This window comes from Megascapheus bottae, chromosome 5 (assembly GCF_031878675.1).
Source record: "Megascapheus bottae isolate mThoBot1 chromosome 5, mThoBot2.hap1, whole genome shotgun sequence".
Lineage (NCBI taxonomy): Eukaryota > Metazoa > Chordata > Mammalia > Rodentia > Geomyidae > Megascapheus > Megascapheus bottae.
The window spans coordinates 36,009,497-36,297,854 of record NC_143513.1 but is presented as its reverse complement, the minus strand read 5'-3'; the positions used below and the strand labels follow the sequence as shown (position 1 = coordinate 36,297,854).

The window sequence follows — 288,358 nt, the reverse complement described above, 5'->3', positions numbered from 1 at the left end:
TTTTTATCTTGCTAGCTATGCTGTTTGCCATATAGAAGCTCTGCAGTTTAATGCAAGCCCACTAATCCAGCCTTTCTTTATTTGTTCTGATTTTGGATCTTTATTTAGGAAGTTGCAACCTCTGCCAAGGAGCCCTAGTGTATCCTCTATCCTTTCCTGTAGTATTTTCAGGGTATCTCCTCTTACTTCGAGATCTTGACCCATTTGGAGTTGATTCTGGTGCAGAGTGGTACATAAGGATCTAACTTCAGTTTTCTACATGTGTACAACCAGTTCTGCCAGCACCATTTGTGAAGAGGCTGACTTTCTCCCATCTGATCATTTGGCTCCCTTAATAAGATTAAGTGGCCAAACGTCTATTAGTTTATTTCTGGATCTTCAATTCGAATCTATTGGTTCTCAGGTCTGTTCATGGTATTCCTCCACCACTGTCACTTTATAATAAAATAAAATAAAATTTACAAAAAAAAAATCCCAAATAAATATTGGGACATGTACAAAAAGGGGGAAATGTGGGTGGTTGGTTGCTTATTTGTTTTCCTTAAAGACTACAGTGTTTGTCACCACTTTCTTACAAACAAAATGGAGTCTTTTGGAATGTGGAGCACAGTGAATCTTGGAGAAGCAGAAGGGACCTCAGGAGATATTTTCATGTGATGTGTCAGTTTAGTATCCTGAATAAGATTTCATGCAAAATGGTTTTCCCAATCACAAGCACCAAACTATTCAACAGGCAGATGTAATAGTCTAAAGCTGTAGGCAGGGACACAGGGAGTATAAACATGATATAGTAAATAATTGTTTTTACTTGGGTTGTGTGTAGAAATACAAAAAACGGTTAAGTTACTAAAAACTTAAAACAAAATTTTATTATTATGCCATGAGTTCCACATAAGATTTCCAGTTAGTCTTTGGGAAGAGAGATAAGATAGATTTTCTGTGCCTTCTGACACATGAATCGATGTGGAGAAAAAATGACAATTATAGTTAGCTGCTTGATGGTACCTTAATAAATAGTTAGAGATTATTTCAATAGACCCAGAAACCTTTGTGATACATCATAGTGAAAGAAAATTATCCTGTATTATGGAGAAGACAGAGACATATTGGTGCATCCATCAAGGACTTCAGAGTATACTAAGCTGGGAAAGGATTGTTTACCTCTCAGTGCTCCAAAGTTACAGAGAGAATGAACAAGTTCTTAAGATTGTTGTCCGGGCCAGGAGTTTGGCCTAGTGGTAGAGTGCCTGCCTAGCATGCACAAAGGCCCTGGGTTCGAGTCCTTGGTACCAATGCATAGAAAAAAATCTGGAAGTGATGCTGTGGCTCAAGTGGTAGAGCTCTAGCTTTGAGAAAAGTCCAAGGGCAGTGCTCAGGCCCTGAGATCAAACCCCACAACTAGTTAAAAAAAAAAAAAGATTATTGTCATTATTACTTTCACTTCTTACTTGGTGTTTCTTCTCAGCAAGTTTTCCAAATTTTACACTTCTTCTGTTGTTTTAGAAATCCAGAAGAGCAGTATTCCAGGTATTGTGTTTCACATCTGTAACCCCAGTCTGAGATTAGTCTGTGTGATCAGGTTTTACATAGCAATTGCTTGTCTAGAAACAAACAAACAAAGCAGTGTTTTGAGACATCATTTAACTAAGAACATCTCAATCTGTTTAATGTTTACTTGGAAGATTGGTACGTGCTCTTCTGAAACTTCATGATTACTCTATTTGAAATGTGGCAGATGCCCTTGTGTACATTACTCTGGGAAGTTTAGAAACAAAGCCATAAAACCTAGTTTATTTATGACAGTGGTTTCATTGCATAGAACCCTGAGTATAGTTTCATTGTAGAGCAGATACAAATTGCTCAGAGGCATAGTATCTTTTACAACTAGATGCTAAAACATTAATATATGGTCTAGTTGCTGTCTTTCAGACTCATATGTTTATTGACATACTACTCAAATATTTAATTGGCAACTATTCTGTGTCACTGGTGTAGGCTACAGAGAACATTGTTAGCAACCAATGGCATGCCAAATATTTTTAAGGACTCATTATCTTTTAAAAAGGTGTCCTTGGTATTGTTCATGTACCACAAAGGCTTTTAATAAAAGCAGAAACGTAAAAAAGCAAAGTAGTGATGAAAACTCAGGTCAAATTTTTTGACAGTTCCTCAATATCCCTCCAGAAGAAACCCTAGAGTGAGTTACAATCTTCTAAAAAAGAAAAAAAAAATAATCCAGACAAGTAATAGTGACAATTGCAGTAACGAAAAGGATGTTGGGCAGACAGTTCTCCCTGTTCTGCTCCAAGCTTCCTTCACTGACTTCATTAAATGCACGATATCCTCTTAAAGTGTCAAATAACGCCTTAAATCACATATAAAGTTTTTATGATAAAATAATGTGTGGACCCCGCATTTTAGGTTTCATTACTTCCTAATTTACTTTTTGTTAAACTATTTGGCTGAAATGGGAAACAAGCACAAAATTTTAACTTGATTTGAGAATGTCCCTAATTTATGTTATTCTAACTTTCAAGAGCATCTTGTACAATGTTGTGAGTAGGCATGAAGATTGGCAATTACAATGTAATAAGCTACAAGCTTGATTTGAATGCCAGTGAATACTATGTGCTGTATATAGAACAGCACACAGATCTACACGGTGCTTGCAATTGGAGATTCTGACTGAAATTTTTCTCTACCAGCTCTGTCCCAGGCCCTGACACAGAAGCATCCAGTAGATACATTTTAGTCATGTGTTTAAAAACAATACATCAAAAATTTCCCAATCCCATATGTTCACGTTCAACAATTTGAAGAAAAAGGGATTTTTTGTTTGTTTATTTGTTTTTTGTTTTTGTGGGTCACGGGGCTTGAACTTGGCCTGGGCTCTGTCCCTGTGCTCTTCAGCTCAAAGCTACTGCCCTACCCTTGAGTCAAGCCCCACTTCCCCTTTCTAAAGGTTAATTGGAGATAAGAGTCTCAGGCCCTTTGTGCCCTTGAACTTTGATCCTCAGATCTCAGCCTCCTGAGTAGCTAGGATTACAGGCGTGAGCCACCACACCCAGCTTGAAGAAAAAGTTTTAATCATTAAGCAATTTAAAAATCTATCATGCCCATGTCTTTATTATTATTATTATCATCATATTATTGTCATTATTGCTATTTTTATTATGCCAGTCCTTGTTCTTGAACTCAGAGCATGCTCAAGGTTAGTGTTCTACAATTTGAGCTACAGAATCATTTCCAGCTCTTACTGAGTAGTTTATTGGAGATAAACCATCTCATGAACTTTTCTGCCCAGGCTGGCTTTGAACCTTGATCCATAATGCTTAAGCCTCTTGAATAGTTAGGATTACAAGCATAAGATATCAATGCCTATTATACTTTTAATACCCAGATGGCAATGACCTCTACCATAAAATATATAGATCCATGAATTTTTTTGGTGTAGAAAATTCTGAGACAGAGTGTTATGGAGTGTATAGCATGTTGTCATCCCTGTTTTTCCCAACAGGCTTTTGTTTCACATGTTTGGTATTTTTATTTTGCTGTTTCATGATACAGTAGAAATTATCTGATTGCAGTGCTAGTTAAAAAATATTTTCAAAGATATATTTGACCATTTACTTGATTCTAATTATGAATCCTCAGAAACTGAGAATTTTTTAGCATCTCATTCCCTGAAACTTACTTCCTTCACCCAAGATCTCACTGGTAGTTTAGTCCTTTTCCCAGCAACATGCAAAACTCTGATGTTCTCTCTTTGGTATCTATTTTGCTAGATTTCTTGAATGCATATTCTCTGCTCTGAATAAAATCAGAGAGAAATGTTAAGTCAGTTCCACTCTTGGTCTATTGTTCCTATTGGAGATTGGCTACTTCTCCTCCAGAGATGGGTTGTGGCTTATCTGCTTTTTACCTTACGAGCCTCTACAGTGTAAATACTAGCTGTCATGCTCCAGACTACTCACATTCTTCTCTACAATCCTTTTCTGGGAGTGGAAGGTGGCAGCCAGCTGGTGGTATAGGTACAACCATCATCTATCTTTCTTTCTCTACCTCTTTGTTCCTTGTGATCTCATTGAGAAACCTAGGAAAGTTTTTTCTCCATTTCTCTGAAGCATCTCTATGTTGCAATCATTCTACCACATATAATTCCAAAATCTATTTCTAACAGATATAGCCACAAAAGTCAGGAGTAAGCAAGGGGCCGAGTAAATCCTTATATTAAGAAGCAAACAGAAAGAAGATTACTGTAATCATTCCCATGATCTTCTGTGTCCATTAACATTCCTCTTGAGTAGCCAAGATTCCATTTTCTTTCTCTTTACCTCCCATGCAGGACTTCTGTACATAGTAACAGGGATTGCATTCCTGAAACTGAAATCCTGTAAGAATAAATAAAAGCAAGCAATTGAAACTATCTGAATGGGCTTTTGTGGAAAAAGAAAATTGCTTAATAATTGTTTACCATGGCAAAGCAACAGCTATGAAGCTGGACTCCTTTCCTGAGGTTTAGAGATGGTAATCTTTCAGCTCCACACATACATCTGCATTCTCTTTTACAGTAAAATCTACAAGCAGTAGAAGTAATAATTTTATCATAGTAAAATTGAAGTCCCTGGACTTTTATAAAGAAAGGACTCTGGGGCTCATAGAAGTTATGCGAGTTTATATTCCCTTGCCTGAATGAGATTGTCATCCTTCACTTTCCATTCCTGAAGTTTTACTAGGTGTCTCTTTTATCTATTTAGGGATCTCTTCCATCTTTATGCTTTAAGCTATAATATGAATGCTAAAGGAATTCAAATCGTCATTTCATGTCTCCCATATATATTATATACTATATAATATATAGTATACAATAGGCCTACTGTTCAAGTTCTAAAAGTTGACACTATATCTTGAGTTGAATATATCCAAAGCTTCTCAACACATGCCTTTTATGATGTTATTTTTTGATGCACATATCATTCTCAGATAGAGGACATGTACACCATTTATTTGGCTCTATGTTTAATATCAGTTCTATTACTTTACTGGAACTTTAATCCTAATTAAAACCTCTAAATAATGACATTTAGAAAATTATTTTCTTTCCGTGTAAGGTTTATACAAATAAATAAATAAAAATAAGTAGCTGCCAATGTCACTAGGGAAATAAAAGAAGAAAGAAGTGAAAAAAATAATATTAATGATTAAAATTATGGTAAGAAATGAACTTCAAAGGAAATCAAATTTGAAATTTCAGTTTTAGCAAAGAGAAAAAGGTTTTAAGGGAAGTAATAGTACTAGAAACAGAACATAAATATCAGAGCAAACATATTTGAAGTAGAATTTGTGTGCTAGTGTTAATCTCTCAGTGAAAGGAGACAGATGAGAATGTGGCTCAGGTTTCTGATGTGCCCAGATGGTACTTGCTATGTAGGCAAAGGGTTGAGGTCAATTAGATTAGAGAAGAGCATATGCCGTGAGGGGAGATCAAAGCTCAGAGTTGAATTAAGTTTTAGAAGTTTCCTTCTCTTGGGAAAAAAAAAAGGACTGACTGGCAAGGAAATTGTGGAAATTATATCAAGGATATTATCTCAAAGCACACAGCTCACTGTAGCAGCTGATTAAATAAGTCTAGCCCTAGCATAGAAGTACTCAAAAAGTACTGGTGAATATAAAAAAAAAATTCAGATGCCATACACACTGTCCACTCTTGTCACCTGGATATAAGCATCACACGCTATTACAATTCCAGAAATAAATCTGCCCTCCTATTTATTTTGTGAGCTACTTTTGCTTCAGTGAGTCTCATATCCCACCTTAAATTGCAGAATAAAAGTAGTTGAGATCTTTATTACTATTTTCTTTTTTTTTTTTTTTTGCCAGTCCTGGGCTTGAGCTCAGGGCCTGAGCACTGTCCTTGGACTTTCTCAAGGCTAGAGCTCTACCACTTGAGCCTCAGCACCACTTCCGGCTTTTTTCTATGTATGTGCTACTGAGGAATCGAACCCGGGTCTTCATGCATGCTAGGCAAGCACTTTAACCACTAGGCCAAACTCCCGGCCCCTTTATTACTATTTTCAATGCCTATAAATGAAAGCAAAATAAAAAGCATTTGTAAATGTCCCTGGGTAAATAAAAGCACAAATAAATGAAAACATTCATTATTTGTGCTATTATAGGATCCTATTTAATCTACAAGTTCTTTCCATTTAAATGGGTAAAGCAGGCCCAATTAGTGTAGTAATTGCGTACCTGCAAAACTGTCTGATAATAGTCAGGAAAAGTGATTAGTATTTAGTGAGAAGCATTATTAATGTTTCAGAATTTCCACTTTTAAGAAAGTCATCAATGTTTATGCTCCCCTATCACCCAGCAATTCTACTACTTGGCATTTATCTACTCGTCCAGAAACAAGGACATACTAAATACACTGGCACAATGATGTTCATTGCAGCACTATTTACCTTAGCAAAGATATGGAACCAACCTAGATGCCCCTCAGTTGATGAGTGGATCAACAAGATGTGGTATTTGTACACAATGGAATTCTATAAGAACGACATCGACCTATTTGTAAGGAAATGGAAAGACGTAGAAAAAAATCATATTAAGTGAAGTAAGCCAGACTCAAAGGAACATAGGCCCAATAGTCTCCCTCATTTGTCATAATCAGTAGAAACCTTGGGCTCTCCTAGCAGAGATTTGCAATAGAACAAAACCTAGATACATAAGGCCATATAGAATGATGCTAAATGAAAGGTTCTCCAGGATGTAGAAACAAAACCCATATAACGAGTGATTGTTGTCCTTAATGTACTATATTATCTCTCATCTCTTTGCTGTCCCTTGGTTATCTCATATTGTTACAGTATTTCACCTTATTATCTGACATATTGGATATATGCATATTTGGTTATTTGAAATCAGGTAGGGAAGGGAGAAAACAAGATGAGGGATGGGAGTGGGGGGAGGGAAATGGGGACCAAGACATGAGAAAGAGTATCAATGTATGTGAAATAATGCACCCTCAATCTGGTAAATATAATGTAACCCTTCTATTAATCATAATAAAAATATATGGAAAGAAAGAAAGAAAGGAAGAAAGAAAGAAAAAAGAAAGAGAGAAAGTCATCAATGTTTGTGAAGTAATGCACCTTCTATCTGGTGAATATAATGTAACCCTTCTATTACAATAAAAAAGAAAGTTATTATTGCTGTATCATTGTATTTATTGTCATTACATTCACTCTTTTATTCTTTTTCTACCTGTTGCTTCTTATCCCAAGGGCACAATCAGTGGTAAGGATAAAAACATTTTGATTTCCCGAATATATGTTTACTTTCCATGTCTTTTTGTAGATATAGGATAGAGGAATAGCTTTTTAATATAGTAACAGAAACTTCTTGCTTTAGATAGTGTTTGATGATACAGTCTCAAAACTCCTTCATGCCTTTCTTAAAAACAGATCTTTAACCTTCTGTTGGGTGCTTCGTGGCCATTCAGCCAATGACACTTTCCCCTGATGTGCCTTACCTTTCTTCATCTCAGCCTCTTCTTTTCCTCCATACTGATATAGATATTTTTTGGAAAGTCTTTATCCAATGTTATTTTGCTATTTCAAACAAACCTTTTTCATCACCACATTAGATGCTTTGAACATCTATCCAGTGATTTTGAAAATTAGCTTATGCCACAAATATGTCAAAGCTTCCTGACAACACCGGCATTCAGTCTGTCATTTGAAGGATTTTGTTAATGTCAATGGCTTTTAATCAATGACTTCCAGGAACATTATTACGGGATTTGTTATTGCTAAAGAGGGTAAGTGTACCTTCAGGACCTGAGGGTGACACAATTACAAGATGTATCAACACTTCGTCTCCGTGACAAAAATACATGAGTAAATCAACATAAAGGAGGGAATAGTTCATCTAATTCATAGTTTTTCAGGTTTTAGCTCATGGTCACTTGGTTCAATTGGTTCTGGGCCTAGGATGAGGTGAAGCATCATGGCAGAGAGTACATTGCAAAACAAAGCTGCTGGAGTTATAGTAGCCAGGAAAAATGAAGAGAGACAGAAAGGCACACAGACACTTAGACAAAACAACTCCTGTTGAATGGCTGGGCCCCCAAATGTCTGGCTAGGCCAGACTGAGGGTAACACTGTCACTGATAAAGAAGCAATCATGCTCCATGGGGAAAATGTATATTTTTATACCTCAAACAACCTTCATATCTGTGTCCATCTGTTATCTACTCTATGACTTGTTATCCTTTGCATCACATTCACCTCTTCAGAGATGGGTAACGAAAGTAACTCTTTTCACTTTTTAGGATTTTGCACATACCCAGTACTGTTTTAGTTCTTATCCAGGTCTCATCAACTCTCTTCCATTTTGCCCAGCTGATATCCCAAGGGACCTAGGAAAGCATGTTTCCCTGACTCATGGTGATGATACTCACAATTTGCTTTTGGTTTTATAGGCCTCTGTGCAATGACTGTAAACTGCACGCACATTCCTCTGCAATCCAACTTTGTTTAGAAAGGGACCAACTGTTCTTCTTTAGGTGAATGCACATTTTAGTGCATTCAGTATTTTGTGTTACAGTGGATCTGCAGCTGGACCTATTGTTCCAATATGACAATTCAGAGAGGCAAGCTCTTATCCTGCTAATTTTCCTTACTTAGAATTATTTCCAATTTATACAGGAAAAAAAAGAAAAGTTCAAGCACTTTAAAATACTATGCAAGGGCAAGAAAGTTTGGTCTTCACTTGTATTTTAATTTTTTTTCATGTTTTAACTTTTAAATTCAGGTTTTTACACATATTGCATTTATCCTGCTTTGAATTTCTGCTTGCTGTGTTTTCTGTTCCTACTCTCCCTGTTCTTTTGTGTGATAGTAAAATGTACAAAATGTACTCTCATCCATCATCCATTCACACAAACTCTAGTTATTTTATCATCTGTTCCTACTCTCCCTGTTCTTTTGTGTGATAGTAAAATGTACAAAATGTACTCTCATCCATCATCCATTCACACAAACTCTAGTTATTTTATCATCTATATCTTCTCAACAAAAGTACCATTATTTTAAGGTTGTGTTTTATTTATTTGTGTGTACAGTGTCATGCTCAGGTAGTGAGTGACAGAATGGTTTCTTAATACCCTCCCTCCTTTCTAACCTAAAGATTCACATTGTCATTTTCTCTTTATAATATCTAAAAATGTTTTTCGTGGGACTGTTTCATCAAAACTCTTGGGGACTGAGGCGGAGTCAGGGCTGGCTCAGGACTCCTCATCCTCCTGGATCCGGCCTGGCTCTGCGCCCCGCAGCCGCCGCCCCGCAGCAGACCATGGCCTCAGGCGCCACCGCCGCTGCGCCCGTGAAGATTGGAATAATTGGTGGAACAGGCCTAGATGACCCAGAAATTTTAGAAGGAAGAACTGAGAAATATGTGGATACTCCATTTGGCAAGCCATCTGATGCCTTGATTTTGGGGAAGATTAAAAATGTTGATTGTGTCCTTCTTGCAAGACATGGAAGGCAGCACACCATCATGCCTTCAAAAGTCAACTACCAGGCAAACATCTGGGCTTTGAAGGAGGAAGGCTGCACTCATATCATAGTGACCACTGCTTGTGGCTCTTTGAGAGAGGAGATTCAGCCTGGTGATATCGTCATTATTGATCAGTTCATCGACAGGACCTTGATAAGACCTCAGACCTTCTATGATGGGAGTCATTCCTGTGCAAGAGGAGTGTGTCATATTCCAATGGCTGAGCCATTTTGCCCCAAATCAAGAGAGGTCCTTATAGAGACTGCTAAGAAGCTAGGACTTCGATGCCACCCAAAGGGGACAATGATCACAATCGAGGGGCCTCGTTTTAGCTCTCCAGCAGAAAGCTTCATGTTCTGCACCTGGGGGGCAGATGTCATCCATATGACCACTGTTCCAGAGGTGGTGCTTGCTAAGGAGGCTGGGATTTGCTATGCAAGCATCGCCATGGCAACAGATTATGATTGCTGGAAGGAACATGAAGAAGCAGTTTCAGTAGACCGTGTTTTAAAGATCCTGAAAGAAAATGCCAATAAAGCTAAAAGTTTGCTGCTTACTACCATACCTCAGATAGGGTCCATGGAATGGTCAGAAAAGCTGCATAACCTGAAGAACATGGCCCAGTTTTCTGTTTTATACCAAGACATTAAAAGAAAACATGACTGCCCCCAGATAAAAAGGCTTTCTACTGCTAGTCATTTTGAGAATTTTCTTAACTTGAAGTCCCAGGAAAAGACATGCCCTTTCCAGCACAAGAGTTGGAGACAATATCCAGTGTTCTTTGTTGCTGGGGAATCTGAGAAAGAAAATAGGGTGTGGGCTGCTTGTTTCCATATGATTGTGAGTTGGTTCAGTCTTAGAATAGGTCAGTTTATCAAAATGCATCAGGTGCTTTACAGTACATAAGCACTTTGTTGGGTATTTCTGCAAACTTATTTTTGAAAATTATCAGACACATGCAAAAAACTTTGTATAAAGAAGGACGTTAAATAGTGTTGCTTCTAATAGCAGATACTTAAAACAATCTCAATGTCCATCTGTTTTAGGTAAGTTGAGGTTTAGTTATAATTACATTATGAAACAACTTAAGATCATATTTTCACATAATAATGTCCTAAGGAAATTAACAAAAATTTTATAGTACTAGTTTTATCTTCAAATGCTGTATCAATGTACAAAACCTTGAATGGAAAATATATAATTTTTCATTATATTTGGAGACCATGTACTGGATATTTTTTCTTTTATTTCTAATTGTATTTTTCTATGGTGAGTAAAATAAAGTAATGAAGTTATAAAATTAAAATGGAAACTTGGCACTAGTGGCTGAGACCTGGAATAATAGCTACTCAGAAGGCTGAGATCTAAGGATTGTGCTTGAAAGCCATTCGAGGTGGGAAAATCCATGAGATTCATATGTCTAGTTAACCAACAAAAAGCCAAGAGTGGAATATGGCTCAAGTGTTAGAGGACCAGCCTTAATTGAAAAAGCCAACGACAGTGCCCATGTCCTAAGTTTAAGCTCCAGTACCGACACAGGGGGAAAAAAATAGATGGATTCAGACAAACTAAATTCTTGAAAACAGTTTTTGTTATTGAAGCCAGAGTCAAATGACAATCCAAACAAAAGTGTTGAAGGGATTTACGTGATTCACTTGATCACTGTTGACCATTCAGTCAGATCAGTACTTGGGTTTGCATCTGTTTCCTGAGAAAAGCTAGTTGAAAGTCAAGCGTGTCAAATGTTTTTAAAACTAATACTTGTTTCTACTCCATTTATGAGTTGAGAAGTTATTTCACATGAGTTGGTGATTTGTGTTTTCTAATAAAAGGCTTTTTTCCTTAATATTTTTATCATTTTTCTAAAAATGCCTATTTTCTTAAATTTACAGCATAGGAATATCTTTTTCCCCTCCTCAGAGTTAGCTTCTTAGCATGATCTGTCACAGAATTCATGATCTTCTGTTAAAGAGACTGTACAATCAAAGGTGTTTGTGTTTACGAGATTGTCCTCAAGATAATTAAGCTGCTGATTATAAATAAAACAATTATTTAAAAAAAAACTCTTGGGGACAGAGTATATACTGAGTGGCTATTCTCAAATTTAAAAGTTACAGGGTCTGTGAAATGAGTTGTTTTTGAGTTCAAGTGCTATCTCTGCTTTAAACTTCTTTTGTTTCTTTTAATACATTATGTAACTTCTCAGAACTTTACTATTTTTCCAACTTCAGACATAGGTGACATAAACTTGGTTCCTATTTATTTACTATCTTTCAATGATTCCTTTTGAACTTATTGTTTTTCAAGTATGCTGTGTGGTTATTTTTCACTTCATTTTGTGATTAAGGAAACTTAATTTTCTAGTGTATAGAAAAGATTTACCATGAGTTGTGTTATTTCAGAAAATTAATTATTTGGAATGAGATTTAGACAGATGCTATCAAGGAATTTTGAACATAATATTTACAAAGAGGCTACAACAGTGAAAGTAAAGTTTGCTTGATGAAGTTCGGAGCTCCTGGATTAGGTGTATAGATATTTAGGATGGTTATGTCCTCCTGAAGGAAAGATCCCTTTAATAGTATGTAGTAACCTTCTTTGTCTTTTCTCACTAATTTTAGTTTGAAGTCTATTTTATCTGATATGAGGATGGCAATTCCAGCCTGTTTATGGGGGCCTTTAGCTTGATAAACTTTTTTCCAAGTCTATCCATTTCCTTACAAATGGGGCAATGTGGCTCTTTCTGATGGTATCATAGAATACCCTTGTGTATAAATACCATTGTTCATCCAATCATCTACTGAGGGGCATCTGGGTTGGTTCCATATCTTTGCTATGGTAAATAGTGCTGCAATGAACATCGTTGTGCTAGTGGATTTAGTCTGACCTTGTTTTTGGACAATTGGAGATCTTCACCAACCACACAACCACACAACCTCTCACTTTCAAAAAATGTTTATTTCTTTGGGTAAGATGTGTCTCTTGAAGACAGCAGAACGATGGATCTTGCTTTTTGATCCAACTAGATAGTCTATGTCATTTAATTGGAGAGTTAAGTCCATTGATATTGAGAGTCAGGATTGAGACATATATATTAGTTCCTGCCATTTTTACAAGCTTTCATTAGGGCCTGTGTCTTGATAGTTCTTGTGGTACTTAGATGTTATGAGTTTTAGGTGCATTTCTTAGGGGCTTGATCTCAGGGCTTAGGTGTTTGATCTCTGCTCAAAACTAGTGCCCTATCATTTGAGCCACAGCACCATTTCCAGTTTTTGAGTGGCTTATTAGAAAACGACGTATTACCTCAGCCATTTTGTAATTCTTGTTTCACTTGTAAATTCTTGGCAATGCTTTGAAAGCATATGAAACATTTCTTGGTATATGACATTAATCTTCAGTCCACCAGTCTTTTGTGATTTTACTTATTTTGCTTTTTTTTCTTCAATTTTCTTTTTTCCCCTCTCTTTCCTTCTTCTCTCTTTTCCCTCTCTAGCCTTTTCCTTTCCTCTACTCTCTTCCCCTCCACCCTTTCCTCTTTTGTGATCTCTTCCCTCTCTTCTCCTCCACTCCCTTTTCCTACTATTATTTTCCTTCCTTCCTTCCTTCCTTCCTTCCTTCCTTCCTTCCTTCCTTCCTTCCTTCCTTTCTTCCTTCCTTCCTTCCTTCCTTCCTTCCTTCCTTTCTTTTCATATCCTTTCTTCTTTCCTACATTTCTTCCTTCCTTTCTTCCTTTTTACATTCCTTTCTTCTTTCCTACATTTATTCCTTCCTTCTTTCCTACATTTCCCCTTTCCCTCCTTCCTTGGTTCATTTTGATTTTTTTCTAACCACACCTACTCTTGCTATGCAGCTTCCTGACTGCTGGGATTACAACATGGCTTACTTCTGCTTATTTGTTAGCTCCTACAATGTTCTGAGGATGCCAATTAAACTATGGTGTATGGCCTTTAATTCTTTGAGTAATACATATCTTTTTGTACTCTAGCAACTTATATCTCTTATTTCTAGAAAATTTTATACATTGTACCCTTATTTCTTCATTGTAATTCTTTTCCTTTTCTATGAAAATCCCTTTGTTTCTCTCTCTTTAAACACACACACACATACACACACATACACACACATATGCTATAGACACTCTCTTTCTCTCTATATATAAACGTATACATATATATATGTATAAGTTGCTCTACCCCTCTGTTACTACTGTAATATTACAACTCACTTCTAGATCATTTCTACAGTCATTGTTTAATTTTTTGTATTGTCACCTTTTCACTTTGGTTATTATGGCATCATGGTTTTCTATTGGGATGATAATTGTATTATAATTTGAAGTCATTAATCATAAAAATATTAGTTTCCTTTTCATTATTTAAAGTAGTTGTACAAAGGGGTTTCAATTCAATGCTTCAGTCAAGGAGTACAGAGTATTGTGATTAGTGCCACCTCTTCCACCATGCTTCTCCCTCTCTCCCAGTCCTACCCATGCATTCCAGCTTCCTAATTCCATCTTCACATATATGAATTGAATATTACACATTCAATTTCTCACCATTCCTCACTTCATTTGTCTACCAAAGCATATGCTCAGATTTATGAGCTCAAGGTGGACTTGTGATCTCACCCCTACCCCCTCACCCCTGCCTTACACTCCTCATTAATTATCAGTGTGGGTTACTACATGCAATGGAAATAATAGTTTATATATTAGCTTTCAAAATACTGTTTTTCTACTCCATTTACTAATTGCTTGTTTGAGTTTTAAACAAGTCTTGAAATGACTGATGGTTTTTCTTTTACATTTAAAATTGTAGACAGTACATGCAGATTTATACAAGTGTAAAAATACATTGTATCATCAATAGAGTAGGCAGCCAAATTTAGAATGCAGCTAGTCATATGCAGTAGAGGAACAGAATGCCATATTTCCAAAACTTTTATCAAAATTGCAAATTATTTTTTATATTCACCATATTTTAAAACTATACTGGCCAGGAGTTTGGCCTAGTGGTAGAGTGCTTGCCTAGCATGCACAAAGACCTGGGTTCAATTTCTTGGTACCACAAACATAGAAAAAAAGCAGAAATTGTGCTGAGGCTCAAGTGGTAGAGCTCTAGCCTTGAGAAAATCCAAGGACAGTGCTCAGGCCCTGAGCTCAAGTCCAGTACTGGCAAAAAACAAAACAAAACAAAAAATGAGGTTGGCTAATATTATACCATTATTTATTTTCATTTCTTAAATAATTTTAAACATTCAAGAATGTTTACATACAAGGCATACATTTTCTTCCTACTGGGTTGTGCTTCTGTGAAGGGAGCCATGTCTAGGTCATCACTCTGTTTCACCATTTACTTCTATTGAAAAATGCTATGAATCAAAGTTTTCTCTTACCCTCTATCTTTGACCACAAATAGGTTCTATAATTACTTTCTGGTTAGAATTCTGGAAATGAAATGGAGAAGCATATAATACATACAGTTGAATTTGTTTCAACAAATATTTCTTCATGCACCTAGCTGAAGCTCTTATTATTTTCAATCTTTGTCTTGAAACTCAGTGCCTCCAAAATCAAATGCTCAAACTTTAGATAGTATATAGAGGAGACTTGGAAGGACTAAATGTGCTGGTAGAAGGAAGTCTAGAGCTTAGATCTTTTCTTTAAGATAAAAATCAAGTTAAACTTTGATTTCCATGGCTCCATAATCATAATTAAGATTTTAAACCAGATCCTTTTTTAGGTCTTGTACAAGGCTTCATGTTCGAGGCTAAAATATTTATAACCTGTTTTCCATCTGCTTTCTAAAATTAACTTGTTTCTGATCTGTATTATCTGAATCTTTGAGCCAAAAGTGTATTCATTTTTGTAAATTCTGTTAATTTCATCTTAATATGATTTTGAGTGAATACTCCTGGGTTCTGCCATGCTCACCAGAAATCTTGGTCATGATTTAAACACTAGAATAACCTTATCAACCTCTTGTTTAGTACTTTGTGCCTGCTGGCTTTAAGCATTTAAGTGTCCCATTACAGGATCTTAATATGTTCCCTTCTATCTATAGACATGAAATTTCATGTCTGGGCTTGGGAGACTAATCTGTTCCTTTTCATACAATACTTCTGCAATACTAATGTGATCACCTAAGTGTTTTATATAATTCTTTCATTTTATTTGCTTAGAATTTCACTTCCTTCTACTTAAATTCAACTAATCTTCTCTAGAAGATTAAGGATATAAAAGTTTGTGCACATACTCTTAGGACTTCAATCTCCACATTCTCTTTTCCAGCTGAAAGTTTGCCACATGTTTGTTTCCTATAGTGTAATATAAGATGAAGTACTGAAGCACAGAGCTTTGTTAGCTACCATTCTCTTCAGTCTCTTTTTGGTCTAAGTGATATAAATCCAGAAGTTGAAGAAATACTTTTGGTGGGGCCACAAAACTGTTCTCATGCTGCAATCTTTGTTTAATCAACATTTGAAAGATAGGTAAAACTCTCCCAATAGCATGTTCTTTCTTCCCTATCACTCAACAGGTCAATGAGAGGCTGTTAGATCAGAAGTGTTTCTCACAACAAATCTAAAAAATACACCAGGTCAGCCATGAAACCAAACCCTTGAGTATCATTGGCTATCTGTAGAGATCATATTAAGTGAAGTAACCCAGACTCAAAGAAACATAGTCTCAATAGTTTCCCTCATTTGCATAATCAGTAGAAACCTTAGGCTCTCCGAGCAGAGATTTACAATAGAACAAAACCTAGATACATAAGGCCATATAGAATGACACTAAATCAAAGGACCTCTAGGATATAGAAACAAAAGCCATATAATGAGTGATTGTTGTCCTTAATGTATTATGTTATCTCTTACCTCTTTTGCTGTTCCTCGGTTATCTAATATTGTTACAGTATTTTCCTTGTTATCTGACATATTTTATATAAGCTTATTGGGTTATTTGAAATCAGATAGGGAAGGGGGAAAACAAGATGAAGGGTGGGAGTGGGGGAAGGGAAGTGGGGACCAAGACATGAGAAAGGGTATCAATGTACGTGAAGTAATTCACCTTCTGTCTGGTGAATATAATGTAACCCTTCTATTAATTACAATAAAAATATATGAAAAAAGAACATCTGGAAAATCATTTATGATTATTTGAAAAGTCAAGACTTTGCTATCTACTTCAAATTTGGAGTGTGGAGATAAGTGCACTGACACTTTAAATACCCATTAATCATAAATGAGGTTCCAAAGAGGAAATGCTGTAAGATACCACTAAGGTGAAATTTGTAATTTGGTGTAAATATGCATTTCCCCAGTTGTCTTATGTTAGGAGATTACTCTTACAACTGCACCTTTCTCCATTTGCTTAAACAGAACTTCAATTAGTGGGAAATGGCATCCAGTTCGTGTCTTGGGCTGACATGACTTTGAAACAGTTATTTGATGCATTGAGCAAGATTTTGGTTCTTATTACCCAATCCAATTGAGCAACAGAAGGAGAGACTCCAGGAAAAACTGGGACATAGGCCAGGGAGTGAGTTACACGTGGATGAAGGAAGCTGTCCTCAAACTGATCTTTGGTTCTGGGAAGGTCAGAAGAGCTTTAAAATAGGAAAGCTCTTTGTGTGAGAACTACAGACTAGATTTTAAAATAGTGACCTCCAAATGCTCATACCACTTTTAAAGGGAAAAGAATAAATATTAAAAAGGGTTGTCAGTACTTTTCAAAAATTAACCCATGACATGAGATACTATAGGCAATCTCCCCATGTTAGAAATAGTTTGGTGTGCACAAGAGGAGGAGGAGGAGGAGGAGGAGGAGGAGGAGGAGGAGGAGGAGGAGGAGGAGGAGGAGGAGAAGAAGAAGAAGAAGAAGAAGAAGAAGAAGAAGAAGAAGAAGAAGAAGAAGAAGAAGAAGAAGAAGAGGAAGAGGAGGAGGAGGAGGAGGAGGACGACGACGAGGAGGAGGAGGGGGGGGAGGGGGGAGGGGGAGGGGGAGGAAGAAGAAAAAACAGACCTTTATTTAAAAATACTTTTCCAATTGTACTTGCAAATGCAAATTTTCCCTTATTCATATTTAATTTCTTTAAGTCAGAGCAAATCTCCTACCTTTAACTTACCATGAATAATTATTTACATATCCAGGTTTCTTGTTTCCTTTGGCCTGAATAGAATTATCTGTTTTTTTTTTCCACTCCTAACATTCATAGTAAAATGATATGCTGTCATTTATAGTAAGAGACATAGAAATATAGATATTTTTGAACTTTGTTATATTTAATTAACAAAGTAGAGAAATCTGAAACTGCCATAATCTTTCAACTCTTCATATTTAGCCTATATAATTTTAGGTTGAAAAAGCATTACAGTGCTTCCAAAATTATATATAGATCTTTAAAATCCTTTAAGCTCCATTTGGTGTTTCTGTAAAAAGCCAAACTTACTTACCTTCATTTCTAAATTTAAGTGGATTTTTCTTTAGATCAAAAGCTACCAAATAGCAATCAAAATGCTTATAAAAAGCAATCTGTTTCTATGATGGGCTATATACTCTATAGACATAATGTATTATATATATATTAATATGTATCTATGACATAACACCTTCAGCTATTTAATTTTAATTATAATCTAAAATCCAGTGATTGTATATAGAGATTCCCTTCTTGAATACTTGTTTATTAAACATGACATTTGAAATATGATGTAAGCATCAATGTTAATAAATAAATTCTTTAATAAATATGCAATCCATTTTTCTCTACTCAGCAATAATTATAATTTTTGAAAGAAAAATCTTATTTTCTACATATGCGTATTTCTGCTAGTAAGATTTATACATCTAGCATATTTAAAGATGAATTGATTTCAAGTCAATTAAATTCTAAAGTCAAACTGTATTTTTTTCTAATAGTGTTTGAATTAGAAGTTTGAGTGACTTTAAATGACTAACTTATTTTAAGGTTACTACAAATACATTTTAGATTTTCCCCCTAACAGATTTTGACTTGGAGTAGAGATTGCTACATTTTTCTAGGGATGGGGAAATGACCTCTGCCTTTCTTCCTCCTCTGCACTGGCCAATAAGGCCTAGTAGTTTATCTCTGACTCATATGTGAGAAAAGAGCTGGCAAGTCATTTTCTCTGTGGAGCTTGCCATTTATCTTTCCAGAGTTTCCCCATTGGAAATTTCCTCACTTTCCACACAGTTCTATAAATCTTCAGCTTTGTACTATTTGGTAATGATTTTCCTATATGCTTGCCTGACCTGGTTGGCATTAGATATAGATCTATTTTATTTTCTGTATATTTGTGTGTTTATACGTATGTGTTTGTGTATTGTTACTGCAGCTTGAACTCAAGGCTGTGCACTTTTGCTTGGCTTCTTTATTTAAGGCTAGTATTCCATCGCTGGAGCCATAAATCTACTTCCAGGTTTTTGCTGGTTAACTGAAGTTCAGAATCTCATGGATTTTCCCGCTTAGGCTGGTTTCAAACCATGACACTCAGATCTCTGTCTCTTCAGTAGTCAGAATTGGATATATGTACTAAAAGAACCTAGACATATCTTTTAAATTCTTGGAACCCAGAATTACTTATCAACAAGCTAGATTTACATATAATAATGAAAAGATTGTGTGTTTAAATTAGCTATTTTAGGAAATCCGCATAAAAAAAGTTCTAAAACATTATCGTAGCATAGAAAATTATCTTTGTTGAGAGGTTTATTCTGACAAAAAAAAAGGACTTAAATATGAGCAAGAAGAGGTTCACTTACACTTTACCAAGTATTCTTAAACTAAAAGTTTAATTTTAAACATTGTCAGCTAGTTGCATAAATTAAAAGTTAAGTGTTTTATGCTAATTTGGAAATGTTTGCATTTATGAAACTTTTTCTTAAGTTAGTTATTTCCTCTATAAAACTGTGGCTGAGAATATTTGATTTCTATTTTTTTCTGGATTCATATTCATCAAGACATCTGACCTAGGGGAAGATGTAAACAATTACTGGTCGCTTTCCTATCCTCCTCTTCCTCCTCCTCCTCCTCCTCCTCCTCCTCCTCCTCTTCCTCCTCCTCTTCTTCTTCTTCTCTTTCTTTCTTTCTTTCTTTCTTTCTTTCTTTCTTTCTTTCTTTCTTTCTTTCTTTCTTTCCTCCTCCTAGTCCTCCTCCTCCTGCTCTTCCTCCTCCTCTTCCTCCTCTTCTTCTTCTTTTTCTTTCTTTCCTCCTCCTCCTCCTCCTCCTGCTCCTCCTCCTCCTCCTCCTCTTCTTCTTCTTCTTTTTCTTTCTTTCTTTCTTTCTTTCCTCCTCCTCCTCCTCCTCCTCCTCCTCCTCCTCCTCCTCCTCCTCCTCCTCCTCCTCCTCCTCCTCGAGGATGCCTGAACCACAATTCTATTTTTGGCTTACATTGTTGCTTACCACAACTTCTCACTTCCCTCTGGGATAACTATTCTTATGACTTTTTCTGCTGAGGCTGGCCAACCAACATGGTCTTCCTGATCTCATCCTTCCACATACTTAGGATGACAAATGGAAGCAGCTGTACCCAGCTATTGATTAAAAAGGGTCTTGTAAATTTTTCTGCCTGGGTTGGCTTTAAGCCATGATCTTCTCTGTCTCTACTTTCCAATTTAGCCAGAATGACAAGATATGATTCCTAGAATTTAGTAAGTCGTCTCACATAGGAGGAAGAAACAGGATATAGGAACCAAATATGGAAGTTTTATCCTATTCAATCACTGAAATTAAAAATAAAAATTTTAAATGAAATTCAATTTAGATCAATCAAAAGTGCAACCTGAAAGTTTTTTAAATTTTAGCTTCATGTGTGTAATATAGGACAACTAATATTCTGTATACAAATCACAAGGTATACGTCACTAAACTTAACCAGAAAGCTACTATTAAGTTGAGTAGCATCACTGAAGAATATAATAATGATGGCCGGGAGTTTGGCCTAGTGGTAGAGTGCTTGCCTAGTATGCAGGAAGACCCGAATTCGATTCCTCAGTACCAAATACACAGAAAAAAAAGATGGAAGTGGTGCTGTGGCTCAAGTGGTAGAGCTCTAGCCTTGAGAAAATCCAGGGACAGTGGTCAGGCCCTGAGCCCAAGCCAAGGACTGGCAAAAAAATGAATATAGTAATGACAAACGTTAAAAAATATTACAATGGGGGGCCAGGAGTTTGGCCTAGTGATAGAGTGCTTGCCTAGCATGCACAAAGACCTGGGTTCGATTCCTCGGTATTACATATAACATAGAAAAAAGCCAGAAGTGGTGCTGAGGCTCAAGTGGTAGAGCTCTAGCTTTGAAAAAAGTCCAAGGACAGTGCTTGGGCCCTGAGCTCAAGCCCAGGACTGGCACCAAAAAAATATTATAATGGTTCCTTATATCAGGATAGAATCCAGTGTAAAAGAAGTTTAAGAGTGCAGGGAACATAATCATAGTGAGAACAAGTAAGCAATATTTTGCTTGAGGTTTTTAATATAATCATTAGGATAATTAGGATCAAGTGCTTCTAACTTCTTGGGGTTCTAAAGCCACTTTTGTGAAAATAATCAGAGTTAGCTAATTCCTGAGATGTGCTAATAAATATGAAATGTATTGCATACAGAGAAGAAATTGCATAACAAACTGAAGTGGGTAAGAAAAGGCCTTGGTTTATAAATCAGTATTATTTATATCTGTGACTTCCCTCTGAGTCAAGAAGCATTGTGGTCTTCTCTTCAGGAAGCTTTATTGGGATTTTCATCTGTGTGTACACTGTGTCTCTAGGAAAGAAGCACCTCCAAACTCTTTCTAAACAAAGACAATTTCAAAAGATACAACTGTGGGTTGGTTTATTTGTATAAATAGCTCCAATAAATGCCAGTACATCTGAGATATGTACTTCATTTGCTAACTGCAGTTAACCCATTCTGGAACTACTGTAAACCCTAGAGGTGGACAAAAAACCATCTCTAAACTTGGCTTTGGAAAAATGCACTTGGTATTTTTGTTTCTTTTTTATGAAAGTATTTCTGCCCAATTCACACTGCTTTGAAATTGTGAATTTTATGACATTTGAAAGATTCATCCTCATTGTGACAATCTCTAGAGGAGATAAAGATAACTTCATTGTAGTCTTTTGTTAAATGCTTAGATAAATAGCTTTAAAATGAAGAAATTTTCCAGACTAGGATCATTGCCTTTCAAGAAATTATTTTAAAGCACCTACCTTTTATACAAAAACATAGTTTTTGTTGAGGTAACAGGAACATTATAAAAAATGTTGCACTACTAATCGTTTTCTTCTTTTTTGTGGCAGTGTTGTGCATAGAGTAACTGCAGGACAAATATACACTTAATATATTGTTTGAAAATGTGAGAATGCATACTATTGATATTCACCCTGGAGAGATATTGCCTTAAAATATTTGGAAAGGAAATCCTCCTTTAGCATCTTCAGTGACCTTATTTTTCTAGAGTATATTTCCTTTGTTTTATGTGTTTATTAGATGTAAGATACATGGCACTATAATAGTAAGACTATTATTGCTAGCCAACAGGACAGTTTTTAATGTTTTCATCTTTGGCTTTTCCCAAACCATAATATCCATCAGTGTCATCATGTATCATTTCTCATCAGAAAGAAAAATGCATTAATGAGACTAGAATTCAGGCATAGAATGAAAACAGCCAAGGGAATTGTGATGAAAAAGCAAGCAGGGATGTCCCCAGAGAGAGATGCTGCTGTGTTCTTTTAAATGTCACAGAGTAATTGTTTTTCTTTCTTTCTTTCTTTCTTTCTTTCTTTCTTTCTTTCTTTCTTTCTTTCTTTCTTTCTTTCTTTCTTTCTTTCTTTCTTTCGGGAAAGAAGTAGGGTAAAGAGCAGCTTATTTTCAAACTGGACAGGTTAGCAAACGAGTTGAGGTTTAGCAGTTCATTGCCACATTGGACTGTCATTCAAAATTCCATGACCATTCTAGAACACTTGGAGGTGGAGCTGTGGGTACAGAGCAGCGATTTGACCTAGCATTTAGAGCAAACAACTGGAGTCATTAGTGCTGCTCTGTGGTTTTCCAAACAGCTTTTTCATCAGACATCAAACTGGTAATTATATCTGTGTCTTATCTGAAAGTTATCTAACCTAAACATGTAGCAGACAAGTCTATGGCCTTAATATTAAAAGTTCTGTTATCTAAAGTTTGCTTTATTCTTGCAGAGTTGAGGGTTTACTTGCATTTCTTAATTTTTTCAAAAAGTAAAATAGGTGAGGTTTTGGAGGCATTCAGGCATTCATTCTGTCTCTACTTGGAAATAAGTGTTTGATAGAACAAAAAAAAAATCATGGTCAGGTGGAACGATTTTACTGTGGTCCTGCCAGCAACGTTTATATTATTGTGATAAGAAGAAAAAACATTGAAAAATTGAAATTACTTAAATTTCCCAACATCCTGATGTACATGCAACAATCAAGGGATAAATTAATAGGGGAAAACCCATGAAAAGGGGAATATCTAAGTATAGAAAAGTTTTATTTTTAAGGATATGCATGTCCTAGAAAGAATGTTAAATGACAGGCCTGTTCTACCATTATGGACTCACTGGTATTAAGATTCCTAGGCAGGGTGCTTATCTCACCAATGTTGCAGAGAAAATTTGTCCTTTCCTGTTTATGATCCACAACATTAACAAATAGAGGTCACAGAGGCAATCTCCATTGCTGGCATTCCTGGCACAGTGCTGGTCATCAGGTGATTTCTGTGGCTTGTTTAAGAAAGGGTTTTTGCAATTTAAATCTTGAGTCAGAAAATTTTACCATACTACAATGCTGACCCGTGCTCTGGGAACTTTGATGTAACCACCAATAAGGTATGTAAATTAACACTAAACATAAGTCATTAAGTAAATTCCAGTTTTCAATTTGTAAATTGTCTCTGAAGTATTTTCCATGGTAATAACATTTTTTAATAGAAGGCACTCACTGAAACTAGATCAACTTCTACAGATTATAAGAACAATTGTTTTCAATAAAGTAATAGAACCATAGACATGTGTGCATATATATTGAACTATATATATCATATAAAATTCTTTTTACTGGTCTTTTATTTGACATTTGCATTATGATAACATCTTCTGTAGGAACAAATAATATCCCTTAACTTTATCATGATTATTGTAAAAAATTGGAAAATATAGCCTAGGGAATTAAAAAGAAGCACACAAAATGGAGTTGTTTGCTTCATTAGATACAGTGAAGGAAAATGGGTGCTGAAAAATATGCTCAACACCTTCAAAAAATTATAGCTTCGGGTTTTGTACAAAGATATATGCAGTTCTACTTGTGACTTGAATGATTAATGTTTACTCAGTATTCTAGAGACTATGTAATCATAATCATGGCATTTAATCAAATATTCCCGCACAAGATATCAAGCAACTACTACTATTTTACTGTAGATTACCATATACCTATATATTTAAATGACATGTAGATAGCAATGTTATATTAAAGTATACTTTATTTATTTTAAAGAGGTTTATTAATTCTAGCATTATGCGAAGAATCATCTCTGGATAGTTACACTGTATATTGCATCTTGCCTATTCATTCAACAAATATCTGCTTGCACAACATAAATACTGACCCTTTTCTGTACCCAGCTTAATTCACTTGGAATTGTGAGTTTTCACAGGATTTCTCAGTACCAGTATTAGCATCATTTAATAAAAGGAGTGGATATCTGTACAAGGCCATTGCTCTTCTGCATAGTAAGAAAATCCTCCATTAAGTTTGGTAGCATCGTTTATGTTTCTTCTTTAGAGATGATGAAAGATCAGTGGAGTCCTAAGTATCTCCCATCTGTGGAGTCTTTGGGTTGCTTAGAAACCAGTGACTATAGGCTTGCTATAGCAACCCAATTTATCAGTGAATGCCAAGCTCTTAGCTGGCCTGTGCTTATCTTCTATAGTTTGCTGGTAAGAATATTCAGATAATCCTTTTATCAATATTTTATTCTTTATGCAATCAAGCTGGGTAACATTATAATAATACAATTTAGCCACATTAGAGAATGATAATTTCTAATAGATTTTTAACTACCTGAAAGCTCAATTTCTGCATGAAGCATTTGTTTTTGAGATTTTATCACATACATATGTGATAAAACATTTTCTGAATTTATAAGTTAACTATCATGCACATTATAAAATAGTAGTTTACTTCAAATTATGATTTGGGCTACCTTCTGCCATATGTATACTTACATGTGTGAATTATAGATGTAAATATGTTTTGAGTTAGATAAAAATCACCAAAAGCAAAACTAGTACAGGGTAATTTTAGTAGTAAATGTATGCTAAATAAAAGTTTTGTAAATGTGGCTTTTATTAATAGTTCTATGTAACTAATTTATACATCTCTGTACTATAATGATATTTTATTTTATTACTAGCTCCTTATGTGTAGATCATTTAAATATTATTTCCTATAATCTTATGTTTAAACTAATATGCTATGCAATATGAAAATTAATATAGTAAAATCAGATTTGGTCTAGAAATCATATTTTGAAGTCATTAAAGAGATATCAGAGGATTTGCTCTTCTCTTAAGTTTTAGTAGCTTCTAGTCTCTATTCATTTATAATGATTTTGCTCAGTCTGGTGTTAGGTTTGCTTTTAGATTAAAAAAAAAACACTTTCTGGGGCCGGGAGTTTGGCCTAGTGGTGAAAGTGCTTGCCTAGCATGCATGAAGACCCGGGTTCGATTCCTCGGTACCACATACATAGAAAAATGCCGGAAGTGGTGCTGAGGCTCAAGTGGTAGAGCTCTAGCCTTGAGAAAGTCCAAGGACAGTGCTCAGGCCCTGAGCTCAAGCCCAGGACTGGCAAAAAAAAAAACACTTTCAATGATTTACATCTTTATGATGTGTGTGAGCTACAATCTTCCCTGTACTCTGCATATGTCAGAGCTGCATTTATCTTATATCCTTATTAACTCCAACTTGGTGTTTATCACAGTTAGCAGAGGTAGAATTTGCAGCCTCTCCTGAGACAAGATTAACACCAGTATCTATTTACTGTCCTTCTCTCCAGGGTTTTGGCACTTATGCATTTTGTTTTGATATTTAAGTCTTTACCATATTCAAGATTCTCTTGAGAGTCAATGAAGCAGTTTAGCTCTATTTTTCACGGGACATTATTAATGTGTGTGCGCACGCATGTGTGTGTGTGTGTGTGTGTGTGTGTGTGTGTGTGTGTGTTCCTCTGAGATAATAGGTAACTGGTTTGTAGAGGATAAAAATTCAGAGGTTGGAGATGTAGCAAAAGTGACGTATTGAGTTCGATTTGGGTTTTTTTTACATTAGCAAAAAAGAATAAATATTCATTAGAATAGTAATTATAATACTAATTATAATGGGCCAATGGAAATAACAAGGTCCAGCTACTTATTAATGATCTATGTCTGTTGATTGCTCATAATTTGAGGTGTGAGTCCTTTTTTTTGATGTTGTTGGACATAAGACTTGAACTCTGAGTCTGGGGGCTGTCTCTGAGCTCTTCAACTTAAGTCTACCACTCTATAACTTGAGACACAGCATCACTTCTGATTGAATCCTTTGAATATTTTTTTTAAATCAAGATGTCTATATCTTAGCAATAATGTATACATGACCCAACTGGTGCTTTGGATCACTGACAAATATTGTGAAAAGCTTCTTGAATACGAACATGCCACTTGTAGACTGCAATAAGATAAATACTAAAGTCCTTCCTAAGAATATTTTCTAGTGTAGAATAATTGAATGATATATCAGTTTAATACATTTCATTTTTTTTCAGAGCCATTCCATCTGTTCTTTTTTGAAATACATTTGTCATGCCTGGAAAACCACCAGCCCTTTAAACTTGATACCAAGTAATGTGAAAAGGCCAAGATTCCTCTGTATCTCTTTTCAATCTGTCATGTGTTTCTTATACTTGAGTTTACCTTACATTACTCCAAAACATATTTAAGCAACACCTGTATGTTAGGTTCTTTTATAAATATAGAATGTATAGGTAAAACTTAACAATATACTTTCAGGTGAATACACTATAGAGAACTGTAGTATGATATAATCTCCTTTGTCACTAGGAAAACAACAAATAATGTGTAAATTGAAATTTTGAAGATCATCTTCTGTGGGCAGGATGCTAAGGTATACTAGAGATATACAAAGAAATATGATAGAATTATGTGGTATCTTATGTGAATTGTATTAATTTTAATATTTTCTGTAAATACTCATCACCGATTTTTATTTTAAATTTTATTTGTATACAGTTGGAATACTATTACCAGTCTTCAATGATAGTTTTTATAGAATGGAAGTCTTCAATTATGGTAGTGACAGAATGAAAAGAAAATGGTATTCTAAGTGATGGCTTTGCACCAAAATTCCTCAAAGAAATAATCAACACAGGATTTTTCTCCAGTCCCAAAGAATATGGAAAACAAGCCAGAGAATGCTCAGTAAATAATCAAATTCATTTTTCATTATCTGTCTGAATTTTAATCAATTCAAGAATTTCAGTATTTCCTCCAAGTGTAGTCAACTACAACTTTAAGAGAATAAGTGGTAAAAAGAAAGGTTCTATTTTGCGTAAATTATCTTGTATAGTCTGTAGAAATTCATTATTGTGTATTGAACTACCAGCAGAGGCAGTGTTACCTGAAGTAAGTATAACACAATTAATGATCTCTTGGTTTCTTCTAATTCAGGCAAAAATTTGTACTTTTGTATGCAGGATGAAATTATGCTAATTTTATGCAATTCCAAATCACATATATCTAAATATATTTGACTATATAACATAAACTATAAATAATAAATAACATATAAATACATATAACTAAAATAAAAATAAGAAATCAAATGGTAAAAAAATCAAGAACCAATTAATATAGTAAAACTAAAGAAGAAAACAAAAGAAACTAAGAATGCTATAAAAATGATGCTATTTCTCCATATCTCATGAAATGGAAATATTAAATGGCTAAAGATGGTTTGCATGTTTTATAAGTTTGTTTCACCTCAAACTTTTATTTCCTTTCCTCATCTTTTCTCTAGCCTAGTGTGATTAACCAGTTTTCCCCTAGGAGTTATTGAAAATGAGAGAAAAAACAAACCTCGCAGTAATAATCTTGGGTCATAGCCAGAAGATATTTTTAGTTCTTAGAATATGTAAAGGATGCTGCTTCAAGTCTTTGAAACACAGCTTGAGAGATTAATTATGTACTTACACAGTCACTGAACATTAGAGTGTTATTGTTAACAAGAGGGGAGCACAGTTTATGATAAAACATATTCAGGTAGTGTCAGCATCTTGCTTCACATTTGCACCTCTACCCAGTAACAGGGGACATCATAGAGTAGGGTAGTTTGCTATCCATAATAGTTAGCCACAAGCAGAGAGAGAACTTGTGTCTTAGAAGACCCTGAGGACTTACGTACTAATCAAGTAGTATAAAAAGTAGAAGACAAGTAGAATCATCCGAGGATGTCATTCCATAGGAGTAAGGACTCCCTAAGCAGAACAAAGGAGAAAAATTATATTCATGAATATCAAAGAAAACAGTCACAATAACTGCGGAGTCCTCTATTGCTTTACGGAGAACAAGGAGGTTGACAGACACTGGCATAAAAAAAAGATTTCAAGACACTTCAAACTAGAGTTCTTTCTATGTAGGTCATAAAATAAAGTACTTTAACCATTATCATGCTTCCCTGTTGAGAAGCAGACTTTAATACCACTCCTGAAAATATCAGGGCTAAAATAAAATTTAATAGGTGAGTTAAATTTCTCTATTTTTTAAAACATCGTGTAGAGATTCCAAAGTGAATGCTGTACTCTGTCTCTGTCTCTGTGTCTCTGTGTCTGTGTCTGTCTGTCTCCCCACCCCCCTCTCTCTTTCTCTCTTTGTCTCTTTCTGTCTCTATCTCCTCTTCCCAATTCTTATAAGTTTGTGACTTCCTTTTTTTCCCCCAAGCAAGTAATTAGTTTTCAAAAAGACACACCTAGGACAATGGTTACAGTAATTTTGAATTTTTTGAATTTTATCATATATAGCTATAATACACATTTTCTATATGTCTACTTACAGTGTACATAAAATACATATTTACTTATTTATATATGATGCCTTATTAAAACCTAGAAACACATTTAATGAAAAATGCTCTCAATTTAAATGTTATGGATTCTTTAAAAATATTGAGTATGGGGCCCAGACTTTGGCCTAGTGGTAGAGTACTTGTGAACCATGCATGAAGACTCAGGTTCGATTCCTTGATTTCATATACATAGAAAAGCTGGAAGTGGTGCTGTGACTCAAGGGGTAGAACACTAGCCTTGAGAAAAGCTCAAGGACAGCACTGAGGCCCTGAGTTCAGTCACCAGGACAATGTATATGTATATATTACATATATAGAGAGAATATATATTTCTAAGTATCCTTAGAGTTTGTTTTATGAAGCACTGCAAGCCACATTACTTCTCTCTTGGAAGACAGATACTCAGGCTTCACCGAGAAGAGTTTCTTTCCTTATGGCTACTAACAAACCAATTGGAAAATGAGGCTTTGATTTCACTGTGGAGTTTGACATGTCATTTTATAACCACTAGCAAGATCTGCTGTGTCACGCCACTGTGGGGTTTCTGCCAAATGTTTCTTTGAACTGTCAAACTACCAGGAAAGTGGATCATACTGACCCATTCCAAAAACAAGCAGAAAAAGAAAGGAAGAAAGGAAGGAAGGAAGGAAGGAAGGAAGGAAGGAAGGAAGGAAGGAAGGAAGGAAGGAAAGAAAGAAAGAAGGAAAGAAAAAGAAAGAAAGACAGAAAAAGAAAGAAAGAAAGAGAGAGAAGGGGGCATATTATTTTCTGTGGGTAGTGCTTTTTGAAATAAGCTTCTGTTATACTGCAAACTTCTTAGAAACAATCTTCCTAGTTTACAAATAAATCTGATTAAATGTGGTTTTCCTCCCTGGAAATGCTCTGGGGGGGGGGCAGATTTTTTGAGCTCTTTTAGGAAGTTAAGTCTCCTGTTACATGTCTTTAAACAATAGATTTCATATGGTGCAGATGTCAGCACAGATTTAAAAGAACTATTTAAGATATTTATTCATTAAATGAAATAAAATCATTAAGTCATATGCTCATAAGAATTATAAGCCCTTGTTTGAATGCTTTCATTTCACACACCTGTCAACTGTGTTACTGTTTAAACAGAAAAAAAGTACTGCTTATGATAGGACATTTTGTCTAAGCTAAGAGTCATTGTAAGTAAACTAATTTTTCAAACCAATTATTTTACCTTTATTCTAGCCTGGGTCTGTTATATTTTTCAGCATTCAAATCTGTCCTACCTACAGTTACAACAAAGTACGTCTTTCTGCCTGACAAATATTCAAATTAATTAGAATAGTTTTTTTGTAATCTTCTGTTTTGAATTTACTTTTATTATCAAGGTGATGAACAGTGGGGTTACAGTTACATATCTAAGGTAACGAGTACATTTCTTGTTGAACTTGTAATCCTTTTTTAAGTTAAGTATTTTATGAGTGCCTGCCAGATTGAATGAATAATTATTGACTTTTCCTCCTCTTTCAACATATACTTTGGTACCTAGTTATTTAATTTCCTGGATATTTTTATTCTTTCTCCTAATATTTTTTCATCTTCTATATGAAGACAATTTCTTTGACAAATTAGGCTGATGGTATCATTTCCTTGAGATTCATCTCATAACTTCAACATTGAATTTATTTTTTTTCTTTTAGAAACTTGTCCTGTTAGCAAACTGTTGACATAAGAATTTGGATTCCCTGCTTTTTTCTTGGGGAGGGTGCTTTATGAGATCTAAATATTGACCTCACATGCCCATATAAAATCTGTCTATAAACACCTAGAGTTCCCTGCTTAATATTTTCTTTGCACACCAGTCCTCCCAGGGCTTCTTTAAACATATGGGTAAGATATTCTTCACTTTTAAGTCAATATTTTTCTGTCTCTTGATTCACTGTACTGGGTGGTTTATGCCTAACTTATTGTAATCATTTCTACCTTAAGAATGTCCCTGGAGCATTCCTTTAAAATGTTAGGAATCTCTATTTTTACCTTTCAATATTTTGTTGATATTCCATTATACTAATATTTAATATTTCCTTTTAAAAGTTGCATGTACATATTTATGTTTATTCTCAAGTGTAGCATCCTTCCTTACTATATAAAGAAAATAGAGCATCTCATTAGGTGAATGCTTCTAAAAAGAAATAATAACCTAGGTCTGTGTTCTTATCTGACACATGCACATGGACATATATGTGAAAGAATAGGTATACATAAATCTCCATCTTTATTTATCAAGAATTAAATGAATATTTTTTCTTAGTTTTACACTGGCAATTGCTTTGAGAAAATTTCTGGCTCAGTAGAATGGAATCTGAAATTGTGTGTATATGTGTGTGTGTACTGAGGCTTGATCTCAGGCCTCCTGCTCTGACTTCACATTTTGCTTAATAATGTCTACAATTGGAATTATACTTCAACTTCCAGATTATTATTGGATAAATGGAGATAAGACTCAGAGTCTTCTTTTCAAAAAAAACTATTGAAAAGTTCTCTTACACACTTAATCCTCTTCTTGCTGTGAAAGGTTTTTGTTTGCCCTTTGGCTATGAATGTGAGCCTAGATAGGTACATTATTCTTTCCTGGTAGTTATTTGTCTTTAGGACATGACAAATGCAGGCACTTCAAATTTTCATAGTCTCTACTGACAAATCTGTATTTATTTAGGTTTGTTTTCCTTTGGAGGTGATTGCTCTCTTCTCCCCAATGTTTTTGTTTTTGTTTTTTTCCCAGTGCTGGGTCTTGAGTTCAGGGCCAGAGCACTATCCTTGGGATTTCTCAAGGATAAAACACTGCTATTTGAGCCACAGCATCACTTCTGGCTTTTTTTCTATGTATTTGGTACTGAGGAATCCAACCCCCATCTTCACACACGGTAGGCAAGCACTCTACCACTAGGCCAAACTCCCTGTCTCTTCCAGATGGTTTTAATGATCATTACCTTGCTCTCCATTGATCCTGTATGCATTATCATGTGGCAGTGAGATGTCCTGTTCAGGTCTTGTCTGTTTTGGGTTCTAAAAGCTTCATGTATATAGATGAGCCATTTCTTTTGGCTATTTGGGAAGTTCTTTGTGAAGATGCTGTTCAATATATTCCCTATTCTATTAACTTTCTCCTCTAGGCCTTCTTCAATACCAATTCTTCAAATGGTTTTGAATAATTTTCTAATCTTTCTCTATAAAGTATAAGCCTTCTTCAGTTCCAGAGATTCAATCTTCTTCACCATCTAACCTGGTATTAAGACTTTCCTTTTTTTTTTTTTTTTAAATCTTCCTTCCACCTAGCTGGTCATTTTTGATGGCTTCCAACCCCAGTTTTAGACCTTTAATGAACTTCTTGCTGCCTTGATTTATTTTTGTGCTCTCTCTCAAATCCTTTAGCTGCGTGGCTATGCTTCCATTGGACTCCTTTTCCGTTTATTGGAATTAATTCAACTTTGATTTTGTGGATTCCGTAATGTTCTTTATTAATCTTTGATTAGTTTCATTATGCTCACCTATAGCCTTATTCAAGCTCTCAAACTTTTCATTCATCATGTTTACCAGTAGTGTTGATAGACTTTTCTGTTGCCTGTTTATTTTGAGTGAGAGATGTGTTTCCTTGACTTGCCTTTTTTTTCTTGAGTTTATATGGCTTGTCTGCCCACTACAAAATGAAAGCAAATCCAATACTGCACAAGAATATAATTTTAAGACAAGAACCAACCCAGAGCTCTATAGTGGTGCAGACTGTAGAGGTTCACAATCATAGATAGATATAGATATTTCCACTCTGCCTCTCCTTTTGTGTATTTAAAAACAAGTGAAATACCACCACTGAAGAACACAGTTTTAAGACAAAAACCACCCCTGAGCACTGTGAGGTACCAATTTTGGAGGTTCAAAATCATAGTTACTTATTTCTATCTCTATTTCTGCTTTTCATTGTTAAGGCAAGGGTGTTGTAAGGCAAGAGTGGGAATCATGTGTAGTAACCAGAGAACAAATCTTTCTTGTGGTTTAAATCCATCTGCACTAAATGGATGGCTCAATGATTATAGATACAGTCTAGTTCAATGACAAACAATGGGGATCAACAAACAGAAAAATCGACAAAGGAGGGGAGGACCAAATATTAAGAGGTGCAAGGAAAGGCAAGAGGAGACAAGAAGAGTAGAGGAATGGAGGGAAAGAAAGGAAGAGAGGAAAGGTATTAACACCTAAATTCAAAGAAAGAACAAAAATGAAAAAAGAAAAATATATTTTAAAAAGAATGAAAAACTTAATTTATAGTATAAAGATAATAAGATTGGGAAATGGGAAACTGAGTAGTCAAAATATAGTCTGAATTAAGTATGTACAAAATAAAGGAGAAAGCCTATGAACCAACTGTCTGCTGTATGTAGGAATAAACAGAACCAAAAATTTTACCCATTATATTTCAGAAAGAAAGAAAATGTGAGTGGTTATTTCATTTCAATAAAACCAGTACTCAGCAACTTCAGATTTCAAAAACAGGTCTCTGTGACTAGTAAGATGATGTGTTGCCTCATTAAAAAATAAATAAATAAAAAAGAGAGATATTCCAAAGAACTGTGGCCAACCTGATTTTAATATATTGAAGCTTTAATTTTTTTATTTTAATAAGTATCTAGTACTGAGATGCATTTACAAAATGCAAGGCATACCCATGCGTAAAACATATCCCTTAACAATACATTTAAAAATGCAAATACATTTTAAAATGTAAATCCAATGTTAGTTACTCTAAAGTGGCATAGCACTTTGCAGCCTTTTTTTCCAAGGCACATATATTCATCAAAATCCATGGCTGTATACACTTGATTGGACTGTTTCCTTTTTTGAGTCTTGTATGTGAAGTTATTCAGCTGCCGTTGTCTATGGGGTTGAACACTTGACAGTTGCTTCTGGGAAAGTAAATTTGATTCTCTGGACTGTGTAAGGGAATGTGTGACATTTTCCTTTTCAGAGACATAACAGTTGGATGGCATTAAGCTGCTGATTAAATAATGATCCAAGTAAGGTCAGTATCCATTTCAAAACCTATTTTTTTCCTAAAATACATCTCTCTAATTGTATTTATATTGTCATTAGATTAAATGTTATATGACTTGCTTAAAATATGTTTTTTAAAGTAGGTTTTACCTGCACTTGAATTGCTGATCTATTTCTAAATTGTCATTTTGGTGTGTGTGTGTGTGTGTGTGTGTGTGTGTGTGTGTGTGTGTGTGTATTTATGAAAATTAATCTGGCAAAGAACATATCAAAGGAACTTCAATACTCAGATATATCTACAAAAGATATATTCTTAAAATATATATTAAATTAAATATCTTCTTAATATCACACAGACAAAAACAAAAGGTCACAGTCAAAAGGAAATTGCCACAAGTTTATTGAAATGTGTAGTTGTTTAAAGGATAAAGAACAGATCATTTTGAGATGGTAATGATTGCTTCCACTTTACCCTCAGTAAACTGAAAATTTTAAATAAAATTCTAATATCTTAATGTATCTATTCTTATGACTTCCTTTCAATTTTTAAATAAGTGTGTCCTTAAACTCATCCTAGGAAAACAGTAATGATTGAGGAGAAAGGATATTTGTTATTTTTTTCCATTTATAAATGGGTCTAACATCCCCAGAAGAGAGAGAGGAGCAGTATAGTGACAAGAACTGCTTCAAAGATGATTTCCTGAGTTAAATAGGTTCTTTCCATTGTTGCTTTATTTCACATGTGACCTGGAGGCATTTCTACAGTGAAACTATTAGGTGCAAGCCCATGTAGTCTTCTGAAGATTTTTGTCTGTCTGATTCTGAGAAGTTCTTTGTGAGAGCAGAGTCTGAACACTGAGGATCTTGCTTACTCCCAAGCAAAAGCCCTCTAAATACAATTACTTCTAGAAAATGATTAGGGTATCCATTTTTCACTATATACCTTCAATCCCAATTCAATTTGAATGCTATTTTACAAGCATATTTTGACAGAAGCAGTTTAAGGTGATTACTTTTTTGGTAGAGTGATTTCTATGCGCTCATGAAACTTTTTGTCAGAAACAAAGAGTAAATGAGAAATGGTTAAGAATTCTTATCTAGAACAATAGGCTTTTTTTCTTTGTGCATATGTTTGTCATTCTTGTTGCTTGATACAGTCTCCAATAGTTTACAAAGTATCAGATTTTAGATTGATGTTGTGTAGTGTGTAGCACACTTTAACACTTTTTGAGATGGCTTTGGAACTCCTCCTGTTCGTGAGAGTGTATGGCTACATCCCCCAAATTTACCCAGTCTTTTCCACTTTCAGTTCAACATCTGGAATAATTATTGTGTTCTAAACAGCATATATTAGGAGTGGCTCAGTAATCAGTACTTTTGTTTCTCTGGCCTCTGACTTACTTGGATGGGCAAAGAGCCAAAAGGAAAAAAAAAAACACTGCTGAGTATCTCAGATATAGGGAATGGGTCATCAACAAAAATAGACCATTAGGACTCATAGCAGAAGTTAGATGTGTGTGGGTTTCTTCTATTTCCTGGTTGTTGTTTTTTTTTTTTTGCTTCATTTGGCAGCAAATCACACTTTAGGATCTGACGTATTTTTTTAAGTGTATTTAAACTCTCACACACATGTGTAATGAAGTAAAGATTTCAGGACAAGATTTTTCTGCCAAATAGCATTTGGTCCTGTTAAGAATTTTGTGTTCAGAAGCCTGGAGCATATAGTTGAAAATTTCTTTCAAGGTAAGTCCTTTAAAAAATAATAATAAGATCAGGAAATTTTCCGTCTCCAAATGGATAGGAGATGAATTTTTTAAATTAAATTAAATTTATTTTTTTATTATTGAGGTAATGTATAGAGGGGTTACAGTTACATTTGCCAGATAGTAGGTGCATTACTTCTCACACATTGAAACCCCTTCTTATGGATTTTGTCCCCATTTCTCTTCCCCACCCCTCCCAATTATCTTGTTTTCCCCCCTTCCCTTTCCTATTTCAAATAAAAAAACAAACATATATACAATATATCAGGTAACAAAGTCAAATACAGTAATAATATGATATTTATAAATACTATTAAATTTATCAAATTACAAATGACATTTTACTTTTTGATGCTTAATATACATGCTTATCTATAAATATATTGACTAAAGTTGAAAATGATTTGTTATCTAATTTGGTACATAATAGAATTTCCCTTTTACACATAAACTATTCAAATAGATTTACATTAGGAGAAAAAGCTTTGTAAGTAAGGACCAATTTAATGAGCATAGATTTTATAAATGATTTATAATGCTTATGTAAATATTCTATTCAATATGCAATTGTTGAATACTTACTATTTCATACTTATTAGTTATTTTTTTAATTTTCTATTCCTAATTGCAATTTTTTTGACAAACTCAATGTTGCCTCCATGATTAGATGCATTGTATGTTTTAAATATCTACTCAACTAAGCATTCATATCTATTGTAATTGAAATTTTCTTATCATTGTCTATGAAATATGTCACAAAACTAAAATGTAAAATGTAGGGTTTTAAAGCAATAATTTAAATTGCAATTAGCATAGATTGTATAAAAAATAAAAAATAAGGAAAAATTAATCTCCCTGGCAATTCAGTAGACCTAATACAGAATTAGTGAATTTTCTGTTGAAGTGGTAGGAGTTTTTCTCTCCATTCATCCAGGAGAGCCAAACTACAAGGTTCAATTAATTTTACTGAGTAACTATAAGCAACATAAATGGCCTAAATAGTCTACAATAAGTGGAAGTGCTTTCTGGAAGTGTCAAATGTTAAAAATTAAAAGACTTTTCAGTCTTTTCTTGTATGGCTTTATATTTGTGAAGTATTTTGGAGTTCAAAAGGAACATTACTTTAATACCAATTTGCATGGAAATTAAAATGTAGTCTTCAAAATTTTCTTATATAGAAAATATAATGGGTTCTTTGATGATTATGGGAGGAATGGTGTACAAATCTGTTAGTCTATCAAAATTATTAATAAATCTTAACAATAAATAAAAGACAAAACTTAGTCAATAGATTAAACAGCCTGTGGTAAATAAACATATTATAATGGGAGAAGTAATTATATAGAATGGATTAAAATTTATAACTTTTCCTTGGAAATCATATTTGCTGATTTTTTTTTTGATCAGTTGTGGGGCTTGCACTGTGGCCATGAGCCTTGTCCCTGAGCTCTTCAGCTCAAGACTTCCGACCTACCCCTTCAGCCACAGCACCACTGGCAGTTAATTGGAGATAACAGTCTTGTAGACTTTAGTGCCTGGGATGGGTTTGAACCTCAATCCTCAGATCTCAGCCTCCTGGGTGTCTAGGATTACAGGCATGAGTCACCTTGTCTGGCTTCATAGTTGCTGATTGTATTGTTAATGAAAATTTTAGCCATATTCTCTCACATTTATTTGTGTTATTTTCTGTTTCCCAAAGAAATTAATTGTGTATTGATTTTTTGATTTAATCACATTTTTTAGTTCACTAACATAAAATGGTATCATTTCAAGTAGTGTTATTACATTTGCATAGTGTTTTATTATTTTACAAATAATCATTTCTATTTTTGTTTGAAGTACACATTTGTTAGATGTTTTAAAACATAATATTGTGTACTAGTGGATCAAGTCTGTAATCAACTAATCACAGGCCTGAATTCTGAGGATCATAATTCAAAGCCAGTACAGGCAGGAAAGTCCATGAGACACTTATTCCAATTCACCATCAGAAAACCAGAAGTAACACTCTTGCTCAAAGTGACAAAGCATTGTCCTTGAATGAAAAGGCTCAAGTATAGCACCTAGTTCCTGAGTTCAAGTCTTACTAAAAAATAAAATGCAAAATAATAATAGTAGTAGTATTTTACTCAGGCAACATGAAAATACAGCTTACTGTTATGTCATAAATACATTTATTTAATATTATCACCAAAATGTTTTATATGGTAATATTTGACAAAGTATATCTTTGTGATGCTACAATACAGATACCTATACATTATCTACTAAATATTTTACTTGACTACATTTTGCTAAGTGGACATATAAGTAAGTCAGAGGAAAAGAGTTGTTCTACTCTACCTCAGTTAAACAAAATTAATTTATTTTTTATTATTTAGCAAAAGGATAAATTTTGATTATAGATGCAACTTTCTTTCAAACACAGTGTCCAGCCACTGGATGATACTAAATGAACCCAAATAATGCAGAGTCTTCTTCCCTTTTCTTGTGGAAGAGGCTGGGGCACTAGAAATATACCAATGTAAATACTACATCAGCTGAAACTTAGACAAAAATCTATCTCCTTTCTACTCCAATTGCATATGGTTGAAGTAATTAGATCAATATGTGTATCTTTGCTGCTGTATCAATACACACCAATAGTAAACTTTTTTTTTTGATCATGGAGCTTGAACTCAGGACCTGGGCACTGTACCTGAGCTCCATTTACTCAATGCTAACACTCTGCCATTTTGGGCCACTATGCCCAATTTCGTGGTGGTTAATTAAGAATCTCAGGGACTTTCTATGTGGGCTGGCTTTGAGCCACAATCCTCAAATCTCAGGCTCCTGAGTAGCTAGGATTACAGGAATGAGCCACCAACACCCAGCTAATAATAAACAATTTTAAACCATATGCTTCAACAGAAATATATTATGTAATACTTCTGCTTTCTAGAGAACTTGACTAAATATCAGTGGGACTGTGTATAGTATCTTACTTCAGTTTTCTTTTCCCAGTCCTGGGACTTGAACTCAGGGGCTAAGCACTATTTGGGGGCTTTCTCAAGGCTAGAGCTCTTCCACTTGAGCCACAGCACCACTTCCAGCTTTGCCTCTACATGTGGTACTGAGGAATCAAACCTGAGCCTTTGTGCATGCTAGGCAAGCACTCTACCATTAGGCCAAATTCTTGGCCCTAAGGATTTCTTTTTTTTCTTTCTTCCTTGCTTGCTTGCTTTCTTGCTCTCTCTCTCTCTCTCTCTCTCTCTCTCTCTCTCTCTCTCTCTCTCTCTCTCTCTCTCTCTCTCTCTCTCTCTCTCTTCCTCCCTTCCTTCCTTCCTTTCTTCCTTCCTTCCTTCCTTCTTCCTTCCTTCCTGCCTTCATTCTTTCCTTCCTTCCTTCCTTATGGTTTTTGGGCTTGAATTCTGGGCCTGAGCTTCTTGTCCTCAAGGCTTCTTCCTTGAGCTTCTTTTCCTCTACCATAAGAGACAAAGCTCCACTTCTGGGCCTTTCTGTGATTAATTGGAGATAAGGACTTTCCTGCCTGAGATGGCTTTGAACCACAATCCTAAAGATCTAAGACTTCTGGGTAGGTAGAATTATAGACCTGAGCTAGCAGCCCCACCTCACCTCAATTTTAAAGTAAAAGCAAAGAATATCCAGTCTTATCTTTAGCTCAAATGTATCTGGTCTCAGAGTCCACAGGAGTCCTAAGGGAAAACAGGATCCTGTGGTAGGTATTCTGGGAATTCACTTTTTGCAAATACTCTAGGAATTTTTTGCCTCTTGAACTTATTCAGGGACAGTATATGAGGATAGGAACTTAGATAAAGAAAAATGATGTTGATGGTCACATAGAAACTGAAAAAACCCTAGAGCCTCCAAAGTTCTTCTAAAACTCCCTAAGTGAGAAAGAAGAGTGTCAGGCAAGAGTGGAGACAAAGTAACGGGTGAGAGTTTCTAGGTGATCATCACCACATGTGATCTATTATTGTGTGTGTTCCTGGGCTTCCATGTAAACATGAAGTGAAAATCTGGTTTAGATACTTACACTAAAAACTGTCTATCTCACCTTACAACTCCTTTTATATAGAAACAAATTGGAATATAGAGACATAAAGTGTTTTGCTCATTGTTGCTTGCCGGGAGTGATAACTGAGCTCTTATTCAGTCCCTAATCTACTAATCTCAGTTGTGCCAGACTGGATCATAACAATAGCTTGCAGACATGATTATTGTTTCATACCATGTACAACATCAGTGTGTTCTATTCAACAATTACTGTGGTTGTTTAAAAGACTATGTTTTAAGATAAATTCTAGATTCTTTTATATTTTTGCCAATTCTGGGCTTGAACTCAGGGCCTGAGCACTGTCCTTGGGCTTTCTGGTGGCTAGCACTCTACCATATAAGGCACAGCACCACTTTTGGCTTTTTCTGTGTATGTGGTACCAAGGAATTGGAACCCAGAGCTTTGTGCATGGTAAGCAAGCATCTTACCACTAGGCCACAGTCTTGGCCTAAGTTCAAGATTTTTATCATTATACTTTGATAACATCAGTCTTCATTCATCTTAAATAACTGACTCCTCTCTGTTATGAGAGTTCAGATTAAAGGTAGTCATGGTAGCACAAGGCATGGATTCAAAGGGCAAGAAATGGTATCTTCTTATCTCATCCCCAAACAATTAGTAAAAGTTAGCTCCCCTTGTTTTATAATAAGTAAAATTCCTAAATAAAAATAAATCACTTGCTTTGGTTTGTGGGGGAACGCAAACTTCAGTTGCTAGGGACCTAATCAGGATGCTGCTCTGAAAGAATATTTTTGTTCCTGTGATTGGGGAGGGTGCTACCTTAGGAGGATATTGGTAAAAGAAATCCCAAGAAATGGGAAAATTCAAATAATGGTTACCCCCCAAAAGTGTGTCATTTTAGGGGACACTTTCTAATCTTTTTTTTCATTTTATTTTTTATTATCAAGGTAATGTATAGAGGGTTACAGTTGCATTTGCCAGATAGAGGTGCATTACTTCTCACACACTGATACCCCTTCTCATATTTTGTCCCCATTTCCCTCCCCCACTCCCTCTCAATCATCTTGTTTCCCCCCCCTTCCCTTTCCTATTTCAAATAAACAAATAAACATATATACAATATACCAGGTAACAAAGTCAGATACAGTAACAATATGAGATTAACCAAAGGGCAACACAGACTTTTTAATCTTCTTACAGTTCTTTTCTTACTTATATAAGCAATATTTTTATAGAAAATTATTTAGATAGAGAGAAGCAGTAATCAATTCAGAAGAGTAATACATCTGCTAAAACTATGGAGAGAGAAAACCCAAGACTGTGGCTAAACATAACTTTTATTTCTATATGTAGAATGTTGACAGAAAAATTCTTATGTGTCATATTTTTGTTATGTAGTATATGTTAGCACGTATGCCTTTTTTGCCCATATGAATTTTGAAGAGGAGAATATGTTTGTTCCTGTGATTGGGGAGGGTGCTATCTTAGAAGGATAATGGTAAAAGAAATCCCAAGAAATGGGAAAGATGAAATAATGGTTACCCCCAAAAGTGTGTCATTTTAGGGGACAATTTTTAATCTTTTTTTCATTTTATTTTTTATTATCGAGATAATGTATAGCGGGTTGTTCAAAGCTTGTTCTTGAGTGTCTCCCTGTGATAGACCAACCTCGTTCCAAATGAATGTCCTTATAATCAAAATACTCAAAACCTGTTTTCAAATTTTGCTCAGTAATGATGTATTTTATTGACCTTATTTCAATAATATTCAATATTTCCCTAAACCATTTCTCTCCAATTCTCATGTAATTACCACTAAGCATGTCATGATTCCGCAAATAATAAAAGTGGTTGATTTTTGGAAGAGATAGAATAAATCAGTACATAGGGAAATAAAGAATCTTGTAGGTAGATTGATTTAAAAAAATAGGACCTGTGAAAGGCAATACCTATCATTAAAATAAGAACCTTCCTACATTATAGATTTTCTGAAATTCCTAACATTTAAAGTCATTACTAACAATGAAATTTTTTAATGATACTCTTCTTTAAATATTTGTAACATGAGCTCCCAACTCATGAAAACCGGCTTTGCTTTTATAATTATGATGTTCAAGTATATCTTAGAATTATTTGGGGAATTATTGTCATTGTTACAATTATTATGGGGTTGTACATGGGGTTTTCAGTTCCATAACTCAGGTTATGAGTATAATGCATCTTGATCAATGTAAACTCTTCCACCATTCTCCCCAATTCCCCCAACTCATTCCTAACTTTGAGTTACATTGTTCATATTTGATATAATGTACCCCAAATATAATGATTGCATTTGCTCACCCTTCTTCCTTCTATTCATATTTTCAATAATATGTTTACTTGGAATTTTTTATCTTAACAGGTAGCTGACAAATGATTGGAAGAATTGATTCTCTCTGAGATTCATCATCTTCATTTCTATAAAACCTTTATCTTGCTGTATGCTTGTGAATAAGGTACAGTGAGAACCCTATCTGTTGCCATAATATTTGAGCATTTAGTGATAGCATCAGACCACACATTCAGAAATTCTGATCTGGAAGGATATAAGTGGTAGTGATTGGCGAAGGTAGATAGCAAATGAGAGACTACAAGGAAGCCTTCTAGGCTGAAGGAAAAAGGAGGTTGATAGTGTGTAAACATGATTTCCCCTAGATAAGGTTTCAGTACGTTAATCATCCACAGGAAGAAAATTACAAACAACAACTTGACCCAACAGCCTTTGACATTATTTCTGCTTCTGTGAGACACTTAGGAGCAAGAGAAAAAGAAAAGCTTCTAAAAAGCCAAGGGTTGGTAAAACAAACAACAAAAGAGAACACGTCCGATTTGTAACTGTCATTAATGCCAGCAGTATCAGTGGTGTATTTTCTTTGTACTTTGATCCTTTTGCACTGATATTTAAGCTTCGGTTTTATTATCTATTTCAAATGGTAGAACCAGAATACACAGAACATACCTGCACCATATCTGGGAGTTTGAAGAAAGCAGTTTGATTTATCTCCTGTACAAGAATAATGGGCTGTGATCGGAATTGTGGCCTCATAGCTGGGGCTGTCATTGGGGCAGTGTTGGCGGTATTTGGAGGCATTCTAATGCCAGTCGGAGACATGCTTATTCAGAAGACAATTAAAAAGGTACCAGATCTCAAAAAAAAAAAATCTGACCACTTGATTTATTCTATCTTCTCTATTTTTCCTTTGAATACCTGTTTTAGGTAGATTGATGATAGATAGATAGATAATGTAATAACTGGTAATTCTGTGTCTTTAACGTGAACTTGATTATGAATCACTAAACTCCATGTTTGAAATGCTGCGATTATTATATGTATTTAACAGGAGTAATATTAAATATCATATTCTAATAAAACTATAGGTATTTGCATAAATACCCTGAGAATATGGTGACCTCAGGACCGGGAGTTTGGCCTAGCAATAGAGTGCTTGCCCAGCACGCACAAAGATCCAAGTTTGAGTCCTAGGTGCCAAATACATACAAAAAGCCAGAAGTGGTGCTGCTGCTCAACTGGAGAGCTCTAGCCTTGAGAAAGCCCAAGGACAGTGCTCAGGCCCTGAGTTCAAGCCCCAGGACTGGCAAAAAAAAATTAAAAAAATTAAAAATGAGTAGATTGACCTGCTTTTGAATGAGAAATAGAAGATATTTGAGATCATATGGCAAAAAATAATTGTATTTTGATTAATGCTGAGAAAAATAGAATATATGTATATATGTATAAGTACATATGTATTTTTATATTTTCTAGTAAATATATGCATATATATATTCTTTTTTATGTACTTATAGTCTAGTATGTATATACAGAATATATTATATATGAGTTATTTATAAATATATATTATATAATGGTACATATATAGTATATATTCGATGTATGCATATATCCTACTAGACTATATGTATAAACATATATGTATATGTTCATTGTGTTTTCTACAAAGAACTTTTGGTTGGACTTTTTCTAATATGTGTATTAGTATAATTATCTCACAAGTATTTCATAAGTATTAAAAATGTTTATACTTGGCTCCTAAAAATCCCTCAGGGAAGGAGTCCAGGAATGTGTTATGTAAGTTATGTATTATTGTGTGTCAATAAATGGACTGTAGTTTAATTTAAATTAGAGTAATTTGATCAGAAAGATTTGCACAAAAGTTATCTCTCAATCTATTTCATTCTAATTAGCTTCATAATCACTAGAAGTATTACCAGCTTGAAGACAGGGTGAGGAGAAGGAAAACACTGATGCCCTAAATTAACAAGGTGGGCAAACTCCAATGGCTTCTGGAGTTTGGTGGTTTGACTTGAAAAAGAAAGGGTATCAATGTATGTGAATTAATGCACCTTCTATCTGGCAAATATCATGTAACCCTTTTACTAATTACAATAAAAAATAAATAAATAAAAGAAATTATGTTGTGTGGACAAAGTGAAATGAGGAATAAGGGCTATATTGATATATTGCTTTCATCCTGGCCAAAGGAATATTTGACTATTTTTGTTGTTGTTGTTGGTTTACTTGTTTTATTTTTGCTTTAACAAGAATATAATCACTAGCTAAATAAAATATACTTGAACATGAATGGGTTACAATAATCTAAACAGAGTGTAAGCATGGTGTGTTGTGGGAGAGAACAAGATAATTGATTTAGAAATGTCAATTCATTCTGGGACTTCCAGGATTTCCAAGGCCTTTATCTCACTCATCTATTCATTTTTGTTTGCCACCCTAGTCTTCTAAGATGTGAAAGAAAATGCTATCTTATTTCACTGAAAGTAGTGACTTAATTGAACAATCAATAGGAAGAACAAATTTGAAAACTTATTAGTAATACGATATTGCTACTTTCTGCTTTTCCTTCTTGAGTTCAAGATGGTAATGTTTTAAAAGGAAGGAAAATAGTTATTGCTAATAAACAGTATAGTCAACCTCATATTCCCTTAGGGGACAATGTACATAATAACCATTAGTTGGGTGCTGGTGGCTCAACACCTGTAATCCTAGCTAACCAGGAGGCTGAGATCTGAAAATCGCAGTTAAAAACCAGATCAGGCAGGAAAGCCTGTGAGGTTCTTCTCTCTAATTAATCACAACAAAAGCCAGAAATGGTGCTGTGGCTCATGTGGTAGAGCATTAGCTTTGAAGAAAAAGAAGCTATGGGACGGTGCCTAGGCCCACAATTCAAGTCCCAGGACAGGCAAAAAATTGTAAGACAATACAAATGGTGGATAACAATGATATAAACCTTGTCAAAAAGTGTAAGATGGGGGGCTGGGAATTTGGCCTAGTGGTAGAGTGCTTGCCTAGCATGCATGAAGACCCGGGTTCGATTCCTCAGTACCATATACATAGCAAAAAGCCAGAAATGGTGCTGAGGCTCAAGTGGTAAAGCTCTAGCCTTGAGAAAAGTCCAAGGACAGTGCTCAGGCCCTGAGCTCAAGCCCAGGACTGGCAAAAAAAAAAAAAGTAAAACTAAGAAGTGTAAGATGAATATCATATCATTCATCCACAAACTTAAGTTTATTATCTGTGACACCACTCTGGGTAGTCTGAAGAAAGCAGACAAAAGTACTGTTATTTCTAACACTGAGATTATAATTTATCCTTTGGAAAAATTGTCTCAATTACTTAGGAAAAGAAATTGACAATATTTCTCTGGGCACAATGTTTAATAAAAGCTTTCTGTATGTTATCAATGATTATTAAACAAGTATTGGCACTTTACTTTTCCTCTCTATATAATAAAATTAATACATATGGAATACCTTGAGTGCCATGTGAATACCAGTAATTTTTTTTTTTTTGTTGGTCATGGGACTTGAATTCTGGACCTGGGTGCTATCCCGAGTGAGCTCTTCAGCTCAAGGCTAGTGCTCTAGTCCTTGAGCCATAGCACCACTTCTGGTTTTTCTAGTGGTTATATGGAGATAAGAACCTCACAGACTTTAGCATCTGGGCTGGTTTTGAACCCAGCTCCTCAGAGCTCAGCCTCCTAAGTAGCTAGGATTTTAGGTGTGAGCCACTGGCACCTGGCTACCAGTAACTATATTAAGTTAATTTTAATATGTATTTCTAAGCATGTAATGAGAATAAGAAGATAGATCTTAGTCAACAAAATGTGTGTGTGTGTGAGTGTGTGTGTGTGTGTGTGTGTGTGTGTGTGTGTAATGATTAAGACAGAGTAAAATGAATTTTTAGCTCAACAACTGAAAGACATAATTTGGGAAAATATATATCTTATATAGAATAAAACAATACTTAGGTATATTTATTACTCTGTAATACTTCTACAACTGAATTATGCCTAATGTGGGAAAATGTATTAAGAAAGAAAAATACTCAGAACATTTATGAAACTTAAGAAGAAAGTGAGAGTTAGAGTTAGATTTTTAACTCTGAAAACTCTAAAAATGGTCACATAAAAGGGCCAAAGAATTAATGTACACTATGGGCAATACAACTAAACACAATGAACAAGAAAGAAGTAAAGAAATGCGAGAAAAAACATTGTCTTAACAAGAGATAACCACTGAGTATCAACTGATGGTTAAATGTAGAGTTAGTTTCTGCCTTTCAGTAAAATTAGAGAAGACCTGAATTTAGAGGTTAGTATCCTCAAATAGCTAATATATTCTCTATACTGTTTCCTGTAGGAAAATTCATTACATCTTCCCAAATTATGAGACTGTAAGAGGTTTTCTTAATTTTTTATCATAAAGGTTCATATCAACTTACCACTTCAAAAATTCCCTAGAGAAGGAGTCAGTCCACCTGACGGGAGACAATAAAACATATACTTTTATACTGTGTCCTACAATAGAAGGGATATAAAAATGAGAACATAAAACAGGAAGACAGGATAGAACTGGGTTTGATGCAACCAGTTTCTGGGAGAATTTGAAAATTTCCAATCAGAAAGATCTTTATATGTTGGAACAATACAACAGAAGACACTGTGGTCTAAATGTATTGAGGTATATAAGAGAAAAAAAAGTAAATAATGAGATGCAATGTAATCTTGGGTAGAGGGAATAAATGAAGCAAAAGTAAAGTAAATACAATGCCACAGGGTGTCCAGTTGATTTGCTGATAGAAGTATATGTCTGAGAAAATGGAAGAAGAGTTTCATAGCTGACTTGACAAGAACTTTAGATTTTATTTCAAAGTTCAGACCTCAGACAGATTGGAATGTTGTAAGAGATTACAATGAAATGAAACAGCATTTCTGGTTTCTGCAGAGTTTGAACATATAGAGAAATCAATAGAAGGATTATTATAAGGATTTGGATATAATCAGAGACAAGAAGACAAAGGCAGAAAAAGAAATAAATAATTTTATATGGAAATATTTTATGTGAAGAAAGAGACAAGTATAATTTCTACAGGTTAACAGAAAAGAATAAAAAAACTTCTTTGGTGATGAAAATTAAGAATGTAGTGGTTAGAACATTATCAGCAGTGAGTTGAAAATAATGAGAAAAAATATACAATTTTTCCTTCATATTATGGACACATGTAATATCTGTGTAATCTTTTATTAAAGAATTATCAACATTGACTTTTACATCATATTTCAAATATCACATTTTTTTCATATATTTTTATTGTAATTAATAGAATGGTTACATGATATTTGCCAGATAGATGGTGCATTAATTCACATACATTGATACCCTTTCACATGTCTTGGTCCCCATTTCCCTACCCCCCACCCCACCCCTCATCTTGTTTTCCCCCCTTCCCTATCCAATTTCAAATAACCAAATACAAATACATCTGATATATCAGGTAACAAAGTGAGATACTGTAACAATATGAGATAACCAAGGGACAGCAAAAGAGATGAGAGATAACATAGTACCTTAACAACAACAACCATTCATTATATGGCTTATGTTTCTATATCCTAGAGATCCTTTCATTTACCTTCCTAGTATATGGCCTTTTGTATCAAGGTTTTGCTCTATGGCAGATCTCTGCTAGGAGAGCCCAAGGTTTCTACTGATTATGACAAATGAGGGAAACCATTGAGTCTGGCTTACTTCACTTAATATGATCTTTTCTAAGTCTTTCCATTTCCTAACAAATGGGGCAATGTCATTCTTTCTGACAGCAGCATAGAATTCCATTGTGTATAAATACCACATCTTGTTGATCCACTCATCAACTGAGGGACATCTAGGTTGGTTCCATATCTTTACTATGGTAAATAGTGCTGCAATGAACATTGTTGTGCTGGTGGATTTAGTTCTGGATGATTGGGTAAATGCCAAGTAGTGGAATTGCTGGGTCATAGGGGAGTTCTATGTTTAGTCTTTTGAGGAACTGCCATACTGCTTTCCATACTGGTTGAACGAGTTTGCACTCCCACCAACAGTGTAGTAGTGATCCCTCCTGGCCACATCCCCTCAAGCATCTGTTGTTATTAGTTTTCTTGCTCCTGGCCATTCTAATTGGAGTGGGGTGGAATTTTAGAGTTGTTTTGATTTACATTTCTTTTATGACCAGAGATGTTGAGCATTTCTTTATGTGTCTATAGGCCATTTTTTTGTTTTGTTTTTTTCATTTCTTTATTTCTTTATTTATTTTTTTATTGTAATTGGTAAAAGGGTTACATGATATTTGCCAGATAGAAGGTGCATTAATTCACATACATTGATACCCTTTCACATGTCTTGGTACCCATTACCCTCCCCCCCACACCCCCCACCCGTCTTGGTTTTCCCCCCTTCCCTATCAAATTTCAAATAACCAAATACAAATAAATTCAATATGTCAGATAACAAAATGAGATACTATAACAATATGAGATAACCAAGGGACAGCAAAGGAGATGAGAGACAACATAGTACATTAAGGACAACAATCATTTGTTATATGGCTTTTGTTTCAATATCCTGGAGGTCCTTTCAATTAGCTTCATACTATATGGCCTTATGTATCAAGATTTTGCTCTATTGCAGATCTCTGCTAGTAGAGCCCAAGGTTTCTACTGATTATGACGAATGAGGGAAACCATTGAGCCTAAGTTCCTTTGACTCTGGCTTACTTCACTTAATATGATTTTTTCTAAGTCTTTCCATTTCCTAACAAATGGGACGATGTCATTCTTTCTGACAGCAGCATAGAATTCCATTGTGTACAAATACTACAACTTGTTGATCCACTCATCAACTGAGGGACATCTGGGTTGGTTCCATATCTTTGCTATGGTGAATAGTGCTGCAATGAACATTGTTGTGCTAGTGGATTTAGTATGCCCTTGTTTCTGGATGGTTGGGTAAATGCCAAGTAGTGGAATTGCTGGGTCATAGGGGAGTTCTATGTTTAGCCTTTTGAGGCACTACCACACTGCTTTCCATAGTGGTTGAACGAGTTTTCACTCCCACCAACAGTGTAGTAGTGATCCCTCCTGGCTACATCCCCTCCAGCATCTGTTATTATTCGTTTTCCTGATCCTGGCCATTCTAACTGGAGTGAGGTGGAATATTAGAGTTGTTTTGATTTGTATTTCTTCATGTGTCTATAGGCCATTTTTGTTTCTTCTTCAGAGAAGACTCTCTTTAACTCGTTGGCCCATTTTTTAATGGGATGGTTGTTACTTTGGAGATTAGTTTTGGATTGATTCAATTTTTTGACCTGTTGCTATATTTTAGAAATGAGGCCTTTGTCTGTTGTATGTTTGGTGAAGATCTTCTCCCACTCTGTGTGCTTCCTAATTAGTTTACTAGCTATGTCCCTTGCCATACAAAAGCTCTGCAATTTAATGAAGTCCCACTTATCCAGCCTTTCTCTGATTTGTTGTGATTCTTGGACCTTATTAAGGAAGTTTCGACCTGTACCAAGGAGGTCTAGTGTATCTCCTATTCCTTCTTGTAAAATTTTCGGAGTGTCGGTTTTGACCTTCAGGTCTTTGATCCATTTGGAGTTAATTCTAGTACAGGTGACAAAGAAGGATCCAATTTTAGTTTTCTGCAGGTGATTAGTGAGAAAAATATACAATTTTTCCTTCATATTATGGATACATGTAATATCTGTGTAATATTTTTTATTAAAGAATTATCAACATTGACTTTTACATATTTCAAATATCACGTTTAACAAACAAGTATTCAAGAAGGGAATCTATACAATCACTGGCCCATAGATTATAGAACATAATTAAAAGTAAGCTTGAGTATACATAGATACATATTAATATATGTAATAAAACATTATGTCTACAGACTATATAACCCATCATAGATTTTTATGTCTATGTAGGTATGTTTATAACAAGACCATGTCCATAACCTTGGATATCCAAATATTGAGTCATAGCTTGTGCACTGTTTAGAACTAATATCCACATATTAAGAATACCATGGCTCCTTTTGTTCCTTTGGTCTTGACATCTCACTCAACATGATTTGCTCTAATTTCATCCACTTCCCAGAGAATGCCATTATTTTATCTTGTCTGTTGGCTATGTAGAATTCCATTTTGTGTGTGTGTGTGTGTGTGTGTGTGTGTGTGTGTGTGTGTATCACATTTTTTGTATCCATTCATCTGCTGTAGGGCATCTGGGTTGTTTCCATCACTTGGCTATTGTGAAGAGTACAGAAACAAGGGGCACAGTGGGGAACTTGACTCTTTCAAGAGGACTCATGGGGTACAGCTTAATAGTAGAGTACATGCTAGTCAAGCTTCAGGCTCTAAGTTGTACCCATAGTCTACCTTCTTTCAAAAAAAAAGTCCTATTCCCTGTGTTTAACTAAAACACTAAAAGTCAGTAGCATGAGCTCTCATAAATGTACAATGATTTTAAAAATTCAAAGTTTCAACACCTCTTGTAAAATATGATTTAAACCTTGATATTATTAATATCATTAGATGAAATTTCAATGAAAGTTCTATGACAGATTAAATAAATTTTAATATAAATTCTCTATAAAAATAAATAAAAGTAGAATTTAAGGTTTCTTTTTGCCCCTGAAAAGATTAATGTTCAAATTTCCATAATACTAATCAGTTAGTAGTACTATTATTTCTATCAACAGTCATGGTTTTTTGTTTTGCTAGTCCTGGTTCTTGAACTCAGGGCCGGAGTATTGTCCTTGGGCTTTTTCAAGGCTAGAGCTCTAGCTCTACCACTTGAGCCTCAGCACAACTTCCATTTTTTTCTATGTATGTGGTACTGAAGAATTTAACTTGAGCTCTTTTGCATGGTAGGCAAACACTCTACCACTAGGCCAAACTCGCAGCCCTATCTTCAGTCTTTAAAATGAGTGATCTTTTAAAGTATCTTCAGATGAAACAAATTGAAATAAAATTATTTATGAAAATGGTCTATTATACATCAATATTACTTTTAAAATATATTATTTGAGCATTTCTAAACTTGTTAAGAACAACTGGTACTTTTTGCATAGTATCTACAATATGTCTGCCAAGAAATATCTGAAATATTACCTGATAAACATAATATTTTTATATTTAAATTCATAAGATAATAGAAAAAATATCCTTAAATTTAAATAACAATAGAATTATGTTTGCCCTTGTAATTCTAGCATTGGGAGGCTGAGCCTGTAGGTACTCTAATTCAAGACCAACCTGGGATACATAGTGAAACTATGTCTCAAAACAAAACAAACAATTAGCTTCATTCAAAAAATAGGTTAGGCATTACACATAGATTAGAGTTCAGATTGTAAATTCAGCCTGGGCATAAAAACTCAGGACATGACATTTCCATAACCCCTTGCTATAAGTAAAGCCCAAGGGCATTTGGTTGTCTTCCCCACTGACATGTGATAAGCAAGGAGGTGAAAGTTCTGCAGCTAAGACTAGCCAGGGCATAAAACAACAAAGGCACAGCGGACCTGGAGCATGACTCAGCCCAGAGTGTTTGTTTTGCAGATGCCATGTCCTGAGTTCAAACTGCAGTACCATCAACAAAGAACAAAAGGAAACAAACAGCACTGCATATTATTACATGCTTCTATATAATGACAATAAAAATGTCACTTGAAAATAGTGTTTAGGAGTGTGAACTCTACCACCATTTACTTCCTACATTGTTTCATTGTATGCTTAAGACATATGTAAAGCATGTGCAATTTTCTTCCTCTAGCTCAATCTACTGTCAACATACCTTGCTTTTCAAGCCATATACAAAATCTCCCCTTTCAGATTTCTACTGACATTCTGAACATCTGGGCAATCCTGGACATTTCTTGGCATTTGAACAATAGTTAAACTTTTCAAAATCTTTAAATCTTACTACATTATATGTCATCAAAAATATTTGTTGGATTAATTGATGCTAATCTAAAACTGAAAAAATTTTCAATTCTCAACATAACTGTCAGCAAAGTTCTAACTTCCTTTCTGCCAGTGTACAAACATAGTATTTTTTCATATATTTTTATTGTAATTAATAGAAGGATTACATTATATTCACCAGATGGAAGGTGCATTACTTCACATACATTGATACCCTTTCTCATGTCTTGGTCCACATTTTCCTCCCCCCACCCCCAACCCTCATCTTGTTTTCCTCCCTTCCTCATCCAATTTCAAACAACCAATTAAGCATATATAAAATATATCAGACAACCAGGTGAAATATTGTAACAATATGAGCTAACCAAGGGACAGCAAAAGAAATGAGAGATAAGAAAGTACATTAAGGACAATAATCACTCCTTCTATGGCTTTTGTCTGTATATCCTAGAGGTCCTTTCATTTAGCATCATTCTATGTGGCCTTATGCATCTAGGTTTTGTTCTATTGTAAATCTCTTCTAGGAGAGCCCAAGGTTTCTACTGATTATGACAAATGAGGGAAACCATTGAGCCTATGTTCCTTTGAGTCTGGCTTACTTCACTTAATATCTTTTTTTTCTAAGTGTTTCCATTTCCTTACAAAAGGGGCGATGTCATTCTTTCTAATGGCAGCATAGAATTTCATTGTGTATAAATGCCACATCTTGTTGATCCACTTATCAACTGAAGGCCACCTGGGTTGGTTCCATATCTTTGCTCTGGTAAATAGTGCTGCAATGAACATCATTGTGCTAGTGGATTTAGTATGTCCTTGTTTCTGGATGATCAAACATAGTATTTTTAAACATGGAAAATTTGTTCTGCTTTAGGATAAGTTGAGTAAATCACAATAGAAGACAGAGGATATGGTCCATAATCATCTGATTTAAAAGGAAGTACTTATTTGAATGGTGATAAAACAAATTACAAAAATAAGTAAGCAGCAGAAAGCAACGACATGAGACATTACACAAGTTATTGGTACATAGCAGGGTTAGGTAGAAAATGCAAGGAAACATACAATGAAACAATGCGGGAAAGTAAATGATGTTAGAGTTCACGTTCTCAGCAATAGGACGTTCTTGAATGTTGCTATGGGTAAAGTTATTCTAGGACATTTTTTTCAGTTGTCCTAATATGTTCTCACATATTTAAACCATATGCTTATGTAATCAAATTGTTTTGACTCAAAAATACAAAACTCACATGTTTCAAAATATTATCACTTTTACTACTATTATTATTTTGTAGATAAGGAAACAGAGGTCCTACGTGACTGAAAACTTGCCCAAATTTTATGTTGATTAAGTGACCAAACCGCTTGAACACAGTTTTAGTGTTGAATGCTTCACTCATTCTGTGCTTCACAGACAAACTATTCCACTATTTCCTTAGGGTAAAGACCAAGAGAACCTCGTATATTTCAATCTGCTAGATGTGACTCTGTTCTTTTTTTTTATTATTTACTTTTTTTGAACTCAGGGCCTCAGTGCTGTCCTTGGGCTTTCCCAAGACCATTTCCAGCTTTTTCTATGTATGTGGTACCAAGGATTCAAACCCAAGTCTTTGTGCATGCCAGACAAGCACTCTACCACTAGGCCAAACTCCCAGCCCGTGACTCTGTTCTTACTACTCTATAAAGTCCTTGAAAAATGAGATAAGATGTTTTCTACATTTGCATTCTGTCTACTGCACACAGGAAGGGTATTTTGATAGTTATATTAAATATGGCAGGTGCATATATATCAGTTTCATAGTAAGAGCAATAAACCAGTATGTGACTAAATGGAAGGTACAATTGAACGAAGCATCTGTTTTCAATCAAGTTAAGATAGAAGAATAGGAATTTCAAGGTTCCATCCATTCTAGTAGGAGGTTATGCTGAAGGATGTAAGAGTCTCCAGGAGGAATCCAGCTATTCCTGGGTCTAGATAGTCTGCATGCTTTATGTCTTGATTGACTATTCTCTTACATATTAGCAATACGAAAGAATCTTAAATTGTATTTGTTTTTCTGCGCACATAATTTATTTCAAATTCAATGGATGATTTTCAAAATAAGCTAGATAGTACAACTAATTTAATTTAAAATTCAGGTCTTTAAATTTTTACAAAGGCATATAATTTTGTCCAATCTTACCATTCAAGAAGGAGTTCTCTAATACGGAAGCATTTGCATGAGAGAAATAACATTTGTATTCTGCCTACTTTAGCAATTTTATCTTTTAAAAATATTTATTTTTATTATCTTTAAGTAGCTGTGCAAAGGAGTTGGAATATAACAAGGTAGTTTTTATGATTACAATACATCTTAATCAATCTCAGCCTTTTCAGCATCTTTGCCTATCCCATTCCTTTCCCCACCCACCCCGACTTTTCTTAATTTAAAGACAGTATATGGAATTATATCAGACAAACAAGACTGAAATGAAAAATTCACCACTTTCCCTATGTGTTACAAATCGTTATATGATTATGTGACATTTTCCATTTGAAAGGTTAAATATGGCAACCAATAAGGCAATATTATTTCTAGTCTTAAGAACAAAGACAATACTTTCACAATGTCTTTTGGGAGTCAGGTGTACATTCATGAGAGTCATTTTGTTCTCTTGGGTACCACCCGTTCTCAATTCTTTCAGAATTTAATGAACCTTTTCATTAAGGACTGAAACAAAATATGTACCTTGAGACACACACAAAACATATTAGGTATTGTATTAGGTGGACCGTAGCATTCTTTCAGTGTGTAGAAACTGGACAATCCCTTGTGGTAGGGTAGATTAGCACAGGCTACAGCTTCAGCCTTCACAAACATATCTACCCTTAGAGCAATCATAATTTGCACAATTTTGTTTTCATCTTGGTCTTTTTACTTTAGCCAACAGCCTTTTGGAGAGCAAATTAGAGTGGACAGAAGTTTGGCTTAGTGGTAGAGTGCTTGCCTAGCATTCACAAAGACTTGGGTTCAATTCCTTGGTACCACATACATAGAAAAAGCGGTGCTGTGGATCAAGTGATAGAGCTTTAGCCTTAAGAAAACCCAAGAACAATGCTCAGACCCTGAGCCCAAGCCCCAGGACGGGCAAAAAAAAATAAATGACTGGAGAGCAAATTAGAGAGCATTCAAAGACAATTTGTCATAAAAAAAAGCCACTTTATAGGCTCTTGTTCCCATTGTAAGTGGATTGCAACATCCAGGGTTTTATAATTGCATTTTCACCAAATGCCCTGTTCTTCTCTAAGGAATGTTTAACTGCATTAAGCAATAATACACCCTGAAGATATGAAACTTAATTTACCATCTACCAACTAAGTGCAGAGGGTGACGTTAAGAAAATAATTTCTAGTAGCGTGGCATAAAAGAGGGCTAGAATAAGGGTCAGAGAAGAACTATGCTATTTGCCTAAGTGACCATTGTGGGGGCCAGTGCCTTGGTTTCTTAGAGCCTCGGTGTGCTCTAGTGGAAATGTGATGATGAGGGTCATTGCCTCTACTTGAACCATCATGAACTGCTGTTTCTTGGTAGAGGAAACAAAAATAGGTCAGATTGTTCCCGGATCCATGGGTCTCTTTAGGCTCATTGTCTTTGAAAGGGTTTTTCTTCCTCTTTCTCTTGATTACTAGGGTAAGTACAAGCTCTTGAACCCAGCCCTTCATTTGATCTGCTTACTTCAGCTTCCTAGAATTCCTTCCTTCATAGACTTCCTGTTCAGAGGAAGGAAACTGGGAGGGCACCAATGGCCATTTCTGAATTTAGTAGATCACACATTGACCCTTAAGGGATGGTGATGGGACTAATGGCTTGTCCCTATAATCCTTGATGACGAACTATATTTCTAATTTCTGATAATTAAATTCCAGCATTGGTTTTCCACATGAATATTTCCATTACAAAAAGCATTCCTGATTTAGTCATGGATATCACAAACACACACACACACACACACACACACACACACACACACACACACACAGAAAAATGAGCAATTGCCTTATCTACTCCTTTTTTCTTTTTAATATAAAGTAGGGACCCCAAAATTCATCATTTCTGGAGATATGGAATTTCTGCAAATGCATTAACAATTAGTAAGACTGTGATAGTGAGAGATATTCTGAAGAAGAAATGTCATATTTGTGTTTTCATCCACAAAAATTTGTTTTCTTCATTGAAGAAGTGCTAAGTCATCTCCTGGTAGATTGGGCAATTTGAAAGAAAAGGGAAAAGCTTCTAATACTATTTGATTTTTCTCTTGGTTCTTCTCTTTTGCTTCCTCATTACTGCTCCTTACAGGCAGCAAGTTAGCCTAGGATGGAATGTTTGGAGGAGTTTGAATTAAATTTTCTTCATCAGTTGTGTTACTGGTTGTTGTGATAAAGCCAGAGAGTCATCCCTACAGCTTGTTTTATAGTCAGCAGACATGGTTTCCCTATAACGCACCAATTCTCTTAGGGAAACATTTATTAAGAGAGGCTGTGGGACTGGGTTGAATCTTCCTTCCTTCAAGTGTCTGACACAGATGCCAAGGTGTCATGAACAAGATACTTTGGCATGGTTCTTTAACTCTGGCTTACCAAATGTCAGAAACTCTTTGAAGTGCCTGTATTTACTACAAAGAAACCACCACATTCGTGTTCTTTTCCACAGGAAGTCGTTCTTGAAGAAGGTACCACTGCTTTTAAAAACTGGGTTAAAACAGGCACAGAAGTATACAGACAGTTTTGGATTTTTGATGTGCAAAATCCCGAGGACGTGATAGTAAACAGCAGCAATATTAAAGTTAAACAAAGAGGTCCTTATACGTACAGGTGAGTGCATTTTCACAAGGAGGGGCACTCCTTCCCCAAACATGGATGTTTCTCAGGCTTCCACCTGACAAATGATGGTATATTAGTTTCTATTTATTTTCTTGCCAATAATGCAACATGAAATATTTCTTTCCTAATTGTATGGAATCTAGAATTCCTTAATCTAAAGACTAAATAACTATATCTATTTTAAGTACATAAAATTTATTTAAAAATTACGTATGTATAATACATGCTATATATTTACACATCCATATTCATATTACTGTATACTTTATAGATTATTACAAAACTTTCTTTCCTGTAAGTAATTTGACTGCAGTGAGTTTGGAATGCCCTGTCCCTTTCAACACTCAGATTCCTTTATCAAATTTTTTCCAACTTAAATTATAGTCTGTATCTTTTATTTCCAACTATCAAGTAAAAGAAGATTAATATGCTAAAACTACTACCCTAGCCAAAGACTGGAATAGATAGATAGATACATAGAAAGAAAAAGATGAAAGGATCATAGCGAGGTTTTAAATATCATTTCTTTCACAAAATGTGACTTTCTCTGAAGGGTAATTTGACTCCATGACTAAGATATTATCAATGTATTTCATATTTATAATCATTTTTATGACTCAAAAATTGTAGTTTTTGTTCTTTTATTTTTTCTTCTTCAAATGATGCATGAAATCATTATTTTTGTTTCTTATTTATTTTTTTATTTTAATGTATGGAGGGGTTACAATTATATTTGCCAGATAGTAGGTGCATTATTTCTCACATATTGATACCCCTTCTAATGTTTTTGTCCCCATTTCCTTCCCCCACCCCTGCTAATCATCTTGTTTCCCCCTTCCCTATTTAAATAAACAAATATATATATATATATATAATATACCAGATATAAAGTCAGATACATAACAATATGAGATTAACCAAAGGGCAACAAAAGACAAGAGGAATAGCATAGTAGATTAAGAACAACAATCACACAAAACAAAGCTCTTGTTTCCATATCCTTGAAATCTTTTCATTGAGCTTCATCCTACATGGCTTTATATATCTAGGTTTTGAGCTATTGTAATCCTCTCTAGGAGAGTCCTCCGTGTGTACTAATTATTAAAAATGAGTGGCCCTATGGCTCAGGAGGAAGGACGTTAGCCTTGAGCTGAAGAGTTAAGGGATAGTGCCTGAGGCCAGAGTTCAAGCCCCACTACCATCCCCCCCCCCAAAAAAAAAGAACCAAGGATAAATTTCATCTTTCTAAAAGCAGAGAGTTTTAAGGATTTTCTCTTAATGAGTGCCATCTACTGGTATTGTACTGTAAGTAGTACAATGTCAGTAAATTCCTTATGAATTACTTTGCTATTTGTGGAATTGTCGTCTCTATACAAATTTTCCTAAACATCACAGTGGCTTGATTTTTAAATATCAATGAGATGTAATCCAATTTTATTAATTATTTTGTAGAAAAGACATTGTTAGTAGTTTTCTGTCTTGAGTGCTATTCTACACTTTCATAGTCTCTGTAATATAAGAAGAGACAATAAAGCTGTGGTATGTGAAGAATATAGTATCTTTTTAGATCATTGTAAATCCTCTCAAAATAATGTGCATCATGGTTTTAGAAACATCATTATGTCTTAGGTTTTGTGTTTGGCAACTCATAATCTCTACTCAAGAAAAATTTATGTGCTTATGATAGCATAAAAATATTTCTCTAACCTAAATTTTAGTCTCCTTTTTATCATCAGGAGTCATACTCATTGGGGTAGACTCCACAGTTCTATTATGCTTGAGATCTTGTTAAGTTCATTGAGCTCCCCCACTCTTTTTAGTGTCACTGTTCAATCAAACTACCTAGGTTTTGCCTTTCTCCAAATATGTAAAGCGCTAGCTTCTTATTTCATACATGCAACTTCCTACCCTACTTTACCTAAGTTAACTTGGGTTTGTTTGGCCTCTAGATGACTTACATAGATTTGTTACCCAAATGGTCTTGACTCTCGTCCCATAAAACCTAGCTTTCTATTTGTTTTGTGGTTTGGCAGGGATTGGGGGGAGGGGCATGGATTCAGCATACAAACCCCACTGTAACACATTGCTCCCTTCCTGGTCTCATACCTCAGTTGGCTGTTTTAAATGCCTTACAGCAAGTAAATTTCCTAGAAACTGGCACTGACTACTTTGTCACTTTAACTCCTCTTACATTATTTCTGATATATTTTATGTTGTCAAATATTTTTTAATGAGGGAATGACATTTAGTACCTAATGTTTATATAAGACACACTGGTTTTTAAAATATCCATTGCTTCTGGCTTTATTTCTTTCAGAGTTCGTTATCTAGCCAAGGAGAATATAACTCAGGACCCTGAGGATCACACAGTCTCTTTTGTGCAGCCCAATGGTGCTATCTTTGAGCCTTCACTCTCAGTTGGAACAGAAAATGATACTTTCACAGTTCTCAATCTGGCTGTAGCAGTGAGTGGAAGTTCTCCTTTCATATAGCTAACTTCCTCAGAATTATGATTAGATCTTAGTTCCTTTGGAAATTCTATGAAAATATAACCCTACGTTATTTACTCCTTTGGAAAGATGACAAAATCATAATGACTGAATTAGGAGAGCAAAGTACATTGTTCAAAATGGTTAATAACTCAGATTGTCTTCTTGTGTTTTAAAATAAGTAGACAAATGTGATTGACTTGAGATCAGACCAATTATACTTCTCATCAAGGCAGGATTTGGCAGCAGTTTTCAAAGGATCAAAATTTCTTATTAAACTCCATTCTTGTATTTAATCCATTTATTTGTTAAAATAAGATTATGTACTCACAAATTTATGGTGATTTGTTTTATAGGCTGCACCTCATATCTATCAAAATGCATTTGTTCAAGTGGTGCTCAATTCACTCATCAAGAAGTCAAAATCTTCTATGTTCCAAGTCCGAACTCTGAAGGAATTATTGTGGGGCTATAAGGATCCATTCTTAAGTTTGGTTCCATACCCTATTTCTACCACAGTTGGTGTATTTTATCCAGTAAGTACCAAACATGAAGCCTTTTAACCATGTATGTACAATATCCTTGGCAAGTCTAAGTCTGCAATCTGCTGTATTAGCTTATTACTGACCTGGGAATGACTATATACCTATGTACATAAGAATATCTATGGGCCAGGAGTTTGGCTTAGTGTAGAGTGCTTGCCTAGTTTGCACGAAGACCCGGTTTTGATTCCTCGGTACCACATACATAGAAAAAAAAAAGCCAGAAGTGGTGCTGTGGCTCAAGTGGTAGAGCTCTATCCTTGAGAAAACCCAATGACAAAGCTCTGGCCCTGAGCCCAAGCCCAGGACTGGCAAAAAAAAGAATATCTATGTATATATGTATGTATATATGTATGTATGTATAATATGGCTGAAGATATAGGAGAATTATTACTATCATGTATAATCGCTTTTCCATTGTAGTACATGCTTAATCATATACACATACTCTACATATATGCTTATACACACATATACACATATATACATGTATATATAGTATGTGAAATGAGTCTTTAAAAGTAGTATATGTGTATGTGTGTGTATATATATGTGTATAAATGTATATATGTATACTTATGTTACTTTTTTCCATATATTTTTATTGTAATTAGTAGAAGGGTTACATTATATTCACCAGATAGAAGGGGCATTACTTCACATGTCTCGGTCCCCATTTCCCTCACCCCGCACCTCAAACGTTACTTTTAAAGACTCCATTTCATATGGTTTTAGCTTTTTAATAGGACATTTTATTTTAAAATTATTTTTTAAATTTTAAATTAAAAATGTAAGATTTTACTCATGACTAAATATACAATTTGTCTAAAATTAGCTTGCAAGTCTGTACATCTCGAAATGATATTTTTGATGATTTTTCTCTTCCCTCAAAGGCAAGTTCAGTGCTGTATCTTCTGTCTAAAATGTCTTCATGTTACTATCCTTCTTTCTCTAGTTCTCATAAATTTGTTTTACTTTCCATTAGGAAGTTAGCCTGAATTTACACATGAAATTGTCAGTGAGGTTTATTTTAATGAGGTTTATAGTTAATAGTTCAACATAAATGCCCCACATATATTATGCTTTGGCAATGGAGATAGAGAGGTTATATACTTCAGGATCTACTTAGTTGTAGTTTACTGTTTTAATGAGCTGACTTTACTAGAGTGCCACCTTATGCTTTCTCCGGACACTGTATGTGGAATATTATTTCACTTTCCTGATCTTGGTTTTACTTTTGGTTTTGTTTAGGATTGGAAGTCTACTTGGCAATTAAATGTTACCATAGAAATCATTAAGCGAACTGAAATTCAATTCTTATTTGAGATACATTACAGCTGTTTCCTTGGCTCATTCATGTTTTAATTTTGTATGGGTTGGTTTTTGTCATTGCAATGAGAAACTCTTAAAAATCATAATGTTTAGAACGCTCCTTGAAACACAATGTAGTTCTTACAGGTTTCATGCATTGTCCTTGCCTGGGCCTGAATGGTGACCCGTATGTCTTTCCTATATTGCCTCAGCATCAAGACAGATTTTATATCTGACCTTTAATAAGTTTAAACATTGTAACTAAAAATCTTATTACACTGTACACTGAGCTGTAGAAAAGAATCTTGAGTAGCTATTATCATTGATTGTATGTCAAAATTTAGAATTATGATCTGTTCAATCAATAGTTTCTTCTTGTACATCTCTTTTAGTACAACAATACTGTCGATGGAGTTTATAAAGTTTTCAATGGGAAGGATAACATAAACAAAGTTGCTATCATTGACACGTACAAAGGGAAAAGGTAAGTATCTTAGTAGAGTGTGTTTGTGTGTGCTGTGTATGCTTCATTAACTGTAGGACAGGAGTGATATTGTTTTTAAACTGACACTGGTATCAATCCTTACAATATATCTGGCTAAGGTATCATCCCTGGGGATAATTTACCTGACAAGATCTCCCCCTTGTTTATTTTCACCAGTGCAAAATTCATGCTGCTGTATTTCAGTACTGCTCAGGGCTTGGCTGCCTTTCATGCACGATCTCTTAACATTTTTAAAGAAATAGGAAGAGACTCTTCTTCTGTATAGCCTGTCCAGAATTATAGTGCACTTATATAGTGGAATAATCACAAATAAATTAAATGAAAAATCAATATACCTAATAGGTAGAAACACTTTATTTAGTGCCATTTCTAAGTGACCATTTCTAAGTTCATCAATAAAAGCAGGGGCTTAATGTGTTACCCCTGCAAACAGTCTTCAAATAGTCTCCATATTGATAAATTCAAGTTTGTAACCTTTGTAAATGCAAAAAATGGAATTAGTATTCAAGTGCAGTTCTAGAATTTACATATTAAAAGCAAAATAGGTCACTTTTGAAAAAGAAAAAGGACAAAGCAGCGTCATGAAGACATTTCACTTCTCCTAGCTTCTGACAGCCTGTCTCAAAGATTAATAGTTTTTCTTATTTTAAAAAATGAAAGAACCACCATACGTATCAGGGAGAAAGTGTTCTTTCCTTCTCTTGAAGCAAAAATAAAGTCAATAAAACAGGAAGAAATTAAATGAATTCTTGAGAGTTTTTATCTAGTAATAACAGCCAGAGTTAAACATTTACTAGCATAGAATTCGAACTCATGGGGAAGTTAAGTAGAGGAAAACAAATATTTTTAAGTGTTTATTGAAATCAACCTCAAAGTTCCATGCTAAATAACACATATTTGGCTTATTTCAGTATTATAATATAGAGAGGTGTAGAAAAGTGTTAAGTACTTCCAGAGCAAGAATTATACATTACTTTGAAGTTAGTATAACTTTTGTCTTTTTTGTCTTCTTGACAAAACAAAGCATGATTAATGGCCTATTATTTCAAAAAGCAAGCAACAGATCGCGTTTATGTTTTACTGCATAATATGTCAGGAGTAGAAAAATCTAGCATTTCCATTACCAAAAAATGGCTGAGGATGCAGGCAAGTTATTATTGCCATCATATTTTAATCACTCTTTGATATATGTAAATATTTAAACTTATACAAGTATAAAAGCAAAAGCTAACAAACTTCATCTAACTTTAAAAATCATCCAATACAATAGTTAAAATGGGGAAATTAAATAGACTATTTACATGTTTCAAATTGTAGAGATTTGAAAATTCGCTTCTGTTTTTTTCTATTTTTCTAGCATATATTGAATTTACACCAATAATCCACTGAATAATTTTCTACTGTTCCTTGTGTACACTTAACATTCTCCCAAATAATTGTTTCACTCATTGAACAAAAACAATCTCGAGGTAGAAGTCTGTGTTTTTAATAAATATATTGCAATATTCTCTGAAAATTCTGTCTTTTTCATGCTTTTTCAGGCTAACTTACAAATTTGGCAGACATTATTCAGTGATCTGTCCATATAAATACCACCATATACTTAAATTATTTCTATAAGATTAAAGTTTCAAACAAATGAACATTAGAATATTTTCTTAAACAGCATTTGCCACATGAAATCTTTGTTAGCAGAAGTATACTGAATCAAAATAACAAAAGCAATGTAAAGTATTCCTGAAATTAGAATATTTACACATCTGTCTTTTATTCCTAAGGAATCTCTCCTATTGGCCAAGTTATTGTGACATGATTAATGGCACAGGTAAGAAGATTTTAAGTATTCCTCACAACCATACCTTACCTTCTCCCATTACATTCTGAAGGCTCAATATGTGTTTGCCTGTCTTTGTAGCCCCACACAATAATTCAATTTCTGTTCTCCTACACGCTTAGTAAGTAGGTTCTCAAGATGTGTGGATTAAGGGAAAAAGGGTAGATGACTGAAACAAAGAGCAGGAGAATTCAGTCAGGAGTCCAATATATATTGTCCAAAATTAAGAAGATAAGGAAAGTGATACATAGGGGAGGGAGGACAGGTGAAAATGTTGGAAGGAGTGGCATTGATCCAGGTGCACTGTATCATAAACTGCTTTGCTAACTTGCTACTCCTTTGTACAGTTGCTTAAAGATACAGATAAAAAGAATAAGAGGTCCACAAGTTTTAAAATGAAATAGATACCATGAAAGAGTTCACAAAAAATAACAAGCTTACATGGTTAAGTTTCTACTAACCTCATATGCTATGTGTGGGTGTGAGAATTCTGCATAAGAACTGAAGAAAAAAAGAACCAAAGCTCTAATTTAATGTGTTGTTTAACCTGACCTATAGTTGTCCTTGAAGAAAAATACGCATTTATTAACAAAAGAACTAAGATTTTGGAGAGCAATGGCAATCAAATAATATAAAATAATTAAAATTCAAGTGTAAGCATTCAAGGACTAGGATACACAAACATAACATTTATAATGTAAGAGAGAAAATATCTTACAGGAAAATATTACAATAAAAATACAAAAAGTTAAATGGAAATGAAACTGGGGTGTTTACTTTTCCACAATTTTGACTGAGTCTCTAATTATTATTTAATTGAATCACTTTTTCTTTTTTGGAATTTGAGCAAGGTTTTCATGTGTTTTGTTTTTTAAGTTAATTTACTTTATTGTTATTATAAAGGTTATATAAAGAGGGATTACAATTATGTGAGTCAGGTAATGAGTACATTTCCTTTCATAGAGTCTTCTGTTCTCTCACTGTCTCCTAGCCCCCGCATCCTGTATTGCTTTTTTTTTTTTCTTTTTTTGGTCATGGAGCTTGAACTCTAGGCCTGGGCTCTGTCCCTGAGCACATCAGCTCAAAGCTACTGCCCTACTCCTGGGCCTGGATGTTGTCCCTGAACTCTTCAGCTCAAGGCTACCGCTCTACCCCCTGAGCCGCAGTGCCAGTTCTGGTTTACTAGTGGTTAATTGGAGATAAGACTCTCACGGACTTTTGTGCCCCGGCTGGCTTTGAACCTCGATCATCGGATCTCAGCCTCTTGAGAAGCTAGAATTGCAGGCATGAGCCACCGCACCTGGCTCCTGTATTTCTTTTTTTTTGGGGGGGGGATTTGTTATAACCTTTTTTTTTTCTTTTTTGTTTTTTATTGTAGTTAGTAAAAGGGTTACATGATATTTGCCAGATCCTGTATTTCTTTTTAAGGAAAAAATGACTGGATTGGCCTTGTAAGATTTTGAGCAACAGGAATAATGCATTTCTGCCTATAATTTTTCAAGTATCTCATACTTCTCTTAGTATTTACTTAAGCATTATACTTAATTCTTACAGACAGCAGTACAATCTGCTGTTCCCAAGTATGAAAGAATCAATTGTGTATTTAAGAGAAAAATGGTTATACAATCTAAATTTAGCCAAAGGACCCACAGGCTGGGGGATGCATTAGTAAATAGATAGATAGATAGATAGATAGATAGATAGATAGATAGATAGATAGATAGATAGATAGAGATAGATAGATAGATAGATAGAGATAGATATGTAAACACTGGGCATGAATTTGTAAAGGTGAATGTATTATTAATACTGTGTCAAAATTGAACTACATAACTGGAGGGTAGAAATGGGGAGAGTGAAATCAGGAGGCAGAGCAATGAAAAGGGTGACATTGATGAAAATGCACTGTTCTCACAGCCTGACTTGTGGAATTGGAACTCTGTACTACTACATTGCAATCATTGTTTTTTAAAAAATCTTTATGTAGTTTTACAATGGGGTTATCATTTAACTGAGAAGTTTTTAATAATCATTTTTTGGTATAAACATACAAGTAAAAAGAAAGAAGAGCAAAAGTGTGTTGAATTGGGCAGGACAAGACTCTGAGAAACACTCTTGGTTTTAGGACTAGACAGATAATTGGAGAAGACATCAAAAGGAAATACTAGTATAATTTAGAATCATTTTTCTGAGGGAAAAGCATCTCTGATAATATTACTTCTTTTTGTCTTTGCCCATATAAATTTCTGAGTATAATTCTGACATACATTAATTGATGGTTCAGATAATGGTTGTTAAAGACTAAATCTTTTATTTGAGTTGGTAAGATTCTGGAAAGGCATTTGTAGGCAATTTCCAAACAGGACCCAATATGGTAGATAGAAAATAAATTTTAATATTCAGTCATCCAAGCAGTGAGTAAAAGATTACTATATGTTTATTAAACTTGTCATTTAAAATATGATGTAAAAATCAACATTAATAAATTCTTAAAAAAGGGGCTGTGAGTTTTGCCTAGTGGTTGAGTGCTTGCCTAGCATGCACAAAGACCCAGGTTCAATTCTTTGGAACCACATACATAGAAAAAAGCCGGAAGTGGCGCTGAGGCTCAAGTGGTAGAGCTCTAGCCTTGAGAAAGTCCAAGGACAGTGCTCAGGCCCTGAGCTCAAGCCCAGGGCTGGCAAAAAAAAAAAAAGATTACTATAATTTTGTTATAACTATGTACCATGATAGAGTCAATGAGAGAAACAGTACCATGAATGTACACTTGCCAGAATATATACTGATCTATATAACTGAAGGATGAGTCTTACTGTTTTAAACAAATATTTATAGGAGAAGTTCATTTTGGTTATATTTATTTGAAAAGCAAATGGAAGAATATGTAATAATTTCTTCATTTATTTAATGTATGCTCTGGAGCATAGCTATATTAGAAATCCAATCAGCTCAATAAATGCCTTTTTAAATTGATTAGATATGTTTCCAAAGCATTGGGAGGAAATTCTATTTTCTCTCTCTCTCTCTCTCTCTCTCTCTCTCTCTCTCTCTCTCTCTCTCTCTCTCTCTCTCTCTCTCTCTCTCTCTTCTTTCTTCCTTCCTCTCTTCCTTTGCCAAATAGAAGGTACATTACTTCTCTCACATTGATACCCCTTCTCATATTTTTGTCCCTATTTCCCTCCCTCACCCCTTTCCTCGTCTTGTTTTCCCCCTTCCCTTTCCTATTTCAAATAAACACATACAATATACCAGATAACAAGGTCAGATACTGTGACAGTATGAGATTAACCAAGGGGCAACAAAAAAAAAAGAGAAATAACATAGTACATTAAGAATAACAATCACACAGTATAATGCTCATATTTCCATATCCTTTCATTTAGCTTCATCCTATATGGCCTTATGTATCTAGGTTTTGAGCTATTATAATCTTCTGCTAGGAGAGTCTAAGGTTTGTACTGTTACAAATGAGGGAAACAATTGAGCCTATGTGAGTAAATTCTATTTAGTAGGAGATTTAACAAGTGGCTTTGAAAAAATTTATCATAGCCAGGCTCTCGTGGTTTACGCCTGTAATCCTAGCTACTCTGGAGGCTGAGATTTGAGAATTGTAGTTCAAAGCCAGCCCCGGGCATGGCTGTGAGACTCTTATCTCCAACCACCAGAAAACTGAAAGTAGTAGCCTTGAGCTGAGGAGCTCAGGGATAGTGCCCAAGCCTAGAGTTCAAGCCCCATGATGACAGAAAAAAAACAAAAAACAAAAAACAGAAAAAGTCACTATTAAGAACAAAGTTGATATAATCCATATTCTGAAATGAAACTTCCTATGGTAAGAGATAATCCCCTCTGTTGCTAGAGCAAGTCATGTAAAAAACATACAATGACAGCTTTCACAGAATCTGATTTTATCATTTACTTGTTAGCATGAGATCCTAGTAACCAAATACAGTCATTAGGTTCTCTAAGTGTGTCTGGGGTGACAGATATATGTTGTAGACAAAGAATGCATACTGGACTTCAACAAGGTAAAATTCATTATTTTTACTGAGTCTGCATTGAAAAAGCTTATAATATATTAGGCTGAATAAAATAAAATTGCTAGATACTTTTAAAAATAGGTAAGTAAAAAAAATAGATAAGTCATTTGCATTATAATTCTATTAGCTATGCTTGAAAGAGATTTCTAGATTTCTTTTTAGAGAATGCATATCACAGCTAATCACTTGCCACTGCCTTGATATTTGAATAGATGCAGCCTCATTTCCACCTTTTGTTGAGAAGTCTCGAATATTGCAATTCTTTTCCTCTGATATTTGCAGGTAAGACAAACTACTGATCTATCCTTAAGTCACACTTTCTGTCCCTCAAGAAATAAAGCGAAGTTCAAGAGTTCATGACCCTAATAAATATATTATTGAATAAAATAAATATATACTTAGGGATTTTTTTTGGTTGTAGGCCTGAACTTAGGCCTGGGCACGGTCTCTCAGCCTCTTTGTGCTCAAGGCTAGCAATCTACCACTTGAGCCACAGTGCCACTTCCACTTAGGATTTTTTTTGTGTTTGTATGTAAGAATAAATTCAATCATGTACTTATTAAATATTAGCAAAGTAGCCGTCTGTATATTTTAATACGTTACAGTGTAAAACATTTTCTGTACTTTTACTAATAATTTTTATGCATTTTAATAAATTATTCATGCTTTCAGTACATAAAATCTAAAAGAAATTGCCCAGTCTTTCTAAAGGTATGCATAGATGACTCACAAATATGCTCCTTAATCAATATGGAATTATATGCTTATTAACTCTTTGCAATGTAGCATTCTGTATGTTTCACCTTTCAATAATGCAAATCCTTTTCTTTGCTCTTTTGAACACCTTTTGTGCATTATGATGAACTATTTAATAAGTTATATCTTTATTATAATAAGGAAACTATGATATATTATTATTATCAATAAACTATTAATAGACTATTCATTGGTGATATGCCACTAGTGAAGCCTAGAAGATATTGCCCAGTTGTTCTAAATACATGCAAAGATGACCCAGAATTATATCCATTATTGTTTCTGACAGTATCTGTTCAAACTGATGGGATTCAGGAAGTACTGCACAAGTCCTAGAGCTGTAACCAATCTTGTTGCATCAGGCTTTGTAGACAAGCATTGTGTATATATGAACCTTTTCTTACCTATAAATTTAATGAGTAACAAGTTTGTTCCCATAGTATTTCTGAGAATTAGCAGGATATATACTGAAGTCTAGCCAGTTGGCTATGTCATGGTAAATACTATGAAAATGATGTTTTATGGGGTCACAATCCAACAACTGAATAGAATTTATTTTTCTAAGATTATGTTTGAACTATAGAGATTTTGAACTTGGTGCAAATAAATATTTATTTAAACTGTTCAAGATATAAGGGAAATTAATTTTTTTTGTGGGTCCTGGGCTTGGGCTCAGGATCTGAGCACTGTCTTTGGGTTTTCCTCAAGGCAAGGGAGCTCTACCACTTGAGCCACAGCACCACTTCCGACTTTTTTCTATGTATGTGATACCAAGGAATCGGACCCTGGTCTTTGTGCATGCTAGGTAAGCACTCTACCACCAGGCCAATCTCCTGGCCCAAGACATAGGGAAACTAAAGAAATGCTATCAAGGGCTGGGAGTTTGGCCTGGTGGTAGAGTGCTTGCCTAGCATGGACTAAGACTCAGGTTCAATTACTGAGTACCACATACATAGAAAAAGGTGGAAGTGGTGCTGAGGCTCAAGTGGTAGAGCTCTAGCCTTGAAAAAGTCCAAGGACAGTGCCCAGGCCCTGAGCAAAAGCCAGGACTGGCAAAAAAAAGAAAAAAAAAAAAGAAAAAAGAAAGAAATGCTATCGAAATTATACCTTCCATGGTAGTTTACAATCAAAATTTGTAACCAAGTATTTTTTATAGAATACATGTAGATATATTTCACACTCAGGTATTGAGTCCCGGCATATCTTTATATCTTTCTTTCATGGAATTAAACAAATCTAAATTTCTATCAAGAGTATCTGATATTTCTAAATTAAAGCAAACATATAAACTAAAAATGTAAAAGACAATGGATCTCCAGAGTGTGGTTCTGTTTCCTGGAATTAAGCTTGTTTTTATCCCTGTGTAGGTCAATCTATGCTGTATTTGGGTCTGAGGTTGACCTGAAAGGAATCCCTGTGTATAGATTTGTCCTTCCATCCAAGGCCTTTGCATCTCCAGTTCAAAACCCAGATAATCATTGCTTCTGCACGGAAACAATTGTCTCCAAAAATTGTACCTCATATGGTGTGTTAGACATTGGCAAATGCAAAGAAGGTACATATATATGTGTTCTCAGCATCATGATCCAGTATATCATGTGTATTAGTCTTCTAAAATGTAATCCTTATCCAGAATCATTTTCTACTAAACATTATAAATTAAAGCCAGGCGCGGTGGCCCACGCAGGTAATGCTAGCTTCTTGGAAGGCTGAGGACTGAGGATCTCCGCTCAAAGCCAACCCGGGCACAAAAGGACCCCAGACTCTTATCTCCAGTCAATTATTAGAAAATGGGAAGTGGGACTTGGCTCAAGGGTAGGGCGATAGCCTTGAGCTGAAGAGCTCAGGGACAGCACCCACGCCCAGGGGTAGCGTGGTATCCTTGAACTGAAGAGCAGAATAGCTCAGGGTCAGAGCCCAGGCCCAGGGTTCAAGCCCCACAACCCACAAAAAACAAACAAACAAACAAAAAAAACTATAAAGGTATTATTAGGATAAAGTTAATAAGAGTTGATGGTAGGAACTTCAAGGTTGCTTCTTTTAGCCTCTGAGTTCTCAATTATGAAATTCATGTTGCATTATTAAAAAAGATAATACCAACATTATGTTTATTTATGATTATTCTCTGTGCTTCTTGAGATATCTATGAGTTCTGTGACTTTTCCTACTTCCCTCCCCCTAAGAAATGGTAAATTAAATATATTTTTAGCATATCTCTAAGCCGAGAATGAGCACACAATATTTGGACTCTTTCTTGTTTTTATTCTTCACTGTGTTGTGGATGTGAATAAAAGGAAGGAAGGAAAAAAAATTGTTCATTAATGGATTTTCAATCCATAGACATAATATGGTTAATGCATGAATAAACATAGTCGAAACTGTTTAGCAGCTGATTTTTGCAAACAGAAAACTAACAGACCAACTCACTGCTTATGAGGGAAATGCAGAATTTTACAATTTATCTCTATGCAATAGTAACCTGATAAAATTATTTCCTATTCTAAGATCTAATCAGTGCTCCAAGACATCTATTTTCCTTAATCTTACAAAAAATACCTTTTCTTATAAGAAAGTAGTTTCTAAGAATTAAGTTCAACAAGAAAAGTGACTATTTGCAATTGACTCTGCTTTTCTGTTTTCAGGAAAACCTGTGTACATTTCACTTCCTCATTTCCTGCATGCAAGTCCTGATGTTTCAGAACCTATTGAAGGCTTACATCCAAATGAAGAAGAACACAAGACATACTTGGATGTTGAGCCTGTAAGAAAATAGATTATTTAGTTGACTTGTTTAATACTGTCCTTTAGAAGCCCAAGAAAATTTGCCAGTCACAGTTTTGAATTACTTTCTTAATAAATCACTGAAATTGAAAATAACACCGATTTCTTCCTTTAGTGAAATATAAATGGCAACAAAATCTAATTTTCCTTTTATCATAGGGAACTTAACAAGAATTTTAATGGTCTGTAAATGAGGAATACACATGATGAAATGAATAATTAGCTAGCTTACTTGTTGCTATTTTATGCTGAAATTACACTTATCTGTAGGTATTACTTCCATGAGATGTCACCACCATGCCATCAAGAATTAAAAGAGTTTATGAAATTATATGTTTCAGGCAAAATCTACTATATTAACTCTCAAAAGGACTCCAAAACACTAACAGTTTTTTAACATTTTATTTAGTTGCATAATGTCCTTTCCAAATATTAAGGGAAAGTGGGGAAGGACTTGAACTGCAGAGTTGATGGCCCAGAAAGTCTAAAACCCTGGTTAGATTCTCTTTATCACATACATAAACACAAATTAAATCCTATAGTCTTAATAGTTAGATTTCTGTAAAAAAAAAAAACAGTGAAAGGTATAGGTATAATTGCACTAGCACACAGAATTTGAATGCATGCATATTTGGTCACTCAGTTTGGGAATTAAATGTATGTTCATATTTTGTTACTGCTGCTGTTAATTTCAGGTATATTATCAAAAATTGAAATAAAGCCTGATGGTCTGTTCTGTTTGGCAAAGCAATTACATGTATATACTCACAAGTATGAATATAAGCATATATACATAGAATCTGATTTACATTCTTTTATAGGTAATAGTTAACTGGTCCAATTAAGTTTTATAATCCTTAAGTATTCCTTGTTTTTGTTTAAGTTCTAAAAACTTCCTTGTTATCACAGCAAAAGTAAATTTTGCATATTACAAAATTTCTTTTAAAATAATTTGGTAGATAATTTATTTTCCTTTCAGATAACTGGATTCACCTTACAATTTGCAAAACGACTGCAGGTGAACATATTAGTCAAACCAGCCAGAAAAATTGAGTGAGTGACTTCATGTTTTTAAAATTTTTACTGTAAAGTTGATATACAGAGGTTTTAGTTACATAAGTCAGGTAATGAGTACATTTCTTTTTGAACAGTATCACCACAGAAACAGTGGGACAAAGGGTAAACCAATTCAGCAGTGATACTCACAAGACACTACATTGAAAATAAAGTATACAATTTAGAGGGAGAGGGTCAGGAAGAGACAAACTATGAGTGAGTCACTTTAAATAATATTATCTTTATTCATATTCTTGTAAGAATGTGACTAAGCTAATGAAAGAGTATCAAATGTCAATTTCTCATAACTTAGTGATTTTCTCACTTAGAAAAATTATTGCATACAGTTTAAAATCATATCCATCGTTTATTGAAATGTATTAACCTATTTTATTTTCCTAAACATAATTTGTTGGAAAAATGTGCTTGAAAAAAGCTCATCTAATTTTCACATGAGTGAAAAGTGTGAGAAACAGCTGCATTAAAATTTGAGTAGTTTGTTGCAGAGAACAAAAATCTAGAAACTTAAATAAGCAAGAGCAATTGATTTCTGAACATCTACAATTGTATTACAAAAATGTTTATTAAATATACCCTTAAATAAACATTTTGGGGGCTGAGAGTTTGGTCTAGTGGGAAGAGTGCTTGCCTACAATGAACAAAGACCCAGATTTGAATCCTTGCTACCAAATACATAGAAAAAGCCAGAAGTGTGCTGTGGCTCAAGTTGCAGAGCACTAGGCCTTGTTAAAACCGAAGGACAGTGCTCAGGCCCTGAGCTCAAGCCCTAGGACTGGTGGAAAAAAACAAAACAAAAACAAAAACATTTTCAAATTTATTTTCATTATCTATTACAGAGCATTAAAGGGCCTGAAGAAGAATTATATTGTTCCTATACTTTGGCTTAATGAGGTTAGTATTTTAATTTATTAATACAAGTCAACAAAATAAACTTTGATGTGTCCAAATTATATGTGCACAAAATACTGGGAGTTGTATATATTTTCATTTTTCTTATGGATAATACAGCTGCAAAGTATTGGTTGTGTCTACTTGTAGACACAAATTGCATTCAAATGTTAGTTTAGTGTGTTTTTTTCCTTCTAGAAAGACAATACACTTTAACTGTTTAAAGTGTATCTATTGGATATTGTCTTGGTCATTATATGATTTCCTTGGGAAATTATGACTCACTTAAAATACTGATACTTTAAAATATTGCTTTAAATATATTTAAAATATTATTTAAAGTCAACTGTGCTTATAAGGGCCAGATTAGACTAGGTTTGGGTCAAAATCCTACTGCCTGAAAATATATTTAATGTAAATGACAGAATTTTGTATCAGAGCTAGAAAACGAGTTGTATAAACTTTCAGGAATGGAACTGTGGAATTTTGTAAATTTTTTCTGTCACTGGGTAATAACTTTAAAAAATGGTCAACTATATCAGAGATAATTTTGAAGAGCAAATGAGTCCTGTACACTGAAACGTGATATTATATTAAAGAAAATGGGTTATTACTGTATGTATTATATTCTTTCACATGAAAAGGAACTCCTATGGACTCATCTCTTAGATGCTAATGTTTGCATCAAGAATGTTCAGAGAAAAAGATAGTACTTCGTGTATTTTGTTTCATGTTTGTATCCTAATAATATTAATTATTAATTTGATTACAGACTGGTACCATTGGTGATGAGAAAGCACAAATGTTCAAAGAGCAAGTGATTGGAAAAATAAACCTACTTAGCACAGTTGAGAAGGTCTTGATGGCTATTGGACTGGTGATGTTTGTTGCTTTTATGATTTCATACTGTGTATGTAGAACACAGAAAGTTAAATAAGTAAGTACATACCAAGTATATGTATTACTCAGGATTTTACGCAATTCATTTCGTCTTATCCTTTTCAGAATTCCTTGAGATTTTAGCAGTCAGCCTTCATCATATCTATTGTGAAAGTACAGTCAACTATAAACTATAATCGGTGCAAAATCATATTTTATCAAAGTATAAATCAATCATATTAATGATTCAAAAATTAGAATAGAATTTAAGGACTTTTCACATTTATTGTCTTTAAGTAGATGTACAAAGAGGTTTCAAAATCTACCAATCGGTTTGTAAGTAAAAAGGGTCTGCACATTGACCAATGTCATCAGACCATCAGTCTCCCTAACTTTCCCAACTCCACTCATACCCCAATATTTCTTTTCTTGAGAAAGTAAGAGTTTAGTTTTGAGAAGACAGCTCAAAATTTTGTTCTGAATTATTCCTAAAATTTTTTACTAAAAAAGAAAGAAAAAAACTGAACAAGCTTCTTTAAAATATATTTGGAGAGAATGCATTTCAAATTCCGTCTTAGCATATTAATTTTATATTAAACATTTCATTACTTTACTATATTCAGTGTTCCCAATATGATGTTATGGAGGATCCAGAATATTCATATGACTACTTAAATGTTAGATTGCAAATATCATCTGCCGAACAACCAAATGCTTAGCTTAATAGTAAAGTATGACTCAGCTCCTCTCCCAGCTTTTTGATACTTAATTGGAGAAAAGAGTCTCATTGACATTGCTGCCAGTGCTGGTTTTCAACTGCAGTCCTCAGATCTTAAAGTCTTGAATACCTAGGCTTTTATCCAGATATATTAGTTTTGTTTATAGCTATAACTCTTTTTATTCTTACCCATTGTTTTTTTTTTCTTTGTCATCAGTTTCTTGATATACCAGAGATAGAAAAGGGACAGGAAATGGAGATTTCCTAAAACAATCCTATTTTTAATATTCTAAAACTTGTTTTCCCAGGAAACATTTTAAACTGAAAAAAAAGGAAATAAATATTCAGGATGGAATAAAGTATAAGAAAGTACTTTTACTGCCAGGCATAGTGGCTCAGGCCTGTAACCATAGCTACTCAGGAGGCTGAGATCTGAGGATCATGGTTCAAAGCCACTGGGCACTAAAGAACCTGAGCCTCTTATCTCCACTTAATCACTAGAAAATGGGAAATGGTGCTGTGGCTAAGTGGTAGGGTGGTAGCCTTGAACTGAAGAGCTCAGGGATAATGCCCAGGCTCAGAGTTCAAGCTCCACAATTAACAAAAAAAAAATTAAGTGTTTTTACTCATGGATCATGAAGTCTTTTTGAAAGCAGTAATACATGAACTACTGAATGAAGAGTGGAATTGGGGAGTACAGAAATGTCTTCCAGGGCAGAGTTAATTAGTTATCTTTCCTAACCTGGCTATTTACTGCTCTAGAGAGCTAGAACATGCAAATGCCCTTATATGAGATATTAGACCGCAAAAATAAAGGATTTTAGATTTACATAAATTATCTTCTTATTATTCTACTGCTTTATACTAAGTAGTATAATAAAATTCCTTCTACTTTACAGGTAGTAAATGAGTCTACACACACACATCAGCTATATCAAGACCTTCCATAATATCAAACTACAAAATGGGGATTTTATTATGCTATATTTTTATTAAAAAAACTTATCTTTTAGTTGAAGTAATGGTGGCAGTCTCTATATTTTGGTCACTAAATTAAGATGGCATTAAGATTTACACTTTCAAAAAACAACAACAAGCCAGCATATTAAAACAACAACAACAAGATTCATGCAATTTCATTGGTTTTAGTTTCTACAGTTTGACCAGGAACCAGCGGTTCCTGCTTGACTTTGGTTCCTGGATTGGTTTTCAGATAGAAACTTCAGCAGAAGAGTGGACATCAGAATAATCTTGTCCAGCTCATCAAAGGAAAAAAAAAAGACTGTCTAGTTCATCTGCATCAGGGAAACCTCCAGACTGTCATTAAGATGTATTACCTCCAAAGATTATGAAATGAAAGAATGAGAGTTCAAAGTTGAATGAGCTCACTAACCCTTACTTAATTTTTCTTTTTGTCTACAATCCTTTGTACAGCCAAAGCAGCTGTTGTAACCATTTTTTACTTCCTAACAATAGCTTATAATTTTGTCACTGATCATGTGAATAATCTGTTACACACTTTAGTTCTTCTGTTTAAAGAATTTTGTTGTTTTTGATGTGTAGCTCTTCATGGAATTCTTAGTAGAATTCAGTGTTTTCTTTTTTTTTCTTTCCTTCTCAGTTGCAACTTAAACCTGGCAACCTCAGAATGCTGTTCTAGTATTAAGAGATGTACAGGATAATAAAGAAATTATTATATGGAATATTATAAAGAGTACAATGTGTATTAAAAGTTATTGGTTATTAAAATTCTTGTCTTCACAGTCACTTCAGAAGGACTGGTGGCAACCATTAAAAGATGCTCTTCATTAAATTCCAGTCCTTTTGTCTACTTCCTATTTTGTTATGAAATATCTACCTATTTTCTGTAGCTGTATTCTTATTGTATTTTATTGTTGGGTTTATGTTACATTTGTAAGGTAATGGGTACATAACTTTTTGAACATTGATACCCCTTCCCACTCTGTTTATTTCCTACTCTATGGCTGTATTTTTGAAGCCATATTTCTTTCTCAATTCAATTTTCATTTAAGTCATCATCTCTGAGTTATACCTGAGTCTGGAGGGTCCATGCATGAATACAAGAACCCAGTTGAATTCCCTCCTTCCAACACACTTATCTCCCCTCTTTTTCTTTTTCTCTTTTTCTTTTTTTTGGGGGGGGGGTGTTATGGGATTTGAACTCTGGCCTGGGTGCTGTTCTTAAGCTCTTCAGCTCAAGGCTATCACCCTACCTTTGAGCCACAGCTCCACTTCCTGCTTTGTAGTGATTCATTGGAGGTAAGAGTCTCAAGTTCCTTAGTGCCTGGCTGGCTTTGAACCTTGATCCTCAGATCTCAGCTTCCTGAATAGCTAGGATTACAGGCGTGAGCCACTGCGCCCAGCTTCCCCTCTTTTTCTATCCCCTGTCTTAATCATTTACTTATATTTTAAGTTGATTTGGGAAACAAAAAAGACTGATTTTATCATTTATAACACTGTTAGAAGACATATTAATAGCTGATTCTGCTTTCTTTAGCAGGAGGCTCACCTATTGTAGACTGCACTAGTCCTGAAATGTTCTCACACAGAAAGGGAAGATGAGAAAATTTCTACTCTGTGTTTTACATATTTAGGGATACAGAACAAATGAGCAGTGATAACTCAACTACTTAGATATTATAATTAGTGATGACTTTAATCCTTTTATGCTAACTTTTTGTAATTTTTTGAATTGTATACATTTGGTGTATATATATATATATTCTGAGAAAAGATAAAAATTTAAGTATAAGTATTTTAGTTAAATATATATGTATATATACATATAGATGTATATATGTATATATCTGTTTAAGAATAAATACACACACATTTGTGCAGAGGAAGTTGTATTAAAATAGCCAGGAGGAACAATAATAATTCAAAGTTTTTTTTTTTTTGCCAGTCCTAGGCTTGAGCTTAGGGCCTGAGCACTGTCCTTAGGCTTTCTCAAGGCTAGAGTTCTACCACTTGAACCTCAGCACCACTTACGGCTTTTTTTCTATGTTTGTAGTACCACGTAAGGTCCTCAGTTCAAACCCCAGTGTCACAAAACCAAACCAAAACAACAGAGATGAACAGATCAAACCAACCAACCAACAAACACCATCCCCTCCCCCCCCCAAAAAAAACAAAAAACAAAAAAAAGATTACTGCTCTGTCTAGGACCAGGAAGAAATCCAATGCTCTTACAGAGGACCTACTCAGCAGCTTGTACCATGACCAACAGACTACAGCAATCTTGTGATCTTGAGTTCAGATAAAGCTTACTGGCCAGCGAGCTTCAGTATCAGGAAGAATCAGTCATATGCCATTGCTGAACCTGCCTCAGTAGATTCAAGGATCTACTATGTGCATGGGCAGTCTTCTAATTAGTCTGGCCATATTCTTAGGACAGGCTGATATTTGTAGAGCATTCCTAGAACAAGTCAGTCTATGAAGGCTGGTGTACATAGCTATTTCTTCCAGTGGGCAAATGTTCATGAATGTTCACAATGAGGAAAAATTATTAACATGGCAGTTACTAAGAAGTGTCAGACATAATTAAACTTCCTGACAATTCAGAAATAACTATTTTAGGGCAACTTGTTGAAAAATTTCGAGACAATAATTCCAGTAAATGAAGAAAACAACAGGAAACAAGAATGAGAAATTTAAGATAATAATGTAAATCATTTTTTTAAAATCTTGGAGCTGAAAAAATTCAATTAGCAAAGAAAAACACCATTGGAGAGCATTCAGAGACTTGGCAAAGCAGAAGAAAAACAATGTCATAAATGAACTTTACAACTTGAAGGGAAGAGATAGCAGGAGAAAAATGAGGGAGAGGGTGACAGAAATTGTATTTTTCTTGACTTATGTAACTGTAACCCCTGTGTATATCAGCTTTTCAATAAAAGAAGATAAACACAGAATTTAATGACAGCCCCATTTGAAAATATAAAGTTCCCTATGAATCTATTAGTTCTACTTCCATGGATTCATCCAGTTTTAGAAGCATACTTGAGGAAAAAATAAATCTTTACTGAATACATACAGATATATTTATTCCTTAAATAATTTGATAGAACAACTATGTCTACATTATGTGTATGATATTAGGTATGATTAAGATATAAGGACAATGGGCAAAGGCCATACATATTTGCTTTACCATGTTCAGACTTGGACATGAGCCTCTGCAGATTTTGTTGTCTATGATGTAGTCCTGAAGCCAAACCTCCAAACATATCTATGTCAACACTATCCAATCATAGAAGAAAAGAAAGAATGAGAGAGAGGAAAGGAAGCATTTCAGATTTATGTGACAGCAGCAAAAGTACAAAAGTTCACTCAAATAAATTAAAGAAGGAAAGATGAAGAAGTAAAGCAGTTTCTTAGAAGTTATGCCAGAAAAACCTTCCATATCTCCAGAAAAATGTAAATATCCAAGTACAGAAAGTCCAAAAACTCCAATCAGATTTAATCAGATAAACTAAACCACCCAACATGTTGTAATAAATCTGTCAAGAACAAAGAATCCTGAAAGCAACAAGAGGAAAGAAGGAAGTCGAAAGTAATGTTATTCCAGATTTCTCAGCAGAAACCTTGTAAGAAAGTAGTGAGTAGGTTGCTAGATCCAAAGTGCTGAAGGAAACGAACTTTGTTTAGGAATGCTATGTATATGAATGTCCAGGAAAGCTGTCTGTGTAAATGACTTTCCTTAGCAATGAGAAGCTGAAGGAATTATCCCCAAATACATTTTTACAACAAATGCGCAATAGAATGCTACACTAAAAAAAAAAAAAAAACAGGAAAAAATTGCTAGCAGCAATATACACAAAATCATATAAAAGTTATAAAACACCAGATCTGGTAAGAATGCATAGTCAATAACAACAGTAATGGTGATGTATTGATGTATAAATTAATTCTATTTGTGATATTAATGATGTTAATAATGATATAGTATTTATGACATTAAACTATAGGTTTTAATAAAGCTTTATCAAAGTATAGTTTAAAGGAATATACAATATGAAATAATGTGAAGAGCATCATAAAAACAACATTTATAAAGAAGTTAAAAATGTCATGTGCAATTAAATTTCAGATTTAAATAATCTGTTAAGAGTATTCAATAACCTATGGGAAATATAAAAAAAAATACGAAGAAGAAGAAGCAAGTAATGAAAATGCAACACTTGTAACAAACAAAAAAGCCAGGAAGAGAGTGAAATAGTAAGCTAGTGACACCTACTCATGCCTCGCATCTCATCAAAGGAGAGCTGGACAAGGCTGAAAGCAGCCATCTTTTGAGGTGGGTGACTGAAAGAAAGCACTGAAGCTCCATAAGTGAACAGATGCAGACTTATAAAAATAGAGAGAAGCTGGAAGTAGTTGGAGAAGTGGAAAAGAAAGACTACTGCAGCACCCAGAGAACACAATGACAAAATCATGCACAGTAGTTTTGTAGTGAACTGAGAGAATCTCAAAAATACCACTATATCCCTAAAAGTGTAAGAGTAAAATGAAGGGGGAGAAGACTGGAGGTTTCTGAGCAACTAGAAGCAGCAAAGCAGTTTAGGAACTGAGATGAAAGAAAGGAGAGCACAGAAAATAGAGGGATTCTGAAATCTGTTTGATACATTGGCACTGAGAACAATCTCTTTTATTTCCAGATTTAGATATGGAGAAGTCCTTAGCATCATTTTTCTCCTGAGTCTGGGTTTTTAGTTACCCAGATCTTCCTGTTGGATATATATATATATATATATATATATACATATATATATATCCAACAAATATATATATGTATATATTTGTTGCTGCAGTGATGCTGTTTCTAACTGCTGGTATGGGGATCTAAACTCTAAAATGTACTCCATTTCAAACTTAACTGGAGTTTTACAAACCATATGATACCATTCTTAACAATATCTGTGCAGTCAATCATGTTACCTGTTCAGGTGGCTAGTGCTGTAGTGAAGTACCCTAGAAAGCTAGAAGGAAGGGCATTGAGGAGGAGGTTTTAGAGTTAGATATTTCCCTTCCTTATTTCAAATACACAAATAAACATGTATCAATCTACCAGATAACAAAGTCAGATACAGTAACCTCATGAGATTAACCATTAGGGGAAAAAAAAGAGAAAAGAAATAACATAGTACATTAAGAACAACATTCACAAGATGATTGGGAGCAGATGGAAGGAGGGAAATGGGGACAAAAAACATGAGAAGGGTATCAATGTGGGGAATTAATGAACCCACTACCTGACAAATTTAACTGTAATCCCTCCTATGCATTACCCAGAGAATAAAAAGAAAAAAGGTAGCTAATAAGAGTATGGTGGATGAGCAGGGCTCACAGGCTCATGGCTGTAATCCTACTCAGGAGGCTGAAATCTGAGGATCAAGGTTCAAAGCCAGCCGGGGCACCAAAGGATCTGAGACTCTTATCTCCAGTTAACCTCTAGAAAACGGGAAGTGAGGCTTGGCTCAAAGGTAGGGTGGTAGCAGAGTTGAGCTGAAGATCTCAAGGACAACGTCCAGGCCCAGGGGTAGGGTGGTAGCCTTGAGGTGAAGAGCTCAGCAACAGCGCCCAGGCTGGGTTCAAGGCCCAAGACCACCAAAAAAAAAAAAAAAAAAAAGAGTATGGAGGATGAGGAGATAAAGAAAAAGGACATATGAATTTAAAGACATAGTGTGCTCTCTCGTGCTCTCTTACTCACTCTCACTGTGATACTTATGTTAAATCAGATCTCTGAGTGGAAACAGACTGCAAGAGTTAATCCATTTGGTTGATTAGATGCCAGTTGGTAGTCATAAAATGAAAAGGAGAGAGAGAGAGAGAGAGACAGAGAGAGACAGAGAGAGACAGAGACAGAGAGAGACAGAGAGATACAGAGACAGAGACAGAGAGACAGAGACAGAGAGACAGAGACAGAGATTTGTAGACCAATTTCTTCAATTAACATAAAATACAGTCTTGAAATTCGTATGGAAACACATAAGTCCCTGAATAGCCAAAGTAATTATGAATAACAACAATGATGCTGGGGATATCACAACTATGACTTCAAATTATACTGTGGTGTTGTGGCTCAAGTGGTAGAGCGTTAGCCTTGAGAAAGCCCAAGGACAGTGCTCAGGCCCTGAGTTCAAGCCTCAGGACTCCCACCCCCAGGAAAAAGAATATGTCTGATAAGGATATTTTTATATTTGTATGTGCTTTGGGATTAATTTGTATGGTTTATTAAATAGAATAAGATATACTATTAGATGAAGATGGTACTTTTATTCCAAACTAAGCTCTTTTTATTAACTTATGTTTGAAAATTCAGTTTTTGTAAATGGGCTAGCAAACACCTGAATATAGGAAATTATAAATTGCTGGTTACAAGTACATGAAGGAACAGAATAATCTCTTTAGATTTGTTTTAATAAGAGAAGATAGGCTTTTCACATATTGTCTGCAAACATGCAGAAATATGCTGATTATGTAGATTAAGATATATGTTTGTATAAAAAGTAGTCAGTCTTCTAACTTGTTATCAGTGTCTGAACAGCACAATAATTATATTTATGGCGGGGGTTTATTTTAGCTGTATTGAGAAAGAGTTCAATTTTCTGTTTGAAGCCAGTGTATTCACTGTAGATATTTCCCTGCCATCTGTCTCTTGGCCTATCTACCCTTTTGAATGGACTTTGAAATCAAATAGGCAATAAGGATGTTTTTGTATACCAATGGAATGGCTAATATACGTTTTTTTCTAGTGTATTTTCAGTGAGCTGAACTTATAACCTAAAAATAAAATTTGTTCCCATGTTTATCAAATGCATGCAATAAAGGTTTTTTATTCCTTTTGTGGCTCAATGGATGCTGCATTTAAAAACATTTGTAAAACTAAATGCTCCTTTTATAAAAATCATTTTGCTTCTAATTTTATTTTTGAATATATTTGACTTCATAGTGTTTGATAGTAGCACTATAATTTTATATTAATTTTATTGTGTACTTGTGAGTTATTTATATTTCTCTTTTCCCATTTTCTCTTTTCTATTATGCTGAGATTTTAGGATCTTTTATGTCCATATTTCATAAATTCTCTCTTTCACATATTTGAGAGGAAGTCATATAGATGGAGATCAATTATTTTAAACCTTGCTGCATTAATCATGTAAATTATCAGACGGATGCCTCAATATTATCTGAGAATTTGTGCACAGTGCAGACTATCAGATAATACTTAGGTATACTGAGTCAGAAACTTTGTTTAACAAATGCATGGGTGATTCACACATGAGAATCCCCGACAGGCCATTACTGAAGCTGGACTAGCTTTAAGAACTTTATTTGACTTGTTGGTATTAGCTTGATTTATTGTTCGGAAGGATATTGAGATCAAAGCTGTATAAGTATAGTAAGTTGAAAGGAAATCAGACGAGAATATTGCTATAAATGTTTCTCTGTTTTGTTGTTTGCCCACTAATATTATAAAATGTCTTTTTTCAGACTGCAATAAAGTTAATCCACATGACAGAGTAAAGAGTAAAATGGTACTAACTTTATGTTCCCTGAATTTGCCCAAACATGCGACTTGATATGTTTGACAATAGTCAGGACAGATATTCATATTTACTGCATGTAAAAGAGGGGCCAAGTCAGGGCTGTTAAGAGATACTGATGATTGAGATAGTCTTTAGAATTCGTGGGAAATGGAAATCATTCCCTTGATAAGATGTCAGAATCTAGTAGTTCTATAGTATTTTTGCCCAAACCTGCACTATCCTGCACTCATCCTGGCTATCTCGAATAGGGTAGGGAGAAGGGTCCAGGAGAACATGAAGAGAAGGAAAATTCAAAGAAGATGTTTGATCTGCAAAACTATGTCACAATGAATGTCACAAGGCAAAGGAGAAAGCCGTGTTGGGATTTGTTCAGGAAATTTTATATCAGTTTTTGTGCCCTCAACAGTCTACACATTTGAGGACTAATGGAAGATGGCCTATTCACCTGGTTGGTGAGTGGAACGTACATGGTAGGTGGTTTCCTATAGTCTATACTTCCAATAAATCTAAGAAAATGTCAGTTATTGGTGATTTGGGGGAAAACTACCTTACAATGAAGTTACATGCTTTACAAAGTCAGAAATATTTGTATTCTACTATAGACTATAATGTGTGTTAATTGCACAGATTTCCTCATAGATATTTGGAAATAATTTAGAATATGAATGCCAGGAGCCTGTGAAATTACCTCTATCATTTAGGATGTTCTTTTTCTCCTACTCTAGCCATGCAGCCAGCTTGCATGCTATGTGTTTAGGGTGGTATAACAGACTACTGAGGTCACAAAGTAGCAGCAAATAAATGGATTAAAACTTTCATCTGTGAAAAAAATAAACTCTTGCTAGAAGTGTGGTTTCATGTCACTGGACTAGTTACATTTTTGTTTTATTCTTGGTCACTTAACACTCTTGATAAAGTGGGGAAAAAGGACAGTAGAAATAAGTATGAAAAGAAGTAACTAGTATAAAATGATACACAAGTATTTGTTGAAAATAAGAAGGGACTGATTACCAAATGTGCTGGATTCATTAAATATATCTATATGCTACATCCATATATGTATTCACACTCACATTTATTAATATTTTCATATATGTGTTCAAATAATACTGTACTGAAAATCATATATATTCAGCTGAATTTGATTCATAGGACACAGTTTGTTGATACCTGTACCAAAAGGTGTTTATACTTGACTTATACAATGTATAATTGTTGGAGTTGGTGTCCCACCAACATAACAGTAGATTTTTGTCTGGCACCTTGTATACTTGAACTCTTTTGCTCAAACCACAACTGTGATGTTACCAACTTTATCATTTAATAAGTACATCAATGTAACACAAAGAGGATATTTGAGTTATTATTACATCAGGATTCAGTATTTCCATTCTATATGTTAGTTTGCAAACCTTCTCTTTGTCCCAGCTTCTCACTATGTATTTTAAGTTGATTCATAAATTATTAGTTGATAAACTGCAATTGTTCTTTGATACATTCTGGTCCTCAGAGGTAGTGCTGGTTGGTATACTTGGGAGACAACATCCCACCAAGGTAATTTCCTTTATGATACTTTGAGGTATGCGTACACTGATATAACTCAATATGCAAAACAAATTATAATCATTCAATTGGCTGCTAAACAAAGTATAAATGTCACATGTGGGCTCAGGTCTGAGTGGCAAATTATTTTCATTCCACAGCTTTTGGAGAATTTTTACCTTAAATGACTTTTTGGAGTGGCAATTCAGTTGGTTGAGACAGACATGTTGATGGGTCTGAGATCTGTGTGGAACAAAGGCCATGAAGAGTTAGCCTAGTCTATTGTGGGGAACAAAGAGAAAACTCCCAGGTCCTAAGGGAAAGGAAAGATCTCCAAAGCTTACTATGAAATGGGAAAGTTGATGTGTGAGATCCATTGGCACCCCATGAAGTAAAATAAACTCATGATTCTTCACTTTAAACTATTGCCATAAGGTAGAAACATTTACAAGCAAAACTCAAATTTCAATGTATATTATAGTAAGAGTCACCTTGAAGTATTAAGGCAACATTTAACTTGGGGCTTTTACATAAGTTGAACAAGATCTTTATCATTTCTGATAATGTGTGTAGGCTACAAAAGCATGAATTGGAAAATTGTTATAAAGGATTGAATAGAACATCTTTTAGGCTTTATAATGCATTCAGAATCTTCCTAACTACCAACAACTCAGCTCTGTCACGGGAGCTCATCTTCACCCAGAGACAAAACACAACCAAGGCTGGAGGCTGTGTGTTCCAATAGAACCATACTGAAAAAGAAAATACATACTAGGCTGGATTTAATTCATAGGACACAGTTTGTGTCCTTATGGTACAGTTTGTACCCAAAGTTATTTATATTTGATTTACATAATTATTGGAGTTATTATTTGCATAATTATTGGAGTTAGTAAATTTAAAAGTTTCTCATATCACAAAAATTGCACTGCCTAATCATAGCTGTATAAATTATATAATTCTCATAATTGAGGTCATAGTCAGTTTTAGTTTTTTAGCTAATTGAATTATCCTGCTGTGTTAAGAATGTCACATGAATTTTGAGGTAGGAAGCCTGACCTGATCTCTGAATAAGGCTATTCTGCTTAGTGTTCTCCCAGTGAAGGTTTAAGCTACTTAAACCTTCAATTAGAGAGCCACATGTAGTTTAAAAATCATTTACTTTCCTCTTCAAATATTTCCTTTTTTTCCTTTCAGTGTTAGGGATGGAATCATGCTAAGTAAGTATTGTACTACTAAGCTGTACTTAGAGCTTTCAAATATCTTTACAATTATTAGACAATAACAGCTTTGTATAGAAAGTTTTATATTTGCACATTAATATAGTTGTGAAAATATGATAAATTTCAAAAATATAATTGGGTCTTTCACTAATACTTTAGTTAGAAATGTTCTAGTTTCTTCAGTAACTAACTCTAAATTTCTTGTTATATCGCTTCCTCTTAGTGGATGAGATTTGATGTGATGGTTCTTCTTTCTGAATTTGAACTCCAGACCTACTTACTCCAGTGTGGCATTAGGAAAATTAAGTAACCCCTCTGGGTCTTACTCTCATCTCAAATGAATACATTAGTACTTCCATCATCAAGTGCTTAGAGGATTAGTAAACTCATAAGTACAAAATTCATCTACCAATGACCTACAGAGTTGAGATAATGGTAGCCATTCCAATATTATATAAAGATTTGTGACTTGGTCAATCATAGCAACTGTGAGTTAATTACCACATAACTCAGGTTTCTCCTTCATCAAAACTTAGCAATCCTGAGACTATTTCTTCAAAATTAACCTTAGAAAAAAAATTTTCCAACCACACTGTCCTGTTATGCTGATTTGAATTGCCCCTAGTTAAGATCTAATGAGTCAGCTTGGATTGTGTCAGGGATGTTGTCAGAAGATATTTGCTACCCCTACAACAGAGACAAAAGCTCTGTTACGGGCCGGGAGTTTTGCCTAGTGGTTAAAGTGCTTGCCTAGCATGCATGAAGACCCGGGTTCGATTCCTCGGTACCACATACATAGAAAAAAGCCAGAAGTGGTGCTGAGGCTCAAGTGGTAGAGCTCTAGCTTTGAGAAAGTCCAAGGACAGTGCTCAGGCCCTGAGCTCAAGCCCAGAACTGGCAAAAAAAAAAAAAAAAAAAGCTGTGTTACTTCCAACAGCATAAACACATGTCAACATATTTACATCAGTGCCCATAACCCCAAAATTCAGGAGGAACATGCACACAGTGGACAACCTAGTTTGTATCATAACTCTAGAGAACCCAGTTGTAAGGGCAGGGAAGAAGCACACCTCCTTTCTTTTGGAAACAGAGTTGGGGCATTTGGCATTAGCCACTGCAAACATACAACTGAAAAATGTCCCAAGTAAGGAGGCTGAGGGTCAAAACTCTCTTCCAATCCTATTCTACCTTAGAGAATTCATTTCATATTGTTTCTCTGTACCTTTTCTTGCTCTATGACAAAATTTGATGAATTTTATAAACAAAATAGAATGTATTGATTCCTTGAGGTTCTCTGAAGCCTTCGATGTGCTATAAATTTAAGAGGCAAACAGTGCTGCTTGTTAGTTAAAGTTTATGACCACAGATTCCTTCCCTGGATTTAAGAATAAATTACTCAGGAATGCATAGCATTTTTTAAAAAGCAAGACACTGTTGACTAGATGTTTTGCTTGTTTCTCATAACTTATTTCCTGACATTTCAATCACAGTAACAGAGTGAGTCATTTAATTTATGCATGATTGTATAAAATCAGCATTTTAAATGTCCGTTGTGTTTCCTATTCTTTTGCTTTCAGTTCCATGCTAATCATCAGGCTGTGGGTGTGACTTCATTGTTTTAATTATGTGTACACCACAGAACATTCCTGGGCTCAAAGCTGCCATTTGCAAACAGAATGTAAATGTTCTCTTCACTGTCTTCCCTATCTTCCAGAAATTCTTCCACATCTCAGCTTGCTTTATAACCATTAAATTAAAGTCAAGACTTCATTTTGTGGCTAACTTTACTTTCTATATTACAGTACTTAGAATACCCTACCATCCCATTCAAGAACAGTGGATTTGCTAATGTTATAGACATTGTTCATAAAGAGATATAAAAAAGCATAGTGGGCCAGGAGTTTGGCCTAGTGGTAGAGTGCTTGCCTAGCATGCACGAGGACCCGGGTTCGATTCCTCAGTACCACATACATAGAAAAGACCAGAACTGGTTCTGTGGCTCAAGTGGTAGGACACTAACCTTGAAGAAAGCCCAAGGACAATGATCAGGCCCTGAGTTCAGTCCCCAGGAGTGGCAAAAAAAAAAAAAAAAAAAAAAAAGCATAGCAAACTGTCGCAGAGACAGTGGATCTGATAGTTTCTTGACCACACAGCATCATCCAGACCCCTACAATTAAGAGGAATAATGCAATAAATGGTGGCTGTATCATTTGGGGGAAGGATGGATGTGTCAGATACTCCTGGGAAACATCAAATAGCTTTTGGGTCCCTGTCAGCTGCTACATCTACATAACAGATGGGAAGCTGCATCAGTCAGGTTCCCTGAGAGACAGGGTGAATTTAACCTAGCTCATACACTTTAGGATTGTGACAGGAGAAAGGATTTTTTTTCCCACACACGGTGACGGAGATGTTGTTAAGTTACAATGAAGTAAAAAGTGGAGATTTTACCCAATTTTAAATAGAAGCTGAAAGCTTTTCATGCCATCTTTAAAACTACCAGCTACCTAAGTAAAAATGTGTGTTAATAAACCTTGAAACCTTGACAAAAATCTTATTTGTGAATTAAAATATTATCATGAGATAAACAAAATTCCAGTCTTACCAGACCCTTGCTTTTTAGTTTTTGTTGCTTTTATATATTGTACTAAGTGAAATAAATACAAGAAGAAATGCACGAAGAATTATTCTACACAGATGTAATAAACTAGCCAAGTAATCTCCTTACAGTAAGTGGTCAGAGAAGAAGGTAGAGAGCTTGGATATTGGGGTAAAGCAGAATGGCCATCAACGTATCTATTCACTAGCATGAATGAGTGATAGCACCACTCATTCTAGGAATTTCTAGAAATTCCTTGCACCCCCATGTACACAAATGGTCATCTTGACCAAAATAACCAAAGGAGAAATGGCAAGAACATAACAGAAATTCCAGAGAGCATAGAAATCACAAAGTTGGGAAGGCAACACCTTCACTGCCACATAAATGAGAACTCAATTTTTCTTTTAAGCCATCATGTGTCAGAATACCTGAGCATCTTCATTCCTGCCAAAATCACTCCGCTGGAGACTGCTGCAGTCTTGTGGGTTCTCAGCCCTGCTGAACTTTAAGAGTCCCCATACCAAGCTTTCCTAGGGAAAGAATTGAGTGTCCCATCTGCCCCAGCCCATATTGCTTCTGCATTGGTCTAGTTTGGTATCGCTGCTAGGGTGAGATCTATCCAAGGAATAAGAAGCCATTTCAACTCTTTATTCCAGAGGCTTGGCTACTACTGTGCCATGTCCACTTGATACAGTACTACTGCTAGAAAGATTCTTCTATGATCCTACCCCTAAAGCAATTAATATTTCATTGTATATGCATATGTTTCTTTATTCATTTGTTCATTGATGAGTGCTTAGGTTATTTATAGCTCTCATTATTTGGGTACTGGTTCAGTGAAAGTGGGAGTGAAGACAACTTTTATATAGGGGGTAATTTAAATTCCTGTGCCTGAGAACTCAGAAAAGTTGTTTTGGGAATATTTTTATATTTAATTTGTCTACAGATCTTCAAGTTGTTTCCCATAATGACTGCATTTCTGCCACAACTGTACTAGATTTCCTCTTTTATCTAGTCTCAAAAGCATGTCTTTATGGTACAAACTGTAGGAACAACATTTTACAGAGCAACTTTGGTAATTTGCTATCCAATCATTATTAACTCTACTTGTAAAAGGCGAAGATCATTGATGAAGAGCTTTATCCAACAGATGGGTGCTCCAAGTTTAAACCTAAGTAGCATTGACTTTTTGAGTGAATTTCCTTTGCTTCTTAATTTGGAGAAAATAAACTAAATTAGTTGCTTGTATGTTGCTGATTCTAGACATATAATTTCCCTAAATGAGAAAACTAATATTGTTGCTTTGAAAATAAACATTGAAAAAATAATCCTGTGAGAGTTGGAGGAGTGGCTCAAAATGTCAGAATGCCGGTTATGAATGGGAAAGCTAAACAAGAACATGGGTCCCTGGAATCAAAACCAAAAATGTGTATGAAAAATAATAGTCTCCATAAAATTAGTCAAGTATTGAATATTGTAAATGTATGATGATTTTTATTACTTTGAATTTTTCTGTTCACTTAAGGTAATAATTTTGCATGTTTAAGTCTTTTTTCAGATGGGAGCTGATTTAAACCCTCTTAGACAACCATGGGGCTGAATTTGTTACCCCCAAAAGGCATCCAGTTTCCTAAGTGGTGCATGGACTAGTTCTGTGCTTCTTAAATGTTCATAGACACTGAATTCCTTGAGGGTCTTGTCAGAATACAAATTCTGGTTACCTAGCTGGAGGCTGAAGCCTGAGATCTTGACCTTTCAAACTCTAGGGCAATCTCACTTGATCTGAGTCTCTATTCATTTTGTGCAATTTTTTTTCCTTTTGTGAAAATGACTTATTCACTTAATACTGCTTGTTCTCTATTTTCTTTTTTATTTTCCTTTTTCTTTTTGCCAGTCCTTGGCTTGAGCTCAGGGCCTGAGCACTGTCCTTGGACTTTCTCAAGGCTAGAGCTCTACCACTTAAGCCACAACACCACTTCCAGCTTTTTTCTATGTATGTGATACTGAGGACTTGAACCTTGGTCTTTGTGCATGCTAGGCAAGCACTCTACCACTAGGCCAAACTCCCGGCCCTCATTCTCTATTTTCTTAATGGAAATAGTAGTACAGACTTGTTCCAGTGACCTCACAGAGCCATTCAGAAGATCAATTCAGATTTTGTGATGACTCACTATGGTTTGTAGATCTCTGTGATTTTATTCATAGATTTGATGATGCTCAAGAATAATTCAAACTCTTTTCTTTTTAACCTTTCCTATGATGTGACTTATTATATGTTGGGATATATCTGGCCTTATAGCTCATTTATTCATAGGAATATTCCAAATAAGAGCAGAAAAAACTAAATATTAGGAATGAAGATAAAGTAAAAATTTTAAAAGCAGTAAATTTACTACTACTACATAAAGTGATAGTAGCTTCACAAACTATGAAGCTGAAAGAGACTTTTACCTCATTTTATGAACAGATATTTTAGTAAAAAGACAAAATATCCTATTTATATCACATATTAGTCAAGAATTAGTTGTATTGAAATTTAGGATGATAGGACAACAATTACATTTTAAATAGTAAAAAAAATGTGCATTAGTATTTAAAACTGGTGAAATTTAAGACTGATTATATGTCAGAATAAAATGGAAAAAACTAACACAGGGCCTTTTCAGAACATGTAATTTATCCAAATTCCAGTAGATGGCAGACAAAATCCAACATTAAATAGAATAACTATAAAGGAAGAGGGAAAATGGAATAACGCCAATTATACTTAAAACTCTGGGCTTTTGAATCTTATATGTTGGTTCATTTTTTTGTCATACAACTTCTAGCAGTAATTTAATAGATGAAAATATACTCCATATAAAAACTTCCTAAATACTTTTCATTGAATTTACTCTACATCTCTATTTAAAACTGGGCACTGATCTGGTAAAGTAGAAAAAAAACCCACACACACACACAAAAAGAGACATGAGATCCTAGTCATGGTTTGAACATTAAATAGTCATCTTAATTAAGTTATTGAGGCTCATCCTATTACACAGCCAATGTGCATAGTATATAACCACACACATTACCAACTGATGAATTGTTGGTGTTAGAAATTTAATTTGTAAGGACGAAGCACAAGTGTTGATTTTACTACACTTTTCTGAGAGGGTATGAGTAAAGCCGCTTTCAGGTAAGTTTCCTACACCACCCCTACCAAGGTGAACTATTCAGTGCCATGAAGCTTGAGGAATCAACTGGGTTCAATATCTTCCTGGCCTCTCTTTATTAGAATCCCAGATTTCTTTGGATAGCAGATCATTTCTTCACTGATTTCTTTGCCATGTGTTGTAAGAATATGTGTTCCTTCTGTGGGTTATCATCCTCACTTGGCCATTATGAGAGGAAACTTTCAGATTCAGAGTGCTGCAGTCAATGTTTAAATTCCTGTGTCAGAAGCCAGTTAGTGTCAGACTTGTCTCTGTCCTTCTAGGATTCTTTCTATGGAACCCATTCCTCTCTCCCTCTCTCCTGTTACTGTCTAGACAACAGTGTCTTCAGACTCAGTAATAATCCAAACTTTCACTTCATATCCCACCAAATCACAGGATGTGAATCACAATTGTGTTTGTTACTCCCATATGAAGTGGGAAGTGGTTTTCTTTTACACTATAAGAAGACAGGTATTTTTGTTTATGTGACGATACAATCACCAGCCTCTACAATGAATATTTAGGTACCCAGGATAGACATGTTGAATTGCTAAAAAATAAAAAAGAAAGAAAAGGAAAAGATGATAGTTGCATGAGTTAAGGGTTAGAACTAGGAATATAGGGGAAGCAGACTGAATACTATGTGAGAGGCAAATGTCATGATTTGATAATTTTTTTGGATGAAGAATGAAAGATTTTGATACTACAGTAGGTAATATCAAAACAAGGTAATGAAAACACAAATCACATTTCTAGATAGATGGCCTGAAGAACATTTGATATAATTCACCAAGTGCTCTACAAATCACTCCTGCTCTGTGATTCTTACTAAACCAGCCTCCTTTTATCTCCTTGTTCCAATCAGCTCCATTTTCATGCACACAGATAATGCTTTTCAGGGTGTAGTGGCTTCAAAATAGATGCTCAAACTTTTTGATCTTTCATTAATCAGGAAGCAGAGTCAAAGTCTGCTCCTTTATAACATATAAACTAGCTCCGGTGACCCACTTTTAAAAACAGTATTCTGTGATGGCTGCCTAGGGTAGGTGATCAAAGGTGATCAAAGGTGATGAAGCTTCTCACTGGATTTGTCTTTATCAAAAAGGAAGCATTTTAAGCCGAAATCCATACAACATACCTAGCAGAGTTGTAGTAGAGAAGATAAGAGCTTTTACTTTTTATCTTCAATGGTCTGTGTGTGTGTGTGTGTGTGTGTGTGTGTGTGTGTGTGTGTGTGTGTGTACATGTGTGAGGAAAGAAAAATGCTTTGTTCACAAGTTTGACCTTCAAATTGGGATTGACTTTGAGGAATCACTGAGTTGAAGTGGATAATCATTGGAAGCAGCATCCTTGGTTTTAATATAAATATGTTAAAAAAAAAGTTAGAGGGCTGGGAGCATAGCCTAGTGGTAAAGTGTTCACCTCACATGCACAAAGCCCTGGGTTTGATTCCTTGGTACCACGTATACAGAAAAAGCTGGAGGTGGCACTCTGGCTCAAGTGGCAGAACACACTAACTTTGAGCAAAAAGTCTCCAAAGACAGTGCCCCAGTGAGTTCAAGCTCCAGGACTGGCAAAAAAGAAAAAAATTTTTTTTAAAAAGTCAATGGAATTATACTTGGTGATTATACTGCAGACACAAAACAAAGAAAAGATCCAAAATAACCTAATTCATTGAATTAATGCAAGCATATTTATTGGTGATCTGCTGTGCATTTCCATCCATCTTACTTGCCGTAGGAGAAATGACATAAGTTTCAGGAAGTCTTCAAGGAAATAATTTTCTACTTAGTGAGATAAGAATAACCTAAAGGAAACTTAATGCAGAAGATAAATGACATGTGTATATTAAGATAACCCATAAGGAAATGATCACTGTAAATAGTATCCAATGCCAATTTTGAAAATACCTGTTTCAATTGTGGTTGTAAATGAAGGGGAAGAGGTTAGGATAGATGTAGTCAAAGGATCCAAAGTAGCAGAAAAAAAGAATAAGACCAGAGACACATTCACAATATTAGGACTATTGTTAATAGCTTAGTACATTGTAGTTTAGATACTTTGTCATTAACAAGGAGAAGCTATGTCAAGCGATGAACATTTGAATTTGCTTTATTATTGTAACTATATTGTTACTATATGTATATTTTCCATATTGACATGTGTATATCTTAACTATACAGAAGATATATTAGCAGATTTTTTCATATATGTGTCATTGTGAATTAGTAATATGAACTGTATTGAACTGAAATGCCAATAATATTTCTTTTTATATCTTATATTAATATAATAATTATAAAAAATAAAATATTCCCCCAAAACTCTTTTGATATTTCTAATTAAGTAAAAATACATTGTTCTCCAGTTGGGTTTGGCATCCAAACTTTTGGTTATTCTCCCAAACTTTTGGTTATTCTCCCAAGTTTATATTTAATGAATAATTGTAGATGATTTACCCCTTAGTGTCTTAAGGTCTCAACAATTTCAAGAATTTTTATGTGATCTAGGGAAAAGTATTACATTAAATTCCAATACAATATGAACAAAAATTATGTCTATTTTTCACTTTACCTTGAGGCACAACTTAATAATTTTCCTCAATAAAATTTCCACTGTTTTAAGTTTCTTCTAATGAAAAGATAATATAACCAGAGAAGTTAAAATGTACCCTGAAATCATAATCCATAAGATATAAATATGGTGAAGTGATTGTCTTCTGTTATTCTATTTGTCCCCTTTATTCTCGGTAATTATGAATGGATTTTTAGTTATTTCTCTGAAGAAGCAAACCAGTTAATTCCAAACATATAAACACAATCAATTTGTATACAAACAAGTTAACAAAATATTGTAATATATTATTTCCTTTAATAAAGGAAGATCAGTTCCCCCTACAGGGAAAATCAGAACTCAAGAATAGGACAATCTAGGAAGGATAGGAAAATTTGTCATCAAAGGAATCGAAGTAGTGTGAGTTCTGAGTAGGTTTAATATTATATAAAAATATTTACTAGAGGAAGAGTTATTGAACAAGCAAAATATATGACTACATATGACTACAGTGACAGAGATTTGCAGAATCAAGATGAATGAGAAACAAGTGGGAAAGCAGTCTCTCCAGTGATCTAACTGAGCAATTGAGGGTTACATGGAGACACTGGAGAATTTAGACAGACACATTTAAAAAAATCATTCTATATACATTGCGGTTGGAATGTGAGATATTAGTGATTTGAATTGAGATATTGAAAACTGAAGCGAGAATGATGATGCTCAAGAAATTTTGAGGGACTGAAATGGACAAGATTTCTTGATAAACTCACGAAGCATACAAGATGTTTATATAGAACGTTGTGTAAATGGTTGGATGGATCCACCAATCAGTGTCACAACCAATTTGATAGGAATTAACTTGCACAAAGGAAAAGTAATTTATTGTAGAATTGTTTATATTTTTCATAGGCATATAGAATTTCCTATAAAGTGACACTGAGAAAGAAAAAGAAAGGAAGGAAGGAAGGTAGGAAGGAAGGAAGGAAGGAAGGAAGGAAGGAAGGAAGGAAGGAAGGAAGGAAGGAAGGAATGTAGGAAGGAAGGAAGGAAAGGCAAGTTGAAAGGGAGAGTCATGGAACTGAAGACAGTCCCTCAAGGGGAAGTATAAAGTAGTCTCTCCATAAACTTGATGGTCACTTACTTTAAAGATGGGTAGGAAAATGAAGTGTTTCTGAAGGAGGTTAGCAGGAATTCTAATAATAGACAGAGAACTATCCCAGAAGCCAAGGGAATATCATGTATTAGGAAGGAGGCAATAATGATGAGCAGCTGCCACCATTATTGTGCACCTGGGAGAGAAGCAGTCACAATGAAGTAGTAGAAACCAGGATACAAAAGAGTGAACGAAGTGCTAAATGTAAATGTAATATTGATAAAACATTGAAGAGGTGTGGCTGAGAAATGGAGGCCATATCCTTATCATATATATTATATATAGTACATACAATATATGGAGACAAACAAGTATGTATGCAGAATATTAAATAACTATGCATATTTTAAAACTAAAAGGAGAAAACCAGGATGTAACACAGAAAACATCTCCTGTTTGTCATTAACTGCAAGCAGATTGAGTGTACTATTTTATAGACTGTATCTTCTAACTCTCTTAATTCTCAATCTCTGTATTTTCCAATACAGCACTAATACACAAGTGCATATTCTTTTGCTGTGACAATCACTCTTATTCAATGGAAATACAGTATGAAAAAAACTTTCTGTATTCGAAATAATCAGACTGCCAAATTTAATATCCCAAGAAAAGAGAGAATGAATCTTTTTTTGAGATTGAATTAGTCTCATTTTTTTCAAACCATTTTGTTTTTTTGTAGATGGAATAGTTAATTTGATATTCAGTTATGTTTTTAAGTAAGAATGTCCTATGGCCACTTAAAAAGGCATGTGGCTTGGTCTAAATAGAACTGACATACATTTTATATCTGGTTCTGTGGATATTAGAATATTATTTTAGAAAGCATATAATCTTGAACCAAAGACACAGAATACCACCTCATATCAATATGTGACACTGGGAAAATTTGCTCAACTTTCCATTTGTTTGTTTGTGTCTAATCTGCAGATGATAATTGATTCTTTCTTATTGGGTGGTTGTAAAGTTTAACAAGATAACATGTTGAAGAACTTCAAATGTTAAATTGTGCATAAATGCACGCATCTGCCTATGACATAGTAAATATTGGCTATAAAATAGAAGGAATCTTACTAAACTCACGTTATAAAGCCAGAATTAGCCTAGTATAGAAGTCAAAGCCATAGCAAGGAAACTGTAAGCTACTTTCTTTGATGGACATAAATGAAAAAAATTCTCAGTGAAAGTATCAGTAAGCAGAAACCAAGAGCAGTACTGAAAGATTATTTACTACAAGCAAACGAGATCTGTCCCCAAGATACAAATTTACTTAAATAAATGAAAATCAATATGATGTATGTTTTCAACTAACTGATGGGCAAAAATCATATAACCATATCAACAAGAGCAGAAAAACATGCGACACAATTCAATATCCTATCTTAATAAATAATTCAATAGGTAGTCAGAAGTTTCCTTAAAACAAGAAAAGCTGCTTTCAGCTGACACACTGAAAACTTTACAGGAAGGAATAGGAGATATACTAGGCCTCCTTCGCACAGGTCGAAACTTTCTTAATAAGGACCAAGAATCACAACAAATCAGAGAAAGGCTGGATAAGTGGGACTGCATTAAACTGCAGAGCTTTTGCATGGCAAAGGACATAGTTAGTAAATTAATTAGGAAGCCTACAGAGTGGGAGAAGATCTTCACCAACCAAACAACGGACAAAGGCCTCATATGTAAAATATATCAACAGCTCCAAAAATTGAATCACTCCAAAACTAATCTCCAAAGTAACAACCATCCCATTAAAAAATGGGCCAAAGACTTAAAGAGAGTGTTCTCTGAAGAAGAAACAAAAATGGCCTACAGACACATGAAGAAATGCTCTCTGGTCATAAAAGAAATGCAAATCAAAACAACTCTAAGATTCCACCTCACTCCAGTTAGAATGGCCAGGATCAGGAAAACGAATAATAACAGATGCTGGAGAGGATGTGGCCAGGAGGGATCACTACTACACTGTTGGTGGGAGTGCAAACTCGTTCAGCCGTTATGGAAAGCAGTGTGGCAGTGCCTCAAAAGGCTAAACATAGAACTCCCCTATGACCCAGAAATTCCACTACTTGGCATTTACCCAACCATCCAGAAACAAGGGCATACTAAATCCACTAGCACAACAATGTTCATTGCAGCACTATTCACCATAGCAAAGATATGGAACCAACCCAGATGTCCCTCAGTTGGTGAGTGGATCAACAAGTTGTGGTATTTGTACACAATGGAATTCTATGCTGCTGTCAGAAAGAATGACATCGCCCCATTTGTTAGGAAATGGAAAGACTTAGAAAAAATCATATTAAGTGAAGTAAGCCAGACTCAAAGGAACTTAGGCTCAATGGTTTCCCTCATTCGTCATAATCAGTAGAAACCTTGGGCTCTACTAGCAGAGATCTGCAATAGAGCAAAATCTTGATACATAAGGCCATATAGTATGAAGCTAATTGAAAGGACCTCCAGGATAGTGAAACAAAAGCCATATAACGAATGATTGTTGTCCTTAATGTACTATGTTGTCTCTCATCTCCTTTGCTGTCCCTTGGTTATCTTATATTGGTATAGTACCTCACTTTGTTATCTGATATATTGAATTTATTTGTATTTGGTTATTTGAAATTTGATAGGGAAGGGGGGAAAACCAAGACGGGTGGGGGGTGGGGGGGGAGGGAAATGGGTACCAAGACATGTGAAAGGGTATCAATGTACGTGAATTAATGCACCTTCTATCTGGCAAATATCATGTAACCCTTTTACTAATTACAATAAAAAAATGCAAAAAAAAAAAAAAGAAAAGCTGCTTTCAAATTTGTACCACAGATAACATAGCTAAATGGTGAAAAGCTGGAATAGATTCTGCTAAGTCCAATACAAAGTCAACTCTATTCAATATGACAATGAAAACATTGATTGGATTCAAATAAGGCATGAGAATAGAGCTATCCCAATTTGCTTTAACTACAGTAATTACTTTATTCCATATCAATACAGCCTGTCATTCACCCTAAGCAGAACTTTGATTTTTAAAAGTGCAATAATAAAAAATAAATAAAAGTGTAATAATTTAACATTTTTTAACAAAGTGAGTTTCCTTTAAAATCTCAGTTAACTTACATTACATTTAAACAGCAATTTGACAAGGGCAATCTCCTTGAGGACAAAACTTTTGCCACATTGTTATTTCTCATGTCATCTGACATGTATGCTTGTGTGCAATATTTCTCAGTGAGGGTTTATTTGTTGATTTTGATTCATTTCATAAGAGCAAAGGCTGTAAAAAATAGGAAAAATTAGAATGATGGAGATTTTTGTTTGTTTGTTTTGTTTTGGGATATTGGAGCTTGAACTTGGCCTGGGTACTATCCCTTCAGCTGAAAGCTACCACCCTACCCCTGTGCCTGGGTGTTATCTTTGAGCTCTTCAGCTCAAGGCTACCACACTACCCTTGAGTCAAGCCCCACTTCCAGTTTTCTAGAGGTTAATTGGGAGATAAGAGTCTCAGGTCCTTTCATGCCCCGGCTGGCTTTGAACCTTGATCCTCAAACCTCGGCTTCCTGAGTAGCTAGGAGTACAGGCATGAGCCACTGCTCCAAGCTCGAATGATGGAGTTTTCAAATTGTTTGCCTAATCAATTAGGCAATGAATGATATGGGAAGTATTGTGAGAAATATACCAGCCACCTGATGCTAACAGTGATGATTCCTGTACAGAGCTATAGTTTTCATGCTAATCACAAGCTTTTCCAAATACTGAAAGTGTGATAGATGCTGCTGTCATGTATATTATAAACATATTTATTATTACATAGCAGTTCTTTTTTACAATTGAATTTTCCCTGACCTAACTGTCCTCTCCTTGTGTGCATAATTGACTCAGCCTGGAGGCTCAGAGTCCCTGGGGCATTCTTTGGCTCTCTGTTCAGTTCCCCTGTTGCATCTTCAGCACTCATACACCTCTCTATCAGGCACACCCAACTTAAACCTCCTCTCCCTCAACTCACACATGATCCTGCCAACCTCTTCAGCATTGTGAGTCACCAGTCCTCAGTGGTTTTGCATTTGGCTGAGGAACCTGGAGAATTAGGAGTCATTCCCAAAATTCCTGGACATCTCTTATTGCCAGTGGGGATTAACATCTGTATTGGACTAAGAAGGCTTTCAGTTTCTCTGCACTGAGCAATACAGTGGGTATGAGAGTATCCAGCATGACATTTGACCAAATCCTAAATCCCAAGGCTTCTGCACACAGCCAGGATTTAATTCCTCATGTATATATCTCATTATGTTGCTATGAAACACTCCATTTCCTTTATTTAAAATATCACTCAATGAGAGTACTACTAGTAAATGGAACTCAAAAAGTTTTATCTTCTTATGAGATTAAAAAGTGAAGCAAAAAGAATTTTAAAGCAATGAAAGTTTCTAACTTGGCAAGGCCTATTTTACTTTGGACGTAACTGAAGTTTACATTATCAAATAGCAACATTCTCCTACACTTGCCCTTGAAATATTATATTGAAGGCAGTTAATGGTATTTACTCGAAGCAGGAATTTTTTTTAAAGAGAGCATTGGGTCATGAGTTTAATTCTCAGCAAGGCAGGATAGAGTACACAAAATTAAACAGGTTGGTTTATTGTAGGATTCTTTAGCCATTAGTAAAGAACTCCAGTCTGTTGGCTTCATTTCCTGCTGGAGCTTGATGTGTGTGTGTGTGTGTGTGTGTGTGTGTGTGTGTGTGTGTGTGTGTGTGTGTGTGTGTGTGTGTTGGGGGGGTGGGGGATTTTTAGGGGGGTAAGTATGCGGTTAGAAAGAATTGAACTGTGAAGAGATCACTATGGATAGTCTCAAAGGAGTTATGCCTATCACGAAGTATGAAATTGCTAACCATTTTGATGTGCTCTAGCTCCAGTCGACAGGAGACCTAGCCCCTGCATTGGCCACGGGAGCTCTTTTGCACTCAATGAAAAAACCGGAACTTGATTGGCTGAACTAGACTAGTGTTTCTTTAGCATATACACTAACATCAGATCCTTTCTTATAATAATATTATTATCTTAAGTAGGTGAACAGAGGCTATCTAATTCAATGTGTCTGTTTATGCATGTCATCCCTTTAATTATTCTTCCCTGTCTCACCCAACCCCACTCATAACCCTCAAGTTACTTCACTCCATTTTCACACAGATACATTGGCTGCATTCACTCTACAATTACAACTTTCATTTTGTTCTATCCAGACTGAAAATAAAGTTTATAATCTTCACCCTATTTTGTACTTCAGCTGGTTAACATGATACATATACGAGCCTGTATAAATCACACTTAAAACAAACAAGTTAATAGTGAGACCAAAGGACGATAATCTTGGGAGAGGATCACAAGGGCTCAATACTTATGTGCATATGATCTTATAAAACGATTCTTATCGAAATGAACTCCAAGAAATGGAAGCAAGAAGCCTTTCTATTGCACAATTTGAAGTTCTTTTCTTCTTTTTTATTTTCTCTTTTGTCATCGTTTTTGACTTTTTGTACCTCTTCGCTTGTGTGCAAGGTTTTCTGATTATGGGACAGAAAGGGGAAACATGGAAACTGTGGGACAAAATGTAAGCTAATTCAGTAGTGATACTCACTAGACACTATGTTGGAAATGTAGCACACAACTTTGGGGGAAGGGAAGTCAGGAGTGAAAAAAAAGAGTAATTTCCTTTACAAAATTAAAAAAATAAAAGCCAATTTTGCTCACCTAGTAGCCAGAATTTCTGTTTTTGTGGAATTAACTGAAACCTCAAGGTATGTTGAAAGCACAGAGGAGATCATGGAGAACTCTGTCTTTCCAGTAACATAATCAAGAATAATTCATCTTTTAAGCCATAAAAGATCCCTTTGGTTATTTTTTTTAATAAGGGAAAGATCCCGTTGTTCTTTCTGTGTTAGGAGAGTGAAAGCTGGGATACAAAAAAAAAATGAGCAAATCATCTGGGACCATGTCTGAGTACTCTATTGTGTCTTGTAAGAAAGTATTGACTTCTCTTATCTATATGAGGAATGGCTTTGAATTCTTAGAAATAAGGATGTCGCATCATTCTTATGGCTATCATATTAACATCCCAGATTAGTGTGACAACATTCTGCTTAGCTCATTTTCTAGGTTTCAGGGTCAGTTTTCTTTCTGGACATGTAGAGTTACTGATTCACGATCTGGAATCTGAGTAATGACATGACTCAGTCTGAGCAGTAGTGGTATTTAAGAGCATGCCCTTTGACATCATCTATTGTTTCAAGCTGACAAGGGCACTGACAATTCCTTGAAGCCCTGTAGTCTTTGCTTTCCAAATTAAAAAAACTCTCAGGTAAAGCAATCACTGAGCATGCATGCTTCACTGTTCAGAAAGCTGACTGATAGGAAGGTAAGAACTATAAGCTACATTAAAATAATAATTAAAAAGCAATATAATATTTAATGTAATGATGAAAGTAATATAATGATTAAATCATTAAAATGTAATAATGATTTTGTCAGATATAGGACAGATTTATAACTGCATCAAATACTTATTCATATTTTTATATGCAAAGTATTTATGTAATTGATAAAATATATAACTGATAAAAATAATTTCAACCAGAGTGCTGGTGGTTCATGCTTGTAATCCTACATACTCAGGAGGCTGAAGTCTTAGTTATCGTGATTTGAAGGACATCCTGAAATCATATTGAGTGAAGTAAGCCAGACTCAAAGGAACATAAGCTCAATGGTTTCCCTCATTTGTCATAATCAGTAGAAACCTTGGGCTCTCCTAGCAGAGATTTACAACAGAACAAAATCAAATACATAAGGCCATATAGAATGAGCTAAATGAAAGGACCTCTAGATATAGAAACAAAAGCCATATAATGAGTGATTGTTTTCCTTAATGTACTATGTTATCTCTCATCTCTTTTGCTATCCCTTGGTTATCTCATATTGTTACAGTATTTTATCTTGTTATCTGATATATTGGAAATATGCTTATTTGGTTATTTGAAATCGGATAGGGAAGGGGAGAATACAAGAGGGGTGGGAGTGGGGGAAGGGAAATGTGGACCAAGACATGAGAAAGGGTATCAATGTATGTGAAGTAATGCACCTTCTATCTGGTGAATATCATATAACCCTTCTATTAATTACAATAAAAAATGTATGAAAAAAGGAAAGACATCCTGAGCAGAAAAGTCCATAAAGGCCTTAATTACACACTAAAAGGCCAAAATGATAGACAACATGGTCCACAAGGTACAGTGCTAGTCTACAGCACACAAATGCAGGGACAACATCTAGGCTCTGAGTTCAAGCTGCAAAAACAGCACCCAAAAATATAAATAGATTACTAATAATTTCAAACATTCTTAGGAAATACAATTTGCTGAGTTAACATGACATGAACTTGTAATGAGTTTTAAGTACAAAATCCTAACGAGATTGAGCACATTCAGGGTGGCATGACAATAATTTACAAATTAAGAACAGTGAGAGAAGGGGTAGGTTGGGAGAGGTGGATGAGAAGGTTGAATAGGATGATATCCATCAAGATGCACTGTAGTCATCAACTGATTTGGTGACTGGCAACTCCTTTATAAAGGTATTTATTACCTTAAAGGTAATAAATAAGAATGTTCAAAAAATGAAATTGTTTCAAATTATTGTAAGGAAATGTAGTCTATACATATATATATATATATATATACATAATTCATAATAACTAAAGACCAACGATCCACAAATATCCACCAATTGATATACTATAGTTGAAAAACACCCTATGTGAATGAAATATATGTATTGCTACATAGATGAACATTAAAAGATCATCATTATACTAAGTAAAAGAAACAAGTCACAAATCATCATCTAATGTGTCATCCCATTTATGAGAAATGTTCACACTGGGAAATCAAGAGAGACAATATATATTAGTAACAGCCTGGTGATGAAAGAGGTGGACTATTTATGGTGTGATAGATCTGAATGCAAGGTTTCTCTTGAGGGGTTGCATGACAAAAATGAATTAGATTTTTTAGTGATTGTTATATAACTGAATGTACTATAAACTTAAAATTAAATTAATTACTATGTAATTGTTTTATTTGAATTTATTATTACATTATTGAATTTATTAAAATTTGTATCTTGCTTATTGCAGTACAAATTTATGCTACACGAGTGTGTAATTTATAATCCAACAAAGGCATGTATACGTAGCAGTATGCTCTCAAATTTAAAGGTGGTTTTAAATAATTTTACACACTTATGGAAATCTCTTCTTTAATACCTTCCATCAGTTGAAAGAAGACTGTTGAGATATCTTTAACTACAAGATTTTCTCTTTTAACTTCAAGTAACTCCAAGTTTCCTTTGACAACTTTGGGGAGCACCGTAATTTTAAAAAGCTAGGACTGAAAAATAATGTTTCAGACTGCTACACTTTGTTTGAAAGTAAACTTTCCAGACTGTCAACATTGTTGTTTTTACAGGACTCCTTAGTACAGTTTGTTTTGTTGAAATTCTGCTGGTTTGTAAAGTCTGAAGTCTAAATTAGAAGACATTTTTCATCTTGTTATCTTGGAAATTACTCATTTACTATGTACCAGGATTTCAGACAGAGCAGATCTGTCAAGGACTGCAGGCCCTGAATTAGAATCAGGTAAGAAGTTAGTCTCTAATTCGGAAATAATGGAGTAAGAGATTGAAGGCTGTTGACTCAAAGTGTAAGAGTCATAGACCTGAATTTCAACCTATCTTGATATTGCAACAATAACATTATCTACCTTAAAAATACGTTCAGCAACAATTTTGAGGATGCTAGACTATCCTTCCTCATCCAGGTGTCTGTGGAACAATCAGAGCACTAACTAGGTAGGGTCTCAAGTAATGGTATCCTTTTCCAAGCCTGGATGACTCTCAAAAGAAGCATTTTCTTATTGCATCCCAGGTCTCTGACTGTCTAAAACTTCTATCATCAGTTTCTAGATATGGATCATCCCTTCAGAAGGGATTAGATAAATGCTTCTCTTTCTACTGTTTCTAAACAAAGTTTCCCTTCTCTTACTACAATCCATCACTTTTTTTCTTCTGATACAACTTCAGGATTCTCTCACAGAGTTCAGGCACCAGAAATTGAAATGTCAAGGCCAACTGATCCAAGGCAATATAATTTGTAATCAAACTATCCAAATCTTTTCAGGGGCTAAGGTACACCATGATCTGAAGGAAGGAGAAAACACCCTGAGCACAAAATAAATTGCCTCTAATTTTTCTTGCCATAGTTGGATTCATTTTCTCTACAACAGTTTTACTTCTCGATTTTTCAGTAGTTGCATAAAATATACTGTGTCATGCAATTCGCTATGGTTGACCTTTCACATTCTCATGAGCCATATTAGTCAGTAGCGGTGATTGTTTATTTGTGTTCATTTTGCTCCCTTTTTATGTTATTCCATCACAGGAACTTATAGATCTTATGGCAATGTACCCTGTACCCCCTTCCCACTGATCTACTGGTCTCATTTTGGCCACCAGGACTTCTGTCAAATTTGCATTTTTGTGTCACATATTTTCCCATCTGTGTTTTACTGTGGGTGTTTTTGCTACTCTCTCGTGAGGTCTTTTTTTTCTCTTGGTCTAATCTCATTTTCTTAATTTATGGACTCTGTTACTGTCAATAAATTAAAATTAAAGTACATGGAGGCCAACATCGTATCTTCAGCTTTCATTTGATTGTGACCACCACAATGTTTTGATACATTAAACTTAAGATTAAGCAAATAATCATTTGAGATTTAAATATGCATCTTATTTCTTTTATATATTTTACTTCAGTTGTGTGTGTGCCTTGTATGTGAGCCTCTGTCCATAGATATACACATCTATGTGTGCACAACTGTGGTTGAGGCAAAATACGAACATGACCCTTGAATCAAGTGTTCATTGAAAGGGAAAATTAAATCCTCACAATTAACAGCTTTTGAAAACCAGTTAAATAACTGCCATAGTTGATGTCACTATATTATGAGGAATTAAAATGCTGTTTCTTTCAGGGTACATAGGTCAGTCTGTGTTTTCCAAGTGGTTTTAGTTTTTAATTTTATCTCCTAATTAAGTATAATCAGCATCTCTCAGTTAGCTACACGCACTGCTGTACAAGACAAATAGACAGGTTTGTAGTTCAGATTACCATGTGCAGGCCCTGAGTTAAGAGAGATTCAAAGACACACATACAAACAGAGACACAGAGAAACAGAGTAAAGGAAGGAAAATAGGAGAGAGGGGAGAAAGAAAAGAAAGAAAATGAGAGAGAACAAAAGAGAGGGAAAGGGTCTGGGAGTTTGGCCTAGTGGTAGAGTGCTTGCCTAGCATGCATGAAGAGTGGGTTTGATTCCTCGGTACCATATACATAGAAAAAAAGCTGGAAGTGATGCCATGGCTCAAGTCATAGAGCTCTAGCCTTAAGAAAGTTAAGGATAGTGCTCAGGCCATGAGCTCAAGCCAGGACTGGCAAAAAAAAAAGATAGGGAAAGAAGAAAAGAAAGAGAGGGAGGGAGGAAAAAGAAGTAACAGAAAGAGAATGAGTAAAGAAATCTCAGATACTCTAACATCACACTAGATGGTATAAACATTTCTAAGTACTTGGATGTCACCAATTGCGCATAAATATATAGAAATAAAGAATTATCAATAAAACCTAAAACACTAGAAGATAATATATTTCTTATCAGTTAAGTTGTACAGACAAGAAACCATTTCAATTGAAACTTACAGAGATACCATGTAAAACCATTTTCCTCCAACCAGGCTATCCTTTTGGGCACTGCAATTAAGTCTTAGAATTAGAGGATGGTTAGGGGGGAAAAAAGCAAAGCAAACAAAAATGTAAAAGAGCCAGAAGAAATTTTGGGAGAAAAAAGAAAATGAAATAGACAAGAGAGAAGATAAGCTAGTACAAAAGCAACACAAAGAACAGGAGATGAGTATCGGACATTACTGTTCAAGCCCATCGATGCTGGATGCTCTGTGGAGAGGGAGAGACTGTAAAACTCTGGAAACTCAAGTTCATGTGAGAGCGTGGCTTTACTTAGTGCCATTTTTTCTTTCGGCTAAGGTGCCAATCTCATCTCAGTGTTCTCTAAGAGCTCCAATTCAGTGAAAATTCTAAGACAGATCATCCTGTAAGCCAGGTGGCAAGCTGGGCAACTAAAGGATGTTTACATTCCAGGAACATTTCGAAAGCACCCTGCAGAGTTTGAACAGGCCTCTGAATGTATTTCTCAGAAACTAATGCGGCCCCATCACCCTCTCTCCACCTCCCCTCAAAGAAAATCTTAAGAGTGAGCTGCTCTTTGGAATGTGTTACAAAGTCCTCTTTTCTTCTTTTGTAAAAGACCTTTGTGTGAAAATGGCATCTGGGAAATATTCACCTAAGTTTTTCTTGTTGGGTAGAAACACTTTGGGAGGTTAACTGCCTAGAAGTACAAGTGCACCTCGTGGTCACTTCCTGACACTGAAGCCCTAAATCATTTTGAGCTTCAGGAAGACATATGTGTTGGGATGGGTCCCATTCAACTTGTCTGTTTTAGTTGAACTCTAGAGTAAAATGAGAGTTTAAGCCAAACTCTTAACAAATACACCAGATTTTAGCATCTGGATGGAAGATGATCCAAAACAAATTATATGATCCAAAGAGAATGTAACTGTGGCGTGGTCATCTGATTCCTGAGCAATGATCATATACTGGATGTGTAGAACGAACTTTTAACCCAACAAATGACACTTACACAAACAACAGCTGCATAGCCTTTCACCAATGAAACCATAAAAATTCAAATAAAACAATTTATGTTTATAGTGGTGATAGCACTTCAAAAATGATGAGTTCTCTTAGCCTGAAGAAAATAAGAGAGCTTGCAACAATTCTAGAATTCCACCTCTCTTTCGAAGATAAATTATGCCTTAGAAAGTCAGGTATGATGAATATATTTCCTTATCCTACACAGAAGCGATTTGCTTTCATCTCTTGTTCAATCTCAATCCATTTTCAAGGGAAGGAAGACAATCTTCTATCAAAATGACTTAGCAATGTGGCTTATGCTATGTTTTTTCTCTTCTTTTTGTTGTTGATATTTTCTTTCTATTTGAACTAAGGGCATAGGCTCTGAGCCTTAGTTTTTCATTCTAGGCCAATGCTCTACCATTTAAACTACACTTCCACTTTTCACATTTTGGTAGTTACTTGGAGAATAATAGCCTCACAGACTTTCTTGCACAGTCTGGCTTTGAACTGATATCCTTAAATCTCAGCCTCTTAAGTAGCTAGGATTATTGGCATGAGCCACAGGTGTGTAGCTGAGTTTTGTTTTGTTTCATGACTAATTAAAATGGAATTGAAAATTGTATGATTTTGTGATAAATGAACATTCTCTTGTTTCTACCAATTTATCTATTGACTCAGCAGGTTGTGTCCTAATCCTGCATTTTCAGGTGGATATTGATTGAGCTACAGATTTAGTTATAGTAAATGATAATATGTAGTCAGTCTCCTAATTACTTAATGCAATCTCTTCAGATCATGAGAGTATACGCATTAAGATAGGGGGTGTCAATATAGCTGAATGAGATTGGATGAAGTAATTTCTATAAAAGCTGCTCTACTCATGTGGAAAGTATCTCAAATTCAGTTAGGTAAAGTGTTTCAGTGAAAGTCATGCATTATACTAAAAGCCATTTGGATAATGCTATCCATTGAGGATTCAAATAAAGCAAATGGAAAAATCAAATCAGACATGTCTGCATGTCAGTGTATGGATGGATGGGGGGTAATTTGCTTTGCAGACATTCCCATTTTCTATAGAAAAAAAATAGAAGAGAATTTTATATTTAGTTACTAAGCACCGGTTAAGTGGTTCTTATTAAAATCTTTAGTCTTTTTCTAATTCTCAATGAGACACATCTAAATGCTAAATATGGAAAATAATGCTCAGCAAACCGAGAAATCAAGTTATCTTTCAATTTCAAGTACTTTTAGAAGGCAACAAAACATTGCTTGTTATTTCATTGGTGAATTTTTTAAGAACAGATTTATTTCTTTCTTTCCTCTTTCTCTCATTTTCCTTTTATCTTTTCCTCCACTTTGTCCTTTTCCTCCTTTTTGTTTACTCCTCTATTCAGTATAAAAACACTGCAAAGAAGCTAAAGATAATTATTTAGGAGAGCTTCTGAGTTTAGCCAGTCAAAAAAAAAGTAGAGGTTATTATGTGAGCAGATGAGCATTATGTGTGTTTTAAAACTGATTAATCATTTCACACATACACAACTACTAGACCCTATACACCTTTCATTAGATCCTTAGTCAATTAATGCCACTTATTTTTGTTAAATTACTGAAACTCAATTCCTAGAATTAAATCACTGTTCGAGGCATGGTGCTACAAGTATGTGATCCCAGATACTCTGAGGCCAGAAAAAAGAAAGGAGAATTACATAGTTCTAAACCATCCTAGGCAAAAATGAACAATACTTTTCCTCAAAAACAAGCCAGGAGTAATTGTGTACACCAGTGGTGCTAGCTATTTGGGAAGCAGAGGTAAGGAGATTCTGGTATGAAGCCAATTCAGAAAAATGCACAAGACACTATTAGAAAACTAAAAGCAGAAGGATTTTCAACATGGCTCATCCAGTAAAACATTTGCTACAATAGGAATTGCCCATCCATCTCTATTTTCTTTTCTTTGCCAGTCCTGGGGCTTGAACTTAGTACCTGAGCAGTTGGGCTTTCTCAAGGCTAGAGCTCTGCTACTTGAACCACAGCACCACTTCTGGCCTTTTTTTTAATGTCTATGATACCAAGGAATTGAACCCGGGTCTGCCTGCATGCTAGGCAAGCACTGTGACCAGTAGGTCATGTTCCCGGCCACTCTATTTTCATATAAAAAACTATTTCTGAAATTGCAAGAGAGAATCCAGGTTAATTATTATCAGAAGGAGATAACTGTTTTATATTCCTAGTAAGTACAGCTTCAAAAGTCTTCACTCCACTGACTTTGTGTTAGGTGAGAGGAGTTACAGGGATATTATGATGAGAAAGAAGGTGACCATCCCATTAGAGTATTGAGCCAGTTGGTTAAGAATGAACAAAAGTTCCAGAGAAATAAGTTTTTGATCAGGAACTTAACCCAGACCCTACTTAGGCATTTTTTTTGCAGACATTGATTCTCATGATATCTTTTCTGTAGCCAAACTTCAAAACTATATTCATTTTCCATATATTCATGAGTTTCTCATACTAGAAGGTCACAGACTATAATATTTCTTCAAAAATAAATGATTCTCTTAAGGATTCTTTTGTGACACATCCAAACCACAGCCCCAGTGCCATTTGAATTATACTGTTGAGTAGTTTTGTCTTCAATAGCAGTGATAGACAAGTTTCTCTTTGCTGACCCAGCACCATCTGTCAGGCGGAATTCTACCTACAGTGCCTTGGATGAGTTACACTGAACAGGTTTCACCCTGCTCAAGGTCGCTACCCAACCAATCAGAATGGATGGGGTCACTGCAAATATCCAAATTACTTCCAAATGGAGGTGCTGACAGACACTGTTAATGAGCAGTTTTGTCAGACTTGTTGATGACCTTTGACAACATCTTTCTTCCAGACTGCTAGAATTAGCTTAATTTTTCTCCTTCTGACATTTAGGTGGTATCTGATACTTAAATGCATGTTGGAAGGTAATCTGAATACAATGTCTGAAGATGAATTTGCAGAAGCGATTCAACTTAAGATATGGTTATCTATTCACTAGCTAAGACAATATTTGCTTATCATAGTAAAGAAATGTGCGTGCATCCCTATGTAATTGGTATTGGAGAAGCAAAACAAGCTTCATGGATCCATGACTTTGTAAGTACTTACAAATGATGACAGAGAATGAACAATCTTGTTTTTAAGCAGTCTCGTGTTCTCCATTTTCCTAGTGTGTCCTGCTTATGCTGCCCAACGAATGAAGCACATGGGCCTTTGCAGATCATTCAAAGCTTAAGTTTATTCTAAAATAATCATGTATTCCCAAGATGATGCGTTCATGTTCTTGCAAAACCATCAGCTATTCTATTAAATCAATTCTTTGGATCAGAGGGCTTGACCTTTTAATATTTCTGGTTATCTGCTATAATAAATGAGACAATATCTAACCCCTTAAGCCATGTTGAAATGCAAGGTTTTACAGTGTATGATACAATGCAAATAGAAAATGTGTATACAGGTTGATTTCTGAAAGGTCTACAGTTAAATAAAAGATAAAAAAGTGTAAATCTCATTTTGATTTTTTCATTTTAAAATTGTACCATTCTGGGCTTTCCTTTTGAAGTTGTCTGTATTCACATGCAAATGTTGGGGAGTATTACAGTTAAATATTACTTTTGTTCAATATTCCTAGTTTTCAGCCACTTGATTTCTTTTTTTGCTCTAGAGACTGTATTGTGAATCATCAAATGCTATTTCTTTTATTATTATTGTAATGTATAGAGGGGTTACAATTATATTCACCAAGCAGTAGTTGCATTCCTGCTCATACATTAATAACCCCTCTCATGGTTTTGAACCCATTTCCCTCCCTCACCCCTCCCAGTCATCTTGTTTGATTTTTTTTAACTGTTCACACTTTGCCTTACAATATCCTCATTCCTCTATTTGTCCATAAGTGAAGTTTTAAGACATAAAAAAACTTTAACCTTCATTTCCTACTGTGTACAGCCTAAAGAGTAGGAAAAGGTGAGAATTAAGGCCTAGTACAAAATTTTCTTGAGGAGGCATGAGCTTGTTGTGTGTGTACACATGCATGTGTACATGGAAACACACTTATTCACACACATGCATGTACCGCCCCCCCCCACACAAGTACAGGCGTTTGCATACTGCCCATGCATAAGCTTTACTTTCTGTGTTTCCATGGAAAATGTTGGAGTTTTTCAAAGACTTTCTGGAGCTTCTCATTCCACAGGTTTTTATTTTGAGATATGATTCTTGATCTTTCTTCCAAATGGAATGAGTCACAATGATTGCACAGTTTTGTATATATCAGTTACCAATGCACACATCAACTCTCAGTTTTCTCATTTTCAAATGAAAAGGCATACATGTTTTATTTTTGCTCAAAAACACTTTGGATGGAGTCAATATTTATATTCCACTTGTAATTCAACATCTATTCTTTATTTTGTTGTTGGGATAATATAGAGAGGAGTTACAGTTACATTCATCAGGTAGTAGGTGCATTACTTCTCACTCCTTAAACATCTATTTTTAAAAGTAATTTGCTACAAATATAAAGGAGAGAATACATTATTTTCAATCAGGCTTATGATCTAATGTTTAGGGAAAAATATAAATTAATCTAGGAGATAAAAATAAATGAAATAGAAGCCTTAATATAGATACAAAGTTATAGAAGATTTTTTTTCAGGAAAAAAATGTTTTATTTGTAAGTTTCACCTATGTTGCTGAACCTTTTTTCCCCATATATTTTTTATTGTAATTAATAGAAGGGTTACATTATATTCACCAGATAGAAGGTGCATTACTTCACAAACATTGATACTCTTTCTCATGTCTTGGTCCCCATTTCCCATCCCCATCCCTCATCTTGTTTTCCCCCTTCCCTCTTGGATTTCAAATAACCAAATACGCATATATACAATATATCAGATAACAAGGTGAAATACTGTAACAATATGAGGTAACCAAGGGACAGCAAAAGAAATGAGAATAACAAAGTACATTAAGGGCAACAATCACTCATTCTATGGCTTTTGTTTCTGTATACTGGAGGTCCTTTCATTTAGCATCATACTATATGGCCTTATGTATCTAGGTTTTGTTCTATTGTAAATCTCTTCTAGGAGAGCCCAAGATTCCTGCTGATTGATTATGACAAATGAGAAACCATTGAGCCTATGTTTCTTTGAGTTTAGCTTACTTTACTTAATATGATTTTTTCTAAGTCCTTCCATTTCTTTACAAATGGGGCAGTGTTGTTCTTTCTAACAGCAGCATAGAATTCCATTGTGTATAAATACCACATCTTGTTGATCCACTCATCAACTGAGGGGCATCTGGGTTGGTTCCATATCTTTGCTATGATAAATAGTGCTGCAATGAACATTATTGTGCTAGTGGATTTAGTATGTCCTTTTTTCTAGAATTTCAATTCCAAACTTTAGACTCTATTACAGAGCTATAATTCTCAAAACAGCTTGGTACTGGCACAAGAACAGGCCTGAAGGCCAATGGAATAGAACTGAGGACCCAAATACTAAACCACAGACCTATGGCCACCTAATCTTTGACAAGGGAGCCAAAACAATAGAATGAAAGAAAGACAGCCTCTTCAACAAGTTGTGCTGGCAGAACTGGTTAAGCACCTGCAGAAAACTAAAGTTGGATCCTTCTTTGTCACCTTGCACTAGAATTAACTCCAAATGGATCAAAGACCTGGAGGTAAAAGCTGACACACTGAAAACTTTACAAGAAGGAATAGGAGATACACTAGGCCTCCTTGGCACAGGTCGAAACTTTCTTAATAAGGACCAAGAATCACAACAAATCAGAGAAAGGCTGGATAAGTGGGACTGCATTAAACTGCGGAGCTTTTGTTTGGCAAAGGACATAGCTAGTAAATTAATTAGGAAGCCTATAGAGTGGGAGAAGATCTTCACCAACCAAACAATGGACAAAGGCTTCATATCTAAAATATATCAACAACTCAAAAAATTGAATCACTCCAAAACTAATCTCCAAAGTAACAACCATCCCATTAAAAAATGGGCCAACGAGTTAAAGAGAGTCTTCTCTGAAGAAGAAACAAAAATGGCCTATAGACACATGAAGAAATGCTCAACATCTCTGGTCATAAAAGAAATGCAAATCAAAACAATTCTAAGATTCCACCTCACTCCAGTTAGAATGGCCAGGATCAGGAAAATGAATAATAACAGATGCTGGAGGGGATGTGGCCAGGAGGGATCACTACTACACTGTTGGTGGGAGTGCAAACTCATTCAACCACTATGGAAAGCAGTGTGGCAGTGCCTCAAAAGGCTAAACATAGAACTCCCCTATGACCCAGAAATTCCACTACTTGGCATTTACCCAACCATCCAGAAACAAGGACATACTAAATCCACTAGCACAACAATATTCATTGCAGCACATTTACCATAGCAAAGATATGGAACCAACCTGGTTGTCTCTCAGTTGATGAGTGGATCAACAAGTTGTGGTATTTGTACACAATGGAATTCTATGCTGCTGTCAGAAAGAATGACATCGCCCCATTTGTTAGGAAATGGAAAGACTTAGAAAAAATCATATTAAGTGAAGTAAGCCAGACTCAAATGAACTTAGGCTCAATGGTTTCCCTCATTCATCATAATCAGTAGAAACCTTGGGCTCTACTAGCAGAGATCTGCAATAGAGCAAAATTTTGATACATAAGGCCATATAGTATGAAGCTAATTGAAAGGACCTCCAGGATATTGAAACAAAAGCCATATAATGAATGATTGTTGTCCTTAATGTACTATGTTGTCTCTCATCTCCTTTGCTATCCCTTGGTTATCTCATATTGTTATAGTACCTCACTTTGTTATCTGATATATTGAATTTATTTGTATTTGGTTATTTGAAATTTGATAGGGAAGGGGGGAAAACCACGACGGGTTGGGGGTAATGGGTACCAAGACATGTGAAAGGGTATCAATGTATGTGAATTAATGCACCTTCTATCTGGCAAATATCATGTAACCCTTTTACTAATTACAATAAAAAAATAAAAATAAAGGTGGAAAAAAATAAAATGGGAATGCCAAAACAATCATATTAATCAAGTGAAAATAATTACTATAAAATGAATCTCCAAATATTACTCCAAGACATAGGCAATTTTAGGCAAAGTGAACCATATATTCTTAACAATCTGCCCAAACAATCCCATTGAAAGACTGTAATCATTTTAGAGAAAAAGTACTCTAGTTACGTTGTGAAGGGTGGGGAGAATAGTAAAATGAAATAAATTCTGTTTCTCCTCCTCTACAATTGGTCTTTATCTTTTCAGTCATCAAATACATACGGAAAGGAAAGCTTTCCCATGCAGTTTGCCCTGCAGAACCACCACCTGATCATCTCCTCTTGGGAACTGTTTAGAAATACAGAACCTCTAGACTTATCAAATACGAATCTACCTTTTAAAAATGCTCAGGGATCACAGTGCAAGGAGCGCTGGGAGGGAGATGACATACAGGGAAGGATAGAAAGGGAGGAGACAGCAAAGAGAATAAGAGGGTGCTGGTTTGGGTTTCAGGTAATCCGAATGCTTTCTCTATGAAGAAGAGCCAGGAACAACTTGGACTTTTTCAGAACATTTTGCTACCCTCAACACCTGAGATTACTTGTCTCACTCCCAGCACCTATTTAAAAAGAAATTGGCAATGATAATTTCCAGCTACTGCTGAGGCATCTCAAGAGCATTGTCCTGATGATCTTCCAGGGGTGAAGCAAGGTACACTGGGAGAAAATAGATTCTCCTTTCAAGCTGGCCCAGTCTTACACCAAGGCCATGTGTAGCTAAGCAAAGACAAATGAAAGTAAACCCCCCCCCCAAAAAAAAAAGAAAATCTGGCCTAGTTACACAGCGAAATTGAACAAATGCCAGACGATGTACTGGAATTCCAGAATTTCCACTTTTCTTCCTTATGTGGTGATGATGTTCAAAAACAATAAGCTGTAGGCTTTGTGGGTATTTTTCTCTACTATGCACATGTATCTCTCGGTCTCTTACATCTACGGAAAAGGAACTCCATGGAGATATAGAGCATGTGGCTTTGTGAGAAAACTCTGTGACCTCTTCATGCCCCTTAACTCAATCATCTGGAGAACAGTTGTTTTGACAGTTCTTGACACCACCTTGTCCTTCCCACCTGTGCCAATGCTTCTCATCGTTGACTGTTCTGATCTGTAAGATGGACTTAATTCACCACAACTTATTTCCCAACCCCAGCTGTTTTGGTGTGTCTTAACACGTAATCCACCAATCTGGGGATTTTTTTATTTTGAGTTCCTAAATCTTATATTAATCTATTATCTGAAAGATTTTTCACAACTAAATGTGTTCAGAGAGTCTGTAAGCTTTTATATATGGACAATAATTTTTAACATATCTTCATCATTGACTTTCTCATGATAAGAGGTATTATCTTTGGGCCAGGAGTTTACCCTAGTGATAGAGTGCTTGCCTGACATGCACGAAGACTCGGGTTCGATTCCTGGGTACCACATACATAGAAAAAGCCTGAAATGGTGCGGTGGATCAAGTGGTAGATCACTAGACTTGAAAAAGCCCAAGAATAGAGCTTAGGCCCTGAGTTCAAGCCCCAGGACTGGCAATAATAATAATAATAATAATAATAATAATAATAATACTTTCATTTAGCAGGGCGCACTGGCTGTAATCCTAGCTTCTTAGGATGCTGAGATCTGCAGATCGCAGTTCAAAGCCAGCCCGGGTACAAAAGATAGATTCTTATCTCCAATTAACCACAAGAAAACCGGAAGTGGTGCTATGGCTCAGAGTAAGGTGGTAGCCTTGAGCTGAAACCCAGGCCCAGGACAGAGTCCCGGCCCCACGACTGACCAAAAAAAGAAAAGAAACAAAAAGAGTAGTATCCCATTCAACCTTGATGGTTAATGTTTGTGATCTCAGCTCTCGGAAAACAGGGTGATGGATTTTTAAGATCAAGCCATCCTGAGCTAAATAGTCAGTGCCAGTGTAGCCTAGGTTACAAAAATGAGATGCTTTTTTTAGAGAGAAGAAAGAGAGAGAGAGAAGAGAGAGAGAGAGAGAGAGAGAGAGAGAGAGAGAGAGAGAGAGAGAGAGAGAGAGAGAGAGAGAGAGAGAGAGAGGAGCAGCAGCAGAATGGGCTATCCTGAAAATTTTCAATTATTGTTGTACTATGCTGACATCATATAATGAAATCATATTATCTACAGAGGAAAAGATAAAGCTAGAAGCTAATCATTATATATATTACATTAATATTACGTTTCCTACTCCACATTATCACCAGTATTAATGACCATCTGCCGCTCATAGTACTTTATAATATAACAGTGCCATGGTTAAGCTTATTCTACATAATTATCAACATCAAATTTCTTATCAAATTTCTAATTTTTTAAGATTCATTGTAAAAACAACAAGTATAGAGCCAAGTATGGTGGCTAGCTACTCAGGAGACTCAGATCTGAGGATCAAGGTTCAAAGTCAGCCCGGTCACTAAAGAACATGGGACACTTATCTCCTATTAATCACTAGAAAAGAGGAAGTGGTACTGTTGCTCAAGGGGTAGGTCCATAGCCTTGAGCTGAAGAGTTCAAGGACAGTACCCAAGTCCAGAGTTCAAGCCCATTGACCCACAAAAAACAACAACAAGAACAACAACAATAAAAACTATAGTACCTACTTCCTACACTTGAGCCTGAAAATTAAACAAGGCAATGCAACTAAAACCTTTAACAATTGGAATAACTAAGATTAGTTTTGTTGTCGGTATTTTTTTAAATTTAGACTACATTTTTAAGAATTAATTGTATTCTAAGTGTGATGCACAGAGGGCTTACAGTTACATATATCAGGAAGTAAGTACATTTCTTCTCAAATATTGTTAACCCTCTCATGTTTTTTTTTCTTAATTTCTCATTGCCTCAATTGGCCAGAAGATTTATTCAAGAGTTGACCTCCCATACAATCATATTCATGTACTGTTTATTTCCACCACCGCTATTTTCCTAAGTATGTCCATGGTAGCTGATAGATCTTTTTTGAGCCTAAATTAAATCTCTGCAATCCCATTCAAGATTCCCATTCTTCAGGGAATATACATGAAAGGTAGGAAACTTGGGTATGTTATGCAGCCTGGGAATCCTTCCTTAGATTTATGTAGGTAATCTCCAAGCTCAATTCTTTTCATTGCTGTTCTTTATTTTTAAATTTTATTTTTGGGTGAATATAGAGGGGTAGCAGTTACAGTCATCAGGTACATTACTTCTTGAATACTGTTACCCCTTTCCATGTTTGGTAATTTTTTTTTATTACTTTAAATTTTTTTTTTAATTTTTGCCAGTCCTGGGCTTGAACTCAGAGGCTCAGCACTGTTCCTGAGCTTCTTTTGCTCAATGATAATCCTCTGCCACTTGAACCACAGCACCACTTCCTGCTTTATCTGTTTATCATGGTACTTAAGGAATCGAACCCAGGGCTTCATGCATGCGAGGCAAGCACTCTACCTAAGCCACATTCCCACCCCTATTATTACATATTTTTGTTTTTACAAAAAACATTCTCACCTATAACACTAGAAGTATTTAAATATATTAAAAATCTATCAGGCTTGCCTGACTAATCAGTTAATCAAAAATTAATCAGTTAAATAGGTTTCAGCATTTACATATTTTGGCAAATTTATGTATTAAAATCCTAGTACTCATGTGCCCACTAAATGACTGGGAAAATGCCTCATTTGGGCTATGCTGTCTATTGTCTGGTTTCTTTTTAATTTTGTAAATGTCTCTATCTAGAGAATGGCCATAAAGTCTAGATAAGGGTATCTAGTTAGAAACATTGCACTTAGGAGAGCCATAAACATTAAAATATTAGAGTTCAGTTTAGAATGTGTTCGTCAAACGACATGCAAATAGAAAAGTGCAACCCAAATAAATAACTTATAAGAAACTTAGTCCTTTTCGGTTTGGTTTCAGACCAGTTGAGGTGGCACAGATGAGAAGTCTGAATGTGCTATCATGTTGCTCAACCAATTAGGATTGAGAAAACCATGTTTTTATTGAGGTCCATGGCAATCAGTCAACAGTCATGCTCTCCTGAGGGCATGTGTGTTGGCTAGATTAAAGGCAAGAAGTACACAGCAAAGACCTTATTTACATGACTCTTGTGTTGACCATTAGGCTTTATTGTAGTGAAGACAAACAAGTGGGCTGTACTACAAACAATCAGGCAAGGAGGGCATATTTGTAGTAGGACAAAGGGGACAATGTTTCAAACAGTTGTCAGACCTTAAATTGAACACCATGACAACTGTATTAAACAAACTTATGATAAGTAAATCTTCTACTCTTTTACCCCTATTGAGTCTTAATTGTGTATCTCATCTCAGATAAGTTTGCAAAGCAACCAAGGCCATGTAATCAATCAATCATTAGAAATGTTTGTTTCTCATACTTACTTTCTTAAATAAATCTGACCCTCTGTCTTTCTCACATTGACCAACCTTTCTCAAAAATCAATCGCAGGACCATGTTTATTTCATTATCTATTCTCTTCAGAGGCACATGTCTAACTAAAGCTAGGATTCAGTGTACTCTTTTTCTTATCTTTGCTTTATGTTCTCCTTCTGTGAGGCTATAGAAAAATCCCTCATCTTCCGTATTTAATTCTTTGTTTTAAAGCTAGTATTCTACCACTTTGAGCCATGCCACTTCTTAAGGTAGGGAGTACATTCCTTCTTGTACATTGTTACCCCTTCCCATGTTTTTCTCTCACTTTCCTCCCTGACCCCTTCCTATATTGTAACATATTGTCCTGTGAATATCACTGTTATACTGGTTCATCCTTTATCTCATTAAGATGAAGGGGAAAACATATTTAAATTCTAAGTAATATTGTCTATATCATCTTCTTTATGGCATAAAAACTTTCCAAATTACTGAGTGAAAGCCCATTGGCTTAACTGTTAATGTGGGTAAACTAGAACAACCAAGTAGATTCAGTCTTAGTACTTCAGTCTTAGTACAACTACTTGCTACTTCTTGTAATGTTCAGCTTATTTTTTTTTACTCACAAGTTTCATGGAATAACCTTTACCAGATTTGTATCACTGTGAGCAATGGATAAAATAAAGAAGACTTAAATATCACAGTAATAACACAACAGACTTTTAAACAGATTATTTTGCTGTCTTTGTGGTATGGAATAAATATGTGTTTTAATGTCATTTTCTATTATTAAGTGTTTCATATTTGTTTAAGTTTCTTCTTGAAGATTTGAGATGGCAAATTTTCTTTTCTTTTCTTTCTTTTTGACCAGTCCTGGGACATGAACTCAGATCCTGGGCAATGTCATTGAGCTTCTTTTGATCAAGGCAAGCACTCTACAACTTGAGCTGGTGTCACTTCTGGCTTTTTCTAATATACAGAAGGTTTACAGTTGCATGATTCAGGTAATGAGTTCATACTTTTTGGACAGTGTCACACCTTCCCTCATTCTCTCCTAGTTTTTCCCCACATGACTTCTTCCCTCCCTCTAAAATTGTGTAGTTCATTTCCAGCATAGTGTCTAGTGAGTTTCACTCCTGAATTGTCTGTACTTCCCCTTCTGCTTCCCAATCAGATAGACTTACATACAGGAGATAGAAAATTGAAATCAGAAACAGTGACAGAAGGAAATAAACAAAGAAAAAAGACAGAAGATAAAAGAAAAGAAAAGAAAAGGAGGAAGAATCCCAACATACTAATACTAATCCTAATAACTTCTTACTTCCACTTCTTGGAATTCATTTTGATAAACATCATTTTATATGATCATATGCACTTGTCTGTTGAGACCTTGCAATCCTCTCCTAAGAATATCCTCCTTTGTTCTCACTGTGTGAATGTTTAGAATGCTGGTTAATTAATCATGCCCAGATGTAATTATTTTGAGTAGCAAATAACTCCTGACAATTTCTGTATATTATAGTTCCAGTAACCTCTGAAGTTTTCTTCTTGACCTCACCAGTACTTCCCCTCCTTACCCTTAGGGATTAAATAATACCTCATTCCTCCCTATTTCAAAAGGGCAGTCTAGGTGAGATTTTACAATCCTCTATATAGTCAGATGAATGAGAGTCAACACTTAAATCTAGAATCTGTTTAGATTCCTAGGTGATTGTTATTTTCTTTGTTCTGCTTTTTTCCCCCCGTGGAACCCTTCTACATTTGAGGAGAAACAAATGTAATGCTCAAATGAAATGGCCCAAAGAAATAGCTTTGCTCCCCTGACTGAAAAGTAATAAGCTGTGATATAAGATCTTCACATCTTAATCTGATTCTCACAACACAATTATTCTATGAAACTATTTCATATAATGTAATAGTCCATTGGAGAGATGAAGAAAACCATTTTCAGGTTATACTATTATAAGTGGAACAGAGATTGGAAGCAGAAAATTGAGATTTACATGGAATATAAGTACATTAAACAGGGCTGGCTTCTGAATTTATGGGTATACAAATCTTGAATACACACATCATATACATGTATATAAAGCTATACCAGGATTTCATTAAGATTCCCAGACTTGTGCAGCTTGAATGTCAGTTTTCTTGTGGGCCCAGTTTTCCTAATATGAGGGAAAAAAATGACTGTGGATAATAAAAAGGAGTAAATAACTAGCAACTCATATCATCTCAGGGACTTTCAAGATCTGAAATTGTTTTGTGAGTACTCACAATATAGACTAAATGTAATGATTATTAATTACCGTCAAAGGAAACAAAAAGAAAAACTTAACTGGGAGCAGGCAGCTCATATCTGCAACCCTAGTTACTCGGGACACTGAGAGCTAGGGATCATGGTTCAAAGAAAGGTCCGTGATATTCCTATCTCTAATAAACTACTCAGAAGAATCCAGAAATGGTATATGTGTATACTGAAAAGAGTCAAGATCAACAATAGTGCTGACTTCCATTTTCATAGCAATGCCATCATATATCCACTTTTCCTTATATAACTTGTGCTGTGGGATATCATAAAGTCTTTGGATAGGCTCTGTAGAGGTCAGAACAAACAAAATACTTATGCAATAAAAATCTATACTCTTTTTTTTCTTGGGGAATGCCAGGTAATCTTACATAGAATAAACAGTTTTAATGTGTTTGTTATAATGTCATTCTTTAATAGCACTTTATGTAAGTAACACTCAAGCTCAGCAACATAATAGCCCTGAGAAATACACAATTCTAACTATCTGGAAAGTAGGATTTTATGAGGTGAATAGACAAATATATTAGAATCATTAAAATAAGATTTTTTTGTCTTGAAAGTTGTTCTTCACTAGTTACCTGAACATTAATACGGTAACATAGCCATAAAAATTTATAGTATATATCAGAACTCCTAACAACTTAATAGCAATGAAGTATACCAGTTGCTATGTGTACAGGAGTTGTTGTGAGTTGTTTTGGTTTTGAAGAAGGATTCAATTCTTGTGTGAAATGTTGTCAATTAAAAGGTTCATAGGATAAACTCTAAATTAATTTTTTTCCACCATGATTTGCTACAGCTTTGTTTCTATGCAAAGAATTCAATAAAACTTTTCATTTCTGATTAAATATTTTTTCTTAAGTGTACTTATTTCTTTGTCTTGATTGAAGGTCTTAAATAGTCTTAACCAGCTGTTAAAAAATCCTTAATTTCCTCTTTTCTTTATCCACTAATATAGATATAAGAGACTCTCATCTTTTTCTTTAAAAACTTAACTTTGGAAAGTCACACATGATGTCACAATGACAGTACAATTATAAACACATTAAAATAAATTTTAAGATGAGTTAGGTTAAAATAGAAGCAAGGGAGAGTGTGAAAAACATGGAAGAATTCACAGGTCATACAAAATCATCGGGCTGCAAGGCTGCTATGATAATTTTTTTTTTTTCAGTCCTGGTGCTTGAACTCTGGGCCTGGGCTCTGTCCCTGAGCATATGATCTTAAGGGTGCTGCCTTACCACTGGAGCCACAGCCCCACTTCTGAGAATTCTGAATTTTATTGCCCTTTGCTTTTCTTTACATGAATATAAATTGATAACTTAGTGGTGAATGATAAAAGCATTGTGATTTAACTGACAAAACCAGGAGTTAAGAAGTTGCTCCTTTTCCCCTTAGTTTATCAAAGGCTCATTTCACCTGCTAGAGTGTTAGATATCTGTACACTCTCATTACACTCCTGGGTAGTTAGAATCTAACTTGACATAGAACTCAACTGAAAGTTGGAAATTTAACATTCATTAAATACTTACTATAGTAAGTTTTTTTTATTACTTTCCAGGTATGACTTTCTTTCATTTAATTTTTATTGTAATTCATAGAAGGGTTACATTATATTCACCAGATAGAAGGTGCATTACTTCACAAACATTGATACCCTTTCTTATTTTTTGGTCCCCATTTGCCTTTCCCAATCCTGTTCCTAGGTATGACTTTTATAGAGTATGCAGAGAGAAATTTAAAGACTTGACTCAAACAGTATGTCTGGATGAAGTCTAGGTAGTCTCACCCTAAGGCCTGTGAACATTTTAACAAAAGTAACGTTGATAATGTGAAGCTAATTGAAAGGACCTCCAGGATATTGAAACAAAAGCCATATAATGAATGATTGTTGTCCTTAATGTACTATGTTGTCTCTCATCTCCTCTCCTTTTGGTTATCTCATATTGGTATAGTATCTCACTTTGTTATCTGATATATTGAATTTATTTGTATTTGGATATTTGAAATTTGATAGGGAAGGGGGGAAAACCAAGACGGGTGGGGGGTGTGTGTGGGGGGAGGGAAATGGGTACCAAGACATGTGAAAGGGTATCAATGTATGTGAATTAATGCACCTTCTATCTGGCAAATATCATGTAACCCTTTTACTAATTACAATAAAAAAAATATGGGAAAAAAAACAAAAGTAACGTTGACTAAAGATTGTATAAAGATATGGATGTATGTGCAATACTAGGAATAGACATATACATTTGCATATATATGTATATGATACTTTGGAAATAAACAAAAAGCCTGATGGCATGGAAGGACTTCAAGCTTTGGCATGAATTAGAGTTGATGGTAAAGAATTGCTGGACACATGTATCTCTTTGGGATTCCTAAATGTTTCAATAATTAGGTGTATTCTTCCCATGAAAATGGAAAGTTAGATAAATCAGGATTTTCCATCCTATTAACAAACTCTATATTAACAAAGGAACAAAAAACATCCATGGGAGAATTCAATAGGTTTTATTTTGCCAGGCAAATGATTTATTTCCCAACTCAAGGTTAGTGTGATCACTACACTTAGTGTGATTTCTTACAGAGTGAATATTCACTATAATGACAGCTTCATCATGCTAAAATCTATTCACAAACCCACACTTTGAACAAAAGTGCATTTCTAGGAAATTTTATACACAATACAAATGGAAATATGTTAAACTGTTAATTTGTCAAACAATCCCAAAGAACAGTCACCAATAATCAGTGCACATTAACAATATTTTCGAGACAGAAAACCTTTACATTTGGCAATTGGTTCTAGAACTGTTTTTAAAGAAACAGTAATAAAGTATATGTAGTTTAGTAATGGTCAAGATAAAAGTAATTAAATAGCATGGATAACGTAAGGAAACTAACCATTATGTTGGTTAGTTTGTAACTATATGAAATGAGAGGATGATTCTATAACAATTTAACTTCTGATTTTGGACACAGAATAGGTTGATTATGAACACAGAGGATAGTTTTGGCTTCATATCAGCACATTGCTTTATTTTATTTTATGTATTGGTACTAGAGCTTGAATTCAGAGCCTTGAACTCAACTTATCTTTGATTCTGTTCATAGCTGGTATTCTTGAACCACTTGAACTACTCCTCCAATTTTATTTATTGATTTATTTGGGTGGTGAATGGGAGATAAAAGTCTCATAGACTTTTCTGCCCAGGTTGGCTTTGAACCATAATCTTCAGATCTCAGCTTCCTGAGTACCCAGGCATACAGTCATGACCCACTGACCCCAAATATCACATTGCTTTGTGTATACATAGAGGCAAAATTTAAGCATCTTTTTTTAAACAGGTAAGACATTTGTAGAATAAACTGCTTTCAAAATTGTTTTTAGAATAGCATACATTTTGAATGACAGCTTTTTTAAAAATCTAAGTGTTCTTTATGTTTTTCATTGATCAATGATTTTTTGACACGCAGAGGTCCTCCTCTTAGATTATTAAATTTTACCATTTTAAACTCTGGTCAATGAGCCCATTAATTTTTGCAACTTTTTATTTTATTTGATTTGCTTTTTTGCTCAGAGCCTGAGCACTGTGCTCAGACTTTCCTCAATGCTAGCACTTTACCATTTGAGCAACAGCACCATTTCTGGCTTTTCTATGTACATGTCTTCATGCATGCTAGGCAAGAACTGTACCACTAGACCAAACTTCTGGCCCCAATTTTTGCAGCAATCTTAATTCTTTCCCTATGGTTTGGTAATGGGGTTTGAAGTCAAAGACTATTTCATGCTAAACCTGTGCTGTGCAATGAAACCATACCTCTAGTTCTAATTTTGCATCTTGAAATTTTATGGTGATATTTTTAGAAAAGGGTTATGTCACCTGTGATTATCTTGCATTGCCAATATTTTAATTAGGTTTAAATAAATTATTTTGGTACAGCTTCTAATTTTTACCTAGAAGCCCAAACTAAGTAAAAGTAAAATAAAAATGCAGATTTTTTAAAAGTAGGAGAATCTGAGGAAAATCTGACTCTTCTCTCATCTAAGTTTTTAAATTGGAGAAAATAATTTTAGCATTAAATTATTCTAATAGAACTATTCAAATATTATTATTATTATTATTTTATTATCACAAAATTTGCCACATTTACATTTAAAGATCACTGAATAGGTGCCAATATTCTTTCAAACAAATGTGCGAATGGGAATAAACAATACCTTATAAATAAAATAAACATCTTATAGGATGTCTATTGTACTGTAAAACTTAAAGATGTCTCTCATTTTGTTTATATATATGTATATATTACATTTTTCTTTCTTGACCTAATAGACATCTCTCCAAAACAAATGACTATAATGAAGGAAATGTTGATGGGAAAAAATTAACATCTTAATTTGTTTTTTTATAAAAAAAGGGAATTTATCACAGAACTTGATTGTTGAAGTTGAATATGAACCACATTTGGTATAAATTCTTCCTGATAACAAATTTTCTACATTTATTCTTTTTCATTTTGATGGTTTCACACCTCATATAGATGTTTGCTATTTTAAAATGTTTTCTTTTTTAATAACCCATACAGACTAGAAAGATAAAAATCTAAACAACATGCCATTAAATACTGTCAGATTAAACTTAAGTCCATAATAACTTAAAAAAGACTTCCAAAAAAAGAAAAGTGCTTTTGTTTGGAAGATAATAACATAACAATATAAACCTAAATGTTCACTGACATATCTCCCATCAAAGATTTGTGTTTATTCTTCTAGAAACATGAGAATAAAGATCAATGGCATTTATTAGCAACCAACCATAAATTTACATTCTTAAAAGACAATAATATAGTTCACTGAAAACACACCAACTAATCATTTCCTTTTTTTATGAAAGATTCATATTTTTATCCAACACAAAATATTTAGATGCCCTCTTCCCTGTCATTTAGCTACTCTACATTTCTTTTGACATTAATTCTATCACATGCATTTGTGTAACTTTTACTATGTGAAGATTGTGATCTGGGATTGGTTACCATATATAAAAATCATTGTCAATGAAAAATCAAAACCCTTAGTGCCCAAAGTTATGTCCCTTGCTCAATGGAGGGATGCACAGTTCTACTTTTGTAGTCATCACATTGATTTTGAGGAAAAGGTGGGTAAAGATATAAATAAATTCTGGGTTAAGTTAAATACTTATATGCACCATGAGGAACCATGACATGTCTAGTGCTCGTCAACAACATACAAGAAAAAGCATGCTCATTTTCAGTTCATGTTAAACTCACTTTAGGAGTGAGTAGTTGCCTTTTAGTAGGAATTTTTTGTGGGTAACACAAGATTCTTTGTAAAATCTGATCATTGCAGACAGAGCATTTGTTGCAGGAAACAGAAGGTTCATGAAGACCTTCTTAGGATTCTGGGAGCTGATTCCTCCTATTTCTACTTTTCCTGCTGTTGATGAGAGCCTTCAGCTTTCCATAGTCCCCCCGCATCTTCTGCAGTTCCTCTCCTTGCTGCTGCTGCTGCTGCTGCCGGGTGTCTTTGCAATATTGATTGATCATCTGCATTTCTGAGTGGCTGAACGCCCCCAGGATGTCCTTAGGGTGAAAGGGTAGCGCCCTTACGGAGCTGGCCCAGGTCCAAGGGGACCATTTATCTGTCACAACAGCCACCATTTCGGAATCTAAAACTTTGAAGTTGATCTTGGCTATGGTCTGCTTGAAAGTGTTCTCGGTTGCAATGCAGTGGTACAGCCCTTGGTCAGCATCTTGAACAGCACGAATCAGGAGTCCTTGGGAAGTGGCTATAATTCTCTCATTCAGCTTAACCTAAGGAGAAAAACACATTGAAGTTCCGTAAACTGAGACTGTACTGTCTTAAATGATAGGACCCATGAGTACCAGGTATTGTGGACTTAAAACAAAAATTAGCAAAGCACTGAGTACATTAGCATCCTTCCCACTAGATACAGATTCATCACACTTGTTTTTTGTTTGTTTGTTTTTGTCACAGGGCTTGAACTCGATCTGGACTCTGGTCCTAAGCTCTTCAACTCAAGGCTACCATCTTACCCCTTGAGCCAAGTCCCACTTCCTGTTTCTAGAGGTTAATTGGAAATAGAGTCTCAGGTCTTTTTGTGCCCTGGCTGGCTTTGAACCTTGATCCTCGAATCTCAGCTCCCTGAGTAGCTAGGATTGCAGGCATGAGCCACCACGCCTGGCTTTGTCATTCCTTTAAAAAAAATTCCATAAAAGTTATTATTAAGAGTCATGGATAAATGAAAGAGAGGATGAGGGTGTCATCCAAATTGGAAAAAAAGAAAGTACTCTTCCTTCCAAGTAGTTTCATCACACACAAGTGTAGAATTTCAGTTGCTTTTGGAAAGGGAATCACAGCCAACATACATAAATGAAATTCGTAGATAATATTAAGTATCTATTTCATCCATGACTCCTTTCAGTTTTACAAAGAATCCCTCATGAATACATAAAAGATTAAAAGATTAGCATTATTAAAAGATTAGCATTTTGCTCTGTTTAATAAATGAGTATTCTAAATGAAAATATACAAACAGAAACCTACCCTCTAGAATGTATGTCTATAAGTAAGATGGAAGGGAATTATCTTATGTCCTAAGGACACTCAAAATGAAAAGTCACAAAAGTAAATGAGTTGATGTTAAATTATTTCACAGCATAAGCCCATGGCTATCAGAAAATGCCTAAAATCCATTTTCCTTATACAGTAGTTCTGTCCAGAGGAGTGTTCTCAAAGAATAGATAAAAACTGAAGTAGTAACAGTTACATGATAACATGCTCTATAAAGCTTCTTCTCCTAGGAAAAAAGAAACCCTACCAAAACCATATAAAGTAAGTACATGTGAAATGTTTTCTAAATAACAACATTCTGTGCAGATAGATAATTTATTATTAATGAAATATGATTGAAAGATGCATTCACATAAAAAACAACCTACACAGAAAAGTAAAAAAAAAAACAGATAAAGCAAGTACAATATTGGAAGTTGGTCAGAATAGAATTAGAACAGTGGCAATAATCAAGAAGAATTAGGGAGATAAAGATTATTATTAAGTAATCTATGACTAGTATTGGTTTATTTATTTATTTACTTATTTATTGTGGTGGTACTGGGTCTTATACTCAGGACCTGAGTGTTGTCCCTTAGATTTTTCTTCACAGCTTTCCTTCCTTGCTTCCTTCCTTCCTTCCTTCCTTCCTTCCTTCCTTCCTTCCTTCCTTCCTTCCTTCCTTCCTTCCTTTCTTCTCTCCCTCCTTCCCTCCCTCCTGTCCTTCCATTCTTTTCTTTCTTTTTGATGGTTACTTGGTAGTAACTTTCAGAGACTTTCTTGCTTAGGCTGGCTTTAATGTGTAATCATCAGATCTCAACTTCCTGAGTAGCTATGGTGACAGGTCTGAAACATTGGTGCCCAATTTATTTGGGATTTTTTGCTGATGCTCTATTACTTGAGCACACCTTCACTTTCAGGAAACAAGATTCAGTGTAAAAAATTACATAATGAAGAAATGTATTTAGAAGTTAAAAAAGTTTCCTATTATATACTATATTTTTTCATATATATACATATATTTAATGGCACTGTGGTTTGAACTCTGAATCTTATACATACTGGACAAACATTTAACCATGTGAACCATATCTACAGCTTACTTTTCTTTGGATTTTTTAAAATGTTTCATCTACTTTTTTGTTGCAGCTTCTATTGACGTATGATTCTCCTATCTATGACTGTCACATACCTGGAATTACAGGTATATACCAGCATACTTAGCCTCATAACCTCATGTGTTGTCTTTTTTTTCCTTTATTTTTTTAAGAATCACAGTTTTCTGGGGAAGAAAATAGATTCTGAACTATATTCTGAAATCCCTCTCTTTTCCAGAGAATTCTGTGTATAGTTTTAGCCTGTGGTTAAATATTCTAGCAACATAGGGAAAAGAACTCATTGAATAGTTCATAACACATTTGGATTGTCAACTCTGAGAACAGGAAAGTTACTTTCTCCTATGGTCCCACGATTTCAGCAACTTCAATTCAATATCTATCGGCTGTGATGATATGTCTTCTGCAAGTTGATACAAAATGAAGAAACCAAATTTCCCAAAACAGAACATCCACAAATATAAAGGGCCCCATTTTCCCCCTGGCTCTTCAGAATTTATGATGCACGAATAGCCACGCATTTTAGACTAACTCAGGACTTTATTATATATATGCCTACGTGTTTTTCTTTTCATCATTTGTCTGGAAAGTGCAACAGCAAGATTTTGGAATTCATTACTTACAGTATATTACCATTTTACAATGTCTCCTTTAAAATAGTCCTTTCTAATCACTGAAAGCTTACAGTGTCTTTTCACTTAGAAATATTTTTTCTATATCAATAAGTAAAGGTAATAGCTCCATAAACAAGGATTCCAAATTACCTCAGAGAAACCTGAGAGTTATGAATAATATAGCAATGTAAACACACTGGGAAAATGTTTTGTTGTCATAAAGGTTATAGTTCAGAGTAATTCCTTGCTGCAGAGAACTGTACTTTGTTAAAAGACCCCTTTTATCTTGTGAATCACACAAAGGTCTCTTGTGTGAGAACTTGGCCTGTGGACTTGCACACATCTTGTTTCTTTTTACAAATGCTTCCTTACATCAATAACACCGTCTTAGTGCCCAAACTCTTGTTTCAATTACTATGTTACAGAGTTGGGCAGAAAGACAGAGAGGACGTCTAATTAATCCATCAATCTAAGCACAAAGGATTTTTAAAGAAGGTAAGACTTGTCCGGCCAGAGACATAAAAGGATGTTCATATGTCTCTCCTTTTGTCTTTGATCTGCGCTTCACTTTGGGATGGTGATTTAATGTTTGTTCCAAAGCCCTGATTGATCACAGGGGAACTGTGTTACTCACCTCTTTCCTCCGGTCTTTGTCTTTTTGTAGCAACCACTTGATCGATGCTTGAGGAGATTTAGGGGCACACTCCAGGAATGTAGTGTTATTCTTGACTCCATACTGTACAATTTCAGCTGCATTTCTATACGCTGAGGAGCAAAACAAGAAGGAAAAAGAAAGATAGTGGCATTTAGAGCATACTCTTTTGTATGTTTGTCTCTTTATATAAAACAAATACGTCAGCCACAAGAGGACAGTGGCATTCATTTAATGAGCAAACAGTTATACAGTGTTTTCTAGTGTTATTTTATGTAAAGAAAGGGACAGAAAGACTATGAAGCCAACGGAGAGGCTAAATTAATAAGGCAGTTACATTTATCCAAGAATTCCGGGGTACAAATTGCACTTCAGATCAATTTGAACATTTAATTGCAACATGCTTAAGAGTGACATTTTCTCAGATGAACAAATAAGTGTTGTGAATTATAAGGAAATAGAGTGTAAAGCTACTCAATGTCAGAGAATTCTGAAAGCAGTTTTATTTCACCCCAAGTTGGATATTTAAGTGTAGCATGGAGAAAATTAAGAATTGCAAAAGCAGAGATTACTGTGCCCACAGAGGATTTTCAGTGGTGAGGAACCCAGTGTTTAGAAATGTGAGGAAATCCTGACTTCAGCTGTGGTTGTGTTGGCTTAAAGAAGTTACTTCATCTTTCTGTGCTTTCATTGTACTCATTTCTGTAACATGAGCGGCTACAATATTCCCAACTTTTGTACATATTTGGGTAAACAGTATTATTATGCAGTACATAATATGGGTTATAATAATAGATTCATTTAGGATCGTTGTTAGCCCATTAACTGAGATAGTCATCAAAAAGAACCTGAGAATTCAAATTCCTAACCAAAATCAGCAGTGCATTTGCAGTGGCCTCTGCTGCCACTATTGTTACCACTGGTGACACCTGCCTGATTAATGGAAACTGACATGCTTTCTATCAAAAAGCTCTGTGAATAGAGAAGCAGCAATCCGGATTTATGCAGTTTGGAACAATGAAACCAAATCTGTCTTGATTAGCTCATTGCAGCTTGGGAAGAGAGTTGGTAAACAGGGATGACATTCTTTATTAAAGGAGCGGCTGGTCTCAGGTCCTCTGTAAACAGGAGGCTTCTTGTTGATGTTTAAAAGCTGAACCACATTAACAGCCCCTTGGTAAGCCAGAAGAGATCTGTTTGGAATTATTGGTCGATGACGTTGGGGTAGAGACCTAGGATTAGTGGAGAAAGTGGAATAACAACGCACCTCCCTATCAGGACAGGAGAGAAGGGTCAGATTAATTGTACGATCCAGGGTGGTACTATGTCCAGAACCCAGGCCCTGGCTTGGTACTATTCACTAGGGTCAAGATATGGGGCAACCCACACATCCAGAAACGCATGTAAGAATAATCATTTTTAAAGAAGGTGTAACATACATACAATTGAATGTTGTTCAGACTTAAACAAAAAGAAAACTCTGATATACTACAATGTAAATGAATCTGGACAATATTTTACAATGGACAGTAGCCTGTCATTAAGGGGTAAACTATATATATGGTCCTTCCTGTATGAAATATCTAGAAAAGTCAAATTCATAAGAAGTTCAGAAGGGTACTGGCAACATCAGGAGCCACGATGGCTGCTGTATTATTGTACAACAATATGAATATGCTTAATGATAATACAGTCAAATGTTTCTAATGTAGATTCTATGAGGAATTTCTATAATCAAATAGTGTTCTTCTTTGCGTTATTGCTCTTCTTGCACAATACTTCATTGAAGCTTACATTTTCTTTTTGTTAGTACTAGTGTTTGAACTTAGGAACTCATGTTCACTGAGCTTGCTTTGCTGACTCTGCCATTTGAGCCACACCCCAAGCCTGGATTTTCCCTAAATATTTTGGAGATAAAAAAATTATAAGAGGGTTTTTTTTTGTCTAAGCTGGACTCAAATTTTGATCCTCTAAATCTCAACAACCCTAATAGCTTGAATTATCATATATGTGAAATACAAGTACCAGGCATTCCACAGAATTGTTTTAAAGAATTTTTTTTCTTTATGTAAGATAGTAGCTATGAAAATGTGCTACAATATATGTGAAATACCTACAAACTAACACATCTATGGAGTATATATATATATATATGATATATATGCCATATATGTTAGTTTGTAGGTATGCATATACCATATGTATGGATGTTTCTTTCCCCAGTTCTCAGGGTTCAAACAAATAGCAATTACAAAATACTTATGTTTCTATGACATTAGAGTTTGAACTCATGGCTTTGTATTTACTAGACAGGCACTCTACCAGGGTGGCAGGCATCTATGACACCAAATCCAGCTACTGGTTCAGGTGGGATCTCATGAACATTTTCCCAGGCTGTCCCCAAACAATTATCTTTACAAACCCAATAAATAAAACACAAAAACAAACAACAACAACAAAAAAAACTATCTTCCCAAATGTCTAGGATCACAGGTTCCTGGCCACATGCCAGTTTTAATTATCATACATAGTAAGTTTACTGAAAATAACCACTGTCCATTTCCATACCTTTTAAATTAAAGCCTCTACACTGAGTGAGTGGATTTCCATGTCTCACATCTTGTCTTCGGCTCCTCCTACAGGCACAGAAACATAGAAATGGGATTGGGATTATTCTTGAATAATACTTAAAAGACTTCATTTATAAAGTCAAAACTTTTCATTGCCTAGGCTTTGTGGTAGGGAAGGCTTTTTTATTTTGTATAGCTATATGACCTTTCTCATTTACAATAGAGTGTATGCTTCTATTTATGGAAATAGAGGTATTACAAGTTCATATTATGCATTTATTTTCCTAAAGAAAAGCCATGTGATCTCTATTCTATTCTATATCTTTTAAACACCACACACCAATAGTGAAAATGTTAGTATCTCTTCTGTGGCAAATTATGAATTGTATTAATATTTTAGACTCGTACCCATATTCATTTTTACTGCAATGAATTTGCTGTATATGTGAGTCACATTATTATTTACCATCAGCTGACTTAAGAACCTTAATTAGATGACTGTGTGAGGGCTTTTATGGGTGAACTGGTCAGTTCTCTGCACATACAACATCATTCACACAGGTTACATTTATTGTCCTGAGATCAGCACTATGTAATGGTTACTCATTGAGAGCATATAAATCCTCAAGCTGGGCAATCTGAATTTACAGTATCAGCTGCCAGACATTAAAACACAGAAACCATTATTACAGCTTGGCTTAAATGAGACCAGCAAGAGTCTTTTGTATGTGTCTACTGCCTTGGAGTCATTCTTGTAGCTCCACAAAAGCACCCTTCCAGGAAGGGTAATCTATATTGTACATAGAATTGTGGGGTTGGCTCTGCTTTCTAAAGATTTACTCATTATGGTCAATGCCTTGGATAAACAATGAAATCATTTTCTTCTTAAATAGAAAGATATTTACTTGAAGATTGAGTTGATTATCTTGTCTTAAATTTCTAACTACATGTCTTAATGTAGACAAAATAACACTAAAAATTATGTTTACATTATTTGATACAAATGCACATTTAAAATACTAGAGAGTGGTGAGGAAAAAATACACTTGCTAACTATACTTGTCTATTTCTATACAAAAGAGAATATTTTTAATTAATATAAAATCCTTAAAGTGATAGTTATATTCCAGGCAGATGCAACCAGGTTATAATAGCACTCTTAAAGATGTAAATGTGAGGAATTTTCCAAACTACCATTTCTATCATTGTTTTGTAAGAGGTTAAAAAAACCCTCTGCATACAATAATTGGAAGATACTTAATTCAGCAAAATGATTCACATTTTTCCATAAGTAAGTTTTCATTGAGTTTGGAAATAATTTGGAGAATTTATAGAGTATAGACCTTCTTAGTGAAAATTCCAGTGTTCTAGTCATTACATTTGGGAGTAGAAAACAACTATGACAAAAATCTGTCAGGACCCACAAAAAGCATTTTTTAAATTTGAATTTGCATCTTTCACACTTTTATCAAGGTTCTAAGATATCTCCACCAACAAAAACACAAAACTTCCAGAAATGGAAAGTCTTAGAAAAAATCATATTAAGTAAGCCAGACTCAAAGGAACATAGGCTCAATGGTTTTCCTCATTTGTCATAATCAGTAGAAACCCTGGGCTCTCCTAGCAGAGGTTTACAATAGAGCAAAACCTAGATACATAAGGCCATACAGGATGGCACTAAATGAAAGGACCTCCAGGATATTGAAACAAAAGCCATATAATGAGTGATTGTTGTTCTTAATGTTCTATATTATCTCTCATCTCTTTTGTTGTCTCTTGGTTATCTCATATTGTTACAGTATTTCACCTTATCTGATGTATTGCATATATGCTTATTTGGTTATTTGAAATAGGATAGGAGGGGAAAACAAGATGGGGGGCGGGGAATGGGGACCAAAACATGAGAAAGGGTATTAAGGTTTGTGAAGTAATCCACCTTCTATCTGGTGAATGTAATGTAACCCTTCTATTAATTACAATAAAAATATATGGAAAAATGAAAACCTTACATGATAGAGTTCCCAAAATTAGATATTAGAAGAAATTAGAAGGCATAAGCCTCCTAATTCTTAGAATCACATGGGATAACACAGAATCTTTGAACATAGATTCCAGACCCTAAGTGATATATTATTTTTTTGACCCTTTCAGTCTCACACATTCTCAGATTCTGTGAGTTCTACAAAAACCAGACCACATCTTGCCTCCTCTTTTTCCATCATCCTGGGCAAGCCATTATTTTATCTCAAATAAGTTATTGCAGTAGCCTCCTGGCATGTAGCTTCTTCATACCTCACTCCAGCCTCTTCCTACTTTTCAGATTCTTTGCAACAATCAATGATCTTTGTAAAGCAAAATATCAAAAGTATCTCTCACTAATTGTCTTTCAAAACCCACAATCATATTTACCCTAAATATTAGCTTTCTGATTACTTACAAAGACCTGCATTATCTAGCACTAAGGCCTCATTTTTATTCCTATTCTATTTCCTCAGTTCATTCTATTTCCTATTTCATTTTGGTGCTGTTATTCCAGTGTTCTTGGCTACACTCCTGGAATGATATTTTTCCATTAATATAGTAACATTCTGAACACCTTCAAGTTCTTGTTCACCCCGTCAATACTGCAAACCTCTGCTTTCAAGAATTCTATTGACCTCTGCTTTTTAAAAATTCATAGGCCTATCTTTTTTGGTATATTAGTGCTTGTCTTTATTTGTTATCTGTTCCTTTAAGAATATTTTGTACTTGAAGGTACAGATTTTTGTCTTTTGTTATTATTTCTTATTACATGTCATATTCTGAAACAGTGGCTAGAAAATATCCAACTTTAAGCAAAATGCACTGTATTTATAAACTGTTTTGTTAAATGACAATTCCTTTGTACACCTATGTAAAAATAATTTTTAAAAAATTGTTAAATAACTGAAAAGATCAAGATCTTGATTTAAGAAAGAGCTAGAACAGGGTTATTTGAATTTATCCAAAAAGAAATTCTCTGAAAGAGAATAAAAGCTGTGCCAGGAGAGTGGCCCAGTAGTACAGTGATGACCTAGCACACACAAAGTCCTGGGTTTGATTCCTCAGTACCACATACACAGATAAAAGCTGATACTGATGCTATGTCTCAAGTTGTAGAGTGCAGGCATTGAGAAAGACCAGGAACAGGCCCTGAGTTTTAGCTGCAGGGCTTAAACTGCAATCTAATATGTTTATTTATTTATTTTTATTGTAAAAGTGATGTACAGAGGGGTTATAGTTATGTAAGTCAGGTAATGAGTACATTTCTTTTTGAACAGTATCACCCTCTCCATCACTGTCTCAGTTTATTTTTTATCTCCCAACCCTCTTCCCCCCCAAATTGTATAGTTCATTTACAGTGAGTATCACTATGAATTCGTTCACCCTTTGTCCTTGGTTTAATTGTTGCGATGGTTTAGAGCATTTATTCTTTTTTTCCACAAAATTTTTTTTTCTAGTCCTGGGCTTAGGCTCAGGGCCTGAGCACTGTCCTTTGACTTTCTCAAGGCTAGAGCTCTAACACTTGAGCCTCAGCATCACTTCCAGCTTTTTTCTATGTATGTGGTACCGAGGAATCGAACCTGGGTATTCGTGCATGCTAGGCAAGCACTCTACCACTAGGCCAAACTCCTGGCCAACATTTTTTTTTTTTTTTTAAATATATTCAACAACTCTAGAGGTGCCCTTCCCAACTTCATGCAGACTGATGTACCATTTCCTTTCTCTATTCTTTTACCTTCCACATCTGAAATCAATCATCATCCATTTTACACCAACACCTGTATATAAGCTGCTTGGGAAAGGAACAAAGAAAAACAAAACAAAAATAACAACAAAAAAAAACAGTCTTCCTCAGATTAGGGTTTTTCTCCCACCCAAACCAGTGCTCCTTACCCTAGTTAAGAAGGGCAGAAGGATGTGTTCATCAGTGCTAAACAGCAAAAAGAACATCTTTCCACTGACAAAACTTCAGTCATCACAATGACAGGGCCAGTTCCATTCTAGAAAATACTTCCACTTACCAATTGATTGACTTTTCGAGCAGGCATTTACTTACTTACAAGACAATGAAGCAGTATATGGAAAGCCTAAAAATGTGAGATTTAAAATATACTGGAACCTCAAGGGTAAGGGAAATCAGAGTTAGGTAGTGTGAAGATAAGGCTATCTGCTCTCTGAAATATTTGAGGGGTGTTGGAGGGATACAATTTGCAGCAAAGGAAAGTATGTGGAGTCATAAATCATGGTATTTTCTTCACTCAAAGACTCTGTGACCTTAGTCAAAGCTACTGCTTTACATTTGCCGATGACACCATAGCGCTGATCCCAATGGTAGATGGTTTTTCTATATCATCTAGTCGATTGACTGCCTTCTTCCCTTTGAATGTTTGGTACTCACCGCTTTCCAGTGGGATAGAACCTAGAACATGAATGGCCATCCCAGGCACAATAGGGGTCCCTGGCCAGGCAGCAGTCAGCACAGGCGGTGCCATACATATGACAGCGGTGTAGAGAGACTTGGGCAACTCCTTCAATGGAGCTCACATACAACTGTTGCTGTGGGAGAAATCGCGGACATTTATTTCAGATGTGGAAGGTAAAAGAAGACTTTCAGCAGGAACATATTATAATATGGACCCACAAATCCTTGAATTCATTCTGAAACAGCCTAAAAATGAGAAGTAATACATAGGAGGATATAATGCCAAAACAAATAGAACTCTCAATAGTACTTCCTGTTAATATGCCTATAACGTTACCACTTTCCTGCTTAGGAAAAAAAAACTCCGAGCACCATGTAGAATGTGTTTTAGACAGTGGGATTCAGTGTTCTCTCAGATTTGAATTCATATGTTGCAGATTTAAATTATAATGCTTTCTGTTTCCCTTGAATGCTGTCACTAGGCAGAGTAAAAGGAAGCTATTTTTTACTTTTCCAAGGCTGGAAGCATATTACTTTGTAAGTTTGAAAAGAAAGTCAGATTTAAACTAAAATTTAAAAATAAAATATTAAATTTAAAAGAAAACATTATTTAACAAGTATTAGATGAAACTTTAAAACCATTTCAGAACATGACTTTGGATGTGGCATATGAGTTACTGAGACTCTAAAGATTACTTAGAAAAACATCTGTATTTATATTCAAATATGCTTAAATTATTTTCACAATCCAGCAATCTGTACCATCCTCAAAAATCATGAATAAAGATTTTATTCTCTTCACTTGGAAGATGTTGAGAGCTTCTTAAGATACTGTTCCATGGCCTTCAGCAGTGCATGGAAAATTCTTAGAAGCTGAAAGACTAGATTTCCAGGGGACATTTCTTCTTTTGCACGGCACTGACATCGCATAATTCCAGTTTGCATGGAATTCTAGAGATGGAACTTGAAGACACATGGATGTGTAGAAAGTGCTTGCTCTTCCCATATGCACATGTACACTTAAGAATTACATCTACAGAAGCACCACTACTCTAGAACTCAGCAGGCAGACTTCCTGAGTTCTAGTTTCAGTTCAGCCACAAACCTGATGTGCAACTTTTCTCAAATTCAGCTTCCTTATTAACATTGGGACAACATAGCACTTATCTGATAAAGTTTTTGTTTGTTTGTTTTAAGAGATGAATATTGTAAGAGCCATCATCACAGGAAATACTTAGAACAGTTTTCAGACCATAAGTGTCCTATATATATCAACTGATTAAAATAATATAGTAAAACACTGATTAACAAACTCTGTAGTTTTCCATTCTAGCCAGTCTTTTAGACTCTGTCTAATATAATTACTTTATTCTGAACAAGGTATTTTTTTCCCCAAAAGTTTTTCTAAATTTGATTCCTAGAGATCCAAATAATAGGAAAATACATTTTCTTTATATTTTTTTAAAAGTAATCTTTCCTTAAAAAAGTATATCATAGCTGGGAGTTTGACCTAGTGGTAGAGTGCTTGCCTAGCAACCAGAAAACTCTGGATTCAATTCCTTGATACCACACACACAGAAAAAGCCAGAAGTGGTGCTGTGGCTCAAGTGGTAGAGCTCTAGCTTTGAGAAGGCTCAAGGACAGTGCCCAGATCCTGAGTTCAAACCCTGGAGCTGCAAAAAAATATTGTCGTAATGGTAAAAAAAATATTACAATAGTGGTATATAGCAATCATTTATCCAGAAATGTTTGAAATAATGTTTAAGTAAATTAAAGAATCACATAATGACTATTCCTCAATATACTATTTTAAGCAGAATACGTTATTTCAGAAAATGACACAGGTGGCTTTATTGGCATTTGCCTTTGTGTGTTTATGTGCCAGTCCTTTGGTTTGAACTCAGGGTATAGGTGCTGTCCCTGAGCTTTTTTGCTCAAGACTAGCACTCTACCACTTGAACCACAGCTCCACTTTCAGCTTTTTGGTGATTAATTGAAGATAAGAGTTTCTTGGACTTTGTGCCCAGGGTGGCTTTGAACTTTGATCCTAAGATTTTAACTGCCTGAGTATCTAGGATTATAGGTATCAGCCCCTGGCACCTAGCTTCTGTTTGTTCCTTTCCTTTCCTTCCCCTTCCCCTTCCCTTTCCCCTTCCCTTTCCCCTTTCCCTGCCCCTTCTCCTTCCCCTTCCCCTTCCCTTCCCTCTCCTTTCAGGTCTGAGACTGGACTTGGTACCTGATGTTTTCATTCATTGGCTGTTGCTCTACCAACTGAGCTATGCCTCCAATCCCATCCAACTTGAATTGTTCTAAGGAAGTAGTTTCATTCTGAAGAATGTAAGAAGTTGAAAACCAGTGTGATATGTTAACTACAAATAGTCTAAGACCTATAGCTGTGCCACAATTGCTTCATGACAATTTTGAATTTTATTCTGATAATATTTTCTTTTTCTATTAGGCCACTGTAAACAAAAGTCTTCCCTGCTAACTTCAAAGACAATTCTGACTTATGATCAGCTCCCTAGGACATTAGACAAAATGACAAATCACTCCTTGTGACTTGGGATAATGTTTCTTATAGACCACACAAACATTTTTACAGATGAGATCTTCAGCTTTCACTTAGCCTATTTATTTTTACTCATAAAATTTATTCAAGTAAAAAGAGAACAAGGCAGACTTTGGAATACTACATCATCTCTAACATGCCTAATATGGTAAACAAGACTGAAATTATCGAATCAGTTGTACAAATATAAGAAAACCTTTATTCTCTATTCCAACAAAAATGAATGTCAGCCTCTGATTGACAGCATTAGTTGAGAACCACTTTATCTTAGGTGGTTTATATAAGATAACTTGTAAAAAAAAATGTCACGATACAGGTGTGGAAACACAGGCCAGAGAAGTTTATCAATTTGTCCATAATTAAGGGTCAGGTTGAGCTTCAGACAAATCTCAATCCAAATCTGAACTCCATCCTGCCTCAGTTCTGTACTCAACTCTGGAGAACTTCATTAAGGGAACACCTTTGAAGGCTGGAGAGATTGGAAATGGATACTTCTTTGTAATGGTTACTGTGTATTTCCCTTTAAATACACATTAATAGATTTAAAATAATTATCCAAAATTTCTTCTTTAAATTGTGACAGGATATTCATAATGTTTTTCAGATGTGTATAAGCAATAGGGAATATATTTGCCTTAAAATTAACCATAGAAAAAATGTATTGCATATTTCTAATTTGTAGAAGTAAAAATTTAAAGTATAATTGATTACCCATTCCAAGCTTCTGAGAATTATTATAACCCAAGCATTATGCTATTTTTTCCCTTTGGAAGATGACATTCATTTTAGTTGGCTTTACTGATTATAATATAAAATATTAGAATATTTCTGTATGTGTGTGATGCTCTGATGAACTTTTATTTCATTTTTATTACCTTTCATTTTATTATCTTTAAGTACTTGTACAAAGAAGTTAGCAGTTAACAATATAGTTTATGAATACACCTGGCCTAGCTTTTATATAAAAATAAATATATTCAGGCTACTGCTAGTAGTTAATAACTTCTATATCAAAATGAAAGGTAATTTTATGATACACTTTACACAGTATTAAATATTTTTAACAATAAAACTAGATTTTCTGAAGTTAAATATATTTTTAGAGTAGCAAATAATAATAAGCTATTTCAACATGAAGAAAATGGCTTAGGTTTTACCTTTTTGGATGAGATTTTCATTGTTGTTATTGGCACATGATTCTAAAAAAAATAGAAAACTATGTTAATTGTTCATGTGATTTTTAGGAACAATTTTACATCCAAGTATTATGTATAAAAACTCAAAAAGTCATCATATTTCTCTTTGTACATACACTTCTCAATAAACTATGTTTTTTCTTTAGGGACTAAGTTTAGATTCATTATAACACTTTAAAAAGGTAGTGCTTATGATGCACTACCTTTAGGAGGGCTCTCTAAAGTTACTCCATCTGTTTCTCCATAACACAGGCACTGCCTGAGACTTAGCTGTTCACCTGTCAAGTACCATCTAGAAATATGTATTCATGTCAGGTATAGTCTCTAATTCTTCTTGTTGAGAAATATGATAGATAAGGTCTTTCTGTAAATGGGAATGGGATGAAAATAGAAGCCTAAGAAGTCTCCAAAGCAGTCATTCTTCTCAAAGCCACTACTTACATGTCTACTTCTTAAACAATATTATGTCCTTTTACACATAAAATTAGACTTCTAATAACCAGATCAATGTCCATGGAGTTTTTTTTTTTTATTTGAGACATTCAATTGGTAGTAAAATGTTCAAACTCAAATGTGCCCACAATTTCTGGTGTGTCCTGGAGCCACAGGTATGTATAAATGCTTAAAAAGTAAAAGAAATAAACCTTTTGCCCTTTATGAACACACATAAACACACACACACACACACACACACACACACACACGAAATGTTTCAACTGAGATTCAACAAGGTAACCCCTAATGATGGTACTTCAATTCAAATTAAACTCAGGGAAATCAGGCTCATTCTCCAAAAAGGAACCAAGTGCACTGTGTAAAAACTAAGTGCCTGCTTAAAGAAAGAAAAACAGTTACATTTACTTGTCTGCACTATCTCAGCATGTCACATCATTAAGGATTTTTTTTCCAGCTTAATGCATTATTTCCTTACATGCTCATCAGAGTGGGTCATGTACACCCAATTACTTTTTACCTCACCTCAGAAACTGTGACACTAACACCAGGCTACAGTTACTGTATTTAGTAACCGTGACTCTTGATTCTTGTTCTATCACTGGTACACGTATTAGTGAAAAGGCTCATGTAGATTTAGTCTCTCTCTTGGGTTGTTATCCCCACATACATTCTGACTGACTCTCTTTTTCCACTGAGAGTTTATTCTTCATAATGATAAAAACAGAACAATTCACGTAACAGACCATCAGTAGCTCTCACTCAGGCAGAATATCTTACATTTCTTTTGAGATATTTTCATAATATATATGTTTGGGTTTGTGTCATATTCACTTAATTAACATTTCCCAGCAATCAAGAAAAAATATTTCAGTATTAAAAATGACATGACACATCAAATTATTCTTCTCTCTGCTGAAAACCCAAGAATAAGACACATTCCTCAGGCCTAACACAAACTATTCTTAGTTAAATATCTAAAATATAGACTATGCAATGAAGTGTTTAACTTTATTAAATAACCATTTCTTCAAAAATAAAATGGAACAACAGCTACCTGTGTGTATAACATATATATGTGTATATATATATATATATATATAGAGAGAGAGAGAGAGAGAGAGAGAGAGAGAGAGAGAGAGAGAGCGCTCATATTATTTTATGGTCACAATTTTAATGCACTAATAAAAAAGAACCAAATACTAAAATCTGCCCCACAACATTGTACATTTAATAACACACAGGAAAAGTTACCAGTGCTCCTCCATCCACTAGTTATTTGACTTGGTTATTTTTTGTATTTCTTTACTTGTATTATTATATGTTAGCAAAATATAACAGTATTATATTTTACTCCATAAATTCTTATAAGCTCAATATTTTAATGACCTTACTAATATACATTAATAACTCAAAACAGTCTGAATCCATTCAGCTAAGCAAAGCAACTTAGTCCTGGGAGGTCTGAGCTACTTTTACTCAGCCAGGCTATCTCTGCTCTTTTGTTTTCGGTGAGTTATTGTTTCTTAATTGGTTTAGTTAGGAATAGTGATCTTGCAACAAGAAGATTTCCTGCCAAAGTTTCTTTGCAATTCTAATAGTTCCTCTCTCTGTGTTTTAGCTATCTTCCCAAGTACAGACAAAAGGGCCACTTGAACTACAGTGACATTAAGAAGAAAAGGACAAGGCAGGACACAGCAAATCCCCTCTCCTGACACAAGGGATATAATGAATAGGCACTCTGCCCTGAGCAGGCAAGAGCTTATGAAACTGAACTTTCCTCCCCATGTCCTTTATTACATGCTTTGTTCTTTCTTTTCTTTCTTCTTTTGTTTTATCAATCCCAAATTTAAGTCAAAAAGAAAAATTCAGTAAATTCCTGACGAGTGACAGAACCCAAGATTTTAAGGGAAACACTTATTTCATTTAACGTGAGTGTCATCTGAATTGAAAGCAATACAATCGGAAAAAAAATCAAAACAGTTTTTCTTGAAGTCAGTGGCTACGAGAATATGAGAATGCATATCAAAAGATCAATAATGTGTAAGCGTTTGTGTTTCAGTAGCCTGTGAAGCAAATCACAATAGCCCTTTCATGGCAAGTTCATCTAGACCTTGTCCTCAGCAACTCATTCTTTTAAAAAATGATGACTACAATTGTGATGATAGCTGAGAAAGTAAAAAAAAAAAACAGCCATCCTTTTATGTTACGATAACTTGCAGTGTAAGAAAATACTTCACAAAAATATTTGTTCTATATTTCTCATTTTATCTGATGTTTTCCTACCCACAAATATTTATGACCATCATTTATTTGATCTCTGGTCAAATATTTTTCCTCCCCAGTGGCTGTGAGGTTAAAGAATTGCATTCATTGCACATGTTTTCAGATTAGCAGAAGAGATGCTCAAACCTTGAAGACTTCCATTTCCTCTAGAATGAGCTCACCACTGGCAGAAGTGTTCATCGGAAGGACTACAACCTTCTGCACGGTACCTCGATCTAAAATTAAACAGAGAAACATTGAGATGCATACATTTTCTTTAAAGAAAAAGATATCAAAAAGTTACATATATTAAAACATCATACATACATATCTGTGTATTTTTACCAAAAAGCACAAACTTTCCACTTACTAAACAAAACAAAAACAATGAAAAATAAAAGAATACATAATAAGTACCCCTAAATGAAAAAAAAGCTCCTAATTTTAAGTCAATGTTTAACTTAATGTAAGGGAAAATTAAAACGAATCATTTTCTTCTGAAAGGATATAAAAATACTTTTCATTTTTATAAAACATTGTATGAAGAAGACCTATAAACATGAGCCTATTAAAGATAATGTACAATTTACTTTTATTTATTCAAGATGAAAGGTAGAACTCTTCTTTGATTTATTGCAGATATTTTTGTTTTATTCTTATTTAATTTTTCTGGTAATGCTAAGTTCTCTATATAGGAACTACTTTAACAGTATCCTTAATATTCACCATTTGCTGCTAAATAAATAAGCAAACTTCCATCATTTTTTTATTTAAAGAATTTATTAACATTGATTTTTACATCATATTTCAAATGACATGTTTAACAAACAGGCATTCAAGAAGGGAACATCCATTTTTATTCATCAGTGCAACAGGAATTATTGAATGTAAGCTAGACAGTCTAGACACAAAGACACATAGACGACTCACAAGTTCACAGTTGTATAAAAGCTTTACAAAAGTTTACAGAAGAACTCACAGTTGAGATTTTATGTTTGTTGAGTTGTAAGTGTGTTCACATTAAACCATTAGTCATTGTGAGATATGCATTCCACAATGGCCATAAAATTCCCCATTACTTATGTCCACATAAAGCCATCTCCTTGCCCCTTTATTTGAAGAAGATAACACAGTTATCAAATGAATTCCTTTTAGGGTTGGTGAGAATAGCATTCCTTGAATGTACTCATAAACATAAATCCTTTTTATTATTCTGTTGGGTTGGGAAATTGCTACCAAATCCTTGGGAAAAAAGCATCATGCTACTATGCATTTACTAAAGAGCTACTTTCTTCACTTGGCTTGTGTGTAGGATGTGGATAGTGCACAATTGTGCCTTCTTCAGTGGGTAGCAGCTACTACAATGTGCCCAGAACCACTTCCTCTTCTTTTGGTACTATCCAACAAAGATACCTTTGGGAACAATACTCTTCTAAGTCTCAGTCTACCATGACCAAAGGATAGGTTCCCTCTCTGCTAGTTCTGGGAGAAATGCTCACACTTGATTTAAGTCTCCATGGTTCACGCAAGAGAGGGATCAGACACGAGTCAGAACTCAGCCCTTTCTGAAGGACTTACATCTTCCTACATCAGGACCATTGAAGCCTTGTGTATTTGGAGGTGCTGGAGCCATTCCTGTGACTATACACAGATTTCCCATTTGCAAATTAACATTGTGAAGGAAAACAGAACTGAAAGGTGGTAAGATAAATTCTGACACAGCACATTAGCACAGATTTTGCTGGACCATGGCTGCTTTCAACATTTCTCCAAGTGGGGCTTTTGTTTCTTGGTTTTTACCTAGTTTGAATAGCTGTATGGTCATTTTTCTGATGAAAGAGTTCTAGCTAAATGAGTAAGAACAAAAACAAGAAAAAACTGTTTATCATGGCACCTGGTACAGAGTTTCTCCTCAGCATCATTAGTATTTTTAATTTTTCATTCTTTTATTTTTAAGCTTTTGATAGGACAGAAGTCCATTTGTTCCACTTCAATTTCCTCTGCTATGAGATTGAGGATAAACTCCTGAATTAATATATTACAGCATTGGTGTATGATTAAGCAAGATAAATCTTAGAAGTGATTTGCATAAAGTACACGCATACACTAACAATAGATCTAACTTAGTAATTTTTAGTTTCTTATATTTCTTTATCTATTTAAAGGCAATTCATCAGACAAGCTTAAATCTTGCATTTAACATTGTATACTACCTCAAATTTCCCCCACCCCTCCTAACAGGGATCATAGCTATTGTCTTAAAACTATCCCTGGGCTCCAGGCAGGAGATCAGCTTGCATTTCTAGCACAGTAGGTGTTCGCTGTCTCAAACAAGTGATCAAACACAGCTCATTATCAGCAGGTCACTTGAACAATCACCTGTAGGCCCAGCTCCTGGGTTGCATTTTAACTAAAGCCCTTAAAGAGTTTCCCTGGAAACCGGTTAGTTAAACTGCATTTGCTTAGGATTTCTTTGAACATTGCCTCCTTAATTAAATCTAGTCAGTAGCCTCTCTTTCCTGCTAAACTCTAAAATTATTCTAGTCAGACTGGCTTCACAGGAATATGACCTGCATAGTTACACAAACTCTTGTGCTTGGAGGGCATGTAAGTCTGAATTAAGGATCTACTTTTTACCTCTTTGAAATTTTTTTTTCCTCTCTCTTTTTTTTAAAAAGGACCCTAAACTTTCATACTGGCCTACAAATTACAATTACTGGCCTACAAATGGTGCCTATTTCTGTTAGTTTGTAATTAAGTAATTCATACCATGTAAGAAGCAGCTTTATTCATTCAGGAGAGACAAACACCCAGATTCCAGTTCCCTCTTTTCCTCTGACTTCATCACAATGACCTTCCAGGTCAAACTCAATGGCCTAATGCATGATCATAATGAATTTTTTTTTTTCAGATTAAAATTAGAATTATAAAAGATATCTCATTTGCTATGGTAACTCTTTCTCATGTTGTAAAGAAAATATAGACTTTCACCTTCATTTGGCTCCTTATCACCTCTAGTCATGTTCAAGCTCACAAAGATTTTCTAAGTGTGGCTTTCAGATTACCTCCCTCAGAAGTTCTTTTGAAAGGCCAGGAGTTTGGTCTAATGGTAGAATGCTTGGCTAACATGCACAAGGCCCTGGGTTCCATTCCTTGGTATCACATACACAGAAAAAGCCAGCAGTGGTATTGTGGCCCAAGTGGTAGATCTCTAGCCTTGAGAAAGCCCAAAGACAGTGCTCAAACCCCGAGTTCAAGCCATAGGACTGGCAAAAAAAGGTCCTGTTGGAATCTAGAAAACCACACACATATTGTTTCTCCTATCAGATCATGGATGTAGAAGTTTTATCCACCTTAAATATCACCAGTTTTACAGAGAAACATATATCTGCTTAAATATTTAAGTAACCCAGACCCAAACAGTATAATTCTTTTTAACCTGTTAATTTTGTGGTAGTTAACTTCATTAATCAAAGAGGGAGCCACTAATTAGTCATTTTAATATAAATTTATAAAAATCTTAATTCTCTGTACATTTCACTAAAATAATACTTTTTTAATGCATAAACTAATAATGAAATAAAGATACTCAATAAAAGGTTAAAGCTTAATCCTAATAAAGAAGTTTCAGGTGCTTTAAAAATCAAGGTGTTTTGAAAATCATGTATTTGTTTCATGAAAGTGCAAAAAGAACACTTAATCTGCAAACAGTACAGTGATTGATAAAAACTAGATTTGCCATAGATGTAGGGGAAAAAGGAACTTTCAAACACTTTCAGGAGAAATGTCATAAGGATAACCTTTCTGGAAGTCACTATGGTAATTGACCACTATGAAGTAAGTTACTAGAACAAGTTTCTTGATTGAGAAAGGTTTTTTTTTTAAACAAGCTTTTATGTCCCACTATTGGAACCCATTCTTACCAACTGATAGTAGAAAGTTCAAGATTAAAGTAAAGGGGGCCGATAGGCTTCACCATCACCACTTTTCCTGCCTGCAAATTATTTTCCAGTACAAGTTCAGAGAGTTAACATCCAAGTTGAGCACGGAAGACTCACTTGAGATGAAGAGGTTTATATAACACTTTACAGCAGAAGATGGAACTGAATTCTAGGACACAGAGCATACAGAGGAAGAGAACTGTCTGGCATGGGGTGCTCATATCCACATGAGAACACACGAAGTCTGGGGGACTGAGTACTGGGCAACATTTTAGCAGGGCATGAAAGCATCCAGGCTTGCAGCTACTCAGGGAAGAGGTCAAAAAACAAATCATAACTTCATCAGTTCAAGGGGTGAAAATATGTTGGTTAAAGTTGGAGTTCTGGCCTCATTCAGATTTATTAACCACTTGTGAAGATTATTCACATTCAGTTGACAAACACAAAGCTGAGCTTTTCAGAGTGCCACAAAATTCATAAGCAAGACCTAATAGAAAAGAAAGAATTTAGAGTTGGATTCTTGAGAAATTCAAGTGACTTACTTTGAATACATGCATTCTAATGAACAGTTAAATAAGATCAAATGTGACAGAGATTATCACCTAATAAAGCACTTGCTTCAGAAGAAATAAACAGAATCTAAGGACAAGGAAAGATCCATCATGTCTAACATTCAAGAACCAAATTTATTACATATAAGCAAATAGAAAGCAAATATGGCCAACCATGTAAAAAGAGTGAAGAAGTTAAGACAAACAGACATTGGGCTTACTAAACAGCAACTTTAAAGAAGATATAAATATACTCAAACTTAAAGGAAGACATTGTATTAATGAGTAAACAGAAAGGATAACAAAGGAATAAGTACAATTTAAAAATTAGATATATTAGATTTAAAAGTATAATAGGTATAAATAAATTATTAATATAATGAGCTTAAGAGAAGGATAGCAAGGTGAATTTGAAAACAGAAAAGTCAATGAACTTAGAAATAGGCCAATAAGAACAAATTTAATTGGAAGGATGGAAGAAGAGAAAGAAAGATGAAGTAAACAGACTCTTGGACTCTGGGTATCATTGAATGGCTTCATATATATGCAACCAGCATTTCAAAAGAATATACTAATATTGTAGAAGAAAAAATTGGAAGTAATATTATCCCAAACTTCTCCAAATTTGATGAAAATAATACATTCTAGATTTAAAAATTCATTAAGAAATAATATAGTGAATATAAAGAGCTAAGACTTAACATATTATATTTAAATGGCTAAAAATAAATTGTAGAAGAAAGAAAAAAGTCCTTGGCTGTATCAAGAGTGAAAGGACACTTTGTCACAATGATGCTAGCATTTTATGTAAAACAGTAGGGCCCCCCAAATAATGAGGTGACATTTTTGAAAGACTCAGAATTCTTTATCTACAGATAGAAAATATTTTATTTATGCTTTCTAGATGAAGGTGCCAATTATCATTTTTCAAAGAATAAAAGCTGTGCAAAGTGTTGTATACAGACCCCTGCATTGGAATAAGTGCTAATGTATCTTTTACACCAGGTCTGGTGGTGTTTGCCTGCAATCCAAGCATTCAAGTAGAAGAGGCCCAAAGACCAAAAGTATGAAGACACCCTGGGCTATGTAATGAGATTTCCCTTCAATATCTTCTAGTTTTGCATTTATACACAAACCATCACAAAGTACAAACCAAGATCCATAGGAATGAATAACAAAAGCAGATATAACCTCTTCCTGTGAGGGCAGATTGGTATAAAGAACATTTAAGAATTTTCTTGTCTCATAAATGCTGACACAAGACAATGCTAATGTATACTTCCTCCTAAGGATGAAAGAGGCCAAAGTTCCAAAGAATCTGGAGTCCTTCTCAAACAACATCAACCCACCAGCCACCAGTGTGAAGCAATGATCTCCTTTAATAAAATAAATGCCAGCAATGGTCAGAATAAGCATCTTAAGTGACAATAAAACAAAAGTGTTCCTTCCTCCAAAAAAAAAAAATCAAATCGAGCTATTGTGATATCTCTCATGAAAGGTAAGAAAAATCAATATATAGGTTAAAATTCCAATTATGAATAAGGGATTACTCTTTTATTCTATTTCTTGCTGTTGTTATCATTATTTTGTCAATCCTGGATCTTGAACTCAGGACCTGGGCTTTCTTGAGCCTAGAGCTCTGCCACTTTAGCTACAGCACCATTTCCAGCTTTTTCTGTGTATGTGGAATCCAGGAATTGAACCCAGGGATTCTTGGTTACTAGACAAGCAGTCTACCCGTAGGCCACACTCCTCACCCTACTCTCTTATTTTTAAAATTGTCCCATTCATTGTCTTTTATTTCTATTTCCCAACCTCAAAATTTGTAGGGCTTTATCTTTTTACATTTTTTTTAAATTTTAAACTCCAAACTGACTTGAACTAATATCTAGTCATAAAACCTGACAAACACTAACTTGAAACTATTTATGTGTGTTACTCATTACACATGGCTTGATAATTTGGGTTCGTTTTTTTTTTTTTTTTTTTTTTTGCCCTGTAGAAAGGCACTGTATGTTGTATTAGGGCTCTGCAGGCATTTTCCTGTCCAAAAACTTCTAAATTCTAAACTGTGTTTAACTTCAAACAAAGAACTCTACAAATTCCTACTATTCTTCATTAAAGTCTACATTTTGACTTGTTTCATAATCATATACAACTTGAATGAATAAAAAATAACAATTTAAGAAATGTAGATAAATAAACCATGTATGTTTGTTTTTCAGAAAATAGAGTATAAATCTTCAAGAGAGCCTGGATCAAACCATTCTCTTCATACAGGACACTACTGCTGTGATTTTCCATATAATAATTACGTTAGGAAGGTGCTGCTTCTGCAAATGTTTTGTATACTGGATATGTGAGAGACTGTGCTGTGGTGGTAATTTCCTCAGAACTTGAGTAGTAACAATTGTTTCTCTCTAGCCCAAGTAGAACAGATGCTACAGTGTTTCTGAGTGAACTACATACATATGCATACACACATATGTAAAACATACTTTATATATGTAATGTGCTCCCATGCTTGTAAAATTTTAATTTTAACATATATTTCATTTATGTACTATACACATATCATTATATTTTTATATAATCGAACCCAGAAGCATGTAAATTTCTTCCTTCTCTACAAAATATAGACTATGAAGTTGCTTTTTGTGTGCTTATGTGTGCTGATACTAGAACTTGAACTCAGGGTCTTGGTACTTCACTATTCGTTAGCATTCTTGCTCACGGGCAGTGTTCTACCACTTGAGCCACAGCTCCACTTACAGACTTTGGCAAGTTAATTGAAGATAATCATCTCACAGACTTTCTTGATGGGGCTGGATTCTAACTAGGATGCTCAGATCTCAGTCTTCTGAGAAACTAGGATTATAGGCATGAGCCATTGGTGCCTAGCTGAAATTAGTGAATTTTATGGTCCTTATATGTCCCTGTATTTTTTTTTATTGAAAACAAAACCATTCTGCATTAATTGTCAAATATTAATAATATACACATGTGTAAATATGCACATATTATATGTGTGTATGTGTGTGTGTGTGTGTGTAATTATCTGTTTCTAGACTCTCATTAATGAGGATCTTTTCCCTCTGCATTTGGCACTTTCTCTATTCACCATGTGGTGTTCATTAACCCCTTTCTTCTTTCTGTTCACATCTTGTTACCATATGGGGTGGTTAGGTTATTCTGTGCTCCTATGTTGGCTTGTTAGAAGACAGGATGGAATGGAAAGCAGAGTGCTGCAAAGGCACTCAAATACGAAGGGGCCACATGCAATGATTGCTCATTAGCTTTCTCTTAAGGCCATCAAGATGTTACTTCCTTCTATTCTCCATTTACCTTCATGGTCTCTTCTCTATCTTCCTGGAAAATGCTCTTTATTTTTTCAGCCCTTTAATGTACTCTCAGTGTTAATTCCTAATCATCAGAGTCTCCTGGACTGACTTCAAGCATTGTCATGAACTCAACTAACACCTACATTGATAATGACTCTCCTATCTCTATCTCAAGCACAGCCCTCTCTGGTGAAGTATTAACCCCTTTGACTTGTCCTACTGGAAAGTCCACTCAATCTGGGCTTGATTTCAGTACTGTTTCCAATACCTTCACAATGCTAAACAATTTAATCTCACAAATTCTTACTTTGCACAGACAGCAAAAAGGGCAACACAATTAGATCTCATTTGTTTACCATGAGTTTTTTTTCAATCTTAATACTTTTTTTAATTCATTCATTTAAATGGCACTAAACTCACTGTGACTATTGTTTGTGGGCAATGTGTTTGACTTTTCTTGGATTTCTAAAGCAACCACAACACACCCACTGAGAAAGGAGGGAAGAGATCCCTAGAGAATTTCCCATTCCAGTCACTTTTCACCCATATAAGGAAGAAATATTTTCTAAGGTGTCATGTTCAATATATCCTGGAGCCAGGTGGCAGTGGCTCACACCTGTAATCCTTACTAAAGAGGGGGCTGAGATCTGAGAATTATAGTCAGGTTGAATTCAGGCTATGCAGGAAAATCTGTGAGACACTTATCTACAATTACCTAGAAGTGAAACTATGACACAAGTAGTAGAGGGACAGCCTTGAGCAAAATTTCTCACAGTATCTAGGCCTTAAGTTCAAGCTTCTTCACACACACACACACACACACACACACACACACACACACACACACACACACCATTTCCTGAACTGGGCCTGAAATTGAGAAATTAAACCTATAGAACTTGTGTCTTTTTCAAAAAGTGATGAAGCCTACCAACACTGACCAAACTTTATGAAACTCTGACTTGAGAGGACAGGTCTGCTACTATTCCTGGGAACATTACATAAGAAATATGGATGGTTAAAGACAATGATTTCGTGGACATTTTTATAGCAATTAAAAACTGCCAAAAATTATAATTTTTCTCCTACTTTCCAACATATTGTCCTGGGAATACTGCTGTTGAATTGGTTCACTCTTTGTCTTTTTTCTCATCATTTTCTTGTTCCCCTTCCTCACCAAAGTTAAAAAAAAGAAAACAATGACATCGGATAAACCACAGGAAAATAAATGAAAGAAAAAGAGATAACATGTAATGTACTCGTTACCTTTATGTATGTAACTATAACCTTTCTGTACATTACCTTGATAATAAAGTCTGTCAAGCAGCTGCTCTGACATTCAATAAACATATATTGAATTGGATTGCTTTGTCTTCACTATACGTTAATTTTCCTAATAAACAGTGATTTTGTTTTTCTTCTTTCCAAACCATAATGACAAAATAGGCTCAATAAATTCTACTGAATAAATAAACCATATTGTTATTTCTATGTTTCTATGTGCTCACTGATCAGCTGGCTTAACACATACCACATTATTTTGTGACTAATTAGTAATGTCTTTTTCCAGAATTTTAGATCATTGCCATTGATTAACATTATTAAAAAAATCTTCAGGGAAGCATTCATTAAACTAGCATGCAAAAGCTGCTTGTGGGTTCAGACTGAAATCATAAACAGTTCGTCCTTAATTTAGATTCTTTGAACAATATGTATTAATTACCTGAGAAGTTCTTAAGACTATACCAATCATCTCAATGAAGTAAGAGGAAAGCTAGAATTCCATTCTTTTGTGGACATTCTAAAATCTAGAAAGTAGGAATTTAGGGGCTCATTATTCTATACTGCTCCACTTCTGTGGAGGAGAAGAAAAAATAGGTAACTGCTGAATTAAATATATGATTCTAATGAACTGGTTTATCTCAGAAATTCATTTAAAATCTTTTTGTTCCAATATATACTAGATATCACATTCTACAATGAAACGTTTCCCTCTATTTTCTAAAATTTGAACTATTCTCAGAACAAGAAAGGAAAATAAATAAAGCTAACTTTCCACACAAGCCTCCCCAACTGAGAGCTAGAGAGGTGTTGCAGTAGTCACAAAGGGATGCCTCCCTGGCCAAGTGAGAGGGAGGTTATTGGCTCTTTTGTGGAGACAAAGGCTGCCAAATCCATCCCAGGGAAACTTGGCAGCACATCAAGAACAAAACTATAGTGTGGCTATTTATTCTTGACACCTGGACAATAGACTTCATAAATTAATGCCGTTAGGGTCAAAAATTGACTTACACTCCTGTGAGTAGAGGTTAAATAGAGGTAGCATGCAGGATGGAGCTTTCATGGTAGTTATCAAGTCATCTACATAAAGGTTGGCAATAAAATGGCACAGAGCACATCACTCTGTCTCTCATCTTGCTGAAAAGCAGTGTCCTTGCAATTTCTAAAAATTCACCCAATTTACCAATCACCCGTGAAGATTCCATTTGAACTAAGTAAACAGAACCATGACGTCAAGTTTTCTGTGGTGAATTCATGATACATTTGGGATACAGGCTTAATTTCTATCAAAGAAATTGCAAATGTCTAGCTGGGTACGATGGCTCACACCTGTAATCCTAGCTCTTCAGGAGGCTGAAATCTAAGGATCAAGGTTCAAAGCTAGCCCGGGCACAAAAGAACCTGAGACTCTTATCTCCAATTAACCTCTAGAAAATGAGAAGTGGGATTTGGGTCAAGGGTAGAGCAGTAGCTTTGATTTGAAGAGCTCAGGGACAGCACCCATCCTAGTTCAAGCCCTATTACCCCCCCCCCACACACACACACAAAGTAAAGAAAAGAAACAAATTGTAAATGTCTAAAAGTTTAGTGATACCTGAAAAAAAAACAATATTTAATGCTACCTCATCTATGCCTCCTTCCTCTCTCACTAAAAGTCTTTGCCTCCATTTCTAAATATAACACTGAATTCTACAAAGATTAGGTTCATTTACACACAAAAATCCTGTCTGGTACTGGGAGTGTTGCCTAATGGTAGAGTGCTTTCCTAGAATTCATGAAGAACTGGGTTAGAGTCCTAGGTACCAAATACATAGAAAAAGCTGGAAGTAGTGCTGTGGCTCAAATGATAGAGCTCTAGTCTTGAGAAAGCCCAAGGACAGTGCTCAGGCCCTGAGTTCAAGCTCCATGACTGGCAAAAAAAAAAAAAATCCTGTCTGTTTCAAGGCACAGTTTGACCAGTCTTCTCTGTCACTTTATGAGACACAATTTGTTTACATGTAAGACATGCTGACAAGAGGATGGGTTCAGTGATAGCACTTAAAGGAATACCAGTGGTAGGTACTGAAGAGCTACCTATCAGTAGCATCTTCAAACATGTATATGTATATGTGTATATATATGATGTATTTATAGCAAAATGAGAAAATGCAACTGAATTAGCATCATTAAAAGAAGAAATATAAAGTGGTATGTCATTGAGATTAGAGATTGAAGACGACAGATAACCAGAAAGTAAAATAAGTCCGAAAATGTTCTTATCTGGTTTAACATGAACTAGATACAGACATAACCTTAATGTTTCTAAAGTTCCATGTGAACACAGGTCTGAATAATAAAGACAAGACATTCACCCATTCAAATAATGTCTATTGAAGAGCTATTTTGAACAATGTAACAGTTTAGATACTGATGTTATCAAGGAATGTATCAGAACAGTAATATAACCCTAAGCAGCTTAGGTTCAGTGTGTCTCAGTGAACAAGAAGGAGGGTTAAATGAGATACATCATATATTGCATTACAACAATAACAAAACATCCCAGAAACTGAAGTTATGTGTAAATACTGAATTAATGGCAACTTGAGCATCTCGTAAGACTGTACTTTATGTAAGTATTACAGGAAAACATCCTTAATGCTAACTTTAAAAGAAAGCTCTCTGTTTAAAGAAGAGTGCTTTTAGAAATAATTGTCTTCAGAGATTAACCATATGTATCTTTCCAGGAAATCTATCTTTTAGATATAAATTAATTCAGACCATTTCTCTCTGGATTGGACATCATGTTGGCCTGTCATCTTTTTTAAATGTCCTTCTTCACTACCTCACACATGATAGGGCAACGGACACCATTAGTTATCATTTTCATCCCATCAGTTCAGCCATTATTCTACTCTGCTAAATTTGTCTTGCCTGCTGTGAAAATCCCTGTACAACACATGGAAAACCCTCAAAAGTTTCCAGATTCTGCTTTGGAAAGCAGTGACCCAAAATATTATTTTTTTAAAATTGAGTGACTTGGAAAGACATTTTTTTCCTTATTTCTAAGCAAAGGGTAAACATAGATATCATGTTTAAAAAGAGACTCATGCATAGATTCCAACTGACAGTAGCTTTTCCAAAACTCTGATGCACTACATTTTGTATGGGATATTTTAGGGTCCTTAAAATCAGTATTCCTGGCTCGGAAGATCATTAAGTGTGCCATTTCAAGAGCTGCATGTGCCAGAATTGTACTTACCAGGAAGCCAGTTTGCCTCCAACACTACCAGTCAAGCATGTTAAGGCTTAGTCACAAATGTGGCACAAACTTCAAACCTCCACACTTTAAAAAGACTTATTGGAGCCAGTGTTTCAACTTAGTACTTACGCAGTTAAACGGAAGCTAATAAGAAGCATGAAATCGTATATGCCATGTAAGAATTTTGGCAGAGCACCACAGGTATTGACCCAACATTAAAAAACCATAATATTAAATCACCCTAAAATTTTAACACCCATTCATAAGGATACTATCATTATTCCATCAAAAACCACATGCCATTCTGATTCATGAGTAGTACTAAAATAAAAATTTGACAGAATATGCCTGAACCTGACCCAAATACTTAAATATTTTTCTAACTCCAGAAGCAAAAGGAAAACAGACAAAAATCTCTTGGCTTGTGCAGTAGAATCTGCTCTGAACAAATGGCCTGGATATAAGCAGTAGGTGGCAAAGTTAAAATAGAAATGCTAATCCCATGAGAGCCCTCTCCTGCTGTTTTACATCTCTCCTAAAGATATTTTTAAAAAAAGAAGATGATGGGGCCAGGAGTTTGGCCTAGTGGTAGAGTGCTTGCCCAGGTGCTGAGGAGTGGTGCTAAGGCTCAAGTGGTAGAGCTCTGGCCTTGGGAAAGTCCAAGGACAATGCTCAGGCCCTGAGCTCAAGCCCAGGACTGGCAAAAAAAAAAAGAAGATGGGAAGGGAAATGGGGACCAAGACATGAGAAAGGATATCAATGTTTGTGAAAAAATGTACCTTCTATCTGGTGAATATAATGTAACCCTTCTATTAATTACAATAAAAATACATGGAAAAAATGAAGATGAATCTGAACAAATAATGTAGAACAAAACAAAGCACTGATTTTTATATGTATGTTCATGTGTGTATTTTAAATACGTGAATTTTCTTAGAGGACATGGTAGCAGGAAGGAGTGAGAAAACAAGTCATTTCGCTTCTACTTTATAATTTAATAACATAACAAGTTTTCTAAAATTCAGAATAAAAGTAGACTTACTTTATTATACATCTACATCTAATCAAAATGAACTCAATGATATAGAAAAAAGAGTTTAGTTTTTCTTTTCTGCAATTGTACAAGAGCCATTTCAGAAAAGATTAAGTTGATTGATAGCAACCATCAGGCAAAAAGAATTCTTTTATAAAATCATATTACTACCAAATATTTTACATCAATATACTGTTGTTCGAATTTCAGATAGTCATTCTTTAAAAATGGCAACTCAATCTGATATGACAATGTGGATAAAGATCATTGGTAAAGTGGGTATAATAATCTCTCCAGAAAGATGCTATTGGCAGAAACACTGGCCTATTCTGTCCTATTGGGACAGAATTCTGAAAACAGCCATGAAGTTTTAAGCAATTATTAGTGAAGTGTTTCACTATAATACAGATGGCTAAGCATTGTTTTGAAAAAAAAATGCACAAGTGTTTAAATACCAACATGAATAACTTTGTAAAGATGCCAGCAAGTTATGCAGCAAGAAAAGTCAAAGGATTAGAGCAAAAGCATACTTCTTGTATCTTGTAGCTGCATAAAAATTGTGGAACAATCTTCAGAGACTTGAAAACTTGATCCATAAAAATTTCCATGAAGGCCGGGAGTTTGGCCTAGTGGTAGAGTGCTTGCCTAGCATGCACGAAGACCTGGGTTCGATTCCTCGGTACCATATATATAGCAAAAAGCCGGAAGTGGTGCTGAGGCTCAAGTGGTGGAGCTCTAGCCTTGAGAAAGTCCAAGGACAGTGCTCAGGCCCTGTGCCCAAGCCTAGGATTGGCAAAAAAAAAAAAAAAAAATCCATGAAGTAGAAAATGAAACAACAATTTGACTATGCCATCAAAGTGTGACTTTAAATCAGGCTACAAAAAGTAAAGAAAACAATGATCTCTTCTGTATAATATCAAGATATTAGGCTGAGCTAAGGCTCTATTTTGATTCAAGAAAAAATAGGGTTTTTTTTCAAAAGAAAACTATATTGGCTGATCTGATCTGAGTCTAAAAGCACTTGTTTTGCTCATTTGTATGGAGCCTATTTGTTAGAAGAACACATCTTGTAGGCAAATGAAGATAAATGTTTTCACAGAGATTTATGAATTCAGTCTACCACAAGAGTTAACAATGGACATTATTATATTTTTAGTTTACCTTGACAAATATGCATTGAATGAATTCACTACTATGCTATGCCTACAGAGAAATTACTTATCAAAGGCAGATAGAACCTTGAGAGTGAAGTACAGCAATGAATACAGATATGCAATATTGAATTCAGTTCTGGCTTGAGTCTTAGAAAAGGATAAGTTGAGCTTGAAGCATGTTGTTTGAAATGTTAATGGGTTACATAATACATGTTATGTACTAGTAAATTGTAAATCGAATACTGAGTTTGCAAGGATTAATGACACACATTTTGAATTGTTTGTGAAAAATAGGTAATTAAAGCCTATTGAATAAATGAGATGATCAAAGAAGGTATCAAAAGAGGGGCCATGGATAGAAACACTGAACTGAGGTTCCCACACAGCAACTAAAAAAGAATGACCAGGAGAAGGCAAGAATTACATGATAAATGGGTGAAAGAAGCAGAGACACCACAATGCTCAATGTTGCAATGAAAAACAGTGAAGTATTTCAGTGGCTTAAAGAATGGCATTTCTTATCAGAAAAATATTATCAAATCATTGCCAAAATCAGCAATAATATAGAAGTAGTAGCATGTGAATACGTGTGGTTTTAATATATATATATATATTTTTTTTTTTATCAAATCAAGACTTGTGGAACAAAATTTGGAAGACCCAGGCCCAGTGGCTCACATCTGTAATCCTAGTTGCCTGAGAGACAGAGACAGGAGAATTGTGGTTTCAAGCTATTCTAATGAGAGCAACATCTAATGAGATTCTTTCAAAGAACAAAGTAGGTATGGCTGTCCATGTTACAATCCCAGCTATGTGGGAAGCAGAGGTAGAAAGGATGTGGTCTGAGGCTAACTCTGGCAAAAGCTAGATCATATCAGGAAAATAAACTGAAGTATGGATAAATGGGGATATAATTGCAGTTGTAGAGTGCTCGAGTTCAAATTCCAGTGACAATGAAAAGGGAAAATATAAGGTGATTAAGAACAGAATTATAATAACAATAGCAATAATAATACTAGAAATCTTGGAGATAGAAAAAAAGCCTAGAGTCATTAGGCATGGTTAGCCTGGAGGGAAGGACTTGGTTGGCACTTGGATTGTGGGGAATTGATGAGGAACTAACGAAAACTCATTTATGAAGAATCAGGGTGAGTTTGCCACATGCTCTAACAGTCTCTATCTCTGAAATTTCCAGCTGACATTATGTGAGAATTAAAAATTCTAAGGGTTGAAGTCAAATAAATATGAAGAAAAGAAATTTTATAAGAAAAGCAGATTTTTCCAAGAAAAAGTAAAACCACATTATTAAACTGACTGAAATCTGAGTTCAATTCACCATTTAATGCAAAATATGTATTCCATTGCTGCCATGTTGTATAATGACTTCTACAGACATGTTTTAAGCCTGTTTCCTAAATTAGAAGAGAGAGTAGCAGATTTCATGCAGTAGCTTTGATATGGCAATAGGAAAGCTAAGAGGGAACTTTATCATTGTAGTAAGAGCTGTGTGAAAACTCTGTTATTCACATCAGTGAAGCTAAAAGAACTGATATCCAAGGAAACAAATTAAACAAAGAAATCTAGCATTAGTTACTTGCTTAGCCAGCTAGCTAAAGTTTTAGTATACATTTTTTTTTTTACTGATTCTCAGATTATAGGATGAATTACAATTACCACCTGGTCTTGTTAATGAATAGCTGTGTTTCACCTTTAGCATTCCTACCTCAGCTTAATTATGTTCTAAAATCTATGTGTCAGTGATTGTATATAGTGAATCCCTTCTTGAATACTTGACTTTTGAAATATGATATAAAAATCAGTATTAGTAATATCTTTCAAAAAATAAAAAGTAGTATTTCTTATAAATCTCAGTGATATTGATTGTGCTTGTCAAAGGACCTCACTTTGAGAAGCACTGTCATTAAAAAAAATTCAAATCTTTTTACATTTTTAAAATCTCTGACCAAGAGTATTTTCACTTCTGTCAAAGGAAACTGACAATTACAATTTACCATTGTGGATGTATTACACCACCAAATTAATATTGTTCAACAATCTGCCTATATTTCAGTTCAATTCATTTGCAAATGTGGTACAGAATCTGCTATTTATAATTATCTTCAACATAATCCTTAGAAAATGGATCCCAAGTGTTACATTTCACTTTGCTAGGTGAACTCTTCTATATATTTTACATTGAGAAGCTCATTTCTTACAACAAATATATAATTTTATTTTATTTTTAAGGAGAAATTTTATTTTTATTCATTTATAAAAATTAAATGACAATGATCACTTTTTTCTTGAAAAAATTTAATGTAAAACCCATTCAACACAAACATTTTTATTATGGTTTAAAAAATATTTGTGATTCCAAGTAAAGTTGACTCTATTCATATACATGCTTTATGATATTTAAAATATTTTTTGGTGCTGAGGATTGTATTTAGAGCCTTGCGAATGTTAAACACGTTTTACCACTTAGTCCTTCTCCCAAAGACTTATTGCATATCATAATATAGCAAGCTTTGCACTAATAGAATAAAAAAGGACACAGTGAAATTTCTGCCTCTAGATAATAAAAGCAGAGAACAGGTTACAATGTTGAATTACAAGAACAAAGGTAGAGTATACAAGAGGTATTTTACCCGCATCACCACCCCCAAGACCGTATAGAATATTTAATGATCACTAGGCTGTGTTTCCTGTTTGTGGAATACAAATGACTTTTTATATTGAAGCAATATTGTTATAACATTTCAGAATCAACTAATCAGTCACTAATGATATCTTAATAACTAATCGTATTTTGATAAGGTGTTTTCCTTCTTCATTTTCTGCCCTTGTATTTATCCTTTCGTAAGTAATAATATAGAAAACAAAAGGACTTGGGCTATTACCACAGAAATTATAAATCCCTCTGCTGAGAATCAAACTGTACCTTAACAGCTATGAATAAATATTTGTGCCCTACTTACTCCAAAATTTTATCAGGAAATCTTAAACCGCTGAAAAATGATATTGCAAGACAGGATTTTTTTTCTTTGTCTTTTATTGGGGGGGGCACTGAGGATCAACTCCAGGACATTGAACTTGCTAGGACAGCACTTTGCCACGGAGCTACATCCCAGCCCTTTTGGTATCCTCCGCACTGTTTAATTCCTCAGTCAGGACTTAGTGTAACAGCATAAAGTAATTTAGCAGATTTAAAATGTGTAGCTATTTTATCATAATTAGTACTAGTAAAATTCACAATTTGAGGATGAAGAATTAAGACAGAGCTGAGTAGAGAAGGTTTGTCTGATGATAAAATGGCCACTTTTACATGGAGAACCAAGATCTCCCAGATTCTCACTGAATCCTAATATCTAAAATCTATGATTTAAAATAATTTGTGTTTTTTTAGATGCAATATAGTCCATGATCTGTTCCACAGTAAGTGCTCCTTTGAAATCAAAGGATTATAAGCAATGACCAAACTCTGGTCTTCAGAAAATACTCATCAAATTAATTAAATTAAATGATAAGTTAAATAAAATATTAATTAAAAATGAATTATGTGAATTATGGACATTTCCAGTAAAATAATAAGAGCTATGAGCATTGCCTAATCTATGGTAAGGACAATGTGCTGAAATACCTTTCCGGTGGCTTATGACAATTTATTAAAACATTTTGCATATTCTGTGAACAAATTAAACACACTATGGGAGATTGAAATCAACTATGATTGAAATATTCATATCAAATAAATCAATAAACGTTCCAAATTGAGCCCCCACCATCCATCTCTATCCTTACAGAGCCAATTGGGGAATGTCTCAACATACTTCTGTTAATACAAATATATAATTTTTAGCTCCATTTAAAGATGTGAAAACTGAGTCATCAAAAGATTTAAAGAGCTCTCCAAAGTCCAGACTAAAGGAAACATTGGAGCATTTCACTGTCCATCCAAAGGCCCGCACCTACCACCTGTATGGAACACAATCTTTGAAATATGGCTTGACTCACCTGTTCCAAGAAACAGGACATGATATCTCCCATCGGCTGCGTTGACTCTGTCCACAGCTATTTTTGTGTACTTGTAGTCAGTGCCTATACGAACTATCAAAGGCCTTCTGTGGATGGGGTAGATGGAGTTGTACATGAGAGGGTGGTTTCGGATGAAAGTCACTACATCATCTGGAAATTCCTTAGTGGTTCTCATATTGGGTGTAAATGCTCCTCCTGGACACTGAAAAAATATTTTGAGAAAATAAGTTAATAAAATAGTTTAGTAATTATCAAAAGCCTTCTTCTCAAAACAAGAAGCGTCAACTGCTTTAGGAATATTTATTATCCATTGAAAAGAAAATAAACAGCTTGACCATCTCTGCATGCCATCTGTAGAAAATATGAAATGCTACTCCTTCCATGAGTTAGATAATTGAAGGAAGGAAAGTGTACTTATCCTATCCTATCTGTTTCCAGAGGAGCTGAAGCTTTTGCATGTGGTATACATTTCCCTTTTTCCTCATCTATCACCTTTTGTTGTTGTTGCTTTTAGAAAACAAAAAACTTGTAGGAACAATCTAATGTTGCCATTGGTTAAAATTTATTAGATGGTGACTTATGGAATTAAATCAAAAGTTCATTTTACAAGAGTTTTGAAAACTCTTTTTATTCCATCTGTTCTCCCTTCCTAAGAGTAAACTATTAATTTGCTAAAGGAAATTTGAAAGCCTCCACTAGAAAAGATTCCATTCATGTCTATTAACTTTAGAATAAAATCTCAACAACCTACACTAGCCTGCACGCCTTTGTGTGATCTGGCCTGAGGCTCTCATCCATGATAGTTCTTGCTGCTAATGAATTTCAAGTTTTCTTCCCTCCCGCTTTTTGGCATCTGTTGCTGCCCTGGCTTCATTCTTCAGTCCACCTCCAGCACTTACATTGCTTTATTCAGCCCTTAGTTTAAAAGATAGGCAAAGGAAAGGCTTAGAGCCTTTAGTCAAAGTCAGTAAGAAATAATAAAACCTTAAAAACAAATGGCCTTCTTGCTGGGCATGGTGGCTCATTACCTGTAATCCCAGCTATGTAGGAGACTGAAATCTGAGGATCAAGGTTCAAAGCCAACCCCGGGCACAAAAAGACCTGAGACCCTTATCTCCAATTAACCTCTAGAAAACAGGAAGTACAGCTTGGCTCATGGGTAGGGCAGTAGCTTTGAGCTGTAGAGCTTAGGGACACCATCCAGGCCCAGGGGAAGGGCGGTATCCTTGAGCTGAAGAGCTCAGGGACAGCACCCAGGCTGAGTTCAAGCCCCATGACACACCAAAAAAAAAAAAAAAAAGACTGCTTGGTACTCAATGGATATTATGTTGAAAATGAACTATACAACTTGTAGGCAGGGATGGGAGGGAAAACAAGGAGTGAGGGAGGGAAGCAATGACATTGTACAAAAAAAGAAATACACTCTTTACCTGACATATCATTACAACAACTCCTCTTAACATCACCTTTATAATAACAATATGGTATGTGTGTGTTGTGTGTGTGTGTGTGTGTGTGTGTGTGTGTGTGTGTGTGAGAGAGAGAGAGAGAGAGAGAGAGAGAGAGAGACAGAGAGAGAGAGAGAGAGACAGAGAGAGAGAGAGAGAGACAGAGAGAGGGAGGGAGGGAGAGAGAGAGAGGGGGGAGGGAGGGAGAGAGGGGGAGGGAGGGAGGAAGGGAGGGAGGGAGGGAAGGAGGAAGAAATTTCTTAAGAGAAGGAAGGAAGGAAAGAAAAAAGAGTGAGCCATGTAAAAGTAAATGATCTGGATGCTTCACTCTTCTGAAAAGAAAGCTGAGAAGGCCACTGAAGCAATGTTTCTATCCATGGGACATCTGATCCAAACTTCAGATTAGACTGGGAAAATTGCTGAAGCTTGAAGTTCACAGCTCAAACTCACTCAACAGGAGCAAAATATTAAATCATATAAGTAATATTGTTAAGTGTAATATTTTAACATGTACAAATATAAAAATAAGCCCGGAGTTTGGCCTAGTGGTTGAGTGCTTGCCTAGCATGTATGAACACCCAGGTTCAATTTCTAGGTACCACATACATAGAAAAAAGCTGGAAGTAGTGCTGAGGCTCAAGTGGTAGAGCTCTAGCCCTAAGAAAGCCCAAGGACAGTGCTCAGGCTCTGAGCTCAATCCCAGGACTGGCAAAAATTATATATATATTTATATATAAATAATAATGTTGACCTACTCTATTAAATGCATGAGAATATACCCACTGCCTACAACACAACTTATTATTTAAACCTATTTCTTGGTTTTACTTATTCTAAATAAAAGGTTCAAGGTCAAAGGAACATAACAGCATCAATATGAACAGAAGAATGTAATGGGATTGAGAGTTGGAAAGTTGTGCCATATCCACAAATGCCAATGGACACATGTTAGTTGCTGATTGTTTCTGTATAGGAGGGTAAACTTGTGCTTCCAGATTTAACCAAAAGATTGAAATGGGGCATTTTGAATGGAATCAGCCAAAACTTCACTGCTGATTCAGTTTTAGAAGACAAACAGCCATATAAAGCAACCTCTAATTTGAAGCCATGTGACTGTTACCCGCAGTTGTTTGTGCCTTTAGGTCATTGTTGCCAGATAGATTCACAATCGCATGCACATCTCCACAGCTTATTAATGCAGTCCAACTCATTTAGTTTGCAAAGTCATGTATTCAGTTTTCAGAACAACCTGGTCAGTGTAGTATTACAGAAAAGTTTTACCAGAGATTATATGAAAAATTTAAAGTTATACCAATTTTGTTTTACTAACAACAACTTGTTTCTTAATTTAGGGAACTAATGTGATTATAACCATGTTCCTAAGTTTTGGGACAAATTGCAAGACAGTGACATAGTTTAAAATTGACTTTCATGATTGAAAAGCCTAAAATTAAGAATCCAGTGATATTTAAAATTTACAGTACATGGGCTGGGAGATTGGCCTAGTGGTAGAGTGCTTGCCTAGCATGCACGAAAACCAGGGTTCGATTCCTCAGTACCATATACATAGCAAAAGGCCAGAAGTGGTGCTGTGGCTCAAGTGGTAGAGCCCTAGCCTTGAGAAAATCCAGGGACAGTGCTCAGGCCCTGAGCCCAAGCCCAAGACTAGCAAAAAAAAAAAAAATTACAGTACATAAAGATCTCTTTTAAAAAAGTTTTATTTTTTGAGAAATTTCATAAGAAGCAATGACATAAACTCCCAAAGGAGCAATAATGAGACCAGCAATAAAACTAAGTCTTCCACTTGTTACTCCTTTATTTGGAACTCATATGCTTTGATTTGGAAGAAAAAGCATTGCACACAACGGACCCCAAAATGAGGACAAGAATTTAATTTGAGGTTGTTCTAAACTGGAGGATATGTTCCATATTTGGGAGAAACATGAAATCATTATGGATGTTTTCTTTACTCATTCTTCATGCAGATGGAAAAAGGGAGATGCACTGCTCACTGGATGAAGACATGGAAAGAACAAAGCATGGGCAATGTAACAAGTTGCAGACAGTCATAAACCACCACTAATTATGGCTTACTAAGTTAAGACAGATCCTTAAGTATTTGCAAGCTCTTGAATTTGTCAGTTCTTGGAAGGTCAAAAGTTAGTCTACATGGTGAGGTGATTTTTATAATTTGCACTTGGTATACTTAGGTGTGTTATGAGCTCATTATTAGTGCCTAGTTCCTGTCTTTTTGTTAAAGGAACTGAAATCCAGAAGAAAATACTAGTAAGGTTACTTACCCCCCATAACTGGTAAATTAAATAGTAATCCACATACATTGAATCACACTTATTCAATTTCCCTCCATCGTTTTTGAGACTTTATACTAACAAACTGAACTCTCATGGAAACAAATGTCTCCAACAATAAGCTGATTCCAAATTAATGAAACAATTATCTTTTCTCTTGGTGGATTGTGGGGCTTGAACTCAGTGTCTGAATGCTGTCTCTGAGCCTCTTTGTTTTTAGGGCTAGGGCTCTACCACTTGAGCCACAGCACCACTTCCAGTTTCTGAGTTGTTAAGTGGAAATAAGACCTTGGCTAACAACTGTCTGTCAATAAATTAATATTACTAGGTAAATTAGCTATTAAATTATTAGTGCATAGTTTCTGTCTTTTGTTAAAGGAACTGAAATCCAGAAAAAAAATAATAGTAAGGTTACTTACCTCCATAATTCCTAAATTAAATAAGTAAATAAGTAACCCAGCTACTTCTACTGATGCATACTTTCAGCTTTACAGATAAAATATATGATGAATAATAAAATGTCAGGTAGAACAAAAAAGACTTTTATCTTCACTAGTGAGATCACTCAGGATTATATGCCTAAATACAAATATAATGAGCTCATTTTCCTTTATCTTGTGATGTAGTAAAGCACATGTATGGAAACCTCAAGATCAAATAACATTCCTGTATTGTTATACATAAATGCAATTTCCACTGTGGTATCATTTTTCAGGTTAATTTCACTCTACAAATTCTCATAAAACTAATTTTGGTTAGATATTTTCAAGTGTTCCTCTTAGAGATCCTTTTCACATCCATTTCACAAACTTTCAAAGCTAATATAGTAATGTACAAAAACACATGTCCCTTCTTTTAAGACTTTTTATCCACAAAGCACTTTGATATAGGTGACAGAAAAATGAGTGATTATTCTTTTCTAGACAAAAATACATCAATAAGTAGGCTTTTGTCAAAGCAAAATATTTAAGAAACAGGAATAATTTGGGACTAATCTAAAATAATAGGACTTGATTTGGTAATAGTTGTCATAGGGACTTAATCAAAATATATCTAGTAATAAACCTAGGAAAGTGTAGAACTTAAGTCTGCCTGGGCCAGTGTAGATGTTTTGATAGGAAACTCTATGTAATTCCTGATGTACTATAGCAGATTTCTCTGCTACAGTTATAGTTATTAAAATGGTGTGCTTTAAAAATGGTGCTGTTTTACCAGGATATGCAATTTATACAAAAGAAATCTCTGCAGAAGCTTTATACATGTTGGGATAGAATAATGTACTATGTTAGCCTGGCCACAGAGAGAGTCGGCAGTCTTTGGCTGCCCTTTGCAACATACCAGAGGTGTCTTGTTTCTTCCACAAACTTGAGTTACTTATGGAAAAACATTATGACACAATTGGCAGGCTTCCTCCTATGGACTCAGCCTTGCTGGTTGAGATGTTTGTTAAGACAGCTATCAAGCTTGCTTTATAAGGAGCACCTTCAGGGAACATCAGAATGAGTGTATAGGATTTCTGCCACTGCCATTTCTTTAAGAACGTGGTTATATTTATGAGGTTGACCCAGCAACAGGCTACTGCGAGGGGAAATACAGACTGACAATCACAGTTGATCCTTTATTGGGAGGACTTCAGAGGCAGCATTCTTGACCCCAAAGAGAGGAATGCTTTGGGTCACTTGGCTTAAAATCCTCTGGCTACATAATCAGGAAGCCCCAGGGAAGAGACAGTCACCAGCCACTGTGAGTCACAGAGCTGACTTCATGGTGTTTTGCTGAGCGAAGGGTGGAGGGACTTGATCTTCAAGGAAATATGCTTCTCCAGGAGAACTTCCAGAGGTCATTCCTCCACCCTGACACTTTAATTCCCTAAGGATCATTCATCAGACAATTTTTGGATTTAAAGGAGCTGTTCTGGTCTCAACACCAGATGTAAAACAACCACATAATAGAAATATGTCTTAAGTACTGACTACTCCCTTTTTTCACAGTCTTTTCCAGATGTGTATCACTAATCCTTGAATTATTCCACACTGTTTTAGAACAGAGAGGGAAAAGAAAAAAATGCTTATTCTTAGCAGCTAAAAAATTATGAACAGTGAATAGTTAGCAGAATTTTATAATTTGCATGAATTTATTTTTATACAAAATGGTTGCTGTGTTCCCACACTGTTCAGAGTAATTGCTTCTTGCACTAGTGGGTCTTTTTTCCTGTTAATCTCAGAGCTCCCTGCACATATATTAAGGTGGTGCTAAAGTAGTCATGAGGTTGAAGAGCATGATAAGAAGTAAGGCTTTTCTTAGGGAAACAATCCCTGATTTACAGCAACTGCCAAGTTTTATAGTATAAATTGTTTCCACCATGGCTAATTTCTAGTTACCACTATGGTGTCCTTACTTTAGAAGAGGTAATTGTTTGAACACAATTTACTATTGGGAGCTGGGTATGAGTTGGGTCCAGAGCAAAGTCAGGATGAGATGTCAGAACCTGAGGTCTCAGATTCTGATATAGCCTTAGTTCTCTTTCATTTCTTTTGGTAGCCTATTTAAAAAGTTTCTTCTCTTGAGATCTCAGGAATGGACACACAACTTTATTGACTTTACAAGTCAGTTGCTTCTATACTAATCTATATATACCTTATTCAAGAAAATATCGATAAATTTAGGCAAGGTATTTATGTCTATGATCTGAGCTACTGGGTAGGCTGAGATTAGGAGGTTCATGAATCAAAGCCAGCCTGAGAGAGCACTCACTAAACCCTCATTTAAGCCAGAACAATGCCAATTGTTTTAGTTAATTGCTACACACCAATAGGTGGAACCCAATCCAACTAGCACAGACAAAACAAAAAGTAACAAAAAACCTTGAGGGTATGGTTTCAGTGGTCTGGGCACTTGCTTTGCAAGTGCAAGGCTCTAGGCTCAGATCCTGGTACCATCAAAAAGAGTGAGAGTAGTGGAAATCATGGATGAAGGTATACACTATTCCAGTTACGTATAAAATTTCATGCTCAAGAGGAAGAGATGGTTGGAGAAAGGGCTCAAGTGGTAGAATGCTTCAGTTGCATACACAGGTCCTAGTTTTAATCTCCAGTATGGCAATCGATCCATTAACCAACCAATCCATCAGTAAAATAAAACCTTGAAACAGCGTGTTGGTGCCCACTTGTTAACAGCATTTCTGAGCTTAGAGGCTAGCATGGGCTGCATACTACGTTCAAGATGATCCTTAATTGCATCACAAGGTCCTATGTAACGTGCTTTTTATATATATGAAAGAAAAGATGAAGCTATGGCTCTAATGGTCAATGAGAATTCATTGCTAATATGTTTGGCCTACTGATAGACTGCTTGCCTAGCATGTACGAAGATTGGGGTTCGATTCCTCGGTACCACATACATTAAAAAGAAAAGCTAGAAGTGGTACTGTGGCTCAAGTGGTAGTGCTCTTGCCTTGAGAAAAGTCCAAGGACAATGCTCAGGCCCTGAGTTCAAGCCCCATGACTGGCAAGAAAAAAAATTTAAAAGGTAATACATATAGGGATAAGTATCAGTCCTCATAAATTACCAAAAATTAATTTTTATAAACTATATCTTACTATTCTATTTTTGAGCATCTTATCCAGGAAGTAAAACTCAGTGCTTTTAAATTCTGAATAGGTCCAATAGTTTCTTTGAAAGCCTTAATATCTTTTCATATGAAACTTTTGACATCAACATAGTTTAATACATGAGAGAAAACAAGGTCCTGATACACTCTACATACATTCTAATGACACAAAAGTAAAGGAATCAACAATTAGTAAAATATATGGGTGAGAAATATTGTAAGTTTACAAGACAAGGTGAAGAAAGTATTTTAATTACTTAAGAATTTTGTCAATTATATTTTGCTGTTTTGATAGAATATTTTTTCTTATTCACATATATCCAATATTATGACTTATCACTCGTTTCTAAAAAAATGACAGAAATAGAAAAGGACTGTATTCTTTTAGTAGGAAATTGAGTAAAATCGTCTTTTAGTCTGACAGTTTTCAAAAGGAAAATCTAATCAATATTCTAGAAAGCAACATAATTAAGGACAGATGAAAAACAAATTGCAAGTTTTTTTTCTTTTCTGTTATGGGATTCCTAAAAAAAGGTAGAATTCCAATTTGCCAGTACACAATCTGTGTCTTTGTTAGGAAAGTTAGCTTTCCATGCTTTCCTTAAATCATGAATCGAAATGCTTTCAAAATAGTACTTCTAGTTGAAGTGATTTACAGAGCAACAAATAGTTGAGTAGTTCTAATGTTTAGAGTCTTATATTTTATAAATTATTCACTTGCATTAGAATATCACTTTTGTTGTAGTTACTTGCACATATGCGAAACATTTTTTGTTGAGCAATATATAAGTTATAACTAAATATAGTCTAAAATTTGAAATAGATCTGCCATGCTGTCTCTAAGTTAATTCACGAATGATAATTCCTTTACTAAAACAATTGAGATTCCTTAAACTAGAGAAGGTTGAGAAACAACTACCAATAAAATTTTTGAACTTTTGAATTCTTGAACTTTAACAGGGCATGGTAGAATAGTTCTATTATCCCAGCATAGGCTGCATAATGAGATATTGTCAAAAGAAAGAGAGAGAAAAATAGAAAATAAAAAGGATGAGAGAAAGGAGAATTGGAATAGGGAGGTAGGCAGGTAACCTTTCAAAGTTAAAAGTCCTATGTTAATTGGAAAATAGTATAGTCTCTTTAATTTACATAAATTTATAATCTAAATCATGATTCTACTAGCATTTAACCCTTAGAGAAGAGTCTTTCTTTCTTATCAGTTTTATACTTTAAAATCAAATCTTGTATTTACAACACAACTCTATAAACTGAATCACTTGTTCAGGTCTTTCTTCAGGTTATTATTATTTTTTGGATAGCTTTGTTTGTTTTTAATGTTTTTGCCTCCTACTTAGTTGGAATTGCAGATATCTATATGCTCAGCTTATGGCTGAGATGGGGGTTCTTGATAACTTTTTACTATAATCCTTCTCATCTCTGCCTCCTGAGTAGCTAGAATTATGGATATGAGACAACATAACTAGCAAGTATTTTCTAATATAATGATATCTTAGCATAGTTCCAAACCTGTGAAGCCTCCACAAGGCTAGAATTTATGGGCTGAAAATTTGTGTACATAATAAATCTGCCATTGCAAAATAAATGTCAATATGATATCATCTCTTGTCAAATCATATTGCAAACATAATTACACTGAAAATTTGTAGTATACTTACAGTTCCCGGGCGAGGATAAGGAATTCTACCCTGATAGGAAATCAGCTGGTGATTTGGCCCTTCTTTGTGGGCAAAAGGCCCATTAAACACAGTCTGTATATCAGATAAATGGTACACACACACTGCTGAGCCTTTAAAAACTGAGCTGAAAAGTAAAAACAGAAAGTGTATATTTTCTTCTTTTAAAACATGCACTACAATTTTTAAAAAGTAGCAAAACTTCCAATAAAAAGCTGATAAAAATAATAAATCTCCTGCTTTGTGGTACCTACAGGCATACATTTACATTTACTGCCACAGTTTAAGTCACTCAGCAGTACAAATTTCCAGAGTTTTCATGAAAATTGCCTCTATTCAGATTTTCTTTCATTCTTTTTTTTTTTTTTTGCCAGTCCTGGGGCTTGAACTCAGGGCCTGAGCACTGTCCTTGGGCTTTTTCCTCAAGGCTAGCTCTTGCCACTTGAACCACAGCACCACTTCCCACTTTTCTATAGATGTGGTACAGAGGAATCGAACCTGGGTCTTTGTACATGTTGGGCAAGCATTCTACCACTAGGCGAAACTCCTGGCCCCTCAGATTTTATTTCTTACTATATCTTCTTCCCTTTATTTCTACATTATAATACATGTTTCCATTTTTTGGAGAAAAATAACATAAAACATAATATAAGAATAATAATTGCAATTAGAACATTCATTATATGAATAATTCTGAAAACTGTTTTTTCAGTTTAAGCATAATTTGGCAATCTGGAAATCTAAGCAAAATGGTAGCACTATTGCATGTATATAAAAATATAAAGAATATTTTAGAACTACTATTGCTCCATATTTTATTGACTCGTGAAACATACTCATGTGACAATTACCTTGACGTTGTAAAAATGCCATACACCAGTGTTGTCCTTGGATTATCAGTTTCCAGAAGAAACACATCCTCTACAAAAAAGAAAATTAAGTTCACAAATTTTAATGGTATTGTAAGAAATTAATTTCAGCAATTTAGAAAGCTATCCTTGGAATATGACTATAATTTGGAAACAACTGAATGATGGATACAGACAGAAATAAGATTTATGAACACCATTTCTGTATGTCAACTAAGCTAATAATACATTAAGTGAAATGACCACAATGGAATATAATACATACTCGAACCTTGTAAAAAATAATACATTAAGATAAAAGGGGAGCTTATTTTTGTAAGAGTCCTTGGCTAGCAAGTTATAAGAACATTGTTATTGCTTGTTTGTGACTGTTTTAAATAGCCTTCAATGATATATAATTTTCTTATTTAAAAATATTACAACTCTCAATTTCTCCTTAAGCAAGAGTTTAAAGTTCTATCATGATAATGTATTCACATTGACATTTCTATATAAATAGGGAAATACGGCTTATGTTCGACATTACTAGTGACATATTTATCTTAACAAGTAGTTCCTCTGACAAGATTTTTTCCAAATATTAACACAAAGACAAAAGTACATAAAGTATCTCTAAATTACAAAACCTTAAATAGATTTCTGAAAGAAAATCCTAACTTATAATCAACTTCCATGATAATCATAAAAACTTGATTGAGCCAGGTATGATAGTTTATGCCTGCAATCCAAGCTACTCAGAAGGCTGAGATCTGAGGATCTTAGTTCAAATCAGCCCAGGCACTAAAGAAAATGAGACTCTTATCTCCAATTAATCACTAGAAAAGGGGAAGTGGGGCTGTGGCTCAGGGGGTAGGTAGGTAGCCTTGAGCTTAAGAGCTCAGGGACATCGCCTAGGCCCAGAGGTCAAGCCCCATGACAACACACACACAAAAAAAATCAATAAAACAAAAAACAACCTGATTGAAATATTTTAAGAATACAGTCTTTAGAGACAAATACCAGAGTAGTTAAGGATCTCATGTAAAAATTAAGAAACATTTAGCTTCTCTGCATATGAAAAAGGCTGTTAGTTCTCTCTCAAAGTAAATAGACAGAACCAAAGAATTGGCAGATGTGTGTGTGTGTGTGTGTGTGTGTGTGTGTGTGTGTGTGTGTGTGTGTGTGTGTGTGTGTTTGGGGGGAAGATAGTGAGTTACTAGCCTACCTTATAAAATGTTCGCTTGCATTATCAACATAATGGTTGATTAGAACATCTATTTCACGTTATCATGGTTAGAACCATCAATGTTTTTGCATATTACAATCCAATGCCATGCTTCAGTGTCCACCTCCCAGTTTGATAACAGACATAATTTCACTTTTTTTCCCCTCTTGGTCATGGGGTTTGAACTCTGGGCTGAAGTCTACCACCCCACCCCTTGAGCTACAGCTCCACTTTGGCTTTTCTAGTGGTTAACTGGAGATAAGAGTCTCACGTTCTTTAGTGCCCGGGCTGGCTTTGAACCATTATCCTCAGATCTCAGCCTCCTGAGTACGTTGGATTACAAGTGTGAGCCACTGAGTCTGGCACAATTTCATATTTTAAGAAATTAAAGTGAAAGACAAGAGATTCTTTTTTTTTTTAAGACAAGAGATTCTTAAAAGCATTAGTGCATTTCAAATTGTGATACACACCCAGGTAATCTGAGTGACGAGAACATTTTCCAAAACAGAAAAAAACTATTTAGTCTTAATTCAACCTGGAAAATTTACCTTTCTCATACCACAGAGGGAATATTTAATTTCAGGTCCAAGAAGCAGGAACACAATTCTAATTTCTACTTCAATATTTTTCTATCTGCATTCAAGTCTATGAATTCATTTTACAAACTGTATTCTTATGGAAGCTGATTTTAAACCTGTAAGTTAGATGTTCTGATATAGGCTATATATATATACATATACAGATATATGTATAAAAACAGAAACATGTTAGTACTTACATATATATTTATATTATAGAAATATGCCATTTACATTCACATGTAGTATGATAAAAGAGATTCAAAATAGTATGATAAAAGAGATTCAAAAATATTCAAGGAAAATGATGAGCAATATCCTAATCATTAATTCAAATTGGCACATGGCTTTTGTTGCAAATACTCATGGAAGATAAGTCTTCTGAGATTGCACTGAAATATATGAATATTACAAACTCCCTTTCAGAAATGTTGTTCAGTCTCTCATGCACTTACCTAACTCATCAAAGTGTGTTTCTGGGCCATCTTCATCCGTGACAGAGCACACAAGCCTTGCCTTTAGGAAAGTGGTCCATTTGTTTACGAGGCTTCGCAGCCCACCAGTGTCATTCTGAAACCATTTTGCAAAAGGATTGAGGTCACTTAAGGAAAGATGGAGAGGCATTGAAAGCTCTACTTGGTCTCTGGTTCTGTACGTTTTATTATAATCTGAAGAATAGATAAACTACATTTATACATCAAAAATATTTAAAATATTTTATAAAATGTCCAGAATTTTATGGGTATTATTTTCCTACATTATTAAGAGTTAATAAATATGTCCTAATTAACAACCTTTGATAGAAACATCTACATTATGAAGAATGGGTGACTTTTTGCCTTTTCTTAATAATTGTTCTTGGAAACGAACAAAAATTGCGGTACATTGTATTCTGTTCTACTCAGGAGAATGTGCATATCTTTATACAAAATGATCCATACAGTTTCATTTTTCCCTCCTTCATTGTATTATTCTTATTCTTAATATTCCCCCCCGCCTTGTCAGTCTTCTATACTTCTAATCAGAATTGCCATTTTGATCATTCACAAATGTTTATTTGTGAGCTTTTCCCCCTTTCTGTCCAGAGGCCTTTAGTCCCTCTAGTTGCTTTTTTATCTTCTCCTAAGTGACTAAGAAATAGGTGTTCATTGACCACCTATTTGCAATATGTTGAGATAAATTAATATGAATAACATAAGAATATTTATTGAAAAAGGATGCTAATCATATATAATTAAACAGAACAATGAAATTACTGTATGAGAGAATGTTTTGAGTTTTTGAGTAGTATATAGGTTTATTGTTGATACAGAATATTTTGGTTACTGTTTAAATTTAGAATTATAGTTGCTGCAATATTTCTTAATTTTTCATGACTATAGGCTGTTTCATAATATCTATCTTTTATGGAGATTTAGCTGTATTTTAATTGTAAGAGCTGCCCAGTTTCTATGGTAATAGACAAGTTAGCTATTTAAATACCAATGCATTCTAGGAATGTAAAAAAAATAGTCAAAGTAAAGCTACAACCAAATTATTTCCTTGAAGACTGTCAATAAAAAAGTACAAAATAATCTCATATGACTCATGCAAACACATATATTATACAAAGTTCCTTCAGTGCATGAGAAGTAATGTACCTACTATCTAGTGAAAGTAACTGTAACCCCTCTATACATTACCCTGACAATAAAAAATAAAATTAAAAATTAAAAATAGTACAAAATGATCTCACATGACTCATGCAAACACATTAGACAAAGTTACTTCTGTCAGTGTCTTATTTATTTTTAACTATAGATAATAAAAGCATAAGATCAACTATTGGAATGACATATATATATATAATATATAACATTTCTTCAAATTAGCATGCAGATACTTACAGGACATATTCGAGCAATCATGGAATGAATCTGTTTTGTACTCCTGTTATTGTCAGTTAACTTTTCTTTGAAGAAGAAGTATATCTTAGCATCATTTGGGTCAGTGCCATCTGGGATGACATGCGCATCCACAAACATTGGTTCTGGAAAAAAATCATAAAGATTATATCTAGTCATGACGAAAATCCAAGTACTTTTCTTCTAAATAGATCAGATTCGTACCTACCCGTGTTTAGTATAGAAGAGGAATTCTATGTCCATAGGCAAAATTTCAAAAGAACAGTAACAGTATTCAATTCAACACTTCAAATTTAGAGTGTCAAAGACCACAAAATATAGGGCAAATGTGACTGTTTGTAATGTCTGTACAGTGTTTTGGGAATGCTGTAAATGCAAAAGTTCTCTGTGAATTTGGTAAGGTTTAAAAAGTTGAAAAGTTTCTCCCAGCTATTTCCCATGGAGTTTGATGGTCGTTTTATTGAAAGAATGTTTGCTTTTCAAAGTGTGGTTTACAATCTAGTGCACATAAACACAAATTCACTGAAGTAGAATCAGAAGTTGGAAGTCCAAAGTCTGAAACACACACAACACACATTTTTTTTTCTTAAAAAACAGAAAAATGAAATGAAGGGGAAACTTCTCAAGGAAAATAAATGCTGTCATTTGAAATACAGGGTTTTTTGTTTCAAGAATAAAACAACATTTTAGAACAGCTTATTTCTAGATGTACAGAAAGAATAATTTGAAGCAAATGGACAATCAGTGCTTTTCTTGTGTGGTGCCTTATCAGTGAAGTAGAACACTTTACTCTTGTGATTCATGATTAGCTGTGCTATGTTAAGTGAATAGTCAAATGTAGAGTCAGCTTGAAATTTTTCTCAGGATGAAGTGAAAGCCCTTGGTGGTTTCTTCTACCATCAAGAAGAACAAGTGATTGTAGTACTGGATTAAAATCAAATAAGGACCTTTTTGTTTTTAAAAAATAGCTATTTCATGTAATATCTACGAATCCATGATAACTGAAAAACAGTGATCATAAAGTTATCTTCTATATGACTTCTGTTAAATATCAATCAAATTTTGGAAAAGTTCTTATATCAGTTTTGCAAGTTTGGAATCTAAATATAAAACAAATAAAACTTTAAATACAATGCAGTTAGTATACTGAATCATTACAAAAATATACTCATACTACATAACAAATTTAGGATAGCTTTTAAGTTTAGCATTATTAAACATTCAAACAGTAAACAGAGTAAGAAGCATATTTAATTGCAAGATATTCCCATTAAATGCCTGGAAAAGATGTTTGGAATATTGCTGTTATTTTCAAGTATATCTATGACAATTGCATGATGGTTAATAAAATAAGGACTTAGACTATGACTCAGACATTTCATTCTTTTGTCCTCATTGTTTTAATCAGACAGTACAGAATTATTATTATTACTCATATATTGGATTGAATTTTTACTTATAAGCTATTTTTTCTAGATTTTGTTATGAAATTATAAAATGTTATTACACCATACTTCAGAAAAATGCAAGTAGTAGTTTCTTACCACTTAGCCATTTAGAATTGTGCTGATCAGTTCTGACTGCATTCCTCTTGGTTAAACTTCGAAAAATAGCAGCATCTGTGCCCATGAAATCTATGTACATCCCCGAGAAAAGCTCTTCATCTATGAAAAAGTGAGAAAATGCTAGTAGAGAGTTCAATTTTAAATGCTATTTTGCTCTTCAGAAAGTTTCATAAATCAGTAAGTCTGATCATCTCAAATGGATTGGATGCTTTCATTGTCTACCAAACTGACACAAAGGACATATGTTAATTTAGTCCTATCATTGCCTATATGATTACTTGTTTCAACATAGTATGTCAGTAATGATAGATCTTTAACAGAAAAATAACATAATTGCTTTTTTAAATGAATTTAAACAACACACCAAGAATCAGAAAACTTGCTTTCTAATCTTGGCTATACATACAACTTAGAGTTGGGGCTAAGTGCTTTAAGCACCATGATATATAATATTCTCATCTTTACATGTGGGACATGAAATATAACCTCAAAAGCTTTCATAGCATGTTATATTCCTAAGGTTTTTGTGAAATACAATTAATATAATAGTTTTATCATTATTATTTTTTGGTGACATGGACGGTATAATCTAATCATTAAAATGTTACTAGTGATAAGAATTTTAAACATTGTAAATAACTTTTAAACTTTAAAGAGTGGCTAGGATTAATAGAAAAATAGTTTACTTTATCAGTTATGATTAAGTTAAAAAATAGGAATACGGGGCCAGGAGTTTGGCCTAGTGGTAGAGGGCTTGTCTAGCATGCACGAAGACTCGGGTTCAATTCCTCCATACCACATACATTAAAAAAAAAAAAGAAAGAAAAAAAGAAAAGGAAGAGGTGGTAGAGTTCTAGCCTTGAGAAAGTCCAAGGACAGTGCTCAGGCCCTGAGCTCAAGCCCAGAACTTGCAAAAAAAAAAAAAAATAGGCATACAAGGACAAGAAAGAAAACATGAGGGGAAAACCAACAGATGTTTGCTCAGAGCTTTTTGGTTCTGTTAGTGGTCAGTCTTTGTCTGGAAGTGAAACTCTCCATCACAGCAGTCATCTGCAAAGCTTAGATTCTGGCCATCGATAGTGGCTCAGCTCAGCCATGTTTAATGATGTGAAAAATAACCTCTTCTAATCCCTTATTTTCCTTTTTCTAAGTTCTCAAATCCCCCAATGATGATGAAGTTAAAAATCTGTTTCTTTTTGATTGGGAGGGGGTGGGGGAAGAAATTGGGGACAAAAGCATGAGAAGAGGTATCAATGTATGAGAAGTAATGCACCTACTACCTGGCAAAAGTAACTGTAACCCCTCTATACATTACTCAGACTCTCTCTCTCTCTCTCTCTCTCTCTCTCTCTCTCTCTCTATATATATATATATATATATATATATAACAGATTAAAAAGAAAATACGTTTAAAAATTTAAAAAATTCATCCCCAAGGCAGATTAAATTATTGAAGCCATATATAAATAATCTTAAAAACTTTATCTGTCTTAAAAATACATATGTGTAATCACAGTAAGAAGTTGTAATCATGGAATTAGTAAGAAGTCATGTGACCCTTGAGAAGCTGAATACTATTTTAACAAGATCCAGTTTTCTCAAGTCTGGTAAACTGAGCTGCCTGGAACTGCGCTCTCTGATATTCTACAATGATGACTCTGGTTCCCTCCAGACTGTGGTCAGTACTGTAACATTTAAACAAATGGACTTATCTCACAATTTAGAAATAAGCCATACAAGTTGTACAAGAACAGACTGAAGAATGGAATGCATCGGGAATGTGCTCACCAGGTTTATGTATTGGTCCACCAAGGGGCAAGTCTAAGTGTGAGGCATTTCATTACCCTTGTCTCCTAATCAGAATTGGCCCCAAAACCATCAAAATAGATTGTGGGGAGATAAAAATGTACATGAAAGCATTTTGTTTTTAACAATTCCATGTAAACGTCTATGGATATTTGTCTATCTATCTATCTATCTATCCAGAGATTTGATTAATAAATTCATACAAGTATTATTAGTAGGCACTATTTTCTTTTGTAATAACTACCTAATCAGAACTATATCAAGAAGAAACTATTCTCAAGAAGAAAAAAAGAAAGAAAAGGATATGAAGAAGTACATACCGGGATTATATACTCCTGCTGTATTTTTTTTTTTTGCCAGTCCTGGGGCCTAGGCACTGTCCTTGGATACATTTTGCTCACGGCTAGTGCTCTAACACTTGATCCACAGCTCTACTTCTGGCTTTTTCTGAGTATGCGTTAACTAGGAATCAAACCCAGGGCTCTTCGTGCATGCTAGGTGAGCACTCTACCACTAGACTAGGCTCCTGGAACCCATCATATACACTCTTATATCTTAAAAATTACATAAGCTGGTATGATTAATTGGCTTCAGTGTCTGTCTTGAATTCTCAATGTTTCTAGTATTAGATTGGTAATTTTCTGCTTTCTGGGTTTTTGTTTTTTTTGCCAGTCCTGGGCTTGAGCTCAGGGCCTGAGCACTGTTCTTGGGCTTTTCTCAAGGTTAGCACTCTGCCACTTGAGCCACAGCACCACTTCCAGCCTTTTTCTTTGTATGTGGTATCAAGGAATGGAACCTGGGTCTTCATGCATGCTAGGCAGGCACTCTACCACTAGGCCAAACTCCTGGCCCCTCTGCTTTCTGTTTTATGAATAAGAATATTTAATGAAATGTTACTTTGGAAAACATTTTTAGAAGTTTTTGAGAATTTCTTTGTAGGATTTAAGCAAAGCTAAATGTGTTATATTTCTAAATGTATTGTAATGCTAACGTCAAATATACTTTCACTGAGTAGAAAGGCTAGTTTTTAAAAAAGATAACATTTGATTTCTTTGTTGCTCCCCAAGTAACACTCGACTTGATTAATGGATTAGATGTTGAAACAATATTGTGATGTTGTGAATTGTTCTGATTCTGAATGATTATTGACATTAATTAGATGCCAGCATGCTAAGCCGACTGATTTATGTCACTCATAGCCTTGGAGTGGATATGACAAATCCAATAATACAGTTAAGTGAGATAATCACAACAACTATGGACATAATTTCAGAAGAATAATCAAGTACACCAATGAAATAATTTCAAAATGCTTATATAAAAGCCCTGTTGTATTGATTTATTTTCATCCTACTTACTGATCATCACAGACACAGTGTTCACATTGGGATTGAAAGAGCATCGTCCTTTTCCAGATTCACACTTGGAGTCAATCATGAAAACTTGGTCCTTTATTATAGATAAAATATCATGTGACAACAATTTAGTATATGAGTAATAAAGTGCACAATTGCTATTTGGTTAAAAACAAAGCATGATCAAAAACAATTCACTTTCTATGTGGTTGCATATGTCTTCCCAATTTGTGATGTTAAGAATGACTTGTTTTGTAAGAAGAATCCATTTGTTAATAACTAGGAACCTCAGCAGAGCTAGTTATCATCCTATTATACTCCCTACAGAGCAGATCCAAGCAAGAGCTCTCCTGAAATCAACATCACCACAATCACAGCTCACTCTAAATACAATCTAAATATGTTAAAGAAAGAAAAAAATTCCACTGAGAAATAATTTATAAGTAATAAAATATTTAGAAAATAATGTATTTATAAACATTTGCCATATAATTTTGCTATGTATAATATTGAGAAATAATTTAGAGTAAAACATGTCACTACCTTGTTAGTATAGTTATTCAACAAAAGATAATAGACCATGTACCAGATGTTTGACTAGTCACTGGGGTTACAGGAAGGAAAATGCAAACAGCAACAAAAGTCTTTATTCCTGGATGCCAGGGGCTCACACATGTAATCCTAGTTACTCAGGAGGCTGAAATATGTGTTCAAAACCATACAGGGTAGGAAAGTCTGTGAGACTCATATGGCTCTTTAAGTGCTAAAAAGCCAGACATGGAGCTGTGGCTTAAATAATAGAGTACTATACTTGAGCAAAAAAGCTCAGGGACAGCACCTAAGCCCTAGAACTAGCACACATTAAAAAATAACCTAAATCATCACATAATTTACAATCTTACAAGGAAGATGGATAATAAAGAGAGTGAGTGATGCATGGTATCCATTGCTTGGGAGAAAAAGTAAAAGATAAATGAGATAGAGAAGAGCAAAGATTTGTAGACATCGATTTCATGTTCAGCATGTCATCAAAGAAAGAAGTCTTGTCAACATAGCTATACACCTTTCTTATAGTTAGTAACTTTTCTCAAAGTTTTAATAAAAAAATTGAAAGAAAACAATGATCATTTTATAGGTTTATCAGATGATGGAAGATTTTAATTGTTTGGATAAGGCTTTGAAAATTTTCCAGAAGAAATAGACTCATTAATGTTTGCAAATAGAAATTAAAGAATATAAATTATTTCAAAGCCATCAAGCTGGCACACATCTGTGATCCCAACACAAAAGATGCTGAGCCAGGAACATTAATGGTTCTGGTCAGCCCAACTTACTGGCCTTCTCTTCAAACATACAGATGGTTTAAAACACACACGCTATTTTTTTTTTTTGCCAGTCCTGGGCTTAAGCTCAGGGCCTGAGGACTGTCCTTGGATTTTTCTCAAGGCTAGAACTCTACCACTTGAGCCTCAGCACCACTTCTGGCTTTTTCTAAGTATGTGATACCAAGGAATCAAACCCAGGTCTTCGTGCATGCTAGGCAAGCACTCTACCACTAGGCCAAACTCCCGGCCCCATACACGCTATTCTTAAGCTTTATTATATCTTGAGCTTTAGGAAGTTTAGGAACAGTGTATATAGATATGCATATATAGATAAATAGATTAGACAATAATGATATTATCTGCTATAAGTTCAGTAGTTCTGTACAGCAGGAATAACAGAAAATGGAGAAAAAAATGATGATAATCAACAGATATTGACAATCAATTCTAAACTGTAGTGCAAGATTTTATTTCAATGATTATTCTGCTGTTTCAACTTCTTGAAGAAAACAAAATGAGTTCATTTTTGTTACCTGAAGTTTCATGTATGAGAATGAATCTCAGAGGCAATAGAGAATAAAAGTACTTTAAAAATTTTAGTCTTCTAAGATTGAAAATCTCTTATTGTAAGAATTTTTTCAATGAATTCATTGAGACTCATGATTACTTGAAAGCTATGTAGCTAAAAGCCACCAAACTAGAAAGTCGATGATGCTATTCTTATTCCTACATAGATGTACTGTAGCACAAGAGATTTAAAAAAAAACAGTATATTTAATGTATTCTACAAGTTCTGACTTGATTATTTTACCTTGATTCTCAATACATAAATAGTAATTATGGATTGAATTAATGAAAACATAGGACCATAAAGAGAGCAGATGGTAAAAATAATTAGAAACAATTTCAGAACCTAATCTTCCACAATCATAAGTATCAATAATTACTTTGAACATTAGAAGTTATTACCAAAAACATTTCATGTTATAAATTTGCTTGAAAAGGAATACCAACAGAGAGTCAGTGTAGTCTTTGAGGAATCTTAGTTATTCATCAATAGCTATTCTCTGGTAGTGAGAGTTATATTAGAAATGTCTAATAAAAACATGGTGAAGAGGATCATGAAAGCTCGAAACAAATTTCATTAATCTAAGAAATATAATTGGAAAGGCTTATAGAACCAAGACAGTTGTTTTAAGAAAAGGAAACATCTTTTTTTTTCCTTCAGGTAGGGTCTCACTACAGGCTAAATTTGAAGTTGTGATCCTCTTCCTTTTTCATCAAAGGCAGGGATTATAAGGATAAGCCTGCTTGCATAAATCTACTTTCAAGATGAAAAAAAAATAAAGGTAAATGCATTGGAAATAAATAAAGATCCAACACAGTGATGGAGGTTATCAATTAAAAATGTTATTGATAATTAAAATACACAATTATCTCCTTATGAAACAGGAGAAAAGCAACAGAAAGATACTAAAATGAAAAAAACATTAATTTACTTAAACGATTAATTTACTTAACTCAGCAAAGGAATAACGTGGGTTCTAGTGAGATTCTTAGTCACCTATGGTACTCTTATAGGAGTCAAAATGAAAGTTATTTGCTTGAATAGTGAAAGAGTTGGGGACTTAAATGGCATTATATTATTGAAATAGATTTTATAGTAACAGTAAAACCAATCACAGAAGCGATGTTGTAATATTTCAAGGATTTGTACCAAGATTACATAAAGTTTTATTTTCGTCATGTTTTAATCATTACTTTGAAGTCATATTTTACTCGTGTTGCTTTATGTTTTAACAGTAATACAAGAAGGAGTAAAGAGAGTGAACAAGAAAAGAATCACAGTGAGGTTCTCATGTAACAAGGAGTATATAGACTCTTTGGACAGGCGTTGATGTGCTCAGGGAATGTGCCAAACCCTACTTAGGAAATTAAGAAGGCATTGTAGGGTATTATGAAACAATATGGTGCTTTAACTAAAAGCAGATTCATAGATAATTTCTTAGAAATATGGATTTCTATGAAGATAGATAAAAGGATAATGTCTCAGATATCAAACCAAATAATTAGTAACCTTGCCAACATCAACTAGATCACTTTCAGTTTGGTTTTATATATGCAAAATAATGCTATGTGTGTGGGGGAAATAATGCCATCACTTAATAGGGACTTAAGTGTTAGTTGTATTATTCATTGGTCATCTCAAAATTAAATGTTAGTGATGAAACAGAATTTTTCATCATGTGGCCATTTTCTGTTAGTGGACCCTTTAACCTCTAGGTAAGAAAGAAATAGACACAATGTTTTAGACAACCATGAAGGTCTACAAATCCATTGTAATGTATACATTTCAGATATATAAAATTGTACTTCAGCAAAAAACTTTTAGAATATACAATGCCAAATAAAAACATACACCATTTGAATATCTTAAGCCTTTCATACTTAGTTTTGTAACATACTCACATATGATTTAAGAGACTAAATTAACGAAAATACCTATCCCTTTGAATATATCTTCCTAAGTGAGAATAATATACTTCATATTTAGCAAAGTTATTAAAATTGACTCCACGCTGGTTTTTCCAAAGGAGATTATTTCTTGGACAGACTTTCTAATTAAGGTTTGAAGAGCAGAAGGAGAAATTTGTGCATGGGAAAATCATTTTATTTGAAATTTGTGCTCTGAAAATTGTGATGCTATTGTTGGCCTGCACAGTAAGTACCCAGACTTCAGCCGAGTGTCTGACAGACTGCAGACGTCTGAGGCAGGAGTTTATTTAACAAATTGATCACAGGCATGTGGCTCTAATGACCATGCAGATAACTGTCTTCTCCCAACCAACATAACTTTCCCTTGAAGCATGTTCATATTTTAACAGTATAGTGAACCCCATTTGGGAATGTCTTGGTTTATATGGACGCAAAAGTAATTTAATTAAAAGGAATATAGAAAAAGACATGGTTTAATTATATGTGTATTATTTTAGGTTGATCCTTATTAAAAGTAAATAAACACTTAAAATTTAACAATATTTAAACTTTTTCACAATTCTAGCCTCTAAAATTGAATTAAAGGATTTTCTAAAGTGAAGTTTCATAGTAAATCAAATAAAGAGTTTGAAATTCAGTTTTAAGTAATTATATTAAGTAAGACAATGTGTTTGCCTAAAAGAATGAATGTAAACACTAGTTTTAATGTGTACTTTCCTTAGTCAATAGTTGTGGACTGGATAATAAGTGCAACCCTAACCGCCATGGTTGAAGTTCAACCGGTCTTATATTTGGCTATGCATTAGCTATGTAATTGACTAAGCTTTAGCAAACACAGCACTATCCAATTTCATTTCAACTGTTGGAAGGGCGAAGTGAGAACAGCCTAATATAGAGTCCTGTTAGTTTTCCATGATAGTGTGATTCACTAATGCATAAAGTTCTTTAAAGCAAAAACATTCAGCAGTTTGACTTAGATATAGCTTACAAATATGTTTCAAAAAGCTTTGTCCAAGTTCTAAGATAAATAAAAATCACTTAAAATAGAGTTACGAGACCAGGTTTATTGCACAATATTTCTAGAATTTAGAATAGTTTCAGTGCTTTAGATCCAAAACAATGTTAAAATTGCCGGGTTTTGTATTTTCCATTATCCCATATGGCAAAAGGACAGTGTACCTGAACTTCTTTAACAGATATTAATAAAATACATTATGTATTAAAAATCATGACTATATTTAAAAGACATGTTTCCCCCTATTTACTATCAAATACCATTTAAAAACTCTCTGATGCGAACACTAAATCTAAGACGGTGAAATTGTCCCATGTACCTCTGATCTCCTTCCTCTGTTCAGGTAAGTACAGACTGGACTGTATGCTCCACTCCCACACACATACAGGTGAGTACGATTGAAGGTCTGAATCACTCGGACGAAATTCCCACAGCCATGCTGGAAGTCAAAAAGAAATACTTTGATGATGATCTTGATCGCCTTTTATGCTAACTATATCAATCTGAATTTTTTTAGTAACAGGTATGTTTTCTTCATCTTGGGCCTTGTAGACAATTACCTTCATGAATTACTGGAACCTTAAGTGAAAATTAACAGTTACTCTTCATCTGAATCCCGATTTTATACCAATCTCTTTTTCTACCTTTCTGCTTACCACAGCTCTATTTTCAAGGATTTACTATTGGTTAGACATAAAAATAATCATTTTACATATTTTGTGTTTTGTCTTCTAGAAGTCCAATTTTCACCCTGTTACTGCTGGTTTTGAACACTTATGTGGTACTTAACTACTTTATATAAATTCATTCAAGTTTTTAGAAGAAGCTAGTACCTTTTACAAAAATAAACCTTAACAATTATTTCATTTAACATGTCTGAGATCATAGAGGTAAAATCTATCAAACCAATACTATATTTAACATTGAACCCTGTCCTTTATCCACTTAAAATTTATCATTGGCTGAGGAACTCGTTGTGGATTCTATAAAAATTATTAACTATTTTATTTGGTTGTGGGGCTTGAATCAAGGGTCTGAGCACTCTAACTGAGCTTTTTTTCCTCAAGGCTACTGCTCTAACAGTTTGAGTTATAGCTCCACTTCCCATTTTATGGTGGTTAGTTGAAGACATGAGTTTTTTGGACTTTCCTATGCAGGCTGGCTTTGAATTGTGATCCTCAGATTTCAGCTTCCTAAGTAGCAAGGCTTATGGGCATGAGCCACAGCACTCAGCCTTTTATAAATCTTTTATAGCTGCTGCAACAATTGTTAATATGTACAAAGCCTTTAATCCTTAGATGTAATTGGTCTTAACCCTCACAAAAATTCTTTAGCTTAAGTATTAGTATCCCATTTATTGATGAGGAAATTGAGTACCAGAGAGATTAAATGAAGTGCTCTGGACTTAATAAGTAACTGAACTTGCATCTGGACAATGGTTGACTTCTACTGACCAGCTTTCCCAGAGAAATTTTAATAGAGTACCACACTATCTGATGCTCACATGTATCTTTCAACTCATCCTTCATGTATGGCAGAAATCAGTGGAGTTCATCATTGGATGTCATTTTGTAGGTGTTCTGCCTTTCCGCTGTACATTTCTATGCACCTCACTTCTGACCTAGACTACCATGTCAACTCCATCCAGCAAAAACTTACTCAACTTATGCTATGCAAGACACTGTTCAATACTGGCTAGAAACCTGAAATAGCTAGTGCATTAACCCCTCCTAAGGAAATGACATAATAGGTGTAGCGATGACAGATGCTAGAATAGGAACTACACATTTTTAGTACACTACAGAAGGAAAGAAGAGGAAATGTCATTTGAGTTACATTTACATTTCAGCTGGATCTTGCAGAATGAGCTACAGATTTTTTTTTACAGGAAAAAGCATAAGAAAAGCACATTTCAACAGAAAATAACAAGAACAAAAAGCAAAGGTGTGAAAGTGTAGGATTTGCTTGGGGAATAATGTCTCAAAGGGTTAGAGGACTGCTGTGGAATGAAAGCTATTATTTGTTAATGCTAGCTCCTGGAGAGGCCACAGGAGCAGGGCTGTCATTATGCTTGAATATTCAGGTGGGCAGTACAGTGCTGTCAAGAATAGATAGCAGATATAAACACTCAGATCTCAGAACCAGAAGAGTGGTGTTCAGACCTAGCATCTTTTACCAGCATTTAGAATTTGAGGCAGGCGGGAGTGTAGACTAGTGGTAGAATGCTTGTCTAGCATGCACGAAGCCCTGGGTTCGATTCCTCTGTATCACTTACTTAGAACAATTAGTCATTCCCACCTCCCCCACAAGGTCTTGTACAAATTTTATTCAAAGAATTTATAAGAGTACTTGGAATGCTCTGAGACAGAAAGCTATGCACATAATTACATATGATTTTACTGCTTTTATCATTTAGCTTAAAATATGTATTTGGCTCTGTATACATATGTTTTTATTTTAAAATTTTAAATTGTATTTTATCATTGGGGTGATATATAGGGAGGTTACAGTTTATAATTGTCAGATAGTTGGGTACATTACTTCTTGAACATTGATATCCTTTCCCATGGTTTTCTCCTATCTTCCCTCCTTCAGCCCCCTCCCAATCATCTTGATTTTCTCCTTCTGTATTTCAAATAAACAAATGAATATATATATGTATAATAAATAATATATAATATATCTGTATATTCATGACCATATAATATATACATATATTATATGTATATATGTGTATTACTGGGGCTTGAACTCAGGACCTGGGCACTTCTCTTGGTCTTTCTCAAGGCCAGCACTCTACCACTTGAGCCACAGAATCACGTCTGGCTTTTTCTGTATATGTAGTATCAAGGAATCAAACCCAGGGCTTCAGGCATGGTAGGCAAGCACTCTACCACTAGTCTAAACTCCCGCCTGCCTCAAATTCTAAATGCTGGTAAAAGATACTAGTGTTTTATGGACAAATAAAACCTGTCCAGCTGAATCCTAGCAGCAATGCCTTCCTCTAGTTATTTCAACATGTATAGCAACTGGCCATATAGAGAAAGTTAAAGATACTCATAAGTGATATTATAGCATGACAAAACTATGAGAATATGCAAGCATGTGCTGAAGATTTTGTCAGATAATTTTTTAATAAACACAAAGCAATGCTGTGGTTCTTTTTTGCCAAAGGGAATAAGAGATCAGCTGATTCAGCTAAGATTCTTGAAAAAGAAATGAAATACACAAAGGTATGTATAGTCTTCATAGATTTCCTATAGCAGTATCTATGGATGAGAAATGAACATCTTTTTGAACAAATTATAAACTCAGTTACATTGCCACAGGATATTATATGGCAAAAGCAACACAAGATCAGATGTGGATCTTTTTCTTTAGAGAATCAAACAAATATTTTAATTCATGCTCAATTATTGAAACAACTGCTTCAGGGAACAAAACATTCTCTGCAATATAATACCTCATTCTACAATTAATTCCTTGGAAAGATCATTTGTAACGTCTTAATAGACTTCTATTTTTTTTTCTGGATTTTCCCTCCTCTAGACAGTGGGCCAAGAAATTCCTTAGTTAGTGTACACATGTTGGCAAGCGTCTGCCAACATGTTCTGCCTTCTTCTAAATATCCAAAATGTGAGACCTACGACCCGGTCATTTTCAGTAATTGCTCCTACCAAGACTTCTCAAGTGATATGCAAGTGGTAGTCAGAGTTCCTAATTCCAGAGTGTTCTGTGGTTCTACATTGAGTTTGACTTCTTGGAACTTTTACCCTAGTAATTATCTTTAGACTGAATCAAATACCAATTTTATCTTATAAAGAATAGGCCTGTCCTAGCATAATGAATCGTACAACATTGTCTACAGACTTCATGTTCAGAAGCACTCCTTGCCTTTCCTGAAAAAATAAGTCTTTAAGTCAATATTTTTTTGGCTCTGTTTTCAGAGCACTGTCTGTTATGATCTTAAATCTTATTAAATGTGTGCAAATTTACTAGATTGTTTTACTCAGTCATCATATAGGCCACCCTGGTGCCTAATTAGCATGCATTTTCATGTTCATATGAGATGTTGACTTTTCCAAGTGGTGAGTTAATTAAAGCTAAAGCTATGTCACACTTTGCCTAGAGTGTGCCTCTAATAACTAATGCTATACAAGCTACTCAAAAGGTATTCAAACATAATTTATTATTAGTGACTAATGCTTACCATGAATAAAATGGAAAGAATAAGAAAATAAAGGAAACCCCTCACAATATTATTTGAAAGAGTAAGTTTAATATTTGGTCCCATAATACTTTTCAAAATATGATAAATACTCTAGTCTCAAATACTGTTCACAGTGAACACCAGCTCCATAAATTTCTTTTTTTTTTAAATTCAAGAATAAATATGTGTTAATGTCAGCATGTTGTTCATAGAACCAATACAGATTTGTTACCTGACTCTATATTGAATCCCATTTAAAGAAATGTAAGTCATTCGAGTGTTGCATTGAGTATTTATTGAAACTTCTATCTGTTCTGATTGTGGTTTTGTGGTTACTTTTAATCAACAAAGGTACCATTCAACAGTGTTGATTTATATCTCAGGAATGTGCCCACTACCACCAGTTTGTCACAGAGAATCTTTGGAAAGGCCTGCATGGTATCTGGGAGCTGCTCCAGCCACTTGCATTATCATTATTTCAGCAGCCTGCTGAGATTTCTGTAGGCTGGATCCTCTTGGAACAGAGTTTATTACTGAAATCCATCACAAAAGTGTCTGCCCGAAATAATGAAAGTAAGACAGGAAATTTCTACTCAGTCAGAAATCCAAAATTACAGATGGTATGAGAATTCCAATCTCTTCACATTTACATTTTTAACATATATTCAGCCAAGGTCTTCAAACACCAACACTCTTTGTCTCTCTCTTGGATGTACTGAAAGTCATGAACCTAAAAACCAAACATTTACATATTCCTATTTGTCTTAAAAGTACTCACTGTGGGATCTTTGCCAGCCATTTTGCACTCGTCAACTTTGATTGTAGATGCTGGCCAGAAAACCTGTTCAGAAAGGAAACAAAGTTTTTTAAACTCACTCAGATATGTGACAACTCAGTCTTCTTCATTTTCTTTTTGCTAGATATTTTTAAGGTAATTTGTATTTCTGTATTTCTACTTGAAAATTCACATTCCCACAGTCAGTTAATATTATACTGTTATTATATTATTTGTCTCTTAATCCTTCAGTTATTTCTTTACCAAGATCCTTTCAATAACACAGTGCTGTTTAAGATTGTATATTACATAGTCTTTATTAATATAAATGTGCAAAAATATGCATATTTCTTTCATTTTGACTCACACTATGCCTCTTAAATTCCTATTATGAATTTATGTTTATGATGTCATTTAAACTTAATAATGTCTCACAGACTTTCCTTTGTGTTCTGGCTCAGATCTCAACTTTCTTAGTACCTAGAATTACAACTATAAGCCACTGGTACCTGGCAACCAATCATCTTTTCTTTCTTTCTTTCTTTTTTTCTTTTTCCCCTGATCATGGGGCTTGAACTCTGGGCCCAGGGAGCTGCCCTTGAGCTCTTCAGCTCAAGGCTACCACCCTACCCCTTGAGCCATAGCACCACTTCCACTTTTCAAGTAGTTAATTGGAGATAAGATTCTCACAGTTTTTAGTGCCCAGGCAGGTTTTGAACCTCGATTCTCAGATCTCAGCCTCCGGCGTAACTAGGATTACAGGTGTGAGCCACCACACCAGCTCATCTTTTATTTTTTTACCCCAATAAAGCTCAAGTTTACTTCCTTGTTGAGTGGCAGTATGATAAAAAAAAGTAAAGCATTTGAAATGCTGTGTGGATTATATGTAAATTAAAAAGTCTCATTAATCTGACCATTTTCTGATGTTCTATTTTACTTTATATAAATGAGCAAGAATTATTTACTAATTAAGCTCTAGGTTTTTGAATGTTAAAATCTATAGGACTACAGGGAAGAATTAAAGTTGGTATAATTCCAGTTTCGAAATAAGATCTATTTTAGTATGAATGTGTGTATGTGTGACAGGTGTTTTCTATTCTATTGTAGTGAAATTCACATTATCTTCATTGTATCTAAAGTTCTTAAAGCACTTAGATTCAACACTGTCTTCGTGAAAATGAAAAACTTACACTCAAAGGTTCTTGACTGATATTATTAATATTCAAGGAAAGGATGTGATCCTTGCTGCCCACATATATCCGGTCCTGATCTTCATCCATTAGTAATATCCTGTAGTCTAAAGGGTGGTGGGATAGGCTGAAATGTTCAGATGTCTTGGTTTCTTGTAGTTCTGAAATAGAGAACAGCACACATGAAAACAGAATGTGTCTCTTGAGCATCTACCCAAGAGGTGACAAGGCAGTATATGGTAAATATCCACGTACATCAGTATTCATTGCTACACTACTCAAGATAGCCGAACTATGGAAACAGTCCCCAGAAGCCTACAACAGATGAGTGAATCCAAGAAGTAAAGCACGAGTACACAATGGAATTTGCCCATACCATAGAAAAAAAATAAAATTCTGTTCTTTGCAGAAAGTTAGATGGACCTAGAACAAATCATGTTAAGTGAGATAAGCCAACATCAGAGAGAAAAATGGCTCATTTTCTCTCATATATAGAAGCTAGATCTAAACCACACTGGACATGATAAAGTGTACAGAGTTCTACGTACTTGCACACAGACAGAAATGGTAAAGGAGCATATAATCAGAAGAGGAACCCAAAACTTAACTTCTTTGAGCATCTAAAATACTACTTATCAAAACAAATTTCAGGAAATGGAAAGATGTTTTTGTTTGTTTGTGGTTTATTATTGGGTGCTTTTTTTTGTCTTGGAAGGGAGCAGGGACTGCAGGAGGAAAAAATGGGGGACAGTGAAGGAAGGGGTGATATTGCCCTGACTTAAAGATTGGAATTTTCTTCATCCAGATGATACTATATCATTTGACAAGAAAAAATGAAAAAAAGGAAAATAAAACCCCACAGATGGACTAGTAGAAATTAGGTTCAGTGATATAAGACAGTCCCAGCAAGACAAAGGACATATATCTTGTTTCAAATGTGACAGATAGAACTAATGTATAAATGCAAAAGTGAACAATATGGAGCTGTATGCAAGTATATACTAATTTATTCTTTTTTTTGCTAGTCCTGGGCCTTGAACTCAAGGCCTGGGCACTGTCCTTGGGCTTTCTCAAGGCTAGAGCTTTACCACTTGAGCCACAGCACAGTTTCTGGCTTTTTTTTCTATGTATGTAGTACCAAGGAATCGAACCCAGGACTTCATGCATGCTAGGCAAGCACTCTACCACTAGGCTAAACTCCTGGCCCTATACTAATTTATTAACTAGCATATGATATTTGCAGGGGACAATTCCAATGGTATAATTCCTTAGAAACAAAAATTCATAGTCCAACAAAATGAATGCTAGGAATCTGGCACTTGATATTTATGTGTTGGGGGAAGGACAATGAAGAGAGAAGAAAGGAGGAGGATACAATATTAATACTCAATGCATATGACATGAAATTAAGAAAATTGAGGGGAGGAATTGGTTTGGGAGGATTGAGAGAGAATGATGAAAGGGGCACCTTTAATCAAGATGCTTTGTATTTATAAATTGATTTGTTGAATGTTAACTTCTTTGTAAACTATTTAAAAATATAATAAAAGCAATAAAAGCAAACCAATGCCAACACAAAACTAGTGACTTGTTTTTCTGTCTTTTTCCATCTGACATTGGTAAGATGTGCTAATCATACTTACATAACTACATCTTCTAAGAAGGTTTGCTAGCTATTAAGGGTGAGGAGAAATGTATGGTCCTTTAATAAGTCATTGAGTTATTAAAATAACCAAGGAACAGCACAGAGAATTCTCTAGTTAAATGCTATACACTGCTTTTACAACAGTTTAAGATTTTCTTTCTCTTATGTAAAAATCCACACTCACACACAGACCTTTTATGTTCATTGTGTGCAGATACCATTTTTCATTCTTTTCACTATGGTTTCTTTAGTTTACGTAAGATTTTTCTCCCCATAGTTCTCTTTCTGTGTCTCTCTCTGTCTTCTACTCTCCTTTTTGCCTAATCTATACTAAAATAAACCCAAGAGTATGAACCTTGCCGGGAAAATAACTACAATTGAAATTAATTTGCAAGCAACAAATAATAGCAGCTTTCCTTTTACCTATTCAACTAAAAATAATCCATTTATTGCATTTGTTAAAGTACCAGAGGGAGCAATCACCATATTAACTTGAAGACCTTTCTAGCTAAGGACTTTTATCTATTTTTTCTAAGCCATAAATCATACTCAACTTTAATTCATTGGCAGTTGACAGCTATTAACCCAAGGCTTATATTTCAGAAGTGTTCTTTTGCAGTAGAATCTTAGGTTATTTAGTTAAATGCTATTTGAACTGCTGTTAGTAACCATAATGAAACTTTGATGATTATGAGAAAAACAACTTTTACTTTTTATTAAGAAAAAAATGATGTGCAAATGTTCAAAGCATTAAGAATTTTATCTCTAAAAAGAATGAGCCACAAATCTCTTTTTGTTTCAATGTAGATCCAGTTTAAGTAAATGAATGATTCAGTGATTTGGCCACAGTTGTGAAAAATAGCTGATTTAATGATGTAGCTGTAGAGGGAGAAGGAAGGCACAAAGACTTGCTCATCATCAAAACAAGACAAAGAATGGAGCTGTCCTACATTTCCTTAAATTTCATAATGATGTCATCTTTTAACAGAATCTGAGGTACAGCTAGTTACATCCTTTCTCAAGACATGGTCAGATGTTTGAGAACAGCCTTGACCTCAAGTATACAATATTAGAAAATGCAGTGGTGCCACAAAGGGCAGTATAGGTCTTCAAGTTCCTGGGAAAAGCTCTTGGGAAACAACACTAAACAAATTTAAAAACTATATCGTTTTTCCTATTTCTATTCTGAAATCCACGCAGTTAAAGAGCTGAAGGATGGAAAGTTACTGTAATATCTTCTATGCCCCCATCTACTTTCTCTTGGGGAAATTTTAGAACATAGTATGTCTACCTATTCAGGAGTTCAAGTGATCTTTGTAATGGAAACCACTGTAAAACTGGAGAATTGAAGCCAAACTGTTTTTTCTCAAAATGTAAATGCGAGAAATGTAGGTTTTACTTTTTTTCTTTCTTTCTTTCTTTTTCTTTTGAGGGGGGAGTTGTCCTGGGGCTTTAACTCTGGGGCCTGAGCACTGTCCCTGAACTCTTCAGCTCAAGGCCACCACCCTACCCTTTGAGCCACAGAGCCACTTCGGTTTTTCTGGTGGTTAATTGGAGAGGAGAGTCTCTTGATTTTTTTGCCCCGGCTAGCTTTCAATCAGGATTCTCCGGTCTCAGCTTCCTGACTATCTAGGGTTATAGGGGTGAGCTACCAGCATCCAGCAAATGTAAATTTCTCAGTCTACTTAAGTACACACTTTGTTAATTAGTCATCAATACATTGCTATAGCAGTAATTCAATGCACACTGTTTTGTTATATTTTCAGTAATATTCTAATCACATAAGAACTAATCTTCATTTGCCATTAACCTACTCAGAGATCTTACTATTTCTGAGATAACTAACCTATTAAGCAGCTCAATCACATGTTAAGAAATACAATCCTGATAGAAACTTGTAGGAGTTATCTTTATGGAAAAATAAACATTCCTTAAACAACCTACTAAGGAAATTCATTTAAACAGGATCCTATATTACCTTTGGGATTTTCAAAAATCCCAGATTGTATATAGAATTACCTGAGCTGAAAATCAATTCCCAGGAATTTCTCAATAAGCAGAATATCCAATGGTAATCCATTGGATACCTAAAGCTCAAGATGTGCTCTTAACATAACACCTACTTACAGACTCTGAATCAGAATTAAGGAAAAATTTTGGCCTCCATAAGAGAAAACTGATATGAAGATAACCCCATCTGATAATTATGATTGGAGTAGCACAATGCCATTTAGGTAGCTCCCCTTAACATTCTCCTCCACATCAACCTCAGCTTTTCCTCAGGCAGAATGCAGACCACAGATTTCAAAGTAAAGCTTATGCTAGCATTTGCTTTAGAGATACAGTTAGGATCAGAATAATTTCCTGTTGAAGGTCTTATCTCAGAAGAATATTGACCCATACTCTACTTCAGGCTCAAAGTTTTGAAAGTGAACTTCACCTGTCCCTTTAGGCAAAATTCTCAGGTAAAACCCAGAGCTGAAGCTAGGATTCCTAATTCCCAGGGTAAACAGAAACCAGAAATGGGTTGTTAAAACTTCATTCACTAAAAATTAACAGCCCCAAATAGCAGGCATAAAGGAGCTCACTAGAAGAGTTAGTGTTCTATAGGATTTATGTAAACAGTTCACTTAATTGGCATTCTCAGCCTCTGTAATTATGTCTTAATATTGTTCTAGTCCCACACAAAAATAAATGTGTAAATTTAATAAAAGTGACCCCTCCCAAACAAAATCACAAAAGAGAGGTTTGAAGAGGCACAATCCAGCATTGAAAAGTCAGTGGGAGAATGACTAAAGGTGTGACACTTATTCAGAAAACTTGTATTCATAAGCTACATGTTGAGTGGAATTCCCTTTGTATAGTAAGGATAATTTAAAATGGGGTGGGGGAGGGAAAGCATAAGTACAAAAAAAGTAGACAAAAAAAAAAACAGTGGAGCTCAGATCTTTGTAACCTAAATCAGATATTATTTCGTTATTCTAAAGAGACACACACTTACATTAACTTGTTTGGATTCTATTTTGACCCTATATAAGAGTCTGTATATTATCAAATGAATTAGAACACATTCTTCAGCTTAAAAAAAAATAGTATGCCAATTGAGGAGAAGTGGAAACCACACTTCAAACAATGGGAAAGCAATCTCTACACTGCCTCCCTGATTGTGTTCTCCATAAAACTGTTTTAGCAGGCCCAAGATGATGCAGGAAAGAGACTTCAGAAGTAGTTCATACTGGAGATAAAACATTTCAGTGTTCCATTTCTTTATAGATGTCCATGATTAGCTAAGTGGAGGCAAACTGCCACATGGCTAAAAGAAGGAATGAGAAACACAGCTCCATTCACTGAATCTGGCCTGAAAATGGCCACAAGGAACACAGAATGTATTTTCCAGACATTGCATAAAAGAGATTAAGAAACATACAGAAGGCTTTTTGAGAGATGGTGATTCTCGCTCTGATGTGCCCCAGACAACCCTGCTTTCCCAACAGTATTGCTCATTTTCATCTTCAAAAGAGTCATGGTGTAGATGTTAAATTTTATAGCCACTGTACTTTTTGAGCTCCCACTCCTTAATTGTCTTAAAGCATTTTCTATTACTTTTAGGACCAAACCCACATTTTTATCTTGACTTCCTAGGCCTGGCATGATCCTTTTAAAGATTAACTTAATGTACTATGTTATTTCTCATCTTACCTTGTTATCTGATATATTGTATATATGTTTATTTGTTTATTTGAAATAGGATAGGGAAGGAGGGAAACAAGATGAGGGTAGGGGCTGGCAGAGGGAAAAGGGGACGAAAACATGAGAAGGGATAGCAATGATTGTTAAGAAATACACCTTCTGTCAAATATAATGTAACCCTTCTATTAATTACAATAAAATTAATAAAAGATTAACTTATTAGAAGCCAGGTGTGGCTTCTATGATTCTAGCTACTGAGGAAGCTGAGATTTGGGGGCTTGTGGTTTCAAGAGAGTCTGGACAAAACATTCTCAAGGCCCATCCCAACAAACAGGTGGGTAAGAGGTGACTGTCATCTGAGCAACAGTTTGAATTGCAAATAGGGGATGATTCATGGCAACCTGGACAAGAAGTAGGACACTGTCTAAAAAGGAACTAGAAAACAACAAAACAAAGCAACAAACTAGAGTTATAGCTTAGAGGGATGGTCAGTCTGGCAAATGGAAGGACCTAAGTATAAACCCTCAGCAACAACCCTCCATCCACTCCCACCCCCAAAAGAAAAGAAAAGAAAAGAAAAGGAAATCAAAGTTTTCACAAAAATAATTTATCACTTTTCCACATCCAGATTGGGCATTGTAGGAGCAGCTGTGGAATTAATTGATTGAAACTGAAGCTTTAGTTGCATCTTTCAGTGAAAGTCTTTTTCCAACCATCCTCCCACCAAATCAGTCCTCTACTTTCAGTCCTGTATCTACACAACAAAATAAATAAGATGTATTTAAAAATCCAGAATGATTGCTAAGATTTCCTGTGACCAGAAAATAGTTCTGTTTTCAATATTTACAAGTTATTTATAACAAATATTATCTACTACCTATCATTATACAATATCTATAAGGTTAATGTAATATTTCATTTTATCTTGAATTTGCTAGGCAACAAGGAATTAAAATTCAGAAATGTAGCTATAATAATATAACTGAATTTTCTGTATTTGCTCAAGCAAAGAACAAGGCCTTCCTTTATTTAAAAAACAATCTGCTTTTTTATGGTGTAGTTCAATTCAGTAGAGAAGCTTAAAGTGTTACTTCTTCTAAGATCACTTGGGAGACATAAATGCAGATTTCTAAAACCTTGAGTATCAATCCCGTTCTTCGTTTGGGAAGCAATGGCCAGAATCTAACTCAGTGTGTAAATATTCAATTAGGGGCTCTCCCCAAATATCTTGGGAAACTGAGAAGGCAGGCAGGAGCTTTTGGTAAGAAGACACAAATCTGTAGCTGCTGCTACTGTGTATGGGACAAATGGATGAGTGGAGTGTGATATCAGCACTCCTGGTGTTTACTTATGTGAAGAACACGTCAGTTTCAGAGAGTGATCATGAGATTTACTGAGAAGCAAGCCTGTCATCTCACACTGCTTTCTAGAGTTCTTGACATTCTGGAAAAGCTGCCATGGGACAAGGAGTTAAAGGTTTTGGGGTACAAGGTGTGGCATGATTTCAAGTGACATTGATAGCAAATGAGAACACATCAACAAAATATAATGTTGTGCTGTTAAAAACAATTGTTGATATAAAAATGTTAACAGAAAAAGGAATTGCAAGCTGTTATTTTTTAAACAATTTATATTTAATATGAAAATTATTGTTAAAAATTAGTTAATAAAGTTAGGCACCAGTGACTCATGCCTATACTCCTAGCTTCTGAGGAGGCTGTGACCTAAGGTTCAAATCTAGCCCTGGCAGGAAAGTTTGTGAGATTCTAATGTACACTTAACCACCAAAAAGCTGAAAATAGAGCTGTGGTTCAAGTGGTAGAGTGCTAGTCTAGAAAAGAGAAGAAAAAAAATTAAAAAATCTCAGGAACTGCACTCAGGTCCTTGAGTTCAAGCCCCAGGATTGACACTCACACACACACACACACACACACACACACACACACACACACACACACACAAATGTTTAAAAAAATCAGTCAGAGCAGAAGAGAAATATTGTAATATGCAAATACCAAAGTCCTTGGACAGAAAGGCAAAAATATAAAAGGAGGTAGCTCAGAGTATATGCATTGGACAAGGAGATGATCCTCCATTGTTTCATGCCTGCAAAATTCCAGAAAAGAAGACATACTACACACCCCATTTCTCATTATCATACATCAAAGTGACTATATTGGTAACACTTTTGCAAAATTCTTACTGCAGAAGGTAATTTTTAAAATCTTATGACATTGCTTTCCATGCTTCCAGGGAAACTTGCTTATATACCTGATGACCTTCCAGTTGGAATGTCTAGTGAACATAGTTTAATTACAGCACAGAGAGCTGCAGATCCCATGTGATGGTGAGATCCCTTGTTCATCTGATCTTAAAATTTTTAATCTTTTGATGTATGCCTCTGTAACCTAAATCTTGTATGATGATGTAATTCAGTAAACTCTCCACAACAGTAAAATGCTCATTAAGACATATAGATGGTATAGAAGTCAGTAAAAAAGATGAAAAATGTTGATATATCTTTTCTAAGAAGACAGTGGAAAGACATAAACCACCAAGGAAAATGAGATGATTCAGAAAGTTACAGGAATACTGAAGAGAAAAAATTAGGACTTCTGGGAAAACTATGAAATCTAAGACAGAAGGAAGTACTTGACTATTTTTTTTTGGTCAGTCTTGGGCCTGGGGGGTTTCCTTGAGCTCTTTAGCACAATGTTATCATTCTACCACTTGAGCCACAGAGCCACTTCTGTTTTTCTGGGGGTTAATTGGAGAGGCTCACGGACCTTAGTGCCTGGGCTGGCATTGAACCTCGATCGTGAAATGTCAGCCTCCTGAGTAGCTAGGATTAGAGGCGTGAGCCACAGGCACTCAGCTTATTTGACTATTCCTTGAACAATAGTAGTCCAGTCACAGTTAACATTAATTTATAGTCACAACAGTAAATTCACAAAGTATAACAAAAAATAATAAATTTGAAACACAGAGTCAGCCACCTTTTAGCAGGATCACAAAATTTGCTGAAAAGACTTATGAACATTGTGATCTAAAGGATAGATGAGTTAAGAAGGATGTAGTGTTTTCAGAATAGAAAGAGATGAGTGGGAAAAATATTTATATGGAGTACTCTAAGCAGAACTCAGGAACCAACCAACATACAAAATATGTACAAACTTCATAAATGTCAGAAGCAACATGCAAAGATGCAAACTTCTTGATGTCAAACTAAAATGGCTGGATTATATCCCATGTCACTTGAAATGCCAATGAAAAATCTGAGGAAAGTATAGGATATAATCAAGTATAAATTTCTTTGAAAAGTAAGTGGGCTACAGAGAATGGGAGAAGATCTTCATTAACCATATAACAGTCAAAGGTCTCATATATAAAATATACTTACAGCTCAAAAAATTGAGTCTCTCCAAAACAAATCTTCAAAGAAACAACAATCCCATTAAAAGATGGGCCAAAAACTTAAAGAGAGTCTTCTCTAAAGAAGAAATAAGAATGGTCTATAGACACATGAAGAAATGTTCAACATCTCTGGTCATAAAAGAAATGAAAATCAAAACAACTTTGAGATTCCACCTCACTCCAGTTAGAATGACCATGATCAAGAAATCCAATAACAACAATTGCTGGCAGGGATGTGGCCAGGAGGGATCACTACTACACTGTTGGTGGGAGTGTAAACTCATTCAACCACTATAGAAAGTAGGATGGCAGTTCCTCAAAAGACTAAACATACAGCTTCCCTATGACCCAGCAATTCTACTACTTGGCAGAAACAAGGACATACTAAAGCCACCAGCACAACGATGTTCACTGCAGCACTATTTACCATACCAAAGATATGGAACCAATCCAGATGCCCCTCAGTAGATGACTAGATCAACAAGCCATGGAATTTATACACAATGGAATTCTATGCTGCCATCAGAAAGACATTTGTAAGGAAATTGAAAGAAATAGAAAAAAAATCATATTAAGTGAAGTAAGGCAGACACAAAGGAACATAGGCTTAATGGTTTTTCCTCATTTGTAATAATTAGTACAAACCTAGGACTCTCCTAGCAGAGGATTACAATAGCTCAACCCTGGATACATAAGGCCATTTAGGATGAGGCCAAAGTAATGGACCTCAAGGACATGGAAACAAGAGCTTAATTATAAGTGACTGTTGTTCTTAATGTACTGTCTTTTTTTTCCCTCTCTCTCTTGTGCTGCCCTTTGGTTAATCTCATATTGTTACAATATCTGACTTTGTTACCTGCTATATTATATATACGTTTATTTGAAATGGGGGGGAAAGTTTAGCGGAGGGGTAAGGAGGAGAGAAATGGGTACAAAAACATGAGAAGGTGTATCAATGTGTGAGAAATAATACACCTTCTATCTGGCAAATATAACTACAACCTCTCTATACATTAAATTAAATTAAATTAAAAAACAAATGTAACTTGTTAGAATTTCCAAAAACTGAAAAAAAGCTGTTTGAGTGGGTAATTCATGTTGCTACCATATCTAATGCTTCTTTTTTATTTAGTTGTGTATTTTTACAATGATATGCTTTCTTAAAAACATACTTGGTTCTGCAAGGTTGACACTGTCAGCTTTTTATAAATACTGTCCTATTCTAAGAAAATTCATGGAAGGGTATTTTGTTTTTGCATTTTACATATTTATATTCATGGTTTACTTTTAGAAACAGACAGTTTATAAGGTCACTAATAAATTTGATGGTCTGTTGTTAAAAAAATAAGTGGGCTAATAAAAAGTTTTGGAGATTATTTTATGATACTATATCAAGTGCATAATATAGTATGAAAATATTTATATACATAAACTAGAATTTGTTTGCATGAAAGTACACAGAAAAATATCTTGAGAAATTTCAAGTTAATAATTTCCTTCATCATATATCCAAAGAAAAATGAGCTCGATAATGCTGAAGAATTATTTCATTGTGTTGTCAGTTTAAAAGATTCTTAATTACTCTGATGAAAAATCAGGCAGTGTCTGCTATCTTTATAGAGTAGGGTGTTCTACATGTATTCGGAAACAAGAGTCTGGTTAGATTGCACTGAACATTTTGAACTACACGAAGAAGGAACTACAAATTACAAACTGGAAAACAGATAAAAGTTGCCAAAATTCTCTATCACTAGATTCTTTCACAATGATGGAAGACCACCCACAACTTTTTGCAGGCAGACTATTTGGAATTAAACCACTGATCTCCTTCCACCAACCAAATTCCTGAACCAAGCTTTTATTGGCACATTTTTTAAACCCAATTTGCCTTGAACACAGGAAAAATGTTAAAACAAACAAACAAAGTGTATACTATTTGATCTCAAGTTTAAGGAGCCCAGCTTCATGAGTGAAGCGATATAAAGATGTTTTCCCAAAGATATAGCTATTTTATCTACATATTATTTAGCTCAATGTGACTCATTGTTTAGGCAAGTTACTACACTTGGATCAAAAAGAAAAGTAAGTTGGACAACTATATGCGCCAGTAGAGATGTGTTCGTTTCCCTTTCAACATATTCATTCTCCATTCAATGCAGACGTCTTTCTCTCATGTATCTGTCTCCCCTGAGACTGTCTAAAATAGAAGGTCAGTGACTCCCCAGCCTTCAGCTACCAGAGAGGAGATTTAAACAATCCTTGGGAGTGTGCTTCTACATTTTAATAGAGCTACCCTTTGATTCTTTTCAAGAGTAGCACAAAGGATCTAGCCATGTTTCCTGCAGTTTTGAAAGCCAAGGGACATCATGTATACAATAACTAGCCAGTGTATATGCAAGACATTCTCCTTCCTTCATGCTAGATTGGCAAGCAATTTGCTTCCAAATTCCACATGCTGGTGTTTTGAGATGCCATCACTACATGCTTTACAAGCAAAGATCAGTGTTTCACTTGTCTGCTTTTACTCTGGAAACATAATATTTATCATTCTTGCATTCACTTCAATGAGAATGGGGACTATGAGAAGTTTATTTTTTCAAAAAAGACTGCTGACCTTATGAGATAAACATGAGTCATGACTGTCTCTTCACTTTTCCGTGAACAAGTACAGTCATTTGGTGATTGAAAATAAGGTATGCTTATAGGACAAAGTGATAAGCCATAGAAACTGAATTGATGTGAGTATTAATAACCCCAAATCACTACTTTTTAATTAAACGAAGTCTTATTCTATTTACTTATAGTCACTTTTATCTATGAATCTCAAAACTTGCTCTTAACCTAAATAACAGGGCTAGATAGGTAGAATGATGTTATTGAAAGGAATTTAAAAAATAAACAATATAGGAATTTAGTGAGATTAGGTCGAGCAAGTTACACTATGCCAAATAATCAAAAGAGTTGGATGGACAGGTTTCATGTTAGGCATTTGTCCTTGGTTCCTTTTCATCAAAGAAACTTCTAAGTTGTATTTTTCTAATTTAAAATTTTTTGCAAGTTTTGTCATGTCACAAATAATAAACGCAAAAAACACAAAGATTATCTTTTAATACCTTAAAGAAAAATCAGCTTAAATTTACAACAGTTCAAGTCCCAAAATCAGTTCAGCAGCAACAACAAAACTACAGATAATTAAATCATAACATTTGGGGAGGGAAAGGGGGAAAATCTAATCCGTTTTTTCTAGAACAAAGTTTTGCATTTGAAAAGAAACCTACCCACAGATGTTAGCACTACACCTGACTAGCTATGTGGCTTTAGGCAAGTTACTTCACTGCCAATGCCTAAGTGTCCTCACTTGAATGATAGGAAAATAATTCCTGTCTCCTGGAACTATTGTGTTAATTGAAAAAATAACGGTGATGCAACTAGGACGTAGAAGTAAATGTCATTCATAACTGGTAGACTCCATGCCAACCCCAGAGTACCAGTTTTAAACAGAATACTTATGCACTGTCTTTGCACTAGCTTTATAAAGACATTAATGTTAATAAATAAAAACTATTTCATTAATGTCAACTTTGTATTAAAGCATAATCATAATCAATAAAAATAGGTATAGAGCTTCAAAACTCTAAAAAATAATGATTGGAATTATTGCAGTTCAGCATGAATGTTAAGAAATGCAACAACTTTCTGCCTGGCTATTTTAACCTACCACACACACTGCCTAAATGTTAGGAAAAAAATACAAAATATTGATATGTTTTTCTAAGCCAACAGTTTATAAGCACTGTTTCTTAATTGATACCTACAATAGTTTTAATAACTGGTTCCTTTTTTTACATGTGTCAACAAATATGTAGATAACTAGAGATGACTTTTGGGATACCCAAAATATGCATGTGTGAAAATGCAGGTGTGTATTCTCCAGATATTACTAGAGAATGAGAGCTTGCTTAGCCTGAGGGAACTTGCCTCCTTCAGTTTTCACTGCACATAACTCTGTTTTTTAATACTTACTGTATGGATGATATAAGTAGCTCATGACAGAAATATCTTTCTTAATGCTTGTGAGGTTTTCATTTTCCAAAAGATTTGTACTCTCTCTATTCTTCTCAAGTATACATAGAAACATAGAATGCTTCAAGGAGTCCAAATTGTTCATCAAACAGTACGTGCTTTCTTTCTCCAATCTTCTTTATATCACATTTAACATAGAAAGTATTTTTCAGCCCATGATTTGATTTTTCAATTTCTAAGGATTCTGATGATTTTTGTTCAATCTAGATCAAGGAACCCCTTCATGTTTAAGATCTCAAAGCCTCTCTTGAAAAATGAAATCTTTCATATGGGGAGAGGATAAGATCCTTCACAAATCCATTCTCCTGTCTGTCTGCCTGTCTGTCTCTCTCTCTCTCTCTTCTCTCTCTGTTATGTTTCACAGCAATAGCATATGTTTCTTAATGCAAGAGATTGCACTGCCTTTTAATGCAGCTTTTGAATTGCATATAAAACATAATTTGGCAGCTACATTTCTAAATTTAGCCCTAAATGTCTACCTAATTCTACCCTAAGTACATAATGACTTAATCTTCCTTAGTAATCTTCCCTGTTTTGCAAGAAAGAAAAATACTGGAAGATTTATATAGTCTTAAATGCATACCACTTATAATCAGCTTTTTTACTTTCATTTCAAACCACAGAAGTCATAACATTAACATTTAGTAACGATGGCAATTAATGAACTTTGATGCTTTTGTTGAAAAGAAACATTAATAGGATGAAATTATCTTGACAAAATACTTTCACTCAAGTTTAAAGCCTTTATATGTTCTCTTCAAATGGATGATCTGTATCAATATATCAACTTCACGTATAAGAAAATCATACAAATACAAATAATTTTTTTTAAAGGTAGATGGTACTGAATGAATAAAAAAGAATATCTTTTCATACGAGATTTCCAGGAAAAAAGAAAGTAAATACTATATGTGAACATACAGAGTAAAAGATGATAGTAGAAATATAAGTTAATGTTTCTAAGAGAAAAGTCTATTACAGAGGGGATAAGCATGATTAAATTATATTACATACATTAGATACAAATACCACACTACATTACATCATTAAAACGTGTTAATGCAAAGAAGGAAAAAGGAAAAAATAGTTTTATACTAAAATTTATACTATAAAATACCCAAAGAATGTTATAGGAGGCTGTCTTTATAGTTTTGTCACAGGTTAAGTTTGGGTGTATGTGTGTGTGTGCATGTGTATGTGTACTTGTGTGTGTATATATAAACACATATATACCAACAAGTCTGTATGTGTATATATATAGCTATATTTCAAAATGTAAAGCATTAAGAAGAGAATGGCAAGTAAAATTTGGAATTTCCATGTAAATTGTACCACCAAGCATGTACAAACAACCTGCCAATTAATGAGCATAGATTTGTGAACAGTTTTACAAAGGCTCATATTCACAATGTAAAACAAACTTCTACAAATCAATGAGAAATTTGATAGACCATAATACAATGAGCAATGGGTTGAATTGGTTGAATTGAAGATATCTAAGTGAACAACAAATATTTCAAGAAGGGCTCACTGGATTAGCTTAAAACTTTCACCTTTAAACTATAATGAACAACTTAGCAGGGACGTTGAATCAAATGTTCCTATACTTTTGAAGATAGTTTGGCTTTAATCAATTTGAACATAAATATATTCTGAGATTCACCGAAGGCATGTATACAAAAATGTTCATAACATCAAGGCACTTGTGGCTCTCACCTGTAATTTTACTACTCATAAAGCTGCGACCTGGAAGATCATGGTTCAAAGATAGGCTTGATAGAAAATAAAGGATGCTCTATCTCAAGTAGCAAGCAAAATGCTGGACAAGGTCATGTTTCATGTGAAAGACTGCAAGCCATATGCAAGCAAGCCAAGAAAGATTTTGAATGCTGGAGTTCAGCAAAGGGATTTTCATAGCAGTTTTATCCATGATAGTCTCAAATGTCGACCGAGTGGTGAATGGATCAACACATTACTGCATTTTCCTTGTCATCTTATTTCTCAGCAATTAAAAATAGTATTTATAATATATTAATGGTGCCAGCAAAGAATAAGCAAAAATATTACAGAATTCAATTCAAAGATAGGAAAAATTATTCATGATAGTGATTAAATCCATAAGAGGGAGGCACAGTTTTAAGGATCCAAGAAGGAAACCAATGGATTTTTCTTACCAGAGTGTTGATTGCACAAATAGGGACTTTGTGAGAATTCACTCGGTAACTCATCCATACTGACAATGCTTGTATTTTTTTCTTGGATTTGAATTAGTAATTATATGTCTCAAATTAAGAGTGCATAATTTCTCAGTTAATATCCGTTTATTTTCTGTGGCTGTGTAAACAAAGACCACAAGCCTGGTGCCTTCAAAAACACCAAATGTCCTCTTATTCTTCGGAATGCATGAAGATCAGTACATTATGCTGAAACAGGCGGCATGGCTGTGTTCCCTAAAGAGTCCGTTGAAAATATCTGTTCCTTGTCCCTTGAAGCTTTTCTGAGTCTCTTTAGTTTACCCCTGTTTGGCCCTGGTATTTTGTTTGTAGTTCTGTTTTTTTGTTTCTTTTCTTTGGATGCCAGGCTCTACTCCTCTCAGGATACTTAACTGTATTTGGGGCTAACCAGGATAATTTCTCTATCTCAAGAGCTGAAGTTTATTCATATCTGTAGATTCAGCTTCATCTTGTAAGCGAACATTCACAGATCGCAGGGTTTAGATGAGGGCATCATTCATGGGAACCATTATTCAGCCTACCTTCGCATGCTGAGGGATATAATCACTGAGAAATGACTGAGCAGCTGAGAAGGACAAATGGAGGTGGAGTAGAAAATGCATTTTGATGGGTAATGGAGCCAGAACACATAAAAAGGAACAATCCAAGCACAAAATGGCCCTGAAGGAAGTCAAGTAATAAAAGAAAGAAAAGAGTCTGACACAATCTGCTGTTAAAGAAACACATTTCAATAGTGTGTCTACAATGTAATACATTTTCACAGAGAAAATGTGTTCATTTTAGCTCTACTTACACCTCTGAATTTAAAACAGTGAGCACAATTCATCTTAGTTTGATCATGACAAAAGGTTAAGTATCATTAACAAGTATGGTTTGTTTTGTTTTGCGTTTCCACACCTGTGAAACTTTTTGTGTTCCATAACTGCCAAAGTTAGTACGCTTATGCAGAGCTACTCAAGCGACTAAAACCAACACAATGGACATGTCCAGTGGCGTCCAAAAGCAACATTTCATGATAATTCTGGCACTGGAGGTGCACAGGCACCCTTTCATCAAGACCCTAGTTGGGGATCTGAAAAAAGTCCCTGTGGGAGTCAAGACACTGACGTACACATACTCTACATAGCTCTATTAGACTCTACGGCATAATCCCTGACTATATAGACAAGCCAGTAACATATCATCCACACATCTCTTCAAATGATGCTGGGATCCCTTTCTAATATTCTTTCAATGATAGGAAATAAACTGTTATTATCTCCATAGTGAAAATTCTTCAGTGATTTTCAAGCCACTGTTGAGCTCTGATTCATGTGATGTGATTATTATATGTGAGTTGAGACCTAATGATCCAGAAAAATAGGGAGAAATATTTGGTAGACATATTATTATTATAGAAGATTATACAGACCCAAAAGCATGCCGTCAAAGAAAATGAAGAAAAAGCCTTTTCAAGAGTTTCAATTTGTTCTTTGCCAGGGTGACCTTTAGAAAAACCCACAAGACACCAGGAGAAAATTCAACTTATGAGTATGCATGAGGACATGTACTGCTCCTCTGCTCCTCTATCAGACCATTGTTGGAGAATGGTAATTTCTTAATCTTGTGCTTTCTGGAGTGTGATCATGAACAGCAGGCGTTTGTCTCAATTTAGTAAAGACTTAACTTGGATATGAGGTCTGAAACTACTTTCCTGGATCAGAAATGATCCTTTTTTTTTCTTTTTTCCCTAGTCCTGGAGCTTGAACTCAGTGCCTGAGCACTGTCCTTGGGCTTTCTCAAGGCTAGTGTTCTCCCACTTGAGTCATAGCACCACTTCCAGCTTTTTCTGTGTATTTGGTTACAAAGGAATTGAACTCAGAGCTTCATGCATGCTACGCCCCCCCGCCCAAGGAATGAACCTCTTTGCTTTTGGTTTCTTATTGAGTTCTTGAGTAGGGCTGCAGCAACCAGTATACAGAAGAGTCCCCCAGGATTACCAATATAGCTGGTCCCTACTTGTGGTACTCTAGCTTACCATTTTCCCATTTCCCAAAGAGCGAAAGCTACACACAATTGTATAGCTTTACAAACTGTAATTCGATTTCTCAATGATGATATATTCCCAGGCTACGCTTATGCAGCACAGTACTATAATTCCAATCACCACATGATCCTCAGAATAACTACATGATAGTGTATTCTACAGTATATTATGTTCAATAACATGCAACACTTTATTATAAAAAGGATATGAGTGACATGATTTTGTCTAACTGTAGTTTGAGTCTCTGAAAGTGTTTAATATTACCTAAGCTATAATTGACAATAATCATCAAGTTTTTGTAACATAGCTATGTATTTCATTATATTTAATTGTGGGGATTGAATTCAGGGCCTGGTGCTGTCCCTAAGCTCTCTTGCTCAAGGCTACCTCTACCACTTTGAGGTACAACTCACTTCCAGCTTTCTAGTGATTAATCGGAGATAAGAGTCTCATAGAGTATTCTGTCTGGGCTAGCTTTGAAGCACAATCCACAGATCTCAGCCTTCTGAGTAGCTAAGATTATAGATGTAAGCAAATAGCGCCCAGCTTTTAATATATATTTTAATGTAATGACCAGTGGGTTATTGGGATGTAACTCCTTGAGTTGAATATCAATATCATTATTGATATAATGGTGTTTATCAAACATTTAAATCCAGGTAAGATTATAACTAGAAATAAGCTATCATTTACTTAAAATGTCTACTTGAAAACCAATATGTACATGTGCTTTTGTCAACAGTATTATTTTCTCTTTTTTGTATTTTTTACATTACTGTTTTAAAATTGTTGCAAAAGGGACTCATTGAGTGGACAATGTTCTTTCTGTACTACTGTGTAAGATAAGACTTGGTTGGAATTTTTTGCAAACACCCATGCTGTCCTCTATCTATTGTGTCTGCTGGATGTGGGGGCCAAGGGTAACTCTCTAGGATCACCCATGTCAGTTCTGCTGCTCTCGTAGTAGAATTACAACTAATGAAAAATATAATCATCTTGTACCGATAATTAATAGTCCTTTCCATAACTATGATGATCTATAACTGTATGTTCCATAATTACAGATCATATATTTTAATCTTCCCAGTAACTATGTAAGAGACTAATTTATCATACCAAACAGGATCTTTTCACATGTGAACGGGCAATGAAAATTTCACAACAAATAATGTACATAGGTACAATAATTGGCAAGGCAATTATTATTATTGGATGACTGTCTGACACATGAGGATAACTTTATCCTAGTGTACAGTTGGGGACACTAGGACACAGATGTTTCCATGACTTGCACAGTCACAGCAGAATCAGGCCTGGCTTACAAGCAAGTCTGACTGAAGTCCGTACTCTTAATCACTGTCTCAAAGACACAAGTAAAATCAACAGGTTGCAAATACAAGGCAACTGATAGTGAGTCCATGAAAAAGAGAAGGTGGTTAAAATTTCAATAACTTGAATTACGTAAGTGAAGTATTTTATTACAACACTAGTTTCAGCTAAAGAAATAATGTTTTGCTTGTGTTTCATTTCACTTCAGCATGAAACTCTTGAAAAATACACATTCTTTAATCACTCATGCTCTGTTTTACTGTCTCTTATTCATGCAGAAGATAAGAGATTAGGAACTTTTTATTACATTTTGCAAAGAGGTGACAGGAAGTGGCTATCTATGTATAGCATAAAATCAGATAACAGCCTTTAAAGCTCTCACAAATTAGCAAAGAATATGTACCATTAAATGAGTTAAAAAATTTAGAGTGTTTTTTAAAATTATTTTTATTTCTTGGAGACCTCACCAGGATTAAAGTAGGGGGAAAACAATTCTGTTCTGATTTCATAAAAAGTGTCAGAGATTGAGAGTATATGAATTTTCAAAATGACCCTTCAAAGTTGACTTTTGGGGCATTGTTATTTTCTGTTTGCTCCCTCTTACATGTGGCAGGTAAAGTCTGCCTACATCTGAGACATAATATGTCCATACTTGAAATCCCAGGTAAAAGAACATGAATTTATTTGTAACATAACAAAATGTTAATCTGGGAGGAATGAAGTTTAGCTGAATCAGAGAGATTGGACACAGCATCCAAAGAAATGGTTTCAAATCCTGCAGCACAAAGATTTGCAAAGAACACTCAATCCTCCAGTGGTTGGAGGGAAAAATAGGTCAGAAGAAATCATTGTGAAAATATGCTTATTTATGCTTTATACTTAAAGAGTTTAAAGAATGCTCAGCACTTAAAGGATTAGTAAACAAATGAGCATTGTGAGGATAGATTTTAATTCTGGAAAAAAATGTTATAACAAATTACTCATCTTAATGACATTTGTGTTCTTAGAGAAAAATCAGGTGCTTCCTGAATTTGCTGCCTAAGGAGGAGGCCGAAAATACCATTGGATTTCATCCTTAATCTTAATACTGGGCCCATTGTCTTCAGGAAAAGGAGAAACACACACAAATACCCTGCCACCAAGCAAGACTGAGGTTAAAGGTGCTATCATTCTAAATAGCCCTTCCATTTGCCTCCCCTACAGTTTGGAATAAAAATTATTGCCATTCTGATGTGATAGTTACCGTTCTCCCTATTCTCCCTTCCTCCATTTTACTTATTCTTACAACTACAATCCACATCAGCAAGCAGGGCTTTTAAAGGGTCAAAGAGGCTGCCTAAAATGGAAAGGCCATCTAAAACATGCCTAAGAGAAACTGAACAAACAGTATATGGTTTAACTGGATTCATTCAAGCCATGAAGCTGCTAGGTACATATGAGGATTGTCATTAGCCTATATCCTTTCTGAGATCCTGAGATGATTCATTAGATGAAATGTCCTTCAGTTTTGGGTACTTCCAACTTTGCATTAACAGATGAATTTCCATCTGAACTCCCTTTTCCTATTAGTGTAGGACTCTCCCTATGGGGAGGAAACAAAGCTTTCCTCTGTAAATTTGAGCATCCCTAACTCCTTACCACACAGCATAGATTTAAAGATTGATGCTCTTCAGAGATATAGCAGGAATGTAATTTGCCCCTTCCTGAAACCCAAAAACATGGCATAGTTTTTTTTTTTTTTAATTTTCAGGCTTTTGCTTTTCCTCTTTGATCTTTTTCTATCATTTCAAACATATTTTCTAAAACTCTGTCTTGAGACAAGCATTCATCATACAATTCTTAGGTGATAAATTAAAAAAAGAATGATACAAGTTTAAGAAATGTGTGTATGAAAAATTATCTCTTTTTATCATACAAATGAAACTAGGTTGTGGTTTTTACATATATACATATAAATTTAGGCATTTTTCTCATCTAGAAATCATAGCCTTCAATGTTCAAAACGAAGTTCTAAGGCAATTTTGATATGACTGCCTCAGGTTTTGAAGAATCACATTACAGGCTCTCACAACAGATACCTTTTCGGCTTTGTCATGTCCAAGTTCACTATGAAGATTTGCTTCAAGTCTCAGCTGGACCCTGCAACCTGTAAAAGCTAAAGAAATCCTGTCCTCCATGTGAAAGGGTATCAATGTATGTGAATTAATGCACCTTCTATCTGGCAAATATCATGTAACCCTTTTATTAATTACAATAAAAATATATTAAATAAAATAAAATAAATAGAAAAAAAAAGAAATCCTGTCCTCTCAAGCCAGGCCTGAGACTCTGATTCTCTGTTAGGGATTCATGATCACAAGAACTGAATTTCCAATGTTGTAAATAAAGACAGCCAAAAAGCAGATTTAAATGCAGTATAAAGCTAGTGGGGGGGGGGGGAAGGATATATATTTTTGGTTAACAACTTTGGAGGTGCCCATTTTTAGTAACCATTGTTGCCACCTGTGTTGACAGACTTCATTAAACTGTTTCCTGGATCTGCTGGATGGCAAGCCGTTCTCAACATCCTTCACAGACCCTTATTTGGTGACCAGGACTCAAGTCTCCTGCTTTATGGCTGGCACAGAAAATGTTTCCAAACTACACTGAAATTTAGAAATCTCTAACACCTCTCACATCTGATTTAGGAGTTCCTCTGTATGTCTGCCAGATACAATTTATGTTTTAAATAATGGAGTTTAAAAGCTGTGTCAACTATGGGGTGAAGAACTCATATTTAAACTTGATAAACAATGTTCTTAATTAGTAAGTATGAAATGTAAATTTGTTCATACGTATAAAATATAAAGCTCTGAATTCATTTATCTTGTACTGTCTTAAGTCTTACTATAGTGAAAATTGTGACATATACATTCAACTTACTATTCAATAGTAAGTCTCTGTTTCCTAGGAGACATTACTGCTTAGTGTTTACTGCATGAACTATGATCATTGTTCACTGACAGGGAATAATCAAACATTAAAAAACAGATTATGAATTCTTTTCTTCAAAGTCCTCCATTTTCTACTTCTCCATATTCACATTTCAACAAATTTATTGCTTTCCCAAAATACATCACTATCTCTTTTGTAATGACTTTCCAAGGGTGCTCTCTGCCGTATTTCTGCTAACAAGAGGCCCTAGCCTAGAAAGGATTCATTTGTGATCTCAAGCTATTTTTAAACAAGAAGAGAAACTTGACTTGGCATGGTAAAAGTCATGCACTGAAGGTTACCGGAATTACCGTTTCCATTCAATAGCATTAGAACAATCTCTACCAGTGAGCAAGATCTAAGATTCACTGGCAGAAACCCAGAGTAGAGGTTTCAGGTCCAAAACCACAGAGGTCAAGGGGCCTGGGCCATTACTCTTGCTTCAGTGTCAGAAACCAAACAGACAAGTTCATTCAACCAGAGGGGCGGAACACTGAAGACCAGACCACCCACATGAGCCTTTGTTAGCCTGCTTGGATCTTTGTGCAGGATAATGCCATCAAAATAGGTGTTGTGGGGTGTGAAAAATTTTGTTAGGGAGACCTACAACATGGTGAGTACTTTCCCTCAGTAGGTACCTGCCATAGAAATTTTCTACATTTTCTTTTTAACTGGTATATGTATATTTACTGCTGGTAACTTTGACATGGTTTTGTGTGAGACTTTAAGTCAAAGGCACATTAAACAAAATAGTATGGAGTTTTAGTGGTTTCCCAAAGGACTTTATCTAGTTGACCCAACACATGAAAATGCACACAAGCTAATGAAAGCATTGCTTGGCTAGTCTGTTTGCTGACCAGGGCATTAGTGGAGAAATGGTGAATGTAGGCCTGTGGAAAATGTTCTTTTCTCCTTTGCGCAGAAAAATTTCCACCTTTAAATCCTTGAATGATTATCTGCAAACCATTAAAATGTCTCATCAGATAACATACCATAATACACAGAGAAGAATATGTATTTGTATATCTAAAAATCACTGGCTTCAACATTAGCTATTTCTGCAACTTTTGTACAGCTAGTAGAATATAAGTCAGTCATTTGTAATAGAGTACGTATTGGTTAAGCTTGTCATTTAGCAGCATGATGTCATATGTTTACTTTTAATAATTAGTCTAGGCCTTGCTTTGAATATCCAACAGAAAATCCAAGTTTTAGCAATGACCTAATTTTATGTCTATATAACATTTTTAAAGAAGTAGTGATGGCAACATATCAAGTGAAACATATAAAATTCAAAACAAAGCCCAGGTTTATCCATATACATTAATTAGTTGAAACTTAAATAGAGAAAGGCTTTAGCAAGCTGATCTCAAATGTCATAAACTGAAATATCATTGAAACAGCAGTATATTCCTTCTTTCAAAGATAATTTTTGAGTGTGTTTTATTTGCCACTTAAATCTGAGAGTCAAGTGCAAAATTCAACAATGTGCCTTTTATTTTATTTGCCTGTCTTGAGGCTTCACCTCAGGGTCTAAGCACTGTTATTGGACTTCTCAAGATTAGTGCTCTGCCACTTGAGCACTTGAGTGGCAGCAACATTTGTGGTTTTTTTTCTCAGTATGTGATACTCAGTAATCTAACCCAAGACTTTGTGCATGCTACACAGGCACTCTACCACTAGGCCACGCTCCTGGCCCGTGTGTGTGTGTGTGTGTGTGTGTGTGTGTGTGTGTGTGTGTGTGTGTGTTTTGTTTTGTCTTGTTTTTTGGTAGACTGGAATCAATACAATACTTAATTTAATGATGCAGAACTTTTTGTTACTAAAGATATTTTTAATTATCTAGTGGTAAGGAAAAATACATTAAGGAAACAGGACAAAATGTCAGCAGAAAAAAATAGAGAAAAATTATCATCATGTTCTATGAAACTTCCAAAATACTATGATCACACAAAATTAGTTTTATTCCATTCTATACTCATAGATGATTCTGGTTCTTTAAAATGTCATCTACTGTCTCCTCTTCTAAGCTACAAAAATGCTTTCTGACTTCTTTACAGAAGTTAATTTGTCTACTAGAACTTCATATCATTGTTCAGACCTGAGAAAATTTCTTCAGTTGGAAAGCAATGTCTTTTCTATAATAACGGTCAGAATTTAAACTCAAAGAAATTTAGTAGTCCCATCAAAACCATACCAAATTTACTACATTAGTTTACTACACGTATAAATGATTATCAACACTAAACACACTCGGTTTTACTTCTACTTGTTTTCCACAGTGTAATGCTTAGTGTATTTCCTTAAGTGATGATGCCTTACTGATGCCAGGTTTATTATTGTCTCTGTGATGGACGTGACCAGATTTTTTTTTAGTCAGACCTCAGGAAAGGTGCCAGGGCAGCTGAAGAAGGTATCTGTTTTCACTGGAGGTTGCTAGGACATTCAGGAGAAGCAAACATTAACTTTGTGTTGAGGGAACTCCTTCCTAGTACAACTCAATAACTCATTGTCAAAATCAATTCCCCACCTCCCACCCCATGAGGCGCTGATATCATACATGGAACAGCTTTGCATCTATAGATCCTGTGTTTGGCCATAAGATTTTTTTGTTGGAAAAGTTAAACAAGAATATGAACTTCTCAATAAAGTAAGTTCTTGGGGTCGACAGTTTGGCATAGTGATATAGTGTTTTGTCTAGCATGCACAGAGGCCCAAGTTCAATTCTTTGATAACACATACATAGAAAAGCTGGAAATGGTGCTACGGCTATAGTAGTAGTAGAGCACTAGCCTTGAGAAAGCCTAAGGACAGAGTTCAGGCCCTGAGTTCAAGCCCCAGGACAGTCAAAAAAAAAAGTCAACTCTTCAGCCGCTTCATTTCACAAGTCAACATATTTGCTGACTAAAAATGTGTAGAGACATGGTAAAGTACTATGAAGGTGAAATTGTAGAAGCCATGAGCATGAAGTTGAGTGGGTTATACATAAGAAAAAAGAAATGGAAGAGTCAGATGAAATAATTCTTCAGAAATGACTGCTTGGGAAGTATTTTGTGTTCAATAGATGCTATGCAAAAAAAAAAAAAAATCACCAATTGGGCCAGGAATTTGGCCTACTGATAGAGTGCTTTATAGCATGCACAAAGACCTGGGTTCGATTCTTTGGTACCACATATATAGAAAAAGTCGGAAGTGGTACTGTGGCTCAAGTAGTAGAGCTCAAGCCTTAAGAAAGCCCAAGGACAGTGTTCAGGCCCTGAGTTCAAGCCCCAGGACTGGCAAAAAACATCAGGAATTTAATATGCAACATGAGAGTCATAGTAGCATTTTCTGATACTATTATTATTAATATTGGTATTAATAATAATTACTGGCATTTTAATAGCCATCTAAGATATGTACAACTAAGAAAATACAGATTTTTCAGAAAAAAAGGAAAATACATTTATGTCAAAGTAGATATTCCAGCTTGGTGCTGGTGGCTCACACCTGTAATCCTAGCTACTTAGGAGGCTGAAATCTAAGGATTATGGTTGGAAGCCAGCCTGGGTACAAAATTTCAAAAGACTCTTGTCTCCAGTTAACTACTAGAAAATTGGAAATGGCACTATAGCACAAGGGGGACAGCACTCAGGTCCAGAGTTCAAGCCCCAGGATAGACTACAAAATGTAGGTATATCTAATTTCTTCCTATTTTTTGGTGGTACAATTATTATACAAGATAATGCTATTTCAAAATATTACAATGTGAAAATCACTAGTAAGGGATATAGTGAAACTAAACTTGATCTGACATTTTTCTGTGGTATTGTGTTACTAATCCTTCTATGTTTGCTGATTTTGAAGTCTCAAAAGCTTTGGGACATGGAGCTAGAACTCTGGGCCTGGGTGCTTTCCCAAGCTCTTCAGTTCAAGGCTACCACCCTACCCCTTGAGCCACGACCCCTCTTCCCCTTTTCTAGTGATTAATTGGAGATAACCAGGGTTAGCTTTGAACTGTGATCCTTAGGTCTCAGCCGCCTGAGTAGTTAAGATTACAGGTGTGGGCCACTGTGCCTGGCTTGAAATTCTTATGATTTGTCAGTACAGAAGGTGGATTTGCAATACTTGTGAAGACTGGGAACAAATGTTATGCAGAGTAACACTATAATGCTGATAACAAACTTACCATTTCTTCACACACACACACACACACACAAACACACACACAATCTGAATTTCTTATGGAAATAGTTATGGAAGGAAAACACTCTACACTGAGAACAACTAGGAAATGGAAATTAGTCGAACAAGCTGTAAGATAACACAAGCCATTGCTAAATATATGAAATGTGCCTTGACCTTGAAGTCAAGAAGATGGTAATGAATAGAAAAATAGAGTAGAAACCACAAACAGCATGTGCTCTCACAGGAAATGGACATTTATCCAAAAATGGAATACTTGTCCTGCCCAAACTGCTGAAGTTTTCAGTAGTAATAGACAAGTTATATTTCATTTTGAAATTGTGCAGTTTAAAAATACTGATAATTGTCTCATTGTCTTGATCACTTTAGAGGTCAAGGTATACATATCTATGGGTCAAACTGAACTTCAAGTATCATTTGAGACTTCTCCATCATAATAAAAATAAGAGAAGTGTTTGGGTTGAGTCAATCCAAAGACCAGAAAATACTCCTTTCCTCCCTTTAATTATATTTTTTTTTCTGGTCTATAGGCTTTTAAATCTTGTTCTGGGTTCTGTCCTTGGGCTTCTTTTGCTCAAGAAGAGTGTTCTACCACTTCAGCCATAGCATCAGTTGCAATCTTGGGGGTGGCTTATTGAAGGTAAGAGTGAGCTTGAGTGAGACTTCATGTCATAGAACCTATTGAGAGATTTTTCCATTTCTATTCATGTTGTTCGCAAGTACACTCCATTCAAACTTACATTTCATATATTCCCTCTTACTCTTCAAAAAAGAATTGAGGAAAAACATGTAAAACTATAACATATTGTTACAACCAATTTTCCTTCTTTTTTCTTTTTCTTACTCTTTCTCATTTTCTCCTTTCTTCTTTTTGTCCCTCCCTTCCTTTGTTCCTTCTTTCCTTCTCTCCTTCCTCCCTTCCTTCCTTCCTTCTTTTCTTTCTTTCTCTCTTTGCATACATTAAATTATACATAGTAATTTTTACCACACAGTTTACATATATTGATTATAGTCATTCCTTTCATTTCTGTTTCTTATCTCCCTTTCCTTCCTTTTTTCACTTTTTATCTTCCTCCTATTAGTCCCTCTTTCATTTGATTATTTTACTTTGCCTCCCACAAATGAAAGGAAACATGTGAGATTTGACTTTTGCACACTGGCATATTTCACTTATAATGCTGATCTATAATCCTCCTAATTTTGAGCTTGGCATATATTTTCATTCTTTTGTTCTATTTTCTTTATCAGTCTTGGGCTTTAATGTGCGCCCTGGTCATTTTCCTTGAGCCTTTTCACTTAAGACTAGTACTATACCACTTTGAGCTTCAGCTCAGACCATTCTGGTTTTCTGCCAGGAGTGGCTTGAATCCTGATCCTCGGATTTCTTCAGCCTTCTGAATGGCTAGTATTACAAGTATGAGCCACTGGTTCCTGGCAACTTCATTTTTCCTCTTTAAAAAAAAAATTGCCAGTCCTGGGGCTTGGACTAAAAGACCTGAGCATTGTCTTTGGGCTTTCTCAGGGCTAGAGCTCTACCACTTGAGCCACAGCACCATTTCCTTCTTTTTCTATGTATGTGATTCCAAGGAATCAAACCCGGGTCTTTGTGCATGCTAGCCAAGTATTCTACCACTAGCCCAAACTCCTGGCCCCAACTTCATTCTTCTTAATGACTAAATAAAACTATAGATTTTGTGTGTGTAGGCTTGTGCATGTTGTTTTGTTTCTGAGACAAGATCACCTATAAATCCAAGAAGTCTGGCCTTGAAGTTACCATTATCCTAATTCAGGCTCTTGAATGCTAAATCACAGACATATGACAATTCTTAATTTTTCATAAGTACAAAACAAAACACGAGTTGGAAGTGTCTTTAATTATATAATCACTGAGTTCATACAAACATTAACTTCAATTTGAGAAACAAAGAATGACACAGGATAAATACATTTTGTTTCATCCCATCTGTCAACTAATAATTCTATTTAATGAGAAATAAAGTTAATATGCTGTCTCAAACACTAGTTTCCATCCCAACCAAACATCATAACAACTGAGAAGATAGAATGGAGTGAGTGGTAATGGAAGTTACAGTATGTGTCAATCCTTACATGGTTTAAAAATATAGTCTTTCAGTAGAAAGGAATCTTTCTACCAAAGCTAGATTTTGTTGGGTTGCAAAGATATTGATACTGGAGGAGAATGAAGCAAAAGAAAATTCTGAAACTGAAGAAGAATTCAGTAGGCACACTAACAAAAGTCATAGATAATTAAGACATTTGTTAGAGTATATAGATTCTATAGTCAAGAAAGTTTGTATTCTAATTATGAGTGAGGTATGCTTGCTTCTTATGATTGTGTGAATCTTTATACTTTATACATATATATTATCAACCAATGTTCATATTTTATGTTCTATTTCTTAGATAAATCTAATTACTTCACAATTTTCAAGGTTGGCTCTGAAGCAAGCTATAAATTATCAGGGAATAATCTACACTAATGCATGTCACTGATTGCTAAGGGGTGACTATCTAACCTGACAGATGCCTCTAGGCCTGTCCTCAGCAGCTTATGGGATGAAGCTGAATGTCATCACCACCAAGATGCAATTTGATGTGACCTTTTGGGTACAGTTTGGCATGATCTAAATGTAATTCCCTTGGAACTCCTGTGAGTAGTTCAGTTTTAAAAACAAAGACAGAATCTGAGACTAGAAGTACTTTTCCTTAATTGATAAAGGTTTTTTTTTTTTTTGCCAGTCCTGGGCTTGAGCTCAGGGCCTGAGCACTGTCCTTAGACTTTCTCAAGGCTAGAGCTCTACCACTTGAGCCTCAGCACCACTTCCGGCTTTTTTCTATGTATGTGGTACCGAGGAATCGAACCCGGGTCTTCATGCATGGTAGGCAAGCACTTTAACCACTAGGCCAAACTCCCAGTCCCTTGATAAAGGTTTTTACTATTTAAGAACTTGACAAATGATAGATCATATTGTCAAGCAAACTGAAAAAATATGGTGGAACTTTAGACCTTACGAAAGAGTTCATCCTGTGGAAAAAGCTAGTCAATGACTGAGTAATTTTTCCAGAAATATTATTGGTTGGAAAGGTAATCTCAGTTATATTTTATTTACTAAACAATTCGGTCATACTCACTTATATCTCCAATTTGAGGCATCACAAAACCTCTATGATCTTTGAAACAATACATAAATTAGATGTTCTTATTCACTGAAAAAAAAGTGGGGTAAATGAGATAGAGAAATTACTAGGAAAAGAAATGGGAAATTGGAAACCTAAAGCAAACTGGTTATCCTGTGTGGTCTGAATCTGTTCATTCCTACCCATTCTTTCTTTCATTTTCAGAGCCCTTCTCTTACTTGATCTGGTGATCTCCTCCAGTGGAGACTGGGGAACATGTACTAAAACCAGACAAGCTTGTTGTTTGTTTTCTTTTACTCTGAAATTCTACATAGGCTCAATGGTTTCCCTCATTTGTAATAATTAATATACATCTAGGACTCTCCAAGTAGAGGATTATCATAGCTCAAAACCAAGGTACATGAGGTCATGAAGGATGAGGCTAAATGAAAGGATCTCTAGGATACGGAAACAAGAACTTTATCTTGTGTGATTGTTGTTCTTAATGTACTGTTATTTCTCCTCTCTTGTTTTACCCTTTGGTTAATTTCATATTGTTACTACATTTGACTTTGTTACTTGGTATATTTTATATACGTTTATTTGTTTATTTCAAATAGGGAAGGGAAGAAGATGATTGGTAGGGGGTATGGAGAGGGAAATGGGGATAAAGACATGAGAAAGAGGTAATGCACCTACTACTTGGTGAATATAACTGTAACCCCTGGATACATTACCCAGACAATAAAAAAATAAAATAAAATAAATTAAAAAAAAGAAGATAACAAATCTTAAATTCTAAAGTTTCTAAAATATAGCTCACCAGAAAAATTATTAATATATAAGCTGATTAGCCATACATTTCTACCCACAAAATAAACCAGGAGAGTTATATGTAAGTGATTTTATATAAGGGTACTGACAATATTATTATGAAAAATGTTTGAATGCTTTCATATAGTCTGTTATAAAGAGGACATGTGAAAATGTCATTTTTTGTGATTTTCAATAATGCAGCCATAATTACCATTTCCTGTGTATGTGAGATATGCTGCTATCACACAGCATACGGATGACAAACATTCTATGATTTTTCTCTGTTTTCTCATTTAATCAGCTTAGGGGGACTATGCTATTTGTTGATGTGAGAGAGAGAGGACCAAGAGTAGGAGGAGGAAAAAAGAGAAAGGAGAGAGAAGGGGAATTTATCAGGATCTTTTAAGCAACAGTTACATATAACTCTCCTGGTTTATTTTTTGGCCAGTCCTGGGGCTTGAACTCAGGCTTCTCTGTGTATGTAGTACCTGGGGATCACACCCAAGGCTTCACCCATGCAAGGCAAGCACTCTTCTACTAGACCACACTCGTGACCCTGGTGTCACATTCAAAGGTCTCTATATCAGGACCCATCAACCTAGTAGGGACTATGAGAGCCCAAGAAATGGGGAGAAGCACTTATGCAATTGTAAACACTGGGAAGAGGACTGCTAATAGCTGAGACTTTCTTAGCATGCATCAGTGCTAAGAGATAAGAACCTAAGAGAGTTCAGCTCTGCAAGGAATTTGCTGTTTAATTGATGGGATTGCTCTTAACAGAGAAGCTCTACCACAATGACTAAATTGTTTGTGTAAACAAAAGTAAATGCCTAGGGCAGTTTTAGTCAGGGTTTGTCTTCCAACTCTTTGACATGGAACTTGCAGGAGAAAAGGTAAAATTGGAAGGGTGAACTAGAGTGTCAGCTTGAGACTGGCAGGAGCCAGCCCCAAGCTCATGGCAGAGCAGGATCTTTTCCTGCTCCATCACAAAAGCTATAGTATAAATACCTGTTTGTCTGTGATAACACGACTCATTAATTTTGTAGGAGGAACAAAGCCACCTCTGCATCTCCAACAGAGCTCTTTCTGTGGGTAAGGGCGGTGAGGTGATGAGCTAGGCTTGGGTAACACGTTCCCACTTTGATCACCCCCAGTGAACTCCCTGCAGCAGGGACTGCACACCCTGTTTTCCTCGGAGCAGTGGACCCAGTGGTACACCATGTTGTAATTTATGTCAGACAACCTAGGATTTTATGTAGAACATTTAAAAAGCTGACACAAGGAACATCATTGTGAAAAAGCAAGAAAAAGCACTATGTAGATAAACAGCAAAAACTGGATAATCATTTGTAAGACAGATGTCAGGATTACATCCACAGATTTATGACCTCTGCTCTGTGTAGTGAGGCTCCATCTTCTCTCTGACCACAACTTTAAATCCCCTTTCCCTAGAGCTTCCCATCCTTACCACAGTGTTCCTTTAAGAAGTCTCAGATTTCTCAAGGACTCACTTTGGGTCTTCTTTGCTTCTTGTTTTCTATGCTATAGTTGGATCTTTCTTCTTTGTAACATCTCAGCTCATCTCTCATAATTTGCTTTTGAAATTTTAGGATTCATTAATTTATATATTACAAATGATATTAATTTATGGTTGTTTTTACTAATATTCAAGTTCATTTGCAATTTTAACTTCTATTAAGATAAAATATTTAACAAACATAGCCCCTGTTCCCACTCACCAAAAAAAAAAAAAGTGTTCTTAGATGTACTCAATAGCTCTTATGAGTTCCAGTGGGTCTTAACAATGAAATTTGTAAGAGCTACTATTTCATGGACATGTATCAAACACTGAAATTACTTTGATTTTCTATTTGTATTCGTCACTAAATTATCCCCAGGTCCTCACTGTCATGTTAGTATCCCATAGCTTCTAAAACAGAGCTTGAGGTGTTCCAGACATTAGGATAGTAGAAAAAAACAAAGACAGGAGCATCATGTAGAAATAGAAGTTATAATGAAGCGTAGTTTTGAGCTGGCTTCATTGGAAGCTTTGCATACAAGGCAGTGGCTGAAACTGATCAAGTAAGCCTGCGGAAAATTTTGAGTGCTGGTGGCTCAAGCTTCTCAGCCTAGCTACCCAACAGAGATCTGAGGACTTGGCTTTATAGCCAGCCTGGGCAGACAAATCCTAGAGATTCTTATCTTCCAATAACAAGATAAAGCTAAAGAGAAGACACAGTTCAAGTAGTAGAGCACCAGCCCTATTCAAGGAAAGCCGGGCAAAAGTGTACAGTCCAGAATTCAAGCCCCAGCATCGGTGCATGCGAGCGCATGCATACACACACACATACACACACACACACACACACACACACACACACACACACACACACACACTACTATTTTATAATAAAACATTTCTTTTACCAGCCCTTGAATCTACTTCTTCCTTGACTTTCTGAGTAGGCAGAAGTCTCTAAGGGTTTTGTGTATTTCTCACAACTATAAATACTTATGTGCTCACCAATGAGGTCACAACAACTTAAATGGAACACTGACAGAAAACACAATTTAGCTCATTAGTTAAGCATGACAAATTTATAGCCAGAAACTCATGCTAACTTTCACAGAGGAACATAAATTCAAGGTGGTTAGTATTATGTAGTCTGAACTCACTCAGGCAAAAAATACACATATTCCATCATGTAAGGCCTTAAAGCAAGAGTTGTGCTACCTCTACACGATCACTAGAGCTCTGGGGTGTAGGCGTGGGGAGAGGCCTTTTTCATCCCACTCATGGAAACAAGTCTCTAAACTCACTAGTGTTTAGAATGTCATTAGAGACATTTAAAGTGACATTCTAAAGAGAAATTCTTCAAAGCACCTTTTTGTGTTGTGTGCTTTGAAACTACAAATGCCTTTATACTGCTAAGAATTGGATGTCTAGTATCAAACTCTTATGCTCAACTTTAAAATCCATATTATGTGTAAGATCTTGGGCAACAATTTGTATGTCTCTGTACTGTACTTAAAGCAATGAGATATCAGAACTATTGCTGCAATGCTGTAAGAATAAAATTATGTATATTAAAATATTTATAATAGTCCCTAATACATGGGGTACCCTATAGGAATTAGCTCTCACTATCCTGGCATGATAGGAAGCACAGAATACTGTCTGTGAAGGACTAGCTTTGCAAATAAATCCCCAGGAAACCTTATTATCTCATTTAAGGTGTCTGAGCTTCCATTTTTATTAATTTAAAAATCAAAACAGAACTTGGCTTGGCTTATTTCACTCAATAAGATGATCTCTAATCCACCCGTTTTTCTGAAAATGAAATAATCTGCTATATATGGCTGAATTAGACTCCATATGTAAGTATATATATATATCATACATATAACATTACAGTATTTGTTATAATGTGATATATCTTACCTATATATTGATATAGATACAGCTAGATTTAGATATCTGTATCTATATAGATATAGCTTTTTAAATTATATTTCAGTTTGGGTAAAACTTGGTTTGAACTTAGGGCTTTATGCCTACTAGGCTGAACCACTGCTGTGAACTCATAGCTCCAGGCTTCATTCTCACTAGTTATTTTTAGAAAAAGTCATCTTTTCTGCTTAATGCCTGAGCCTCCTTCCACCCACTTCAGGGTTGCTAGAATGACTGATTCTCACAAGCTCATCCAATTTCAGTGTCTGGAGATGTACTCCCTCAAACATGTTTTCTTGGGTTGCCCTGGAAGCACAATCTTTATAGGTTAAGATGTCAGGCCCTGCACCTAGCTATATGTTGAGAATGAGTCTCACATACTTTCTGCTGAGGCTAGCCTTGCCTTGTACTCTCAGCCTCCAACAGAGCAACGATTGCAGATGAGTTCAACTGATATTTTTATTTTTTTTGTGACCCTCCATGGTGATTTCCACTTCAGTTTACATTCCCAGTAACAGTTATTTGTTTTCTGGTTAGTAGCTACTTTAAGTGAGATAGAAACTCAGTGAAGTGCTTTTTTGTTTGTTTACTTTTTGTCAGTACCAGGATTGAAACTAGGAAATGATGTTGATTGGCTTGCTTGCTTAGCTGGCTTTTTCGTGGCTATTTGAAGAGAAGGTCTTGCAGATGTATGAACCCAGGTTGCCTTTGAACTGCATCCTCCAGATTTCAGTCTATTGAGTAGCTAGCATTACAGGTCAAAATATAGTTTTTATTTTTTATACCTTTATGATTATACATGTTGAACCTCCCTCTTTTTGTGTTTATTTGCCATGTGTGAGAACTGTACTTCATATGAGAACTGTCTACCTCTAAGCTGTGCTCAAAAATTCCAGATATTGAATGTTGATGCTCCTATGAGAAATCTAGGCCTAAAATGAAAGCAACAGCAATGAGACGATAGTTTAAAAAGGGACACTTGCAAGATTAGTAGGAAGAGGAAGGAAAGGGAATGGACAGGGCAGAAAATATTGTGTATATCTCTATGAATACAGATGTTTATACACACACTTATTCTACCCAATGTTTCAAGTAAAGGAGGGAGTGCACTGTGTATATCCGTAGAATCTGCACAATGAAACCTCTTTCTGCTATCACTAACACTAATTTTGAAATAAGAGCAGAGATGTCATTCTTCCATTCAATTAAATGGAGAAAATTCTATGTAACAAATAAATATCCTGAGTGAATTAATATGGCCCTCTGTTACATAATCTCCAAAAGAAAGTATTAGCACAATGCAGTAACAAATTTTGCACTGTTGCGATGGAAGCATTTCTAATTTATGGAGGAGAAAAAAAGGTTTCCACTGGTTTCATTAGACAAGTTTGGAAGAAAATAAAGGAACTTATCTGTTGGACTTGGGACACAGGAGAAAGCATACTTTATGCAATTTGGGGGGGGGGTAAGTATCTCCAAATATGGGATGGAACAACGTTTGAATATAACTAAAAATACTCAGTAGGAAGTGATAAAATGGAATGGACAGGAAAACAGGACCAGAACATTCACTTCCACAAGTTACAGCATCAGCTCTGACTTTGCAAAAGTGATAAAGATTTGAAAGTTGTTTTGAAAGGCAGGTATTTGATCCTCTGTACAAACTTGGATAAAAAAAAAAAGAAGAAGAATTAAGGAAAAAAACAAAGTAACACCAGGTACAAAATTCCTAAAATGGGCATTCAAGACAGATAATTGAAAAGGTAGAATCTGCTGGATTCTAGTGGCTCAGGCTTATAATTCCAGCTCTCAAGAGGCTGAGATCATGGGCCAGGAGTTTGGCCTAGTGGTAGAGTGCTTGCCTAGCATGCACGATGACCCAGGTTCAATTCATCGGTACCACATACATAGAAAAAAGCCGGAAGTGGTGCTGAGGCTCAAGTGGTAGAGCCTTGAGAAAGTCCAAGGACAGTGCTGGGGCCCTGAGCTCAAGCCCAGGACAGGCAAAAAAAAAAAAGAGGCTGAGATCTAAGGACAGAGCCAACCCAGGCAGGAAAATCCATGAGAAACTTATTTCTAATTAACCACCAGAAAATCTGCCATAGCAATATGGCTCAAGTAGTAGAGCACTAGCCTTGAGCAAGGAGAGTTCAGGCACAGTGCCCAGGCTCAGAGTTCACATTAAAAGTTAGGATCCACAGGACCACTGGATCTTTTCATTTAGAAGAAAGAAGGAGAAAGGGTTGGGGATGGGAAGTAAAGTGTGAGTCTCACAATGTGGTGAGATTTTTTTCTCCCTCAGGGAAAGAAGAAGTGGTTTGGGAAAGGAAGTAGCACATAGGGTAATAAAACCCCATGGATCTCAATGCCAACAGGAGGAAAGCTGATTAACCAATTCACATTGGCCTTGCTCCTGGCTTTTCTGATTCACTCTCCTGCTACAGCTACTGACATGGAGATCATCAATTACCATCAGGTCCTTTCTCATTAATCCTGAGGGGTTCTGGTGGGGAGTGTGAAAAGACCAGGAATGTAGGAAATGGAAACAAGGTTTTGTAGAAAAGTATCACCTATTGCACATTGTCTTTCTTGGGTGTGACTTTTTATGGGCCCATGAATAGTAAAAAGAGCACACAAAATTTGTGTTTTTAACATTTAGGTTTATATGTGAAGCCATCTCTGCTGTTTTTGTAATGAGATGCTGATTGTCTGACCCAATGCACATTCACGAACATTTTGCAAGCTAATTAAGTATAATAAATTCATATGTGACTACTTATACACTGCCAAATTGGTCCGTGTGTGGAAGAGGAGGGAGATACTCTATTTCATTCATCCCATGTGAATATAGCTTCACTGATTCAGAATACTAACAGTTTATACAAACTGCCTTTTTGAAAAATCACCACTATCTGTACTACAATTAAAATTGTAGCTACAATAGGCAAGGAAGGTTATGCCCTTAAATAAAATTTACCTTAAATTTTAGGAATGGTAAATAATCTCTACTGAAATGTCAATATCTGTGTATGTGTGTATGTGTGTGTGTTAGTGTGTGTGTGTGTGTGTGTGTGTGTGTTAATGGTAGAGCTTGAGCTTTACCATTTAAGCCAGGCCTCTAGTCCAGAATTTTGGTGATAATTTGGAGATAAAGTCTCTGTGATATTTCTGACCTTGCTGGCCTTGACCTGATAGGTCTTAAATTGAATCTTTTCATTTGTTTCACATTACATGAAATAAAAAATACAATTGCACAAAATTGATTCTGCAACACTGGAGTAATATAGAAAGTTTTATGCTGCAAACTATAAAGAAGAAAGCTGTTGGTATATGTATGTATTAAATAGGAATCAGGAATAGTGCCGTTGGTCCAAGCTCAGATACTAGAATTTGGGGCTGAGGTTACTGACACCGAACAAGGAGAAAGACATTTGAAAAAAGGAGTATATACATTCAGTTAGCCATCTTGAATTCAAGAATGTGTGAATGTTCAAAGGGGTCCTCACTGCATGTGGAAACTCCTATACAAGAATGCTAAATTCAGGAGAGACCTGAGAGAGACCTGGAGTAGAGGCACAGCTGGGAAGCACTGGAAAATAAAGATGATATGGAAGCCTTGGCAGGGGATGAGACTGCCCATATTGTCGAATATGAACTTCTGGCCATGGACATCTAGGAACAAAGATTTCAGGGCAAAGAAACCAAATAGCCAAAAGTAGAACAGGATTTCTCTCATCAGGAGGACAAGAGTGAAAGCATTCAGATTGGGGGTAGCTGACTGTTCTCTCACAATATATCAGAAGGATGGGAATGTGAATAACATATTCCGTGTAGTCAAAGCATTCTGTGAAAATCCTTTCCAGGCCAGTTACTAATTATTCCTGGAATCTAGCTATTTACATGCTTAGTTTATGTTATGGAGCTTCTATATGTGCATGTGCGCACGTATATGCGTGCATGCATGCACACACACACACACACACACACACACACAAGTATTTGAGCTAAAAAAATCATAGTGTAAAACATCATTTCAAAGTAAAGAATAAGAAAAGGTAAGCCGGAGAGAAGTTAGATAGCATTTAAAATCAGTTTGAATACATAATCCAACCTAATTTAGGGTGAAATGGAGCCCAAACAGAAGGCATCTCATAAAGTGACAGAATTTCCAAGTCTCCCCTTTTCTGGGGCCCAAATCCATCAGTCACTCACTTTCCACTGGATATTTTCCTGAATAACACTTCAGATTCTTCCACATACCTCTGGTCCTTGCTCTAGCTCTATATTCTGCCTGAATTACTTTTTTGACAGCTATCCCTTTAAATAAATCCCACCTACTTTAAGTCTTGCTCAGACCTTATGCTGTCAGACCTGCCCTGGTACCAATGTAATATTCTAGCCTGACCTTTTTCATCTATGTTGAATTCTATTATTGTACATTGTGGGTGTTATAAGCTATCATTGCCAAAATTACTGAATAATTTTCTCATTTTTTATATTTATTTTTTTCACCTGTCTTCTTTCAGAAGATGTGCTCATATTTGTTTGGGATGATAATGTGTTTTAACTGTTTATAAGAGTATGTGGCACATTGTGGCAAATAATTATGTGTGGACTGACTAAATACAAATGATATTCACTATTAGCTAGATTTAAAACTCATAGCTCTTGCTGATGTTAAAAGCACATGTTACATGGTCAGTCATTGTCCAGACTGCCTATGCGTTTCAATGTATGGAGGGAGAGATAATTGAAATTTTACTCCTATCTTCACTTGTGAACAATTATACTAAAGATAAGCACCATATTATACCATTCAAAAAAGTTCCCCGCATTATAAATAATAAGAAGCCGACTTTTCTTTTTCTTTTTTTTTGCCAGTCCTGGGCTTGAGCTCAGGGGCTGACCACTGTCCTTGGACTTTGTCAAGGCTAGAGCTCTACCACTTGAGCCTCAGCACCACTTCCAGCTTTTTTCTATGTATGTGGTACCGAGGAATCGAACCCAGGTCTTCATGCATGCTAGGCAAGCACTTTAACCACTAGGCCAAACTCCCCGCCCAGAAGCCAACTTTTCTACAAATTAAATTCAGTTCATTTCATTCCTAAGGTATACAATGGTGTTCCCAATAAAGAATTAAACACCTTGCCCAGTGCCAGTGGCTCATACTTAGAATTCTAAGTTCTGTGGAGTTAAAGTTAAGGAAGATCATGGTTCTAAGACAGTCTGGGGAAAAATGTTTGCATGACCCTTATTTCCATCAACATCTGTATGTAGATATATCCACATGCCATCCCAACTAAATGGGAAGCTATAATTTTAGATCAGCCTGAGCATAAAGCAGGACTGAGCATAAAGTTGAGACTCAAACTCAGTAATAAAAAGCTGTCTAATGGTGATGTGTACCATTCACCCCAGCTATGGATGGAAACTGGAGATAGGAGGATCACAATTCAGGCCAATATTAGCAAAACTTGAGACTACTGCAAAAATAACTATAGCCAAAAGAGCTGAAGTACCATGCTTGCCTAACAAGCAGGATGTCCTGAGTTTCCTTTCTAAGGATAAGAAAGGAAAGGAGAAGAGGGGAGGGGAAGGAAGGGGAGGGGAAGGGTAGGAAGGGAAGGGAAGAGAAGGGAGAAACCTTATGGCTATGTAATATTTTTTGTAGTCTGGGAAAGAAAATATACACATACCACACACTCATACATTCACAACAAACACACACAGTCTCAAATTTTTCAATCAATCAAATTTTTTGAGTAAACAATAACATGGTAATTCTTCCAAATGAACTTCAATGTTGCTGCTTATGGGCTGTTTTTAGTACTTTTGTATCTTTATATTTGCAAACAATTTGTAAATGAAAAACTGGAAATTTCAAATATGCTTTAAATTTGAGTCATTTTATTTTAATTTTACCATTAACATAGCAGCATCAGCTTCCAAGAAAATAGAAATGATTCTTCCTCTGAATGCACTCTCACTTTTATACAAGTCTTATAAGAAGTTATGGACAATTTTGGCATCGGGGAGGGTTTCTGCATGTGTCATTGATTAGGACAACGAATACTCAGATTGCTACATTCTCCCTGAGCCTTATCTTTTGTGGTATGGAGAAATCAACCCTCTCCAACATGTGATATCTATCTCAGTAATCATGGGAACAATTAAATACATTTACCATTGGCCTCATAATGACAGCAGAAAGTTGAAATAAGGTTTGAGTATTAGAATCATAGCTTTCCTTTTGGAACTAACCATTCACTGCAGCTGAAAACTTCTAATTGGCTAGTGTATTAAAATGAAGGATGTGAAAGGAGGCAAAATGCTGAGTTGTATTAAATTTGTTGCGACAGGGAAGCTTTTACATTATTACAAAAGGATAAGGATGTTTACTCATATGTAGTTTGTGTCCATTTGTGGGTATTAATATCACTTATTGTGAAAATATCATAAAGTAAATTACTCATGCAATTTTGTTGATTTAATCTAAAAGTAAACATCCTGGGATTCATTATCACTGCATAAAATAAAAGTATTCCAGGAAAGGGACTATATATATATATGTATATACATATATATGTATATATGTATGAAAGTAGAGAAACATTTAGGCATGCCAGAATTGTCTATGTTCTTTTAAAATTGTGTACATTCAATAGAAGATTTATTATGATTATATGTAAGAGAACCAGAATCAAATTTCTTTAATCATTATAATTGATAATACATACTACTAGAGCAAGTTTCCCAAAATGTCATTAATTCACTACTGTATGCATGAAATAATTATAATCATTCTCCCCAAAATATCATATAACCTAATTAGTATAATGCAATATGATGGTCATATCAAGAAACTCAGCCCTAATTTCCTAGGAATAACTTTATGAAAACACTTCTAGTTACTTTGATTTTCTTAGAGCTAAACTATAGTTATCATTATTACCTTACTATACAAAAGAACCTTGCCTTCAGTTTTCCACTGTGAGATTTTTGGTACTGCATCCTAACTATGATTTTTGGTACTTGCATCCTAACTACAGCCTGAAAACATCAAAGGGACAATCCTAAAACCAAATCGCGCTGAAATTTTTTTTCTTTTTTTTTTTTTTGCCAGTCCTGGGCTTGAACTCAGGGCCTGAGCACTGTCCTTGGACTTTCTCAAGGCTAGAGCTCTACCACTTGAGCCACAGCACCATTTCCGGCTTTTTCTATGTATATGTGGTACCGAAGAATTGAACCCGGGTCTTCGTGCATGCTAGGCAGGCACTCTACCACTAGGCCAAATTCCTGGCCCTGCACTGAAATTTTAAATTAAAAATTCTCCCAAATTGCATGATGGAATCATGTATAGATTCATTCTGCTGAAGATGTGCAAACATCTACTCCATATGTGCTACTTATCCATTTTTCTCTTAGTAGTTATCTAAATCATTTTTCATGTTATCATAGCACCGGAGTTCTAGTAGGAATGACTTTGTCTAGTAAATGGTTCCTAAGTGCAAGATTTGTGGTGTACAAAAGGCATCAAGAGGCGGATTAGCTTTGGCATTATACTATCCTATAACATAACCGTCAGGTAGACTAATAAAAACATAATGTATGTAAGGTTCTGTGCTACCAGTAGGTTTGGGCATCTATTGGGATCTTGAGCATATCACCTGAAGAGATGAGAGGTAGGAGGATGCACTGATGATGGCACTGACTCAAACCAAATAATACATCCCGGAATTGTATAGTGGTGGTTGTTTGAGACAGTGTAAGTGACCGGGGCTGCCCTGAACATTCCTATCACTTGCTATCTCCAGCATTGGGATTACTGGCTAGTCTATCATACTCTGCAGGAATTTGTTTCTTCTGCTGTTACCAGGACTTGAACTCAGGACCTCATGCTTATTTGCTGATGCCTGGGATTATACTACTTGAGCCGGATTTCTAAACAGGCATTTTACTGATTCAATGGACATGGAGTGTAGCAGTTCCCTGCCTAGGCTAGCTTTGAACCAACATACACTGATCTCAGTTTCCTGAAGTAGGTTGGGATTATAGACATAAACCACTGGCACCCAGCCTGGCTGGAATTGTGAAGGAATAGGGGTTGTGTGTGTGTATTTTATATTTCAATGCTGCCTCGTAATTCACATGTTGGTCACATACAGTGATATTAAAAAGGGATTTAATAATGCACTTGATGCATAGGTATTGGCCAAATATTTGGTCATCTGTGTAGCACCACAGAAGAACATTTATGGCCTCTCATTAGAGGCTAAGTCAGAACGGGCTTCCTACATAAGCAGGCAGGATTACCTCAAGTCTCAGTTCAAACAACTTGTTTTTCCTGTATGCTTGGTGAGTTCAAGAGCTCTTTCCTTGTTTAAATTGGATTTATTCTTTCTTTTTGCCTAACATCTTATAATATAATAAAGATATCAGATAGAACTCTTTGAAGATTATCTAGAATGGTATTATATATAAATGTTTAATTTGGATGATTTTCACATAGAAATGGATATATATGTTTTTGTTTGTTGGGTTTGGTGTTTTTTTCAAATATTTTTATTGTAATTAATAGAAGGGTTATATTATATTTGCCAGATAGAAGATGCATTAATTCACATACATTGATACCCTTTCTCATGTCTTGGTCTCATTTCCCTCCCCCTGACCCCCACCCCACACCTTGTTTCCCCCCCTTCCCTATCCAATTTCAAATAACCAAATACAAATATATCCAATAACAAAGTGAGATACTGTAAAAATATGAGATAACCAAGGGACAGCAAGAGAGATGAGAGATAACATAGTACATTAAGAACAACAATCACTCATTATATGGCTTTTGTTTCTATATCCTAGAGGTCCTTTCATTTAGCGTCATCCTGTATGGCTTTATGTATCTAAGAGAGCCCACGGTTTCAACTGATTATGACAAATGAGGGAAACCATTGAGCCTAAGTTCCTTTGAGTCTGGCTTACTTCACTTAATATGATTTTTTCTAAGTCTTTCCATTTCCTAACAAATGGGGCGATGTCATTCTTTCTGACAGCAGCATAGAATTCCACTGTGTACAAATACCACATCTTGTTGATCCACTCATCAACTGAGGGACATCTGGGTTGATTCCATATCTTTGCTATGGTAGATAGTGCTGCAATGAACTTCGTTGTGCTAGTGGATTTAGTATGTCCTTTTTTCTGGATGATTGGGTAAATGTCAAGTAGTGGAATTGCTGGGTCTTAGGGTAGCTCTATGTTTAGTCTTTTCAGGAACTGCCATACTGCTTTCCATAGTGGTTGAACGAGTTTGTACTCCCACCAACAGTGTAGTAGTGATCCCTCTTGGCCACATCCCCTCCAGCATCTGTTGTTATTAGTTTTCTTGATCCTGGCCATTCTAACTGGAGAGAGGTGGAAGGCTCTTTACCAAACTCATTCTGTGAAGCCAGTATAACCCTCATCCCCAGACCAGACAGAAATTCATCAAAGAAAGAGAACTATACACCCATTTCTTTGGGAACATCGATGCAAAACTTCTCAACAAAGCACTGGCCAACAACAACTCATTAAAAAATTATACACTATGATCAAACAGGATTCATCACAGGGAGGCAAAGCTGGTTCAACATATGCACTCAGTTAATGTAATGCAACACATCAACAGAACCAAGGACAAAAATCACATGATCATCTTAACAGATGCAGAAAAGGCATTTGACAAGATCCAACACCCCTTTATGCTAAAAGCTCTGGAGAAACTAGGAATCCATGGAACATTCCTCAGTATAATAAAGGCTGTGTATGACAAACCCACAGCTAGTATTATACTTAATGGAGAAAAGCTAAAGCCATTCCCTCTAAAATCAGGAACGAGACAAGGATGCCCACTCTCTCCACTCCTCTCTAACATACTATTGGAATTCCTAGCCAGTGCAATAACGCAAGACGCAAGCATAAAGGAGATCCAAATAGGGAAAGAGGAAGTAAAACTTTCCCTCTTTGCAGATGACATGATTCTGTATTTAAAGAATCCTATAGACTCCACTCCCAAGCTTCTTGAGCTGATTCAAATTTTTGGAAAGGTAGCAGGGTATAAAATTAACCCTCAAAAATCAACTGCCTTCCTCTACGCCAACAGTGAGAGGAATGAGGCAATAATCAGGAAAGCAACTCTTTTTGCAATAGCCTCAAAGAAAATAAAGTACCTAGGAATTACATTAACTAAGAATGTAAAGGACCTTTTTGATGAAAACTTTAAAACCGTGAAAAAGGAAATTAAAGCAGAACTGAGGAAATGGAAAAACCTCCCATGCTCCTGGATTGGAAGAATCAACATTGTGAAAATGACAATCTTGCCAAGGGCTATCTACAAATTCAATGCAATGCCCTTCAATATCCCAATGGCATTCTTTAAAGAAATAGAAGAGGCAATCCAAAATGTCATATGGAATAATGAAAGACCCCGTATAGCAAAAACACTACTTAGCAGAAAGAACAGCGCAGGAAGAATTTCAATACCAAACTTTAGACACTATTACAGAGCTGTAGTTATTAAAACAGCTTGGTATTGGCATAAGGACAGGTCTGAAGACCAATGGAATAGAACTGAGAACCCCGATATTAAACCACAGACCTATCGCCACCTAATCTTTGACAGGGGAGCCAAAAAAATAGAATGGAAGAAAGATAGCCTCTTCAACAAGTGGTGCTGGCAGAACTGGTTAAGCACCTGCAGAAAACTAAAGTTGGATCCTTCTTTGTCACCCTGCACTAGAATTAACTCCAAATGGATCAAAGACCTCGAGGTAAAGCCTACACTCTGAAAACTTTACAGGAAGGAATAGGAGATACACTAGGCCTCCTTGGCACAGGTCGAAACTTTCTTAATAAGGACCAAGAATCACAACAAATCAGAGAAAGGCTGGATAAGTGGGACTGCATTAAACTGCAGAGCTTTTGTATGGCAAAGGACATAGCTAGTAAATTAATTAGGAAGCCTACAGAGTGGGAGATCTTCACGAACCATACAACAGGCAAAGGCCTCATATCTAAAATATATCAACAGCTCAAAAAATTGAATCACTCCAAAAGTAATCTCCAAAGAAACAACCATCCCATTAAAAGATGGGCCAAAGACTTAAAGAGAGTCTTCTCTGAAGAAGAAACAAAAATGGCCTATAGACACATGAAGAAATGCTCAACATCTCTGGTCATAAAAGAAATGCAAATCAAGCTTTTTCTGGGTAGTTTATTAGCAGTAAGAATTTTATGTACTTTTTTGCCCAGGAAGGCTCTGAAATGCAACCTTCAGATCTTAGCCTCCTTTAGTAGGTAGGGTAAAAAGCATGAGGCACTAGTGCCTGGTTTATATGTAGTCTTAAAAAAATTGGCAATAAATGCAAGGTCTATAAACTAACAAATACTATTTCTAGCAAATCCATGGCCTCTTGACCACAAAAAGCAGGGGAGGCATATGAGTCAAATCTAAATATGTATTGCACATCACATAAGAAATTTGGGTTCTATTGCAAATTTCAGAGAATAGAAGCAATTACTTTGATTTAAACTGAACCTGAGGCAAGATAACTGAGTTATCAATTAAAAGAAATTATATACTCTAATGGCCTAAGTTTCTCAGACAATAGTTTCCTTTTTGTGTAAACTTGTATACATGAGATCCTTAATTGCCCAAAGCGTTTCTACATAACTCATCTTAGGTCAGCAGCCTCCGTATGGAATGATATTTGTGTTTTGTACTATGACATGCTTTTTGCTCTTCCTTCTACCTCTGATAGGAGAGGCCTACAGTTTGCCCTAAGGCAGGCTTCAATAGAAGAATCACAAAGATTCACTGTCTGAGTCTTTCATGGTATTAAGGCATATCTTGAAATCATGAGGAGAAACCTGAGCTGTCAATAGTCCTTTGCACTATCAATTAGACCAGCACTTGAAAGAATCATCACTCTTTTTTCACTTTGTAGTATTTCTGATAAGATATATTCCTGAAATTCATATCATATGTGACACATACTAAATCTTAGGTTATTAGTTTCTGAGCACTGGGATTCCAGTCACTGTCCTGGACACTTTTTAAGTAGAAGCTTCATTTCAGGAAAAAAATATATTTGTGATGTTAACTTAGTACAATTTGTTATACTTTAATTCTTATTTATTCCAAAGTTTTTATGTTACTGTCCTAAAATACATGGAAAATTATGTATATAAATTATGGTACCTACTATACCTTATATTAAAATATATACACATAATATGTATATTTTATGTAAAATTCTCTTAAAGTATGAATGTTTTTAGATGTAACTGTATACATGAATTTCTGAAGGTAAGATGGTTTGGGAGTACCCAAACCATAAAGCAATTAATGAAGAAATCAAGACAAAATCATTTGATTATTCTGGAGAGTAGTTTTAACCTCATCATCTTTTTCTAATTATTACAAAACTTTGAGTTCTTTACAAATATCAGAGATTCTTACAGCACCTGTTATATACCAATATGGTGAAGAAGTGTCTGTGTTTCAGACTTGTTTATGGACAATTTGATCCTGAAGAGAAGGAGCCATCATTGTCCATTCATTTAAACAGGAAAGCAAGACAAAGTGAGAACAGAAGCAGTGAGCTTCTTACAAATGCTGGGATTGCTTTCATCTAAAACAGCACAAAGTATCACTGAGGTAAACTCTAACCATCTAACTACATATTCAACACAAAAATTGATGATGAGGTTTCCCTATAGAAGGATGTCTTTGTTACTGCTTTGATGTACACCATAAGGTCCCAAGATTGTGATGACACACCAAAACTTGTGATAAAATGTTGACCATCTACAGTGCTGACTTTATAAGGAAACCATGTACAGCACTAAAACGTAATAAACATAGGTACCAGAAAGACAAAGACTGCATGACCTAGGGAAAGTTCTATGAGAATCTTAATTCTCTCAAGATAAGATTATATACATTTGGATTTAGTTGAAGCTGTTTTATTTTATGAACTCATTTCATTTGGAAGCTTTCAAATGAAAATCTAAATTACGGTTTGGTGACAGCCATTCTCTTTGGAATAAGAGAAAGGTCAAGGTAGTTATCATGAACAGTTTTGCTAACTGGCTCAATAGTATTTCCCAGCTCATCATTGCCTTACATTTTGTTTCTGAAGCAGAATTGCATGCATAGAAACGTGATTTTATGTTTGATGTACTTGGAATGTCTTCTTCCAATTTCCCTTTCTTAAATCCTTAGGGTAAGTTGGGTCAGGAGTTATTTTTAAATTAACTTCTTTAAAACTTTCTTGATAAACACATAAGATTGTGAAACAACATGTCAAATATATAGTTGAATAACAGTTCTGGGATAAAATAACAGTTCTGTAGTAAAATAATAAGAGTTCTGTGATAATGAGTTGTGAATACACGAGCCAGTCAGAGTCATTGCTACACCTATATAAATCTATCCTCCTCAATACTACAAACCTGGACAGGGACTTACAAACTCTGCCCTGTATTTTTAGTTCTATTCATAGCCTCTGAGAAACTTGCTATATTTATTCATTTATGGCCTCTACTGCTTCACACCAGTGAGGCTCCATGCATAGTCTCTTGCTCTAACCATCATGTCACCACAGAGTGTTCCATTGGTTTATATAAACCTGCTGTGCTAAGCATCTACAATAACAATCCTGTTGATTACACATTGGTGCTTTAGTTTCAGCTGTTCCCTTTGAAAATTCAAAGCAGCTGTGTTTTTGTAATCTACTGAATCTAGAACACACACTAAAGTATACCTACATTATTCATCTGGAATAGTCTAAGTGGAGAGACTGATAATTATTAGAGAATATATCTGCTTTTTAAGATTCTAATGGTGAACATCAATCAGCTAATGAATGATATATTTGCATATATCAAATTTACTCCTTCACATTTATCTTTTTCTAAATTTGATCACATATTTGTCACGGGGTGCACATTTAATAAATGAACAGGTAGTATGTATTAATATATCCATATACAATAGAAACAAAGCTTGAGTGAATATTGCATGATTAGTACTAAATTTCTCAAGGAAGACTGCTTTTTCAAGGTCTTTCATGGCAAATTATATTAGAAATTTAATGAACATGGATTCAGATATCTAAAAGTTAGTTAAATGTAGTACATATTAATTAAATCAACCTTTCACTATAAAGTCACTAGTGGTCCCTAAAGTTTATGACTGAATTTGATTATGTCATCATTTTCTTAAGAGAAGCAATAATAAAAGAATTAAGACATTATTGAGTAACAAATATTTATCAGATTTTCTCTTATTTAACATTGACTAAATCTTGAAATATATATATATATATATATATATATGACATGAAAGCACATTGATCAGTTAAGGTATATAGTTTATATTTTAGGTACATGAAATCTGAACTTATTCATATCACTACCAGGGAGTTAAATTAAAAATATTCTCTGGAAAGTTTTCTACTTCAGTGTATTATTGTAATTCCACAGAACAGATCCTGAATTTAAACTCTTTTACATCAAGCAAACTTAAATGTTCTTATATAAATTATTTAATTAAGAAGTACACATTTGGAGGCCAGGAGTTTGGCCTAGGGTAGAATGCTTGCCTAGCATGAACAAATACCCGGGTTCGATTCCTCCGTGCCATAATACATATTAAAAACCCCCGGAAATGATGCTGCGGCTCAAGTAGTAGAGTGTTAGCCTTGAGAAAGTTCAAGGACAGTGCCCAGGTCCTGAGTTCAAACGCCGGGACTGGCAAAACAAAACCAAAACCAAAAAAGGTCCATATTTAAAAAATACAGTTTTATATATTTTAGCCTGTCAGGTGTTAGTGTTTTTTTGCACTTGTAATCCTAGGTATTCAAGAGGCTGACAACTGTAGCATCCAAGTTCAAAGTTAGGCTTCACAGAAAAACCCATCACACTCATGTCTCCAAAATGATCAACAATTATCTCTTGAACCTCTGGGCCTGGGCATTGTCCCTGAGCTCTTCAGCTCAAGTTACCCCTTGAGCCACAGCACCACTTTCTGGTGATTAATTGGAGATAAGAGTCTCACAGACTTTCTAGTGCCTAGGCTGGCTTTGAACTGTGATCCTTAGATCTCAGCATCCTAAGTAGAGCCCCACCTGGCTTCATTTCAGGCATTTTAAACACAGACGCTAACTAAATCAGTCAGCTTCTTTTTGCTGATAAATTTTTTAATTAGGAAAGACATTATGCAAAAGTCTCATATGTTTAGAATTTTGAGGTAAGGCCTCTGAATTAAACTTGGTGACATGGCTCTGTGGCACATAGCTTCATTTGAGATACTGATGCTTGTCTAATATATTTGTTTTTAATGCATAAACCTTTAACACTGATTGCTGTTGCTTTACCAGTATCAGTATTTTAACTGGGCCTCATGCTTGCTCAGCTCACTCGCTTGCCTGTCATTCTACCACTTGGGTCCCACTGTAGCCTAGGTTCTGGCTGATTATTTTTGGAAATAGAGTTTCACAGACAGTTTTGTTCCAGGCCAGTTTTAAAGTGAGATTCTTTGCATCTCACTCTCCCGAGTAGCAATTATTATAGGTGTCAGTAACAGGCAATCAGCTACTGTAATTAATTTTGTGACAAACTGTTATTATAAATTAATGCAAAGCAATAAACAAGTATACTTAATTTATAACTTCTGTGTCTTATATATATATATATATGGTACTTCCTGAAGAATGACAAGGCTCTTCCAAAGCTCTTGGGGTTCCCAAATATTCCCCCTTTTAGTGGCAGATTTAGAGTCCCACATATCCTATAAAACTCAATAGAGAGATGAATGTCAAAATAAAAAGTATGTAGATGAAACTAAGAAAAGTGAACATTTTTAATAGTTGATAAAGGAAGTTTTGCTAATTTTTTTTCAACTTGGTTCTTCAGAAAGTTAGTACTTCAGAAAGTTTAGCAGCATGTACTATAAGCCTACTCAAAGATAGAAGTGCACATTCAAGGACAAAGACATCAAGACCATAAAGGAAGTTTTTTAAACCATTTCTAAACAACAAATCTACAAACTGCAAAATTGAGCTCTGCATTTGTTTTAAGGTTTGGCTGAACCATTGTAATATATATACTTTTAAAATCTTTTGCCCAGAAAGGTGAAATATTTGTTGGGTGGTGACTAGGTGGGCATATGATAAACTAAAAAGTTAGTGCAATTCCAAAAATGTTTTTAAAAAAAAGAAAAAGAAAAATCCCAAGAGCTTATTATCAGAGAAAGTTTAGAGTTTGAAAAAATACATTTTTTTTGCCAGTCCCGGGACTTGAACTCAGGGCCTGAGCACTGTCCTCGGGCTTTCTTAAGGCTAGCTCCCTACCACTTGGGCCACAGCAGCACTTCTAGCTTTATTTCTATGTATGTGGTACTGAGGAATCAGAACTGGGTCTTCATGCATCCTAGGCAAGCACTCTACCCTAGGCCAAACTCCTAGCTCCAAAATACAAAATTTTTAAATACACTGTCCTCAACAGCATATGAGTATTATGATATCACTTTCTTCTAAAACCAAATCAATGGATCAATAATCTGCACATCAAGAAGCAGTATTTCACAACCATTTCAATAGTGTAGTTAAGCCTCTTTCTTTCAGAAGCCCATTTGTAAGAAATCCATCACTGTCATGCTTCCTGCATTTACAAAGATTGCAGGAATATTGGTTCTCACTTCCATTCCCATTTTGGTTTAGAGCAATCTTCTTATTTATGTACCACACGAGACTGGTCTTCATGGTCTACATTTATAGTTTGCATGGAAATTTCAGACATATTCAGCATTTTGTGATTGGCTAATTCCCTCATTCTCTGTGAGTGATGATATAGGAGACACTTTATCACATATTAAAGCCCTTCTACCCTCTTCCCTCTATATCATTTTTCTTTAGCCCAGATTTGCAATGTGTGTCCTTTTTTTTTTTACCATGAAATATATTCTCCAGGGTAAGTTTGATTCTACTTGCCATTTGCTCATCCATCATTGTTTGTTTGTTTGTTTGTTTTCCATTAGTCATGGGAGTTGAACTCTGGGCCTGGGCACTGTCCCTGATCTCTTCAGCTTAGGGCCCACTTTCCTTTTTCTAGTAATGAGAGATAAGACTCTTAGTTCTTTAGTGCTCCAGATGGCTTTGAATTTTGAGCATCAGATCTCAGCCTCCTGAGTAGCTAAGATTATAGACACGAGCCACCTCTCCCGGCTCATCCTTCATTCTTTAAGATATTACTATGGCTCACTAGTAAAAATAACCCAGAACCAAGTAATCTTCAACCACCTTCCTTAAATCTTTATCAACAAATTTTATCCATGGTAACTGTCTTAAGAAAACCTGAAATACATATGGAGAATTGAGGATGAAAACTAAAAAAAGAGGACTTGAAAGCAAGAAAAAGAAAGAAAATGCACTATCATTACCATCCTTCCTAGGCATACTTTTCACTGGAGATGCACTCATACTATCTTAGCTCTCAGAAGACCAGAGTAGCCTGAACTTTATAACAAGACCCTGTCTTGGAAAATAAACATAAACACATACACACACACGCTATATATATAGAAACACCTATTTCCCATGTGCTCAGTCTCAATCTGAGCTGCTACAACTAAATAATGTTCCTTTATGATTACATAATAATATTTTCCCCCAAAGTTTTCACTACTGTAATAGGAAAAAGTGTCATTTTTTAAATTTATTCTGTCATTTTAATTTAAGATTGAAACAAGACTATTACAACAACATTTGAGGGTCCACAGAGAACTGCATGCTTTTACTATGAAAAGACCTTTGAGAAAGCATTAGTATTTTTACATCTGGGAACTCAAATATGGGGGTTTCAAGCATTTTTGTAAGCACACAATCATTCAGAATATCCTTCACATGCTTATTTTCTACTTTTTTCTGTAAAAGGTAGTACTCACCAGAAGCTTACCACCTCAGGACTCAAATTCAAGATCACAAAATTGATTCAAAGCCACAAATTAGCATACATAATTAGTAATACAAAGCTTGGTTTAAATGTTCAAAGAGCAGCAAACACCAAATAAGGTGATGCCAAATAGAATATTATTTCTCTGAGGTAAAACCAACTAAGTTAATTTTCTGTTCCTATCAGCACAGCTCCTTCATGTTCAATGTGTGCTGTAGCATCACAAAGAAGAAACAGTATGTCATTTTTTATTCTAAAAGATCATGGATTTGATTTTTCTCAATATATGTATATATATGTATATTGCCAGTCCTGGGCTTGAGCTCAGGGCATGAACACATTTTCCTTGGACTTTCTCGAGCTCTACCATGTGAGGCTCAGCACCACTTCCATCTTTTTTTCTATGTATGTGATACCGAGAAATCGAACCCAGGTCTTTACGAATGCTAGGCAAGCACTCTACTACTAGACCAAACTCCCGGCCCAACAAACTTATTCTTTTGGTTTTTTTCTTTTTTAGTGTTGGGGATAGAACCCAGGATGTTGCACTTGCTAGGCAAGCACTTTGCCATTGAGCTACATCCCAGCCCATCTCAGAATATTTTCTATTTCTCAGGGTGAAAGACTGAGTAGCCTTAAAGTCATGCTTAACCCAGATAAAATGTCTTATCCTTAAACTCTCTGCATAGATGAAAAGGAAGAGGCAGAATATGTGACATTCAGAGTTCCTACACCTTTTAAAAACACAATCAGACCTTTTCACTAGTTTGGCTTTCCATGTCTAGTCCTCCTCTTCTTCTGATGTTAGTCTTTAAAATTCACCCACATTGCCAGGGAAGCTACTATCATCATTTGGACAATGCTTTTGCCAGATTCCTCTCTCTGATTCCATTTTACTCTAGTGTCTATAATCAATGTTGTCAAAGTGCATCATATGAGGTCTTTGAACTCCACCCAGAACAGTCAGGGAAGGGATGTCCATACATTTTTCTCTATCAGATGCATTCTATCTGCTTTCATGGCCAGAAGTTTTTAAATCATACCATTCACTGGGGTAACTCAGAATTTACACTCCCTTGTATATTTCCCCTTATCTCTCTAGCTTTCACCAACAGTAATTGCTAATAGCATCATCTGTTCTATCATCTCCATGGGATTGTAAATTTCTGGAAAACCAGAAACAGATCATGCATTAATGTTCTCAATACAGAGCCTTAAACATATTTGGTGCTCAATCAAGATTTTTAATTTCAAGGGAAATTCCTTGAAAATCGAGGGAAGGATCATCTCTGCTAATGTGAACATTAAAATAAATGTCATAATATAGGTTTATATATACTTAGAGACAATGCAAATAATTCAGAGAATATAATTTATCACATACATTATTACTAAAAAATAATTGAAACATCACCCATCAAATTAAAAAGTCACCTAAAATGTACATTATCCATTATGAAATAGAAAAAAATCTGAAAATGGAAACATATTGTAACATGTCCTGTGGATTTTCATCTTTATTGTGAGTGAAAGGCAATGGAAGTCATTTATCTGTTCTATAAGAATTTGAATCCCATGGCTCTGCCTCATTTGAAGAATAGCTTCTGTCAGAAAGATGGCTGAGAAAACTTGCCATCTCTCCAAAGATAAACAATTTAGCTTGCTGCTTTTATGAAGTAACTCTATTTATAAATATTCATCTCCTCATAGGGAATACAAATTACTTCAGACTAGCTGCTGAATAGTGTAAAGCAATTTTAATTATGGCAGGTGTATAAAAGAGTGGATGAGTGTCAACTCCTGTTTTTCTTATGCAAATGTGATGTTATTCTTTGGTACAGCATATTAAAATTCACAATGAAATAGATTTGTATACCTGCAATTTAAAGATGAATCCTCTATGCTTTCTTCAAAGTAGAACATAAATTGTTTTTCCTCATTGTAGAATTACTTAAAATCTTCATTTCAGTGTTAGAATGCTTATCAGAATTAAACCTTTAGATGATTTAGTTTTCATTTTCCTTCACTATAAATAAACTTTCAAAAATGTATAGGACTTAATTGTTGTTTCTACAAACAGATTTGATAAAGAAACTCACAAACTTAACAGGATTTTCAGGAAGAGTCATATGGATATCTGATACTGAGTAACCAACACATGAGTTTGGAAGCATATAAGTACACATACTTCCTTTTCTTCTTTTTACATATTAGTTGTAAATAGTGGGTATTTTATTAAACAAACTGACTTTAGCTTTAGTCCTCAAGCCTTATAAAGAGGCATCAATTAACACTGTGTCTTTTTATGAAGCGTGGTTGAACCTACACTTCAAATGACTAAGGCAAAGCATGGTGGTGATGTGGGTGGACACAGATAGATAAATAACCAGTATTCCAACTTCTGCTCATCTGGTATTATGGCCAAGGTTGTTAATCCCTTTAGGCGCCCTGAGCAATAATATAAAAGGGCAGATTAAATTACATCTAGCTTTTCTTTCAGCAACAAAATTCAAGTTCTAAATTTAGGAAAGTGATACATGTTTTTTCTATCCTACAGAACGTTATTTAGCATTTTGCTAGATTTAAAATGTTAGATATAAGAATGTCATATAAAACATGTCCCAGTCACTAATCACAATAAATTATCATCACCTAATTTATTAACTTGATGAACAGTATACAAACAAGCGAATTCTCTCTCTCTCTCTCTTATCTGTGCATGTACACTGTGTGCATGCAGACACACACACTCCATATATATATATATATATATATATTTATTTATTTTTGCCAGTCGCGGGCTTGAACTCAGGGCCTGAGCACTTGGACTTTTCTCAAGGCGAGAGCTCTACCACTTGAGCCACAGAACAACTTCCAACTTTTTTCTATGTAAATGGTACTGAGGAATCACACCTGGGTCTTTGTGCATGCTAGGCAAGCACTCTACCACTAGGCCAAACTCCCAGCCCCTATATATTCACTTTTAAAGTACCATTTATTTCAGTTGAATGTTTCTTAAGCTATTCTGTACTAAGAGCACATAACATCCATGTTGGCTAAAGCAGCAAAACAAGGTGGGCAATTTTCAAAAAGGTATTAAAAAATCATCAAGAATTCCAGTCCCTGATACATAAAATACACCTTAAAGTATACAATTAGCATAGAATGATTAGAAGTTGTTTTAAATTTAAGTTTAGGCATAAAATTATCTTAGAAATATATGTAATACATTAGTTATCTAGTGTAAAATAAAGAACTGCGCTTCAAAACACAAATGAATATATACACACACATGAGAATTCCTTAAAAGAATCTATTGATAAACTTCTAAAGAGTTACTTCATTCTCTAAAATACCTCTATGATATGGAAAAAAATGATTTAATTTAGGGTCCTTTAAGTTAAAGTTTTTTTCTACAGTAATTAATTATGCTCCTATTTTGAAAGTTTTCTCTTATTATGTAATAAATATCTAATGTCTCTAGGTTTATGAATACAATGTGTAGGAATTTTGAAATGCTATAAGGCTTTCTAAAATATTATGAAACAAAAAGTATACAGTGAGCTATGTGCTGAACACATGCCCATAGAGTATGTTGCTCATTTTGAACTTAAATGCATATCTTTGATTAAAAAGAACCTTATAAGCTCTTGAAAAATGACCTGTATACTTTAATTATTGTTGTTTTAGAAAGTAGCACTAAGGATGGTACATTTAGAGTCAACACTGACATTTTCAAAGTACTCCATTTGAAATGACTTGACCAAAAATTGCTAAATTTATTTCTACTTTATAATTTATTTCTATAATTTAAGTTTAATTTATTCTATAATTTCACTTTATAAGTTATTTCATAATTGAATCCACTTTATAATTTATTTCTATAATTTATTTCTACTTTATTGCTCAGTTTATTTCTACTTTACATTTATTTTTTCAACACAAATTCTTTGAGTTTTAAGCATAGAGCTGTATTTCATAAGCTAGTGAAAATATATATTATAACAAAGTCAATATCTTATCTAATGGAGAACCATTGTATCAGATGAGAATAATTGCACTCCTGAAATTTACACATAAAAAACTGGTTATGTTCAAGGGCTTTATGGTTGTGATTATTGTTCTTATTGTACTATGTTATTTCTCTTCTCTTTTGTTGCCCTTTGGCTAATCTCATATTGTTACAGTATCTGACTTTGTTACCTGGCATATTTTATATATGTTTATTTGTTTACTTGAAATAGGAAAGGGAAGGCAAGAAAACAAGATGATTGGGAGGGGGTGGGAGGAGAGGAATGGCGACAAAGACATGAGAAGGGGTATCAGTGTGTGAGAAGTAATGCAACTACTATCTGGCAAATGTAACTGTAACACCTCTAAATATTACAATAAAAAATGATTATGTTAAGCTGGGCGTGGTGGCTCACACTTGTAATCCTAGCCACTCAGGAGGCTGAGAGCTGAGGATCTTGGTTTAAAGCCAGCCTGGACAATAAGACCCTGAGACTCTTATCTCCAATTAACCACTAGAAAATGGGAAGTGGGGTTGTGGCTCAAAGGTAGGGCAGTAGCTTTGATCTCAAGAGCTCAGAGACAACGCCCAGGCCCAGAGGTAGGGCAGTCTCCTTGAGTTGAATAGGTCAGGGGCAGTGCCCAGGCCTGGAGTTCAAGACCCAGAACACATTAAAAAAAAAGAAAGAAAGAAAAAAAGAAAATTGGTAATGTTGCCTTCCAAAGTTCTACGTTAATTTTTCTAATATAGATGCATTCAAATTTCACATTAGGTTCCCCTAAAACTACACAGAATAACTATAACTGTAGTAATCTATAACTATAACTTTTTTTAGCTAGGATAATCTTGCTTTAATTCCATTTCTTCAATAGAATTCATGGTCTAACTTCTACAGGTTTTCTGAATGTGTCTGTCTGTCTATCTATCTATCTACCCCTCTACCTATCTATCATCCTTCTACTGGTTATCTCTTAGTACTGGGGATGGAACCCAGATAATAGACACCCTACCATTGAGCCTTAACCCAGTGACAGACATTTAGTTTTACCTTCAACAGTATAGAGTCCATTAAAGTAGAAATCTAGACCATTAATCCTTGGCCCTCTTGCCTACATGGGATCAGTAGAATCACAATAGACACCTAAGGCTGTTGGACCCTAAGCAGATCATTGAAGGAAAAGGGTCATCACATGTTAAGACACTCATTTTATGATTGTGCAACAGTCAGGATAAAGTTTGAACTATTATCATCCGTTCTGACCTTCTGAGTTCATTTATGCTACTGTAACAGAAGAACTTTACCAAATGATAAGGAACAGAAACATATTTTCTCCTAGTTCTGGAATCTAGAACGTCAAAGATCAGGGCTCAACATCTGTTGAAAGCATTGTGTAGTCCTTTAATAATTGTCATTAAGTCATTTACAAGCCAAAATGCCTCTCATGAGGTCCGTGCACCCAACATGGCTACATTAGGGAATAAGTTGGTCCAAGCTTTCATGCCAGCCCAATATGAAGACAATGCAAGAAACCACTCTACTAGGGAGCCTTGAGTTTAATATACTGGTCATTCTGAAAATCCCAAACTATAGACCATTTTCCCCCAAGATTAGTGCCTGTCATCTAGTTTCTAGTTTTGTTGTTGTTGCTGTTTTGTTTTGGTTTGGGGTGAGCAATCTTATAGTGGGAATGAAAATCTAGAGAAAAAGATTTATTTTTGGACTTGTTGCTGGGATTTGAACTCAGTGCCTTCCACTTGCTAGGTTAGTGCTGTGCTACATGATCTGTGCCTTCTGACCTTTAGTTGTTTTCAGATAGGGTCTCATGCTTATTCCCCATGGCTGGCCTTAGATGATGATATCTCCACCTTTGTCCCATGTATAGATGAAATTACACACACATTTCCCTGTGCCTTGTTTGTTAGATGAAATAATGTTTCATTTACCATTTTGCCTATGGCAATCACAAACTACAATCTTCCCATCTCCATTCCTGATGGAATTTGAATTATAATCACTGTATTATATACCAGTATGTAGATTTAATGAAAGGAACTTCTGGACTCTGAGTATAGAATTGCTAAATATAAAAGATGTTTCTGAAGACCAAGACATTTTGAATTTGGATATTTAAAATCCTCTTTTACATAGCTTTGATGCAATTGTCAAATACATCTAATATTAGTGTGTATATAGAGAGACAGAGAGGGAGATTGGGAAAGGCAGAGCAGGCAGGCAAGAAGGCAGGAAGGCAAAAATGCAGGAAGCCAGGAAGGTAAGGAAGGAAAGAAGAAAGAAAGGAAGGAAGGAAGGAAGGAAGGAAGGAAGGAAGGAAGGAAGGAAGAAAGAAAGAAAGGAAAGAAGGAAGGGAGGGAGAAGGGAGAAGGGAAGGATGGAAGAGAGAGACAGAGAGAGAGAGAGAGAGAGAGAGAGAGAGAGAGAGAGAGAGAGAGAGAGAGAGAGAGAGAGAGATATGAAAATAGAAAGATAGAAAACACTCTCTAAAATCAATCCTTACTACCATTATTGATTGTTCAGGATTTTAAATGTACTGGATACTAGGAGTCAGATTGAAACTGAGAGTCATATCATCAAGTAGGTAGCCAAGCTGACATGTATAGGTATAGACACTGCTAGGAACTTGTATATAAAACAAAACAAAATAAGCAACAGAGATTTGCTTTTTTAGAATTTTGGCTAGTTTTAGTAACTTCATCCTTAATCTTTCCAACTTAACTTATCCTCAGTTAATATTTTAAACTCATTTAAGATATTCATTCACAAATGCCAATGGGATCTCCTATAAATGACATGGCTCAGGGGTTGCCTGGCATTGATAGTTATTGATGGTTGGCTTACTCAGCTTCAACTAAACAGGAAGCCACGGCAACCAGGATTCTACTCTTTGTACATACATATAAAAGCAGAGTTTTGCATGAGGTAGATTCTAAAATACCTGAGGAATTAACACAGATCCTTGGATAACTTTTACTAAATGAACAATGAACTCTTTCAGTAGTGACGGTGTGGAGGAAGAATGTGAAGAAAAAAGTAAGAAAGAAATGCACAAAACATTCCTCATAAAATGATCAAAACTGTTTCTCATATTGATTCATAATTCTCTAACAATCAATTCTAATAATATTTTCTACCTACTAGTATAAAATAAACACAATGTGTATGACCAGACCTTAATCCAGATACTTATACAACTTGAAAAATGAATATACAGTTAATGTAGTTCAACAAATTTATCTTCTAAAATGTATCTTCTAAAAAATCTAATATCTATTTACTCAAAATCAATATTTTATTTTTCTCCAAAAGCAATATTTAAAGGCATTAAAATTCTGCCTTAATGTCAAATATTTATTGTAACATTTAGAAGTCAAAGATAGTTGTTTTAGAGGTAATTTCATATAAGTGGTTATGACACTGAATTTCATTTCTAAAGCTGGAATAAATGACATTTTAACTCATAGCCCCTTCTAACTGCATTCCTGCTAAGAACTCCTTCAGCATCTGGGCTCTGAGGCTTTTACCATTTCATGAATAAATACTAGGTTCAGCTTGATAATCCCTCTCGCATCAGTGGCACACACTCTACATACACACACGCGCACACACACACACACACACACACACACACACACACACACACACACCACAATGAGACAAGTATAAGACTAACAGCTAAACATTGGTATTTTTCATTAGTTGTTTGTAACATAATCCCCAAAATATTCTCAACTAGTTATTACATGAAAATATGTCCAATCACATCCTAAAATTAGAATGCAAGTTTAAGTAATATAGTACCCCATAGAAGTTTCCATGAAGTCAAACACATTATATATTAAATCAACATACTTTAATAAGGAGGAAGTAACAATTTGCTTTCATCCCAAACCAAAATTTTTGTCTTACTCTCCACTTAAGCTTATAGGTACTTTGTTGTTCCTTAAAATAAATAAATAAGTAAAGCCACTTAATGCTCTTTTCCTTCTATGATAGAAAAGTGCTTATCCCACAGTTGAAAATATTAAGTAAATAACTAAGGGATATAACCCTAGCATAAAATAGTTTATCAAAATTTATAAATCATCCTAGAAAATAGAGCTGAATAGAATGTATATGTTATGTAATTAGATTTTCACACAAAGGTTTTAGTGCTCTCATCATATCAGCAGGTTCTGAAGACTAATGGGAAAAGGAATTGATGTGATTATGTATAACAGTGGTGGGAAGCATGGCTTTTAAGAGAATCAGCTTAAAAGAAAAAAGCTCAGTGGTATGAGCATTAAACCTGTCAAAATTCTCAGCTAAAGATCTGCCCTCTGTGCCAGCTAAACCTCTGCCCAACTCCATTCCAGAAAGTAATTTTCTGAAGCCATGCTAGGCCCTTTGATTGAAAATAATGTCCTAATTGCTTTCTTCTAACAAAATTCCAAATACTCTTTTTGGTGATGATAATGAACTCATTCTTTTATTCCAGCTTAATATCCCAGTCTCTTGGAATGTTGTGAGTAGTACCATTCAGAAAAAAGGGAGAAAAAGAGTCCATGTGTTTAAATTTATGGAGTGACAGTCTGGCTGGATGGACCCACAGAGCTGGAAGCTTTTGATGCCAGGAAAACTGCTTCTATAAAGAACTCAGATTCCTATACAATGCATCGAGGCTCCAAATCTCTTCCCATTTTCTCCATGATAAGTATATATGAACAGGGAACTGTTTTCTTTAGAGAACAGTTAGGCCTTTGACTGCACACCAACACAAATTAAATCATCCAATATTTTTTTTTCAAATAGGAGATAACACAAAACATGACTTAAAAGCTTTTTTTTCACTTTGGGTTAAATTAGAACAGCTACTATATTTCTAAGAAGTTATGGAAAGTCATAAAAGAGGGTTCCAAATTGTTCAACAGACAGAATCACAAGTTTCATGTGCTTAGACTTCATCTTGAATTTGTTTTCAATTAAGTCTATTGCATGGTTATGTGTATATATATATATATATATCTATTGATCTCTATATGGAGACTTTAAACATATGTTTGCTAGATATATAGAAAGATAAATTACTGTGATATGCTTCACTGATGTTATTGAACAAAAGGCTCTTGTATTAAGAATTACAGTTCTGTGGAATTATTACTCTAACAGTTACAAAGGCCTTGGAACTGGGAGCATTTAAATACATAACTCACCAGAGTTTTTATCCTGGTCCTCACACTAAGCAGTTACTACAGAGCTGAATGTCCTAATTATAATCCAATAGCTAAATTGTTTGAAAAGTTAATCACCCAATTACACAGTTATTATAAATCTGTAAAGGGAAAACATAATAAAATTACATCAGGAATATTATAACCACTTTATACATTATGAGGTTTGGTTATAGTCATTTATAAAAGAATATATAAGTTAGAAAAGACTAAAAATAATTCAGCATGATTATTTTTGTTTTATGGACTACCTACCACCAGTATGCAAATATATATGTATATTTATGTTAGACTCAGATGTTTATACCTCTTTTCCAGAATTCTTTCTCTAGAGAGTATGTACACACACACACACACACACACACACACACACACACACACATTTAAGAAGTTTAGAATTAGGAGAAAATGAAGAAAGGGATGACACAGTTCAAAATATATATGTACTTATTACCTAATTTATGTAACTGTAACTCTTACATGCATCACATTTACAATAAAATAAAGTAGTACTTACTTGAAAAAAGTTTAGTAGATAATATTTCAGACCTAGAATTCTATACAGAATCAAGCATTATTTTTTCAGTAGACTTTTTTAGAAAATCAGATATTCTCTTCCATGATATTTCAATGTCCTTGGTCAATCAATTCTATATAGTCCTTAAACTTCACATTGGCCAATACATATATAATATGCATATATAATGAATAAATCTGTATTTGAAGTCAGATATCTATGCATTTGGTTTGGTAGCCATGTTTTAATTAGGTAGAAGATTTTATACTTTTACTATCAAAATTCTTAAATAACATCAAAGATTAGAGTTGAATACCATATGAGATAATTTCAATGATCTTCCTTCTAAGGCCATATATATTAATGTCATTAGAAAGAAGTAAAAGGGGGCCAGGAATTTGGCCTGGTGGTAGAGTGCTTGCCTAGCATGCATGAAGACCTGGGTTCAGTTCCTCGGTACCACATACACAGAAAAAGCTGGAAATGGTGCTGTGGCTCAAGTGGTAGAGCTCTACCCTTGAGAAAGCCCAAGGACTGTGCTCAGGCCGTGAGTTCAAGCCCCAGGACTGGCAAAAAAAAAGAAAGAAAGAAAGGAGTAAAGGAAAAGGTAAAGCCAAAACCATACTATTATTTGTAAAAATTAGAGAAGAATATTGAACATTTATTCTGATATGCTACGTTAGTTTTTGGGCAAAGAATGTAGGAGCTGCTATAATGTTATATTAAACATAGTTAAACTCAGATATTAAGACTGAAGGTGTGGGTCATTGAGAGACCATTTAACTAACATGTACAAAACTCTACATTTCATTCCCACCACTGGTAGAAAAGGAGAATTCAGGAGAAAGAAAAACAAGGAAGGAAGGAAGGAAGGAAGGAAGGGAGGGAGGGAGAGAGGGAGGGAGGGGAGGGGAGAGAAATCAAGAAGGAAAGAGAGAAAAGGGAAGAAGGAAATAGGAAAAAAAGGAGGTGAGAGTTATTTTCATAGTATTCAGAAAATGAGTAGTCAATTAATATGTTAAAGCTGTAGTGTTGCACATATTTTGGAGATGAAATAGCATGTAGTGAGTTTGCTAATATTCATATTAATTGCCTGGAATTTCTTCACAATTTGTATTGTGCATGTTTCAGGTTACTTCTGATTCTACTCAAGCACTGTTCATAACTAATTTTCTCCTTTTTCCGTACTTCTAATTTCTAGTGTTGTCATCATCACGCTACAAGGTCTGAGCAGAGCCTCCAATTGTAAAGGCTGTTATGCACAGGCATTCTGTAATAAATGTCATTCCTCAAAAAGTAAAAAGCACTCTTTAAGCAGAACTATCATTCTCTTGAATACTCAAAGCAGTTGATTTGTTCTAGAGAAGGAAAGCAGGAAATGATTATTTCTGAAAAGCTTCCACCTTGGAAATTCAGGATGGACTGCCATCTTTACAGCTCAACATATTACTTCCTGGCCAGTACTACCCTAAAATAGCACATGGCTCAACACTGAGGTCTGCCTTTTCAGCTCTTTCTTGCCAACTCATACTGTGTGAGAGGAAAATGCCTAACCTCCTGCCCTTTGCTTAAAATAATGGCTTCTTTTCACAAAAGAAGTCCTCAATTATATGTAAATGGAAATGCAGAAGGAATAAGACTTGGAATCTGTCCAAAGCTGGAAGATCTCTTTCTTGATATTTTATGCTTATAGTTTTTCACAGTAATAGAACTAATACCAGAGTGGCAGTTTGCTTCATATAAAAAAAAGTTTAGAAAATGGAAATATTGAGTATGTCTCAAGGCTCTATTTGGTTAACGCAGAAGGGTTATCCATGGAAAATGATATCCAAGTTGCTTCTCTGTAAGGTCAAGTGTAAGCTAAAGTGAACATATAGAGATATATCTTGATAAACTGACAAGGTAAAGCAAGGAGAGTAAATAATAAATTCCTCTCTAGTTAGCCTTCCAGTCTTATAACCAAACCACAAAAGGGGATCTCACTAAAATGAGCCTGTTTTTCCCAAATTGAAGAATTGTCCATTGAAGGAAGAATTTTACCTGCTTTTGAAAATGAATATTATAGAAAAGTCTATTGTTCTAAGAGAAAACAGAAAATACATTAGTATCTTTCATTCTACTATTTTTACTTTTTATTTTTTTATTACTTTAAAAATTGGTTTATAATCTTTTTCCCATTTATGGGTACAGTGTGGTAGTTCAATAGATATTTTTAGTGTATGACAGTCAAACCAGGTTAATATGAAGTAGTTAAGGCAGTATTTGCACAAAGTAATATTGCATTCTTGTTTATTATAAGGAATATAAATAAATTACCAAAATATTTTAGAAACATAGAAGACAAAATATCTGGTTATAGGATAGAAGCAATCCACCATTCTGCTTCTATGCATATTTGCTTATATTACAAATAAAATTATATAAAATATAGTCTTATAAATATACATAGAAACATATGATCAATATGTGAACAAATATAAAATAAACTACCTTGCACCTCTTTAGTCATTTTGATTGATAGAGTTGAATGTAACTAAAATATGTTTACCTATATCTGTAGTACTTCTCTTAAATATTACACTTTTTTTCAAGAAACTGCTTTGGTTGAGTGACTGAACATTCCTAACACATAAGCTCTTTCATCAGGCTTAAGAAGCCCAGAACAATAATTCTTTGTACTTTTGTAGAAATTGTAGAAATATTGTACCTTCTCACTGTCTTAAACTCATAATGTCATAGCATTATTTGGGGGACAACAGAATGAGGCTCTCTATCATCTGAGAAAACTCACCTGGAATAAGAACTATACTTTTTAACAAAAGAAAAATATAGGCTTCCAAGTTATTCCCAAGAATTCTCGAAAGAGATGTACTGCATATATCTTTTCTATCCTGACATATGCAACATTTTCACAAGGCATTCTTTATAATACCTGAAATTTCCTTCCAACTCCTTTCCAATTCCAGCCTACAAGAAAGATTTGGCTTTATTTCACATACCGGAGTCCCATGTTTATTATTATAAGAAGAAACAGACTACATTTCCTTGCAATTTTCACAGCAGCTATTGCAGTTGCATCTCAGAACAGTTTCTTACTCATGCCTTTACAATAAGAAATTGTAGATTACACTACACAATTTCAACTAATGTCTGTGTCACAGTGAATTAAATGCATCCATCTATTACTGAAGTCAGTGACAATGTCCTCAAGATGAGAAACACAGCTTTTTGTTCAAATTTTGTTGATCTGGGGCTTATGAAAACATGTAGGTAATGCTCAAGATGTTTAGGAGACATTTAATAGGACCATTGTAAGAGTACTTAAAAGACACTGCAGTAACACAAGGTTCCCTGAGAGCTAAATATTTCAATACAACCAGAATGAGCATTTCCAAGATTAATGAAGAAATAAAGGTCTGGCCTCATTTTTATCTATGGGGTAACTATTTTCAACAAATGTATCTTGTAATGTGAATGTGCCTAGAGTTCATAAAGACACAGTCTATTATTTTGAGTTTATTGTCTATGAATAATTCCTCTGCTTTTGAGTTTGGTTCACTGGTTCTCAGGAATCATCTCATCTGGTATCTAATCAACTAAGATTACTGTCCAACAAGACAAATATTAGAAGATAAATGATGTTTTATTTCCTTTGACTTGAAATAATTTTTTTTTCTCATTTATGGGCTACTGATAACCTCAAGACTGACAGCTTTATTACTAAAAATCCAACACTGAATGAAGGCAAAGAGAATAATAAAGTAAATAAATAAAAGAACTTATCATTGTAGGTAAGTTTAATTCCTATTTTTATACTTATTTCCCAAGACAAAATTTACACTCACTTTCATGCACTAATGTCACTGTCATGCATATCCAATGTAAATAAAACTTTATATTTGTAATGGCAGATTGATCTTTAGTAGCGAAGAGAAAAAACTATTTGAAAATGGAACTTCCCAAGGAATTTTAAACTTAATGGTCATTTTTTTCTGAAGTTTTAGGTAATTTAAATGTAACAGAGTAGAAGGCATGTTGTAGTGGGATGTTTTCCATGTCCTGGCTAACAGAAGCTAAGATTTAATAAACAGCTTTATATAATTGACTTTTATGTCATCACATTTTAAGTATTAAATGAATTGGTGTTGAGTTTTCATAGCTTCATAAGTGCCTTAAAATATTTCCTTGAATACCTTGATAATGAAAATTTTAAACCACAATAAACTGACCACAGAGCTAGTGTTTTGTCTGTTCATCAGACTGCATGAAGCCCCTGGAATACTGAATGCTCCCACTTCCTTCAGATAGTCCACAAAAGTACACAGATAAAAGGAAGATCCGTACCTACCCAAATTATCTTTTATTTCCCCTTTTTGCTTGCTGTGGGGTTTGCACAGTGCTAGGGACCTGTCACTTAGCTTCTTTGCTCAAAGCTAATATTCTACCACTGAAGCAATAACTCCATTTCTTGCTTTTTTGATGCCTAGATAGAAATGAGGCTCACAGATTTTCCTGTTTGGGCTGGCTTTGAGCTATGATCTTCACATCTCTACCTCGTGAGTATCTAGGATTAAAGGTGAAAGCCACAGGTGCCTGACTTATATTACTATTTAAAAATAATACGATAATTCCAAGGTAAAGAGATAAAACTTCCACATGACTGAATTTTGCTTTGGTAATGGAGACAGAAATATTATGTCATCTTGCACGAGTCAACTTTGAAACTGTGTTTGCCACTCACTATAAGACACATAATACTGGTGATAAAATTTCTTACTTAGTAATTTTATAATAAATATCCTTATTAGCTTACATGATACTTGCTAATCTAAATAGGAAGCCTCAACTAAATTTTTTTCATATTTTTTTGTAATTAATAGAAGGGTTACATTATATTCACCAGATAGAAGGTGCATTACTTCACAAACATTGATACCCTTTCTGATGTCTTGGTCCCTATTTCCCTCCCATCACCCTCGCCCCTCATCTTGGTTTCCTCCCTTCCCTATCTGACTTAAAATAGCCAAATACACATATGTACAATATATCAGAAAACCAGGTGAAATACTGTAATAAGATGAAATAATCAAGGACAGCAAAAGAGGTGAGAGATAACAAAGTACATTAAGAACACAATCACTCATTATATGGCTTTTGTTTCTATATCCTGGAGGTCCTTTCATTTAGCATCATTCTATATTGCCTTATGTATCTAGGTTTTGTCCTATTGTAAATCTCTGTGAGGAGAGCCTGAGGTTTCTACTGATTATGACAAATGAGGGAAACCACTGAGCCTATCTTAAACATAACCTCCATAAATTTCTTTACACAAGTAAGTATTCTTTTCATTTTTAAGGATTGTTGTCCTTAATGTACTATGCTATCTCTCACCTTTTTCTGTCTCTTGGTTATCTCATATTGTTATAGTATTTTACCTTGTTATCTTATATATTGTATATATGCTTATTTGGTTTTTTGAAATAGAATAGGGAAGGGGGAAAACAAGATGAGGGACCAGGGTGGGGAGAGGGAAATGGGGACTAAGACATGAGAAAGGGTATCAAAGTTTGTGAAGTAATGCACCTTCTATCTGATGAATATAATGTAACCCTTCTATTAATTACAATAAAAATATATGAAAAAAAAGAATTTTATTCATCTCAGGTATGGAAAAGACTCTAATATTTTAAAATCATCTCATGCTGATATAAAATAATGTGGTTAATAATTATGTGAATACATTTACACTTCATTCCCTTATTTATGGATATATTTACACAGATTTAAATTATGTGATTATGATGAAATTTAATCAGAAAATTTCCCTTATGCCCTTCTGTCTGAGCTTCTATGCTACCATAAACATAATGCATCAAAAATGGCAAACAATAATCTGTATTGTCAAGCCATGGATATCATAAGAAGCATCCAAGCTGTCTGATTTCTCATTAAGTTCAAGATCCTCATGAAGAATACAGAGATCCTTAAAAGTTAGTATCTGAAGGGGGCGGGAGTTTGGCCTAGTGGTAGAGTGCTTGCCTTGCATGCCCGAAGACCTGGGTTTGATTCCTCGGTACCACATACATATAAAAAAAGCTGGAAGTGTTGCTGTGGCTCAAGTGGTAGAGCTCTAGCCTTGAGAAAGTCCAAGGACAGTGCTCAGGCATTGAGCTGAAGCCCAGGACTGGCAAAAAAAAAAAGTATCTGAAGTAGGATAATAATATTTGGTGCAATGAAAGCATTAAGAGCTTGAACATATATAGGTATGTTTGCTAACATACTGATCTCAAAAGTATTTTAGAATAAGAGAAAGACATAGCAGGACACCTGTCAAGGCCATTAAAGTAGGCTGAGATTATGTGAAAAGTAAGCATTAGAAAAGTAGGCATCTAATCAAAGAACCTCAAAACACTGACAAATCATTTAAAATTTGCAGGGCAAAATGTCTATTAAGAAAGCAATGAAATAATTAGGAGATGATTTTGGAATTACCTGAAAAGGAATAGAGAGAGTGTGTATAAATTCTTCGTATTAATTGGGTACTCATGGCTCATATCTGTAATCCTAGTTCCTTGAGAGGGTAAGATTTGGAGGGATGATTTTTGAAGAAAAGTCTTCAAGACTCTTTAGCCAGCTAAATGCTGGATGGGAGATGTGGGTCAAGTGATAAAGTCAGCAATAAGAAAGAAATCCAAAAAGAATGAGTTTAAGCCCTGCCACCTAAGTTGTTTATGTACTTCTCCATATCAAAGTAATTTTACACAAAATATTCTTGTAAGCATTGAAATTCAATACAGTATAAGTTCATAAAAGATGGAACTCACAAGACTAATTTTAAAAATCCATGACTCTATGAGGATAATTCAACCTATCAGTTACTGAAAGAACAGAAGATAGAAAATCAGTGAAGATCTATCTATCTATCTATCTATCTATCTATCTATCTATCTATCTATTTCTCTTGAGGATATTAACGGACTAGACATAATTGGCATTGAACAAAAACCCTAAGCAATAAGAACTGAATATATAATCAGTTTATTCTGTCACCAACTAGGATTAAATAATTAACATGGTATCAATTCTGTAGAGATCAATAACAGAAAAATCTACAAAAATGCCCAAAGATTTATCCATTATCACACACATTACCAACACATTTCTAAATAGTCTATAATTATGAGAAGAGGGAGCAATAAGTAAAAGAAAAATAAACTGATTTTAATCTTAATAGGTTTTGGCAGAATTTATGGAAGACTACTAAAGTATCTTTTTGAGGAAAACATGAATGACTAACCTAGAACCAATGTATAAAATCAATAACTCAAACTTCAACTCCATGTAGTTCTAAAACTAAGAACAAATACATCATGAGGCAAGAAGCGATTAGGTAATAAGGAAATTTAGAATAAATAAATGAAATGTTACCTGGGATCACTCATATGGTCCTAGCTACTCAAAGATGTTGGAAATTGAGGATGGCAGTTTGAAGCCAGCCCAGGGAGGAAAGTCACTGAGGCTGTGTCTCCAATAAAGTATTCAGAAAAGGCAGAAATTTCACTGGGGCTCAAATGGAAAAGTGCCAGCCTAAAGTGAAAGAAGCTCAAGGACAATGCACAGGCAGTGAGTTCAAGCCCCAGGACTGGGACTAGCTAACTAACTGAATAAATTATGAAATAAATAAATAAATAAATAAATAAATAAATAAAATGTTGAATGGAGAAAATTAGCAATATCAAAAGTTGTTTATTTGAAGATTAATAAATAGATACACCTTTAAACTGATATGAAAGATAAACAAGTTTTCAATACCAGAAATGAAATAAAACATTGTTACAGATCCTACAAACTAAGAAATGTAAGGAAAAGTATAAATAACGTTAGTAAATTGAATGTTTTAGATTAATAAACTGAATTACCAGCTGAAAAATACTTTTTCTTTTTTTATATATTTTTTATTGTAATTAATAGAAGGGTTACATGATATTTGACAGATAGAGGGTGCATTAATTCCCATACATTGATACCCTTTCATATATCTTGGTCCCCATTTCCCTCCCCCCCACCCCCACCCCTCATCTTGTTTTCCCCTGTTCCCTATCCAATTTCAAATAACCAATTATAAATATATCCGATATAGCAGGTAACAAAGTGAGATGCTGTAATAATATGAGATAACCAAGGGACAGCAAAAGAAATGAGAGATAGCATAGTACCTTAAGAACAACAATCATTCATTATATGGCTTATGTTTCTATATCCTAGAGATCCTTTCATTTAGCGTCCTACTATATGGCCTTTTGCATCAAGGTTTTGCTCTATTGAAAATCTCTGCTAGGAGAGACCAAGGTTTCTACTGATTATGACAAATGAGGGAAACCATTGAGCCTAAGTTCCTTTGAGTCTGGCTTATTTCACTTAATATGACCTTTTCTAAGTCCGTTTCCTAACAAATGGGACAATGTCATTGTTTCTGACAGAAGCATAGAATTCCATTGTGTACAAATACCACATCTTGTTGATCCACTCATCAAGTGGGGTTCCATATCTTTGCTATGGTAAATAGTGCTGCAATGAATATTGTTGTGCTGGTGGATTTAGTATGTCCTTGTTTCTGGATGATTGGGTAAATGCCAAGTAGTGGAATTGCTGGGTCATAGGGGAGCTCTATGCTTAGACTTTTGAGGAACTGCCATACTGCTTTCCATAGTGGTTGAAAGAGTTTGCACTTCCACCAACAGTGTAGTAGTGATCCCTCCTGGCCACATCCCCTCCAGCATCTGTTGTTATTAGTTTTCTTGATCCTAACTGGAGTGAGGTAGAATCTTAGAGCTGTTTTGATTTGCATTTCTTTTATGACCAGAGATGTTGAGCATTTCTTCATGTGTCTATAGGCCATTTTTATTTCTTCTTCAGAGAAGACTCTCTTTAAGTCTTTGGCTTAACTAAGAATGTAAAGGACCTTTTTGATGAAAACTTTAAAACCCTGAAAAAGGAAATTAAAGCAGAACTGAGGAAATGGAAAAACCTCCCATGCTCCTGGATGGAAGAATCAATATCGTGAAAATGATAATCTTGCCAAGGGCTATCTACAAATTCAACGCAATACCCATCAATATCCCAATGTCATTCTTTAAAGAAATAGAATAGGCAATCCAAAATTTCATATGGAATAATGAAAGACCCCGTATAGCAAAAACACTTCTTAGCAGAAAGAACAGCACAGGAGGAATTTCAATACCAAACTTTATACTCTATTACAGAGCTATAATTATTGGTATTGGCACAAGAACAGGCCTGAAGACCAATGGAATAGAACTGAAGACCCAGATATTAAACCACAGACCTATGGCCACCTAATCTTTGACACGGGAGCCAAAAAAATAGAATGGAAGAAAGATAGCCTCTTCAACAAGTGGTGTTGGCAGAACTGGTTAAGCACATGCAGAAAACTAAAGTTGGATCCTTCTTTAACACTCTGTATTAGAATTAACTCCAAATGGATCAAAGACCTGGAGGTAAAAGCCGACACTCTGAAAACTTTACAAGAAGGAATAAGAGATACACTAGGCACAGGTCGAAACTTTCTTAATAAGGACCAAGAATCACAACAAATCAGAGAAAGGCTGGATAAGTGGGACTGTATTAAACCGCAGAGCTTTTGTATGGCAAAGGACATAGCTAGTAAACTAATTAGGAAGCCTACAGAGTGGGAGAAGATCTTCACCAACCATACAACAGAGAAAGGCCTCATATCTAAAATATATCAACAGCTCAAAAAATTGAATCAATCCAAAACTAATCTCTAAAATCTTTTTCTTTTCAAGTGATTCACTACATCTTAAAATAGAAACAATATTTATTATACTTAAATCTAGTAATCATATTTTTATTATTTACTTGTAGATATCTTTATTTCTATTTTAGCAGCTTTTTACTAAGTACTAGAAATAATTGACATAATGTTATCAAGCTATAATGCATTTATTCTTGATTTTGAATTACAGTATATTCTAGAATCTGTGATATTAGAATTAGATTTATTCAACAATTTTTTTCACTGATGCATTGCAAACAAAACAAGGCTGCCTTGAATATAAGTAGCTGTTACCTTTCCTATGAAACTTCCAGATTTCAAAGTTGCACTTAGAGGGAAAAAAAATGAAATGTCTATAATTGTGAAAAGTGAATCTGCCAGTCTTTTCTAAAGTTGTTGTTGTTGTTCCCACAAAAAATTGAAGGTCAAATGCGGTAGCATGACATTTATTTTCATTTGGAAAACTGGCACAAAATGGGAATTATTACCATTGGAAAATACTAATAGAATTTGTAGTTCGCTTTCCATGAAAGATTGAGGGAGCACAAATATAACCCTCTATTATCATCTGCAGTTCATTCTTACCCAGAACTGAGAGTCAACAGGCTGATCTTTAGATCATTGTTGAAGTCAACTCTAAATCACTGCTTTGTAAACATTACCACTCCCTCAATCCACCACAGAAAGACAGAATGGAATATGAATGGAAGGAGAATCCCTGTTTCACACAGGGATTGAGTGCAGTTCTTACAGGGACTGCAAGTAAGACCAGATGAAATGGATTTTTCTAAAGTTTCACCCAGAATGAGACAGGTAGAGGATCCTGTTATAGCAAGAGAGAAGGTTTCAAGAATAAACAGTCAACAGGCACAATAATTCTGAGGGAATTCAAGCATGTACAGAGATATCAAACAAGGGATACAACTGTCTAATACAAGTTGTAATTATTTTAATTTACTCTAAGCATCTCCTTATTCCTGAATTTTGGTTTATATAGAAAGTAAAATAAATACCCATATGTGAAATGTAAGGCAAATAAAGTAAATATGTGTTTAAATACATGGACATTAATATAGATCATAATTCTATAATATAGTTCTATATTTGGATGTCAGAAGTAAGCCATTTTTGGAGAATTCAGTCACTTAAGAAAATCATCTTGATGTGGTATTTGTACACAATGGAATTCTATGTGGCTGTCAGAAAGAATGACATCGCCCCATTTGTAAGGAAATAGAAAGACTTAGAAAAAAATCATATTAAGTGAAGTAAGCCACACTCAAAGGAACATAGGCTCAATGGTTTCCCTCATTTGCCATAATCAGTAGAAACCTTGGGCTCTCCTAGCAGAGATTTGCAGTAGAGCAAAACCTAGATACATAAGGCCATGTAGTATGACGCTAAATAAAAGGACCTCTCCGATATAGAAACAAAAGCGATATAATGAGTGATTGTTGTCCTTAATGCACTATGTTATCTCTCATCTCTTCTGCTGTCCCTTGGTTATCTCATATTGTTACAGAATCTCAAGTTGTTATCTGATATACTGGACATATTTGTATTTGGTTATTTGAAATTGGATAGGGAAGGGGGGGAAATAAGATGAGGGTCTGGGGTTGGGGGAGGGAAATAGGGACCAAGACATGAGAAAGGGTATCAATGTATGTGACTTAATGCACCTTCTATCTGGCAAATATAATGTAACCCTTCTATTAATTACAATATATATATATATATAAAAGAAAATCATCTTGAATTGGCAAAAACAATTGTTAAATAGTTTTTGCCAAAAGTGTGTGTGCGTGTGTGTGTGTGTGTGTGTGTGTGTGTGTATGTTTTGGAACATAGTGCCTGTGCCCCTCCCTCATAATCTAACTGCATACCTATGATCTTAAGGGGAATGTCTAGCCAGTTAGCTAAAGAAGCAATTAGAAGCTCACACACTGTAAGTTCTAAATACGGTTCCTTCAGTGCGTATGGTGACCTTGGAGAAGCACTTGGAAACATAAAAACAAAGAAAAAAGAAGATAGCCCTTGGATAGATAAGTGTCAGTCATGATGCTATTTGAAATTGAAGATTACCAAGAATGTCAGGGACAACAGGCATGGGAAAGTCTGAAAGAATACTCTTATCAAATGAAATTGAAAACATTTTCAGTGATAACCAAATTTCATGCAGAGAAGAAAAAATGCAACAGAAATATTCATATTCCTGAATAGCAAGGTGCTTTTCTTTTGCTTCTTATTTCATCTGTCCAATTAGCATGGATTGTTTGACTCACCAAAGTCATGTATCTATAAGTATAAAAAACATACTTGAAGGCTCATACATAAGCCTGAGTGTTGGTGGCTCATCCTGTACTACTAGCTACTGAAAAGGCTGAGACCTGCGGACTGTGGTTCAAAGCCAGCCCCGTCAGAAAACTTGTGAGTCTGTTATCTCCAATGAGCTAGCAGAGAGCCAAAAAGTGGAATAGTGACTAATGTAGTAGAGTGGAGCTAGTCTTGAGTGTAGAAAAAGCCAAGGAAGAGCACGAGGACTGAGTCCAATTTCCAGAACTGATACAAAGAGACAAAGAGAAAAACAAATGCTTATATATACATTTGGTTATTCCTTCAGAGGACATTCTATCTTTAATGTATATAACAAGTTGAAGTTGCATCTTTCCCCTAAACTTTTGAAGGCAACATCTTTACACAAAAATAGTTATAAACATATTCCCAACTATTCGTGCAGATGCTTCTCAATTCATTAGAATAGTATGCCAACCTTTATGGAGAAATAGAAGAAACACCACTAGAATACCCACAGAGTAAAGTTTTGAAGTTAGTGTATCAGATTTGTTGGGAGAATGTCTTAACAAATTAAATCCATATAGATTTTTTTTCTGCTAATGAAGGATGTCAGGCAAGGTGTGGTGGCTCACACCTATAATCCTAGCTACTCAGGAGGCTGAGATCTGAGGGTCAAGGTTCAAAGCCAGCCTGGGAACAAAAGGACCTGAGACTCATCACCAATTAACCTCTAGAAAAGCAGGAAGTGGGGTGTGGCTTAAGGGTAAGGTGATAGCCTGGAGCGGAAGAGTTCAGGGACAATGCCCAGGCCAAGTTCAAGCCCCATGACCCACCAAAAAAAGAAAAAGAAAAATGTCAAAAGAGTGTATCATAGTCAGGGGAACAGAAAATTTAAAGGTGGTAGGCTTTGAGTTTTTCATTATCTCTTCAAGAACATACTATGGACAGAGAAGAAACTTACGGGGGAAGCCTAAGGCACTTTAAGCATTTGCATACACATTACCTTGAGGGACTTTCATCTATTAGCCCATCATTCTCAATAGTCCTATCATCCAAAAAGCATTACAGTAATACTTTCCATATTCATCCACAGCAAAATTCAGTCTTTAATTGGTTAAATTTTTGTCTTGATAAAGCAAAACCAAATAAGACTGCAGATAATTTTCCCAGAATTTTCTTTCCAACTCTCTTACCATTAAATGTTAAATAAACTCTTGCTTGGGGCTGAGAAGATCCTTTTACACAGATAGAACAAATAAGTACTCCAACCAACATGAAAATTGTCCGGAATGCCATTTCTTCAGTTTTGGAAGTCAATATCCAAGGGAAAATACCTTTAAAAGAGAGATAACAAGTTTGTGATATCTCATTTCACAGGCTAGGAATACAAAATCACAGTGATCTAGACAGAACAACCTATTCACAAAAGTTACAGCTGAAATTCTTCAGAGATATAAACAGTAGGAGGTGCTGTGACTTAGCATCTCACGTGTGAAAAGGCTGATTTATTGGGGTCTGCAAATCTCCGCAACCAGAGAGCTGTTTCATCTTCTTTCAAAATAATGCTAACATGGAAGAGGAATAAAGCAGCAAGGTAAAGTGTATTGATTCCCAGTGGAGAAACCAGTCTGGCAACTAAGCTCTTTAAAAATCTATTCCATTAAAAGGACTTGAGAAAAATGCCAGTAGGGCACTGCTCCCTCCCCAAGGCAGGAATAGAGAAATCCCACACATGCTTGTGTGTGTGTGTCTGCTTGCTTCCGTATTTATTAACTCTTTGGAAGCACTTGTCTGACATGATTTTTCTATACATAAATCTGTGTACTCAATCTTAGATTAGTAAAATCATTTAAATTAGCTATGTGGCAATTTATTCTGGTGACCAGGCAGCTGTTCAATGATGCAGATGAGGTAACCATGGACTCCTGCCAAATTCAAACCACTAAGCCTAGTGGTGAGTAAGCCAGTGAGTCTTGAATCCCACCACTGCATATTTGAAATAAATCAACCAGAAAGTGGGCTGTCAAAATTCTGATAGATAAATCAAGGAGACAAGTATGGATCTCTACAATTGTACCTATAAAATTGATACGTGCTATTAACTAATGTCTAGATACCAAGAAGGGGAAGTGTCATACTAAGACAAACGACAGAAACGAGAGGAGAAGGAGAGGAAGGGTGTCTGAGAGGGGAGACACTATGCAAAATAAGCTCACAATCTTTAAGAGAAATCTCATCATTTGCATACTTATACAGTAATTATATAGTAAAATGCAGACAGAGTATAATATAGAAATATGTTTCTACAGGTAACAATACTGACTTCCTACATTATGGGGTTTTAATTGAAATTACATAATGGATTGTATTCAATGAAGAATTGTCATTAAACACTGGAGACTGTTTCATTGACACAGAGGAAAAGAGCAATTAGTCCAACACTCAATCTGCAACAGTAATTCTAAATGGATTTCACAGGTTGTGCAAAGCCTAAGTGATTTAAGGAAGAAACACCATTGCTTCTTTGACCACACAGAGGGAGGAAACCCTAGAAGTATTTGTGTTGGTAATTTTCAAAAGAAACAGTTTCTTCCTGCTGCCACAACCTCTTCACCCTGTCATCCCTAAATTAACTTCGAAGAATTAATTTTTATGGGTGACTTTCCTTTAGTAATTTGCACCTTGGATTTCTTGATTTTATAGTTAGTGCCTGGGGCCGGGGTTGAGGGGGGGAGAAAAGAAATAAAAATAAAGACTATTAAAATGCTCAACCTCAGTCTGCTTGTTAGGCAGACTGGTAATATTTCCATGTTTTTCACATATTCTAGCAAATTACCCTAATCTAATCAGATATGTCCCCTAGGGGAACACAGAATAAATTACAAAGGATAATACTGTAGATGAAATCAACAGACCAGGCTGGTTTCCACCCCGCCTAGTCCTGAAAGGTGAAAGCCAAGTGTCTGGCTCCCCTGCGCCTCCCTCTCCCCCCTCCCCCCCCCCGCCCCACAAAGTACCTTACAAAGTCTTCCCTGGAACTCGCGCAGTTCCAAGCTGTCCGGGGTTATCTGCTACTGACCGCGCACGAATGTTAAATAAGAACGGTTGGATTCGCCCCCCCCCCCACTTTCCCGGCACCCAGACGTGTGGCTTCAGAACGCACCAGAACGACACCCAACTTTGAACTCTCCGCAGGTGTCACCGCTTAAAGCCACAGGCCCGCGGCCACAGGCAGGAATGCCTTCCTGACAAACCTGGTGGAGAGCAGGGCCAGACTGGAGCACCCGGTGGATGAAAAAGTCATTCCATTCACCCTAAAGTTCTATTCGGGTGAACGCAGCAAGCTGAAAACCACCACGCAGCCCAGCTTACCGAGGTTGGAAGAGGATCGGCTCCCGAAAAGTCACCAAGGCTGCTATCAAGTTGGAGACCCACCCCCCCTCCAGTCTAAATCCTTTCCACGGAAGATCTTAATCCCGAATCCGTTCCCCAACAGTACGATTCTTCCCCTTCGCCACCTCTACTTTCTTTGTAAAGGAACTCTCAGTACTGCCGTGCCGTGGCACCCGGAGCCCTTCTCTGCGACGTTCAAGCGGGCACCTCGTAGTGAATGGAAAGTGGCCCCGGCCGGCGCTGGGGGGTGGTGAGCGCACCGGTGTCCGGTTACAGCGAGGCGGCGAGCGGCTGGGGCTGCCCTGGCGCACCGCCCCGCCGGATCGCAGCGTCCGCCCCGCGCACCCCACCCGGCCGCATCCCTGGGGCCGCGAAGCCCCACCCAGAGCGCTCTGCCCGAAGGGTGGCGGGGAGCCCAGAGCCAAGAGGGAGGAGTGAGCTGCCCCAGAGATGCGGGAATGCGATGCCTTGGGCCAGAGAACCTGCTCCAGACGCTACCCGGTTCAGCAGCCCGCGGTGGGGAACAGAAAGAAGAACTTGCCAGGGTATGCCCCAAGGTTGTCTGTTATCCGCATCTCTTGAAGAGACATGCAGACTCTAAACACCAAAGTGCCAAGTAGCTGGTTTGCTTCTCTTTTCCTTTTTCTTTCTTTCTCTCCTTCTTTTTCTTCTATTTTTTTTTAAAGAAAAAAAAAAAAAAACAAGGGAAGAATCCCCATCTCCTTTTAAGGCAAAGAGTTGTTCTGGAAAGGACACGAGCAAAATTTCTAAAGTCAAGAGAGCTAAACCTACATGAGCTTTTCATTTTTTTTTTTTTATGGATCTCGTTTTCTCCTGTTTTCTTCATGTCCTAATGGCAAAAATTATTTAGACTTCTCATATTGAATCATACACCGTACCTTCCCTCCCCAAAACACAAAAGCATTATTTCATAATTTTATTGAGGAATGCCATTGGTAAATTATGCCAAGAGATCATGGCTTACAGATTTTGTCATTAAGAATGTGTTTCCAACATTGCTTTCAGGTATACTCTGCTCAGCTCTGGAAAGGATTTTGATGTTAGGTGAAAGTATTTCCCCCATCCACCATGAACTAAATGTTTGAACACTGAGAGATACTAGCCTTGCTTCATAGGAAAGGGAAGAACATCTTTAAAATCACTGTAAGCTACAGCCCAGTAGATGTCACTGTATGGAGGAAAGTTGACTTTAATTGGTCCACCTTACACCTTAAGATTTTCTTTACAAAATGAAGCAGAATTGCTAAGTTCCTACAAACTGCACCACAGAAAACAACACTGAGTGCAGAATTATGGCTCATGGGCACAACTGGATGAAACCTTGGATAAGAGGATCAGGCAATTTGTAAACAGCTTTTGTGTGTCTAGACACAGTCTCTTAAGTCCACTAGAGTCTGACTCTTGCTGTATACTTAAGAAATGAAGGGATTAAGTCAAATAGGAATGGAAATTTAGGTTCATGCTTTATGGCAATATTCTCTTTTTTTTGGTGCTCTCAAACTGAACTTCCAGTCCGTGTGTGTGTGTGTGTGTGTGTGTGTGTGTGTGTGTGTGTGTGTGTGTGTATTATAGCTTGTATTTAGGGCCTTGAACTCTCACTTGGCTTTTTCTGCTCTAACACTTGAGCCACAACCCCACTTCTGGCTTTTTGCAAGTTAACTGGAGATACAAATCTGGTCTGGCTCAGAACTTAGAATGTGAATTCTCAATCCTGAGTATCTATGATGAATTACCAATGGCCAGCCAAAATTGAAGCACCTCTGACAATTTCCTGAATCCATCTACAAAGTAGGAAAGGGATTTTACTTGGTATTTTTGAAAAGAATAGATATGGTTAACAGACAGAACATGCTCTCAACACTATTACAGTTATAGTGTCCTAACCATTGCAATTAGCAAAAAGATAAATGATAAGTCTTGGCCAGGATGTATAGACTTCTAGTGACAACCATTAAGGAAAACTATAAAAGTTCTCTTAAAAACGGAACATAGGATTACCATTTAATCCCACAATGCCATTTCTCTGTATTTCCCTTCAAGATTTGAAAACAATGTATAGAAAAGATATTTGAATTACCTTATTCATTGCATTAGTATTTACAGCATCCAAGGGAGAGATCAGCCTAAATGTCAATCATAGCCTTGGAGGAAGGATAAAGAAAATCTAGTGCATATGTTTCTGTATAAATTTATATACCTCATATCAATTCAAAAATAAGAATATTTGTCATTCATGCAAACATGGGTGGGACCTGATGTCATGGTAAGTGAAATAGGCGTAAGAACCACAGACAAATATCTCGTGTTCCCACTATCTGTACAATCAAAAACAACTAAACTCAGAGAAACAGAAACCAGAAAGATGGTGGCAGCCTCTGACAGGACAATAGTAGTGAGGGGACCATAGTCAAAGCATGAAGAATATATTTGATATTTGCTTGAATATCAGTTTTATTATATGGTGAATACAGTTGAAAACTGAGGTCTGAATATTATCACAAACAAAATAAGTTCTAATGTTTCATCACAAAAATGTTTAATATTTGAAGCAATGGATATGTTATGTTAATTAGTTTCATTTAAACTTTCCAATTATATTCCAAATTTGGGATTGCATTGATTTCATAAATATATGTAACCCTAATTAGTGAATATATAATTTTAAAAATGCCAAACATGTGTTTGGTCATTAAAAAAAAGTAAGAGTGCAAAAATTATATCCCAACAAGACACTGGAGCTTTTAACTACAAGCTTCTCAGAGGGCAGCAATTAGGAAAATCATGGTTTGAGGCCTGTCTGGACAAAAAGTTTCTGAGTTAAGAAGGCATGCTGGGCATAGTAGATTGTAAGTGACATCTCAGCTATAGCAAGGAATATAAACAGAAAGATAGTGGCTCAGTCTGGTCCAGAGGAACGAAATAAGCTCCTATCTCAAAAATAATTACAACTTAAAAAGGGCTGGACATGAGGACCAAGTAAAAGAAGCACCTGTTGAACAAGGGCAAAGACCTGAGTTCAAGCTGCAATAGCTCTAAAATAATAAGGAAAATATTCCATGTGAAATATTTTCTTACATGTGTTTTGAAAGAAATATCTAATCCAGTGGGTTTCAAAAAACCCCAAGTACAGTAAGTTATGCTTTTTTTGATGATTAATGAAATAAAATGGAGCAGATCCTTGACAAAAGTTAGTGAATAGATTTTACTCAAAAAAATCTGACAGTATAAAAATTAAAATATATATGTATGTGAGCAGTATGCTTCCTTTCCTGAAATTACTTCTAAAATGGATTAAAGTCATGATTATGTAATATTTGTTATCTTCCTATAAATAACTCACTTTGAATATGAACCATAGCATGGTTAATGGGGGCATTAATAACTATAAAATTCTTCATAAAAATGCAGATCCACTAGAAACTAATTTACAAATTCTTGCAATGTAGAATTTGTTTACACATTTTATTTTTAAGCTCCAGAGAACTAAGATTAAGAGATTCAAGGTGAATGAGTATCAAAATGGTACATTTATAAGGGAGATTAATTCCAAACTAGATTTCTCCAAACTCAGAGAATTCAACCAGTCTTAACAAAAATTCCCAAGGTTTTGGAGACTATGACAAATGCCTGAGATGTGATCTGTGAAATCTGTGCTGCAATTCCCTCTATCTTAACTGAATAATCCTTCTCCCTTCTTCCCCCAACCCTACCCTCTACCCATTCCCTTCTCTCATTTTTTCAATATGCTGCTGGGAGTTAATGGTGTTTGCTTACTCCACACCTCAAAATGAATCATGCATTACTGATAGTCATTAGCCAAGAAAGATCAAGCCCAAGGACACAAGTCATGCTCCTGCTTACCTGAAGGGAAGGCTGCAGAATGAAATTTTAGGAGTGGCATTAGTTGTCGCTCAAAAATTTACCTCTGCCCAATTACCTCATACTGCTTAGGAGTCTGACACACCTTAAACAGAGAGAAAACTCATGAGATATCCCATGGCCAGTTCCTCTTCCTCGGGCTCTTTGTACTAACAGGAACTAACTGAGGAAGCTGGTGGAGAAAAGAGACACTAAATGAATCCAGAGGATCAATAACACAACTAAATATAGAAAATACAATTTTCAAACCATTTTCTCACTCGAATGCCTGAGGAAATTATCTAGAGTAGAACTCAGAGCAGCACAGTGTCTCCAGCACATTTGTTCTTGACTCACTTTGTCTATATTCCCTTTACTTCTTAGGTTGGTTACCTTAGCACCTTCGAGACCAAGGTGGCCAAGAAGGTCTGATCTATAAAACAGCAGTTGCTTGGTGTTAGGCTTGCTTCTGTCAAAACAAGGTCTTTTCTTTGAACACAATGAATGTATCTCTACTTTTATTTATTTATTATCTATTGCTGATCTATTTCCCAAACTCTCGGTCTGCTTCTTTCATTGTACCTTAGACTCTATTTTTCTCAAGTTATAGTATCTATAGCTTGAATAACAGAATAACAGTATTCTCCAACCAAAGAAAAAAATTGCGCCTAGTGAGAGTACATTACAATGTTTCATTTATAAAGCAGCAGAAGAAGGGGAGTCTGTTACTGGTTTGCTTCTTTAGTACAAACCTCTGGGTGGATGGGAACAGTTGTAGGGGATGACTGTGGGAGTACGCATGCGCATCTCCATCTTGGTAGTGCAATCTACATGGTTTTGCTCTTGTTAGATTAGTTTTCAAGAGAAGCTTCTATCCCACAATTAATGTGTAATGCTTCTAATTTGAATGTACATACCCACCTTACCAGTCAGGGTGCTTTAAGAAAAGCAGTAGCTTCGGCAGTTTGGCCTAAAGTCTGTCCTCCTCACATGGGAATGCAAACCCTTTCCATGTCTATTCTCCAGAAGAGCCACAAGAGACCGACCTTGGATGGCCACCTGTGTGTAACAGGCTCAGAAATGATAATCCATTGCCGGATTAGTGAAGGTAAAACTGTCAGTTGTGACTAATTCACTCCTGTCTACAGACCTTCAGTGGTCAAAAGCATTTTCCACATCGTCTTCACATTTTAATATTTTTCTACTCTTTTTGAACTTTAAATGGGCGACTAAAATGATTATAAATCACATTAACAGAAACTTCCTTATCCGAGTACACACATTTTCATAATGCAAGGCATCTGGCAAACTCTATGGTATTCTTTATCAATCATTCCTGAGCACAGAGATTACAGTGTAGCAAAAGTACCAAACATAATACAAGCATAATAAAACTTAAGGCATAAGATTCATGAGATACATTTCTATTAAACCTTGTTACTAGAAAAGGAAGGAAAAATAAAATAGTGCTTATATCCATCTCCCTGGGGTCACTGAATCTTAAACTAAAATTATACAAGAAGGGTCATTGTGATTTAAAGGGATGACACTATCAATAAACATTTTAAAAGGTTATTTTTTTTATAAATTTCTATAACAGTCCTTAAAATAAGATGAAAGTATGTCAACTACACAAATAAGAGGCCAGTAGAGAAATCTGATAAAACATCTCCCTCTTTGGCCCCTAGGCCCATAGGCAAAAACATAATAATGTCTATCTCTTTCAATGTTAATATATGTCCTACTCTATCTTATGCCTTGGTGCATCTATCTAGTTAAAATAATTCCAGTAAATGAGAGAATGATTTTTTTTATTTTCTCTTGGGCTAGTTTCTGAAAGCTGTTTCTTTTTTCTTCTTTTTGTTGTATATTTATCTCAGTTTCTCAGCCTTGTATAATAAATGCAGATATTGGATCCTCACAATGAAGTTTGACACAAGTTGAAAGCAAGGTCAGCGTCCAATTCTGAGACCATCTGAGATGATGGTGTAGCACACAATGTGAGGTGTTCAAGGATAGTAAGTAGAAGGAAGAGGTAATCAATACTGCATTGATCAAGAAAAGACCACACAAGCATAATACAAAATCATATACATTATTTCTTTATCTATACAAGTACAATTATCATTGTAAAAATTGATCCTTTAAATTTTTAGTTTGTTAATTAGGACATTATAATGAATGGCAATCCAGAAGCAAATTTGCACAGGGCATTCAAGCCTAGATAATACAAAGTTTATCACTATGAAGAAAGGTCACAACTGATTTGAATGTTGTACCTTACTGGTACCTGCTCTGCAAAGTGCCAACATAGATGCCCCCAAAAATGTTCATTTACTAGAGGGCAATGTTGCATTATTGGAATGGGTAATCCATTCCCTTCCACTGACTGGTCTGAATTAATTCCTTACTCCCTCTCACTTATTCTCTCTGCCATTTTAACTTTTTGTGCATTCAATATCTTTCCTTGACCACATCTTCCCATTTCTGAGGTTTTACTTGATCGCTCTCTCTCTCTCTCTCTCTCTCTCTCTCTCTCTCTCTCTCTCTCTCTCTCTCTCTCTCTCTCTCTCTCTCTCTCTCTCTCTCCCTCTTTCTCTGTTACCCACCCCATGCAAATCTTTTCTTATTCATCAAGAATTTTCTCAAATACAGCAGCCTATATGCATCATACATAGCCATAAGCATGAATGAAATCCAAGATATGAAAGTTAAAACTATATCAGTTGAATGTCAAAAGATTTTGTTTCCTTTAATCTCCAGTGCTCTACTTACCTCTTGCCACCATATTTGGGGGCAAGTGCTTGACTTGTTTTTATGGGTTTTTTTTAGTTGTAAAATGTAAATGAGAACATTGACAGACACAGTTCTCTATAGCCATAATGTTGTTTTTCCCTGAACCGTAGCATTTGTTATAATTATATGAAAATTTCACTTTCTATTTTTTTATGCACAACTCTTCTACAACAGGACAAAAATAAACAAATAGAGTCAAGTACCATTGTTGGGATTTCCTGCCCTGGACACTTAGGGACTATAAATATGCATCTATAACTTTAGGAAACTCCTTTTAAGAATTACTATGCTGTTAATATCTTAACAATGGACTTCCCTTTTCAAATAAATTCTACTCCATGGCTTAAAATAAAACCCTTCACACACTCCTTACAAATATCTGTAATCAGAAATAAGTGTCTCTTTAAAGATGATTGAGAAAATTCTCACTTTGGGATGACTGGGCCAAGGGAATATTAAAATATGCTGTAATTCAGTGGCAACACATCATATTGAAGGCATGACCTCACTTTTCAAAGTCTGCATTAGAATTGGTGATCCATTTATTGATGTTACCATTTGCCTACTTGTGTGCAAAGGAAAGATAGGATTTTAAGTGCCACAGCCTTCAATATTGGAAAGTAATACATTATTTGACTTTCATTTAATTTAAGGCTCTTGAATATTCATAAGCTTTTTGTTCACAATGCATTGGTTCTCCTGAGGACTTATGCCCTTTATATACTTTGTCTTCATACACACTAACACACACACACACACACACACACACACACACACAGTATATATGTATATATGGTTTAGGAATGTTTTATATGTATATAGCTTATTATTCTAATATTCAATTTTAAGGCATTTTAAACAAGCAATTGTCTATTGTTTTTATTTTTTGTACTTTCTTCCTTTTTTTTTTTTTTTAGTTTTTTGCCAGTCCTGGGCTTGAGTTCAGGGCCTGAGTTCTGTTCTTGGACTTTCTCAATGCTAGAGCTCTACCACTTGAGCCTCAGCACCACTTCTGACTTTTTGCTATGTATGTAGTACTGAGGAATCGAATCCCGGTCTTCGTGCATGCTAGGCAAGCACTCTAACACTAGGCCAAACTCCCGGCCACTTTCTCTCTTTTTTAATATCTTTTTTTTTACTTTAAGGATATTTGAAAGAAGCCAAAATATGAGAGGAGTATATGCAATATTATAGTCCTTGTCATTATTTTACAAAATGACTGCTTTAGCCACATAATGGTTAATGAATTAAAGGTTTGTATGTCACAGGTTTTGAACATCCTGAGATTTCAGTACATTTTATTTTATTTTTTTTTGGTGGGTCATGGGCCTTGAACTAGGCCTGGGTGCTATCCTTGTGCTCTTCAGCTCAAGGCTACCCCCTGGGCCTGGGCGCTGAACTTGAGCTTTTCAGCTCAAAGCTACCACCCTACCCTTGAGCCAAGTCTCACTTCCCATATTCTAGAGGTTAATTGGAGATAAGAGTCTTAGGTCTTTTTGTGCCCAGGCTGGCTTTGAACCTTGATCCTCAGATCTCAGCCTCCAGAGTAGCTAGGATTACAGGCATGAGCCACCACACCGAGCTTATTTCTCTACATTTTAAAAGAGAAACAAGTGGTCTCCACCTTTAAAGCTGATCATTTCCCCTATAGTTACCTGGAAAGATTTGTCTTGTGGCACACTTCTCAATGTATTAAAGCTAAGGTCTCCTAATCACAGATAAATCACAGTCATAAATCAAAGTGCAAATTTACTATCCTTAGTCATCACATCCACTTATCAAGTCACACTGACATTTTATATTGAACTTGCCAATTGATACAACAATTTAACATAAATCCACACCTTCCTTGTTGTGTTAGCATTTCCCAGTATTTTCTACAAAGCCTTGCTAATAAATAGAGAAAACCACCATGGATGGTGCCTGTTGTCTTTATGTTCCACTATCACTCATCATGGCACCCAACTTCCATATGGCTTGTCTACAGGATGAGAATAATTTTGTTATCCATGATATCAAAAAAGTGTAGAAATGAAAAGAAAATTCTTTATTTCTTATGCTTTGCATTTTTAATAGAGGGTAATGTTAGGTCAATTTGTTTCCATACAACTTAAGGAATCTGCAAGAAAAATACAGCTGTCTTATTATTTATAGCTTATGTTGCCAGCATTTACTGCTTTCTATCCCTCAAATAAAATTTGAAGTCAAAAGAAAGCTAGGTAAAGAAAGTTTGGTGACTCATGCTTATAATCCTAGATACCCAGGATGTTGAGATCTGTGGTCTGAGATTTAAAGCCAGCCCAGTGAAGAAAACTTTCTGAGACACTTATCTCCAATTAATCACAAACAAAAGGCTGGAAGTGGATTTGTACAAGTGGTAGAAGGCTAGCCTTGACCAAAAGAGTTCAGAGACAACACCCAGGCCCTGAGTTTAAATTCTACAACTGTTGTAATACAGTTAAAATTGGTCTTTAGATGGACCCTTAATCCATTATGACTACTGTCTTTAAAATGACACTGTGTGAAGTCAGAGGCAAATTATGAAATTATGATCTTATAAGGTAAAGAGCACCTGAGATTACACAAGCTGTACAATTAATTGATGATCATTTGAGGAAGAAAAAAGTAGTTTCTCTATGTCGTTATAGTGATGAAATCTTGTTATACTAAAATATTTTCCAAAACTGTATACTTTTTATATATCATGTGCTAAGCATTCAATTGATTTTCATAATCTGAAGACTGGCACCTGTCTTTCAGAAATTATTACTTCTTTTAATTTTCCCTCCATATATTTGCCTTCTTCATGATTCTTGAAACTAGTAGTGTGACTTTTTTAGATGTATTTTGAGAGATTTTCTTGTCCCTATCATCCAAACTTCTCAATGACTTACTGGAGGTAAAGAAATGACTAATTTTTAATTAGATATTTTTATTCTCTTATTCTATTGTCATAGAGCCTGTAGTCTATGATTAAATGTTCTGATTAAATATTTTTAGAAGAAAAAAATCCAAATGAGACTGTTGTGATTGTGAGTGTTTTCTCTTCATTAGTGAATTGTTTTTCCATGCATTGTTTTATTTAGACTTTTTCATTCCTACCTTCCCTTTTGCTGTTTTCTGTGACAGATTTTGCAAACACAAGCTGTTCTCAGTCTCCTGAGTGCTAGGACTGCCGAAGTTACAAGCCCAGTTTATAGCTCCTTTTGGAATGTAACATATTTTTCAGTATTATACATAATCTCTGCTAATATTTTTATTTCTACATAATCTCAGTGTGGTGAAAGGACGGATTTTTTTATGATTTTCATAGCATTCTATTAAATGTTTAAATGATTTTGATCTAAGAATAAAAAAATACCTGGAAATTTATCCATATGATTTTTAACTACTTAATATTACTTATGGCCTCATTATTCATGATACTTTCTTAGTTAATGTATTAACATATAATAAGTAAAAATAGAGGTATTAAGTATTTCCATATAAGGTTTTACATGCATCCATTACCCTTGAAGACTAGAAAGTCAATACCACTTCTTGTGAGGCAATTTTTCCCTATCGCATCAGTATAACTGCCTTTTACGTGGAGTGGATCATTGACTCCAATGACACTTTAATGGATTTTAAGTGGATCCTGACCCTGACCTTATCTTATTTGTATGTAACTTTTCATAAACCATTAGACCTACATCCTTTATTTAGCCAAATTGTATAGAAGAAAGCTGGTACATTCCTCATGGCACTTCATTTCACTTGATATGTGATAAAAACATATTTGTAAAACACTCTAACGCATATTACGAATTAGTGCCAAGATTGAATAAATATTTCTAATCATGGCATAAAAGTATATTGATGAGCCAATTTTGAATTAATTCATTCGAACTAAACCTTCCATTAGATTTCAAGATGTCAAGAATGACTCCTGTCTAATGTATATGATTTCTGTAAGGTCTAGGCCATCTTATCGTTCTCCAAAAGAGGTATTTATTGTTTCCTATGTGAGTGGCTAGTATCCGTAAACTACTTATACAAAAAGTCTGCCCTACTTTATTTCTATATGCAAAGTCAAAGTTATCTCAAAAGCAAATTTATTAAAGCCAATAATTTATGATCATTTTGATTGGCTGTGATAATAACTTGATACAAATTATAAGCATATGTTTTACTTAGTCTAGAAGGAAATGTTTTTGGAGAAAAGCCAGTATTCCAGATATGTTTCTACTTGATGAAACACAAATTTGGTTAAATCACATTTTACTGCTATTTTCTTGGAATCAGAGAATTAGAAAGGAGCTTTGGGATCATAGTGTCTAATCTATTCATAACACCTACTGAAACTGAGGCTCAGAGTAGTTGGTAATTGTTAATTAATAGGAAGCTGACTCTCGGGAGAACCAATGGATATCAGTCACTGGACCAGGGCTCTTTTCAATTGTTACTCAGGGAATTACATATTAACTCTTTGTTGGTGCTGATAACTGACATGAACTATAATTATATTTAAAGATGTTTTCCATTTAACATTTTAGAGCAGTTCATAATTTCCTGGCATCTTATAGGATATGGAGGATCTCATTGATTATCTATCTATTCTACCCTCTATCTCCACTAGTGTTTCAGGTCTTTGTCTTTGTCTTTTTTTTTTTTTTGTCTTTTTTTTTTCCCCCCAATTTTGGGTCTTGAGCTCCGGGCCTGGCACTAGTGTGAGTTTTTATTGTTGTTGTTGTTGTTATTGTTGTTGCCATGGGGCTTGAACTCTGGGCCTGGGTGCTGTTCCTGAGCTCTTCAGCTCAAAGTTATCACCCCATCCCTTGAGCCACAGCACCACTTGTCCTCTTATCGTAACATGTTCTACTACATGTTATAGTAAGTGAAATATCAACTGAATTACTAGTCAATTATTTTCTCTTCACTAATTTTTCTCCATTTGCTTATTTGTATAAATTTCCTATCTCTTATTTTCCTTTGTTTCCTCTTCTGAAATCTATCATGAGAATAGTACATTTATTTCATTTAATATTATGAAATCTCTAGTCTAACACCTGACATGAAACAGCTTACAAAACTATAACTTGAATGAATGAACTTACACAATGACTTTTCTAAATGAATGAATAAAGTTATATAATTTATAGATATTTAGAAATTTTTATAATTTTGTCATGGTGTTAAGCATTTAGCAAAATAATTTATTGTCAATGGCAGAATATTATTTTGTTAGGAAATTATTTACTGAATCAATATATGCAAAATTTCTGAAGATGTTGTAAAATTTCAACAGTCTGATGCTCTGTGTTGTTTCTCAGGTGCATGTCATTGATATTCTGCTGTGAAGATCACAGATATTTCTTTTTTGGAGATGGTGAGAGGCTGTCTTAGACAGTAAGATGCATGATGCTATCCCAGCCTTTTTGTACTGTTAGTAACTCCACCATACCTGGGCATTTAAAAGATTTTTTTTCCAGCATGTCCTATTGTCTTTTGTGGAACAAAAATCATTTCAAAAGTCACTTCAATATCTCTAAAACATACTGTAATAATTATATTAAAATATAATATATATAAATATATATAAAATTATTTTGGAAAGGTAAAAGTTTGCAGAGTAAAATCCTATACTCAAGGTTACTGTGTTGAAGGAGAAAGGTGAGACTTTTATTTATTTTCAAACAGCAAGGATTCAAGGCTTTGTGTTTAAGCAATTGTTTCAGGACCACTAATCTATTGTTATTCTTTTTTTTTTTCCAGATTCCTCATTCTCTTATCTGGTTCCCAGGAATCTAGTCTTCCTCTTCATAAGCAGAAATTCATCCTCTCTTCTATTACTTATCTTTGCCTTTCTCTTCATTAGTTTCGGCAGAAGTTGATTCTGAGCCAAACATATAAAGTTTATTAAAAAGTTATTTGCATGAAGCACTCATCCCTACAATTTATAAATAACTATGAAAAAGAATCAAGAAAGACTTGCCATACCGTGACTATAAGCATTTCAGTTATTGAGTGAACGTCCTCTGTTTTCTCTATCACTATTCAAGGAGGCTCTGGTCCATAACACAGAAACGTTTAAGAAACATGAACAATTGGCTTGGGGACCAGAGTTCTGAAATAACCTTCTTGAGGACATTTTAGTTTGTAGACCAAAGTGAGGGGGGCAGGGGAATTTATCATGAGCCTGCTTATGAGTGTGTGGAAATTCATTGACACTTTGATGTGTCAAAAAGGGGCAAAAGTGACTTCTTAAAAGATTTCCATTTCAAAGCCTTGTCTTATGAGAAGCTGGAATTTATAGCCTGAAGGAAATAGCAATTATCTCATTTAGGACAGCTGGTAACTTCATGAGGTTTAAATTTAACTTTGCAGTAAGCAATAAGCCATCTTCAGATGCATATATATGAATTCATCATGACAGGGAGTATACCAAGGACAGGTGTGTATGGGGGAACATAGGAAAGACAATTGCACTTTCAAAGTCTTGAAAGAATTGTCCCATGAGTTTTGACCCACAAATGACACAAACAAGGATCATGCAATTATTGCCCAATAAAATTAAATAGAGGGACTGTACTTGGCCTTAACTGTTGGGTTTCTACTATAAAAAAAATAAAGTCAATGAATAACAAAGTGAAGCAGAGTGGAGAGAAATTTCTGAATTCCTTCATATCAGAGACAGTGGACACCATCTAAAAATAAATATTGAGCTACCAAAATCCTAGTGTAAACTTTGTACCTATCTATATATAATAACATAATTGAAGAAAATGTATACAATTGATAGATGCTATATTCCTGAGCTCTCTTTTCTTTCCCTCATCTTTTTTTTTATCATCTTCAGTTTAGATTTTATTTCTTAAGAAGTTAACATGTCTCTTAGTTATAATTTTGCTAGCAGAATTTCTCTTATGTTTCAACTGCAAAAAAAAAAACACAAGATTTTTTTTAAAGAATCTATCCAAAGTTGAGTTTTCTCTAGCAATGTTCGAGACTGTTATTGCAAATAGATAACAAACTTGCAGTTTTCTTAATATTCTACATCAGACAAAAATTGAAGACTCATGAAAAATCAGGTTGCTATTTAAGAGTCTCAACACTGCATAGCAGGCTCTCTTTACCCTTTTACAGTCAGCGGGTTCTGACTTATCCACTACTCCTGCCAGCATTCTTGTAGCTGCCCCAGACAGCCAGTTTCATAAACTGGCTGAGTCATGTCTCCGCTCAGCTACTCAGTAATGAGCCAACTCCAGGGACATTCCTCAGACATGCCAGAGATATGCTTCTGATCCCCACCTATTTTTCAGTCATGCCCCAAGCCATGCCCACATTGCTGGAATTTCTTGTGTTCTGCCATTCAGTAGTGCAAAAGAAAATTGTGTGGAATTGCTGCATATTATTACTCAATAAATCAGCAACAGAAGCCATGGACAAAGTGGAATGTACAATTCTTGGCTTCTACACTTAGATAGAACCACTTCCTTCCTCTGAGAAAATAGTGGTTAATAGGTTGAGTTTGGGGACTGCAGAAGACAGATAGTTTCTAACCTCTATGAACAAACCTGAGACCTTCATTTCAAATGAAAAAATATGCTATATCCCCCCACTGAAATACTGAGTAAAGAAACAGAGAGCCAGTGAACAATCATTTTCTGATTTTCACAGTTTAAAAGAATGACTTGAGGAGATCAGCGGAAGATGGTGGCGGTTCAGTGTGAGTCTTTCTTTTTTTTTTTTTTTTGCCAGTCTTGGGCTTGAGCTCAGGGCCTGAGCACTGTCCTTGGACTTGATCAAGGTTAGAGCTCTACCACTTGAGCCTCAGCACCACTTCTGGCTTTTTTCTATGTATGTGGTACCAAGGAATTGAACCCGGGTCTTCGTGCATGCTAGGCAAGCACTCTACCACTAGGCCAAACTCCCGGCCCCTCAGTGTGAGTCTTTCTGAGCTGTCGCCAAGATACCAGTTCTAGCACCATAGGGGAAAGTTCATACCCAAAGATCCATCCTAGGTAAGCTTTAGCACCACAGAGATCTCAGTCAGAGAGGAGAAAGGCAGGAAACCAGAGCAAGAAGACAGCATGTCAGAGCCACCACGGAGACAAAGCCACCCTCCAGCACCTAAGCAGACAGCACTTCTCAGCAGCGCAGACCTGCAGGCTCCCGACAGAGCCACACAGAGCCTGCGCGAGCTCAGAGCCGTCACCCAGCCATGGCGTGGACTGGCCAGCTTCATGGAACCAGAAAATCCAGCAATTTGTGAGTACCTCCATGGACATTTCCACTTCTGATTGCAAAATGGCATTGGGAAGGAAACCCCTCCCCCACAAGCTGAGAGCAGAGCCATCTTGACTGCTGGAAAAAACCCTGCCAAACCAACTGGAGCCTGAGAAGTGGTGCTGGCAGCGCCATCATTCAAAAGGGCAAAGGTCTTCCCAGCGGCAGCTTAGCCAGATGTCCACCCCTAGCACAAGCGGAAGTTCCTCTCCCTGTGCAGGGCTGCTCTTGACTCCACCAGTTTTTCTTTTCTGCCCAAACTGATCAGAAAAACCACAAAGCCAAATTGCAAGAGAAAAAGGCATTTTGAAGTGTTTGCATCCCGAATTTAGTGGAGACACAAGTTTCCTATCCCGTTTCCACCCCCCACACACACACAAAAACAAACTAAAGAATACCCCCTTTTTTCCCCCTTTGTTTTCTACCCTTTTTCATTTGCATTCTTATGTGTTCTTAGTTTTTTTAGCCATTTTACTTCCACCTTTGTCACGATTCTTTCAGTTTTCTCCCCCCATCCCCCCCTTTCCTTCTGTCATTGCGTTTGTTCCCAGTAACATAGTGACAGCATTGGGTACAGACTGGATACAAATGATACTTATATTGATATAATCATCTGCTTTTTAATCTGTTGGTTCTTAACCCTAGTATTTCTTGTCTAAGAACTCACAATTGTGTGGGATCTCCCACCACCTTTTTTCTTGTTTTGCTTTTTCTAATTAAAAAAAATGTTATTATTTTTACTTTTTAAAATTTTTATCATTGAACTTTCCTATATATACCTTTCTCTTTTCTTTATATATTATTCTTATTACTCTTATTTTCATAAATTTTATCTTATTTTTTCTAAATTTTGTACTCAACTATTTTACCTATCACCATAGGTCAGTTATCCTTATACTATCCCTTTCCTTCCTTACTATATTACTCTTACACTCCTATATTACTCTTTTCTTACCTCTCCTCTTGTCTTTCATACTATTTTTCTATCTCTGGCCTCTGTTTATCCTTCAACTTTTATAATGCATGGATCTACATTTGATGGCTTTTGAGCAATATTGTATATCTAGGTGTTCAATTATACTGTAGATCCAGAGGGACTTAAATACAATAGAGATGGGATTGAGGGTTTTATCCTTTGGTCATAAAACAGTGATTAGTGGTGGTATTAGATTTGTCTGTAAGTGCACAAAGAGAGAGAGAGAGAGAGAGAGAGAGAGAGAGAGAGAGAGAGAGAGAGAGAGAGAGAGACAGAGACAGAGAGAGAGAGAGAGACAGAGAGAGAGAGATAATACCAATCTAAAATTATGAGCATCTATTGTCTGGCCAGCTAAAGAGCTCTAGGTTGGTGCTGGCAAAACTGGGCAGCCACATGTAGAAAACTAAAAATTGACCCTAGCCTTTTGCCATGCACAAGCATTAACTCAAAGTGGATCAAAGACCTCAATGTCAGACTGAAAATCATGAAACTACTACATGATAGACTAGGAGAGACACTGGAACTCATAGTTACAGGCAAAAAATTCCTGAACAGAATCCCAGGGTCACAACAAATTGGACAGAGACTTGATAAATGGGACTACCTAAAAATAAAAAAATTCTGTACAGATAACAGCATAGCCACAAAAGTAGAGAGACAGCTAACTGTGAAAAGATATTTACCAATAATATATGTGACAAATGCTTAATATCCAGTATCTACAGGGAACTCAAGAAGCTAATCTCCCCACCCCCAAACCCAACAAACCATTCACTAAATAGGCAAGGGAACTAAAGAGAGGCTTATCAAAAGAAGAAATTAAAATGGCAGAAAAGAATATGAGAAAATTTTCATCATCCATGGTCAAAAAGGAAATGCAAATAAAAACAGCCCTAAGATACCACCTTACCCCAGCAAGAATGGCCAAGATTTTGAATTCAAACAATGATAAATGCTGGCAGGGTTGTGGAGAAATAGGAACCCTACTACACTGCTGGTGGGAATGTAGACTAGTTCATCCACTCTGGAAAGCAGTGTGGAGGTTTCTTAAAGAACTGAAAATTGACCTTCCCTATGATCCCACTGTACTACTTCTGGGCATCTACCCTGAATGTCATAACCCAAGATATGATAATGACACCTGCTCATCTATGATTATCTCTGCACTATTCACAATAGCCAGGTGATGGAAACAATCCAGATGCCCTACTGCAGATGAATGGGTACAGAAAATGTGATATATATATATATATATATATATATATATATATACAATGGAATTCCACATAGCCAACAAACAAAGATAAAATAATGGCATTTGTAGGGAAGTGGATGAATCTAAAGCAAATTATGGTTAAGTGAGACAAGTGAGACAAGGAACAAAAGGTGCATGGCATCCTTAATATGTGGCTATTAGATCCAAACAATACCAGAGCAAGGACTCAATATTTGCATACCCAATGCATTGGACATGGTATGGAAAATATAAACACAACTACGTAGACATAAAAACCTATAACACTATAGACATAATATTTTATTACATAAATTAATATGTATCTATGATATACACACTCTTAGCCTAATTTTGATTGTGTTCTAAAAACTAAGTGCCAGTGATTTTATATAGAGATTCCCTTCTTAAACACTTGTTTGTTAAAGATGTTATCTGAAATATGTTGTAAAAAATCAATGTTAATAAATTCTTTAAAAAATAATAAAACTCAATAAATGAGCTTCAGAGCAAAAAATAATGTAATCTTGTGCAGTATTAATCTTACTCCCATTTTCAAATGGGCAGAACAAGAAACTCAAGAAAAATGGCAAATCAAGGAATAGCATCTCCCACTCAATATAAACAGGCAATGGAACAGTCAATAGCAAAACCAGAGGAGAGTCCTCTAAATGCTACACAAACGCAATTAATAAACATAATTAATGAAAAATTTGAAAACATACAGAAAGAGATACGTGAGGAAGCCATATCTAAACAAGATGAAACCAAAACAAGTTGATACGTGAATGAGAGGAAGCCATAAAGGAGGACCTAATAAAGGATTTACAAAGAAAAATGGACAGACTCATAGAAGCCACCAACAAAAAGCTGACCGAACTCCAACAAATGTCCAATGAGAGTAAAGCTGCTGAGCTAATCACCCAAATGGAATTCAAGGAATTAAAATAGTCCATGCATGATCTAAAACAAGAGATGCAAGGCATCAAAAGCGAGCAATTGGAAGGAAGGGAGATGAGGAACAAAGCAGAAAGTATGGATAGCAGGTTAGACAATGCAGATCTCAGCCTTCTGAGTAGCTAGGATTACAGTTGAGAGCCTCTGTGCCCCACTTTTTTCCCCCCAATTCTTTTTCTCCAGTAAAGATTTCAAAAGAAAATTGCTACTGCCAATTTAGAATGACATTTGTGTTGTAAGTTAAGCTTTTGTGTTGCTATGACCAAATACCTGAGGAAAAAAAACAACAAAATGAGGAAGGAAGAGTTTATTTTGCTAACAGATTCAGAAGCATCAATCTATCCTGTCAGAGAGGGTGGAGTGGAGCAGAGTAGTTCATCTCAAGGCAGCCACAAAGTAGACTAAAATCAGATTACCACATAGGAACAAGGCAAGATCTTGTCCCAAGGTCATGTCCTCATTGACTTAATTCTGCCAGCTAGACCTAACCTCCTACCTTTCACTAACTCCTACAATTTTAAATCCATTAAGAGATAAATCCATTCATTAGGTCACATTCCTCATGTTCTAATTGTTTCAGGAAATATCATCCGAGATGTGCTTTGGTAATCTGAACATTTCTCTATCAACATAACAAGATTACAATAAATTAAGGTGACAAGATTGACAATATTTGATAACCATTAAAATGGTTATCAAAAAAAGGAAAAAAAATCACAAAATATGCTAAATGACATTGGAGATAGTCAAATGTAGAGAAAGCACAAATAATTCTTTTAGTCTCTATTTTACTATTATAGCCCTTAGACTTGTCTGGAACTTGGACTTCTGCTGCTTTTACTTCTCATGTGCTAGAATTATAAGTGTGTCATGCATGGCTCTAAAAGTCTTCACGTAAAATATCTTGCTAGGTAGGGGTGATATGACAGATACATACAATCCAGCTGTTTCGATAAAGAAAAGTTACTCATAGTAATATGAATCACAGACCAATAATTAGTTAATTGCCCTACTGTAATCTGAGATTTGGAGCAAATAAAACAGAAAAATAGACTGTGAAGTTTAGCTTTGGGTTAATTTTCTATGAGAAACTGATATTTACACATTATAAAGATGGCTTTAATTGAAAACATGGAAGATGGAATTCCAGGTGTATGGAGTCTGTGTGAACCCTTGTAGCTTTCAGGTAGAGAATACATCAAAGACTCAAAGAAGGCAAAGAAAAAGTAGAAATTAGAAAAAAAAACATAGTAAGATGAGGGGAAAGATTAATTAAAACTTTGAGGGTTGTATTTGAGATTTTGAATTGTATTGTAAAAGCAATAGGTGACTAGTCATTTTTACCTTAAAGGGAGAGTTTGAGAATATTGGTTTTTATCAGTTATTTACAATGCATGAAGTCCTGTTAGCATGTAAGATACAAAAATATTTCAGTGAAATTGGTATAGAACGACCAAGATTCAATACTAGACTGTATGTAAAATGAAAGCAGAAAGAGGGGTGTGGAATACAAGTTCCTGCTCTCTGACTTAAGCAGCATGGTAGACAGTGGGACCAGCCTATGTCAACGGGGCATAGGAAGGGGCTGTGAGGAAATCCTAATTTCAGTTCTTAAAAAAAAAAACAACTGGGAGGTGGATGTGGCACATCTAGGTGGAACTGTTGAGATAAGTGTCCACTTGTCCAAGAAGCTGCAGCATTGAATAGCAGAATGGAGGCACCAGCTAATCATACTAAAAATGGAATGTGATGCAGTTTACCAGCGAATACAGAACATTAGCAATTTAAGAGGAGAAAATGTCAGCTAGATTGGAATGAGAGATGCCTCAGAGATCAGTAAAGCACATCCCTGATTGCAATAGGGAGGGCATTTCCAGAAAGGATGAATTAAGGGAGGAAGGTCCACCACAAATGTGGGTGGCACTATCCAATGAAATGGGCAGCAAAAAGAATCACAGAGGGAAAATTCTTCCCCTTTACTCTCCTCCCTTCCCCTCCCCTCTCCTCACCTCTCCTCCCCACTCCTTCCCTCTCCTCACCTCTTCTCTACTTTCCTCTCCTCTCCTCTCCTTGTGCCCTTTCTTCCTCTTTCCTCTCCACCCCTTCCCTCTTTTCCTCTCCTCTCTCAACTCCTCTTCCTACATTTGCTTCCTCTTCCCTCTTCTCCTCTCCCCCACCTCCTTTGCCCTCCCCTCCCTTTCCTTCTCCTCCTCTCACTTTTCTCCCCCCTTCCTGTTCTCTCCTCCTCCTCTCCTTCCTCCTTTCCTGTCTCTTTCTTGTCTTCCCTCTTGCATTACACCAAGAAGTAAGCTGGTCAGTTCCTCTGTGCTTATTTCATTATGGTGCATTAAAATTTCTGAAACCATAAACAAAAACAATTTTAGTTCTCAAGAACAAAATTAAGAGAACATCTTATGACCCAGCAATTCCACTCCTGGGAATTTATCCAGTAGAGCACAAAGAAGGCCACACTAAAGCTGATAGCACAATCATTTTCGTTGCAGTATTATTTATCATAGCCTAGATATAGAATCAGCCCAGATGCTTCACAATGGATAAATGGATCAAGAAAATATGATATATATATATGCACAAAGTATTTATTCATCCATCAGAAGTATGATATTGTACCATAC

At 35.2% G+C, this 288,358-nt stretch overlaps 2 protein-coding genes and 1 pseudogene across 4 annotated transcripts; 2 read left to right on the top strand and 1 right to left on the bottom strand.

Moving 5' to 3' along the window:
* Nucleotides 1–9,307: 9,307 nt before the first annotated feature.
* Nucleotides 9,308–10,464, top strand: LOC150063218 (S-methyl-5'-thioadenosine phosphorylase pseudogene; annotated as a pseudogene).
* A 12,173-nt stretch (nt 10,465–22,637) lies between these two features.
* On the top strand, nt 22,638–76,123 carry Cd36 (CD36 molecule (CD36 blood group)). Of its 3 annotated transcripts, none has more exons than XM_090332904.1 (15): nt 22,638–22,653; nt 41,900–41,993; nt 42,475–42,674; nt 56,515–56,675; nt 59,002–59,149; nt 59,530–59,709; nt 61,419–61,510; nt 63,310–63,356; nt 67,615–67,684; nt 69,526–69,713; nt 70,801–70,919; nt 71,919–71,992; nt 72,853–72,907; nt 73,677–73,841; nt 75,401–76,123. In XM_090332904.1, exons 3-14 carry the CDS (start codon nt 42,555–42,557, stop codon nt 73,839–73,841), a joined length of 1,419 nt encoding a protein of 472 aa, XP_090189030.1. In that variant the 5' UTR covers nt 22,638–22,653; nt 41,900–41,993; nt 42,475–42,554; the 3' UTR covers nt 75,401–76,123. The 3 variants fall into 3 exon arrangements, with proteins under 3 accessions (XP_090189030.1, XP_090189027.1, XP_090189026.1); XM_090332901.1 differs by lacking the exon at nt 22,638–22,653 and adding an exon at nt 33,693–33,746; XM_090332900.1 differs by lacking the exon at nt 22,638–22,653 and adding an exon at nt 35,354–35,461.
* A 47,353-nt stretch (nt 76,124–123,476) lies between these two features.
* On the bottom strand, nt 123,477–267,880 carry Sema3c (semaphorin 3C). The gene is made up of 18 exons (XM_090332899.1): nt 267,592–267,880; nt 265,413–265,553; nt 191,375–191,535; nt 190,188–190,250; nt 185,519–185,638; nt 180,367–180,457; nt 177,182–177,301; nt 175,620–175,762; nt 174,189–174,303; nt 171,934–172,003; nt 171,065–171,209; nt 162,001–162,223; nt 143,595–143,683; nt 140,691–140,732; nt 136,941–137,098; nt 132,519–132,586; nt 129,933–130,063; nt 123,477–126,809 (listed from the first exon to the last, which is right to left on the bottom strand). The coding sequence occupies exons 2-18, from the start codon at nt 265,513–265,515 to the stop codon at nt 126,390–126,392; spliced, it is 2,262 nt and encodes a 753-aa protein (XP_090189025.1). The 5' UTR covers nt 265,516–265,553; nt 267,592–267,880; the 3' UTR covers nt 123,477–126,389.
* Between the last annotated feature and the right edge of the window lie 20,478 nt (nt 267,881–288,358).

Coding starts and splice junctions, on each gene's coding strand:
- Cd36 (XM_090332904.1), top strand. CDS start 42,555: ATGGGCTGTGATCGGAATTGTGGCCTCATAGCTGGGGCTGTCATTGGG. Junction 42,675..56,514: donor TTCAGAAGACAATTAAAAAG/GTACCAGATCTC, acceptor TCTTTTCCACAG/GAAGTCGTTCTTGAAGAAGG. Junction 61,511..63,309: donor GACACGTACAAAGGGAAAAG/GTAAGTATCTTA, acceptor TTTATTCCTAAG/GAATCTCTCCTATTGGCCAA.
- Sema3c (XM_090332899.1), bottom strand. CDS start 265,515: ATGGCATTCCGGACAATTTTCATGTTGGTTGGAGTACTTATTTGTTCT. Junction 191,536..265,412: donor AGTTTATTTAACATTTAATG/GTAAGAGAGTTG, acceptor TCTCTATTTCAG/AACTACAAGAAACCAAGACA. Junction 126,810..129,932: donor ACAAAGACCGGAGGAAAGAG/GTGAGTAACACA, acceptor TTTTCTCCTTAG/GTTAAGCTGAATGAGAGAAT.